General features: G+C 39.5%; 3 protein-coding genes and 1 pseudogene across 5 annotated transcripts; 3 read left to right on the top strand and 1 right to left on the bottom strand.

Annotated features, from left to right (window-relative positions):
• The first annotated feature begins 8874 nt into the window (after positions 1-8874).
• On the top strand, positions 8875-9010 carry LOC139166094 (U2 spliceosomal RNA; annotated as a pseudogene).
• A 37640-nt stretch (positions 9011-46650) lies between these two features.
• Positions 46651-137962, top strand: ROCK1 (Rho associated coiled-coil containing protein kinase 1). Of its 2 annotated transcripts, XM_070747616.1 has the most exons (34): positions 46651-47893; positions 67961-68042; positions 73379-73479; positions 75913-76050; positions 77288-77463; positions 79790-79874; positions 80069-80213; positions 80875-81013; positions 81896-81987; positions 83211-83370; positions 85366-85432; positions 86914-87002; positions 87419-87467; positions 88610-88745; positions 90797-90888; positions 92848-93094; positions 96246-96352; positions 97750-97900; positions 101515-101675; positions 104222-104406; positions 104670-104739; positions 105849-105943; positions 107046-107211; positions 109305-109398; positions 112353-112441; positions 117242-117430; positions 119185-119350; positions 121224-121294; positions 121818-121906; positions 124912-124990; positions 125098-125359; positions 126852-127056; positions 131975-132031; positions 134767-137962. In XM_070747616.1, exons 1-34 carry the CDS (start codon positions 47801-47803, stop codon positions 134768-134770), a joined length of 4131 nt encoding a protein of 1376 aa, XP_070603717.1. In that variant the 5' UTR covers positions 46651-47800; the 3' UTR covers positions 134771-137962. The 2 variants fall into 2 exon arrangements, with proteins under 2 accessions (XP_070603717.1, XP_070603718.1); XM_070747617.1 differs by lacking the exon at positions 131975-132031.
• Positions 137963-143313: 5351 nt separating this feature from the next.
• On the top strand, positions 143314-165630 carry USP14 (ubiquitin specific peptidase 14). Its single transcript, XM_070747602.1, has 16 exons — positions 143314-143552; positions 145965-146110; positions 146397-146429; positions 147197-147301; positions 150308-150411; positions 152579-152637; positions 154507-154637; positions 154944-155024; positions 158460-158551; positions 158930-159044; positions 159485-159550; positions 159967-160059; positions 160638-160766; positions 162884-162944; positions 164459-164566; positions 164939-165630. The coding sequence occupies exons 1-16, from the start codon at positions 143537-143539 to the stop codon at positions 165088-165090; spliced, it is 1491 nt and encodes a 496-aa protein (XP_070603703.1). The 5' UTR covers positions 143314-143536; the 3' UTR covers positions 165091-165630.
• A 3546-nt stretch (positions 165631-169176) lies between these two features.
• On the bottom strand, positions 169177-196551 carry THOC1 (THO complex subunit 1). Of its 2 annotated transcripts, XM_070747600.1 has the most exons (22): positions 196484-196551; positions 195249-195562; positions 193051-193124; positions 192882-192942; positions 188027-188093; positions 187055-187173; positions 186473-186521; positions 186058-186153; positions 185696-185778; positions 185132-185205; positions 184264-184372; positions 183266-183397; positions 181099-181199; positions 180044-180110; positions 179824-179874; positions 179181-179251; positions 176766-176864; positions 176238-176303; positions 173792-173875; positions 173174-173321; positions 171464-171542; positions 169177-169585 (listed from the first exon to the last, which is right to left on the bottom strand). In XM_070747600.1, the coding sequence occupies exons 2-22, from the start codon at positions 195330-195332 to the stop codon at positions 169293-169295; spliced, it is 2007 nt and encodes a 668-aa protein (XP_070603701.1). In that variant the 5' UTR covers positions 195333-195562; positions 196484-196551; the 3' UTR covers positions 169177-169292. The 2 variants fall into 2 exon arrangements, with proteins under 2 accessions (XP_070603701.1, XP_070603700.1); XM_070747599.1 differs by lacking the exon at positions 196484-196551 and having other exon boundaries at positions 179178-179251; positions 195249-195423.
• Between the last annotated feature and the right edge of the window lie 6444 nt (positions 196552-202995).

The raw sequence follows: 202995 nt of genomic DNA, 5'->3' as shown, positions 1-202995 counted from the left end.
AATGTTGTATCCTGGAATGGCTACCTTGTAACGCTGTAAATAGTTTGTTCCTCTTTTCCAGCGCTGTCTGAGCCCAAGCAGGAAGTCGCTCCTGATTGGCTCAGACGCGGCCGGCTCTAGCTTTGGCGGGAACCGCAAAAGTATAAAAGAAGCGGTTTCTCCCGGCAGAGCCAGTCGGTACTCGCTGAATTGTCACTTTACCTTGCTGAGCTGTCACTTGTTCTCTGAGCTGAATAAAAGTACCGATTGCTCAAAACCCTGTCTCTGGGTCTACTTCACTGGCGACGAACGAACGGAAGAAACTTCGCGTGCAACATGGACAAAATCCAGATCGGCCAGGCTCCAGAACTCTTCGATTCCGAGAAAATGACATGGGACGAGTACATGGCCACCTTCGAGATATTCCTCGAGGCGGCGGGAATGCAGGACGCCGGAGCCGATCGCAGACGGGCTATTTTTCTCAACTACTGCGGCGCAGAGATCCGTAGACTCGCCCAAACTCTCACCGAACCAGAACAAGCAAGAGCCACAGCGTGGGACGTCCTTCAACAGAAACTAGCGAGCCATTTCAAACCAACCAGACCAGCCATGGTTTACCGGCATCAATTTCACATGATGGCTCAGAGAGAAACCGAGTCGATCAGCCAATTCACAACGCGGCTTCGAACGGTACTTGCTCAATGCAAGTTTCAAGACCCGGAAGCTCGCCTCACCGACGCCTTGGTTTTCGGCATGAAGAGCAACTCAGTGAGAAATAAACTCCTCACCGAAGAAGAGCTGACTCTACAAACCGTGATTAAATTAGCGCAAACCGCGGAAGCAGCCGACGCAGCGGCAAGAGAATTAAAAGAGCACGGAAGGCGAGAAATCATTGCCAAAATCGACGCCGAGTCTCCCAGCGCCATGGGAACAGACGACCGCAGCCAGCCAACTAGCAACGGGGACAACTGCCTCCTCCTGCAAGACCAGCCAAGACACCCTAGAGCTACTCACCCAGCCCCCTGCGCGGGCTGCCGGGGAAATCACCAGCGCCATCGATGCCCTTTCCGAGACGCTACTTGCCACCGTTGCAACCGGAGAGGCCACATCGCCATCGCATGCAGGGCAACGGCACCAGAAGAAACGTTTGCCACACAACAATACCAGCGACCTCAAAACCACCCCCCCAATCGCGAGAAAGGAGACCGTTCCGCAACTCGGGTCAAAGGAACTACTCCACCGCTAACCGAGACTACAATAGAGGTAACTCTCAATTTTCCGTGAATAACACGGCAACCAAAAAGGGGGCTAAAATTGTTATCTCATTGTTACTAAATAACCAGCCTTGCTCAATGGAGCTGGATACGGGCTCGAGATATACCATCATGCCCTGGGAAAAATTTAAGCTATATATGCCTAATGTGTCTAAGGCTGACCTAATTCAAACCTCGTTGGTGATCAGAGACTTCCAAGGGGGGGTAATCTCGGTCCTGGGAACAGCAAATGTACCTATTGCATTTAAGAATGTTAAATGTACCCTTCCCATGCTTATTGTGACGGGGGCCAAACACTCCCTGCTAGGTCTAGCGTGGATGGAACCGTTGGGGATCGAAATTTCGGGTGTGTGTAATGTAAACTGTGATATTATGCCTAACTTTGTGAAAGAGTTCCCTGAAGTGTTCAGCCCCACCTTGGGATTGTATAAGGGACCCCCTATATCTTTCTCTATTGACCCCAAGGTCCCACCGGTTAGACTGAAACCTCGCAGGGTCCCCCTTCCGCTTCTCCCCAAGCTAGACATACAGCTGGACAAACTCATTAGTCAAGGTATCTTAGTCCCTGTGGAACAGGGGCCATGGGAAACTCCCATAGTGACACCCCTGAAGCCAGATGGCTCCTTAAGAGTTTGCGCTGATTACAAATCAACCCTGAATAAGGCACTCCAACACCACCCCTACCCCATTCCGGTTGTGCAACAACTCTTACACTCCCTGGGGGAGGGGAAAAGGTTCGCAAAGATCGACCTGGCGCAGGCTTACCAGCAACTTCCGGTCGATGAACAAACAGCAAACGCTCAAACGATTGTAACGCACAGGGGGGCTTTCAAATGCACGAGGTTACAGTTTGGGGTAAGCATAGCCCCAGGAATATTCCAGAGCATCATGGAACGCCTATTGTCAGGGGTAAATGGGGCAATTCCATATTTTGATGACATCTTAATTGCAGGGGAAAACCAGGAACAAGTGAACAAAAGAATAAGGGAAGTACTTAAGAGGCTACAGGACAAAGGGTTACGAATCAAGCCTGATAAATGTGTCTGGGGAACTGACAGTATTGAATTCCTTGGGTATAAGATAGATAAAGAAGGTATCCACCCCACATCAGAGAAGCTGAGAGCAATTAGAGAAGCCCCAGAGCCACAAGATAAGGGTGAGTTGCAGGCATTTTTGGGCCTCCTTAATTTTTATTCCGTTTTTTTAAAGCAGAAGGCAACAGTAGCAGAGCCTCTCCATCGTTTACTCCAGAAGGAAGCCCGCTGGACATGGGGGAAAACTGAACGTGAAGCTTTTTGCCAAATAAAAAATTTATTAACTTCTAAAAGCGTAGTAGTCCAATATAGTGCTTCACTACCCATTAGGCTCACGTGCGACGCTTCACCGTACGGCATAGGAGGAGTTTTAGCTCACGTTCTACCCAATAAGACAGAGGCCCCAATAGCATTTTTTTCAAGAACCATGACCAGCACGGAGAGGAATTATAGCCAGTTAGACAAGGAGGCTCTAGCATTAGTGGCAGGGGTAAAGAAGTTTCACAATTACATTTTTGGAAGAAGCTTTGAGCTAGTCACTGACCACAAACCCCTACTAGGCCTGCTAGCCCCCAACAAGCCCACTCCACCTTTTATGTCTCCAAGACTAATCAGATGGGCCCTTTTCCTCTCAGGGTATCAGTATGAGCTCACCCACAAGGGGGGGAAGGAAATCAATCATGCAGACGGCCTCAGCAGATGCCCCATAGCAGACTTAGTAGAAGACCCTGTTCCTGCCACAGATGTGCTAATGATAGAACTCGAGGAAAACCCACTAACCACAGCAAAAGAGGTAGCTGCACACACGCAGCAAGACCAAATCCTTAAACAAGTGGTGAACTGTGTTCTAAAGGGATGGCAAAATGATATTGTTAAACCTGAATTGTGTGATTTTAAAAACAAAAGGCTTGAATTATCATATGTAAAAGGTTGTTTGCTGTGGGGGGATAGAGTGATCATCCCCAAACGCCTAAGGGAAAAGGTACTCAGAATGTTACACGTGGGCCATCCTGGGATTGTCAGGATGAAGAGCCTAGCAAGGGGGCATTTATGGTGGCCAGGGCTAGATGCTGATATTGAAAGTTGGGTTTCAAAGTGTGACCCATGCCAAGAGTCAAGGCCCAGTCCCCCCAAAACAACCCCGGCTGAGTGGGAACAGCCTGCTGGTCCTTGGTCTAGGATCCACATTGATTTTGCTGGCCCAGTGGGGTCTCAGTACTTTCTAATAGTGGTTGATGCCTTCTCCAAATGGTTGGAAATAATAGCAATGAACAACATAACCACAAGTGCCACTATCAAGGTATTGAGCAGACTGTTTGCTTCCCATGGTTGCCCTGATCTCTTAGTGTCTGACAATGGGCCACAGCTAACAGCCAGGCAATTCGAATTATTCCTAGATGGCCTAGGGGTCAGGCATGCCCTCATCTCGCCTTACTCGCCCTGGGCTAACGGGTTGGCAGAACGTTACGTAAGGGTGGCAAAGGAGGCATTGCACAGGTCAGGCCCTGGGGATGTGCAACAGAACTTGGACCAATTCTTATTAACCCAGCACATTACCCCTAACTCGCACACACATGTAAGCCCTGCAGAGTTATTGATGGGAAGAAAGTTGAGGTCACCATTAGACAGGTTAAATCCAAGGTTCTGTGTTAATAATAACCAAATGTGTATGAAACCAGAGAGAGAAATGTATTTGGGACAAAATGTATATGTAAAATGTTTTGATGGAAATGTAAACTGGATGAAGGGAATTATTGTTAAGCAAAACGCACCCAAGACTTATATTGTTAAACTGGAGGATGGTCGTTTGTGGAAACGACACATAGACCACATTCGGAAACGAACTGAAAACCAATTGCAACAACCCGCTGACTTGGACTCTTCCCCCTCAACAGACTTTAGTACATTGCCCGAACTAATAAACACGCAAAGAGACTTATCGGGCCAGGGGGGACCATCCAGCGACGCCGAGCCATCCTCGTCCTCCGAAGCCTTCGTTGGGCCCGCCAGGCCAAGTCCGCCGCACCGGGAGAGCAGCGGCGAGCCATCCTCCACAGTCAGTGGCGAAGGAGAAATTGGACTGCGCAGGTCAGCGCGAGAGCCTCGGAGGCCTCACCGATTGGACGACTTCGTCACGTGGCTTTCTTGATGGATGAGTCCAACTATGAGGGGAGGGGTGTTGTATCCTGGAATGGCTACCTTGTAACGCTGTAAATAGTTTGTTCCTCTTTTCCAGCGCTGTCTGAGCCCAAGCAGGAAGTCGCTCCTGATTGGCTCAGACGCGGCCGGCTCTAGCTTTGGCGGGAACCGCAAAAGTATAAAAGAAGCGGTTTCTCCCGGCAGAGCCAGTCGGTACTCGCTGAATTGTCACTTTACCTTGCTGAGCTGTCACTTGTTCTCTGAGCTGAATAAAAGTACCGATTGCTCAAAACCCTGTCTCTGGGTCTACTTCAACAAAACCAACAATTAAATAGGTGAAGACTTAGACTGAAGACACAAAGTTAAAGCTACAGGCTTGCTTTGACTGCACGGATTAGAATATTTTTGAAGATACCTCTGCAGACTTGGATGAACTCACAGATACTGTAACATCATATGTCAGCTTCTGTGAACACCTACTTGTGAATATACAGCAACAACAAACCTTAGTTCACAGCTAAACTTAAGCTCTGCACTACATCCTCCAACATCTTGAATCTCTAAAGACAAGGGCTCTCTTTGTAGACTTTAGTTCAGCATTCAATACCATCATACCGGACATTCTTCTGACTAAATTAAATCAGCTAGCGGTACCCAAACATTCTTGTAAGTGGATCACAAGCAGCAGGTAAAGCAGCATCTCCAAGTCTTTGGAGAGGGGCGGCATACAAACAAACAAACAAACAAACAAACAAATAAATAAATAAAATAATAAATCCACCATAGTGATCTCATTTGCTATGTTGTATTGAAATAATAATAATAATAATAATAATAATAATAATAATAATAATAATAATAATAATAATAACAACAACAACATTGGTTGCCGATCAGTTTCCGGTCACAATTCAAAGTGTTGGTTATGACCTATAAAGCCCTTCATGGCACCAGACCAGATTACCTCAGGGACCGCCTTCTGCTGCACGAATCCCAGCAACCAGTTAGGTCCCACAGAGTGGATCTTCTCCGGGTCCCGTCAACTAAGCAATGTCGCCTGGCGGGACCCAGGGGAAGAGCCTTCTCTGTGGCGGCCCCGGCCCTCTGGAACCAACTCCCCCCCGAGATTAGAACTGCCTCCACCCTCCTTGCCTTTCGTAAACAACTTAAAACCCACCTCTGCTGCTAGGCATGGGGGAATTGAAATCCTCTTTCCCCCTAGGCCTTTACAATTCTATGCATGGTATGTATGTATGTATGTTTGGTTTTTATATTAATTGATTTTTAATCATCAATACCAAATTACTATTGTACACTGTTTTATTGTCGCTGTTAGCCGCCCCGAGTCTCTGGAGAGGGGCGGCATACAAATCCAATAAATAAATAATAAATAATAATAATAATAATAATAATAATAATAATAATAATAAAAATCTAGCATAGTGATCTCGTTTGCTGTGTTGTATTGAAATAATATAATAATAATAATAATAATAATAATAATAATAATAATAATAATGGTTATGTGATCAAAATTCAGATGCTTGGCAACTGACTCATAGTTATGACAGTTGCAGTGTCCCAGGGTCATGTGATCACTTTTTACTACTTTCTTATAAGCAAAGTCAACAGAGAAGCCAGTTTTTCTTAACAACCATGACACTAACTCAACAACTGTAGTGATTTACTTAACAACCTGATTCACTTAACAACCATGGCAAAAAGAAAAGAAATAATAAAATGCAGTAAAATTCACTTAACAAATGTTTCACTTAGCAATAGAAATGTTGGGCTTAATTGTGCTCGTTAATTTGAGGACTACCTGCAAATACTTTTATAAAATAGGATTCGCTTTATTTATTATTTTATTTATTTATTAGATTTGTATGCCGCCCCTCTCATCCCAATGCTAGGGGAGAATTAATCATGATGTGATGTCAATGGCAGAGTGATCTTATTGGCTGTGTTCTTACAATATGGGAAATTGCATACTAGCAGCTAAGCATGTTTTGCTGAAAATCCAGAACAGAGCATGCTATACCATTATTTTCACAGGCCATGACAAAGTTTCCAGAGTGAAGGCCTCCTGCAACTTAGAGCTGACATCAGGTGGGCATTTTTTTCCTGAGATAAACCTGGGGCTGAGGCAGAATGTTCATTTGACAAATATTGTACCATGTCAAGCAATAATGAAGGAAGTGTGAGCAGATACATCAGCTCCCCTTGTTCCTTTTTCCCAACTCTTAACATACCATCGTTGTTATAAATGTTTAATTGAAAGTGAGATCCACCATAACTAAATGGCTGACACTATTCTAAATATTTTTAATAATGAAATTGGTTTATTATTTTATAAGTGCTTGTTTGTTTTATTCAGATTCCATTTTTGTCATTAATGTTTCTTTGTACATAGTACTACAAATGACTAGACTATTTTTTTAAATTAAATGAATATTAAATAATGGTTTTTCTTTATCCTCTTCCTCTCTTTCTCTCTCTGTGTAACAGAGTCAAGTTAGCAATTTTCTGAAGTTTTGACAGACTGAGCACAAAATGTTTGCCATCACTGCCAAAGAAACTGTAAGTGAAAGCACCATTGTTAAATTAACCACTGATTAGAGTTTTAGGCCAATACAGTCAACACAATAATCCTACAGTAGATTGCACTACTGAACAGAGCAGCAGTGACCTCTGAATTTTTCTATGTGTGGAGCAAAACATGCAATCCAGTTTGTAAATTAAGCATGACTAAGTGTCAGTTTGGTCTACAAAGCCAATTTGGCTCTCTGGTGGTTAAGGCATTGACCTAAAAACCAGGAGATCATGAGTTCTAGTCTGGTTTTGGGCATGAAGTCAGCTGGATGACCTTGGGCCAGTTAATTTCTCTTAGCTCTAATAAAGATGCAATGCCAAAACACATCTGAACAATCTTGCAAAGAAAACTGCAGAAGTTTGTCCAGACAGTATCTGAGAAGCAAACACAATTGAATGGGAAAAAGGTGTTATGCATATTCAGTCGCAGAGGCATAACATTACTGAGTTGAGATTTATCCCTAGATCACCAAAACATTTTTTAAACCATTTCAGATGCTTATATGAATAAAACATTACACATATGATCAGGAAGATATCACCTAGCTTATTTGGACTCTAAACCTTGTAAAAGTCCCCTGCCCCAAATATCTTTTTTTTTTAAAAAATCTGTACAGTTGGGAAAATCTCACCACTTTCCAAAGTGTAAGAAATAAGAGTCCAATAAAATATCTTGTCCTAAAAAAGCCACAACAAGCCAGAACACATTAAATTGTTACATGTTGTTGCTACTCTACTGTGTGGATTATTTGGATATTTGAGGTATAAGGAGTGGTAAACAATAAGTAGGAGTAAAAAGCCATTCAAATCAGGTGTCTGGCATGGCAGTCCTATTTTGTTAAAATCAACCTTGTCTTGCCATGAATAGTGGGGCTTCTCGCTAGCAGATGTGGTTAAGGTTGCAATCTATATCAAGCTTAAGTATTGGCTTCACAGAAATGTTGTGAGAGAATTTGACTTGTGGGGGGCTCCTAATTAGTTTTCTGCAGAAAAGCTTTCAGGAGGAAAAGAAAAAGAAAAAACAAGTACTACCTTTGGATCAATATTTGAGGAGCTGTCCATCTGAAAGCCCCCTGGTGATGGGAAGCAAAGCTTTACCAGAGGAGGGAAACAAAATAAAACAATGGGAATCAGCCAAAGGGACCCAAAATATGGATGTTTCTTTAAAGTTGATGAAAAGGGAGGGAAAGAGGGAAACCGGCGACGATGGACATTTGGTTGGCTGGACCACCCATCTCAAACCTCCCTCCCTTCCACTTTCCAACTTGTTTTTCAGGATGACCAGTTTTTAGCCTTGGGGATTGAGTTATCAAAAGCTAAACCAGCAGTAATCTGTGATCCCTTGTGAGATTCCTTTGAACTGACAACCATACAAATAACTCTTGTTCATAACTGCGCAATATCTTTCCTGGCACTTGCCAGGATAAGGAAGATTCAAAGAGAAACAAATTAAACCATAAAACAATCCAAAAACCTGTCTTTGAAAGTTCAGGTGACAATTTCTACAACTATCGTTGTAGGAGCTGGAAAACTTTTGAAAAAGATGGATGATCATGGTATATGCACACACACACACATATTTATTTATTTATGTCCAGAAACTAATGGATTTTTCCAGAAATGGATTTGTTTGTAATATATATTTTTTCAGATGTTTCTAATTTTGTAGTAATTGGATCATCTTCTAAGATTAATAATAAATATAGTGATATAATTGCTGATAATGAAAAAAATGCTTTATTTTGGGGATATAAATAAATTATTATTATTATTATTATTATTATTATATTTGTATGCCGCCCTTTTCCGAAGACTTGGGGCGGCTCACAGAAAATAAATAATATTAATAAATAATAATATATTCTTGGACTTTTGACTAAGATCAAGGGTAGTATCTTTTCTTATCAGTTCAATATCTAATATCTTGCTGTACACTGCCCAGAGTAACTTTCCATGAGATAGATAGACATATAAATTTGTAATGTACTTGTTACCTAAGGGTATTTTGTAAGATATCCAAACCATTCCTTCAAAGATATGAGTAAAAGGTTACAATTCCCAACCATGATCTCACTATGTTCTGAAGGTGATTCTAAGCCAGCAACTTTCTACTCTAATTATTCTGCTCTAATATTTTTTTAAAAAAACCTTGATATTTATTAAGTATACTTTAACAGTATAAAAATAAGTATACTTTAAGTATATTTAACAGTATAAGACACATATTTACACAACCATCCATAACTATGACCCATTAGGTTCTATTTATCCTTCATAGTGGTTGCTTTGTTCCGCTATGCATTTTAGATGTTAAATGCAAGAAGGTGATGAACATAAAAACCATTCATCCATTCTTCTTTATTTCTAATTTGGAGGCTTAGGCTAGGTCCCAAAAGTTGCTAAACCAAGGACCTTGGAGCACCCTCAATTAAAAAGTTTATTTCCTTATGCATCCAGTGAAGAAAATTATGGTTTCTATCTTTTTAGCCAATATCATTTAAAATTAAGATACAAAATTCTCCCGATAGACCCAGCATCTTGTAAAGCAAGAAAAGTTCTATATTTTCATACATGCTGGCCTAAACAGCGACTTTCAGATTACTGTTAGTAATATAGTGATCATTTCCACAGAGCATGCTCTGTTAGTAAAATTTGAGGACAACAGATAATGGATTGTGAAAAAAAATATCTATGCCCCTCTTCAATTGTGCAAGACTGAGATGCAGATGTTAACAAAAGTGCATACATCTAAATCCTGAAATATTTTTTTTAAAATTACTGATAGTATCTGATGTTATTGAAGAAATAAATTCTGACAAAGATATGCTTCAGAAAAGTGTTACAAGCATGCATCAAGTTCTTTGGTTTCATAATTCAAGACCACTGCCACAAAAGAATGAAACAGGGAGAGAAGATAACGCTTTCAAGGAGATGAAAGTTGAGAGAAGGTTTCTTACAACCAATGTTGACATACTTTCTTTATCTGTCCTCCGTGACTCACTCTCGCAACAGACCCAAGTTGAGCAACTGGCACGCAACAGCTTCTGCTGATAACTCAGCTCATTGGGACGCCTTTCCTGTGAAGCATGTAGTGAAGAGCAGAGAATAGAGAGGCTTATTCAAGACGGCTTTACATACTTATGTAGAAAGCACAATTTTTTATCTACACTTGTTTCTTTATACAAGTTGCAAGTACCATTATGCCTATGTATATAATCTGCCTTGACATTTCTAGAAAATGGCTATTTTATTTATTTATTTTATTTATTTATTTATTCATTTGTCCAATACACAAATACATAGGAAGAAAAATAGACATGTAGTAATATATATAAGGGTAAAGTGAACTTAGAGGAGAGGATATATGAAAGAAAGAAAATATATATGATAAGTGAGAGAAAGGAAAGACAATTGGACAGGGGATGAAAGGCATACCAGTGCACTTATGTACGCCCCTTACTGGCCTCTTAGGAACCTGGAGAGGTCAATCGTGGATAGTCTAAGGGAGAAATGTTGGGGGTTAGGGGTTGACACAATTGAGTAATGAGTTCCATGCTTCGATAACTCGATTGTTGAAATCATATTTTTTACAGTTAAGTTTGGAGCGGTTCGTATTAAGTTTGAATCTGTTGCGTGCTCTTGTGTTGTTGAGGTTGAAGCTGAAGTAGTCATTGACCGGTAGGACGTTGCAGCATATGATCTTGTGGGCAATACTCAAATCGTGTTTTAGGCGCCGTAGTTCTAGGCTTTCTAGGTCCAGAATTGTTTGTCTATTTTCGTAGGATATTCTGTTTCAAGTGGAGGAGTGAAGGGCTCTTCTGGTGAAATATCTTTGGACATTTTCAAGGGTGTTGATGTCTGAGATGTGGTGTGGGTTCCAGACAGATGAGCAGTAGTCTAGGATGGGTCTGGCAAACTTTTTGTAGGCTCTTGTGAGTAGTGTGAGATTGCTATGTTTTCCTATCTTATTCTGAACTGCTTTAGAATGTCTTTTAGATTTCCTATTGGAATTTCTCCCCCCCCCCCCCCCCCCCCGAATTTCTTATCGGAAGGTAGCAATGGGAAATATTGCTGGTGCTGTCCTTTCTTTTATGTACTTACAATTTTATTTCTGATCTTTTTCTTTAACATCCATTTCTTGAGTATCTTTCTATCACTGTGAAACATGTTTGCCTACTCTCCTCAGATTGAAGAAACTCGGTGGAAGGAGCTCTATCGTGATCCTTTCTTTAGGTTTTAATTGAAATTTGGGGTGCCTGCAGAGTACTGAAGAGACCATAATTAAAGCTCTATCTCCTGAATTTGCATGACAAAAATATCTTCTATATACACTCGTTTAGATTAGTTCGAAATCAGGTCCCCTGTTAGAAAAAGCAGAAACAGTGGGGAAAAAAATAACCTTGTGTTATGTTAAGTCTATGTCATGCTTGGGAACGTAATGGTCTTGCAGCCCAGTGGAAACTGCATAGAAACAATAATTTATGCGTTCCAGGTTGAGCAACTGCGGCTCTTTGAAACTGTGCCATCCCAAGAACTGCCTTTATCACTCCCATGTGGAAGAAATATTCACTGGGTCATTGCCTCCACAAAGTCCTCTCAAAACAAGCACCCTGCCCACAGCACAATATATTTACGCAGACGATCATCAATCACAGATGAACGACCAACTTCAAACCTATAACTAGAAAGTAGAAACTAGAAAGTAGGTAAATATTAAGTATTAAGCTGGAATTGTAGAGAGATGGGATTAAAAAAAAACATATTTATTTTCATTTATCCACAAAATTAAAAAGAATACAGAATAACAGGATTTTTATTACTGTATTGTGCATCAAAATAGTGCCAAACCACAGCCTGTTTGAAATTTAGATGGAACTGTATTTGTATTTCAGAACAATTCACAAAATGGTTCCAGTGGGTCTTTGACATAATCACAGAAAATGCATATTCAATCCAGTGTTATAGGAGCAGTCTGGCTTTTCTTTGGGTTCCCATCCTCCCAATTCTATAGAAATATCTAAGGTATGTCAAAACGGAGTGTAGCATTAAACTAATTTCTTGCTTCAGAATTTCTTTTTGAAATGAATCAAGGCCCACCTAGTGTTGTATAAATCAACCAAATATCAGGTGCCTCTGGAAGTTGATTGATTCAAATGATTCATGGTCAACCGTCCAGTTTGTTTATTTGTGTCGGAACCAATGCAACTAAAATGAGGAATACTATACAACATAAAATAAAAGATTAAAATTTGTACAAGTTTGAACTTGCCCAGAAATTAACAGCATCGATTGCATTGTATTGTGCTGCCATGAGGCCTCAGGTGTACAGTGATCAGGACACAAAGGACAGGTATACCTATGTGTTGTTGTCTGCATGTCAATACAAAACCATCCACTATAAAATATAATATACAAGTATACAATCCCCACTGTTCTATTAAAAGGACAAATATGTGCCTGTCTAGTTGAGTTAGTCCTCAACTTACAATCATTTATTCTATGTTCATTCAAAGTTATGATGCTGCTGAACAAATGGTGATTATGACTAGTCTTTAGATTTCCAGCCATTCCAGTACTCCCATAGTCATGTGATCGATTCAAGGGCGCAATTCAAAGTGTTGGTCATTATCTTTAAAGCCCTAAATGGCTTAGGGCCAGACTATCTTCAAGACAACCTCCTACCACATAGCTCCCAGGGACCGATAAGAGTCCAGAGGGTGGTCTTTTCTGGGTCCCATCAGCTAAACAGTGTAAGCTGTTGGGTCCGCGGAGGAGGGCCTTCTCTGTGGCTGCTCCGACTCTCTGGAACCAGCTATCTCCTGAGATCTGGACTACCCCCACCCTACTAGCCTTCCATAAAGCTGTAAAGACCTGTCTTTTTTGGTAGGCCTGAGGCTGTTGATCTGATGGTGTACCACTGAGATCAAGCCATAAATAGCATGTATGGGTTGTTGTTGTTTTTTGACTGTGGGATTTAAAATGTTTTTAAATTGTTTTTAGAGATTTTAATGCTATTTATATGTTTAATTTTTGTTGTGAGATGCCTAGAGTCCCTAGGGAGATGGGCGGCACACAAATCAAATCAAATTTATTTATTAATTGGATTTATATGCGGCCCCTCTCTGAGGACTGACTGACTGACTGACTGACTGACTGACTGACTGACTGACTGAATGAATGAATGAATGAATGAATGAATGAATAATCTGGACAATTGGCAACTGTTGTACATACTCCTGGTCAGTTGGAGGATGATGAAGAAATTGAGGACTCTGATACAGATAGTGTTTATGAATTAGTGGTGGGCCCGGGGTTACAGGTAGTGGAACAGGTGGGAGGCCAGCCACAAGATGTGGCTATGAGTCCAGAATCTAGCAAGGAAGAATCAGACGTTTGCTGGGTCAATCCTAAATTCAGAAGGGTCCAAAAATGTAAGGAACAGGTGTTTGGAAGAAGATATTAAGGGGAGGAATGGGTTAAATACTGTAGTGATGTATTTGGTATGTCAGGAGGTCAGTGGGGAAGAAGAGTGAAGTTTCAATGTTGTAGGGCTAAAATGAAAGGTTTTTCCGTTCAGCTCCCAAGCAAGCAAATGCATTCTGTGTTATTTTACAGTCATTTCTGCTGTTTTTGAATCATGCTGTGAGTACATAAATCTTGTTAAACGGAGAAGGCTGGGAGGAATGTATGAGGAATGCAATTAAGAAAGATAACGGGAGGAAGAGGAATGTGCTGTATTTTGAATACGGAAGGGGAGAGAAATAAAGATGGAGTTTCTTTGTTTATGACATACAGTGATCCCCCGGTTATTGCGTTCCCGACCATTGCGAACAGGCTAATTTGCGATTTTTCAACCCGGAAGTCAAAACACCATCTGCGCATGCGTGCCCTTTTTTCTATGGGCACGCATGCGTAGATGGCGCCGGGAAGATCAGCTGCTGGGCGGCTTCCCTGGGTCTTCCCCCTCTTGCTGGCGGGAGGGCGAAGCCCCCCCAGCACCCGCTCGCCCGCCGCTCGCCCGGCCACCCGCCGTTCGCCGCTCGCCCGCCCTTCGCCCGGCCACCCGCCCTTCGCCCGCCCTTCGCCGCTCGCCCGCCCTTCGCCCTGGAAGTTCGCCAGGAGTCAGCGGAGAAGCGGCGCACCTGTTTTAAAAACGATCGGAGCCGGCCTGGGGGGGCTTTCCAGCAACCCCCAAGCCCCCAACCCAGGCTCGGGGGTTGCTGGAAAGCCCCCCCAGGCCGGCTGCAACGTTTTAAAACACGCGCGCCGCTTCGCAGCTGTCTCCTGAAGCCGAACACTAACTTCCGCGTTCGGCTTTAGGAGACAGCTGCGAAGCGGCGCGGGTGTTTTAAAACGTCGCAGCCGGCCTGGGGGGCTCGGGGACTTCCCAACCCGGGCTCGGGGGTTGCTGGAAAGCCCCCCCAGGCCGGCTCCGATCGTTTTAAAACAGGTGCGCCGCTTCTCCGCTGACTCCTAAAGCGGGGAAGTTCGCCAGGAGTCAGCGGAGAAGCCTTGCTGCTGCGGTGGAAGTAAAAACACCATCTGCACATGCGCAGATGGTGTTTTTACTTCCGCAGCGCTACTTCGCGAAAACCCGCTCATTGCAGGGGGTCCTGGAACGGAACCCTCGCAATGATCGGGGGATCACTGTACTGCATTTAGTAAGAGTTATTTGTAATAGCTAGAGTTCTACCAGAAACCAGAACAGCAACTGGTCCATATGACTAGTTCCAGCATCCCATGATTACACGATTGTCATTTGCAATTTTCCCTGTTGGCTTCCCCTGAAAGTCGGTAGCACAGCTGGCAGAGAAGGTCACAAGTCACTACTGTCAGGGTTCCAAATAGCATTGAAAACTAAATCAGAGCCCAAAGCAAAGTATTCCTCAAAGTTCCATGTTGGCACATCTGGGAGAAACCCGAATCTGAAGCCCCAGGGGTTGCTCCACCCAGTTGAAAGTTCAAGCCTTTGTCCCTGCACCCTCAAGTCCATCACGTTGACCAATCTTCATATGACAACTTGGCAGCAGCTCCCATCTCCTTCCGTCAAGCTGCAGGAATATAAAGAAAAAGGATGACCTTGACAATCTTGAAGGAATTTGTTATAGCTACATGCAAACATCCTTCATGCAATTACCCCTCCCAAATTTCCACAGCAAAGAATATATTTTAAAATAGCATAAAGTGTGGCAGGCCGAAGACCCAAAGTAAAATGGCTTCGGACTGACAACTAGGTTAAGTCTTCCTTAGCAGTGCACCCTTCCTCACACCCTCTGTGCTTATGATGGCCTCTTATGCAGCCCCTCACACCCTTCCTGAACCATACCATGCCTCTTGCACACCCTCTTCCCCTCTTGTATACCCTTATGTCCAGTAATGGGCAGTCAAAACTTTTAGTGCCACGCTGTGGGTGTGGCTTATTTTGTGGATGTGGCTTGATAGTCATGTGACTGGGTAGGAGTGGCTTGCCGGCCATGTGATCAAGTGGGAGTTGCTTGAATGATCATCATCGTTCAAGTAAACTGTTAAGTCCTCGACTTATAACCTCACCAGTGTCGCTCTCTGGGGTGACAATTTGCTTCACGTTTCTCGTGCTCTCCTTCCTGGCTCGCCCCCTGCCTCAGGCTGGGTAGCTAGGCGAATGGATGCCGATCAGCTGTTGAGAAAATCGGGGGAGGGGGGAAATGGGCCCCCTGCAACTCCTGCCGGTGCTGGTCTCCCTGCCGCTTTCTGAGGAGGAGGAAGAGGATGGGAGGGGGGATAGTCAGTTGGAGCTGGGCACACAGCTTCATTTCCGCCGGTGGAACTGCGTTCCACCCCGTCCTGCCTGCTGCGCACCCCTGCTTATGTCCCTCCCTTGAACTGTCCAATACTGTCTCAACCTGGCACCAGCTACTTACCTTCCTGCCAGACTGGGGCTTCAACTTCCTGCTGGCTTCCTCACTGACTTTGGCTATAAGAAGCTGGCAGGAAATTGCCTCTTACCTAATGACCAAGGGGTTCAATTAATCACGGCAATTGGGCCAACTGCATCGTTTAAAAATGGAAATTCTGGTCCCAATTGTTTTTCTAAGTCAAGAACTACTTGTATCCCTAAATGAACAGAATCCACAGAGAAGCAATGAATTAAGTTTTACCAAGTACCTCTCCAAACTATTTTTGCTAGGAATACCAATATTTTCAGTATTTTATTTATTTAAATTTCAACGCCACCTGATTCCTCCGTGAAATTGGGTGGCTTACAAATAAAATAGGCATAATGCATGTAATAAAAACAGAGCTGAATAGAAGATGAAATACCCAATCTTAAGTTAAACAAAACAAAACTAACCAGGGCTGGCTGGGAAATTCTGGGAGTTGAAGTCCACAAGTCTTCAAGTTGCCAGGTTTGGAGAGCCCTGTCCTAAATAAAAGAGCTTTCAAAGAGGATGGGAGAGATAGACTTTGGAAAGCACCTGCCAATCAAAACAGACAATACGACTTAGTTGGTTCAATTATCTTGTTCATTATGTAGCAGTTTTTTCTTATAAATATAGGTGTGGTGCCATTAACACAAAAATAGAGAAAGAAATGGGAACTGGTTAATTAAATATATTTTGTAAATGCTAGGTATGGGAAAATATGCAAATTACATACACTAAAATTAAATTAAAGTCAGGTCAGGTAGACCAAATGAAGGAGGAACATATAGAACTTTTTCAATATAGCTCCAGAATGCACTTAACTCTATTCTGAGTTCAAAATACACCTCCGAAGTACCTCCTTCCTTAGCTGATTTGTTAAAACCTTCCTGCTCTTATATTTTGTTAAAATGGAGGAATGGGGAATATGAAGCCCTCCAAATATTACTGATCTCAATTCATATCTGCTTTGTTGATTTTTGTACCATCAGATTATTGTCATTTTTAGCAATTATATTTTTTAGAGTATCTATCCCCAACCTTGTTCTTTAAATGGTGGATTGATCATGCTGTAATTAATTCTACCCACTTTGCTGCTGATCACAGTTTTGAAGTAATGAATACAAAGCATAATAATTTGATCCTGGTTATCTTTGCTTCAAAGCAATGAGAGTTCTTAATTTGTTTTATCTACATTTGTTTGTTTTCTTCATTATCCTTGGTTTCAGGAGTCTTCTCAAAAACCAAAGTGCAAAAGAGTAAATATTATTTTGATCCTGCTTCTTTCTGCTTCCACTTCTACAGTGTCATAAGAATAACCGAAAAACCATTGGCTGTATAATTCAGAACTTTCTAGGTATAAAAACCTCATAGCATCTTTATTATCATTTTCAAGGTCTTCTTTGCTGTTCTGCCAAATATTAATTTGCAGCATATTTCTTCATTACTGAGCCCTACAAATCATAAACACGGTGATTACTCTTCATCAATATCTAGAGGCCAGAGATTTCTAAAATTATTTCTGAAATAATTTGCTTTAGAGCTAAAATTAAAGATAACAACTTTTCCTGGTACAAATTCATTTCCCCCCAACTGATTTAAATTATATGTTGTTCTCCAATGCACTTGCAAGGAGAGTCCAGGATGGGTAATTCTTCAGTCTGATTGGTAGGGACTGAGTTTAATTTAAATATTAGGCAGGTGCTGCCCCCTTAGCCCTCCAGTCTAAAAAACTCAGTCGCAGTAAAGGGACTTAGAGTTTCTTGCTCTTCCAATAAAAATTGGTTTGAGTAGTTAGGCATTCGATTTATTACTGTTGTTAACTTAATTAATTATTAATTAATTAATTAATTAATTATTAATTAATTTTAATTAAATTTGTTATTGTTGTTTATTATTGTTATTAATTGTTAACTTGCCTTCCTTTTGTGTATTCTTTTCCACAGGTGCAGCTGGGGGTTGACTCCTCAGGCAGCTCTGGTTTCAGACCTCCAGTGGGTCTAAACCAGTTGACTGCAGCTCCTCCATTTCCTTTGGAGAATCCACACAAGGGCCTGTAGTGTGGATTTGGGAGTGAGCACCCGGGAAAACTACCTCCGAGGTAGACTCCGGAGGAGAGGAGATGGTTGACGCCGTGGGGGGGTCCGCCCTCCCCCGTGGCGAATATACCAAAGGGGATGAGATGCCAGAGGTCCCTCGCCGGGCCTCGGATGACGACGCCCCCCCCCCGTAGCCCCCGCTCGGAATCGGGCTGGCGCCTTGTCAATGGAGAGGCGGGAACCTGAGAGGCTTTCCCGCCCATCGCCTGACAGCTCCGGCGGCCATGTTTGTTGGAAGGCCGGCATCAGAGGTTTTCGCGCCCAAGCTTGAGGCGCTACCATGGCAACCGGCCGGCGGCCATGTTTTCTGAGCCGGTTGACAGTGGGGCGGGGCTTAAATGGCCCCATTAAGCGCTCTCACTAACCGAGCTAGAATCGGCCCTAGCGACACGCAGGCGCAGGGGAGCAGGTTGCCTGTCATTCGGCTTTCGAGCGGTTAAAGCGGTTGGCGAGTTTTCTTTGGCCTTGCTTTAATACCGGCTCTGTCAATCTCCCTGTTGGTGTCAGTATGGCAGATCAGACGGCCCAGCTCGTGGAGGAGGCCTCTGCAGGACCTTGCACTCCAAAGGACAAGCCCCAGAAAACTAAGTCCTCTCAGGGGGCCTCTCTGAGGGAGGCAGAGAAGCGCATCCGAGTGCTGGAGAAGCAATTAGAGGCTTCCCAAAAGGTAACAGGCCCGGCTCCTTCTGTCAATCAACCCAGCCCTTCGATGGTCTCCCCCATGTTTCTGCAAGGGGTGGTAGGCACAGCCATGGAGAGAGATTGGTCTCCAGAGAGGGTGAGGCTGCCAACACCCACACCCAGGCCTGAAAGACAAGGTGCTGCAGGACTGTATGCATATCCAGCCCTCCCATCAGCCCAGTCGGGTCAGGCAGCCACTTTTACACCTACATCTGCAGGCCTGCGTAACTCCACTGATGCCTGGCAGAGTATGCCTCAGTCTTTGCAAGACCTCATTGCCACGGCTTATACCCAGGGTGTGGCTGTAGGGGTTCAACAGCATCAGCAGGCTCCAGTGGGACTCCCTCCAATGAGGTCCAGAGACCCCTGGACTGCCCCGGTCACCCTTTCCATGGAAGGATCGATGGATGAGGAGCGGTCATCTAGAGGCGAGTTCAGTGGGGCAGAGGATGAACTATCTGGTGATGAGCAGCCCCCTGAACCACCCAGTTTTCCTGGACTCTTCAAGTCGTCCCTCTTTAGGGTCCTTTTGAATAAAGCCAAGATGACCATTGAGCAGGCAGGTGAGGGAGACCAGGCAGCGGCGACAGAGACGGCCCAACCGGCTGGGGGCCTATTTGTCTTCCCCAAGCAGGAGACGGTCCACATTCCATCTTCCCATCTGTTCAGAGAGACAATCCAGCGCCCGTGGGAGAACCCAGCCGCCGCCCAGGGGCCATCTAACCTTGATCGCAGATTCTATACGTTTGATCAGGTGATGGAGGACCTGCTGGAATTCCCTGTGGTGGATAAACCGGTGACGAGCCTGGTGTCCAATGCCCTTGTTCCCTCAGAGTCTCAAGAGGGTCTGAGAGCAGAGGACAAGAGAGCGGAAAACGTGATATGCAGGACTCACCAGATGGCGGCCTGGGCTCTTCGAGCCGCTTCGGCGGCATCGTTCTTCAACAGAGCCACGATGCTCTGGATCCAAGAACTGCAATCCAGAGTTAATCCAGAAGATAGTAGACTCCGCCAAGACCTCAACAAGCTCCTGGTGTCCACAGAGTTTTCGGCGGACGCTACGGTCAACGCCGCTAAATTTGCTTCCCATGCAATGGCCTCCTCAGTGGCCTCCCGTAGGCTCATTTGGCTCAGGAGCTGGCAGGCGGACGTTAAATCCAAATGGAGCCTGGCATCTGCCCCATTCAAAGGCAAGAAACTGTTTGGGGAAGTCCTGGACGATGTCCTCATTGAGGATAAAGATAAGAAAAAGGTCATGCCTAGGGCAAGCAGGAAGCAGGATAGGAGGTTCAATCCCTATCAACGGAGGCAGCCCTTTCGGTCTGAGCCCTCCTCGACGGACACCCAGGTGTCGAGGCCGTATTTCCAGGGCTCCTTTGGCCAAGGGTCCTTTCGAGCGGACAGATCCTTCCAAGCTGACAGGAATAGATCCTACCAAGGCCGCCGCCCCTTTAGAGGAGGAAGCAGAGGCTTCAGGAAGGCGAAGTGACTCCGAGCTCAGCAGCTGTTTGGGCGGGAGACTGATGTCCTTCCATGCAGCATGGGAGGCTACGTCCTCAGACTCCTGGGCGGTATCCACCGTTGCCCAAGGCCTGAGGATAGAATTCTTCCGGCCTCCACCACACAGGTTTCTCCCGTGTCGAGTTCCATCAGAAGGGGAGAAAAGAAGGCTCCTATACAAAGAAGTCGACCACTTACTGGACATTGGAGCTATAGAGGAGGTTCCCTTGGAACAACAAGGCAGGGGCTTCTACTCGGCGATCTTTCTCATTCCCAAGTCGTCGGGGGGAGTGCGGCTGATTCTGAACCTGAGGCACTTGAACCTCTATGTCAAATACAGGAGGTTCAAGATGCACTCTCTCAGGTCCATACTGGCAGCTATCCGCCATCGGGACCTCATGTCCTCCATAGACCTGAAGGAGGCATATCTACATGTCCCGATATTTCCTCCTCACAGACAATTTCTCAGATTCTGCCTCGCCGGAGCACATTTCCAGTACAGGGCAATGCCCTTTGGCCTATCCTCGGCCCCAAGGGCATTTACGAAGTTGCTGGATGTCCTTGCGGCGCACCTCAGATGTCAGTCAGTACGCCTCATGGCATATTTGGACGACATCGTGATTTTGTCCAGAACGCAGGGTCAAGCTCTCAGGGACTTAGATTTGACCATCCAGACCCTTCAAGACCATGGCTTTTCCATAAACTGGGACAAAAGCCACCTGTCCCCCATGACCCGCCTGGCCCACTTGGGGACAATGATAGATTCCAAGCTGGGCGAAGTGTTTCTGTCCCGGGACAGACAGTCTACCATCAGGAAACTGGTGAGAGAACTACGCCTCCAGCAGTACCCAAGTCTGCTATTCCTATCCAAGATCCTGGGAACACTAGTGTCATGCATTGGCATACTATCGTGGGCAAGGTACCACCTTCGACCATTACAGTGGTTCCTTCTCCCGTTTCAGAAGCAGAAATCAAGCCACTCTCGCAGGAGGGTTTTCCTCAATGCCAGGGTTCGCAGATCTCTCCGGTGGTGGGTGTCGCCGGCCTTGAGCAGCGGTTCCTCCTTTCTGGAGAAGGAATTCCTCATGGTGACGACCGATGCAAGTCTGCGAGGCTGGGGAGCACATCTTTCCTCACAGATGGCCCAAGGTCTGTGGTCGCAGCAGGACCTTTGCAAAGTCAATATAAACTTCTTGGAATTGAAGGCAGTGTCACTGGCCCTCCACAGCTTTGCTCACCTGGTGAAGGATCAGCACGTATTGATTATGACCGACAACGTGGCCACGCGTTCCCACATCAACAAACAAGGGGGAACACGGTCACGGAGGCTGATGGCAGAGGCGGAGTCTCTTTTCAGGTGGGCGGAGACCAATCTGGCATCACTTTCAGCGGAACACATCTCCGGGGTGGAGAACGTATGTGCAGACTGGCTCAGCAGGGAGACCCTAGATTCAGGGGAATGGCAACTGGACCCCGGGATCTTCCAGGAGATCACCAGGAGGTTTGGGGTGCCGGTTATGGATTTGTTTGCAACATGTCTCAACTCCCGGCTTTTTCTACGTTCTGTGCACAAAGACAGGTAGATCCTCAGACGGCTTCTCCTCCTATGGTCCTGACATACTTACAAGCCGGTCTGGACAAGGGCCTCGCCCCGAATACTCTTCGTCGGCATGTGGCTGCTTTATCCAACATCATTACAATGAACAGTCATCACCCCTTGAGCAAACATCCATGGATAAGAGACTTCCTGAGAGGGGCGGCTAATATTAAACCGCCAGTCATACATCGATTCCCGTCATGGGACCTGTCCTTGGTTCTCCACTCACTCACAGGGCCTCCATTTGAGCCTCTACGACAGGTTTCGGTACGGCTGTTGACTCTTAAGACTGCCTTTCAGGTAGCTATTACGTCTGCCAGACGGGTCTCAGAGATTTCGGCTTTGTCTACACGACCGGACTTATGTCGTTTTCATCCGGACAGAGTGGTCCTTCGGCTTGACCCAGCTTTCCTACCTAAGGTGAATACCACTTTTCACCGGGCACAAGACATCGTGCTGCCGGATTTTTGCGCCCATGGGACTCACCCCTTAGAGTTGAGATGGCACAAGCTGGACGTGAGGAGAGCCCTTAAACTCTACATTCGCAGGACTCAATCCTTTCGATCTTCGGAAGCCTTGTTTGTGTCCTTTTCTTCAAGATCTGTGGGGTCTAGAGTTTCCTCCCAGACCATCAGCCGTTGGCTCCGTGATTGTATTTCGGAGGCCTACAGAGCTAGAGGTTCTCCTGTGCCACAGGGGATCACGGGACACTCGACTCGCAGTGCCGCCACCTCGACGGCATGGAGGACACAGGCATCTTTAGAGGACATTTGCCGGGCGGCCACTTGGGCTGCTCCCTCAACCTTTATAAAGCACTATCGAATAGACTCCTATGCTTCAACGGCAGCGGCTTTTGGGAGGAGGGTTCTACAGGAGGTTTGTTCCTTTGCCGAGCCACTGGTCCAGCCTTCTCCCTCCCTTTGAGTTTTTCTTGGGCATATCCCATCCTGGACTCTCCTTGCAAGTGCATTGGAGAAGGACCGTTGAACTTACCTGAACGGTCTTCTCGATGCACTGCAAGGAGAGTCCAGACCCACCCGGCTCTGGACCAGGGGCCATCTTAAGGTTTATGGTTCCTTTCTTAATGTTGTTGGGTTTTTCATATGGTTAAATAAATGTGTTGAACTTTACTGCTCCTTCGTTTTAATTTAGACTGGAGGGCTAAGGGGGCGGCACCTGCCTAATATTTAAATTAAACTCAGTCCCTATCAATCAGACTGAAGAATTACCCATCCTGGACTCTCCTTGCAGTGCATCGAGAAGACCGTTCAGGTAAGTTCAACGGTCCTTTCCAACATCCCTAGTACGAGGGATGCTATTCCATAAAATAGGTACTCCTATGAGAGGTTGTGCATCTAGACTTCTATCCTCCAGTCCTTATAGCAGTAAAAAGTGTATAAATTATACTTGCTCCCTTTTAAAACACCCGAAATAAGCTTCAGGAGACAGCTGCAGATGATCTCTGCCATAGAACAACAAGTGCATCATAATAGGATAACTTGCATTATCCACATTGCTTTTCACTGAGATATGACAAAATATTGTTTTCAAGGGTTCCTAATGGTCATAGAGTAGCATTTTGGCTAATAATAAAGATGGTCCTCCTTTCACAATATCTGTTATGAACAATACATGTGTCATAACAGAAGAATTATCATACATATCCCCTTAAAAGCATAGCGACCGAGAACATTGCTTTCAAGTGTTGCTACTAGCGATATAGCACATCTGAAATTCACAGGACACACTGGCCAGAGAGTGGCTGTTTACATGGCATACTGAACCAGAAACTATATTAGCACATTTTAGATTAGTGTGTTACATAAATCCTGTTTGTATGCTTAACTAAAGGTTTAAAAGGTCATATAATTGCAGAAAATCACATTAATTCCATAAACTATGGAATAGTGCGCTCTGCACATATAACTACTTTGCTTCAAGGCAAGCTAATGTCAATGTCCACGTCCATCTAATTTTTATGTAATTAATTTAAAGATTCAGGAACCAAAATGTCAGTTTCAAGGAAAGACTAAAACTCAGATCAACAATCATTTTATGAGTTCAGTCGTTCACTGTTTTTGAAAAGATTGTCAGCTCAGATACACTATATTTCAAATATTTTTTAAATAAAACTTTAGGTTTTTATCAAATACGTTTGCTACAATGAAACAATGATTAGGTGGAAAGTGTGGTTAAAATGTATAAAATACTTCTGATTAATCATTTAAGAGGGTAACATAACAAGAACTTTGATTAGCAGCTAGAATGCGTAAATGATAAACTATACAGTATTGACCTTTTTGTCAAAAGAAATGCAACAGTAGTGACACCTTGTGGTAACTAAGCACATTACATAAAGAGTACATAGCGCAAAATTATACATCATTAAAAAAATCTCAAAGGTACTTTTTCAAGAAGTAATTGGACTTATTAGAAAGTCCAGTTGCCTCTTGAAAATGCACCTTTAGGACACTCATGTCATTCCGAACTTTTATTTCTTTCCTAATGGGTTTGCACGCGTTCTTTGCTTTTACATTGATTCCTATGGGAAAAATTGCTTCTACTTACAAACTTTTCTACTTAAGAACCTGGTCACGGGTTAACTAAGTTCTTAAGTAGAGGTACCACTGTATATTTAACAACCAAAACAAAATATTGAGAATCTCCATAGACACCAGGAGAAAATATAATTAATCAAAGACGGTAAAAATCGCTTTCATTGCAATCCCTAAATAAAAATGAGTAGTATTCAGGAAATAGTGGCTTTTAGGATAGGGATATAATAAAGAATTTTGTAGCTTTTTAAAAATAAATTTATTGCAAACTTTCTATTTCACCAAACATTGTTCTCTGATGTCATTATGCTGCTAATATTACTCTTACAGACACAGCAGCAATTATGTAGAAACATTCAAAACTATATAGTCTCCTATATTTTGTTTTGGTTGTTAAATATACAGTGGTACTTCTACTTAAGAACTTAATTCGTTCCGTGACCAGGTTCTTAAGTAGAAAAGTTTGTAAGTACAGTAGAAGCAATCTTTCCCATAGGAATCAATGTAAAAGCAAATAATGGGTGCAAACCCATTAGTAAAGAAATAAAAGTTCGGAATTTGGGTGGGAGGAGGAAGAAGAGGAGGAGGACAGTCGCTGCCAAAGAAAGAAGGTGAGATGAGGGGAATCAAAAAAATCCAAAACCTTAAGGCTTAAAAAAAAAAAGAGGGACTCTGAGGTGGTACCCAGAGAAAGGAAAACGCTACCCAGAGCGAAGGGAGCGTTTCTTTTCTCTGGGTGCTGGCAGAAGTTTATTTCCTCTCCAAGCGCTCAGAGAAAGGAAAATGCTTTGTTCGCTCTTTGTTTCACTCTGCCAAAGCCTCCTTAAGCACCACCGAAAGGCACCTCTGGCAGCCCAGAAAAGCCCAAGATGGCCGAGATTAAAGCGGCTTTCGTGCCGCTCTCAAATTTCCTGAGAAATTTTTCCGGGCTCGGTTTCTTAAATAGAAAATAGTTCTTAAGAAGAGGCAAAAAAATTTTGAACACCCGGTTCTTATCTAGAACAGTTCTTAGGTAGAGGCATTCTTAGGTAGAGGTACCATTGTATATATCTAAAGTGTTTTGATTCAGGAATGAAGTATATGTGTGTGTGTGTGTGTTTGTATAACATGTTTTTGCTGATTTTTTTTTTTAATTAAGGGAGACTAGGATAGCACTATTTCGGGCTTGTTCTGGCCACATCAGCTAGCCATACCCTTACTGGGATTTGATCCTGTAGCTTCTGCCTTGTAAGGCAGAGAATTAACCTCTAGGCCAGAGGTCCCCAACCTTTTTTGCACCAGGGACCGGCTTTTAAGCTAGACCAGTTTTCCACGGCCCGGGGGGGGGGGCTTTGGTCAAATGGGGGTGGGGTTATGGAGGGGTGGAGCTTAGTGACGCAGCCCTCCACACTTCTCCACAGGGCGGGGAGAATCAGGAGGCTCCTTTGGCGGCTGGGGGCTGCCTGGCTTTGTGATTTTGGCTGGGGGGGGAGTTAGGAAGGTCCTACTTCTCCCCCCCCAGCCAAAAATTCAAAGCCTATCTGCTGGATACGGGCGGTGAGTGGGACAGAGCGGCGCGGAAGCCTCTTGCAGCAGCTGCCACAGCCACCGGCTTTGGCGCCGCTCGTCCCGCTCATCGCCCGTATCCAGCAGATAGGCTTTGAGTTTTTGGCTGGGGGGGGGGGAGAAGTAGGACCTTCTTAAGTCCCCCCCCAGCCAAAATCACAAAGCCAGGCAGCCCCCAGCCGCCAAAGGAGCCTCCTGATTCTCCCCTTTGAATTCCGCCGGCCAAGAGCACTCGGGCAGCAGCTTCTGCCAGACACGGGGAATGAGCGGCGCCGAAGCCGGTGGCTGTGGCAGCTGCTGCAAGAGGCTTCCGCGCCGCTCTGTCCCACTCATCGCCCGTATCCAGCAGATAGGCTTTGAGTTTTTGGCTGGGGGGGGGGAGAAGTAGGACCTTCCTAAGTGTCCCCCCCCCAGCCAAAAACTCAAAGTCTATCTGCTGGATACGGGCGATGAGTGGGACAGAGCGGCGCGGAAGCCTCTTGCAGCAGCTGCCACAGCCACCGGCTTCGGCGCCACTCGTCCCGCTCATCGCCCGTATCCAGCAGATAGGCTTTGAGTTTTTGGCTGGGGGGGGAGAAGTAGGACCTTCCTAACTCCCCCCCAGCCAAAATCACAAAGCCAGGCAGCCCCCAGCCGCCAAAGGAGCCTCCTGATTCTCCCCGCCCTGCCCGACGCCCCACCCTGTCCTGCGTAATGTCCTCTGCCGGGAGGGCAGCGGCGCCGCGGACCGGCTGGAAAACCCCAACGGCCCGGTCCAGGTCCGCGGACCGGCGGTTGGGGACCTCTGCTCTAGGCCACAGGATCTGATCCCTTCAGCTTTGTGTGTGTATGTGTGTGTATATGTGTGTATATGTGTGTGTGTATATATGTATGTATGTATGTATGTATGTATGTATGTATGTATATATAATCTACTTCATTCCTGAATCAAAAAACTTCTGAAATATTCTGATGCATATCATTTTAAAAAGTATTTTTAAAACGATTCAGGTTTACTGTATGGTATCCATTACATACATTGCATGTTTTCATTAGAGAAACAGTAGATATTATTTATTTATTTATTCATTCATTCATTCATTCATTTATTTAATTGGATTTATCTGCCACCCAACTCCAATATGCTGGCTCTGTTAAAAAGTGCTATTGCTAACATGTTGTATGCTGCCCTGAGTCTAAGGAGAAGGGCAGCATAATAAATAAATAAATAAATAAATAAATAAATAAATAAATAAATAAATAAATAAATAAATAAATAAATAAATAAATAAATAAATAAATAAATAAATAAATAAATAAATAAATAAATAAATAAATAAATAAATTCTTACAAAAGGCAAGGAGGGTTAGGGCAGTACGAATCTCCGGGGGAGCTGATTCCAGAGGGCCGGGCCCCCCACAGAGAAGGCTCTTCCCCTAGGGCCCACCAAGCAACATTGTCTGGTTGACGGGACCTGGAGAAGGCCGACTCTGTGGGACCTAACCAGACGCTGGGATTCATGCGGCAGAAGGCGGTCCCGTAAGTAATTTTGTACATTCCTTGCATACAACTTGATGTTATCTAAGTAAAAGAATTGGCTGATAGTAATTCCACTCTTGAACTTGTATCCATATTCAGCTCCTGTGATTATCTGACCTAACTGGTCACTGGGATTCGTGCAGCAGAAGGCGGTCCCTGAGATAATCTGGTCCGGTGCCATGAAGGGCTTTATAGGTCATGACCAACACTTTGAATTGTGACCGGAAACTGATTGGCAACCAATGCAGACTGCGGAGTGTTGGTGTTATATGGGCATTTTGGGGAAAGCCCATGATTGCTCTTGCAGCTGCATTCTGCACGATATAGAGAGCATTACAGTAGTCGAGTTAGGGACAGCGCATCAACTTAGAATATGCTGCACTTGATGGCCACTTGTACAAACTCACCTTGCATTGACTCCCAACTCAGCCTTCGAAGACGATGGTATATAAAGAAGCTGGATTAACCAATTGTGGCAGGTCTGGCTTCATTTTCTTTCAATGTTAGTAGCAAGGGCAATTCTTTTCTTTCTTTCATTTCAATAATTTATACACTGCTCACTTTCTTTGTGGTTCTTGGCAGCTAAAATATCCATAAAAAATAATGGTTAAAGATAAAAGTCAATATTCCAAGGTAACAACCATAACGTTTACTGAGTGACTGAATAGATAAATCTAGATGATCAGATAGGTCTTATCTGAATAGATAAGAATAGATAAGTAGCTGATTGCATTTTTAAAAAATGTTCCTCCCACTTCCTTTTCCAATTGTTTTAAGCAGATGTGGTTGAAAACCAGCAGGGAGAGCTGTTGTTTGTGCTGTACATGGTCATTGTCTTATATACTGAAGGTAGACAGTCTAAACTTACACAAACCAAAAGCCTCTCTCAGCCTAATCTTTATAGGTACTACATCAAGTCTGAGGGTTGAGCTTGCCTTGAATAGAGCATGCATTTGTAGAATACTTGGAAGAGGGAAAAGATAAAAATAATTCACTTTTTAAAAAAAGTTTGTTCACTTCCTCAAAATAGCTTCTGAAAAACCTCCAAGCTTGTTGCAGTAAATATTTATTCTCTTACCAGAGATATGAACAGAACTTATTTCTTTTCGTGGAGCTTCAACCCAAAATTTGATTTCATCAACAGCATTTTATCAACTACCTGACTCAGGTAGTACAGGATCCGATTCATGAGGGGGGACATATGCACAGGTTCCCCATCTGGGACTTGTCACTGGGGCTCATGGCCTTCACCAGGGTCATGTTCGAACCGGCAGAGAGTACACCAATAGAGAATCTACACTCAAGGTGGCCTTCCTCGTGGCTATCTCCACTGCCCGTGGAAGTTCAGAAGGGACCTCTGCACATCCTATTCATAGAATGGATCCTACGCTTGGACCCCACCTTCACCCTGAAGGTGGACTCCTCCTTTTACAGAAAGCAGTGGGGGCTTCTCCCCTCCTTCTGCGAGAATCTGAGATCAGAGCAGGCACTCCCCGGACACATGCTAGATGTAGGAGGGCCTTATCTATATATATAGGCCGAACAGGTAGCCTTCCGTAAATCAGATGCGCTGTTCATTTTCCTTGGCCCAGCCTCTCTGGGCCGCAAGGCTTCATCCACTACAGTGGGAAGCTGGCTGCAGAACACTATTTTCCTTGTATACCAGCTGGCGGGGCACCTCCCGCCGCAGGGAGTCACAGCTCACTCATAGTGCTGTCACCTCGGCGCCATGGCTGTTCAGCATCCCCATTGAGGAGATCTGCAGGGCAGCTGCGTGGGCGTTGTCCACGCCATTCATCAGACACTATAAGATAGATGCCTTCGCTAAGAAGGACTCAGGATTCGGCCATGGGATACTCCGGTGTGTTTTTTTTCAATGAGGGGTCGCTTCCAGGCCCTAGTATCCCACCCATAGAGAATCCTTAACTTGGGTATGTCCCAATCTATTGGAGGATAGCTCCGCCCACTGGAGCAGGGGCGTTGGTATACACTGATACGCCCTTTCTCATGGGCGGAGCTATCCTCCAAGGCCTATCCTGATCTAGGGCCAGCCGTGGCACACGGTTTTCGGACTATAAGTCTGGAGTTAGCACGCAGAATCGTTACTTCCCTCATCAAAAAGAGGGGTTGGTCTTGGGGGATCTTCCCTTTTAAGTAATTGATTCAGTCCTATCACGTTTCTCTCGGGGCAATGGAGTTATGATCTGAAGTTAAGGGGCTTAGACATCTTGCCTTTGTCATGGTCAGATCATTACCTGCTATGGCTTGACTTTACGGCTCCAGTTGTCTACCACAAGAAGGTGGAACCGATTAGGTGGTTCTGCGGCCAAACGCCTGATGGACCTAGAGGGATTTTAGAGGGCGCTTGGGGAAATTCTGGACTCACTTATACACAATCCAGCACAGTCATTGGTAAGGGCCTGGAATGCGGCCTCAACGGAAGCTTTCCACTGGATTGCACCTTTGCGACCTCTTTGTAGAAGTAGACCCAGGAAAGCTCCTTGGTACACAGAGGAGCTCCTAGGGATGAAACACCAGAAGAGACATCTGAGGACCGTTGGAGGGCCAGTAAATCTAGATCTGACCAAACACTGTTAAGATCCTATATTAGGACTTATTTAGTGGCTATCAAGGCGGCAAGATGTTTGCATCTTTCTGCCCTGATTGCATCTGTGGAATCTCACCCAGCCACCCTGGTTAGGGTGATTTGCTCCCACCTTAACATGGGGGAAATAGAGGAGCCCTTGCAAGATAGAGCTGAGGAATTTAATCAGTTTCTCACAGAAAAAATCACTCAGATCAGGATTGTTGTGTCCAGAGGACAGTTGGGCATTGTAACCGCCCCATAGTCCTTGGGCGGGAAAATGCTAGGATGTGATTGGTTGCCTGCCCGGCATATATATAGCTGCCGGGAACGGCCATGTTGTCTTTTGCTGAATTCTGAAAACGTTACTTCTTGAAATAAAAGAGTTGTTACTCACCCACGAGTGCAGTCCTTCATTCCGCTAAGGACATAACATTTGGCGACGAGGAAACGGACACCAAAGAAAAGGTAACCAGGATTTCCCTCAGCCATCTCTTTACGGCACCACACCGAGCCAGGCATAACCGAGGGGAAACCCCCGATCTTCTCCACCGCCCACGTTGTTGCAGCACTGCCACCGAGCTCGTCAACTGCTCGGTGGCATAAGGAATTCCCCTTGTCATCGCCACCGAGCCTTCCAGCTGCTTGGCGGCCACCGGAGTTGAGCTGCCCACGTTGCCGTTTGCGCTGCCGGCAGGATCGACTGGGGTGACTCGCGGAAGCCTTAGTCTGGTTGTATGAGTTGGCCTTCTCCGGGTTCCATCGACCAAACAATGTCATTTGACGGGCCCCAGGGGAAGAGCCTTCTCTGTGGCGGCCCTGGCCCTCTGGAATCAACTGCCCCCGGAGATTAGAATGGCCCCCACTCTCCTTGTCTTTCGCAAATTACTCAAGACCCACCTGTATCGCCAGGCATGGGGGAACTGAGACATCCTCCCCCAGGCTTTTATATTTTATGTTTGGTATGTATGTGTTGTATGGTTTTAAATTGTTGGGGTTTTAGATATGTTTTATTTTAGTATTAGATTTGTCTCACTGTTATATTGTTTTTGTATTACTGTTGTGAGCCGCCCCGAGTCTTCGGAGAGGGGCGGCATACAAATCTAATTAATAATAATAATAATAATAATAATAATAATAATAATAATAATAATGATGATAGGATGAGTTTGATATGGTGACGCCTGATGAAATGGACAAGGCCATTGCAGCTGTGAGCTCCTCCACCTGTTTATTGGACCTGTGTCCCTCCTGGCTGGTTTTGGCCAGCAAGAAGGTGACACGAGACTGGATCCAGGCGGTGGTCAATGCATGCGCGGAAGCAAAAAAAGCCAAAAATTGGCAAAATCTCACATGCACAAGCGCCCTTGTTCTGGTAGCACCAGGAATGGTGGCCCATAGCTGGATACACCCATATTAGTTCAGCACTCTGTGAGCTGCACTGGCTTCCGATTGGTCTCCAAACGCAATTCAAGGTGTTGGTTATTTCCTATAAAGCTCTACGTAGCTCAGGACCAGATTACTTACGGGACCATCTTCTGCCTCATATGTCACAGTGACCAATTAGGTTGCACAGTCGGCCTTCTCCAAGACCCGTCGGCTAAGCAATGCCGATTGGCAGGATCACAAAGAAAAGCCTTCTCTGTTGCGGCGCTGGTCCTCTGGAACCAACTCTCCCCAAAGATTCGTACCACCCCAACCCCCCTTGCCTTCCAAAAGATGTTGAAAACACACTTATGCCAGCAGACCTGGAGCCATTGAGCGATAGTTCTTCACTCCAGCCAGTAGTATGAATGTGTGATGACTGTATGTTGTTATATTGGGTTTTAATTATTATATGTTTTTATTGTATTATTGAGTTGTTTTAAATTTGTAATTATTTTATTATTGTAAGCCGCCCTGAATCCACTAGGAGAAGGGCAGCCTATAAATTCAGAAAACAAAACAAATAAATAAAAAAAATAAATTTAACTGTATTTCCAATAACTACGTCTGTGTTGGCAGACCTTTTTGGCACAGAGTTATTATCTTTATCTTTATCTTTATCTTTATCACTATCCCTATCATTATCATATAAATCTACTAGCATATGCATCTCTGGCATACAAATCTAATAAATAAATAAATAAATTTCATTATCATTATCATTATCATTATCATTATCATTATCATTATCATTATCAATTAGATTTGTATGCCGCCCCTCTCTGGAGACTCACAACAGCAAACACAGTACAAATCTAATGATTAAAAAACAGTTAAAACCATTAATATAAAACAATCATATATCCGAGACAAACTATACATAAAACGGAACTGCCCGGGGGAATCAATTTCCCCATGCCTGACGGCAGAGGTGGGTTTTAAGGAGTTTACGAAAGGCAAGGAGGGTGGGGGCAATCCTGATCTCCGGGGGGAGTTGATCCCGGAGGGTTGGGGCCGCCACAGAGAAGGCTCTTCCCCTGGGTCCCGCCAGACGACATTGTTTCATCGATGGGACCTGGAGAAGGCCGACTCTGTGGGACCTAATCAGAGTGCTGAAATGGGAGTGTGCGCATGCCGGAAACCGGAAGAATAATCCAGCCAGTGCACCTGTGAAGTCCAGGTGGTCTACGCATGTACCAGAAACCGGAATACCAGGTGGCTGGTGTGCATGCATGCAACGGAAAATGGAAGATAATCTTCCCAGCACACGCATGCCCATTGATTATTTTCCATTTTTAGATAAAAGAATTGTATGTAAATATTTTAAATAACTGAATCTGATTTACAGTGTAATGGTCTTTGTTTAAATATATTCCCCATGAAATGTGTTGTTGCTGCTCATTGCATGAGTATGCAAACTGATGTTTAAAACAATCTCCTTGATCCAGGCTGACCTCTTCTTCTTTCTACTATTTTTAAAGTGGCTCTTTTCAACACAAACTAAAAAAAACAACAGACGTAGAAAAACTTGAGCTTCCAGGTTCTTATTTTTAAAGCTAAAGCTTCTATTTTAAAAACATGAACTCCTGTCTTTATAAGAATGTCATCAATTTAAATATGTTGATTCAGTTTCCAATGTAAACATAAATTCCTTGGGTTGTATTTTAATCAGGTCAGCCAAATGTATAATCAAGCAGTTAAAAAAATTATTTTACATTCTTGGATTGAGAATAATTTTCCTTACTTTGTGAGCTTGTGCTAATGTTGTTTTGGCCAATATTTTGCCTTTCCTGTGGATATATGAAGTAGCTTTTTAAGCATTTTGCCCATCTTTATTGGTTATTGCTAGGCTTCCTACCTCAATTTATGATGCCTAGGATTATTTAGCATTTAATAAATAATAAAAAACCTTGACATGGGCTCAGGACCCAACTTAATAACAGTCCTGGGGCTTTCCTTAATGATCTGGTGGATGGTTTGGGCAAGGTCTTAGTTGCACTTTGAAATATGCTGGTAGTAGAACAGGGGTGGGTTCCTCTTACCTTCCTACTGGTGTGCTGTGCATGCATTGTGACATTTCGCGCATGTCCCCTAGTGCGATTTTTCTTCCGCGCATGTACAGAGGGACGATTTTCCTTCTGCACATGCTCAAAGGGCAGAAAAATCATCGAAAAAGAGGGAGAGAAAGATGGTGGCGTGCACAGACCGGCAAAGAAAGCACCAGAGACGTCATGCCCAAATTGCACAATTGGCGGGCCACTACCAGAGCTGGGCACTGGACTGCACTGGTAGAAACCCATTCCTGTAGCAGAAGCTTGAACCAGCAGTGGTTTGTTTGTTTGTTTGATTTTTTAAATGCTGCCCTTCTCCTTACACTCAGGGCGGCTTACAACATGTTAGCAATAGCACCTTTTAACAGAGCCAGCATATTGCCCCCATAATCTGGGTCCTCATTTTACCCGCCTCAGAAGGATGGAAGGTTTTTATTTTTTTATTATTTATTTATTCTTTGTCCAATATATATGGAAGAGAATAGACATTGGGTGGTATATATAAAGATAATATGTAATATAGAAGAGAAAGTATATGAGAGGAAGAAAATATATATGATATATGACATAAAGGAAAGACAACTGGACAAGGGACATTAGGCACACCAGTGCACCTATGTACGCCCCTTACTGGTCTCTTAGGAACTTGGAGAGGTCAATCGTGGATAGCCTAAGGGAGAAATGTTGGGGGTTAGGGGTTGATACTATTGAGTCCAGTAAAGAGTTCCACGCTTTGACAACTCGATTGTTAAAGTCCTGTTTTTTACAGTCAAGTTTAGAGCGGTTAATATTAAGTTTGAATCTGTTGCGTGCTCTTGTGTTGTTGTGGTTGAAGCTGAAGTAGTCATTGACCGGAAGGATGTTGCAGCATATGATCTTGTGGGAAATACTTAAATCATGTTTTAGGCGCTGTAGTTCTAAACTTTCAAGACCCAGGATAGTTAGTCTATTTTCGTAGGGTATTCTGTTTTGAGTGGAGGAGTGAAGGGCTCTTCTGGTGAAATATCTTTGGACGTTTTCGAGGGTGTTGATGTCCGAGATGTGGTATGGGTTCCAGACAGATGAGCTGTATTCGAGAATTGGGTTGCTCCCTATTTGAACCAGTTCTTACAACTGGTAGCACCAGGGACATGAGGCTCCGCCACCTTCCCAGGATGCTTCTGGTCATGTGCAGAAGCGTTGCGCACAAGCTCACGCCCAAACTGGTGGTGAAATTATTTACAACCTACCATTGCTTTGAACCACTGTGCCATTGCTTTGAATGTGGGTCCCCCCTGTACACTGATCTCATGGTGCTTCTTGATTTCCAAGAAACTCAGGAAACAAAGTGTTAAACGACATGTTTAGACAATTGTTGGAAAAAAGACAAAGAGAAAAATTGACTGAACAAGAGAAAGACCCAATATTTGGGATTCAATTGTGTCTTTAAGAGAAGCTAAGCATCATTATTCCGCTGCTGGGTCTGCTAATAGCCATGTTGTTGTTGCTGTTGCTGTTATTGTTATTGTTATTGAAAAGCGAGAGAAAGGAAGACAATTGGACAGGGGACGAAAGGCACACTGGTGCACTTATGTACGCCCCTTACTGGCCTCTTAGGAACCTGGAGAGGTCAATCGTGGATAGTCTAAGGGAGAAATGTTGGGGGTTAGGGGTTGAGATGATTGAGTCCAGTAATGAGTTCCACGCTTCGATAACTCGATTGTTGAAATCATATTTTTTACAGTCAAGTTTAGAGCGGTTCGTATTAAGTTTGAATCTGTTGCGTGCTCTTGTGTTGTTGCTGTTGAAGCTGAAGTAGTCATTGACCGGTAGGACGTTGCAGCATATGATCTTGTGGGCAATACTCAAGTCGTGTTGTAGGCGCCGCAGTTCTAGGCTATCTAGGCCCAGGATTGTTAGTCTATTTTCGTAGGATATTCTGTTTCGAGTGGAGGAGTGAAGGGCTCTTCTGGTGAAATATCTTTGGACATTTATTGTTATTGTTATTGTTATTATTTATTAGACTTGTATGCCGCCCTTCTCCGAAGACTCGGGGTGGCCTATTCAGGATGATTCATTCTTTTTTTGAAAGGGATGAGCCCCAGGAATATACCAAGGGATCAGGGATGGGCTACTGCCCGGATGGGGAGGAATGCAGTGGGGTAGCGAAAATGGAGTTCCACCCCAGAGCACCCAGTTTGCACTGAAAGATGCAAATTATTCTATTATTCCCAATGATTATTTCTTCTATATTATTCCTTATGTTTTTCTAATCTTTTATTGATGCATATCACTATGATTATATCCTTACAAACCTACATTATGTACTAGACCAGTGTTTTTCAACCAGTGTGCCGCAAGACATGGTCAGGTGTGCTGCGAAGCTCAGAGAGAGAAAGAAAACAAGAGAGAGAGAAACAAAGAGAAAGAGAGAAAGAAAGAGCAAGAGAGAGAGAAAGCAAGCAAGAGAGAAAGAAAACAAGAGAGAGAAAGAAAACAAGAGAGAGAAAGAAAGCAAGAGAGAAAGAAAGCAAGAGAGAGAAAGAAAGAAAGCAAGAGAGAGAGAGAGAAAGAGAGGGAGGGAAGGTGGGAGAAAGACATAGAGGGAGGTAAGGATGGAGAGAGAAAGAGGGATGGAGAGAGAAATAGAGTGAGAGAGAATTTTTTTGTCCAAACTTTTTTTAGCCACCCCCCCCCGCCCCCACTCAATGTGCCCCACAGTTTTGTAACTGTAAAAAATGTGCAACTGCTCAAAAAAGGTTGAAAATCACTGTACTAGACAAAATAAATAGAAATAAATAAACTGGTCAAAATTTATTGTCAGAATGTTAACAGAGAACATGTATAATCTGTAATTCAAAATAATGTGTGATGGGAATGATATAAGAAAAATTAATAAATAGATTTTTAAAAAAAGAAATAAATAAATAAAGATGTTGAAAGAAAATGCAGGGTGTCCTGCATAAGCCACACCCACAATGTGGTAGTAAAAATTTTGGTAGCCCTTCACTGCAAGGGATCTCGCAAAACATATTCTAGTTATCTGACGTGTAAAGTTAGTCAGATCTGCTTGAAGTTCCATGTTGATAAAGCAACTTCACTTGAGATGCTTGGGACAGTGTCTTATTGTTTACCTAGAACCCTGGTTCCCAAAATGGGGCCCACGGCCCACAGGGGGGCAATTTGATTTTAATAGGGGCAATTGGTACCATGTTTAAAACAAGTTAATGGCCTTTTTAGGCTTCCTCCACATGAGTAGTTGTTCATTTTTTGAATAGTAAGACCTATATGTCACCAGGCATGGGGGGGGTGTGTGTGAGGATTTTAGAGATGCTTAAGTGGTTCATGGGCAAAAAAAGGTTGGGAACCACTGATCTAGAATGAGTTTGATATTGTGACTCCTGATTAAGTGGACCGAGCCCTTCAGATGATGAGCTTCACCACCAATTTATTAGATCTATGACTCTACTGGGTTGTTGATGCTGCCCTAGATGTGGCATATGATTGATTCCATGCAGTGGTGTCAGCCTCCTCGAAGAAGTGTTCCTCCAGTCTTAAAAGAGATTGGTCCTGGGGATTTTTCATCTCTAGTTTTTAATGGACTAGTATTTTCCATCTCAAGACTGGTACACAATCTGGAAATCTTGAACACGCCACTGCCGTTGAAAGGGCATAGATATTGTTGTGGTTATCTCTGGTCCAGCTCCTGCCCCAAGGAATGTGCAAGTGGATGTGGGGGAAACATCCACATGCCGCAGGCCTGTTTTGCTCCCGATGGAATCTGCCGACGAAGCCTTCTCTGACCAAGGAAGTGTGAGTGACAGGGAAGAGGGGAGTTTGGCAGACAGCCCAGGAGGAGATCAATTATCTGTATCATCCCTGGATTCTGAACAAGAATTAATGACACATCCACGCATGCGTAGAGTGATGCATAGGAGACAACAACTGAAGGATTATTACAAGAGAAAATGAGGCCACCTGTGGTTGGGTGGGGCTGCTGTAATTAGTGCAGTTTATCTGATTCATTGTTTCGTCAAGATCGTGCTGTTCAACATTGTGTGTGGACTCTCTAGACTTTAGAATTGGACTCAATTTCCCAGTTATTGGGTGAGCGATTGGATTGCATTTAACCTGTGTCTTATGTGTACCAGAAAATCCCTTTGACATTTAAAAAGGGAGCTGTTTCTGTTTTTCTGTTTATAAAAACTTTTGGGTTTTCCTTTTATCGTGTGGTGTGTATCTTCCTGGACTAATTACCCTGTAATTACGGACGGTTGAAACACGCTGGCAGAACAGATATAACAAAGAATTATAGATTCATGTAGATGACCAGATGCACTCATCCTTGAATTAGGAAGTGATTTGAGAAAAGCCTTTTTTTTTTTAATTTAAGGAAAACTGCTATACATTTCTACCTTTTGTTTTGGCGTAAACGCACTATTCCAAAAACCTTTGAAAAATAGAGCAGGAAATATTTCTTATCCTATTTTTGTCTGAAAGAAAAATGTATGTTTTTAATTCTGAAAATCTTTATTTCAAAAAATTTTCAAGTTTATCCTTGGGGCTGTGCATGTAAAATTAAATTTACTCAACAATTCCTTCCAGCCTTCATCAAAGAGTTTTTAATTGTGAGATTTTCATATTGCTAGTTTAGAAGATTGAGGAAATGTACAAGCAAGTGAAAAATGTGTTTGTATGTGCCAACATGGTATACATGTGTTCAGAGATATTCGTGTCTAGGCAAATTATTTTAGATATCACATTCTAAGTTTGCGTATGTGGTTTTTTTTAAAATAGAGTTATTTAGAACGAACTTCCTTCACCAGTCTATTTTCTTCAACTTTCTGTGGTCACTTTATGGGCTGGGTCAGGAAACAATTTTGCAATCATTTATATGGTTAGGAGTCACTTTTTTTGCATATTAAGAAAGATCCTTTCAGCTATCTCCATAGTCTATAGCCATTAAATTGGTTTTTATGATTGTGTATCTGTTAACATAAATGTATTACTTTCCTCACTATACAAGATTAGAAAAGAGACTGTTTTTCAAATTCTTTTTCTTAATGATTTGTTTCTATTTCTATATAAAGTGTATATAAAGAGGCACTTAGTATAGATTGATACTTTAATTAATACTATCTCTTCAGCTAATAAATATTTGGGCAGAGAATGTGGAAAAACATCGAATATTTTTATGGAAAAAAACTGAGAATCAGGAAAAAATATAGATTTTATTATTTTTCCTGCTACTGATTTTATATCTTTCACAACATATGAGTTTTGTTACACTTTTAACTGTATTTTCATATTTTTAAATAACACATTTATATCAAGAAACTGAAAACTGTCTCAGGAACAGGGTAGGCACTACAAACATAGGGTAGAATTTTTTTCACATATTAAAAAATATTTGTGTTGGATATATTGGATATATTCTGCTAAACACATTACAGTATCCCTACTAAATGTATTAGATTTAGGTTTCCAAATTTATAACATTTTAGCAGACATAACTATAAAGTCTTAAACAGAGGAACATACAGCTCTTATATTATTAGACTATAATTACCATCATACATCACTATTAGTCATGCTGATTTGGACTGGTGGAAAAATTCAGTAACATGATATATATTGCTCATATATTATACAACATCATATAATATCATATATTGCTCATCTCAACTCACAGAAGAATGACAAATTTAGGTGTTATGAAAAGGGCACATAGGAAGTTGAGTTGCTTGCTTGTAAAAACCCTTCTATCCTCCTTGTTGTTTGTTTGTAAAGTCAAATCATTAGGATTTATTTATTGAAATATTCTGGAACACAACTCATATAATGCTACTTTCAATCACACATTTATTTATTTCATTGGAGATAGACCAGCATAAAATAACATTAGGGTTCTCTTTTCTTTGAAGTAAATCCTCCAATTTGCAATGGATTCCACTGTACAATAAATACGTTAAGAGATATAGTCAAATGTTTATGGAGCAATCTGTTATTTTTTTAAAAAGTAGCGATGCCATTTTTATTTTTATTTTGCAATTCAACCCACAAAGTTGATTGAACACAAACGTGTTTATCAAATTTCAAAGTATCACATCCACTTTGTTAGATAAGCATAATATAGACATGAATAAGGAGTATTATATAACGGATATCATTCCTGGGCGGGGAAAAGAGGAAAAAGGGGTAAACATTAAAACAAACTATTTAATAATACATTTCTTAGGCATTAAGGCAAAACTCTGTTTTTGCTGTAACAAACTAACTTGGAAACTCAGGCAGTAAAAATTTTATAGTATATCTTGCCTGTTCTTATCACATGAGTAGCATTACATTGGGAATACTCAATTAGAGATCAGAGATCAGCCAAACACGCGGTTACAAATTAAAAAGATTAACTCATTGGATCATAAATGATGATTGAAATTATGATTTAATGCAGCAGCTATGTTTAAGAAAAAATATCTAAAGTATGTTCTAAAATGGGGTTCTCCAATAGTGAGCAAAGAGAAATCCAAAGGGAATAGAAACATAGAAACATAGAAGACTGACGGCAGAAAAAGACCCCATGGTCCATCTAGTCTGCCCTTTTACTATTTCCTGTATTTTATCTTACAATGGATATATGTTTATCCCAGGCATGTTTAAATTCGGTTACTGTGGATTTACCAACCACGTCTGCTGGAAGTTTGTTCCAAGGATCTACTACTCTTTCAGTAAAATAATAGTTATAAATGTTTTATATACTGCTTTGTAACCCTCTCTAAGCACTTTACAGAATCTATGTATAGCCCCTAACAATCTCATTTTACTGAACTTAAAAAAATCACATTCAGGGATAATTTAATTTAATTTATTTGACTTATATGCCGCCCAATTCCATGGGAATAAATGATAATACACTTAGGTTTAGGGTTACGGATCCATGAATTTGGAGATCAAAATGGATATTGCCAATAGGTTCTACTCCTAACTCTAATCCTAACCCTAATTGTATTTTATCCAAATACGATTTTTCAGTGTATTTTACAGGAAATGTAGATAAGGCAGGTTTGAAAGATATGCACTTTCCTAACCATATCGATAGGATCAATTGGTAATGGCCCTTTTGCTCTCTGAATTCACAAAGACCTAACCCTAAATGGATTTATTGCCAAAGACAATTTCATATGTATTTTATTAGGAAATGTCATTTTTCCTCTACGAATTGATGGAGACCTAAACCTAAGAAGATTGTCAATGGAATTTGAGCAAAGGATTTTGAGGTTAGGAGGGCACATACTAATTCAAGGCTGCTTTATGTACATTTGGCAGTAAAATACATGGGAAAATCCTATTTTGGTAAAATGGCCTTATGGTTAGGATTGGGTCTCAATATATTCACAGACCAAAATGGATATTGCCAGTAGATTCAGAGACTGCTGGTATGGTTAGGTAAGTGCATGCTTTTTCAACCTTTGCTATCTATGTTTTCTATTAAAATACTGGGGAAATCCTATTTGGGTAAAATCCACTCATGTTTAGGGTTAGTTGTTCATGAATTCACACAGCAAAATGGTCATTGCTAATGGATTTGGAGCTCATGAGTATTTCGGTATATTTAGGGTCTGCATTATGGTATATTTCCTAATAAAATATGAGGGGCATCCCCATTGACTGTGGATAGGTTTAGAGTTAGGTCTTCATGAATTCTGAGAAAAATGGATATTGCCAATGGATTTGGAGCATATGGGTATGGTTAGGAGGATGGGTAGTTTTTGAGATTGCCTTATCTAGGTTACCTGCGAAAATAGCACTAGCAATAGCACTTAGACTTATGTACCACTTCGCAGTGCTTTACAGCCTTCTCTAAGCGATTTACAGGGTGAACATATTTCCCCCAATAATCTGAGTCCTCATTTTACCCATCATGGAAGGATAGAAGGCTGAGTGTAGCTTGAGCCTGGTGAGATTCGATCTGCCAAACTGCTGACAGCCGGTGATCAGCAGAAGTAGCCTGTAGTCCCGCATGCTAACCACTGCACCATTGTGGTGCATGGGTGCAGTGGTTACCTACATGTGGCTTGACTACTGTAATGCTCTCTACATGGGGCTACCTTTGAAAAGTGTTCGGAAACTTCAGATCGTGCAGAATGCAGCTGCGAGAGCAATCATGGGCTTTCCCAAAAATACCCATGTAACACCAACACTCCGCAGTCTGCATTGGTTGCTGATCAGTTTCCGGTCACAATTCAAAGTGTTGGTCATCACCTATAAAGCCCTTCATGGCACCGGACCAGGGTATCTACGAGACCGCCTTCTGCCGCACAAATCCCAGCGACCGGTTAGGTCCCACAGAATGGGCCTTCTCCGAGTCCCGTCAACAAAACAATGTTGTTTGGCGGGGCCCAGGGGAAAAGCCGTCTCTGTGGCGGCCCCGGCCCTCTGGAACCAACACCCCCCGGAGATTAGAATTGCCCCCACCCTCCTTGCCTTTCGTAAGCTCCTTAAAACCCACCTCTGCCATCAGGCATGGAGGAACTGAGATATTCTTTCCCCCTAGGCCTTTACAATTCATGTATGGTATGTTTGTACGTATGGATGCTTGGTTTTACAATAAGGGTTTTTTAGTTGTTTTAATATTGGATTTACATGCTGGTTTTTTTTGTTACTGTTGTTAGCCGCACCGAGGGGCGGCATACAAATCCAACAAACAAACAAACAAACAAACAAACAAACAAATAAATAAATGGAAAAATCCCATTTGTGAAAAATCCATTTTGGGTTAAGTCTCCATGAATTTGGAGAGAAAAATGGACATCAGCAATGGACTTAAAGCCCTTGGCTATGGTTAGTAATGTGCATACTTTTTGAGCTTGTCTTATGTACATTTCCTGGAAAAATACATGGGAAAATACCATTCGCAGAAAATCCACATGGGATTAAAGTTAGGTCTCCATGAATTCAGAGAGAAGAATGGACACCACCAATGGATTTGGAGCCCATGTGTATGGTTAGTAAGGTGTATAGTTTTTGAGCCTGTCTTGTCTACATTTCTAGTGCAAATCTGAATGGGTTAAATCCACTTAGATTTAGGGTTAGGTCCTCCAAATGCTTTGTTTCTAAGAAATGAGCAGCACTGCTGTATTATTAGCAATTAAAAAGTGGTCACTATTTACTTTATGTTACTTGCTCCTGTTCTGAGAGTGGGCTGATTATAAAGATAGTATTTATTAAATAGCCTTATTCATTATTCTCCATTGTATGGGGGTGGGGAATGAATAGTAAGCGCCAGCTACACAACTGGCAATGAGAAATAAAAAAAACAGAGAGCTAATGAGGGCCATATGTCAACATACAATAGAAAAACTATCTTTGTCCATTTCATACATGCTAAATTTGTATAATCATGACTTGTTGAATAAATTACAACTGCTTGGGGTTTTGCAATGTGCTATATAAAAAAACCCATGATTGCTGGGTTTTTATAATAATGTATACCAAAATTAATTAAAATCATTATGGCAATGTGAAAGGTAAATCTCTGCCCTCCTATGCACCCTCCCAAAGCCTCTCTATACATTTTTATCCACACGTTTTTTCCTAATTCTGGCCATATCTCACATCCTTCCACAACCCATTCTGCCCTCTGCCACTTGGCAGCAGCCACTTATCTGCCTGTGGCCTGCTTGAGCTGCCTGGCATTTGCAAATTCTCGCTGGCTTCCCTCTGACTTGGTTGTGAAAGGTGGCAGGAGGTTGCCTTGCCTTGTGATTATAGGATATGGTTAACAACGGCAACCGAGACTGCAGGGATTTCCATGGATAAACAATATGTCAACTTCAAAACAGATTGGGTCTGCCACAGCCATTTTCTCAATTTCTCATTTTTGCACGGGGGTGAGGGAGGTTTCGAATGTCAGACCAACCATCAACAAATTACTGTCTCGTGGTAACCAAGATCATCCTAATAAGTGCTGGCCAGAGACTGGAAGAGGTTACCAAGGAAACACCTCATTGGACAATGTGATCTATGACAAGATGTCTAATCTTTAATTATACTGAAAGTGTGGGAATAACCAGAGCTGGTTTGTTTTTCAACTGTGTTGAAGTGATGTACTCAATAAAGCAGTTCTTTTGAGAAAGCTAAAAGTTTCAGAGTTGCTGAAATGGCTGGGTTCATTATTTACTTATTTATTTATTTTATTTGTCAAACAAGTATAGTATTATAATACATATTAACATAACATAAATAGAACGTAGTAATAGAAAGGATAATAAGACAGTAGGACTTAGGCGTGTACTTATGCACGCCCCTTACAGACCTCTTAGAAAAGGGGAGAGGTCAATTGTAGATAATGTAAGGTTGAAGGTTTTGGGGTTGGGGGAAGCAACAACAGAGTCAGGTAAAGAGTTCCAGGTGGTGACCACTCTATTACTGAAATCGTATTTTCTGCAGTCAAGTTTTGAGCGATTTACATTCAGTTTGTACCTATTACGTGCTCTTGTGTTGTTGTTGTTAAAGGTGAAGTAGTCACTGACAGGGAGTACATTATGATGTATGATTTTATGAACAACAGTTAAATCAGTTCGGAGACGACATAGTTGTAAATTTTCTAGATTTAGTATTTGAAGTCTGGAGGAGTAGGGTAATTTGTTACGTGAGGAGGAGTGAAGGACTCTTCTTGTGAAGTATTTCTGGACTCCTTTGATTGTATTAATATCTGATATGCAGTGTGGATTCCACACGGGTGAACTATATTCTAAATAATAAAGCAGTTCTTTGAGAAAGCTAAAAGTTTCAGAGTTGCTGAAATGGCTGGGTTCATTATTTGGAAACTTGACACGCCGTTGTGCTTTGGTGATAGCAAGTCCAGTCCCAACTGCCATAAGTTGAGGACTATCTATGCAATATTTCTACTCAGATGTCTCCATGTTTACTAATCTTCTCTTCTGGGGTAGGCCGATGCAGCCTAATTGAGAAAAAGTAACATTTTTTTCAGCTTATTAATAACAGTTATCAAGATGGCAAAAGATCAGATGCCTAGCTTCGTTAGTCATAAATGATATGCAAATGAATATGCTGAAAGTGAAATTATGTGCAACACTGTCTGTTTTTTAAATAAAAGTTAAAAAAAATCTAAAGTGGCATTATATACTGAGTTTTTAAAATCAAATTCTGAAAGCACACAGAAAACCCCAGTAACTGCAAACAAAAAGTCAACATCTGTTAAGATAAGGACAATCCACTCTAAATCCATGATGGCGAACCCATGGCAAGCGGACCCGAAGTGGCACATGGAGCCATGTTGCCTGCCGCATGGAGTGTCGCCCATTCCTCTTCTGGGTTACTAGCATGCATGCGCGCATGACAATCAGTTGGCCTTTGTGCAGGTGGCAGTGCCAGAAACCAGAGGAACTGGTCTTGTTTTCCGGTTTGAGCATGTGCGCTGAGTTGATCATTGTGTGCGCATGTGTGCCAGTAGCCAGAAGAGGAACGAGTGACACTGCATGCGCTGGAAAACCAGAAGTTCATTTTATGGCATATTCCCTGGGCAGCTCCTCTTCTGGGTTGTGGCCCAGGTGAGCATGTGCATGCACGCACAAAGCTCAAACACATGCACATGCTCTCTTTTCAGCACTCAGTGCTAAAAAGGTTCGCTATCATTGCCCTAAAAGGTTAAGAAAAAAGATAGCAAATTCTTAATGCCCCTTGTGGTTAGATGCTGCAAAATTCAATTCAATTCAATTTATTAGATTTGTATGCCGCCCCTCTCCGAAGACTCAGGGCGGCTCACAACAAAATAATAATGTATGATTTAGTGATTCCACAGAAGCAGTTATTCTATGGCATGCCCTTGAAATTCTAAATTAATAAAGTAAAGAGAAGACAACCAAATTTGACTCTTGAACAAAACAACAAAATTTAGATATTGTTCAGGTAACTGGTACATATTATATTAAATATATGCAAATCTATACTTCACGTGAATAATACAAATTAAACAATTTTGGGACAAGATGGTAGCAACCTTTTATGAAAGGTAATAAGAGAGAAATAAAGGCAGAAATCTTTTACTAGTGGAAGTACAGTAGCACTACATTTAGATTTCCATCCGAAAAGGCTAAGACGCTTTCTAGATGTTGTCTTTATGCTGCCATATATTAATAATCCCTATTTTTGCAGCCCAGATAATCTTCTTGATAACTTTTGCAGAGATCACCGCTTGATCCGATGGCAAGATCTCTCTGAATGGACTTACCTAACAAGCAGCGGCATCCTGACTAGCTAAGCCACAAACCATTGATTACAAACTTCCAACAGAAGGCCAAGAAAAAAACCACCTTATGATTTAGTTTGTTGGTCACTGAGTTGTTATTTTCTCATAATATATTCAGTTGACAACCCCTGGTATCCTTTTTCTGGCTCAATTGTCCATCTTGTTAGATTTGAGTTCATTAAACAGGAATTCCTCAGGATACGTCCTAATGAGAAATATCAAGGGTGCTGAAGACGCACTGATCATTCGTCTTTCACTACTAATCTATGCTCCACCAATTTTTCCAAAAAGTGGCATGGAATAACACCATGAGCTCCACAAAGAATCTACTCCAGAGGTGTAGACTCATCCTCTAATCCTTTGCAGAGGGAAACTGTCTCAGACAATTCTGAATTTGCTGCTACGTTGATGCCCGTCTTCCTTGGAATTTGAACGCCCGGCAAATCCAAATTTGACAGATTTATTTGTTCCTTGGCAAGTCCGTGCTCACTCACAGATCATGGCCTAGTACAGGGGTCTCCAACCTTGGCAATTTTAAGACTTGTGGACTTCAACTCCCAGAATTCCACAGCCAGCTTTCCTCCCAGAATTCCTCAGCCAGCGTTGTTCCCAGAATTCCTCAGCCAGCTTTAAAACTTGTGGACTTCAACTCCCAGAATTCCTTGGCTGAGGAATTCCAGCTGAGGAATTCTGGGCGTTGAAGTCCACAAGTCTTAAAAGTTGCCAAGGTTGGAGACCCCCGGCTTAGTATCGCCTCAAGGCTTCACGTGCGCAGGCCGGCGAGGCGTGAGAAAAAGAGGCCGAAGCGAAAGAGGCCGAGTCTCAAAGCATAGACAGGGAGGAGAGGCACTCGCTCTCATGCGCGCGCTCGCAGCCGCGGCCTCAGCCGGCAGTGGTTCTCCCCCGGCGCATGCGCCCTTTCCTCCGGTCTCGCTTTTGACTATTTGAACAGGAAGGCGGACATATTTGCGAGAGGGGCTCCCTCCTTGATTTGCTGCCCTGCTGAGGCGACCGCGATAGCCACCCTGCGGCTTTGTGCGGTTTTTTTTTTTTGGCCTTCGCTCATTCTCATTCCGCCGTTGGAAGGGGCTTGCATTTTTTTTCTTCCCCTCTCTTTTTTTTCTCCCGCCTCCCGCTCACCCACCCCGGCGCCACGACGGACCAAGGTGGGGCAGCAGCGGAGCAGCGGAACTCTTAGCAAGCTTCACCTCCTCCGAGACTTTTGAGAATCCCGGTCGGGGTGCAGAAAAGAAGGGAAGACAAGCGCCGCGATCGCCGAAGAAGCCGCGGAAGAGGAGGAGAGAGGAAAAAAAGGGGGGGGGAGCGAGGGTGAGGAAAGAAAACCCCTCAACCGTTACGCGGTTGGACTCGCGCATCCGGAGGCGTCGGCTGGCTTTTTCCCCCCGACCCGGTGACGGACGGACGGTCGGGGTGGGTGGGAGATAGCGGGGCCTCTGAGGCGGGCTCGCCCGCCGCTACTTCAGCCGTGGGCTTTTGAGTGCGAAATGAAGCCGTGCGCCGCCTCAGGCCCGAGCCTCGGCGGAGGGAGCAGCTGGATGACGCTCCGCTGAGAAAGTTTCCTGTTTTTCATGCTTAGGCCTCGCGCTTCTCCTCCTCCACCCCTCCTTCCCTCCTTCCGAAGCCGCTGCTGCTGCTGCTGCCGGGCGGCTCCGAATAACCCAAAGAGAAGCGGGAGGAACCGCTACACCGAGCGGAGGAGAATGCGGTTCCTTCGACGCGAGGCCTCGGGCTGGAGACGAGAGCGCGCCGGCAGGCCAGGAGGGAGTAGAGCCTAAGAAGAGACTTGCGGGGAACAACAGAGAAAGACGGCTCTATTCACCGCCACCCCTACCCCCAAGACGGAGCAGCGCCTCCCTTCCCGTTTTCGACGTTGGCTTTAATTTTTTTGTTTGTTCCCGCGACGATGTGTAACGGGGGCAGGACAAGGGACGACCCCAGCCCGTCTCCGGCTCTTCTCTGAAGAGGGGTGAACTCGGGGAGACCAAACCGCCCTCCTCCTCCTCCAAGATTTGAATTTCCTGTGGATTTAATAAGGAGACCGCCCTCTTCGACATCATGTCGACGGGAGAAAGCTTCGATTCCCGGTTTGAAAAAATCGGGATGATGATCAAAGACCCCAAATCTGAAGTGAATTCGGACTGCTTGCTGGTGAGTCTGGCACTGACATCCTTTTTGGGGGGGGGGGGGTGGTTATTTAAATGGTAGGGGAAGTCTTCCTCGAGGGTCCCTTCCGCTCTTAAATACAAGTTCCTGGTTGCCTTTTTATTTCTGGGAGTTTTAAGTCTTGCACGTATGCATGATGGTGATTTGAAGAAGGCTACTAGAAATGCACTGCTCAAAAAAATAAAGGGAAACACTTAAACAACAGAATATAACTCCAAGTAAATCAAACTTCTGTGAGACCAAACTGTCCACTTAGGAAGCAACACTGATTGACAATCAATTTCACACGCTGTTGTGCAAATGGAATAGTTGTGCAAATGAAATATTCAATGAGAATATTTCATTCATTCAGATCTAAGATGTGTTATTTGAGTGTTCCCTTTATTTTTTTGAGCAGTATATTTTGACAATAGCAATAGCATTTAGACTTACATACCATTTCATAGTGCTTTTACAGCCCTCTCTAAGCGGTTTACAGAGTCAGTATATCGCCCCCAACAATCCAGGTCCTCATTTTACCCACCTCCGAAGGATGGAAGGCTGAGTCAACCTTGAACCTGTGGTGAGATTTGAACTGCTGAACTACAGCTAGCAGTTAGCTGCAGTAGCATGCAGTGCTGCACTCTCAGACCTTTTGCACTCAGTCTAGAAGGGAGCAGCTCTATTTTCTCAAAATTACAATAATTCATTCTTGTAGGCTTATGTTTGGATTTAGGCCCATTATAGGGAGTCCTCGATTTATGACAGTTAGGACTGGAAGTTTCATCTCTAAATGATGCAGTTGTCAAGTAAGTTGCATCCAATTTTACGACTTTTTTTGCTACAGTTAAGTGAATCACCATGGTTGTTAAGTGAATTCAGCTTCCCTCATTAACATTGCTTGTCCAAAGCTCCCTGAAAAGGTTGCAAATGGTGATGTGACTCCCAAGATGCTGCCAACATATATGGTGGTTGCTAAGTGTCCAAATTTTGATCTTGCAACTGCAGGGAGACTGCAATAATTGTAAGCATAAGGATAAGTCACTTCAAATGATTGTAAATTGAGGAGTTGTGGAACCCTTTTGAGAATTGGAACTCAAAGAAGTGCAAGAAATTGAATTACCTCGAAGAGGTTAAGATAATTGTATAATTCACATGTTTTCCAACCAATAGAATCTATGTACTGTCTGATATTGAAAGGGTTGCCCTAGAGTTTGATGGAGACTTTGTGTGATATTAACACAAAAATGTTAGTGTTACAAAAAATAAGATTTAGCTTGCTTATTTGGACTTATTTACATGACCTCATGTACTGATTTAGGGAGTGATAATGTTGTGCTAATATTAGGGATATGTTCAAACATACTAAACTGAACATTTGGTTAGTTTGTGGCTCAGAAGTGAACCTATGTAGTTTGTTTATGATTCTGTGTTTAGTGATTCAGGCACTTGGTTAAGTAAATAAACTATACTTCATTCAATAAACCATGGAATAGCTTGTTGTGTAAATATAGCTGGGGTGAACCTTGTAGAACATAGGTTTCTAACCAATTGAGATTAGTCCAGGTAGCCAATGGTTTTCTATTCTACCAAAGAGACAGATTAAATTGGCATTGAATTTTAGGTAGAATAGAATACAATTTTATTGGCCAAGTGTGATTGGACACACAAGGAATTTATTTTGATGCATACGCTCTCAGTGTACATAAAATAAAAAGTTATCAAGAATCATAACGTTCAACATTTAATGATGGTCTGGATACAAATAAGCAATCAAATCATATTAGGAACCAGTCAATATAAATGGTAAGGATACAAGCAACAAAGTTACAGTCATATAATCATTTGTGGGAGGAGATGGATGATGGTAGTACAGACTTAGTAAATAGTTTGACAGTTGAGGGGATTATTTGTTTAGCAGAGTGATGGTGTTCCAGGAAAAACTGTTCTTGTGTCTAGTTGTTCTGGTGTGCAGTACTCCATAGCATCGTTTTGAGGATAGGTGTTGAAGCAGTTTGGGTCCATGATGTTAAGTGTCTGTAAATATTTTCACAGGCCTCTTTTTGGTTCACAATGGAAGGTTGGTTGGTAAAAATTGTTTTTTCTGCAGTTCTGATTATCATCTGGAGTCTGTCTGCCTTGTTGGGTTGCAGAATCAAAACAGACAGGTAGCTCCTTGGGAAGTTTGAGCTTTCTTAGTTGGCACAGCAAGAACATTATTTGTTGTACTTTTTTGATGAAAATTTTTGATATTAGGTGTCCATTTAAAATCTTGTGATATGGTCGAACCTAGAAATGTGAAGGTCTCCACTGTTGATACTATGTTGTCTAGTATTGCAAGAAGTGAAAGTATGGATGGATTTCTCCTAAAGTCTACCACCATTTATATGGCTTGGGTGTATTCAGTTCCAGATTGTTCCAGTCACACCACAAGGTTAGTTGTTCAACCTCCTGTCTGTATGTGAATTCATCATTGTCTCGAATGAGTCCAATCACTGTTGTGTCATCTGCAAATTTCAGTAGTTTAACAGATGGATTGTTACAGATGCAGTCATTGGTATATAGAGAGAAGAGAAGTGGAGAGAGCTCACAGCCTTGAGGGTGTGTGTGTGCTAATTGTACCAGTATCTGATGTGATTCTTCTTAGCTTAGTGATTCTTCATTACAGATGTGTTTTGAGTACCACTAGCTGGTTCAGCTTAGTTAGAAGAGTCTGGAATGGTTGGTATTGAATGTTGAACTAAAGTCTACAAAGAGGACCCTTATGTAGGTCTTTGGAGATTCAAGATGTTGTAGGATGTAGTGCAGAGCCATATTAACAGCACCATCTGTTGATCTATTTGCTCAGTATGCAAATTGCAGGGGATCTAACAGTGGATTCTTGATGGCTTTCAAGTGGGGCAGCACTAGCCTTTCAAAGGTTTTCATAACTACTGTACAGATATTAGAACTAGTCTGTACCTGAATTAGGTTTGCATCCTTGCACATAATTTCCTTGTTCATATTCATGAATAAGTCAATATGGATTATTTGTCCTTATTTTTTCCCCTAATGAAAATGTAACTTTAAAATAATTGATTATGGGTCCTCAAGACTATTATGGTAGAGTGGGCAATATCAAGGTATAATAGAACCCTTTCCATTGTACAATACTGTACAAGTAAAGATTCAACCATATTTTACCTTTATTTTGTTTGTTTAGTTTATAAATTTTATAATTGTTAAGGAGGACAAGTATAATTGAAAATGATTATTGAAGAAGCTTTGTGTGAGAGACTAGGTCATTGTTTTAAACGCCTTTCTGTCCAATCACTATACTGTATTCTACTTTCTTAAAAAAGAAGAAGCTGCCTTTCCTTGTTTTTATTGGTATCCTTGCCAAGTGTAAAGCAATTATATTTTCTTTCCTTTATACACAGGAGATATCCATCAGTGCAGTAACTAGCAGGCTACTCTCTCTCTCTCTCCCCCCCCCCTCTCTCTCTCTCTCTCACACACACACACACACACTACAGTGCTCTAGGTACTCCTGTTATGCACCTGATTTTTATTTATTATATATGTGTGTGTAGTATGTAGTAAAAATCAGGTGCATAAGAGGAGTACCTAGAGCACTGTAGTTGATGTATCCCTTTTGCTGCTCTTGAAAGCTGCTTCTCCCTTATGTGTGGAACCAAAATTTCAGCCTTTAAAGATTAAAGAGAAGTGGCTCCTTAGTTTAAAGCACTATTTTGCTCTTTCAAATCCCCTAAATATCCTTTTCAGATGTTTCTCCAGTTTGAAAAACAGTCATTTTGCAAAAAGCCTGGAAATGTCCTTGAAGTGCTAGAAGTTTCTTATTGTTGGGCATGAGAGCACTGTTTGTATCAGTTGTTCATAGTAAATGCTTTGTGTTAGGCTGATGATTGGGGCAGATTCATTTAACTGTTACTGTGTACCCTTTGAATTTGAATGATATTTTTTAGCATAATCATTGATGGTTACACTAAGTCATTAATCAAGAGTAACTACAAAATGTCTTATCAGTAATAGAAATGTGCATGGCCTGAAGTAGGAAGATACCTGATGTGAATTAGAATTTTGCCCAACTAGCTTATAGTTAGTTCTATGTTTATAATTAGTTTAGATTCAAGATAGGTATCTTATATGTCTAATCTAGAGAAAATACTATTTTAATTTGACAATAGGACTGTGTAGCACTTTGGTTTAAACTTTTGAAACTTGATCCAGATTGTATGAAAGCACAAACATGCTTCTTGTTTACAATCTTTAACTAATATGTTCTTTCCCTGGATTTCATGGCTGCTTTCGAGGACGATAATTTGACTCTTGTAAAGGACATAGGTACTTCAGGTTGTTGCAAATAGGGATAACATTATTCAAGAAACTTTCCTGGGATTAAATTAGCCTTGATACAGAATATACTCTGATATTAAGCTAAATTCTAAATTGGTGGAAAAGTGGTAGCAGATCACTTCTTACCTGATGCTGCTTTACCCCTTTTCTCCTGGCTTTCCCCCCAATTCCTGACCTTATTGGCTCTTTCATTTTGTATTTTGGAAACAAAAGTCTATGTACAGGTATAGTCTATAGTATACAGTGATCCCTCGATTTTCGCGATCTCGTGCTTCGCAAAACGCTATATCGCAATTTTTCCCACCCGATGACGTCACTCTCTTCCTTCCTTTCTCATCTTTCTTTCTCTCTCTCTTTCTCTATCTTGCTTCTTCCTCTCTCACACTCTCTTCCTCCCTCTCTCATCTCTTTCTTTCCTTCTCTCTCTTTCTCTATCTCTCCCCCTCTTGCTGGCGGGCGGTGGGCGGGCGGCGGGCGGGCGGGCGAGCGGGGGCATCAGCGAGGAAGACCCAGGGAAGGTTCATTCGGCCGCCCAGCAGCTGATCTGCTGGACGGCCGCAGCAGCAGCGAGCAGACGAAGATCGGGGTTTCCCCACCGCCCACGCAAAGGGGAAACCCCAATCTTCGTCTGCTCGCTGCTGCTGCGCTGCCGAGCAGATCAGCTGCTGGGCGGCCGAAGGAACCTTCCCTGGGTCTTCCCCGCCGCCCACGCAAACTCCACCATCTGCGCATGCGTGGCCATGAAAAAAGGGCGCGCATGCGCAGATGGTGTTTTTACTTCCGCAACCCTACATCGCGAAAAATCGATTATCGCGAGGGGTCTTGGAACGGAACCCTCGCGATAATCGAGGGATCACTGTATATAGTTGGGTTAATGTTTTCATTGTATGTATACTGTGTAGCTTTTGATAACCAATATTTTGTCAGCATCATAGCACTAGCAATAGCACTTAGACTTAAATACTGCTTCATAGTGCTTTACAGTCCTTTCTAAGCAGTTTGCAGAGTCAGCATATTGCCTCCAACGATCTGGGTCCTCATTTTACCGACCTCAGAAGGATGAAAGCTGAGTCAACTTTGAGCCTGATGATATTTGATGTGCCAAACTGCTGGCAGCCAGCGAATAGCAGAAGTAGCCTGTAGTACTGCACTCTAACCATTGCACCACCGTGGCTCATTGTAAATGTCTAAATAATGGAATGAATTTATGGTGGTACTCTAAATAACTATGCAAAGTGAAAATTTCAGCAGAAACCACCTTTATATTTGGTTAAGGAAGCTGTCAATTTATCCCTTAGCATGTATGTTATGTTTCCTGGCAAGGACCAGATGTAACACTGATGCTCAGGTAAAGCCTGACACTTACAGGTCTCACCCCAATCTTCTCTTTCCCTCCCCTCCCCTGGAAAAAAAATACTGTTAATAGCTTTCTCACTTGTACCTAATCTGAAGTTTATATAAGCTCTGCAGATTTTGCATCTTAACTGGTACATAACTTTCTTTTTTTCTTTCTTTTTTTCTTTCTTTTTTCTTTTCTTTCTTTTCTATTTTTTAAAGTAAATACTAAAATTCTGATTGATTGTTTCTTGGGGCCTGTTAATGTTATGATTATAGGGAAATATTAGAAAATATTAGAAAAATCAAATGAGCATTAAAATTCTGACTTTATTAAAATAATAAATTTATTTCACATTAGAGCTGCAAGTTGCTTCATCGAAGGAGTATTAATTAATTAATTAATTGGATTTATAGGTCGCTCCTTTAGGAAGACTCAGGACAGCTAACAACATATAAAAGAACAATAAAAAATGTCCTAAGTACAAATTTAAAATTAAACTAACTAATCTAAAATCTCAAATTCCTTAAAAACCAATCACTCTTATTGAAATAGTTAATTATACATGTCATTCATCACGCAGGGGCTACTGTCTAATGGCCCCAGGCCTGTTGGCACAAATGGGTCTTTAAGCTCTTGCTGAAGAATGGCAGGGGGGGCAGTACAAATATCTGGGGGAGCTGGTTTCAGAGGGTACTCCCCCCACAGAGAAGGCTCTTCCCCTAGGCTCTGCCAGGTGACATTGTCTAGTTCAGTGTTTCCCAACCTTTTTGAGCCGCGGCACATTATTCATATTTTCAAAATCCTGGGGAACATTGAAAGGGGGGCGGGCGGGGGGGGGGGGGCTAAAGAAAAGTTTTGACAAAAAACCTCTCTCTTCCTCCTTTTCGCTCTATTTCTCCCTCTTTCTCTCTTTTCCTTCCTTCCCTTCTTTCTCTCTCTCCATCCCTCTTTCTTTCTTCCTCTCTTTTTTGCTCTCTTTCTCTCTCCCTCCTTCTCTCCCTCCTATTTTAAAACCATCCTCTGCTACCATGTTGGGATGGGTTTAAAATAGGACTCCGGCAGGCAGGAACCAAAGTGGAAACAAAGTTTATTTTGTAAACACAGATAAGTGCATTGTGCCAACAGCACTTTATCAAGCAACTTCTAACGGAACATGGCTGCAAGCACAGAAGAGAGTTAGATTAGAATGTGCCTGCTCACGTAGGCAGGCGGATATGACATGTAGAAAAGGATAAGGATAAGGATTGTGGGAGTGATGTAAGAGGGGGTGTGATCAGAGAAAAGAAAGTAACACATTAACTCTGTAATTAAGTACAGTCTCTGTTGGCTGGCAATTCTCAGCGTGATATTTCTCTCTCCCTTGCTCTCTCTCTCTCTCTCTCTGTCTCTCTTGCTATCTCTTTCTTGCTTTTTTCTCTCTTTCTTGCTCTCTCTCACTGTCTCTTGCTATATGTCTCTTTCTTTCTCTTTGCCTCTCTTGCTATCTCTCTTTCTTTCTCTCTCTTTCTCTCTCTCTGTCTCTTGCTATGTCTTTCTTTCTTTCTCTTTCTCTGCCTCTCTTGCTAAGTCTCTCTTTTTCTCTTGCTATGTCTCTCTTTTTCTCTCTCTCTGCCTCTCTTGCTATGTCTCTCTTTCTCTCTCTCTTCCTCTATCTCTCTTTCTCTGCCTCTCTTGCTGTCTCTCTTTCTCGCTCTGTCTCTCTTTCTCTGCCTCTCTTGCTGTCTCTCTCGATTTGTCTCTCTTTCTCTGCCTCTCTTGCTATGTCTCTCTTTCTCTCTCTCTCTCTCTGCCTCTCTTATATGTCTCTCTTTCTTTCTCTCTCTCTCAGCTGACTGCAAGCGGGAGCCCTGACGGCGGCAGCTGGACGTGCTGCTGGACGCCGTATATGCCAGGCCCGCAGCGCTAGCACGTACGGCGTCCAGCAGCACGTCCAACCGCCACCGTCAGGGCTCCCGCTTGCAGTCAGCTGAGAGAGAGAGAGAGAGCTCCCTCTCACCGCCGCCTGGAGCTCCCTCTCGCCGCCGCCATCTCCCCGCGACTGCCTGTGGCCGCTGCAGCCGCCACCCCCTCCCACCGCCAGTGCCCTCCCGCCGGACCCCAAAGGACACTTGCCACCAACGCCAGAGAAGCTCCAGCTGGGCGGGGCGCTGCCGGTGCCTCCGATCTGGGGCTCCCACTCGCAGCTGTCCCTCGGCTCCTGCCTGATGCCGCGGTTTCTGGCGCTCTCCTGCTGGGCCCCAAAGAAGGAAGGCGAGAAAAAGGCGTGAAGAATGAAGCTCTCCTTCTTCCTGCCTTCCTTCTTTGGGGCCCAGCAGGAGAGCACCGAAAACCGCGGCATCGAGCAGGAGCCGGGGGACAGCTGAGAGCGGGAGCTCCAGGTCGGCACCGGCAGCGCCCCGCCCAGCTGGAGCTTCCCTAGGAGCTTTGCGGCACACCTGGCCGTGTCTCGCGGCACACTAGTGTGCCGCGGCACACCGGTTGGGAAATGCTGGTCTAGTTGACTGGACCTGGAGAGGGCCGACACCGTGGGACCTGACCGGTCGCTGGGACTCATCGGCAGAAGGCAGTCCGTTAAGTAATCTGATCTGATGCCATGTAGGGCTTTCTAGGTCATAACCAACTTTGAATTGCATTCGGAAACCAATTGGCAGCCAATGCAGGTTGCAAAGTGCTGAAGAGACATGGACGTACCTAGAAAGGCCCATGACTGCTCACATTCTGCATGATCTGTAGTTTCCGAATGCTCTTCAAAATAGCACCATATAGTGAGCATTACAGTAGTCTAACCTTGAGGTGATAAGGGCATGAGTAACAGTGAGAAGAGACTCCCTGACCAGATAGGGCTACAAATAATGCACCACAGGAACCTGGGCGAACGCCTCTTTGCCACAGCTGAAAGATGGTGTTCTAAAGTCAGCTGTGGATTGAGGAGGACACCCAAGTTGTGGACCCTCTCTGAGGGGGTCAATAGTTCCCCCCGAGGATGATGGACGGGCAGATGGAATTGTCCTTGGGAGACAGAACTTTTGTTGGGGTTGAGTCTGAGCTTGTTGACACCCATCCAAACTCTAACGGCCTCCAGACACCGGCACATTACTTCCACTGTTTCACTGAGTGAGGAGGTGGAGATTTATAGCTGAGTATCATCAGCATATTGATGGTAACTCACCCCGTGCTCTCATATGATCTCACCCAGCGGTTTCATGTAGATATTAAACAGCAGGGGGGAGAGGACTGACCCCTGAGGAACCCCACAAGGAAGGGACCTAGGAGTCTACCTCTGACCCCCTGCTAATACTGATTGCGACCGACCAAAGAGGTAGGAGGTGAACCACTGTAGGACACTGCCTCCCACTTCTAACCTCTCCAGTCGGTGCAGAAGGGTACCATTGTTGATATAGTGAAAGCCGCTGAGAAGTCAAGAAGTACCAGGATAGAGGATTGACTTCTATCCCGGGCTCGCCAGAGATCATCCATCAGTGCAACCAAAGTAGTTTCCGTGCTGTAGCCAGGCTTGAATCCTGACCTTTGAGGGCTCAGATAATCGGTTTCACCCAGGGGACATTGGAGCTGGAGCAACACCACCCTCTCAACAACCTTCCCTATAAAGCGAAGGTTGGAGACCGGATGATAGTTGTTTAGAACAGCTGGGTCTAGGGAAGGCTTTTTGAAGAGGGGGTGCACAACTGCCTCCTTGCAGAGAGCTGGAAAGGACTCCTCCTTTAAAGAAGCATTGACAATCTATCATGTCGGGAGTATACTCCCCTTCGTGAGTCAGAACCTGAATTACTTGAGTCAGGTCCATGGAGACCATGCACTCCAGAGGATTCTTCGAGTGATGGTATATTTAAGTCCCCAAGATAATATGTCTGGGGAAGTCAACCGCCAGCCCGGCTACCTCCTTGAGTAGCTCAGGCAGGGCTGTTGACATGCAGCTGGGAGGCAGGTCCGTGATCAACCAGCCCACCTGAACTCCTAGGTCCAAACTTTACAAAGAGTGATTCACAACCTGCTATCTGAGGAACAGCGAGCCTGCGTAGGTTGATAGTCTTCTTGGTTATAATAGCCACTCCTGCCCCCATTCCCTGGGGTCACGGCTGATGCCACACCTGAAACCTGGCTGGGCACATTTCAGGGAGAGGAACTCCTCCCTCTGGGCCTAGCCAGGTCTCAGTCCCACATGCTAGGTCAGCCTCCTTATCCAGGAGATTATCCTGGATGAGGGGAGCTTCATGATGGGAATAGAAGTAATTTACAGCATAATAAGCAAAGTAAGGATTTATATTTAAATTAGAAACACCAGGTAGAAATTCGTATTCAGAAAAATCATGGAGAAAATTCTTTTTAAGGGATGTTTAACCCCTAAAGTAAAATAAAATGTAGAATGCAATTAATAAGAAGCAGTACATTTAGATGTTTTGATTACATTATATCATTACTGTATTGCCATTTTGAATTTTAGTAGCAATTTTGTAAGCTGCTCTGGGAATTATATTTACCACTTAAGATATGGCAACAATTTTATAAATATTTTAAGAATTTAATCATATGCATTGTAAGTATAAGCTCTATTCATTCTGTTAAAGCCCTCAATCACATTAAGTTGTGGGTTGGAGAATAATGTGCTGCTCCTCTAGTCCTGGCATGTGTGACTGAGACATGGCTGGGCTCAGAGGAAGGAGTTCCTCTCTCTGAAATGTGCCCAGCTGGGTTTCAGGTGTGGCACCAACCGTGACCCAGGGAAGGAGAGGAGGAGTGGCTATCATAGCCAAGAAGACTGTCAGCCTTTGCAGGCTCTCTGCTTCTGAGATAGTGGGTTGTGAGTTGCTCTTTGTGAAGTTAGACCTAGGGGTTTAGGTGGGCCTGTTGCTCATGTACCTGCCTCCCTCTGCCCCCTTCTGCCCCACACAAAAAGACCCCGAAGGGGGAGACTCTCTGTAGCAACACATTCATCACACATATCCAGCATAGGGGCCGTAGTTTGAGGATTCCTAATTTAGTGCAATATAACAAATGCAAATATTTTTTCTGCAGACCACCATTTTTTTTTGTGGACTACCAGTGGTCCACAGACCACTAGTTGGTGACCGCGGCTCTCGTGTACTATCAGTAATACTGTGTTATTGTACAAATTGCTAATGTTCTATTTCCTATAAATAAAAAGAAAAATAAAACAATTACTGCTACAATTACATTATTATAATTTTACGGGAAATTTTGAAAATTCTATAAGTTTAAATATCAAATGGTAATGGCTTTATTTTTAGTATTTGATTATTTTGGGAAAATATAAATGATTTATTCACAACATCTATCTGTACTTTTATTGCATTTCTCACTAAAAGATTAAGTTCACATATTATGTAAGCCATAATGAAATTTGGTTTGGATTTAGCATGCTCAGCCATTGTTTGTAAAAATGGTAATTGCTTAGTGGTATACCCAACCCAGCCAACTGTTATTTATTGAACAAACTGTGGTTAAATAAACCACAATTATGATTGCATACAGCCTAAACCAGCTAGCATACAATTTTTGTGGCTTTAACGACTTGCTCTGTATGCTGCAAAACACCATTAATTTTTAAATCTTTATAAATGCATTTAAAGACCTAAATTATAGAACAGATGAAAAAGATTAATTGTTAGTGCTTGAGACTTGAAGAATTACATTTTAGAAGCAGTTAGTTTAATTGTAAGTTTCTCCAAAATTTTGTGTTTTTAAATTATACATAATTGTAAAGCAACAATTAACCAAGTTACCATAAAGTTTCAGGCTATTAATTATGAGAAACATAGGTTTCAGCACATTACTGGACTAACACATTCTTAAGGATCTTAACTAGATAAATCAGGCCATTTCATAGCTGGCTAAGTAATTTTGGCTGATAGGAATTATGAGAAAAAAATAGTAGTAAGAGTAGTGCAGGTTTAGTAAATAGTTTGACAATGTTGAAGGAATTATTTATCAGAGTGATGGTGTTTGGGGGAAAAACTGTTCTTGTGTCTAGTTATCTTGATGTGCAGTGCTCTATTGTGATGTTTTGAGAGTAGGAGTTGAAACAGTTTATGTCCAGGATGCGAGAGATCAGAAAATATTTTCCCCGCCCTCTTTTTGACTCTTGCAGTATACAGGTCCTCAATGGAAGGCAGGTTGGCAGCAATTGTTTTTTCTGCAGTTCTGATTATGCTCTGAAGTCTGTGTCAGTCTTGTTGGGTTGCAGAACCAAACCAGACAGTTATAGAGATGCAGATGACAGACTTAATGATTCCTCTGTAGAACTGTATCAGCAGCTCCTTGGGCAGTTTTTGCTTCCTGAGTTGGTGCAGAAAGAACATTCTTTGTTGTGCTTTTTTGATGATGTTTTTGATGTTAGGTGACCATTTTAGGTCTTGAGATATGATAGGACCTAGAAATTTGAAGGTCTCTACTGTTGATACTGTGTTGTCTAGTGTTGTGACAGGTGGTAGGAAGGGAGGGTTTCTCCTAAAGTCTAGCACTATTTCAACAGTTTTTAGTGTATTCAGTTCTAGATTGTTCCGGTTGCACCATGAGGCTAGTTGTTCAACCTCCTGTCTGTATGCGATTTCATTGTTGTCTCGAATGAGTCCAACCACTGTTGTGTCATCTGCAAACTTCAGTAGTTTAACAGATGGATCATTTGAGATGTAGTCATTGGTATATAGAGAGAAGAGAAGTGGTGAGAGTACACAGCCTTGGGGGGGGGAGGGAAATGTGATTTTGCCTAGTTTCACTTGCTACTTCCTGTCTGTTAGGAAGCTTGTGATTCACTTACAAGTGTGTTCAGGTACCTCTAGCTGATTTAGTTTAATTAAAAGAATGTCCAGTATGATGGTGTTGAATGCTGAACGAAAGTCTCTTATATTGAGTCCTTGGGTTAGAAAGTCAGTAGTGTGAATAACAATATTTTATTCTTGTTGTTCATATGCAAAATAATTTAAACTTCTTTAAAAATGTAAATGTTTGAATTAATTTAAAATATTAATTTAAAATTTAAAATTGATCTTATAGTAACAGCTATTCATACTTTAGTCCTGAAATGTTGAAAGTATCTTTATACAATACCTTGTGATTAAAAGACTCATTAACTGAAATTTCTTTTTTCAGTTAATTTTTGACTGAAAGTAGTTTCATATTTTTCTATAATTTTATACTTCACTGTCCTTCGTTCTATTATTATCACTGACATTTTGATATGAAATAATGTTGCTTAGTAACAAGTAAAAACATTGTGTGTCTTTGTAAAATTATAACTAGAACTTTTTCTTTAGAGAAGTGTACCTCAAATGATTGTTAAAATTAAGAACACACAAAAATGGCAATGGAATGGAATACTGTGCCAAATCAATATATGCACATAATAAAGTGGTGTATAGGTTTGGATATTTATATGTAGTATAAATATACTCTCAAAAACATCACTAGTTACAGCAAACCACCTTCCCAAGCTGAAGGAAATCAGCAACTCGCAGATGACCTGAATGTGTTCTACTGCAGGTTTGAAAAGAAACCACAACCACCTATCTGCACAACCTCTATCCCAGACACACCAACAACAGCCAAATCTTCCACAACTAAACCCATCCCATTGGGTATACAAACCCTAGTGATCATAGAAAAGGAAGTGAAAGATCTATTTCACAGACGGAAGCCTGGAAAAGCACTAGGCCCAGACAAGATAACTCCTTTCTTGCTTAAAAGTCCGTGCTGACCAATTGGCCCTCATCTTCACCCAAATCTTCAACAAATCATTAGAGTTGTGCTATTATTATTTATTAGATTTGTATGCCGCCCCTCTCCGCAGCAGCAGCCTTTCGGTCAAAGGAGCAGGAGATTCCCCCCTCTCGCCCACCTGGGTTTCTCTCTCTGGCGCAGTGTATGGGAGGCGGTCTCGCACCGGTTATATGGAAGGCATGTGCTCCTCCTCTTTGCCTCAGAGACTCTCTTTTTATTTTTTTAATCTGGGGAATTCTGGGAGTTGAAGTCTGCACATCTTCAAACAGCCAAGGTTGAGAAACACTGGCCAATACAATACTCAGATTGAGGATTCCTTTTCCCCAAGTGCATTATTTTACATTTGGAAATATTAAACTGCAGTTTCCATTGCTTTGACCATTTATCTAGTAAAGCTAAATCATTTACCATATTACAGACACCTCCCGGAATATCAACCCTATTGCACACTTTAGAGTCGTCAGCAAATAGGCAAACCTTACCTACCAAACCTTCCCCTATGTCACTCACAAACATATTAAAAAGAATAGGACCCAGAACAAACCCTTGTGGCACACTGCTTGTAACCTGTCTCTGCTCAGAATACTCGCCATTAACAACAACTCTCTGATGTTTACACTTCAGCCAGCTGCAAATCCACCGAACTATCCAGGGATTAAGTCTAATCTTCACTAATTTATCTATCAGATCTTTATATGGAACCATATCAAAGGCTTTGCGGAAGTCCAGATAGGCAATATCCACGGCACCACCTTCATCCAACACTTTTGTGACATAGTCAAAGAAATCAATGAGATTAGTCTGACATTATTTGCTTTCAGTAAAGCCATGCTGATTTGGGTCCAATAAGTTATTGTTTTTTAGGTGCTGATTTATCCTCTTTTTGAGTAGAGTCTCCATCATTTTAACTATAACTGATGTCAAGCTAACTGGCCTGTAGTTACCAGCTTCTTCTCTACTGCCCTTCTTGTGGATAAGCACAACACTGGCCATTCTCCAATCCTCAGGAACATCTCCTGTTAACAGGGATTGGTTTTCCCCCTGGGAAGTCTTTATTGAATAACCATAGTGAACCAAGTTAGCTATTCTAAGAGAGTTAATTTATATATCAAATTAAGACATTGAAATCACATACTGTACTCTGAATATTTAATCTAATTTCAGAAAATAATAGGAAAAATTCCAAGGAAGACAGTGGTATAGTTCCATATGCTATTTTTCTATTTCTGTTCTAGGCCATTTCATTCATACTTATTTTTGTGAGAGAAATTAAAGGCAGAATGAGATTAACTCTTCACAAATTTTCAAGGGATTTCATTATCAACTGTTAAAAGGTTATGGTTGCAACTTCTAGTCATATTAGTATCAATAAATTATATACAATGCTCAAAAAAATAAATGGAACACTTAAACAACACAATATAACTTCAAGTAAATTTTCTGTGAAATCAAACTGTCCACTTAGGAAGCAACACTGATTGACAATCAATTTCACATGCTGTTGTGCACATTCAACTTTTTACAGAGCAAAGTATTCAATGAGAATATTTCATTCATTCAGATCTAATTTGTGTTATTTGAGTGTTCCCTTTATTTTTTTGAGCAATATATTTAGTTTGAATGTGGTAAATATAGAAATCAGAAATGTGAAATGTAGTTTGTCAGTTGAAGACATAATATTGGGAAGAATATCAGAAAGTTACAGTGAAAAATGAGATTGGCAAACTACTCAGAAACTGGAAATACTACTGACAATTATAAATTAGAGTGTTATTTGTATGGTGGTATGATGATCTCTTTTACAGAATATCAGCTTTTGGCACCAGAACCTCTGAGGCTTAAACTCTGCTTCTTTTTGAAACCTGTTTGTATGAGAGTGATTATGATCTAATGTTTAATCAAACCAATAATGCTGTTTCAATAGATAGGTAATTGTTATTAGAGCAAACACAAAGCTGAAAATGTACTTTCTGATACATGTTTTTAAAACATTAAATAAGTATACGAAGGGTACATTTATTCTTAAAACAGTTTGGAAGAAAACAACTGGTTATATTTAAATGAAATAATGGATCAGAAGCTATCTCTGCATGTTTTACAAAATCTCGTCTGCCCAAAAAAGGAAAAGATGAAAGGACATTTTTGCTTGGACAAGAGCCAGTCTTCTAAAAGAGTAAAACTGTTTTTGTATGCTTCCAAGTTTTACATGTGTGTGTGTATGTCTCTCTCTCTCTCTCTCTTTCTCTCTCTCTCTCTCTCTGTGTAAGAGAGAGGGCAGGGAAACACAAAACATCAAAAAGTTGAAATAATTATATTCAATTTTACTAAAATTTCACTTTTGTTACTAAGAACGAAACATTTTATAAGTTATTTTTATTGTATTTTTGATGTTTATATTGCATAAAGCTACAACATTTATCTTAGAAAACATTCTTATATTTAATTATTCCTGTATTTTAAATTAACTTTGTGTGTGTCTAGATTTTGAATTGATGGCAGTAAGAGCAATATTGCTTAGTATTTATTTATTTTATTTATTTATTAGATTTGTAATCTGCCCCTCTCCAAAGACTTGGAGCGGCTCACAACAGGAATACAAAATACCATATGCAGTATGCCATATGTGATGATTCCCGAAGCAGTAGAATCTGCCATATAGGGAAATATCCTATACCAGTGATGGTAAACCTTTTTTGCTCAGGTGCCAAAAGGGGGTGCGTACACACGATAGCGCACACATGCATGCACCCCCCACATACATGCATGAACCCCTCACTGGAGGCTATAGAGGCTATGGATGGCGAAAAACGGGCCTACCGTAAGTTTGCGTGGAAATTTTGAATAGGCCCCTTGTGCCGTTGTTCGCCTTCCCGAGGCTTCAGGAGGCTTTCTCCCTACTTTCCGGCAGGCCGAAAATCAGCTAACCAGTGTGAAGCTGACATAGGGTAACACCTCCCATGCCCTCAGATATGCCTTGCATGCCACCTAAGGCACCCGTGCTATTAATAGCCTGATTTATCTGTTGCAATTTTTTATATGAGCCTTCACTTAAGGAGGGGCAGTTCGATTCTCACCAAATCAAGGTTGACAACATTTAATTCTTCTGAGATTGGTAAAATAAGGACCCAGATTGTTGGGGGCAATATGCTGACTGTATAAACTGCTTAGAGAGGGCTGTAAAGTGTGAAGTGATATATAAATCTAAGTCCGTGATGGCGAACCTATGGCATGCATGCCAGAGATGGCATGCAGCACCCTCTTTGTGGGGACATGAGCTGTCGCCCCAGTTCAGCTCTGCGGCACATGCGCATGTGCTTCCTGCTGGCCAGTTGGTCTTTCCTTTCTATCATGCATGCGTGGGGGTGGGGCGTATGCAGGGAGGGCACACGTGCATGCATGCAGGGTGCATGAGAGCCAGAGGTGCACCCATGGGGATGGGGCACATACAGGAAAGTGTGCACGCATACAGGGACCCACACGCACATGGACACACATTGCATTTTGAGGTTGGGCATCCTCATGCGTGTATGCACGCTTTGGACACTTGGTCCAGAAAAGGTTAGCTATCACTGCTTTAAGTGCTATTGCTATCGCTAAAAGTATCAATTGATATAAAATGTAGCAACTATACATGAAATCAACATAATAGGAACAATTACACTTTGATGAAAGATTTTTTTTTAAAGTATGCAGTATCTTGGCTTCATTTGTTTGAGGAATTGCTTTCTTAGAGATTGTTAAAGAGGAATCATCAAAGGTATTCTCACATTCTGAGTTCACTTTTCAAGCATATGGTAGAAGATGAAAATACCGTATTTTTCAGAGTATAAGACACACCGGAGTATAAGATGTACCTTAGTTTTTGGGGAGGAAAATAGGTGGAAAAAAATGTGCTTACTAGCTATTCATTTGGCTAGCATCCTTAGTCTGATCAGCTTCAGCACATTATTTTATTCCCTGGTTAGGGCTTTAAAAAAATTTATTCGGAGAGAATAACAATGGAAAGAGCCAACAAGCCAGTGGGAGCACCTTGTTAGGGCTAGAAAGAAGCTTATTTGGAGCAAGTAGAGTAATGAAAAAAAAGCCTGCAAAGACTTAGGGCTGGAAAACCATTCTTCAGAGATAGTAACAATATAAAAGCCTGGAAGGTAAGAGCTGGGAAGATCATTAGTACTGTACCTCGTTAGGGCTGGAAAAAAAGCTTTGAAAAAGCTACATTTAGACTATAAGACATCCAAATTTTTAAACATTTTAATATAATTTAACTATTTTATATTTTTTAAAGGCTGAGTGCTTGAACACTGTGTCGGGCCGTGATAGCAAACCTATAGCATGCGTGCCAGAGGTGGCACACAGAACCTTCCCTATGGGCATGCGTGCTGCCTCCAGCTGCTCTTCTAGTTTCTGGTGCGCAGATGCACTTTGCAGTGCCAGAGTGCTGGAAAATGTCCAAAAACCATACTGTTTTTGGGCCTTTTTCATGCCATTTTTTGCTTGAAAACCAGATGGAAAATGCCCCCCAAAATGGGCAAAGAACAGGCATACACTTGCTGGAAACCTGAAGGTCAGATGGCTGGTGCATGCATGCACACCGTCCAGCTGGTCTTCAGGTTTCCAGTGCTCCAGTGTGAACACATGCATGTTTATTTTATTTATTTATTGGATTTATATGCTGCCTCTCTCTGAGTTCTGGTTTCGGCACTCAATGCTGAAAAGGTTTGCCATCACTGATCTAGGGAAAAAGGCAGAAATCAATCAATCAAAATAATAAATAATACTCCTCCCTGAAGTAATGACTTTTTTGTTGATGCTCATGTCCAAATTAATATTAGAATATGTTTTATTGTGTATTGACATGATCCTTTTATAAATTTGTCTAAACATTATGTTTGCGGGAGAAGTAATTCTGGAGATGTTCCTATTTTTAGAATTCTGTTAAAAAGTACTCACAGGGGAGGGCTGAACTTGCTAAGCTGTAAAATATACTCCCTTGGTCTTCAAGAAGAATGATAAAAAAAATGAGTCATTTAACTTTTAGTTGGTTATAATTTTTAATCTTAATTTTTTCATTATTAAAATAAATGACTACTATGCATTTAAATATTTGCCTTTCAGTATGCATAGGTTTTAATACTATATTTCCCCGAAAATATGACATGTCCTGAAAATAAGGCCAAGCCTGAAAAGTGAAAGAGAGGGCGTGGCCAGCACAGGAGGCAGCCCTTTCCTTCTCCGGTCAGCTAATGGCAGCTGGGACCCTTAATCAGGACCCACAGGTCAGCTGAGCTGATTGAGAGCTGCCTCTTTGTTCTATCTCTCCTCGGTATCCTTGGTGCTCACCTGCCTCCCATCCATCCATACATCCCCCTTGCCTGCAAACTCCCATCTCACTCGCAAGACAGCAGCCGCTTGGCACCTCCTGCCACATAGTGTCCACCCAGTGGACAAGTCCCCCTGGTCAGCTAGAGTGCCTCACCCTGACCGAGCAGTAAGATACCAGTTGGGTTAGCTGTCTGCTGCCGAGACTTCAGGAAGTGGCCGCTCTGGGAGTGTGCTTCCCATTCTAGAGTTCCAGCTCTATGCATGGCTGCCATTCCCTTCGCCCTTTGCTGCCTCTCTGCCTTGCCTGCCAGAAGGCATGGCAACTGGCACGGGCAGCTCTTCTCTGCTTCCAGCGGTTTCCAGACAGGGTTTACGTTTTGCAGTCCGCCCCGCCCCATCCCCTGCCCCATCTGCCACCCCCTAATTTGTGTCTCACCATTAGGGTGCACCTTACCATAGTCTGGCAGTTTTGTTGCATCTCTCGGCTGGTGGGGCACAATTAGCGGGTGGCAGGTGGGCCAGGGAATGGGCTGTGTGAGAAGTTTTTCTTTACTGTGCAAGATGTTTCCCTACACACACCAGCCCAGAGACCCGACTGAGTTGCCAGATTACAGTAAAATGTGTATCTTGCGGCCCACCCCGCTCCTTCCCCACCCCGATAATAAGGCCACGGCTATATTTCGGGGGTGAAAAGAAAATAAGCCCCTGTCTTGTTTTCTGGAAAACACAGTATGAATTCTTACATCTAAAATATGTAAGAATTTAGACTAAATTATGTTAAAATATTTAGCTTTGAGTTGTGAGGGCAAACCTTTTTTCCCATGGGTACTGAAAGTGCACCTGTGCTATTACGCATGCGTGAGTGCCCACACCCATAATTCAATGCCTGGGAGGGTGAAAACGGACTTCCCCTTCTTCTGGAGGCCAGAAATGACCCATTTCCCAACTTCTGGTGGGCTCATTTTTTGCCCTTCCCAGGCTCTAGAGGCTTCCCTGGAGCCTGGAGAGGGCAAAAATGCCCTTCCTCGTTACCCCGGAGGCCCTCTGCAAGCTGAAAATGTCCTCCCATAGTCTCCATGTGAGCTGAAAATCAACTGGCCGGCATGCACATTGGAGCTGAGCTAGGGCAATGGCTTTGTGTGCCAGCAGATATGGGTCCGCATGTCACCTGTGGGCCCCATGTCATAGGTTCGCCATCACTGGTTTAGAGCATGATTAAACAGGCACATTTATGCTTAAGATGTATTTTTTGTGATACTCATTAGTTGTGTTCTTTAAAAAATATTTGTTTTGTTCTTCAGGATGGATTAGATGCCTTGGTATACGATTTGGATTTTCCTGCTTTGAGGAAAAATAAAAACATAGACACCTTTTTAACCAAATGTAAGTATATATATATTTATTTACAGGATTTCTGATTACCTAATCTGTGTAAAATTTATTCCTTTGATTTCTTTATATGTTAATAGTACAGTGATACCTTGTCTTACAAACTTAATTGGTTCCGGGACGAGGTTCGTAAGGTGAAAAGTTCGTAAGATGAAACATTGTTTCCCATAGGAATAAATGTAAAAGCAAATACAGTGATCCCTCGATTTTCGCAGGTTCAAACTTCGCGAAACGGCTATACCACGGTTTTTCAAAAAATATTAATTAAAAAATACTCTGTGGTTTTTTTTCTATACCACGGTTTTTCCCACCCGATGACGTCATACGTCATCACCAAGAGTCACTTCTCTCTCTCTTTCTCTTTCTTTCCTGTCATTCTCTGCTTCAATCATTTTCTCATTTCTCTTTTTTCTCCCTTTTTCTATCATTTTTTTCTCTCTCTCTACCTTCCACTCTCCCCCCTCTTGCTCTCTCTCTCTTTCTCCCTCTCCCTCTCTGTGAGAACGCCTGCCCCACCTCTCATACAGCCCCCTCGCTGATAGCTGGGACGAAAGTGCTCTCAGCTAAGGGACTGTGAGAGGGGCAAGGCAGGCATTTTCAAAGCGCTCAGAGCGGCTACCGGCCGAATGAGGAGGATGAGAAGCCATAGCCGCCAGCGCTGCTGCAGGAGGACCAGTGTCCGAAGAAAGCCAGTGAGAGGGGTGGATCGGGCGGGCGGGTGGTAGCCACGAGGGGGCCGGAGGCGCTGGGGGAGGCGGGGCAGCCGACATTCAAAGCAATCTTTGCCGGCCTCCGCACTTTCGTCGCTCCCTCCCCTAATTTCAAGCCCGGCTCCTTGCGCAGCCTTGAAAAAGGGTGCATGGGGGTAGTTTTTGGCTGTCCATAGCCAAAAATGGTGTTTTTACTTCCGCACCGCTACTTCGCGGAAAATCGACTTTCGCGGGAGGTCTTGGAACGTAACCCCCGCGAAAATTGAGGGAACACTGTAATGCGTGCAAACCCATTAGGAAAATCCAAATTTTAAGGCTTAAAAAAAAGTGGCAGGCGGACAAAGTGAAGGCTAACGGAGTGGAGACAGACAGCAAGGAGAAGCGAGGAATGGGGGTCCTAACGAAGGCTAATGCCGCCCCAAATCTCTCCCAAAATCGCCCCTTCAAAACCTTCCTACGTTGCCCCAAATTCCTCCAAAAATCACCAGTCCAAAAGCTTCCTATCTTGCCCTAAATTCCTCCAAAAATTGCCACTCCAAAAGCTTCCTAACTTCCATAACACCTCAGCAGTGCCACAGGCTATTAGCATCCATGCCACACTGCATTGAGGCAGTAATTGCTGCAAAAGGGGCCCAAACAAAGTACTGCATGCATATGCATGCTTATACTTTTCAGAAGTCTGATATTGTTCTATGTACAATCCTTCTTTTAATTGATCACATGTGATATTCTAATTTTCTGAGATGGGGGATTTGGGGTTTTCATTAGCTGTACCCCATAATTATCACAATTATGACAAATCACGGCTTAAGTATCTTGCGTTGCATGTTATGAATATCTATCATATATTAAGTTTCCCCTTTTAAGTTACATTACTGAAATAAATGAACGTTTGCACGATAAATTTTTTGAGTTTCACCTGTATTAAAATTGATAGATTCATTCATCCCTGTGATTTGAAAGAGTTTACATATAGAATGGGAAATAGTCTCCCCACATACCTCAATATAGATTGAATATACATTACTTGGCTATCATGGAACATAGGATAACCTCTGGGAGAAGAATGAATAGTTAGATAGGATTACAATATTGGACATAAGTACTTGTAGACTCTTGAAAAGGTAGTGCAGATTTCAGCATTGAACCTTAAATTTTACAAATTTGTGAGAGCAATCGGGCAATTAAAATATTGTTACTGTATTTTTATAGTAATTTGCAGTAGTTAGAGGACAACATTCTGTAATAATCCTTTTTAAGAATCTCATTGAGCTTTCAATATGTTGATACTATTCTTTTGAATTTTACTCTAGAAAGAGTAATTTCAGTCTATATCCCCTGAATTTCACTCTATATCCCCTGAACTGAAATGTTAATTTTTTTTGTATAATCTCATGCCAATGTTAACCCATGTAGATTAAAATAGCATGTTACCAAATTTGGAGTTAGAATAACTGTCAGTTGGGAATTTAAATTATTATAGTTTGTTTCTTCCTACTAGTCACTAAAAATGCAGAGTTGCTAGCTTATATTTTAATGGTAATAAAAATAACATGAAAATTAGTGAAAACTGAACACTAGAAACTCATTTTATGTTTCAACCAAATCTTTTGTAGAGCATTGTAGATAATTATTGGATGAAAATAGCAAAATGTTCTAATAATTTTTTCTTTTACCTCTTTTTAACTTTTAACTTCTTTTAACCATTATTAAAGTTCAGTCTTATTTCTATAGTGAAGTTATATTTGGCATTAGAATGTTGCTATGGGAATGAAAACTAATGAAATTCAAATAAGATATTTGTATCCTAGTTAAGGCTGGGAAATTGTTTATTTAAACAAGTTCTTATTTATACAAGAAATGACTAACAAATGAATGATATTGCCATATGACATTACTATGTGTATTCTATAGGCCACCCAACCAAACAGAGGAAATAGGCAAACCTTTTGCTAGTCAGTTACATAAGGTAGATAGGAAGCACATCACATCACAAACTTTAACTATCCTTACATCAACTGTGAGACAAATTCTGCACCACATGAAAGATTAATCTGACAATCCTGACAATTCTAGCACACAACTTTGTCTCCCAAAATGTAAAGAAGGGAACTAAGGGATCAGCCATATTAGACTTAATTCTCACTAACAGAGATAAAATGATAGAAGGTGTTCAAGCTCCAGGAACCTTGGGATGGGGGAGTGATCATGTAATATTATAATTCACCATTATGTAAGCATAAGCAATAGAACAAAGTCAAACTAGTGTTTAAAAGAGCTAATTTCAATAAACTTAGATCTTGGGAAGGATTCCATGGACGAGAATCCTTAAGAAAAAAAAACAACCCATGAAGCTTGGGGAATTTCAAAAGGTGAAATTATAAAAGCCCAGTTTGAAGAAGAAAAAATACAGCTCTCAAAACCAGCATGACTACATAAAGAACTTTCTGATAAATTGAAAGATGAAAAGGACAAATATAAAAGTTGAAAAGAAGGGCACATAACTAGGGCAGAATATCAGCAAACACCTTGAACCTGCAAAGATGAAGTGAAAAAAGCTAATGTTCACAGTGAACAAAGGCATGCCATAAATGTCAAAAATAACAAAAAACCTTCCCCCCCAACATATTAAAAACAAGAAAAAGGTAAAGAAACAATTCATTAGTGAGAGAAAGTGGTAAGAAGGTGACAAGCAACAGGGAGAAAGCAGAACTACTTCACTCTTTTTTTGCATCTGTCTTGAAACAAAGGGAAAAATACAGTAATCTATCAAAAATAGCACTGTGTAAAAAACAGATTAGGAACACAAGTTAAAATAGGGAAGAAAATGGTAAGTGAGCACCCTAGATGAGTTCAAATCACCAGGACCAGTGGATTACACCCCAAGATTCTGAAGGAAGTGGCAGACATGATCTCAGAACTACTGAACTACAACTTTCAAAGATTCTGGAGCACCAGGGAACTACCAGACTGGAAAAGAGCTGATCTTCAAAAAAGGGAGAAAAATGATCCAGAAATTACAGACTAATCAACTTAAAAAGAAAATAAGATCTGGTCGTATTTTTTAACAAACACATAACAATAATGGTCAACACTCCAGAAGATACAGAAGAACTTAAAATACAGGAGGATCTTGACAAACCTGAACATTGGGTGCTATCTAACAAAATGAAATTCAATGGTGAAAAAAAAGAATGATTCTACATTTAGGCAAGAAAAACAAGCACAGGTACAGTATATGTGGTACCTTGCTCAGTAGTAGTAACTATGAGAATGATCTTGGAGTCCTAGTGGACAACCATTTAAATATGAGCCAACGGTGTGTTGCAGCTGCCAAAAGAGCCAATACAGTTTTAGGCTGCATTAACAGAGGGATAGAATCAAGATCACATAAAGTGTTAATACCACTTGTTAAGGACATACTTGTTAAGGCCACACTTTGAAAACTGCATCCAGTTTTCATGGCCATGATGTAAATGAGATGTTAAAATCTAGTGCAGATAAGAGCAACAAAGATAATTAGGGGACCAGAGGCTAAAACATAAAGAACAGTGCTGGAATTAGGTATATTTAATGAAAAGAAGGACTGGAAGGGTGACATGATAGCACTGTTCCAATATCTCAGGTTGCCACAAAGAAGAGGGAGTAAATCTATTCTCCAAAGCACCTGAGGGCAGGACAAGAAGCAATGGATGGAAACTAATCAAGAAGAGACACAACCTAGAACTGAGAAGAAATTTCCTGACAAAACAATTAATAAGTGGAACAACTAGCCCCCAGAAGTTGTGAATGCTCCAACAATCAAAATTTTTAAGAAGAGATTGAACAACAGACAAAGATTTGTCTGAAATAGCATAGAGCCATGATGGCGAACCTATGGCATATATGCCACAGGTGGCACATGGAGCCATATCTGAGGGCATGAGAGGCATTGCCCTATGTTAGCTCCAGTGTGCATGGCCAGTTGAGTTTTTGCCTTCCAGAGGATGGGTGCTGGAGAAGGCCATTTTGTCCCTCCCCGGGCTTTGGAGACTTTCCTGAGCCTACCAGAAGTTTGTTTTTAAACTTATGGCAGGCCTGTTGGGCCCGTTTTTTGCCATCCACAGGCTTTAGATGCTTCCCTGAAGCTTAGGAGGGTGCAAAACAGCCCAACAAGCCTACCAGGAGTTTGTTTCTGAATTTCCGGTAGGCTCGTTAAGCCGTTTTTTTTGCCTTTCCCAGGCTTCAGGTGGATTTCCTGAATCTGGGGAGGGCAAAAAATGGTCCAACCGGCCTATCAGAAATCAGGAAGCTTCAGTGAGGTCTGCATGCATGCGCGCGCATGTGTGTGTGTGTATACATGCATCCACAGGGGAGGGCATTGCATTGTGGGTGTGGGGTCCGCATGGGCGGTATTGCGCGTGCACCCTTTTGCCATCCAAGGAATAGAGTTTTCTGCCTAAGCAGGGGGTTGAATTTGAGGAATTCCAAGGCCTCTTTCTACTGTTCTGTTATGTTCTATTCTATGAATATAATTGAAATAATAATTTATATGTTATATGTATATTTGTTCCAAAGACAATGAGCATTCTTTTTACAATGAACCTATTGTTACAGTATTTTTAAATATTTTCTTCACAGACAAAGACACAATAAATAAAGTAAGAGATCTCCGTATGAAAGCTGAAGATTATGAAGTAGTAAAAGTGATTGGTAGAGGAGCATTTGGAGAAGTTCAGTTGGTAGGTTATTCTATGTATGGAGATTTTACAACTAAGGCTTCAGTTTTATTTTAAAATAGAAATTTCCAATGAACAGACTATTCTTATATGTGATACATGTTTGTGTCAGTTTCTCTGCTGCCAAAATCTGGGAACTTGAAAATAAAAACTTGCTTTCTTTGGTTGGACTGTGCTGCTGTCTTATTAATACTTTCTTAAGTGTTAAAAAAGTGTGGTTTCTTCTAAGAGAAACTAGAAATACAACAATTCTATCATTAGTACATTAGAACATTGTGAAAATTGTCATTGAATAAACCATGATTAGTTTTATGGCAGTAAATAATATTCTAAACCAGTGATGGCGAACCTATGGCACGGGTGTCACAGGTGGCACATGGAGCCATATCTGCCGGCACATGAGCCGTTGCCCATCTCAGCTGCAGCACGTATGTGCGCACTGGCCAGCTGATTTTCAGCTTGCATATAGGCTCTGGGAGGGCATATTCGGCTTTCGAAGGGCCTCTGGGATCATAGGGGAGGATGTTTCTGCCCTCCCCAGGCTCCAGGAAGCCTCTGGAGCAGTTGGGGAGGGTAAAAAAACAGGCCTCTTGGACCTACCAGAAGTTGGGAAATGGGCTGTTTCTGGCCTCCAAAGGTCCTCCAGGGGGGCAGGGGAGGCAATATTTTGCCCTCCCTGGCATTGAATTATGGGTATGGGCACTCGTGCAGAAACAATAGTATGAATGCACGTGCTTTCGGCACCCGAGGGCAAGAAGGTTTGCCATCAAACTGACATTTTCTTAGTTATTATTGATTAGTTATGATTTGAGCATTAGTTATGATTTGAGCATGGAAATATAATTTGATTATTGGCTTATTCTTGCCTAATTTTTGTGCCTTGTATAAACTTGTAGGCAAGCAAAATAGACATGATTAGTTTAACTGAAAAAAGACCAACAAAATTACCAAATAAACCACAACTACTTTGTCTGCAAAATAATATCTGTCTCCTCCTTAACTATAAATCAACCAAATTATAGTTATAGTAGACTATTGTTTAGCATGCTCTGTGAATTATATACAACAAGCAAGATTTATTCCATCTTTAAATATATACCGTGGAAGAATAATTTTTGGGTATTATATTTGTTTCCATCCTATTTTAATTAAGCTATCGTTACTATGTTCTAATGGTGCTAGTTGTACAGATGCATTTTAGTAAATCATATTGTATTTTTTAATATAAATATATGAGGTTCTTATCTGAGATGAGAGATTACATTTCCAGTCTGCACTGCAAGAAGAAATTCATTGTTTTCAGTGGTTTTATTTTAAAACCTTAATTGCTGTGAGAGGTATACTTTCTTGGAGGAAAGTTTTCCTCTTGGAGAGAGGTTATGTCTTTCTCTCCTTAATGTATAATCTACCTAAATAATGGCTTCATGCTCTTCCATCAGTGTTTTAAAATCACTGACGTTAGCAACTATTTTAAAATCTAATTATAGAGTTGGGAAATAAGGCATTTTGTGAATAGACAATGTATATAAATAGTACACATACCTTTAGTGAAAAAAATAATTGAAAGTTGCCTACCCGTAATTGGTTGCCCTACCTACTTTTAGCGTTCATACCCTCTGCATTACTTACTACCATTGGATTGAAATAGGTTATTCTATTTCTTTCATCCTTAATAGATCTTTAGTATATGCAATAATAAATAATATATCAAATTATATTTGAAGGTACTTATTTTGCTTGGTATGTATCATTTTATAATTTGTGTTATGATTGCGATAAACAAAATTGACAATTACAATATATTATTGAATGAAGGATTTGGATTTTGTTGCAGTAGTGCTAGAAGAATGCAATGTAGTTAATTCTCAAATATATTTATTAATACAACTTATCTCATTTACTCTCTCTAAAATAAATGAGAAATTGTTTAGACCTTAGACATTTTTGATATTCCAGATGTAATCAATAGAGAGAAAACTAGCTCTATAGATAGGGACAGTAAAATAATTCAGTTATGAATGGATTTAAACATAAATACTAAATTTATAAAACCAATGCCAAACTCATAAGTAGCAAATGTTATACTGGTTGGTTGTAAACATTTCACAGCTACCTTTACAAATAGAAACAATTTTGGCCAACAACACTTCAAAATATTTAGTTGTAGAATATCTACCCTTGATATGACAACATTCAATAGTATTGATCTTTTCTAGACCTGTGGAGTGTGGGACAGTTTCACAGAAATAAGTAAATCAATAATGCTAGAGAAGAAGAGCTAGACAACAACAATGCTCCATGAAATGTGAAAGAGCTTTCCCTTTAAGATGATGACTAGGTACATAGCCTTAACCTTTTAACATTGTTAATGGAAATAGAATGTACTCATGCTATTTCATACTCATATTGTTTTTTTCATATTATTTGTTTTTAAAGGTAAGACACAAGTCATCACGAAAGGTCTATGCCATGAAACTTCTTAGCAAATTTGAGATGATAAAAAGATCAGATTCTGCGTTCTTTTGGGAAGAAAGAGATATCATGGCATTTGCAAATAGCCCTTGGGTTGTTCAGGTAACTTTTATTTGAATTCACACTGACCAAGAATTATAACATTTGTCTTGAATAAGTGTCTAACATTTTGTATAGAGCACCTATAATTTAAAGCCATGCTAATTTACTGACCTATTATTTTAAAACTCTCCTTAAATATATTTGTATTTGAATAATTATTCATTCCAATAATTAAAATAACTTCAATGCAAATATTTTGCAGTTGTAGTTTGAAAACAAAAAAATTGTTATGCATAATGCTAATTGATAAGTAATTATAAAAAAATAATCTGCTTTGTGTGTTCATATGAGTCATTTTTCTTACGCTTCTGCTGAATTACGTAGCAGTAGGTTCAATATATGGCCTGGAATAAAGTCATACACACAAACATGCAGCCCTTTTCATCTCTTTGCAGTTAAAATTTTATAACAATAGTTTTTTGTTTTATTCAAGTTAGAAAGTTATACAAGTCTGGATCCAGGTAGTATTTTAATTTAGGTTATCTATTAATATTTTGGTGTATTAAGTTAGTATCTATGACTTTCATTGCTGTGGTTAATGATGGACCTTCCTGGTTAAAATTGCAATCTGTGCAAAGGGAAGAGTTAATAAGTTGCATGTGAGAGATACAGTTATCTGAATGCAGACTGTAATTGGGTATCTTTGCTTCCCTATAGCAAGCTTATTAGGTAATAGTGAAATCCAGTCCTTGCTGCACATGTGCGCACACACAAATATACATAGTTCTTGACTTATAACCATCTATTTAGTATCCATTTGAAGTTATAACGGCACTGAAAAAAGAAACATTACAGTTTTTCACACTATAGTTATTGCAGTAGCCCCATGATCATGTGACCATAATTTGGACCCTTGGCAACTGGCATGCATTTATGATGATGGCAGTGTCCCAGTGTTACATGATTACACTATTCAAACTTCTGACAAGTCAATAGTGATACTAGAGTCATTCCACAATGATATTAGTAACTTAACAACTGCAGTGATTTGCTTAACTGTGACAAGAAATGTTGTAAAATGGGGGAAAATTTACTTAACAAATATCTTGCTTAGCAATGGAAAGTTTGGGCTTGGTTGTGGTTGTAAGTCAAGGACTACCTATCTATATTAGTTTTTTATAAGCTGATATATTACAAATATAAATTCTACATTTACCTGTAACTTCCTTTTTCAAAAATAAAAAAGTAGTTGATAGGAATGCAGCACACAGTGATTCTAGTCTATTATCTTTCATAGTTGTTTTATGCATTCCAAGATGATCGTTATCTTTATATGGTGATGGAATATATGCCTGGTGGGGATCTGGTAAATTTAATGAGCAACTACGATGTCCCTGAAAAATGGGCAAGATTTTATACAGCAGAAGTCGTTCTTTCATTAGATGCTATTCACTCCATGGGTTTTATTCACAGGTAAGTATCTTTTATGTAGCCTATATTCTCAACATTTAAACTGTATTAAATCTAATGTTTTGAAATTTTAATTTATAATACTACTGGACTACAGTGATCCCTCGATTAGCACGGTCTCGATTAGCGCGAAACGCTGCAACGCGGTTTTTCAAAAAATATTAATTAAAAAATAAGTCCGCGCTAGTTCTCTCTCTCTTTCTCTCCCTGTTGCCGGCGTGGTATATGAGAGAGAAAGAGAGAGGCAGAGGTCGGGCGCATTACCGGGAGGTGGAGGCGGCGTGGGGACGCTGGGTGCCGGGGACACTGAGGAGGGGGTGGACGTGGTCTCAGCTGCAGAGCCGAACAAGGGCGGAGGCAACGGCGGAGTCCGGCGCTGGGGCCATGCGGGGCCGCTCATCCAGGGGGGCGTGGATTGGCAAGTCGCCCTCCTTTCTCTTTCTTTCTCTCTCTTATACCACACCGGTAACAGGGAGAGAAAGAGAGAGAGAGCGGAGGGCGCCTTGCCGGTCCACGCCCCCCTAGATGAGCGGCTCCGCATGACCCCAGCGCCGCCCAGGCAAAGGGGAAACCCCAAGATCGCTTGCCGCTTGCCGTATTGCAGCGAAGGAGGCGAAGCAAGGCTCCAAGCTGCAATACGGCAAGCGGCAAGCGATCTTGGGGTTTCCCCTTTGCCTGGGCGGCGGGAAGACCAAGGGAAGGTTCCTTCAGCCGCCCAACACCTGATCCGCTCCGCAGTGCGGCAGCAGCGAGGAGCCGAAGATGGGGTTTCCCCTTTGCCTGGGCAACGGGGAAACCCCATCTTCGGCTCCTCGCTGCTTCCGCGCTGCGGAGCAGATCAGCTGTTGGGCGGCTGAAGGAACCTTCCCTTGGTCTTCCCCGCCGCCCACACGCAAACTCCACCATTGCGCATGTGCGGCCATGAAAAAAATGGCACGCATGCGCAGATGGTGTTTTTTACTTCCGCACCACTATAACGCGGAAATCGATTAGCGCGGGAGGTCTTGGAACGTAACCCCCGCGCTAATCGAGAGATCACTGTATTTACAATGTCAGACTTGAACAGATTTGATGTACTGTAATCAGCACAAAGTTTAATTGTTTCATCCTTTCTGCAGTACATTTGAAAAATGAACGAGTCTTACTGTATGTAATTTATAAACCTTGTTTTGAGGTTTATGGTGAAATAGTTGTCTGATTAACTTCATATCATCCCATGCTGGGTTTGAACCTAGTTGCAAGAGAAGACAAGTACACATAAAAGGTCTTTGCTGTTTTACATTGTCCTCTGCATCTCTCATGGACAAGGAGAAATTTCAGAGTGTTTCCCAATGTTGGCAGTTTTCAGATGTAGGAACTTCCACTCAAAATTCTCAATTAGGGCTATGGTGACTTTGGAATTACTCATGTTTTATACATCTGAAAGTAGTGTTTTAGAGGAACAGAGCTTTATATTTCAAAATAAAGACTGAACTGGGATTGAAAGTAGATGGCAAACAATACAGTTGACAAAATACTAACGTATAATTGTATTGGCCAGGAAACAGGATTCAATTATGGACAAACACAAATCATGCAAAATAACTAAAACATGCACAAGTAGTCCTTGACTTACCACAATGAGGTGTTTAGAATCACAATAGAACCCAAACATGTAATTTACAAACAGGGTTTGAGATTCTTTTGTATCCATTTTTTTGCTCTTCATGGTCACATGACTGCATTTTTGACAGTAGGCAACCATCCTACATTTACAGCCACTTGCAGTGCCATCTGTTGCATGATTTGGGTTAGCGGAAAATGTAACGTAAAGTTACTTATTTAATCAAATGAGTTCATATCCATTGTGTTGTCTTTCAAAATCAAAATGTTAGTACCTCACTATGGAATACTTTTCATTTGTTTACACAAAGCAATTTAATGTTCAACAGTTACAAGAAGGGAAATGTACTCTGGAAATCTATTCTAATATATGCCAGCTCTTTCCCCCCTTTAATTATATTGCTTCTATTGTGGTAGTGAACTTTTACAAGGAGCTAGAAATAGATGGTGTGAAAGATTTTGGTATTAACCTTGTTGAATTTCTGGCATAAATAATACTGCACTAAATGGAAAAATAAACTGAGTTGATGTAAGTATAAAATATACATCACAATTAAAGGAGAATTTGTTTCAGAAAGGAAAAGAGATGTAAAGGTATTTATAATTCAGAATTGATTCATTTTCCTAGCCATTGTTTATTTGTGTTCTTCATTTGGAATGAAGCTTAGTGATGTTCTTGTTTAATCAATAAAAGTTGGTCTGATAATATTTCTTTTACTGTTTTCAGAGATGTAAAACCTGATAATATGTTGCTGGACAAATCTGGTCATTTAAAATTAGCAGATTTTGGTACCTGTATGAAAATGAACAAGGTTAGTAGATTAAAAGCTAATAATTGGCTTTTAGCTTGTGAAAAATCATGGTGCTCTAAAAAACAGATATCAATGTTTGTTTAAATTAAGAATTTTAACTGGAGTTCATACATAATTTTAAATTTTATTATCAAAATAGATTTGACAAATCATCTTGCTTCATATACTTTTAAACAACCTTTGCTTTTTTATAGGAAGGTATGGTACGATGTGATACAGCTGTTGGAACTCCAGATTATATATCCCCAGAAGTATTAAAATCACAGGGTGGTGATGGTTATTATGGACGTGAATGTGACTGGTGGTCAGTTGGTGTTTTTTTGTATGAAATGCTTGTGGGTGAGTATCAGAAAAATATTGTGTAAATTAATTACATTACAAAATAAACTACCTTGTTTTTGTTGTCATTAATAATAATTGTAATTACTGTGTATGACAGTAGAGACTAGTCATAATAAGATCATTACAATCAAATCTCATTGAGTTCTGTGATGCTATTGTTTCCCCCCCCCCAAAATCTGTGAATTTTTGAATTTCATTTTCTATTTATTCATTGTTGAAATTATGTCATCTGCAGTCCCTTGTGAGTAGTTAGAAGACGTTTTTATTAGAACAGATTTCAGAGCCAATAGCATCTTTAAAGGGGGGAAAACTTACTTGAATCATTTATTTTATCTACATGTAATCCTCATCTTCCACATTTTTTCCCCTACACCTATTACCTCAGTTTCTTTTTTAGCTTTTAGAATGATAACACATAAATGACTTCTAGAGAAGTGGGCATAAGGTAATCTTGGGAAGTACATGAATGCAGTATATCTTTTCCTTTTTGTGATTTCGATATGGTAATGCTATTTTGAGCTCTTAAAATAAACATAAAACCCACTTTTTCAGGCTGAATAGTATTGAAATGTTGCCAGGTTGTACAATCGAGCTATCTTATTTAATTAGTTTTAACAATCACTTCTGTGACTTATATTTTTTTTCTTTCTTGTTTTAGGGGATACACCTTTTTATGCAGATTCTTTGGTTGGAACATATAGTAAAATTATGAACCATAAGAATTCTCTTAGCTTCCCTGATGATAATGATATTTCTAAAGATGCAAAAAATCTTATTTGTGGTTTTCTAACAGATAGGTAATATATTTAGAATCATTGTGGAAAAATATTTTTAAATACTTGAAATTATTTTTAAGAAACTTAAAATTTAAATTATTAAATGAATTATTTTAAGGAGAAGTATACATTATCTTATACAATATAGACTATGTTCCTGTAACGTATAAAATTGTTTTAACCACAAGTTTTGAAGACATTAAAGTCATTATTTCTTATTTTGTTTTCTTTATTGCTCGATATTTCTTTGGATAAAGTTTTGAGTATAATAGAATAGTTTAATAACAAACTATGAATTGTTTTTCATGTATAACTAAATCATAATCACAACATTATATTAGTAACAAATGAAGTTCAAACATGGTATATTGTTTTAAAACAAGTCATAATTAAATTATTACATTTTTATTTTTTTCTCTGAAATTCCTGTCTTGAGTATTTGTACTTTAGACCTGTAACATTGTTATTTACTTTTCCTGCCGTCCCCCAAACTTTATCCCTTGTCCTGATTCTTAAAATACAGCAGAAATTTTTGTAATAATTTGAAAGATTTGGAAAGAAATATTTTATACCTATTACATGTTCAGCCAAATACAGATACAAGTAATGATGTAATGATTACTGATTACCTGGTAAATTGTTTCTACTAAAGTCAGATAAAAAGTTTGTGGAGGATTTGTATAATTCTATAGAAGCATATGCAATTCCTGTAGTATCAAATATTTCTGACAGCAAACATGCTTTTTACTAATGAGAATGGGAAAAAAATTTCCATTTCATATTTATAGCAAAGAAACCATTTTGCTTTTAAATGGTCTTTGAGTTATCATTTCATTTGTTTACAAATTATTTTGATGTGTATGCAGCATGTGTATTATAATTGTAAAATTATTTCATATACAGGGAAGTTAGATTAGGCAGACATGGTGTGGAAGAAATCAAGAGACATCCATTTTTCAAAAATGATCAGTGGTCTTGGGAAAACCTTAGAGACAGTAAGTAATTTACTGTATAAAATTTTCTTTTCTTCTAATATAATTTTCATATGTTATATTTTCTTTCTAAATATTGAAGTAATATAATTTTCTACATTACAAAAAAAAACAGTTGCTGATCTGCTTATTCAAAAGACCAAAATTCACACAACATTCACAAGGTTCACACTGTTTCGTTCTCCAATCATTAGAGTAGTCCACAGTCACTGGGTTGACCTCCGTCCGTCAACCAATCAGGACTGAGCCCATGTTATAAAAGCTTAAGTTCTGTCAATCTTCCTGCTTTTTTCCTCAGTCCTTTATGTACATCCAATGTGATCTTACATATCTTTTGTCTTCCTCCCTCCTCAGTTTCTAAATATGTTTTCCAAATATTTGTTTGTTTGTTTATCATATTTCTGAACTTCCATCTCCCTCAAACAGGCTTATGGGGTACCGTGATATGAGGTATGGTGGGCTGTGATTGAGGAAACATAATCTTAGGTGAGCTGGGTAACTAAAATTTGTTGCGCAGTTCTTTAAACAATGGCCCCCAAACTTTTGGGCACCAGAGACTGGTTCCGTGGAGAAAAGTATTTCCCCAGATTGGACAAGTGTGATTTTACATGCTGTCTGCATGCTGCTGATGGGGTTTCACTTGTTTGTGTGGCTTGGTTACTGGCATGCCACAGACTGGTGCCCATCCACAGCCTTGAGGTTGGGGATCCCTGCTTTAAAATATAAAAAAACAAATCATAACAAATCTTGTAAAACATTTAAAGTATATTAAAAATATATATTTTATTTATTAAGCATAAAATACATCTGAATCACTGGATTTCACTATTTCTAACCCATTGGTTAATATTAAATCAACTTATCAATTTCATAAAATTGTTTTGATTTTTATTTAATAATAATTGCAAAATAATTTTTAACCATTCTCAGATTTTCCTTTGATTTTTTATTATCCCAAAGGTTATGCAGTACATTGCAGTATTATAATTATAATGGAAACATTTAGTATTTTGCGATAATGGGACAAAATAAGTAATTGTGCCTATTTAAACAATAATATATATATATTTATGCACATACCCCTCAAAATATAATGAGGATTTCAACATTGTATGATCTTTTAAAACAACTTCATTTTTTCATATTGTCATTATATTTATACATCTTAACATATACATTTTTATACAATTATTAATCTTTGTTCTTTTGGGGTTTTTTTGGGGTAGCTGTAGCACCTGTTGTGCCTGATTTAAGTAGTGATATTGACACTAGTAACTTTGATGATCTGGAGGAAGACAAAGGTGAAGAAGAAACATTTCCTATACCAAAAGCTTTTGTTGGCAACCAGCTACCTTTTGTAGGATTTACTTATTATAGTAATCATCAGTAAGTATATGTAGATTTAATATATTGGCTTGGTAAAGGTCATGAGGATATTTATAAGTTATATAGCAAATATAACTTAATTATTATTGCAGTCATTAAAAACTGCCTTGTGTTAGCATATTGATACTGGAAACATTATTGCAGCTGTATTTAGTTTAGAGGTTATTATCCATTCCATACAGATTATTTTGGCTTCTGGGTAACATGTCTGCATTTTGCTTTGTGCATGTAATTTCAATTAAATAAACCAGAATTTTCATATAATACTTGCTCTTATATTGCAGTCTAAAAAACACCTACAAGGGTGTTAAGGACCCTTGAGTTATCAAGGACATGCACAGAGGAAAATGTGGGATTCCAGCAGATATCCAGGAGATATGAGTAATTATTCAGTCATACAAAACAGATACATTAAAGTGTATAAAATAGTGTTTACTTTAGAAATAGCACAGTCAAGTTAAACAGTCAATATCTCTCAATATAATAATAATATTACAAGTTTCTCTTTATCTTACATATCAGACATATATTACAGCTTACAAATACAACAAACTATTATCGAGCTTACTACATCAGTCTCAGTGAATCAGCAAAAAGAACAGAGAACAGAGAGAGAGAATAATGCTTTCTGGCTCCCTCTTATGGCAATTTGCAACACTACCTCTTAAAGCTACAGTACTTCAATACATATAAACATTCATTGTTAGCTTGTTTATACAGTAGTCCCTCACCTATCGCTGGTGTTACGTTCCAGACCTGGCCGCGATAGGTGAAATCCGCGATAGGGAATTTATCGACTGATAGTACTTATTTAAGTATTTATATTGTAATTGTTTGGTAAGTTTTCATTGTTTTAAGTGTTTATAAACCCTTCCCACACAGTATTTATTTTAGATACAGTATTTAAATACAGTATTTACAATTTTATATATATATATTTTTTTTGAAAAACCTGCCCATCGAGTTCGGCGGGCTGTTTAAATCTGTCGGTTGACTTCCTCAGAAACCCGCGATGAAGTGAAGCCGCAGTATGTGAAGCGCGGTATAGCGAGGGACTACTGTATATTGCAAACCCAACTGTTTTGTACATAGTACTAACGTGTTTGATAAATTTAACAAAATCTAATAAGGAAAAAAAATTTAAAAAGGTGTCTGCTTATTTGGAAAATCAAGTTGCATGTGTTTAGTAATGCTGGGATGATCTCTGATTCAATTCACTAGAATACTTTGGAGTACAGATAGAGCGCTGTCTGCACTCTAAACGTTGGCAACTTTAAGATTTGTGAATGTCAACTCCGGAGTTGAAGTCCACAAGTCTTAACGTTGCCAAGGTTGGAGACCCCTAAAGCACCTGTATTTCCCCCCTGAAATTATGCAACAACTATAGAGGGCATCCATATTTAAGAATTTAAGAAAACATGAAGACAACACATTTCCCAGGTTCATAAATAAGTATATAAAAACCTGAATATATTACTATAAAATCAAAAGTATGATTTTTAGAAACAGCTTAATCATATTTATCTGTAATTGTAACTTCTTCAATATATTACTTTAAGCCAGAATATTGTGATTGGTATAAAATGCATCAATTTTAAAGTGCACAGTACAGAGAAATTATAAATAAATAAATGGGAAAATAACAGTGAAAGAGAGCTTTCATATTTTGAATGTTACATGGTGAACATAGTGTAGTTCTAGTATAAATAATGGCAGAAAAACAACACATATATACTCATACACAGAGCTACAAGAAGGCTTTAGGATTTGTATAATAATATAGGACAAAGAGATATTTTTCATTGATTGCTGACAGTCTTTGCATAATTAATTGTCTATTATAGAATCTTGTGAGCTTCATAGTAAATAGAATTCTATAGTTTTTTTAAACTTTGGAAATACAAAGGCAATTTTTTAATTAAGGTTGTTCTGTTTTTTTAGAATAAATATATTTCTTTTCGTGTCTTTCTAAAAAGTCTAAAATTGTGTTTGTAGGTATTTATCCACCTGCACAGCTAATTCGAATGACAACAGAACAAGCACCAACGTAGATAAAAACTTGGTACATCTATTTTTTAAAAAAAATATATTTTGTCATTGGTCAAATTTATTCTAAAATTTGTTTATGTTCTGAGAAATGTCCTATTTAAATTAGATGTAATTATATAATATGACTTAATAAAATGAAATTTATTTAAATGTTAAAATTGGGTACTTAAATTGTCTGGAGGGAGTTGTTTTACATAAATATTATAATTTGGCCAAACTAAAATTCATTTTCTTTAATAAGTACCATAAATTGAAATATGTTGAATAAAGTTTACACTATTACTTTATTCTCTTGAATAAAGACTTAAAGTAATATTTTCCGTATTTGATATATAGTAGTTAGGTGCAGCATTTTAAAAACCCCTTTGCAGCTCCAAAATATAATTGGATATTTTAAAAATAAGAAAAATACATGCTTTGGGTATTTTAGGTATTTTAAATAAATAATAGAAAAAATTGAAATATTATGTTTTACATATCTAGATTCTTTATGCTGGGGCAAAAGATAATTCAATTCTCAATCTATTTCTTTACATAGTTTAAATAAGTATAAATATTTATTTTTATAATCAACTCAAAACATCCAATGGAATTTATACTTCTGTCATTGTCTTAATGAGGAATTATCGGAAATTTAAATTAATTAATTTGCTTTTGATGTTACATTTTTTTCATTTTTGGCATGATCTCTAAATGATTCTTGGTTCTCATTTAAATGTCTTAGCTAGAGAAAAATACCCATTTTGGCCTTATGTTAGTCCTATCAGATTGCTGAAGAAATTAGCTAAGAGTTTCACTATATTACTTTGGGAATGTACTTAAAATATAAAAAGATTTAAAATGCTAATTTACTAAATCCTTAAACAAATATTCTCTAAAATAACTGTGCATCCAAGAAATATTTATTTTCTGCTTCTCATTTATACTTGACTCTACATCGTTTGAACATTTAGTATTTTTTCTATTTAAATTTTTAAGAATAAAACCTTAAAGTGACCCCCATTATCAGCATTGTTGGATAACCTTGGCTTTAGCTTTTTAAAATATTTTATGGATACATAAAATGTTAGGCGGACTTTTTATGTGTATAAAGGCACTATTAAAGCTAACATTGATCAGTCACAAGCCCTTTATTCAGAGGCATTGTCCTTTTTCTGTCCAATCCCAGTGCTTGGTAAGATCATAAATTATCTGGTTGGAGAAGAAAGAATGAAACTTCATATTCCTCTTTTTGCTTTTTCAAAAGTATTGGTAGAGAAAATAATTATTTTGACATATTCTAAAGGTTTGAGCCCCCTCCCCCTTTTCATTAGGATCAGTACTAACTAACCTGTACTCTGTGCTTTGGAAAATTAATTAGATGTGTTTGTCCTTTACCAAGACTTTTTAACATACAAGTATCAGAAAACCATTCCAAAAATATTGTGCATTACATATTTACCGTAACTAGTTTTATAAAACATTTATAATTCATTTTATATTTTGTACTTATAGCTAGAATCTTTACAAAAAAATGTTTATCAACTTGAAGAACAGCTACATAATGAAATGCAGCTAAAAGATGAAATGGAACAAAAATTCAGGTAATATGTTTCATTTTTTTTCAGAATGTCAACATAATTTTTATGAAATATCACTTGTATGATACAGTAATAGCATTCAGCATATTCATATATGTCAGCAAACATGCAAAAGCTGTGAAGAATTTGCCAAACTGCAGATTGTATTTTTATCATTTTTTGTTCTTATAGGAATTGTTGACTTTAGGTCTATTTAAGAACAATAACTTTGAAAACAATATTATAAAACTTGTTTATGATAGTAAAGACACTTACCTACAGATACTAAAAAGGATATTGAAAGGAAGTTTGTGGGATTTTGATGGCATTAGCATTTTTAATATTAAATTTTTAAAAGTTTGATATGTATTTGATGTTTTGACTATGAAATAGCCAAAACCGAGGCAGTAAATAAAATTCAGCTCTTATATTCTTTATAGAACATCAAATATTAAACTAGACAAGATAATGAAGGAACTAGATGAGGAGGTGAGTAAATTATTAGTAGTTTTTTCTTATTGATTTTGTTAGACATTTACACAATTTTACATTATAGTTAGAATAGTTGAAAAGAGGTTGCCAATACAGTGGTCCTCAACTAGTCTGGCAGGGCCTGGTTTCGGAAGAAAAATTATCTTCCATGGACCGGGCAGAGTAGTGGTTTCCCGAACAACCTAGATCTCATGCACAGGCAGATAAAGCTTTGCTTGCTTGCCTGCCACTTGTGTGGCCTGGTTTCATGGCCTGGGAGCTGGGGATCCCTAATAAGTAGCATAGGGATCCCCAGCACATTCTCATTCCACCGGATGAGAAGAGGCATTCAGGTAAGATCACAATATCAATTCTCACAGTCCCTAGAACAGTGATGGCGGACCTATGGCACAGGTGCTACAGGTGGCACATGGAGCCAAATCTACTGGCATGCAAGCTGTTGCCCTAGATCAGCTCCAACGTGCATGTTTGTGCCAGCCAGCTGATATTTGGCTCGCACAGAGGCTCTGGGAGTTCATTTTTTGCTTTCAGAAAGTCTCTAGGAGGTAGGGGAGGGCATTTTTACCCTCCTCCGGCTCCAGGGAAACCTTTGGAGCCTGGGGAGGATGAAACACGATCTTACTGGGCCCACCAGAAGTTGGGAAACAGGCCGTTTCCGACCTCCAGAGGGCCTCCGGGAATCAGAGGAAGCTTTTTTTCGCTCTCCCCAGGCATTGAATTATGGGCATGGGCACTCGTGCATGCACGATAGTGCATACCCATGCTCTTTCAGCACCTGAGGAAAAAAAAGGTTTGCCATCACTGCTCTAGAATATGAGAGCCAACATTTGTGAATTCTGATGGATTTTAAGGTGCAAATTGGGTACTTTAAGCCTTTTTCAGGCTTAATATTGTAGCATTTAAATTTCTAATTGCCCTTTAGAACTCTTTTTTGATATATTTTCAAAGTGTACATAATTATTATATAAAAACTAATATACAATTGGCTATTAGTTTATTATAATTTAAAGTAGCAAATATATTTCATTGCATTTTATTTATTGTAAGAATCTTTTGATTAAAATAATTGCAGTTCTATATTGTAAACATTCAGATGAATGCTTAGCTGTAGAGTTTTATTGCTAAAATACAATTTACAGGGAAATCAGAGAAAAAATTTGGAATCAACAGTTACTCAAGTAGAGAAGGAAAAGATGCTCTTGCAACATAGAATTAGTGAATATCAAAGAAAAGCTGAACAGGAGAATGAAAAACGTCGAAATGCAGAAAATGAAGGTATTTTTATTTTGTTTATTACAGTAAGAAACCTTTTCATATAATCATAGAAACTTTGGAGGTATTCTAGTCCAATATTCTGTCTTAACTTTCACCGTCATAAATTTCCATATTGTATAGTCGTGGTTGAAATACATCCATATTCCTTTGGTTAGGCATGATCAGATTTTGTCTTGCCAGTACTAGTAGTCCTTGATTTACAACCACAATTGAGCCCAAAATTTCTGTTGCTAAGCAAGACATCATCTATAAACCCTACATAGCTTAGGACCAGACTATTTTTGGGACCGCCTTCTGCCACACACCTCCCAGCGACCATTAAGAACCCACAGGGTTGGCCTTCTCCGGGTCCTGTCAACCAAACAAGGTCGGCTTGCTGGTCCCCGGGGGAGAGCCTTCTCTGCGGTGGTCCCAACCTTATGGAACCAACTGCCTCTGGAGATTTGTGTTCTCCCCACCTCTCCAGCCTTCCGCAAAGCTGTAAAGACATGGCTCTTCTGGCAGGTCTGGAATTGTTGAATGTAGAATGTGGGGTTGTGTGTGTGTGTTTTAATTGGGCTTATTAATTGAATGTTTTTATTGTTTTAGAATCTTTTTAAATTGTTTTAGAATTATTTTTATATGTTGGAAGCCGCCCAGAGTCTGTCGGGAGTTGGGTGGCATATAAATATGTTAAACAAACAAATAGATCCAACATTTTGAAATGCCTTTCCAAAATAACACCTGTCCAATTTAACCATCCAATTTTCTGTGCATTGGAATTTTGTTATGTTGGTTATGACCTATAAAGCCCTTCATGGCACCGGACCAGAATATCTCCGGAACCGCCTTCTGCCGCACGAATCCCAGCGACCAGTTAGGTCCCACAGAGTTGGCCTTCTCCGGGTCCCGTCAACTAAACAATGTCGTTTGGCGGGACCTTCTCTGTGGCGGCCCCGACCATTTGGAACCAGCTCCCCCCAGATATCAGAGTTGCCCCCGCCTTCCTAGCCTTTCGTAAGATCCTTAAAACCCACCTCTGTCATCAGGCGTGGGGGAATTGACATTTTCCCTCCCCCTAGGCTTATAAAATTTATGCATGGTATGCTAGTATGTATGATTGGTTTCTAAATTGGAGTTTTTTAAATTAACTTAAATATTAGATTTGTTTACATTGTATTATTATTGCTGTGAGCTGCCCTGAGTCTGCGAAGAGGGGCGGCATAGAAATCTGATTAATAAATAATAATAAAATAAATAAATTTTTAACTTTTTCCCTTTTAGTTCCTTTCTTTCGGGTCTGTAGTTTTTCTCTATGTGGTTATTTGTCTCTTCTGGATCCCCCCCCCTTTTTTTTCTTTTTAGGATTAGGTTTTAGGTAAAAAAAGAATCATCTCACCCAGTTCCTTTCACTTCCCTTTCTTTGTTTTCTTGACTGCCCCAGCTTCATAGCAGCATTTTTGGCTGCCTCATCATGAAGGAGAGGGAAGAAAGCCCTGAATCAAATGGAACAGAATGCAACTCTCCACAGCCTGCAGGGTGCCCCTCTTTTCTTCACCCCTCCTCCAGGGTGGCTTTAGCTCCTTTCAGATCCCTTTAACGGGGAGAACTTGGCATGGGAGGCAGAGATTCATTCTGCATGTCCGATTTCACTGGGACGTCAGCTGGAAGTCAAGGCTTAGTGTTTTAAGTATAGTTTTAGGTACAGTATTGGTCTTTTATCCCTCCATGATTAATTTAAAGTCTGCCAAATGACATGAGTAACATGTCTTTGAAACACATTTTTCTCAATCTTCATGAGGGTAAAATGTATCTTTTACAAAAGCCTTTTAGTAGATAATATATCCTGGCCCAGGAATCCATGGTTTTATTTATAACATGATTCCTTGGACTAACATTTCACATACAGAATCCTCTGTTCTTTTCTCAGGCCATAATCATCAATAGAAGGTATGAATGAAAATGTTGCTGTTGTTTGTAAATAAAATAGAGAGTGTTTGGATTTTGAACATTTCTGCAATTTACCTAAAAATATTAAAATGTATGTTTAGAACATTTTTCTTTGCTTTTAGTGTCAACATTAAAAGATCAGCTGGAAGACTTAAAAAAAATTAGTCAACACTCACATATTACCAATGAAAAAATTATGCAATTGCAAAAGCAAGTAGGTAATTTTTCATATATTAATTCCCCCAGTTTGCATACTGCTGTCCTTCACGAAAGCCCTAAAGATTTAGAAATAGCATGGAATTATTTGACTAAATTTTAAAAAATTAAAAAACTAAAAGGGCGGACTTGATAAACAACTAGGTCATATTCTGCCATTAGCTTAATGCATTTCTATTTTCATGAGACCCTGGATGTTCGGATTTTATGAAGTTACTAGTTTGCCATCATTGTTTTAATGATTTTAATGATTAATTATTTCCAGACAGTTGTTTTTCTGTTTTGTTCTTCTATTATTAAACTGTAATTTTAACTTGTCCTATGTGTTACATTGAGTTATCTGATTGTACTGTTGCTGAAATTCATTTTTTTTCTTATTAATCTACACTCACTATCCCATAGTGATGAAAGTGATAAAATCTGTAAATTTATTAAAAAGAAAAAAATCCCTGAAATATCTCAATGGCATAAGTATTCAGATCCTTTGCAACAACACTTAAAATTTAGCTTAGGTGCCTCCCATTTCTCTTTATTTTTGTTGAAGTGTTTCTACACCTTGATTGGAGTCATCTTAATTGTAAATTAAATTGATTGGACATAATTTGAAAAGACACACATCTCTCTATAGAAGGCTTTACAGCTGGCAATGCATATTGTAGCAGAGCAAAAGTCATGAGGTCAAAGGAATGGCCTGAAGAATTCAATGACAGGATTATTGCAAGGCACAGATTTGGGGAAGCCTACAATAAAATTTCTGCTGCATTGAAGGTTCTTAAGAGTACAGTGGTTTCCATAATTCTCAAATGGAAGACGTTTGGTACAACCAGCACTCTTCCAAGAGCTGGTTGCCCAGTCAAACTAAGCAATCAGGGAGAAGAGCCTTAGTAAGAGAAGTAACCAAGAAACCAATGGACTGAGCTCCAAGAGATCTTATGAGATGATGGGATAGAGTTCCAGAAGGACAACTTTCACTGCAGCCCTCCACTGATCTGGGCTTTATGGCAGAGTGACTAGATGGAATCTTCTCTTCAGTGCAAAACACATGAAAGCCCAGTTGGGGTTTGCAAAAAAGCTCCTGAAGGACTCTCATATTGTGAGGAACAAGATTCTTTGATATGATGAAACCAAGATTGAACTGTTCGGCCTCAGTTCTAAACATTATGTCTGGAGGGAACCAGGCACCACTCCTCACTGCCCAATGTCATCCCAACAGTGAAGGATAGTGATGGTAATATCATACAATGGGAGTGTTTTTCAGCAGCAGGACTGGGAGATTGGTCAGGGTTGAGGGAAAGCTGAAGAGAGCAAAGTACAGGGATATCCTTAGTGAAAGCCTGTTCCACCATGCTCAGGAACTCAACGGGGCCGAAGGTTCACTTTCCAACATGACAATGATCAATCAAGACAACACAGGAGTGGCTTAGAGACAACACTCTGAATGTCCTAGAGTGGCTCAGCCAGAACCCTGACTTGTGCCATGTTGAACATCTCTGGAGAAACCTGAAAATGGCTGTCCGTTGATGCTCACCATCCAATTTGACTGATTTTAAAAGGATTTGCAAGGAAGAATGGCAGAACATCTCCTAATCCAGGTGTGCCAATCTTGTCACATCATACTCAAAAAGACTCAAGGTTGTAACTGCTGCCAAAGATGCTTCAACAAAGTACTGAGTAAAACGGGTCTGAATACCTATGCCAATGTTTCAGGTTTTTTTATTTTTTATCAATTTATAAATATTTCACTTTGTCATTACAAGGTAGTGAGTGTAACTTAATGAGAAAAAAATGATTTTCAACAACTATAGAATCAGGCTGTAGCATAACAAATGTAACAAAAGTGAAAGGGGTCTGAATACATTCTGAACGCACTGTATGAAACTAAATCTATTTTTAGGGTAGTTATGAGCCATATTCATTTTAAACTAACCTCTACTTTTTTTCTCCATTACTCACTCAGCTTGAAGAGGCCAATGATTTGCTGAGAACAGAGTCAGATATTGCAGCAAGACTAAGGAAAAGTCATGCAGAAATGAGCAAGTCAATAAGTCAATTTGAATCATTAAATAGAGAGTTGCAGGAAAGATGCAGAATTCTGGAAAACACAAAATTACAGGTGGAAAAGGATTATTTCCAATTACAAGGAGCACTGGAAGTAGAACGAAGAGATAGGAGTCATGGATCAGAAATTATTGGCGAGCTACAAGGTAATAATTTTACCATAATATAATTATAAAATGTAAAGGTTTTTTTTCCTGATAACTTGGAATATAAATAACAAATTTGGACTAAGTTAGATTTATGAATGGTGAAATGCAAATAAATATAAATGCTCCTATATGTCGAAATACTGCATACTTTATGTAAAACTAAGAATTTGTAGTAGCTGTTCCATTTCCAAAGCATGTTATTTTTTTCTTTTCTTTGCAGAATTTCGGTGCATAATAGACAAATAATACGATCTGATTCTTTGTTTTCATATCTGGCAAATAAGACACTAATTAATTAATTAATTTAATTAATTAATTAATTAATATGCCATTTCAACATCAAGGGACCCTGAGCAGTTTACAATGCCATAAATAACCATATAAAACAATTAAGGTTAAAGTTAAAACATAAAACATTGAAGATTGAAAGTTAAAACAAAATAGAAATGGCATCACTGTACAAAAGAATTTAGCATGCCAATCATATGCATCCTATGTTACTGACATATTAGACATTAATTGTTGCAATAGGTTACAATATAGCAGCATACAGTAGAGAATCTAGTCTGGCCTTTGGATATACACTGCTAAAAAAAATAAAGGGAACACTTAAACAACACAATATAATTCCAAGTAGATCAAACTGTCCACTTAGGAAGCAACACTGATTGACAATCAATTTCACATGCCTGTTGTGCACATTCAACATTGTACAGAACAAAGTATTCAATGAGAATATTTCATTCATTCAGATCTAGAATGTGTTATTTGAGTGTTCTCTTTATTTTTTTGAGCAGTAGAGTGGTACCTCTACTTAAGAACTTAATTCGTTCCGTGACCAGATTCTTAAGTAGAAAAGTTTGTAAGTAGAAGCAATTTTCCCCATAGAAATCAATGTAAAAGCAAATAATGTGTGCAAACCCATTAGGAAAGAAATAAAAGCTCACAATTTGGGTTGGAGGAGGAGGCGGAAGAAGAGAAGAACAGTTGCTGCTGAAGGAAGAAGGTGAGATGAGGGGAATAAGAAAAAATCCAAAACTTTAAGGCTTAAAAAAAAGAGGGGCTCTAGGGTGGCAAGGAGGAACACGCACCTCCCATACATCTGGCGCGAGATTGCCTCCCATACACTGTGCCAGAGAGAGAAACCTAGGGGGAATGGCAGGAAACTGGCCGGGCTTTCGTGACGCTCTCAAATTTCCTGGGAAATTTTTCTGGGTTCGGGTTCTTAAGTAGAAAATGGTTCTTAAAAAGAGGCAAAAAAATCTTGAACACCCGGTTCTTATCTAGAAAAGTTCTTAAGTAGAAGCGTTCTTAGGTAGAGGTACCACTGTATATATATAATCCATTCATATGTGCTTGTGGAAGCAACCTGAAAGAAAAGAGACATGCTATTAGAACCATGTGGCTATGACACTTGCAACTTGATTTCAAACTATACTGTGGCCACTTAGAAGTACCGAAATCAACTGTAGGACATACAAAAAATTGGAGGAGAAAAAAATATTTTTTGTTTAAGGAATGAAAGTCTACTTCCCCAAAGAATTCTGTGATTACATTTTAAATTCCAGGGGGGGGGGGGGGAGGAATCAAGCAAATGGTACTATTATTTTTTATAACTCCCTATAATAATATGAAAAGCTATACTTGATTTTAACATAATATATTGTTCTTACTCATTTATAAATAATTGTTTTTTCAATGACAGTATTGTGTCCCCCAGAGGACTTCTTGGGCATGTTAATTTTTTTTAATGCTTTTGCAAAGCAAAACTATATCCCCTAAATTGTATTTAGTTACAAAGATCTCTGTGAAACCTTATGTAAGGTAGAGAACATCCTTGAAACTAGCTTAAACTATGTGTGTTGGGGTCCCAGAAAACATCCCCAATGAAATAAATCCCCAAGGCTGGAAGTTCCTCACACATCCTGTTTATTAGAGATGTCATGTTGTCACATCTGGGAAAACCAGAATCCGAAAGCTTCCAGGGTTTCTCCACCTAGTTGAAAGTTCACATCCCTGCCCCACCCCACAAGTTAATCACATGAGCCAACTAAATCTTCACATTCACTTGGATACAATTTCCTGTCAGTCTCGAGCAGGTGCAGGCAAATGACCTTGAATAAAGAATATGTTATGACTGAGTTTCTAGTGTGTCAACAAAAACCTTCTCTCAATTTCCTAACCTGAAATCTCTGGCATCCCCCCCCCCTCAAAAAAGTTTCCAAAACTGACAATGTGTAGTAAAGCCAGGTGTTTGATTGTGATTCTAAGGAGTCTTTCCACATCAGACAGATTATGAATGAGTCCACTGTTTCAATTTCAGATGTGTTTCTGGCTCGAAAAAACAAAAGCAAAAACATAGACTTATCTTTCTTTGATGCATTTCTGGCTTATATAGTTCAGGTTTTAAACATGCAGAATTGATTTATCTAAAGCTTTTATATTTTTGTAGATACCACAATACAAAAAGAATGTTCACAAAAACATGGTATTTCTTCAAATAATGATCATACGTGAGAATAAAATACTTTTATTCTGCCTCAACTACTCTTGGTTCTTTTTATCTTGTACATATACCGGTAGTTAAGAAAATCATTTTTGGACAGAACCTAAATCATAGAATTCTATGATTTTATTTTTCACAGATATAAATATTGTTTACTGAGGGTGAACAATAGATGGTGGGTTAAAATAGTTTTCTGAAGAATGTATGGGTCACTTAATGTCTTTCTAAAAAAAACTTTTTACTTGTGCTCTACAAATGTGTTGGGAAATTTGTAAGCTATTTGCATCAATACCGGTAAATATAAATTCTTCAAATCAATAAAGACTAGCATTTTTATGCAACTGTGAATATTCCATATATGCCATTTTAATTAAATGTGGTCACTTACCCTTTCTTGCGTATACTTAATCTTCAATATTTATTTACATATACTGTATGTGTGCCCATATGAAAATACATGTTTACACATTTTCAATTTAATTAATACTTTAATGAAAGTTGAGAGCATAGATCTAACTTTTTAAATATAGTCTATTTTCTTAATGAACCATATTTGACATCATGTGAAGAGTTAATGTAGATAAACAATTCTTGTTTACCGGAGTTACAGATACAGTTAAATATATTTAATTAATTCTATAGCTCGGATTACATCTTTACAAGAAGAAATCAAAGGTGTGAAAAACAACCTTGAGCGAGTAGAAGAAGAAAGAAAAAAGGCCCAAGACATGCTTAATCATTCTGAAAAGGTAAGATAACTAAGTAATGAGGCACAAATGGGATATAATCATTGTGTATTTAGAATAAAAAATATATCTGCATATATTTAGAACTACACGTAAATGTACATTTGAAAATGATAGGAATTCAGTAAGGCAACGGAAGAAAGGTGAACCAGAAATCAAATTTGAGATCTGCTGCTAAATTATAATTATTGCTAAATGGTTAGTCATGTAACACTTTGGATTTGTGGGAAAGATGCTTAGAGTATATCGGGAATGGACATAGGACCCACTTGCCCCTTATTGAAGCAAATGTGTTTGCAATTGTATAGTCTGAGGAAAGAAAGTAGCTGCTATAAAGGGTAACTACTCCTCCGAACCTCCGTTTTGGCTGGCAAAGTGCTGGGCAAGGCTGGTGCAGGCCAGCGTGGAGTATTGGAGGGGCAGGCCCACTCCTCCAAACCTCTGTTTTGGCTGGCTAAGTGCGGAGCAGAGTGAATAAGCAGGATGAATATTCCAGAGCCTCTGCTGTTGTTTGTAAGAATGCTACGGTGCTGCAACATTCGTAGTTTCAGCACTAGTTCATAAACACTAGGGGGCGCTTATCATATAATTTCAAACATTTATTTGAAAGGAAACCCTTATAACCCAGGGATTACCTGTATTCTTTTAAGCAACTCATTTCAACTACATTCGATTTAAAGTTATTTTTTCTTGACATATCTAAGCTTCACTTACATTTAAAGTGGGCAGAAGCAAGCTCTTACAGCCATTTCCCTTCTTTAGGAAGGTGATCCTGATCTATATTTCAACTCTTTTATTCATAATTGAACCTACATCCTTACTTCTATGCATCTGTTGATCTGACTGCACTATTTTTATTCAGGTCTATTTCATCTTTCTTCTCTTAGTCTCACAGACATGCAAGGGTTTTTTTGCATTTTTTTTCATATTGTTTACCATTTATGCATCTTATATTTCAATCCATATGTTTCCATATGACATAATCATCACTCAATGACCCTACACATATTGACCTCTTGTATCCACCATGGCTTGTATTATTTAGTATCTAGAAAAATCTATCTATTGCATCTGTGCTAAATATAATATTATCTATTAACAGTAAGGATAACTAGTTCCTTTGACATATTTTGGTTTATATATTATGAGCAAAACCAACACCTAATTTTACTCCAAATACTTTTCACTTTATGCATGCTAGGGCTTAGAAACGACCATTCAGGTAGCATATTATTGTCCATATCCCACGGTCATTTCACTGATATATACTCAGAATCCAGTTGATGTGCATCAAACAAAAAGGTATGTAGGAAGAAGAAAGGTACTGGAAAGTATGATAAAATATGAATATATGTCATATTTAATATATCTGACATAATTTTATACTAAATATCTTGCAGGAGAAGAATAACTTAGAAATAGATCTAAACTACAAACTTAAAATGGTACAACAACGCTTAGAGCAAGAAATAAATGAACATAACATAAACAAAGCTCGGTTAACTGACAAGCATCAGTCAATAGAAGAGGCCAAATCTGTTGCTATGTGTGGTAAGTTCTTAAAGAATAAGCAAGGTTAATATATACTTAGTGTTTATATATTTCTGGCTTTAAATAATTGGTTTCATATTTCTTTCTAATCTGTCCAGTTTCATTGAAAACCATCTAGTTTGCCACCACCTTTTTTTAGGATTCTCCCCCCCTTACAACAAAGTTGAGTTATAATGAACTTGTCTTGTTAACTTGTCTTGTCATATTTCCTATTTGCCTACCTGGGAAAGCTCATCCCTGCTGAGATGCGGGGGTACTTATTTTCTATTATTTAATTATGAAAAAAACTAGGTACCAGTCTCTGTTTCTCATATTGTTAATAACAAGAGAACAACTGGACATCCTTCATGTACCCTGTTTTCCCCAAAATAAGACATCCTCTGATAATAAGCCAATCGGGCTTTTGAGTGCATGTCAGTAAAGCCAAGCACTTATTTCAGGGTCCAAAAGAATATAAGGCAGGGTCTTATTTTCGGGGAAACACAGTATTATTTCACCATATGTAATCTACCGTATTTTTCAGAGTATAAGATGCACCTTAGTTTTGGGGGAGGAAAATAGGGGGGGAAATCTGCCTACCAGGTATTTATCTGTCTAGCATCCTTAGTCTGCTCAGCTTCAGCACATTATTTTATCCCCTAGTTAGGGCTAAAAAATACCCCTTATTTGGAGAGAGTTAACAATGAAAAAGTTTGCAAGCTGGTAAGAACTGGGAACATCGTTAGCACCTTGTTAGGGCCGGAAAGAAACATTCAGAGCAAGTAGAGCAATTAAAAAACCTGCAAAGACTTGGGCCTGGAAAACATTGTTTGCAGAGAGTAACAATGAAAAAGACTGCAAGGCAAGTGCTGGGAAGATTGTTAGCACCAAGTTAGGGCTGACAAAAGAGCTTTGAAAAAAGCTACATTCAGAGTATAAGACCCACTAAAATTTTTAGTCTCTTTTAGGGAGGAAAAGGGTGTATCATATTCTGAAAGATACGGTATATGAATTACTGTAGGTTTAACATTATACCACAGGTGAATAATTCTAGGAGATGGTTTTTTTTACCATAGATGTTAATATAGCAGCCCCAAATTCTTTATATTTCTCTCCCCTCTCAATATGATATCTGAAAGATCTCATGAATACATTCTTTTTTGCTTTCCTAATGTACTTTAGAGGTAATTCTCACTTAATAATCACCTGTTTGGCAACTGTTCAGTTATGATTAGGCTAAAAATGATATAACTGGTCTTCAAAGTTATGGCCATATTCCTGCAATCTACGTAATCATAATTTGGGTGCTTGATAACTAGTGTACAGTGGAACCCCGACATACGAAATTAATTGGTTCCGGAAGGAACCTCGTATGTCGAAGAGCTCGTAGGTCGAACCATTGTTTCCCATAGGAAACAATGGAAAAGTGATTAATGCGTGCAAGCCCGAGGGCTGAGGGGAAAAGACGTCGGCTGAGGGGTGCCCGGTCACTCCGGGTGAGCGGCGAATCGGCGCATCTGTTTAAAAAGATCGTAGCCGGCATGGAAAATCCCCCCCTGCCAGCTACGAGCTTTTCAGGCAGGCGCGCCGATTCTCCGCTCACTCCGGGTGAGCGGCGAATCGGCGGGTCTGTTTAAAAAGCTCGTAGCCGGCATGGAAAATCCCCCCCTGCCAGCTACGAGCTTTTCAGGCAGGCGCGCCGATTCTCCGCTTTTAGCAGTGAGCGGAGAATCGGCGCTTCTGTTTAAAAAGATCGCAACCGGCACGGGGGGATGTTCCATGCCGGTTGCGATCTTTGTAAACAGAAGCGCCGATTCTCCGCTTTTAGCAGTGAGCGGAGAATCGGCGTGTCTGTTTAAAAAGATCGCAACCGGCACGGGGGGATGTTCCATGCCGGTTGCGATCTTTGTAAACAGAAGCGCCGATTCTCCGCTTTTAGCAGTGAGCGGAGAATCGGCGTGTCTGTTTAAAAAGATCGCAACCGGCACGGGGGGATGTTCCATGCCGGTTGCGATCTTTGTAAACAGAAGCGCCGATTCTCCGCTTTTAGCAGTGAGCGGAGAATCGGCGTGTCTGTTTAAAAAGATCGCAACCGGCACGGGGGGATGTTCCATGCCGGTTGCGATCTTTTTAAACAGAAGCGCCGATTCTCCGCTTTTAGCAGTGAGCGGAGAATCGGCCCGCCTGCCTGAAAAGCTCGTAGCTGGCAGGGGGGGATTTTCCATGCCGGCTACGAGCTTTTTAAACAGACCCGCCGATTCGCCGCTCACCCGGAGTGAGCGGAGAATCGGCGCGCCTGCCTGAAAAGCTCGTAGCTGGCAGGGGGGGATTTTCCATGCCGGCTACGAGCTTTTTAAACAGACCCGCCGATTCGCCGCTCACCCGGAGTGAGCGGAGAATCGGCGCGCCTGCCTGAAAAGCTCGTAGCTGGCAGGGGGGGATTTTCCATGCCGGCTACGAGCTTTTTAAACAGACCCGCTGATTCGCCGCTCACCCGGAGTGAGCGGAGAATCGGCGCGCCTGCCTGAAAAGCTCGTAGCTGGCAGGGGGGGATTTTCCATGCCGGCTACGAGCTTTTCAGGCAGGCGCACCGATTCTCCGCTCACCCGGAGTGAGCGGAGAATCGGTGCGCCTGCCTGAAAAGCTCGTAGCTGGCAGGGGGGGATGTTCCATGCCAGCTACGAGCTTTTCAGACAGGCGCGCCGATTCTCCGCTCACTGCTAAAAGCGGAGAATCGGCACGCCTGTCTGAAAAGATCGCCGCCGGTCCGGTGGGGTTTTGCAGCAACCTCCGAGCCCAGGTTGCTCGGAGGTTGCTGCAAAATCCCACCAGACTGGCGGGGATCTTTTCAGACAGGCGCGCTTTCTCGAAAGGGCGGAGAAAGCCCTCTCTCGCAGCCTCCTGGCTGGGAGCACTTTCGCTGCGAGAGAGGGCTTTCTCCGTCCCTTTCGGGAAAGCCCTCTCTCGCAGCGAAAGTGCTCCCAGCCAGGGAGAGCGTTCAGATCCCCCCACCCCCAGCAGAAAGCGTTCAGATCCTTCCACCCCCAGCAGAAGCCAAGGACTCACCAAGCGCTGGATACGAACGGAGAAGAGCCAGGCTGGTTTGCTTTGCAGAGCCGAATAAAGCGTCACGCCCCCCTGACGCTTTTGGCGGCAAAAGAGCCCAGCATCGGTTCGGAAGCCGCCCAAAGCGTCAGAGGGGCGTGACGCTTTATTCGGCTCTGCATCAGCTCGGAAGCAAAGCAAGCCAGGCCGGTTCTTCTCGGCTCGTATCCCGAATGGAAGCTCGTGAGTCGAACAAAAATTTCTCTACTCTCGCAGCTTGTATCTCGAGTAGCTCGTAAGTAGAGCTGCTCGTATATCGGGGTTCCACTGTATATTTATAACAGTTGCAGTGTTCCATGGTCCACAATTGCCATTTGTGATCTTCACAGCCAGCTTCCAGCAAGCAGATTGGGAAGCTGGCAGAATATCACAAACTGAAGTGACAGTACATTTAATGACCCACAGTTATTTACTTAACAATCGAGCCAGAAATGAACTGATGTTATGACTTGGGCTTAGCAACACATTGGTACTAAGTGCAGTATGTGAGGACTACCTATATTTAGCGTTTTTTCCCCTTTTTTCCATAGAAATTGAAAAAAAGGTAAAGGAAGAACGAGCAGCAAGAGAGAAGGCAGAAAATAGAATCGTTCAGATTGAAAAACAATGTTCCATGTTAGACTTTGATCTGAAGCAATCACAACAGAAAATTGAACACCTTACTGAACAGAAAGAGAGATTGGAAGACGAGGTAAGACATTAATTTCTATACTAATGTGAAAATTCATTTTAGGCATACATGAAAAATTACCTTATTTCTATGAATCCCAAAATCTCTGTAGCTTGAAATCCACCACAAAATTAAATTCACAAATTATTTATTTATAAACTAAAGTCTTTCCTGAATCTTAATTAAGCAGTTTAAAATCTAGTTGGAAAGCCATTGATAAGTATATGAGACTTCTTATGAAACTACTTGAACGTTTGTTTTGATACATTGTGAAAAAAATAGAAACATTAAAACCTTTTTTTTAATGATAAGTTCTATATTAACTTTATCATATTGTAAATAACTATCCCATCCAAATCTCAAATATTGTTCTATCTCAGATAACCTCTTTTTCAGCATTGATGCAGTGGCTAGAATGCAGTATTGCAGGCTAACTCTACTCAACCACCAGGAGTTTGATCCTGACTGGCTCAAAATTGACTCAGTCTTTCATCCTTCCAAAGTCTAAAAAATAAGAATCCCAGATTGCTGATCCTTGAGCTGGTTGAACTCCTGGTAGTCAGCTGAATTAACATGCAATATGCATTCTAACCATTGCGCCATCATGGCTCTTAGAGCAGTGATTTTCAACCTTTTTTGAGCCGCGGCACATTTTTTACATTTTAAAATCCTGGGGCACACCACCAACCAAAATGACACAAAATGACACCCTAAGACACTTTCCTCTCTTTTCCCATCCCTGTTTCCTCCCCACGCTTTTGTGTGTGTGGGTGTGTGGGTGTGTGTCCAAAAACAGGTGAAGGCTGGGTTTTTTTCCTTTCTTATTCTTTGGGTGCTTTTTATCATATGCTTTAAATCAAGAGTCACTTCTCTCTCTCTTTTGTTTCTCTCTCTTTCCTCTCATTCTCTGTCTTAATCATTTTCTCATTTCTCTTTTTTCCCTCCCCTTTTTGCTCATTTATCTCTCTCTCTCTCTCTCTTGCTTTCTCTCTCTCTTGCTTTCTCTCTCTCACTCACTCTTTCTCTCTCTCTCTCTCTCTCTCTCACTCTCTCTCACTCTCTCTCTCACTCAGCAAAAAGTTGCAAGACTGGAACCTGAGCTTCCCTTTTCGCGGCACACCTGACCATGTCTTGCGGCACACTACTGTGCCACGGCACACTGGTTGAAAAACACTGTCTTAGAGAATAGAGTTCATTATCATTTGGAGGAGTTGTAAAAGCTCATCTAAAATGCATTTGTAATAAAAAGGATAATCCATCTAGTTTGGATACTTTTCCTGGTTTAATAAGATGAGTTGTTTTCACACTTCCTCCTTTATCTGAATCAGAGGAAGTTTGGCTTCAGGCACTAGCTTCTGGACACCAAACTCAGCTGTGGTGTTGTCTTTCCTGAAGACACACACAACTAAACTACCATTAATTATTACCAGTAGTCTCAAAACATTAAAACTTTGGAACTCATTCAGGCAATCCCTTGTTGCTGTATATTCTTGCTGTACATATTGATATAGAATAGAACTAAAAAGGATAGTTTGCAGATGTTGAGCATTTCAGGCCAGAATTCCAGATGTCTGAAGGCAAAATGTCTTTGAAATTGTTTTTTAAGCATATTTTGATTGAGATAATTTAATACAAGAAAAAAATGGTATACGTATTGTTTTTGATCTCGGATATATATACAGTATGCATGCAGAAATCCAAAGCTTAAAATAATGCTTTGGAATAGACATGGATTGTGCCTGCCAGCAACTTTTAAAAAATACTACAATTTTTTCCTACCATCTTCACATGGCAGACATGGAAGAAAATAGATGCTTAAGTTAAGGGAGTTCCAGAAGGATACAATAAGGTGCTTCAAAGCAGTTGTGAGTTTGATGTTAGCATATCCTTAATTCTATTTTCCTGGAATTGTACATTTACAGTGTTAAATCCAGGAACCCAGTGTTAACCGCAACACCTGCTTCAAAGTCATTTTCACTTTAGATTCAAATGCTGTACATCCTTTTATATGTGGATTTAAACAGTAGAATTTTCTTAATTGAATAGAATAGAATAGAATTTTTTATTGGCCAAGTGGTGATTGGACACACAAGGAATTTGTCTTGGTGCATATGCTCTCAGCGTACATAAAATAAAATATACATTTGTCAAGAATCATATGGTACCATATGTCATTGGGGTCAAATAAGCAATGAAGAAGCAATATTAATAAAAATCTTAGGATATAAGCAACAAGTTACAGTCATACAGTCAACATGGGAGGAAATGGGTGAAAGGAATGATGAGAAAAACTAGTAGAATAGAAGTGCAGATTTAATAGAAAGTCTGACAGTGTTGAGGGAATTATTTGTTTAGTAGAGTGATGGCGTTCGGAAAAAAACTGTTCTTGTGTCTAGTTGTCTTGGTGTGCAGTGCTCTGTAGCAACATTTTGAGGGTAGGAGTTGAAACAATTTGTGTCCAGGATACAGTAATACAGTAATTACAACATTTTCATTCTTGGCCTGAAATTGGATAATGCCAAAGTAAGTAGTATGTAGAAATAAATACATTTTAATTGTGTTTTTAGGTTAGGAATCTGACACATCAATTGGAACATGAGATAAATAAAAGAGTGATGACGCAGAATGAACTGAAGATGCATGCTATAGAAGCAGATAGTTTAAAGAGTTCTGAGAAACAGCTAAAACAGGAGATCAATGCATTGTTGGAAGCAAAACGATTAGCAGAATTTGATCTGGCTCAGCTGGCTAAGTAAGTTACATTTTTTATTATCAAAAAGAATTGTATTGTAAAAACCTGCTTTTAGTAATGTGGTTGGTGCTATGTTTTGTTGACATTTGACTTCACTGTAGTTTTGCAAATATCTCATGAAAACTATCCATGAAAATGAATGGCATACATATTTTAAACTTTTAGATTTCTTAAGTTGCCTGTGATCTATTCAAATAATACTTTTATTACTAATGACTAAGAGTTCAGAACAGAAATTCCTTTAATTTTTTTCTCTCTCAAAGGCAATACAGAGGAAATGAAGGCCAAATGCGTGAACTACAAGATCAGTTAGAAGCTGAACAATATTTTTCTGTAAGTGTTCTTTATATTGCACAAGCATTTCATTATGTTATGTACAACTTGCATCAATCTTTATAATTACCTACTTTTAAAAAATATCCAATTTGGGAAGGACAGGAATAAGGCCTAATTAGAAAAGACATTCTATAGAACTTAGTCTTATTTTTTCCTTGGCACCACTGATTAAAATTTCATCTAAAGGTGAAGAAAATATTCAATCTGGCCTTTCCAAATGGAGAGAAATTATTTTATATCTCTTAGGTATGGAAAATTGTAATAGAGTTTTGTCCCACTACAGATGATTCTTGACTTATGATCACAATTGGGAAGGGAATTTACATTGTAAGTTGTTGTGGTTATAAGTCATGTCCAACCTATTACATGACAACTTTTATGTGATCATTAAGTGAATCCAACTTCACAAATAGGCAAAAAGTATCATAAAGACAGGATGCTTAATGGATGTAAATGTGAGCTAGTTGCCTAAACACATGATGCACGGTTGGGGCAACAGTTGTAAGTGCAAATATAGGTCTAAGTTGCTTTTTCATACCCTTGAACTGTCCTTAAGCTAATTGTTGCAATTTGAGGACTACCTATACTTGTCTGCTGTACAGGTAGTCCTTGATTTGCAATCAAAATTAAGTCCCAAATTTTTGTCGCTAAGCAAGACAGTTGTTAAGTGAATTTGCCCCTCTTTATGACCTTTATTGCCACTGTTTTTAAGTGAATCTCTGCAGTTGTTAAGATAGTAACACGGTTAAATAAATCTGGCTTCCCCATTGATTTTGCTTGTCAGGGGTTTCAGTGCTGTTGTAACTTTGAATGGTGTGAGTTGAGGACCTGTACTAGGCAGCCTGAGGGGAATTACTTTGAGTAAAAATTACACTGTTATTTCTTTGTTGCTGGCTTTATTGTACACATTTTTAACTTCTTTCATTTCTTTCAAAAACATTGCAAGTTCTTTGAGAGTGGTTGTAAAAACTTGATATAAATAATACACAAATATAGATTGAATAATACGTAGCGCTTACCATCATCCCAAATTTGATCAATAAATGGAAATCGTTGGATTGTGGCAATGTCTAAATGATGATGGTACCTTTTTTAAAAAATTCCAGACACTTTATAAAACGCAAGTTAAAGAACTCAAAGAAGAAATTGAAGAAAAAAATAAAGAAACTCAGAAAAAAATACAAGAGCTGCTAAATGAAAAGTAAGTCATTTTTTTATGGGCAGAGTCCTTCCAAAATTGAGATACTGTATTCCAAACAACATTGATATTGTTGTTGTATACACACTGTATAAAGGGAACACTCAAATAACACATCCTAGATCTGAATGAATGAAATATTATCATTGAATACTTTGTTCTGTACAAAATTGAATGTGCTGACAACATGAAATTGATTATCAATCAGTGTTGAAATTGATTATCAATTAGTGTTGTTTCCTAAGTGGACAGTTTGATTTCACAGAAGTTTGATTTACTTGCAGTTATATTTTATTGTTTAAGTGTTCCCTTTATTTTTTGAGCTATGTATGTATGTATGTATGTATGTATGTATGTATGTATGTATGTATGTATTTTTTTTTTACATTTTTGAACTACCCATCTCCCAGAAAAGGGATTTGTTCCCCCCTCATTTGGAAACAAAAGGGTTTTAAATATCATAATTTTGTGGATTTCTGCCTATATTTTAAGAAAACAAAGGGTTCTTATAACAAGCAATGATGTCAGGTTAGCACATTTTCAAAACATCTTATTAAACATAAGTACCTTTTGTAATTGCCTGTATTTTAATATGTGCCTAAAAAGCAGCTTTGTTGGCTATGAAATGTATGTACAGTATTCAGTGAAACAAAAGTATAAATTTTGTTTGTCTGTCTGTCTGTCTGTCTGTCTGTCTGTCTGTCTGTCTGTCTATCTATCTCTCTATCTATTATATAAACATAACATAATGATCTCCTCTGGAATCTGATATGGATTTGCAATGTATTCCTGTAATTACCTTTAAATCAAAGTTGAATTGAAACACAGTAGTTTGTATAATATACAAGTAACTGACTCTGAGTTAAACAATGTTGGGCTCATACCTTTATCAATCTGAGTCAAACAATATCTATTATGGCTAAGCATAATTGTCATAATGAATTGTTCACAAATTAGGTCCAAAACAAACCTAATATCCTGATAGAATCATTAGAAACTTTATAACTAAATAAGAAATTGTATCCTGAGAAATTGCATTATTTCTAAAAGAGCAGTGTAATACTTTTCACAGTATTTTTTTAAAAATAATAATTTTGTGTTGCAGAGAAACTATTGTTACACAGTTAGATCTGGCTGAAACAAAAGCTGAATCTGAACAATTAGCCCGAGCTCTCCTTGAAGAACAATATTTTGAACTAACACAAGAGAGTAAGAAAGCAGCATCACGAAATAGACTAGAAATTACTGAAAAGGACAATATTGTCAGTCGGGTAAGTTATATTTATATTTTTGTATCATGAAGTCAATTTATTATATTGTGAGAAAGAAATCTATTGTATCTTTAGTAATGTGACTACATACTCAGAGGTTACGATGATGCGTGGTTGTTTTTCTTACAAATCTTCAGTAGCATGATGGATGGCCTTTAATAGGTTCCTGAACAAGATCAGGGTAGATGATCCATATGTCATCAGCTCTTTTCCACTCTTTTGGCACTTATCTTGTACCTTTAACAGTTCTCAAGATTACAGTCAGTGGTACTGAGATAAAATCTGCCAGTTTTTGACAGTTTAAGTCTGGTTGATTCCAAAGATTCAAGTTTATCTAAGCAGCCACTTGTTCTTTCACCCATTACTTTCCTACTTTAACTTAGATTTCTGTTCTGCTTCCCCAGTGAAGTTTTCAGCAAAGTCTTCTATGTTTAACTTTGATTACTATTTTCATCAGGTGCAAATAGGAATTACCGTATTTTTTGGAGTATAAAACGCACTGGGGTATAAAACACACCTTAGTTTTGTGGGAGGAAAATTTGGGGGGGGGGGGGGGCGCGATCTGCTTCACAGCCAACAGCAAACAATACATATAATATACACTTGCCCAATTCTACCTTAAATTTTCCCTCTCTCCTCAATATTACCCCTTCTTTTTTTAATTATTTCATTTTATGCCAATATTTTTTCCCATTTTCATTTGTTTACTGTAAAGCCCAGTAAAATCATCGTGAATTGCAATATAATAATCAATTTGTTCATTTACAATGTCTTTTTTCTTATTGTCATTAAAGCATTCATTTTTTTCTTAGTTCACCTTTTCTTATGTTCTTGTTCTTTGTTTTCATCACTGGAGATATTAAGCTCCTTAAAAGTCATTGTTGTCCTTTAGTTCTTTTTCCTTTCCAATTCTCAGTCCAAAAAGTCTCTTTTTAAATCCCATAAAGCATCTTTTGTGTATTTATTTTCCTCATGAAGATCTTTAAAAACACCACCAATTCTTCATAATTATTTATTTTCATGTCATCAATATCAAGAATTTTTTAGTATTACAAAATCCAGTGGTTAACAGATGTCTGCTTCCACAGCCTTTTTAGTATCTCAATTTATACTTTTACAGTCCCAATCTCTTATTCTTTTCCACAATGAAGTATCTTAAAAGTTCAGTCTAATTCAAACAGATCAAAGTTGTCTTTCAGATAATATACACTGTTTGCTGTGAATTTTGGTGCATGTATACCTGACCCATAGAAATAGTACAATAGTACTTGGCCTCTTTAGATCAAGCCTTCTTCATTTTGTTAAGTTGTTAAGTTGTCTAGAACAATAAAAAGTAGTGTTTAAAAATAAGTCTAATAAATTGAACATTCTATAGACATTTATAGTTATTGACTTACCTCCTTGCCCCCAGTTTTAGCAACTGATTTGCACAAGAAAATAAAATTCTGTTTCTGCCATTCCCTCCCAGCAATTTCCCTCCTTGCAGCTTTAGTTCCACTTTCATTTTAGCCTTCCTGCAGCCTCAATCAGCTGCTGGTCGGGAGGCTGATAATTAGTTGCTTGTGCTAATCTGGCTCTGTGCTGTTTGCTACAAGGAGATAAATTGCTGGAGGACAGAGTCCAAAGGCTGGGAGTGGCTGGGTGGGGCTACATTTAGTGTATAAGATGCACCCAGGTTTTCACCCTCTTTTGGGGGGTAAAAGGGTGTGTCTTATACTCCAAGAAATAGAGTAAATAATTCAGTCTTCCCCTTATCACATATTACCATTTTCTCCAATTGGTAAACCAACTATTTCTTTTAATCTTCCTGGACTCATATCACATCAGTTTGACTGTGCTAATACAGAATGTTGTCTTAAACATAGTATTTGTAGTAATATATTTTTGCTGATATCCACATGGGTAAAAGATATGTTTAAGCTAGATCAAATTTAAAAATAAGTTATGGAAAGATGAATTGCCATTAGTTATATAGTTGTGTTCATTTATTCTTAAGTTCCATAATAGAAGCAGTATACTTCTATAAAATTTCTATTTCTTTTCCTCAAAAATTACTTAAATGCAGCTGATGTTATTGTTTTATTTTCCTTTAGCTTGAAGAAACAAACAATACATTAACTAAGGATGTGGCCTTTCTAACAAGGGAGAATTCTGACCTAAATGGAAATATTAAAAAACTTGAAGAAGGTATTTCATATTTTAAGTGACATTGTTTGGAAAAAACCCTTTCAATGCTATCTTATATAGTAAGAGACTTTCAACATTGCAGTAGCAGAATATGGTTTGTTTATTCTATAGATATTCAGAGATTTTAAGTGTGAATAACTTGAAAACAATGAATTGTTGGAGTATATATATGAGTGATTATCAGAATGTATAAGAAAATGAGTCTTGTTCAATTCAGTTTAATTCAAACCTTTATTGTCAATACACAACATGTGTACAATGCGATTGGATGAGCCTCCCTTAGTGCAGCCTCCCCAACACAAAATATAACTCAATAACTCGCAAGTGAAAAGAAAGAAAACCCAATAGATCATACTAACTGTTCTGCCGGCGTGTCCAACCACCCGTAATTACAGGGTAATTAGTCCAAAAAGACACACACCACACGATAGAAGGAAAACCAAAAGTCTTTATCAACAGAAAAGCAGAAGAAACTCCCTTTTTAAATGTCAAAGGGATTTTCTGGTACACACAAGACACAGGTTAAATGCAATCCAATTTTTCACCCAGTAACTGGGAAATTGAGTCCAATTCCAAAGTCCAGAAAGGCCACACACAGTCTTGAACAGAGAAACAGCAAAACCACGATCTTGACGAAACTATGAATCAGATAAACTTCCACAAGGCTAAACCAGCATGCTGCTCTTTTTATCTGTAGCACTAATTACAGCAGCTCCACCCAACCACAGGTGGCCTCACTTATCTCCTGTAATAATCCTTCAGTTGTTCTCTTCTATGCATCACTCTACGCGTGCATGGGCCCGTCATAAGTTCTTGTTCAGAATCCAGGGATGATAAGGATGATTGATCTCCTCCTGGGCTGTCTGCCAAACTCCTCTCTTCCCTGCTACTCACGCTTCCTTCGTCAGAGGAGCCTTCGTTGGGAGATTCTATCGGGAGCAAAACAGGCCTGTGGCATGTGGATGTTTCCCCCACCTCCACATTCCTTGGGGCAGGAGCTGGGCCAGAGCCAACCACAACACTAACAGACACACAACCCCATATACATATATGTGCATAACATTACATATTGCACCAGTGTAGACGTGTTGCATGTTGTGTTGGCCCTGCAAGTCTATCATACTAAATAGTTATAATGTTAAGTTGCATTCAGAAGTCTGACAGCCCATGGATAGAAGCTATTTTTCAGCCTGTTTGTTTGACTGACTATGCTTCTGAATCTCCTGCCTGATGGTAGGAGAATAAAGAAATGCTGATCAGGGTGTGAATCATCCCTAAGGATAGTTTAATTTTTTTTAGGTAAAAATAACTTTTTAAGGAAGAATTCATCAGAATTTTAAATTTTCTTTCAGAAAGTGTCGTGATTCAGGCAATACTTCTTAATGGAATGGATTATGTAATATAATATTGGGGGAAAAGTGAAAGTAGATGCTTCATTAATTTACTGAATAGCTTACATTAAACTTTAGAATTATGCAAAATCATCTGGTGTCTTCAGAGAGGGGCGGCATACAAATATTATTATTATTATTATTATTATTAAAATGGGTATCATCTTTATATGCATACAGATATTCAAATCAACATAGGAATATTCTTGAAACAGTTTCACTAGCCATTTTTAAGGTTTTGCATCTTCACACTATGATAGTGAGTTTAAAGGGGTAATACAAATGGTTGAGCGCCCTTTTAGAAACAAACCCTCATAATTTTTATTTTATGTTTCTTGTCTCATTATTTCCATTTTTACTTTGTCTTGTATTAATTTCTAATGGTTTTAATTCCTTTTAGTTATTTTAATAGAAAATGAAATAAATCTTCTTATAAACAGATTAGAATTCAAACAGAAAACAGAATTTAAGGGTCAATAATATAGAATTATTGTCTAGTATTGTAAGAGGTGAAAGTATAGCAAGGTTTCTCCTAAAATCCACCACAATTTCTATTGTTTTGAGTATGTTTACAGGTAGTCCTTGATTCATGACTGTAATTGAGACTGTAAAATCAGTCATAAGTTGTTACAGATGTAAGATGAGGCATCCATGTAATCAGAAGTAATTTTCCACCTTTTTTGTAATAGTTGTTAAGCAAACAACATAGTCATTAAGCGAGCCCATTCATTTACAAGCACCTTTATGAGTAGCAGTCACATGAATGCAGAAGCTTCATTGGGCTGCATAATACCCATTCCATGGCTATCATAAATTTGGTCAACTGCGTATAAGCTGAAGACTACCTGTAATGACTTAGACCAGAGGTCTTCAAGTTTGGCAACTTTAGGGCTTGTGGGTTTCAACTCCCATCTGGCTGGCGAATTCTGGGAGTTGAAATCCACAAGTCTTATAGTTGCCAAATTTGGGGACTCCAAATTTAGACAGTCATCCTATATTTATTTAATAATGGGAACAACACATTTTTTCTCAGTGTTAAGTATGTACTGCAGGAATTGTTTTATTTTTCCATTATTTGTCTCATTGCATGCACATTCAATAATTTTTAAAACCCAAGAATGGCAATAGCTTAAGTTAAGCTTGGACATAGTGTTAGTTGCTATACAGACCTTAATTAGCAAAGAAAGTGATTCTAGGTTTTTTTGGATCAGTTGCAAGTAATAACTACATAGTCTAGACATCCAAACTGTAGTTCATTTGCTTTAAATACTACTTTTATGTTTCATGTATCATACAAAACTAAATATATTACCATCACATTTGCTAGGTTCACAGAACATAGTAAGTCAAAATTATATTATGAATTAGCTTAAGTCAATCAGGCCTGCCTGTCTATATAAAAGCTAAGTGCTTCCCATCCTATATAATTCTGGATTGAATATTAAGAGGAAGGATTCTGTTCTGTTTCTATTAAAATAAGATTTAACAAAAGAGAGAAGGTACATGTGATACTGATGCAATAAAATCACACAGTTTCTTAATTCTTATTTTTTTTTCAACAAGAGTATACATTGAAAAAAGAAGAGGAATTCAACATAATTAAAGCACAGTATGAAAAAAACTTGACCAATGAAAGGACACTTAAAACACTGGTGAGTTTATTTGGAAAGTTGATGGAGATGTCTATTTTAAAGGACAGCTATTTAGCTATTTATTTATTTATTATTAAATCTATATGCAGCCATCTCGCTGTCCAAAGTGACTGGGCAACTTACAATAAATATAAAAATAAACTGCAAATATGAAAACTATTAAAAATTCCAAGAGTTAAGCACAAACTAATGAAAAAATTTAAGGACTCATGCAAAGTGGGAGTGGAGCATTCTCTTATCACTATACCAACTACTCTAGTGCACCTCTATCGGGGACTTAAGTAACCAGCCAAATTTTAAGGCCCTTCCAGAAGCCCAAAAGAGTGAGAGTGAATCTCAATTCCAGTTGCAGAATGCAGAACCATAATACAACAGGCTTTTCGTCTGGACTCTGCCAGCTTTGGCTGATAGAATCCACAACAATAGGGCCCTTCTGTCAGAATGAGTGGGCGGGTTGATCCCATTGGAGCCAGACTCTCCTCAAATATCCTAGATCAATGCCATCAACACCTTGAATTGGACCTGGGACGAGATTAACAACCAGTGCATCTCATGTGACACTGATATTACATTTGCAACTGTAGAGACCTCCAAAACAATTCATGCTGCCAAATTCTGAATCAATTACAGCTTCCGAAGAAAGGTAACCCCGTGCAGAGTGCATTGAGTAATCAAAACAAGACATAAGTGACTAAGTGCATGTCGGCTAAAATATAGAGCTTTGGTTCTTCATAAAGAATTTTGTTTTTCTAAATTTTAATTCAAACAATATCAGAAAAAATCTAAAGACACTGCTCAAAAAAAATAAAGGGAACATTTAAAGCTACTTCTGTTCAGTTTTCTCAAAAGACACCTTACAAAATAATACTATAGAGCAGTGATTTTCAACCTTTTTTGAGCCGCGGCACATTTTTCACATTTACGAAACCCTGGGGCACATTGAGCGGGAGGCGGGGCGGCTAAAAAAAGTTTGGACAAAAAAATTCTCTCTCTCTTCCTCCACTTCGCTCTATTTCTTTCTCCTTCCCTATTTCTCTCCCTTCCTTCCTCTTTCTTTCTCTCTCCATCCCTCTTTCTTTCTCTCTCCATCCCTCTTTCTTTTTCTTCCTTCCTTCCTCTTTTTTGCTTTCTCTCTCCCTCCCTACGTCCCTCTGTCTTTCTCTCTCTCTCCTTCCCTCCCTCTCTTTCTCCCTCTCTTACTTTCTTTCTCTCTCTTGCTTTCTTTCTCTCTTGTTCTCTTTCTCTATCACTCGCTCTTTCTTTCTCTTGCTTTCTTTCTCTCTCTCTCTTGCTTTCTTTCTCTCTCTCTTGCTTTCTTTCTCTCTAAGCTTCGCGGCACACCTGACCATGTCTCGCGGCACACTGGTTGAAAAACACTGCTATAGAGGGATACAGCATTGCTTCCAGGTGTACGGATTCAGCTCCAGTGATCTTAGAAGCCGATGTCTTAGAAGAACTTGAACGATTAAAGATAAATAAGGCAATGGGTCCAGATGGCATCCTCCCCAAAGTTCTTAAAGAACCCAGATCTGTCATTGCTACCCCCCTGACTGATTTGTTTAACCAATCCCTGTTAACAGGAGATGTTCCTGAGGATTGGAGAATGGCCAGTGTTGTGCCTATCCACAAGAAGGGCAGTAGAGGAGAAGCTGGTAACTACAGGCCAGTTAGCTTGACATCAGTTATAGTTAAAATGATGGAGACTCTACTCAAAAAGAGGATAAATCAGTACCTAAAAAACAATAACTTATTGGACCCAAATCAGCATGGCTTTACTGAAGGCAAATCATGTCAGACTAATCTCATTGATTTCTTTGACTATGTCACAAAGGTGTTGGATCAAGGTGGTGCCGTGGATATTGCCTATCTGGACTTCAGCAAAGCCTTTGATACGGTTCCACATAAAGAGCTGATAGATAAATTAGTGAAGATTGGACTTAATCCCTGGATAGTTCAGTGGATTTGCAGCTGGCTGAAGCATAGACATCAGAGAGTTATTGTTAATGGCGAGTATTCTGAGCAGAGACAGGTTACAAGTGGTGTGCCACAAGGGTCTGTTCTGGGTCCTATTCTTTTTAATATGTTTGTGAGTGACATAGGGGAAGGTTTAGTAGGGAAGGTTTGCCTATTTGCCAATGACTCTAAAGCAGAGGTCCCCAACCGCCGGTCTGCGGACCGGGACCGGGCCGTTGGGGTTTTCCAGCCGGTCCGCGGCGGCGCTGCCCTCCCGGCAGAGGACATTATGCAGGACAGGGTGGGGCGTCGGGCAGGGCGGGGAGAATCAGGAGGCTCCTTTGGCGGCTGGGGGCTGCCTGGCTTTGTGATTTTGGCTGGGGGGGAGTTAGGAAGGTCCTACTTCTCCCCCCCCAGCCAAAAACTCAAAGCCTATCTGCTGGATACGGGCGATGAGCGGGACGAGCGGCGCCGAAGCCGGTGGCTGTGGCAGCTGCTGCAAGAGGCTTCCGCGCCGCTCTGTCCCACTCATCGCCCGTATCCAGCAGATAGGCTTTGAATTTTTGGCTGGGGGGGGAGAAGTAGGACCTTCCTAACTCCCCCCCCCAGGCAAAATCACAAAGCCAGGCAGCCCCCAGCCGCCAAAGGAGCCTCCTGATTCTCCCCGCCCTGTGGAGAAGTGTGGAGGGCTGCGTCACTAAGCTCCACCCCTCCATAACCCCCCCCCCATTTGACCAAAGCCCCCCCCCCCCGGGCCGTGGAAAACTGGTCTAGCTTAAAGCCGGTCCCTGGTGCAAAAAAGGTTGGGGACCTCTGCTCTAAAGTGTGCAATAGGGTTGATATTCCTGGAAGGGTCTGTAATATGGTAAATGATTTAGCTTTACTAGATAAATGGTCAAAGCAATGGAAACTGCAGTTTAATGTTTCCAAATGTAAAATAATGCACTTGGGGAAAAGGAATCCTGAATCTGAGTATTGCATTGGCAGTTCTGTGTTAGCAAAAACTTCAGAAGAGAAGGATTTAGGGGTAGTGATTTCAAAATGGGTGAGCACTGTGGTCGGGCAGTAGGAAAAGCAAGTAGGATGCTTGGCTGCATAGCTAGAGGTATAACAAGCAGGAAGAGGGAGATTGTGATCCCCTTAGATAGAGCGCTGGTGAGACCACATTTGGAATACTGTGCTCAGTTCTGGAGACCTCACCTACAAAAAGATATTGACAAAATTGAACGGGTCCAAAGACGGGCTACAAGAATGGTGGAAGGTCTTAAGCATAAAACGTATCAGGAAAGACTTAATGAATACAATCTGTATAGTCTGGAGGACAGAAGGAAAAGGGGGGACATGATCAAAACATTTAAATATGTTAGAGGGTTAAATAAGGTTCAGGAGGGAAGTGTTTTAATAGGAAAGTGAACACAAGAACAAGGGGACACAATCTGAAGTTAGTTGGGGGAAAGATCAAAAGCAACGTGAGAAAATATTATTTCACTGAAAGAGTAGTAGATCCTTGGAACAAACTTCCAGCAGACGTGGTTGGTAAATCCACAGTAACTGAATTTAAACATGCCTGGGATAAACATATATCCATTGTAAGATAAAACACAGGAAATAGTATAAGGGCAGACTAGATGGACCATGAGGTCTTTTTCTGCCGTCAGTCTTCTATGTTTCTATGTTTCTAACACAATATAACTCCAAGTAAATCAAACTGCTGTGAAATCAAACTATCCACTTAGGAAGCAACACTGATTGACAATCAATTTCACATGCTGTTGTGCACATTGAACTTTGTATAGAACAAAGTATTCAATGAGAATATTTCATTCATTCAGATCTAGGATGTGTTATTTGAGTGTTCCCATTATTATTTTGAGCAGTATATATTGATCAGCCTTAGGGAGCCTGTACCACATTTTTAAAATTGTGATTTCAGAAAATAAGCTTTGACTTGTAATGTACACTATATGCCTTCTCATAAGCATTTACCATTATTCTCATTAGTAATTAAGATATCTATATAGAAATTGTGATTCACAAATTAGTAATTAGATCAGTAATGAGTTGTCTTTCATACAGATACATTGTTTTTTGGGTAGTAAATACATATGGTTTCTTTACATCAAAGTAAAACTGAGAAATGCTGTTGATTCAATGGTATTCTAGATAGTTCATTGGTCTGATGCAATAAAAGGCAGATTACTATATGAATATTCAGATGATAAACATTTAGAGATACTAATGTTTCCACAAGAGCCAATTTGTTGTAGTGCTTAACACATAAGGCTAAAAATTGGAAGATCATTAATTATAGTCATGTTTTAGGTAAAAAGCCAGCTAAGTGATTTTGGTCCAGTTATTTTCATTTCTAGGAAGAAAGCAATGGCAAACTACTTCCAAAAATGTTGCCAAGAAAACTTAAAGAGACTTGCCTAATATTCTCCAAGGCTGAATATTGATTCAAAAGACACATGTACAAAAAAGTGCTTCCTTAGATAGCTCATGATTATTCATGACTTAGAATAGAACACACTTAGGCTTATAAGTGTGTTCCAGATGGATATGAGATTTGTATTTCTTTAGTAACTAATTTTATGTTGTGAAATGTTAACATTTGAAGTTGTTTTACAAAGTAAATGGTGAAATGGCTTCCAAAAGAAGATGTTAAGTAAAGCTATTAATTGTGTCTTTAATAGACCAAGCTCAGGATGTTATTTATAAAACATTCAGGTGGAAAAATAATATTTATTGATATTTATTGTCTAGATAGAAATCTTTTGTGCTTACTTTCCAAGTTTAATTTGTTTTAATGTGTCTACTTTTATTTTCTCCTGTTTAATATGCAATAAGGCTGTCAACAAATTGGCTGAAATTATGAATCGAAAAGATTTTAAACTAGAGAGGAAGAAAGTAAATATGCAAGATTTCAAGAAAAAAGAGAAGGAAAACCGAAAGTTGCAGTTGGAACTTAACCAGGAAAAGGAGAAATTTAATCAGATGGTAATAAAACATGAATGGGAGTTCAATGAAATGCAAGCGGTAAGACTTTTAAACATAATTACCAAATAGATTCACTGATGATGTTTTCTTTGAAGCACAAATTATATATAAGATTTACAAGATGTATAAAATTCAGTTTGTTCAAACATTGTGGTTATTGTGGTTTGTGGTTTGTATTATTCACTGAAAGGGACAACATGTGAAAATATAGGTTCTGAGTTGATGAATCTATTAAGTATTGCAGAATGCCTCAGAAAAAGGAAACAACCTCAATGCCGAATACTGTATTTTTCGGAATATAAGACACACCTTTCTCCCCCTAAAAGAGGATGGAAATGTTGGTGCATCTTATACATCAAATGCAGCTATTTTTGGCCTCCTGATTTCCCATTTTTGCGAATAATGTGGCTCACAGAGGGTTTGGGAGGCCTGCAGAGTGTTTCCTGGGGGCTGTGGGAAGGCAAAAATGGCATTTTTTGCCTTCCCCTAGCCCCCACAAGCACATTGCAGGCCTCCCAAACCCTCTGAACGCCCTGTTTTTTGCAAAAAGTGGTGAAAACCTGGCCCATTTTTGCAAAAAATGGTGCACACAGAGGATTTGGGGCCCCTGCAGAATGCTCCTGGGAGCCAGGGAGAACCAATTTTTTTTCTTACTTCTTCGAAATCTTGCTGCGTCTTATACACTAGTCTAGTGCATCTTATGATCCAAAAAATACTGTTTGTTTTGTTTGTTTTGTTTGTTTGTTTGTTTTGTTTGTTTTGTTTGTTTGTTTATTCATTTATTCATTTATTCATTCAACTTCTATGTCGCCCAATCCCAAAGGACCCAGGGCAGCTTACAACAATATAAAAAAAAGTACAGTTAACAATAAAAAGAAATCAAGTACAAATTAAAACAATACCCCAGTTAAAACCCACAACTCAGTAATCCAATCAATGCATACATATCATTCAATACAATTTGGCCATGAAAGAGGTACAATTCATGGCCCACAGGCCTGCCGACAAAGCCAGGTCTTTGTAGCCTTTCGGAGGGCCAGCAGGGTGGAAGCAGTACGGACATTGGGAGGGAGTTGGTTCCATAGAACTGGGGCGGCCATAGAGAATGCCATCCCCCACGGCCCCGCCAACCTGCAGTGCATAGTCGACGAGACCTGGAGAAGGGCAACCCTGTGCGATCTTACTGGTCTCTAGGAGAAATAGGGCAGGAGACGGTCCCGTAAATAGTCTGGCCTTAAGCCATGTAGGACTTTATATATAATAATCAACATCTTGAATTGTGACCAGAAACCAATCAGTAGCAAGCTTCCACAATAGTTTCTTGAGGAGACAATGTACACTTTAAAATTAACAAAGATTTAAGGTTACCTTGAACGAAGTTACCTTCATTCAAGGTAACTTTCACTAGGCAGATGAGACATACATCTAATCAATAGATGATAGAGCTCACATTGTGAGAAGTCTTCCACTTCCTCAGGATCCACAAGCTCAAATTAGCCCCTGTTAATTTCAAATGATATTTTTTTGTCAACTCTGCTGACTCAGCCAATATCTGAATATGAGCAGTGTCCCTTTGCAAACTTGTTTCAGTGGCCTAGAAATTCATTTTCCCACTTAATATTTCCCACCAGGGACCAGAATAACCTTAAACAATGTGCTCTAAAACTCTCCATGAATTTCCATTCATATAAATGAAAATTTGTTTATTAATACTGTTGACTTTACTATTAATCACCAGTTGAATTCATATAAGAATTGGAAGAATAGTTTATCCCAATTTCTTTTGAATGCAGCAACTGGTCGAAGAGTGCACATACAGGAATGAACTTCAGATGCAGCTGGACAGTAAAGAGAGTGATATAGAACAACTGCGTAGTAAAATTTTAGACTTGCAGCAAGGCATGGATTCTACTAGTGTTGCCAGTCTTCAGGCTGATGAAACAGATGGAAGTGTTACAGGTAAGAGAATAACTCTTTGTAATTTTCCCATCATGTTATACCAAAAATATTATCCTGTTTAGATAAGATGTCGATGTTTAAGTATTAGTTTTTCCTTTTCGCTATATTTTATACATTTGAATGGTAAATAAAAATAGATTTTATCATTACAGGGATATACAGTGTTCCCTCGATTTTCGCGGGGGTTGCGTTCCAAGACCGCCCGCGAAAGTTGAATTTCCGCGAAGTAGTGGTGCGGAAGTAAAAACACCATTTTTGGCTATGGACAGCCAAAAACTACCCCCACGCACCCTTTTTCAAGGCAGCGCAAGGAGTCGGGCTTGAAGGTGGGGGCGGGGAGCGACGAAAGTGCGGAGGCTAGCAAAGATTGTTTTGAATGTCGGCTGCCCCCGCCCCCCCAGCGCCTCTGGCCCCCTCGCCGCTACCCCCCCGCCTGCCCGATCCACCCCTCTCACCGGCTTTCTTGGGACACGGGTCTTCCTGCAGCAGCGCTGGCGGCTACGGCTTCTCATCCTCCTCATTCGGCCGGTAGCCGCTCTGAGCGCTTTGAGAATGCCCGCCCCGCCCCTCTCACAGTCCTTTAGCTGAGAGCGCTTTTGTCCAAGTTATCAGCGAGGGGGCTGCAGGAGAGGTGGGGCAGGCGTTCTCACAGAGAGGGAGAGGGAGAAAGAGAGAGAGAGAGCAAGAGGGGGGAGAGTGGAAGGTAGAGAGAGAGAGAGAAATGATAGAAAAAAGGGGAGAAAAAAAGAGAAATGGGAAAATGATTGAAGCAGAGAATGACAGGAAAGAAAGAGAAAGAGAGAGAGAAGTGACTCTTGGTGATGACGTATGATGTCATCGGGTGGGAAAAACTGTGGTATAGAAAAAAAACCGTGGAGTATTTTTTAATTAATATTTTTTGAAAAACCTTGGTATAGCCGTTTCGCGAAGTTTGAACCCGCAAAAATCGAGGGATCACTGTACAATTTTTTACATGACTATTTGGACAAACACATACACCTAATAATTATTCTTGGTATGCTGCTTACCACCTTCATATCACAGAGCCCTTAGTTCAAAAATAGTAACTTGAATTTGGATGTATTGTATGGTTTGATATTTTTAATGTGAGAATTGAAAATTTGATACAGCTAATGACTTAATTTTTAATTAAGCTTCACCTCACAAACTTGTTCTTTCATTTTATCATTCTTTGTTATTTAAAATTGAATAAATTGCTTTTTTCTTATTCTTTATATCTAGCTGATTCTTCCCACATTCCTTATTTATTTCTCTTCTGTTCTTAACTTCTGTGAGTAATGGGACAAATGGGGACTTGCTTGCTCCTTTGCACTTTCATTGTGGCTTTCAGTTACTATATACTATGTGTATATTGATATATACCCACTAAAACCCTCATTGTGTATTGGACTTTTATATCCTTTCTTTATATATAATAACTCATGTCTATCCTCTTCAATATGTATTGTGCATTGGACAAAATAAATAAATAAATAAATAAAATAAATATTTATGCAAAATATTTAATTGCTCCCACTCTATTATGAAATTAGGAATATAGTTTTTGTAAAACACCTTTATGCTGAAACAGTTGTCCATTGAGATCCTGTCAGCTAAGTTAAAACATATTCATTGAATGTGTTGGATGTAAGTTTTATAACATCTTTGCAGGTTTTGCAATAGTGCCATGGTAAATGAATTTGTGACTAGGCATGAAAAAAGCTTCAATCCTTGTTCTTGTTTAGCTAAGCTTACTTGTTGCTATTTTATTAGTCTGTTTGATCATTGCTAATGGCTGCATGAAAGCAAATATTTTCTTTATAATTCTCTGCAAATAAAACATTAACCAATATATATATTGGTTTTTATACAGAATCAAGAATAGAGGGCTGGCTTTCAATACCAAACAAAGGGAATATTAAACGTTATGGGTGGAAGAAGCAGGTACGCATTGACTTGCCTTTCATAAGCTAAATCAAATACTGATTTTGACTTGAATTAGAGTTCAGATAAAAATAATGTGTGTTTACAATGAGAATTAATTAATTCAAATTCAGATATGAAACGTTAGAGTTGCAGTAAAGAAAAACGAGAAATTATTATATGAAATTTTGTCTGCTGTTAAAATAATGTTACCTACGGTTTATATTTAAATATTTTTATAATTTATATTGATCATACCATGCAGAACTTGAAATTATTTAGCACAGATATGAAAATATTTTGATACTAATGTATTAAAAGTGTTACCAAAAGTATAACGTGACTAAATCATTTTATATAATATTTGTATTTGCTTTTCATTGTAGTATACAGGTGGTTAGTTTAAGTTTCGATGAATGCTCTTATTACCAGACCTCACACCTTCTGTTTGCCTAGAAAATTTTACTTTTGACTATGACTTTTATCACAAGCAAGCAGAACACAGGCACTGATATTGTCTTTTCTTTTCCTTTTTTCTCCCCAGTATGTTGTGGTCAGCAGCAGGAAGATTCTATTCTATAATGATGAACAGGATAAAGAACAATCTAATCCATGTATGGTATTGGATATAGAGTATGTTTACCTAATATCAATTTGAAATACAAGTGAAATAATTTTGAAATCTGAAAAGACTGTAGGTGATTGTTGAAGTGTAATTCATTTTGATTACCCTTCCTAATAATTTTCCAAATATTTCCTCTAAATACTATCCCTTAAACTTTTTTTTGATTCTGAATAGTATTTGTTTCCATATAGTAACAATCTTGTAATTTATATTTTTTTGGTTTATTTTTGGTTGTGCAAACAACTTAAATCAACTTGAATCAACTCTTAAGGACCATATGGATAGATTTTTTTATCATGGTTTATATTGCTTCAGGGGAAATATGTTGTGAACATTGTGATAAATATTTAATGTTCTCAAACTTATAATTGTGAGGTGCAGAAATATAGAACTTATTCAATATAGAATTTATGATTTAAATTTAACAATGGTTGTCACAGAAATTATATTAACATTGTAGACATGTCACTAAATGCATTCTCTCCTATATCCACTCTACTCTGTTACCAAAATCAGATTGATCATTATGATTGGAATTCTTTTGTTTTAAGATAATTAAAATAACTCAAAATTGTGTTCATTTTTTAATAGTCTAGATTTTGTAAAAATCTTCAAAATTAAAAAACTTCAGCTGCTGTAGTACAATATGGTGAGCCCCACAATTATAATATGTATGTTCACAAAATAAATTGTTTGAGAGTATAGATTACATAAAGATATTTACATTTATCACTATAAAAGCTTCATTTGCATTCTTTTTCTGGTATTCTATTAGTTATGTATTTTTTTCATTTATGAATACTATGTATTGATCGGGCAGTGTGTTGCATGGGCATCACCTAGTGTTGTAAGGAATATCACCTATGAAGATGGACTATTAACATGAAATACAGTGATCCCCCGCTCGTTGCGAGGGTTCCGTTCCAGGAGCCCCCGCAACGAGCGGGTTTTCGCGAAGTAGCGATGCGGAAGTAAAAACACCGTCTGCGCATGTGCAGATGGTGTTTTTACTCCCACAGCGCTAGCGAGGAGCCGAAGATTGGGGGCGGCGCGGCTGTTTGCCGCCAGCATGGAGGGCTTCCTAGCAGCCCCCCAAACCCGGGTTGGGGGTCCAGGGGGCGCTGTCTCTCGGCGCTTTCGAGCCGAGTCCGGGAGCGAACTCGCTCACGGACTCGGCTCGAAAGCGCCGAGAGAGAGCGTGGACAGGCCCGTTCCTTGGCGCTGTCTCTCGCCGCCTTCGAGCCGAGTCCGGGAGCGAACTCGCTCACGGACTCGGCTCGAAAGCGCCGAGAGAGAGCGTGGACAGGCCCGTTCCTTGGCGCTGTCTCTCGCCGCCTTCGAGCCGAGTCCGGGAGCGAACTCGCTCACGGACTCGGCTCGAAAGCGCCGAGAGAGAGCGTGGACAGGCCCGTTCCTTGGCGCTGTCTCTCGCCGCCTTCGAGCCGAGTCCGGGAGCGAACTCGCTCACGGACTCGGCTCGAAAGCGCCGAGAGAGAGCGTGGACAGGCCCGTTCCTTGGCGCTGTCTCTCGCCGCCTTCGAGCCGAGTCCGGGAGCGAACTCGCTCACGGACTCGGCTCGAAAGCGCCGAGAGAGAGCGTGGACAGGCCCGTTCCTTGGCGCTGTCTCTCGCCGCCTTCGAGCCGAGTCCGGGAGCGAACTCGCTCACGGACTCGGCTCGAAAGCGCCGAGAGAGAGCGTGGACATCGCCCGTATCTAGAAGAAGTTGCCACCCGAGCGCTCTTGCCCGGCGGGAGGCGAAGCATATGGGTGGGGGGGCTGTCAGGACACCCTCCCACCCCAGCACTTTGCATCCCGCCGGCAAAGAGCAATAAGGCAGCAGCTTCTGCCGGACACGGGCAATGGGCGGGACAGAGAAGCGGGAAGAATCAGGAGGTTCCTTTGGCGGCTGGAGGCTGCCTGGCACCCGCTGCAGCCAAAACAACAAAGCCAGGCAGCCCCCAGCTGCCAAAGGAGCCTCCTGATTCTCCCCGCTTCTCTGTCCCGCCCATTGCCCATGTCCGGCAGAAGCTGCCTCCCGTGCCGATGTTCCCCGCCAAGCCCAGTTCGGCTTCCCTGGCTGCTTGGCCGGAGGGGGGGGGGGCTCGGCCAAAAGGGGCTGGAGACGCAGCGATTTGCCTCCCGCCCCTCGCCCCTGTGCCACCGGCACGTCATCTTCCCTCCCAGACAAAAAGGCCGGCCTTTGGGGATGAAGGGGTGTGTTCAGCTCTGCGTCTCCAGCTCCTTTCGGCCGAGCCCCCCCCCCCGGCCAAGCAGCCAGGGAATCCGAGCCAGGCTTGGCAGGGAACATCGGCACGGGAGGCAGGAGACGATCGGGCGACCGGAGCAGCAGCCAGGGAAGCCGAGCCGCGTATGGCGGTGACGGCGGCCGTCTCCTGCCTGCCGCGCCGATGTTCCCCGCCACGCCCGGCTCGGCTTTCCTGGCTGCTTGGCCGGGAGCTGGATGCTGGTGGTGGCGGAGGAAGGCGAATGCGGCTTGGAAGCTGGGAGGGGGGCAGAATATGGGAGGAGAGAGGCTTGCAATAGAGGGTGGAGGAAGCGGCCATGGGAGGGCGAGCTGCCTCAGGGAGGAGGATCGGGCGGGACCAGGTGGGGGCTGGAATTTCTCCGCCAGGGCGAAGGGCGGGCGAGCGGGTGCTGGGGAGGGCTTCTCGCCCTCCCGACAGCAAGAGGGGGGAGCGAACGGCGTGGGCAGGCGAAGGGCGGGCGAGCGGCAGCGAGGAGTTTGCGTGGGCGGTGGGGAAACTCCTCGCTGACGCCAGCAAGAGGGGGAAGACCCAGGGAAGCCGCTGCCATCTACGCATGCGTGCCCGGCACGCATGCGTAGATGGTATTTTTGACTTCCGGGTTGAAAAATAGCGAAGTACCCTGTTCGCAATGGTTGGGGACGCAATAAACGGGGGATCACTGTAGTCAATTTTATATTGTTAAACTGGTTGATAAATTTGCCTTGTACTGAGAATGATTATTAACACTATGTAATTTCATTTCAGTAAATTGTTCCATGTTAGACCAGTTACACAGGGTGATGTTTATAGAGCAGAAACTGAAGAAATACCCAAAATATTTCAGGTAAAGCATTTGTATTCATTACCTATATAGTTTATTCTTTTAGTTAATGTATAGACCCAGGAACTAACACAAATATTTACATTTTTTTTGTTTTTTGCTTTACTCAGATCTTATATGCCAATGAGGGAGAGTGTAGAAAAGACTTGGAAGTAGAATCAGTACAGCCAGCAGAGAAGACAAATTTTCTGCATCATAAAGGGCATGAATTTGTCCCAACTTTATATCATTTTCCAGCCAATTGTGAGGCTTGTGCCAAGCCTCTATGGCATGTATTTAAGCCACCTCCTGCAATTGAATGTCGGCGATGCCATGTTAAATGCCACAAAGATCACTTGGATAAAAAAGAAGAATTAATAGCACCATGTAAAGGTATGGCATGATATAATTGTTTTTAACTATTGTTCAATGTGTTTCTAACAGTTTCAATACAGGGTATACATATATGAAGTTCTTGCTGAAATTTTTGATCTAAATCATGATTAATTTGCTTAATTTGGCTGGAATCCAGTATATGTGAGTGTGTGTTTATATAAATCTAATTGAATTCAGATGGATTTATGTATTTTAGCAAGCATTTGTTACAGTGTGCTGTTTGTTTGGATTCAACCCAGTTTTTACTTTGAACCATTTAGATTCCTAAAATCACCTCATATTTCATCTCAGGAACAAATATGTGATATGTGGAATATGCATTAAAATTAATTGTTGCCTTTAAGGCTACTATCGTACAAATATTTACAAGTCCATGAATATAGTTCAGGGTAATTTGAAACAGACAACCAAACAATTCTTAGAATGAAATAATCCATCTAGAGTCATCTTGTAGGGAGAGAGCACCATAATAAAACAAAAAAAACAAAAAACCCATGTATATATGAGTTGGGCCTTTTCTGTTTACCTTCAACACTTCAGGGTACTATTCTGATTTCTAATTAAGTAGTTCATTCGCATGGCAGAGTAAGCTAAATAGTCTGTGTTTCAAATAAAACAGAATACAAATGTAAAACTACAGCTACACAATTGAAAAAAACTTGTTTTGGTCTATCGAAATAGCATTTTTTGAAAATAGATTCTGTTCCAGTTTTTTGCAAGGATAGTCTGTTCATTGATGTCTCAATCACAATCAAATCCATTATAATTAGAGAGTCAAGACCTCCTAAAAAGCATTTTAGAAAGTGGATAGTAATACATATCCATATTCACTTTAATGAGAGGAACTTTTATGTTTTTTTTATCCCATTAGATAACTATCTGCCCAATTGGAATATATTCCTTAGGAATTAAATTGATCTGTTTCCAAAGGGACAGAGGAGTTGTATGGTTCTAATGATCTTCCGGGGAAAAAATTCACATGAACTTTAACCAAATATAACTTTAGCATTTTGAGAAAATGTTGTGCCCATCTGGAATAGTGAAATGATTATATTGCTATTGCTGATCTTTGCATTTGGTTGACTTGCAAAAAACTACACCCAAATATTTAAAGATTATAACTTGCTCTATTGTCTGGTCATTTAACTATCAGGTTGAGCTCTAAAATGCTGTGCAAAAATTGAGATCTTGATTTTATTATAATTGATCTCAAGTGCTTCCTTATAACAATACCTAGTAGGTAAGCTTCTCAGATGGTTTTTATGACTCAGCACTAAACTTAATGAAAATTAGTAAGCTTTTTAATAAAATAAGTTATTTTGTCTTTTATTTTCTATGTATTTTAAATGCTGTTTTTATGCATCACTACAGGCTCTCATTGGAAGGAAAAGCAGATATTGATGATAATTAATATAATTTGCAAGCAAAAGAGGCTATATATTATTTTTTTCTCAAAACAGTTTGGCTCTGTTCATTTTCTTCCCACTAGTAAGTTACGACATAACTTCAGCAAGAGACATGTTGCTGTTGGCATCCTGTCAGGAAGATCAGAAGAAATGGGTTTCTCATTTAATAAAGAAGCTCCCCAAAACACCACCATCTAGTTTTGTTCGTGCTTCACCAAGGACTCTTTCCACAAGATCTACAGCGAATCAGTCATTCAGGAAAGTTAAAAATACTTCTGCAAAAGCTAGGTGAGATATGGATAGACTTTTTTCCTAACAGAAAACCAATTATAAATATCAGTCAGAATGATCAGTGTTTTAGAACATTTTCACACATTGCATACGGTCAGTAACAGGAAATATTATAAAACTAAATACATGAAATATTACTTCTCTAGATATTTTCCTAAAGATAAATTAACAACCTATACTGGGTATCCAGAGTCTTTTATGTTTTCATGTGAAACCAGACGTTGTGACTTGTAAATTAAAGCTTATAGCTTGGTGTGCAATTCTATGTTATTTAACAATCCATATTAAAATAAATAATGGCTGTACAAGCAATGTGCAGTATACAAACCCTTTCTTAGTATACGTAGTATGCTTTCAATCATATATTTAATGCACAACCACAATTGAGTCCTAACTTTCTGTTGCCAAGCAAGACATTTGTTTGTTTGTTTGTTTGTTTAATTAATTAATTAATTAATTAATTGGATTTGTATGCCCCCCCTCTCCGAGGACTTGGGGCGGCTCATAGCATAAGTGAATTTTGCCCCATTTTACAGCCTTTCTTGTCACAGTTGTTAAGTGAATCACTGCAGTTGTTAAGTTAGTAACAGTCATTAAGTGAATCTGACTTCCCGTTGATTTGCTTGTCAGAAGATCGCAAAGGAGATCACGGGACTTGGGAATACTGCAGCTGTCATAAATATGAACCAGTTGCCAAGCAACCAAATTTTGCTTGGCAACTGGTTAACTATTGTAAGTGTGAAAAATGGTCATAAGTCACTTTTTTACAGTGCTGTTGCAACTTTGAATGGTCACTGAGTGAAGTGTTGTTAATTGCGGATTACCTGTTTAAGGTTTAGAATAGAATAGAATAGAATTCTTTATTGGCCAAGTGTGATTGCACATACAAGGAATTAAAATTATTATTTTTATTTATAAATAGTGTTGGGCGAACTGAACTTGCAAAGTTCGGGTGAGTTCGCTGAACCCAAACTTCGTTGGGTTGACCCAACACTATTTATAAATAATGGTTACTCTCATTCATTCATTCATTCATTCATTCTTCACTCATCATTCACTCATCCATCTCGGGTAGCCAAGTCTCTTATACAGAATAACCTGGAAGTACCTGATTAACATACTCATCCTATCATGTGCAGCAATAATTGGAAATATACAGCTTCACAAGTAGCCTGCCAAGTGTCATTAAGGACTTTATAGGTGACAATCAGCTTGAATTGCATCGAGAAACCCTTACACTTGGGAACCACTGGTATTATGTGGTTGTCTCATGGTGTACTTGTAACTGCTTGAATGATTACATTCTGAAGTATTCGTAGCTTGTGAGTAGTCTTTGAGGACAACTGCATGTAGGGCATATTGCAGTAATTCGGACAAGAGATGACAAGGCATAAGTAATCATGAGCAGGACTTCTTGATCCAGGAATAATCACAGTTTCTGCACAAGATGCATGAAGATCCTCAGGAGTATCAGTGACACCTGCTCTGCTTGAGGATACAATGCCTTCTAGAACTAATCCCCAGTTCTAGGGGACATTAAAACTCATAGAAACTCAGCCGCTTGATGCATAAACTAAACCCTGTTGTCTCACAGCCTGAAAGAAGACCATACGTTGACAGAAAACCTTGATTGTATTATTTAATTGGCCAGGAGTAGGGACATATAGCAGATTATCACCAGCACTTTGATGAGACTTAACCTTATTCTGATGGATGGCTTCACCAAATAGATGTCAAATAGGTGTGGGAGTGAATAGAACTCCAAGGGCATATGGAAAGCAGGGGCTTAAGCCTGGATTTCTCCTTACTGCAAACCAACAAAATTGGCCTTGGAAGGAGAACTACGACAGTATCATGACTCTCTTTCCAAACTCACTCAACCTATCCAAGTAGTAAATGGTGTTGAAGTTTGCTGATCAATAAATATCATGATACACCATCCCCATCACAAATCCATCACAAATCATCAGTAAGTGTCATCAGTATCATATTGGTGTGCTACTGAGGTCCAAAACGCAACTGAGAAGTCTCCAGATAATCTTTTTGTACAGGACTTCTGAAGCAGACCACCTTCTCAAAAACCACCTTTAGAAAGGTGGTTGGAGACAAAACAAGTTTTCTTTAGCCATTGGAGCCAGCAATGGCTTCTACAGAAGGGGTGGTTCAAATGCTGATTGGATTATTTTAGCATCCAAATATTTTATAACCATATCTATCCAACTACGTTTCCAAGGAGGCCTTGGTTAGTCAGGAGGGCCATGGATTTAATGCAGAGATTTATAGCCCCAAGAACTCTTTCTACCTTCTTAAGAATAATGGTATCACTCTCTTCCCATATAACCATGATAGACTGTGCCACAGTCAACTAACTCCCTAGAATCTGCCTAGTTGGAGATTAGTTCAGAGTAAATTTTATCAACCATATACTTTGAATAAATCTCAGAAGCTCCTATTGAAGTTTCCCTGCCCCCTCTCTTCTCAGGCAGTCCTGGCACCTTGAACAGAACCAAAAGCCAGCTAACTGCAGATAGGATAAGAGTGTAAAAATAATTTTGTGTTACTGTTCTTAATAGTACAAGGTAATCCTTAAGAAAGGTTTTTACCTGCTTTTGATTAGATTTGTTTTTCATCTTCCTGAAGAGTGGGACTCTAGGCATCTTTTTTTATCAATTCAGACTTCCTGTGAAATCTAAGGGGCTCTCCAGAACCCCCAAACAGGGAGAGTAATCATCTTATTCCACTGTCATCCTCTAATTCTAGTCACTGACTAAAGCCTTGGTCAAACTATGCACCCCTCTAAAATGCAGGTGGCTAGGGCAATACAATCTCATAGGTTATTCCTTTTCTGATGGGGAGCAGTTGTAAAGAGTTCCAAGGCAATCTGACCACGAAGAGACTGATGTTACCTTCAGTTTGTTTCATCACGCTGTTGAGCCTGCTTAAAGTCCATGGTTACAATGGTGGCCATGAATTCCCAAACTACCTCTGAGTTCACACCAAGAGAAGGCAGATCTATATCCTCCAGCCTAGGGACCTGCTCTGTCAATTTGGCAGCTTAAATATCAAAGCTGCTGTGCTACTAATTATTCTTGCCATAATCTTTTCAGTCTCTTTAAGGTATCATCTCCGCTTTTACAATAAAAAAGGATGCCGTCTTTTAAAAGTCATTTTGATCCCACTCTTTGATTCCATCTCTTCCATCATTTTATTTGCACACTCTGCATTTTTTATTCCATCATGATTCTTATAATACTGATTCTGAAATCACAGAAGTCATGCAGTTATTTTTAATTCTTTGTAAAGGTTGCATTATGGATCAAGTTTCTCAACTTTCTTACAGCAAAAATGCTTTTTATTTCTTTAGTATTATTTAATTCTAAGATATTAATGCATACAGTATTCAATTAAACTTTCTTCAACTATAATTTCTGTAACAGCCTTGACATTTAATACTGTAGATTTCGCTGTTCATTATTATTTGTCAGGGAGCAGGACGATTCATAGATGCTTACACAAATATTTTTAAAGTGTACTCTTTAGATATAAAATAACTGAAATAACTAATACTAAGCCAAATATTTACTACGTTACTAAAAGCATTATTGCTATTTTTAATTCTGATTCTTTTAAATAGAATTTGCAGCATCGTTAGCATTTTCCACCTGTTACTAGGCAGAATTCTTACTGGTTTAACTATCTAATCATAGACATTTTTCATCATATAGAGTGCTATATCACTTGAGATAAGTTAGATGTTAGATGCTAAGCATAAATAAAGTTTTGACTGGCAAAAATATGTAGAATGGGTGAAAATCCATATGAAATCTGCATGTGTCTCAAACATTCTAAGAGAGTTGGGATAGGCATAGAGATAGAAAAGAGCAGAGCAGAACTGAATTTTATTTGACCAAGTATGACTAAACAAGAAATTTGTCTCATTACATAAGCTCTCAATGTACATGCAAAACTAGTACTTTAACTGCAACAACACACGAGCACATAATAGATTCAAACTAAATTTAAACCACTCCAAACTAGACTGCAGAAAATATGACTTCAGCAATAGAGTAATCAACACCTGGAATTCACTACCTGACTCTGTTGTTTCTTCCCCCAAGTCCAAAATCTTCAACCTTACATTGTCTACAGTTGACTTGTCCCCTTTTCTAAGGTCTATAAGGGGCATGCATAAGCAAGACATTGTGCCTACCGTTCCTGTCCTACTGTCCTATTGTCTTTTTTTATCATTACTTTTAATGTTATGTTTATATAAACTACTGTCCAATACTTGATTGACATAAATAAATAAATAATAATAATAATAAAAACAGAGCAATCGTCATCATCAAAATGATACCTATAAAAGAAGGTAGTGAGAAAAGATGAGAACGATGGTCTTAGGATCCAATTTGGGTTGGTCATCAGGACCAGAAGCTTAGTCTTCTGAGCTTTCGAACTAATGCTGGAGCCCATCCACAGGTAACTTTTCTCTACATCTATAAAATCATCTATACTTTTCTAAAAAAAAAAAAAAATACTAACCAGATCTAACAAGATTCTTTGGGAATAGTTCGTGTATATTCTTATCTCTTTCATCTGTGAATCTCATTATTCCTAGACATTTAAAATCTTGATCTTTTAAAATACAGTATCTTGTTTCTGCATTATTTACAAAACCTAAAACTTCAGTTTAAAAGAGAGATATTTTTTCTTCACTTTGCCAAAACTATTCATTTGTTGTGGTTTCTCTTCTTACTTTTATGTCCTACTCCTCATTACATTCATATTTTGGATTGATCTCCCATTTTACTCTGTTTCAACATTCAGATCACTTCTCCTTTTTTCACAAAGCATACAGTTAGCATTCAGGGCATATGGCAATTATCATGAAATGTTAATTTCTAAATTTCAATAGGTCAAAGGAATATGGATCTGTGGGGGACATTACTCATTCAGAGAATTCAAGTTACTGGTGAGTAGCTTTTGCTTTTAAACCCACTGGTACTTGTGTCATGTAACAAAAGTAAGAAAGCTAAATTATTTTCATCAAATAACAGAAAGGAACTTCGTCAAAGTAAAACAAAAATAAAAAAACCTCACACTAATATTTCTTAGACTTGGCGTTCTTTTGAAAGAAATCTATTACCTTTGCTTTCCTTGGTCCTTTTATATCATTTGTTCAAAATCTTTGTTATGCTGTATTGTTCTTTTTTATTCTGTTTGTAACAGAACAGTATGTGTATCTTAATCTTAATTCCACTATGTAGAACATGGCATGGTGATGGAATCCTATCTTGTGAAAAGTACATTTCTCTTAGTACTTTTTACTGCTTCTCTTCTTATGGCCTAACATATCTTTATTATCCAGAACTTTATCTAACATTACAGAAAGTTCATTGTAATTCTGATCAACATACTAAGGGCATTGCTTTATTTTTCCTCAAGAAAGTTAAAGCATTTTACCTGAAGGTTCAGATATTTTTCCACTTAGACATTGCTTTTTAAAAACTGTTGTTAAATATTTCAGTTAGTACAAACTAGGATGCAAGCTCACTGCGGCAGGACTTCCAGTTTTATCCAAAGCTTTGTACAATTTTCTTGCACTTAAAATCTAATAAATTTGTGTCTGAAAACTGAACTATACATCCAACCATAAATATTTTAAATATTACATTACGGATGAATTTTCAATTTTCTTAAGGAAATAATTTTAGATCTTTCTTGTTCCTTTTTCTTCCCAATTCTGCCAAGAATAATGTTAACCTTCCTTTGTTATTCCGAATTGTTTATCAATCTTAATATTATAAGAGAAATGCAAACTCATGTATAAAATAATCTTATTTAAACATTGAAAAGTAAATAGCTTACATGGTATACCGGGAGTCAAGATTATACATGATACTTTTGTTAGGTTCTGGTAATTTTAATATTGAAAATTGAAAGAAGGGACACCTGCCCACAATAATGAAAATACTGTATTTTTTGGAGTATAAGATGGACCAGAGTATAAGACGCACCTTAGTTTTGGGAAAGGAAAATAGGAGAAAAAATCTGCCTACCAGGTATTCATCTAAGTCTGGTCAGCTTCAGCACATTATTTTATTCCCAGGTTAGAGCTTTAAAAAACCTTATTCAGAGCAAGTAGCAATGAAAACAAGTCTGCAAAGACTTAGGGCTGGAAAAAAACCTTCTTCAGAGAGAGTAGTAATGGTAAAGCCAGTAAGTCAGTAATATTGTTAGCACTGCATTAGGGCTGGAAAAAACCTTCTTCAGAGAGAATTGCGATGAAAAAACCCCTGCACAAACTTAGGGCTGGAAAAAAACCTTCTTTGGAGAGAGTAGCAATGAAAAAGACTGCAACCCAGGAAGATCGTTAGCGCCTCATTAGGGCTGGGTGGGTGGGGGGAAGCTTCGAAAAAGCACCCAAAGTTTCAGTCTCTTGGGGGGAAAGGTGTGTATTATATTCTGAAAAATATGGTACTTTAACATGACTTTGAGAAACAGACACATCTTTGGCTCAAATAACCCAGTGGGACAATTATTAATGTTTAAACTTTTGTACTGAAAAGTGCCACCTGGTTCGAAGAACATAACCATAATAAAATATTTTAGAAATTGAATTTAAAAGGATATTTTGTTATTTATACAAATAAACAAAAATAATAAAAATCGGGTAGAAGTGTTTGTTCCTCCTTTGAAAAGTTCCTGGGAACAGAAGTTTAAAAGCATATTATTTATATGCTTTTATATATTTATATCCCATATTTATTATTTTTTATAAATAACTCAGGCAGTGACTTATTCCTCCTCCCCTGCCCAAAAAATCCTATGAGGTGGTTCGGAGCGAGAATAACAGAATAACAGAGTTGGAAGGAACCTTGGATGTCTTCAACCCCCTGCTTCAATAGGAAACCCCATACCATTTCAGACAAATGATTGTCCAATCTCTTATTTAAAATATCCAGTGTTAAAGCACCCACAAACTTCTTGAAGTGAGTTGTTCCATTGATTAATTGTTCTATCAGATATTTCTCTTTAGAGTTGGTTCCAGGAATTAGTTGTTTAGTTTGATTAGTACCCATGCATTGGGAGGTTGACTTTGGTGCAGTCACCCACTTAGCTTTCATGCCTAAGGCCAGGGGTGGACTACTGTCCGGACCGGGAGGGGGTGGGGAACGCAGTAGGATACTGAAAATGAAGCTCCACCCCAGAGCACCCAATTTGCACTGAAAGATGTTAAAAGAAAATGCAGGGCGTCCTGCATAAGCCACGCCTACAGTGTGGTAGTAAAAATTTTGGTAGCCCTTCACTGCCTAAGGCCGACTTAGAACTCACAGGTCTCCTGATTTGTAGCCTAATGACTTAAGAAGTTGATCAAGCTGGCTTGATCTTAAATATTTGGTAATTTAATTTAGTTACTACACTATGTCACTTATCAGTAATTTTATCAGGTGAGAATCATTAATTAATAACTTTAAAAACAATAAGAACTGAGGGGATCACAAAATCATGGAAATTCTAACTCTCATAACTATTAAGGAAATGCATTAACTATGAAGAGGTTCTGGTTTTCCCAACATGAATATTTTACAAGTATTGCTCTTATGCTTTAATTTAAAAGGTAAACATTTTTTTCTTAAATCTGTAATGTAATATAAAATGATATAAACATCTGTAATTCTGTTTTTTTTGTCTTGTTTATTCCAGTTAACAATATATGCAGGCTTCATGGATCTGACATGATGCAGTCTGAGAATGGTGGATTTTTTTTCACCATATAGAAGTGTTCAGACCGGTTGTTCTTTCCGATACAACTTTCACAAGCTTCAGGGCTAAGACTGCTGTTACTCACTCCTCCTTGCTTTGGCATAAAAAGCTCGCTGAGGGTATCTTATTGCGGGTTTGCCTTAAGGTAGATTAGATTAATTATTACTATGTAATTGCAAGTAAAAGCAAATAAAGCTTAGAATTAGTGCTGCCTTTAGAAATTCCTGAAAAAAAAAATGTTTGTCAATCTTAATGGAATGTGGTAAGCTTTTCTCATATCAATGAGAATGAGAGAACTATTTACCCTATAAGAGGGGTATTTATATTGGGATAAGCACGCAGACTTGAATATAGAAAGAAGGTATCTCAAACTGAGAGAAGATGAAATTTTCATGGAAAACTCGAAGTTGTGCTAAAGCAGCAAAATTTGCTTGAAAACAAAGCCTTATGTAATCACTTGAACTTCAGTGCCTTTTCTGTATTGTTATTAATGCTAATCATTCGTGATAGCTCAAAGTATTACACAGTTTGCTTTACAAAATATTAACTTCACATATTGGTAATGGAGGAGAAAATGAGTAATTAAGGTAATCTATGCATTATTGCCAAGCCATACAGAATTGTTTTTCAAGTGGCGTTAGAAGTAACTGTTAAAACAACCAAGTTTGGAAGTGTATTTTGGTTCCTAATTGTTCCATAATTTTTATAACATGTTTCATTTAACAATTTGAAGTGTGAATCACAGTAAGCATACACATATGTCTATGTATGCTCCGTTTAACATGTAAATTATTGTTAGAATATTTTTATGGTTGTTGCCCTTTTAGTGCCTTACTCTGATCATTCTTTTACTGCCATGTCAAATGAGTTTAGAAATTTCAAATACCTATGATGTGTGTCAGTAGTTTTATTGATTGAAGTATAGTAGGATCTAGTTCCATTTTCAGTTGTACAATCTTGAATAAAACTGTTGGTTATCACAAGATAATTTAATCATAATACAATAGTAATAAAAAATTTACCGTGAAAACAATTTAAATCTCTGTAATATGTTAAAATTCCAGGTAATACAGGAATTGAATACTTTTTAAATTCTTGTCTTGTAGCAGGAATATTATTATGGTATTAACCGTATGATTTATTTTATTTTTAACCAGATACCTCTTTAGTAATTTATAATGGCTTTGCAGTTATGTATTAAATAAGAAGCACTGGAAAAAGGATTCGTCTCTATGGCGATTTGCATGTTTCAAGTGGTGTTGAAAGCCTTAGTAATAGATATGTAATAAGCATATCTGTTAATACAGCAGTAATGACTCGTGCTCATTTAATACAAAATAAAACTAATTTATGAAATAATTATTTTGAAAATGACTGTGGTATTTTTCTCCAGAATACAGTTCCTAGGAAGTTTTGTTATACTTTACAGATGACCAACTGTTAACATATTTAAATCTGATGCAACTTGATAATTTTTTAAAAAAAATAAATTTTTATAATGTCATACTACATTTTAATACAGGGTAAAGTAGTAGAAATCACATAGGATATTAAAGAACTTGTTTTGATAATAAAATTGTTAAATTTACTACGATAGCACATAATGATTTCCATCAGAAGCCTCATACCAGGTACACAGCTCTTACAATATTGTATTTCCATGAATTTTAATTTATGCAGAAACCATAATTTTAATAAAATATGTTACATTGATTTCTGCACTCTGGGAATCGGTGACATTGTTGTTACTATATACAAATAATATGGACTCTAACAAAACTTAGGTGAGAAATAGATTTGAGAGAAGATTGACAATGAATGCTGAAAAGTTAAAGGAGGTTAGGAAGTTAAAGTGTAGTTAAAGAAGGCCAGAGGAATTTGATTTTGTCAAAGCAGTCTGAGAAAAGAGGACAGGGTGTTTGAGATAGGAAGGCAAAAGACTGTGGGATGACTGACATGTAGTGTGAGAAGCCAGCAAGTGGAAAGAAGGAAGAGGGGAGGATTCATATGCTTGAGATAGTATAAAGCCAAAGAGATGGGATTAAAAGGTATAGAACTATAAAGTTTTGTTAACTGATCAGAGCTTGAGAAAGGGTCCATAGATTGGTTAGACAGACTGCTAGGTCTACAGTGAAGAAGAAAGTTACTTTGAGAGGAAACTGAGAAGATAACCAAGGGTATGGTTACTGAATTTGATTGTTTCCTGGTTTTTAAAACCAGTGGAGTGAAAAGGTATGGAATTTGAAATATTTTGAGCTTGAAATACTTTACAAAACTCAAAATTGAAAACAGCTGCCCAAGCTGTTGTAGAAGAGTTCTGATCTCTAAATGGTACCATTTTGAGTTGGAAACATTTTGTCAGAATAATGGCTGAATGCTTCTAATAAGGTTCAGAACAACCCATTTCGGTCTTGAATTATTTTATATTCTTATAATTAAAACTTTAAAATTAAGGATTTTTTAAAAAGAAAAAGGACTGCATTCATGAAGACAAAATAGAATTTGTTTGATTTAAAAAAAAAAATAGGTATAAATATTACCTATAAATGTGCAATTTTCAATGTTTTTACCACTATTAACAATTTCAGTAAATGGGATGAGTGATGCTAACAGGAAGAAAATAAATAATGTAAACCATACCCAAATAGTAGCTTAATAACACCAGAACTGACATAGAATTATATATTATAGGGAGAGGTATATTTATGCAGAACAATACTAGTCCATCTATGAAATATTACCATGCATTCTGGAGAATTATGCCTAAACCCAAAATTTAGGATACTCGATTTGTTTAATCTCCAGGGGCTATTTTATAATGTTGAAGAATTCATTCCTATGATGTATAATTGTAAACATCTAATCATGCCTGGTTGTGAATTTGGTGTCAGGCCCCTCCCTGCAATGTCAGTAAAATGTGTTTTAATGCAACAATTTCAACTATATAATGTATCAGATTCTGTATTTATAGTAGATAAATTTTCATTCTGATGGTTTGTTCTTTGATATTCCTCAACCCGTATGTATATATTTGCCACTTTATAAATCCACTTCATGAATCATTTGGAATAGCTGTTGCCTGTAAAACATTATGCTGCAATAAAATAAACCAATGAATCTTTGAATTGCCAAAAAAGTTGTTTTAGTGCTCCAATAGCTTTTTCAGAAGTGTGCTTTCAATAATAGTATGTTTTATTGTAAAACACAATAAAACTTAATTGAAAGTTTTAACTTGTGTTTTTAAATTTTGCAATGGATGGGGGAGGGGAGGGGGAGAAAAGGGGATCCAAGATGGTCAGCTGGGAGACAGTTGGAACAAAGGTGTTTAAGAACATTCTTTTTTAAAAATGAAAACTTTGCATTCAACAACCTTTAAAAGGATTTGCTTCTGCAATAATCACCAGCAATGTAACACATTTATGTATTTATTTTTTATTGGAGTTTGTTGCATAACAATCAAAACCAGAAACACACACAGATAACTGATTCATCTGGATTCATTAACTTCTGTGTTTTTCCCAAAATAAGACAGGGCTTTATATTTTTTTAGATCTCTGAAACATGGCCTTGATTTTATTATTGGGGGTGGGGGTATTATTTTTTAGGGTGCAGTATGCAGCAAGCGTGGGACTGGATATCCCATCACCTCTGCCTCTCCTCCCTGTTCTTGGTGCCGGCTGAGTTGCTAACCTGCGGCAACTGCTTCATGGAGAAAGACTCTGCAAAGCTTTTGTGCCATTGCATGCACGAACTGCAGGACTGCACCTGGGACAGCACAGCTGGGGTCCTGTTGCCATTCGTGCATGCAACAGCATAAGCCTTGCCAAGTTCTCCACAAGGCAGTGGCAGTGGTGTGACGAATCTCAAAGAGACTCATTTCTGGCAGGTGGGACGTGTTGGACCGCAAGACCCACGTCCTAACTGACACTTGTAGCTCTGTCATATTCCTCGCCTTTGTGTCCACAGAAGCCCATTGTAAAAGAAAACTACCTGTGAGTTCAAACTTCTCAAACTCATGAGAAGTTTTCTTTTACAATGAGTTTCTCTGGACACAATGCTGAAGAATGCAATGGAACTAAACATGTCAGGATGCACATCTCATGGTGAGGCACAATTTGGGGGTGGCAGGGTGGGTGGGACGGGCCATGAGAAATGCATATCTCCGGGACCGCCTTCTGCCGCACGAATCCCAGCGACCGGTTAGGTCCCACAGAGTTGGCCTCCTCCGGGCCCCGTCGACGAAACAATGTCGTCTGGCGGGACCCAGGGGAAGAGCCTTCTCTGTGGCGGCCTTGACCCTCTGGAATCAACTCCCCCCGGAGATTGGGACTGCCGCCACTCTTCTTGCCTTTCACAAACTCCTCAAAACTCATCTTTGTCGTCAGGCATGGGGTAATTGATTCCCCTGGGCTGCTTCCGCTTTACGCATGGTCTGTATGAGATATATGATTGTTTTTTATATTAAGGGTTTTAAATTGTTTTAGTATTGGATTTGTATTGTTTTTGTTGTGAGCCGCTCCGAATCCTCGGAGAGGGGCGGCATACAAATCTAATAAATAAATAAATAAAATAAATCCTACATGGGACTTGTAGTTCCGTCACGTTCCTTGATGTTGGGTCCGCTGATCCTCCCCACCTCCAGCTCTCGAGTGAAGCAGGAGGTGGAAGAATCTCTTGCGGGCTGCCTGAGAAAACCGAGGTGACAGCCAAACCTCTAGCTGGGCTCAGCTGCAGAAACAGGCTGGCATGTACTCCTTGTCTCTTTCAAAGCCCCCCCCCCGCTCTCTCACTGCACTCCCGGGGGACGGGGGAGAGCATTTTTAACATCCCCCAGCTCAAGGGAAGCCTTGGAGCCTGGGGAGGGCGAAACACGAGCCTACTGAGCCTACCAGAAGTTGGGAAACAGGTCATTTCTGGCCTCCAGAGGCCTCCGGGAGCAGGGAAAGCTATTTTCGCCCTCCCCAAGCATTGAATTATGGGTGTGGGCACTCACACATACGCAATAGTGCACGCACATGCTCTTTTGGCACCCGAGAAAAAAAAGGTTCGCCATCACTGGTCTAGTGGTTAAGCACCAGACTAGAAACCAGGAATATGTTGGCATGAAAAACTGGCTAGTGCTCTTGACCCATCTCACACACACAGTCCAATCTATCCTCACAGGCTCATTAGGAAATGTTACCAGAGTGGTATATTTTAATGCATTTAATTTTGCAAGCTTTTTACTTCAATAAAGTTCTCACTGCAGAACTTTGCAGATCTTTTCACTGCGCAACTTTGCAGTGATTTGCAAAGGAATTTGCAAATCACTGGTACTATGCTGTTTCATAATTACCGTTTTCTAAATTAGTCTAATATAATTGCCAAAGCCTATTGAGGGTGCCAGATATCCAAAATGCTATTTTACATTACAGGCCAAATCTTGCAATCTCACACAAACAAAAGCTACATAAATTACTGTCATCAAATATCAGGTTTATAAAAGGGTAACTCAGCATGTTGCTATTCTGTTGGTAGTTCATGCTGTGTTATGGTCACTAGAAGATATAATTTAAAACTTCCTTAATTGTAGTTTATAGTGATTGTGAATTGATTAGATACACAGAAGAAGAAAAAATCACAGAATCGATTGACGCTTTGTTTTCATGTGTTCGGCAACGCCAAGGAAGAACAATGTAATTTTATTTATTTCATTTATTTGTCAAACATGTACAGTATAGGATAGCAGTTTGTATAAACAAATAGTAACTAAAAGAGGACAATAGGATAGTAGGACAGGGATGGTAGAATAGAATTCTTTATTGGCCAAGTGTGATTGGACACACAAGGAATTTGTCTTTGTTGCATATGCTCTCAGTGTATATTAAAAAAAATACACATTTGTCAAGAATCATGAGGTACAACACTTAATGATTGTCATAGGGGTCAAATAAGCAATCAGGAAACAATATTAATAGAAATCTTAAGGATACAAGCAACAAGATACAGTCATAAGTGGGAGGAGATGGGTGATAGAAATGATGAGAAAAATTAGTAATAGTAGTGCAGAGTAAATAGTTTTACAGTATTGAGGGGATTAATTTTTTTTAGCAGTGATGGTATTTGGGAAAAAACTGTTGTGTCTAGTTGTCTTCTTGGCGTGCAGTACTCTCGCGATGTAGAGTAGGAGTTGAAACAGTTTATGCCCAGGATGCGAGGGGCCAGTAAGTTTAAGTTTAAGTTTAAGTTTAATCAGATTTGTATGCCGCCCCTCTCCGCAGACTCGGGGTGGCTCACAGCAACAGCAATACAAGACAAATCCAATATTAAATTAATTTTAAGAACACCACAAGTTAAAAACCAATCATACACACTAGCATACCATACACAAATTTTATAAGCCTAGGGGGAAGGAACATGTCAATTCCCCCATGCCTGACGACAGAGGTGGGTTTTAAGGAGCTTACGAAAGGCTAGGAGGGTGGGGGCAACTCTGATATCTGGGGGGAGTTGATTCCAGAGGGTCGGGGCCGCCACAGAGAAGGCTCTTCCCCTGGGTCCCGCCAAACGACATTGTTTAGTTGACGGGACCCGGAGAAGGCCAACTCTGTGGGACCTAACTGGTCGCTGGGATTCGTGCGGCAGAAGGCGGTCCCGGAGATATTCTGGTCCGGTGCCATGAAGGGCTTTATAGGTCATAACCAACACTTTGAATTGTGACCGGAAACTGATCGGCAACCAATGCAGACTGCGGAGTGTTGGTGTGACATGGGCAAATTTAGGAAAGCCCATGATAGCTCTCGCAGCTGCATTCTGCACGATCCGAAGTTTCCGAACACTCTTCAAAGGTAGCCCCATGTAGAGAGCGTTACAGTAGTCGAGCCTTGAGGTGATGAGGGCATGAGTGACTGTGAGCAGTGACTCCCGGTCCAAATAGGGCCGCAACTGGTGCACCAGACGAACCTGGGCAAACGCCCCCCTCGCCACAGCTGAAAGATGTTTCTCTAATGTGAGCTGTGGATCGAGGAGGACGCCCAAGTTGCGGACCCTCTCTGAGGGGGTTAGTGACTCCCCCCCCAGGGTGATGGATGGACAGATGGAATTGTCCTTGGGAGGCAAAACCCACAGCCACTCCGTCTTATCCGGGTTGAGTCTGAGTCTGTTGACACCCATCCAGACCCCAACAGCCTCCAAGCACCGGCACATCACTTCCACTGCTTCGCCGACTGGACAAGGGGTGGAGATGTAAAGCTAGGTATCATCTGCATACTGATGATACCTCACCCCATGCCCTTGGATGATCTCACCCAGCGGTTTCATGTAGATATTAAATAGTAGGGGGGAGAGGACCGACCCCTGAGGCACCCCACAAGGGAGTAACCTAGAGGTCGACCTCTGACCCCCCACTAACACCGACTGCGACCGGCCAGAGAGGTAGGAAGAGAACCACTGAAGGACAGTGCCTCCCACTCCCAACCCCTCCAGCCGGTGCAGAAGGATACCATGGTCGATGGTATCGAAAGCCGCTGAGAGGTCAAGAAGCACCAGGACAGAGGATAAACCCCTGTCCCGGGCCCGCCAGAGATCATCCATCAGCGCGACCAAAGCAGTTTCCGTGCTGTAGCCGGGCCTGAATCCTGACTGCTGAGGACCTAGATAATCGGCTTCTTCCAAGGACCGCTGGAGCTGGAGCGCCACCACCTTCTTAAATATTTTCACAGCCTTCTTTTTGACTCGTGCAGTATACAGGTCCTCAATGGAAGGTAGGTGGGCAGCAACTGTTTTATTATGCAGTTCACGTTCCTGTCCTACTATCTATCTATGTATCTATGTATGTATTCACCCATCCACCCACCCACCTATTTAATTTGACTTCTATGCCCCCCAATCCCGAAGGACTCAGGGCTGCTTACAACAATATAAAATTGCATATAGAGTTACTAAACTACTAAATTAATTTAGAATCCGTACCAATTTAAATTAGTAGATTAGATTAGAATCAGAACAAGTTTATATAGATTAATAAGGTTGCAGTTTGGTTTTTTTTTTAAATTTGCTGGTTCCCGAAAGCAGTTTCACCTCAATTCTCATCACACACAAACACACACATAACACTCCAACCAGATCGTGAATACCCCGATAACCACACTATCTTTACAGCGAGATAAACGCTTTAATTTCTCCGCCCATAGTTTATAGGCTCCATTCCAGGGTCGCCAACCTTGGCGGTTTTAAGACTTGTGGACTTCAACTCCCAGAATTCCACAGCCAGCTTTTCTGGCTGAGGAATTCTGGGAGTTGAAGTCCACAAGTCTTAAAACCGCCAAGGTTGGAAACCTCTGCACTGTTCTCTTGTTTTGGTAGCACTGGTACTTTAGTAGCACTGGTACAAAAAAAACCCACAACCCACCAAAAAGCCTGTCAGAGCGGGGTTGTGGGTGGGGCGAGGAAGAGGAGAAATGGGCGGGGCAGCCCAACAGCCTCAAGGCTCTGGTTTCCTTCCTCACTAGGACTTTCAGCAGCAGAGCCGAGGAAAAGGAGGAGGCGGTGCCTTTTCCGGAGCTGCGTGCGCAGCCACCCGCGCTTGCAGCGTCATCCTGAGGGGCCGGTTTGAATAAGACCCCGAGGGAGGGAGGGAGGCAGGGAGGAGGGGAAGGTGCCGCGCTGCTGTAGCTCCGTCTGAGGTCTCGAGCTCGCTCATTCCCCCCTTCACTTGCTTAGCCCGCCAGCCATGCCGCTTTTCACAGGTGAGTCCGGCCAGCCCGCCTCTCGCGAACGCGGGACCTCACCCTTCGCCTTGCCGCCTCCCGAGGGCCTAGTTCGGCTTTTCCCCCAACTCAGGCCTCCGGAGCTCGAGGGTCTCCATGCGCTCTCTTGCCCTTCGCTGAGGCAGGAACTGGCGGCGGCGGGGAGGGAACGAGCCCGACCGACCGGAGCTCTTCGGGCTCCAGAGCAGGGCTTCCCCGAAGGAAGCCTGGGCTAAGCGGCGTGCTTTCGGGCCGCCCTGTGAAGGAAGGGATTATTGCCTCGATGTGCAAAGTGGTGGGAAAACACCGACGGGAAGGAAAGGGCCAGGGGAAAACACGGCTGCCCGAGGCGTGGTTGGTTGTGGGTGTATATAAGGGTTCACGCTCTGCAATCTCAACCTGGCACAGGCCGGGGCTTTTCCTGAGTAAATTTGAAGAGTTGTAGGACTCGGTCATGTTACAGCCCGGGGTTTCTTTGGAGAAAACCTGCAAAACTTGAACAGAGTAATTTACTTCCCCCCACTCCCCGCTTACAATTAGTGCATTTGAAGATTAGTATATTTATATGTGTGTGTGTACATATATATACATGCATATATATACATATTTATATGTATATCTCTGTGTGTGTATAAGTTCAAATCCCAGTGAGAGGGTATGGCTAGCTGATGAGGCCAGAACAAGGCCAAAATAGATCTATCCATCTCTCTCTTAATTTTCAAATTCAGCAAAAACATGTGACATATATACACACACATTTTTGCTCATAATGAAAAGGAAGAGAGACTAGTATAGATATATTTCAAGCTTATTTTGGTCTCATCAGCTACCCGTACCCCTAGGCGAATTTGAACATGGGGAGTCTGCTGTAAGGCACTAGGTTTAACCTCTAGACCACAAGTTCGCCTCCTCTCAGCTTGTACCAGGCGAGAGTTATATGTTTTTTTGTCGAATCACTCTGGTATATCCAAAAATCTTTGTTTTTTTGTTTTTTTTTTATTTCTATGCCACCCTTCTCTCTATACCTGAGAGGAGGAGAGCCTGTGGTCTAGTGGCTAAAGCTAGTCTCCCTTTCTTTTCATTATCAGCAAAAATATTTTAGTTTCATACATATGTACGTATGTACATATATACATGCAAACAAAATAGGGAATTTGATCTCATGTAAGTTATATAGCAGTGAAAAAACTTAAGTGATTCTGTCATTCAACTGTCTCAGGGACTTGAGCTTTTGTGGTTCTTATATTTGTGCTTTTGTCTTGTAAAAGGTAAAGATGAGTTTCTATAATAACAATAGTGATGATGCTGTCATTGGGACCTAACACATTCGTTATTCCCAAACTACAGGTAGTTCTCAACTTAGAACCATTTGTTCAATGACCGTTTGAAGTTACAGCGGCATTGAAAAAAGTGTCATGGGCATTATTCACACTTAGGATGTTGCAGCTTCCCAGTGGTCATGTGATCAAAATTCAGATGCTTGACAGCTGATTCATATTTGTGAAGATTGCAGTGTTCCAGGTTCATGTGATTGCCTTTGGAGACCTTTTAACAAAAATCAGTGGTGAAGCCAAGATTTACTTAATAGACATTACTCACTTAACAACTCTAGTTGTTTAAGAATTATGGCAAGAAAGGTCATAAAATGCGGTAAACTCACTTAACAGCTGTCTTGTTTAGTAACAAATTCTGGGCTCAATTGTAGTTGTAAGTTGAGGACTACCTATACTTGTAGATTCCAATCCTCTAACTTTTGTTTTACCAAGTGGTATGTTACCAGGCATAACAAACAACATAGTCTCCCAGACAAGGAAGAATGTAAAGTGAGGGAAGGCTTGTTTAGAGAATTAATACTGTATTAATACAATATTACTGTGTATACCTTGCAATGAATTCTACTACCCATACTATAGGAAAGACAAGTAAACAGTCATATTTTAAAGCTAATTTTCAAAATATCAAATAGGTCCTGGAACAGAATAGTGCATTCACATAGAGTTTTGATTTCCCACAGAACTGTGTGGATGAGAAGCATAAAAGAAAGAAAAGGGGAATTGTATTAATGCTATGTTATTTAAATTCCTATAATGTAGGAATAGCATGCTTCCTTATAAATTGGTGTTCATAGTTTTAACAATAAGTTGTATGAATGTAAACTTGGTATTTCAGTAAAGACTCGTCTCAATATTACAAGTTGCAGAATATTCATGTCTGTTAATGCAGCCAGTCAGGAGCATAGCCAAAACTGAAGTATATTTTTTTTAGGAAAGGCATTCTTAATATAAGTTTGTATGACTTTATTGTTTGTAATTTATATGTCTAATCATTGCTGCCAAATCAGGAGATATGTATAATGTGTCTAATTTTTAGTATTAATTTGCTGGTGTTGTACCTCAAATCCTTGTTTTTCAGTTAATGTAAAATGGGGCAAAGAAAAATTCGATGGAGTGGAGCTGAATACAGATGAGCCTCCCATGGTATTCAAAGCACAGCTTTTTGCTTTGACTGGAGTTCAGCCTGACAGGCAGAAAGTGATGGTGAAAGGTGGAACTTTAAAGGTACAGTGGGATAATGTTTTATGATATATTTGCTGCTGTATGTTTTACACATTTAATGTACTGAGGCAATAATGAACATATCATCATAAATTAATATTCTGATAGAATTTATGAATTAAATATATCAAATTATTTTTGAACATTTTCTGAGGAATTTTTGGCCCTTGCTATCTGATCTAACTATCTTTGATGATTTCCTCTTTAGCTGTTGATGTATTTGTTGAATCTGTTGAGTCATCTTACATTATTGGGAAAAGTTTACATTTATTTTCTTTCTTTCAAATAGGATGATGATTGGGGTAATATTAAAATAAAAAGTGTAAGTATTACATGGTCACATTACGATTCCTAAAGACTTATACAGTATTAATATTATTTCCTGATTCCTTATTTGAATCCCAAGACAGTCATTAAGTGCTGTATCACATGATTCTTGACAAATTTATATTTTCTTTTGTGTACTGAGAGCCTATGCACCAAATTCCTTGTGTGTCCAATCACACTTGGCCAATAAAGAATTCTATTCTATTAGATATTTCTAATGGTTTAGATGTTTTCTATGCAAAACAGCTTCACGGAGCAGGGTTTACCTTTTTCTGTGGCTTCAATTGGGAATGATTCAACATATGATGTGATTGTGATTGGGCAACAGTAGAAGAAGGATTCAGATGGCAGATAGTGTCTTGCTTTTTAAATTCTAAGTATACAGTTATAAAGAGTTAAATGCTGCTTTTAATACTGTGATATATTTACATATATGCATTTAACATCTTTTTGGAGACAATCAAAATTAAAAATGAGAACCCAGATGTTATTGATGATATTTGATTTTTGCAGTAGGGGAACTACTAGAAAAACCAGGAGTAACTTTTCAGCAAGTTAGGTTCCTTAAGGAACAGAAAATATATATTAATACTTTGCACTATTTTTAAAAAGGTAATAAAGATAACAAAGATAATCATAATTTAAATTTGTATGAGCCACGGCTGCTTTTGAGCTTTATTTTAAAACTAACTTCTAATGTATCTGATTATATTTAATTTTTCAAGAGTATCTGCTGATAAACTTGTTGCACCTTTTTAATAGGGGATGACCTTATTAATGATGGGCTCTGCTGATGCACTTCCTGAGGAACCAGTAGCCCGGCCAGTCTTTGTTGAAGATATGACAGAAGAACAATTAGCCTCAGCAGTAAGCATATATTATCATTATGTTCACAGTTTTGAATCTGAGAAATGCATGATCCCAAATTTAATGAGATATATGATATATCACATTTTTTTTTTTTGCTGAATTTGAAAATTAAGGGAGACTAGGATAGATCTATTTCGGCCTTATTTTGGCCTCATCAGCTAGCCATACCCTCTGGGACTTGAACCTGCAACCTTTGCCTTGTAAGGCAGAGAATTATCCTCTAGGCTACAGTATCCAATCCCTTCAGCTCTGCACCAGGGAAGGGTTACATATTTTTGTGTTGAATCACCCTGGTGTATATATATATATATTCTCATTAAGAGAAGTAATATACATACCGTGTTTCCCCGAAAGTAAGACAGTGTCTTACTTTCTTTTTATCCCCAAAAGCCCCACTATGTCTTACTTTCGGGGTATGTCTTATATTGGGAAAAAATTGAAAGGGTCGCGTTCACGAAGGCGGCATCTCCCCAGAGTCCAGAAGGGCAGCCGCGGGACAGGAGCCTCGTGAGCCCTTTTCCAAGTTCAACCTCAGGGCTCCAGGGCAGCCTCCTCAAGGGCGATAGCCGCCCTCGTTCTCCTCCTCTTCCTCCTCCTCCATCACCGCCGCCACGCTGCGCTGCTCACTCAGAGCGAAGGGAGGAGGAGCTGAAGAGAGTGCCAATGGGAAGGAAGTGCCCCGACCTCGTCTCAGGCGACAAGGGGTGGAAAGGGGGGGGTCCTTTCAAGGGCTCCGAGAGCCTGTCCCCTGCTTCTCCCCCAGGAGGGAATGTTATTTCCCTCAAAAGCCCCGTGGAAGCGAAGGCGACAAGCGGTTTCGAAGCTCCCTCACTTATCTCGCACCCCCCCAACACCACCACCACAGTCCCTTCTCTTCCCCTCTTCGAGATGCGGGCAAAGGATGGGTGGGGACTTTCCTACCTCTGGCCGGGCGGCTTCCCTTGCAGGGCCGTTTCTGAGGAGCCCGCCGGGTTCATAATGGTGGCAACCCGTGGTCGCTAAGGCAGGGCCCTCGCCCACCTCGACTGCCGCGGAGAGGCTGCGCCGTGACCCCTCGATGCCGCCTCTTTCCTCCCTGCGGCTAACTCGGCTCCACCGGCAAGTTTCACTGGGTCTCGAGGAGGCGAAAGCGAAGGCAGGAGCAGGTCGCTCGCTGCAGCAAGCCCCGCCGTCTCCGGCCGACAGCTCCCTCTAACGAGCCGAAGCTTAGCAGTCTGGCTTCGTCCCTCCGTCAGCCAAACTGCCCGGCGGGCTGGGCCTCAGCAGGCCGCCTCCCTCACAGCTCCCCTCCCCGGTCCTGGAAGAAGGCAGCGAAAGCGCGCCCTTCTTCCCGCTTAAAAAAGGAAGGCAGCTAGATGAGAGGGAGGCGGCAATACCCCCGTGTTTCCCCCGAAAGTAAGACATATGTCTTACTTTCGGGGTACGGCTTATATTAGCCGACCCCCCTGAAACCCCCGATACGTCTTACAATCGGGGGTGTCTTACCATCGGGGAAACAGGGTAATATCGGTGACTTTGGGTCAGTCACTTTCTCTCAGTTATAAGAAGAAGCAGTGGCAAATCACTTCTCCGAAACCTTGCCTAGAAAACTACAGGAAATCTACGAGAATAAGACATGATTGGAGGGGATCTATATTTATAAACATACGTAATTTTCAAACCAGAAACTGGTGCCTTAAATTGGAAAACATTGTTTTCTTCAAACAGTACCTGTCTTTGCTTTTTTTGAGTGAATTGAATTGCTTTGAAAGGTGATGGTTGCTCTGCGTTTAAATCATTGCCATTTGGTGAATGTAAGTAAGTCCTTGTATTAGTAATTCCGATTTGTACTGTATGTCTTATCTTATGCAAAAACTAGCTTTTCAAAAGAAGTATGATTTTGCTCAGATAAAAGTTATAAGAAATAATTCTTACAGCACTTTTTTGTGGGGAAAGAGTATTCTTCTATATATATATATATATCGCTCCTACTCAGTAAGCAGATAGCAACTGCAGCTAGACATCCTTTCCCAATCTCCAATTGATGTGCCAGGTATACATTTTCTTGGATAGGAAGGCCCTATAGACATTCATATCCTGATTACTTCACAGTTTATTACTGCAGCACTCTCCAGCAATGGGGGTAGTCATGATCATGCCTCTGAATATCCATTTACCCCTGGTAACTCCCCTGCTTTGTGAGCATCTGTTGCCAGTTTCAAATGAGATTCAAGGTCCTAGATGTTATAAAGTCCTACATAGTATTGACCTGGTTACTCGTGGGATGAGTTATCTTCCATAATACCTGCCTTGTTGATTCTATCCAATGAAGTTGGCATACTCTGGGTTTCTTTGATTACAGTAAATGCTGCTAGTTAGGATTTCAAAGTTTCCCTCTCTGCTCCATTGCGGTTGGCTCTCACTCATAGCATTTACCAGGTCCAAGGGGTTTTTTTGCTCAGGTATTTGGCCTTATGAGTTCTATATGTATTTTTCATAGTTTTGCTAACTTTTTGCTCTATTTTTATTGATTTTATTGTTATGTGGTTTCATTATTTTTCTGTCTTTTTGTGAATTGCCCAGTCACTGGGAAGTGTACACATACAAATTGCCCAGTAATTTTAATACTCTGTTTTAAAATACAGTATAACAATTTAAAATTACTAAACGAAAGAATATCTAGCTAATCAAACATTAAAAATTCTGAAAGAATAAGGTACTATTTCCCTTTTTCAAAAAGGGATTAATATAGGTGGATAGTGAACAGGCAGTTTAATTCTGGAAAACATGATCTTTCAGATATTTCTGGATAATCTTCAAAGTATGTTTGAGTCAGCTGTCATACAAATTAAATAAAATTATAGTGCAAATGAGATGCAACTAAGGACAGATATCATTTTGGCCAAATGCAGCATTTTTGGACCTGGTACAAAATACCTTCTTCAGTTAAGAGATTTCATGCTCAGAAATATTTCTAAAAATACAATATTTAATATAAAATAAACATTAATATTTCTGTGACAGATGGAATTACCGTGTGGCTTAACAAATCTTGGGAATACTTGTTATATGAATGCTACGGTTCAGTGTATTCGCTCTGTGCCAGAATTGAAAGAAGCTCTTAAGAGGTAGGTATTATAACTACAAATAAAATACTGTTAATTTTATTCATTTAAAAAAATGAAATAGTATGAATTGTAGCTAGTATTATTTTTAATAGGAAAGGGAAGCTAGAAGAAGTTTAAGTATTTTTAATTTTAGATTTCAAGTGGAAAAAACCCTGAAATATATAATTCAATTGTTGTGGTAGAACTATAATAGGAATGCAGTATGTGTTGAACTCTATTCAGCAAGTGGAATTGAGAGTTCTGCATTTAGGAAAATGCTTCCAGTACCTATACTATTTATTTCATTAAGTTTTAACATCTTACTTTGATTGAGTTGATCAGTTTCAAGAAGTATTGATACCAGCTCATATTTTTAAATGTACCAGCAATGTACTAGTACACTGGAAATGAAGATACTAAAGCATTGGCAAAATTAATCTGGTATATCCTTAAAATTGTTTTTTCATGCTTAATGTTTCTGTTTATTAAGTTTATATGATGTCCATCACATTCTACAAAGCGTCTCTGGGCACAACTATGGTTAACATAGTATCTTTGAAATATAGGAATATCAAGAACTGTATATGTAAAAGAGAGGTTTAGAGGTGTTTTCACTTTAAAGCATTTTAGATGGGTGAAGTGTTTGGTTAGGCAACCTTTTATGGAATAAATTACCATAGTTTGTATTCAAAAATGCTTCTAAAGAAGCAGAGTGTGTTTTTGCTCACACAATTGGTCCTCTCAGTCCCTACCTTTTCTTTCCTTATATTGTTTCCCATACATATTTAGGTTGTTTCAGAGGATTCCTTGACCTTTAGGGGCAGCTTTTGAGGAGTGACACTGTGCTGCAATGAAAAAGGTGGGAGGGAAGGCAGCCCTCTTTTTTGAATAGCTACTGACTCTTGGTTTCATGTATATTTACAAATTATCCTGAAATATTTTTATTAATTTATTTGTATCCCATCTTTTTTATTTTTACAAATAAATCAAGGTGGCGCTCATATCCAGCACACCTTTGTCTTTGTAGTTTGTCCCCAACCTCTATGAGGTGGGTTGGGCTGAGAGAGAGTGATGGACCCAAGGTCATCCAGCCAGCTTTACTGGCTAAGGAGGAACTAGGACTCACCCTCTCCTGCTTTCTAGCCTGGTGCCTTAACCACTAGATCAGACTGGCTTTAAACAGCTTTCTTTTTTAAACAGAAAGAGTTGAATTTGTCAACCAACAGTAAAAATGGTTTCAAGTTAAATTTCAAGAAACTATCAATAGAATTAAGAGTTGTATTAGAGATTCTGGAGAAGGCAGTAAATAAGATATACTATTCAAAAAATGGAGAAGGAATTTTCCCCTTCTTTCAAAAGCACACAAGGTTTATTAGGTGCAAATTAATCTCTATTCCCATATTCCTCTGTTTAGAGGAAATCTTCACTTGTGACATAATTTAGTCCAATATTTTGAGACAGTTAAGTTAGTTTTGTCCCATTTTACGACCTTTCTTGCTACAGTTGTTAAATGAATCACTACAGTTAGGTTAGTAATATGATCGTAAAGTGAATCTGGCTTCCCTATTGACTACTTGTTAGGAGGTCCTAAAGATGATCACATGATTCTGAGACACTGCAGCTGTGATAAATATGAGCCAGTTCCCAAGTGTCCAAATATTGAGCCATGGGGGTGGTGCAATGATTATAAGTGCTGTTGTAACGTTCAATGGTGTGCTAAACAAAAAGTTGTAAGTTTACCTGTATTTTTGATAATAAATGAATGATTGAACTATTAAAATAATGCTAAGTGGTTGAATAATGCATTCATTTTATGAAGGTGTGATCTATAGTTGGTGCAAAAAATTAGGCATGCCTGGGTCAATTGTATCTTTTAGTGAAATCTTAAAACAATTAAAGCTAGTATAATATCTACACGTATCAAAATTAATATATCTTCCTCTAGATTAGAATACACACTAGTTATACGCAGCTAAAGTGTGCATATGATGGTAACCATCCTAACTAAGGCTTCCAAACTGAAAAGATTACAAATCATCTTGGTTTTGTAGTCACAACTTTAACAACATAACTTTGGTTATGGTCAAAATCTCACAGAGGAATCTGAATTTCCAGATAAAAGCCATTTTAACTTTATATTGTGTTGAATCTAAGACCAAACTAACTATAACGTTTTAAATATTTCTAGGTATGCTGGTGCCTTAAGAGCTTCAGGGGAAATGGCTTCTGCTCAGTATATTACTGCAGGTTTGTATTTCAAGAGCAAAGCAGAGTTTTCTGATATTTAGCTACCTCAGATAAAATGGTCAGCATGTTGCTCAGAAGATACTCCGATTATTTTTCCTTGCACAATCTAAAGTATTTTATAGATTTTGAGTTTTAGTTACCACCTTTTGAATTGTAGCCAAATATTTATCACTGTTAAAAAAATTTCCTTTTGAAATTTGCAGCTTTTTAAAATCCAGAAATACTTGGAACACTGGAAAATCAGTGCTGCTTGTTTACTTTATTGCCCTTGACCAGGATCTTATGATTTATGCCATTTTATTTAAGAAAAAACAAATCAGGAACAGTCAACTATTGAATATGCTATTATCAGATTTTTGGACGGTATGTTCATTGGCTATTCTGTAGAATTGCTTGTTTCTCCTTATTTGGCACTGCTCTAGCTAGATCTCTTGAATGGATGCGGAATATTTGATTAGTTAGTTTGTTAGGTTAATCTTGCCCAATCTGTTCATTTGTTCAGTATTATTTATTTATTTATTCATTCATTCATTCATTCATTCATTCATTCATTCAATTTTTATGCCACCCTTCTCCTTAGACTCAGGGTGGCTTACAACATGTTAGCAATCACACTTTTTAACAGAGTGTTAACAAAAATGCAGGGAAACATTTATCTGTCAAGTTGTTGAAATCTTGCTACATTATTGTGCAACATTCAGCACAGCCTTAAAGATTCAGAAGTCAGTTGCATGTAAAGAATTTATGAATTGGATGATAGGCTGAATGTAATTGCTAATGGGAATATAATCTGTTTTATATATATATCATGTTGTGGCCTTATGCTAGATTGAATAAAAACTATCAGATATGTGCTTATAATTAACTTTTTATATTATTTTTACAGTACATATTGTTCTTAATTTACGACCAGTCACTGAGCAACTAGTTGAAGTTTCAGTAAACCTTGAAAACAAACTTATGTCCTGAATTCAAAATTCTGACATCTCTGCTCCGACCGCCCCTGGAAATCAAGTGACCATATTTTGGTTACTTGGCAATCTAGCAATACGATTGCCGTGTTCACTTGACCACTGCAAAAAAGATTGTCAAATTAGGCAAATGTCCTGCTATATAACCATCACAACTGATGACTACAATCGCAGGCTCAATGATGGTCATAAAGTGAGGACTATCTGTACATGTTTATTAATCTTAATTCCATTTTGTTCCACTGGAGTCTCACTTTAGAAGTAGATTGACATGAATCACTTTTGTAATGTACAGTTGAAGCTATACCTATTATATGCTGTCGTGGTTTAGTCTTAAATGACTTACATAATGTTAAAGATAAGCAGCAAATGTTCAAATTTGCAATAATACTAAATAAGAAGGATTTATACTTATTCTTGGAGTTCTGCTCATTGCAACATCCCTGCTAACATAAGTTCATGATTTCTGATGTTTCCTGCTGGCTTTCCATGAGGAAAGTCATTGGGAAAGCCAGCAGAAATTTGGAAGTTTCAATCACTGGAAGTCTGTTGTTAGTGGCTCTCACATGAGAACAATTAAGACTACTGCAATTAACATTGTTAAGCAACATAGTCATGTGACATACTTTTATGACTGCATTGCTTAACAACAGCAGTTTCTGTCCCAGTAGCCACACTATATTAAACTTCTCCACACAACAATATAGATTGTTTCACTTTGCATGATATAATCAATTGTATCAGTATTTTTTAAATAGACTGATAGTGCATTTATATATTTAAATAGCCTTTTGCTACAAAATATAATTATATAGAGTTTTCATTTGAGGAATATGCTGTATTTACTATACTTTCTTGCATTTCTATGAAATTCATTATTTTTTATTTTAATTTTAAGCTTTAAGAGATTTATATGATTCTATGGACAAAACTTCCTCCAGTATCCCTCCCATTATTCTTCTCCAATTTTTACATATGGCCTTTCCTCAGTTTGCAGAGAAAGGAGATCAAGGCCAATATCTTCAACAGGTAGATACTTTTTAATTTCCTTTTTGTAGGCTGCATATTTTATGTAAAAAGGTATCTCTTCTTTTACCATTTCCATAAAGGTAATTAATAGCTCTATTTTATGGTTCGTTAGCAGCTTCTAGTCCTAGCTAAAATGAAAAAAAAATTAGAATAAACAAAGTAAGAAAGAGTGTCTCATTTGTTGTGTGTATGCATCTGTGTGAAAACATGTGTTTGTCTTTTTATATGATGTGCATATGATACATGCTCAACATATATTTTCGTTATATTCCCCTAATCTAAGTTCATCTTTATCTTGTACCTTAGGATGCCAATGAATGCTGGGTACAGATAATGCGAGTATTGCAGCAAAAGTTAGAAGGTATAGAAGGTGATGCAGTAATGGAAGTAAGTTTTTACTGGAAATAACTGAGACTAAATCTGAGCTGCAGTTGAGTTTTTATAGTCAATAATGTTAGCAATATGTAACAGCAATAAAAGTATGATTTGATTGCAAGGAAGTTGTTGAAAGTGCTTAAATCAGGAGTTAATCTTTTTATCCCATGGACCTTTATGGGAATCTAGAACCTGTGGATGTCTTCTCTGAAAAAATATATTTAAATTAGTAAAAGAAAATTGCATCCAGTTTTAATACCCCTTGACTTAACAACCACAGCAACTTATTAGGGTCAATGGTTAGTGTACAGTGAATTGAAATAGATATAGATAATATCAGATTATTTAGAGTATGGAAAAACAAGATTGTAAAAAATTCCAAAGGGATCTCTTTAAATTGGGTTAATACCGTATATACTCGAGTATAAGCCGACCCGAGTATAAGCCGAGGCACCAATTTTTGCCACAAAAACTGGGAAAACGTATTGACCCGAGTATAAGCCGAGGTTAGAAAATGCAGTGGCTACTGGTAACTTATAAAAATGGAAAACAATAAAATTACATTAATTGAGACATGTTTTAGAATATTTATTTTAAAGAAAACCAGTAAACTAGCTCTGTAAATTTAAAAGAGGGTAAACAAATTAACAATATTAACAATAAATTAAAAAGTAAAAAAAGTAGCTCGATCAGCAACAAAGCTAAAACCTAAGAGTTAAAATCCTTCAAAACTGGATTCCTTCTCATCATTAATTGGATTTACATTATTGTTCTGTTTTTATATATGCTGTGAGCCACCCTGAGTCCTTGGAGAGGGATGGCATACAAATCCAATTAAATAAATAAACAAACAAACAAATAAATAAGTGTATCCAAAGAAGAGCTTCAGCATTAGCTGCTGTGAGGTTATCAGCATAGAAAACCAAATAGATAGATAGATAGATAGATAGATAGATAGATAGATAGATAGATAGATAGATAGATATTGATATAAAGATAGATAGACAGATAGAAAAATAGATAGATAGAAATAGATATAGATAGATAGATAGATAGATAGATAGATAGATAGCTAGAAAGAAAGAAAGAAAAATAGATAGATAGAAAGATAGAAAAATAGATAGATAGAAATAGATACAGATAGATAGATAGATAGACAGACAGATAGATATAGATAGAAAGATAGATAGACAGACAGACAGACAGATAGATAGAAAAATAGATAGATAGATAGATAGATAGAAAAATAGATAGATAGAAAGATAGATAGATAGAAATAGATACAGATAGATAGATAGACAGACAGACAGATAGATATAGATAGAAAGATAGATAGACAGACAGACAGATAGATAGAAAAATAGATAGATAGATAGATAGATAGATAGAAAGAAAGATAGACAGAAAAAGAATTCCTGTCTAGCTCTGCCTCATAACACATTATTAGATCCTATCCATGCAAGGACAGCAACTACCACAAAATACCATTTTTTAAACAGTTTAAATCCTTTCAAAGGAGGGGGAGGAGAATCTGACTGCAGGGGGCCTTTTTAATCCAACTAAGGATTAAGGAACAAGAGCAAGGAATAGTTACTCTAAACCTGTTGACAAATACACACAGGGAGTAAAAAAAAAAAGCCTCTGGGTTTCAGCAAGAGGTAGCTGGCTTTTTTCACGGTGGGGGGGAGAGGGGGCATGCACACACACACACACACACACACACACACACACAACCTCACCGGCTTCCTATTGCTTTTTTCCCCTCGGTTGGAGCAAATGGCTGCCTCCTTGCTTGAGCCAGGGAGAGGAACTACGGCATGCCAGAGGGGACAAAAGCTGGTGCCTCCTCGCTCTGGCTCAAGCAATGGTGCCCTTGTGTGGTGACTTTGTCAATGACCCGAGTATAAGCCGAGGCTGTGTTTTTCAGCCCATTTTTTTGGCTGAAAAACTCGGCTTATACTCGAGTATATACGGTAGTTAGCCAAATGATGAATCTGATTCAGTATAAATAAAAAAATCCATACTTGGCCAAAATAACAATACAATAATTTTACTAAATAATAAATAAATACTTTATTGTCATTGTATGTATAGACACAGTATACCCATACAACAAAATTCACATGACACCTAAAGACCAGTCCCAGCACATATAACAATCCAAAAAACCCATGCGCCACCCATCACAAATTCCTCATCCTGAACTACCCAAACATCTACCCAACAGACCAAGTAATACTGTCCAATACCTCATTGAAGGTGACCCTTTAGTTCATTGTTAAGTGCAAGTGTAGCTCTGGGATATAAATTATTCAGAAAACGTATGGTCCGAGTTTTAATTGCTCTGTATCTTCTGCCAGAAGGCAACAGTTCAAACAGTTCAAAATGGTTGTTAGAGGGGTGAGAAGAATGATATGCACCTTCCTAGAACAGCAAGATGTGAAGATATCATCCAGGGTGAATAGCTGGAGCCCAACGATATTCTGGGCAGTTTTAATAATTCTCTGTATAGATCTTTTATCTGCTACAGAGCTGCTCCCATATCATGCAAGAATGCCATAGGCCAGGACACTCTCAATGGTGCTGCCATAGTAGGGCAGTAGTAGATGCTGAGATAGAGTTATCTTCCTGAACAGTCTCAGGAAGTACAGCCTCTTTTGTGCCTTCTACACTAAAAGATTTGAATAATTGGGACTTTTTTGCTTAGAAAAAAGATGACCAAGTAAGAAGGTAAGCAAGATATATGAAAACATGCTTATCATGAAAAGAATAGGTAGGAGAAAGTTTTTCTTCTCTGTGAGTCATCCTTGTGGCAAAAAGATTAAGAAAAGGCAAAAAATGCTTATTAATAAAGCACATAATTAATCTGCAGAATTAACACGATACAGACATGATTGCTTAAAGCGAAATGGAAAAGCTCACAGAGGACAGGTCTGTCAGGCGGAATTAGTTTTGAAGATTCAGTTTTAGATCCAGGTTAGCACATGTATGCTTACCAATCCAGCTGCCTGAAAACAACAGGGGAAGAGATATATGGCCATCTCCAGTTTGTTAGAATTTAAACCTTCTAGTTGGCCATTGTGAGAAACAAAACACCAAATTAGTTGGGCTGTGGGCTGATCTAACAAGCTGATCTTTCATTATATTCTAAGGAGTTGCTGATAGGTGCTGCCCAGGTGCTCTCAACTAACTTTGCAAATCTAGACTACTAATTTGAACTAAAGCTGCTTGGAATATCCAAATGATTTTTCTAATCAGTTTTGGATTTAGAATACTTGACAAACAAGATCTTTGTTTCCCAGATTTGGTTCAAAGTAACCCATTTGTATTTTTTCCCTTTGGCCATCTTTAAGTCTCCATCTTGTTTTAAAAGTACAACAGACAGCTTTGTAAGAGTAAATCATAAGCAGTTTGTATTGTTGCTTACATATTTTTTTGCTTTTACAGACTGACTCTTCAGTTTCAGAAACGGCAGCAACGGCACCTCCTAAAAAGAAAAGCTTAATTGACCAGTTTTTCAGTATTGAGTTTGAAACTATGTATCCTAAACATTCTGGAATAACAAAGCAAGCTCATAATAATGCCATTAGTATATGTAAGATTTGTTTTATACATTATACTTACTGAAGAGATAATCCTCACTATGAGTGTATTCTGTAATTGGTAGTTAAGTGCTTCTATAAATTGTATTTAAAGTTGTTTTTAAAGAAAGGTTTATGCCAGCTTATTAAAAAAGTTAAATAGTTATCTAAAGAATTGGCTAGTGTCATTAAATAATAGGTACTGATATAAGAACTGTTGTTTTGTTGCAGCAATTTAAGCTTTCTGAAAACAAGATAACTTTTTGCAAATCATTAAGTTCAATGCTTGGTGGTAGTTCAGTCCTTTTCATATTTGCTCCTTAATATTTTGTGAAGCATGAAATGCACAGAAGCAGAAGAGGAGGAAGTCACAAAAGGAAGAGAGAATCAACTCCAGCTTAGTTGTTTTATCAATCAGGAAGTTAAATATCTTTTTACGGGTCTTAAATTGGTGAGTTACTGTGGCATCTTTATTCAAGCAGTTTTTGCAGCATTGTATTTAAGGAGGTTTAGATTTTTGGACTTTTGTGATACTTCATTTTCTAAGACATTATGCAACAGTGGACATTTATTTAACATATTTCTTTCATTATTTGAAAACATGAAGGGTTAAAATAAGAATTAAAAATTGAAATGTGGAATAGTATTCTAAGTATACTTTCCAATTTCCAGTTGCATGTTTCATATATTTTAGAGAAGTAATTAATATTCAGTCTGTTCCAAGACAAAAATATGTTTTAGAATGTGTTTCCTTGGGCACAATTTTTTTTATTGTTATTACATTTATTATTTAAAATGCTGCGGAGAATTTTAAAAAGGACATGAAATGTCATACTTGATTTTCCACATCTTCTAATTTTTGTTATTTTTTTCAATATATTTTTCTTATAGCGTCTTCAAGAAGAAATAACTAAATCATCACCAACGTTGCAAAGGAATGCCCTTTATTTAAAAACGGTGAGCATATCATTGTAATATTCCTTTATAGTAATGGAACTCTACTAATGAAATTGTCATATATAACTTCCCTATTCTAAACTTCCTTGTCATAAAGAGTTGGCTACCTAGCATCACTTCATGATTGTGGCACAAATTGATAAATATGTACATATGTGGCAAGTAATGTTTTGTAAATAGAATATATCTCCACAATATTTATATTCAGAGGATAGAATGAGAGTAGTATAACACAAACACATAAACAATACAAAGTATAAACTTACATTGTTTATACCATTTAATTTGAAAACTTGTGTCTCCCTGATATTTATTTTGTCTTTACAGTAAACATTTTTTCCATGCATTTATGGCTCCTGCTTTAAATTGCTGTAGTTTTTCATGTCCACTTATTCTAGTGAATGTTTTTCTTTTAGTCCAAGATAAGTCGCTTGCCTGCATACCTTACTATTCAAATGGTTCGGTTTTTTTACAAAGAGAAAGAATCTGTGAATGCCAAAGTTCTCAAAGTAAGTACATTTGATATTAAGCTTTGCACCTGATCTATGTGGTATAATGTTCTATTTTATACATTTAACAATCAAGGTTTGATATTCAGATGCAGTGTAATTTAAATTAAAATATGCTGATTTACTTCTTTATACTATGAATGGAAATGAAAGTAGAATCAGTCCAGATTGCATTGTATCAGCTTCATGGTGCTTTTACTAAAGCATTCTAAAGATTTACATAGAATAAAGTGCAAAGGACACTGGGATTTTCTATTTATGGCTATGAAAAAATAAACACAGAGCTCATGTTTTATAGTTTAGGAGTCTAAATAAGTGGGAGATGAAAAAATCCTGAGAGATAGTGCTCATGGTACAATTATGAACTAGATAAACTCATGACCAGATAAGAAATAGAGCCGTTTTCTATACTCCTGAGGCATTTAAAATATTAAATACTGAACCTTGTTGTACATAATTTGTTTAATATCTTAGATTATTGCCAGTTTTATTTTAAACTAAATGGAATAAAGATCTAAAAAAACTGATTTGCTTCATGATGATTTATATGATCATCAAACTCTTTTAAATTACTATAGGATGTTAAATTTCCACTTATGTTGGATGTATATGAACTATGTACGCCAGGCCTTCAAGAAAAGATGGTCCCATATCGATCAAAATTCAAGGATCTGGAAGACAAAAAAGTAAACCAGCAACCAAATAATGTAAGTAACCCATTAAGTTTGATTAATCTTTAAATTTCATTTTAATATATGCATTTTCGTTACAGGTAAAGCTTAAATCAGATCCAGTATTTTGAAACCTAAACTTATAACCAAATATTATTAAGACAGCTAATAATCATGTTTTTAATAATATTTGTAGTAAAAAGACTGGCAAGGAATGTGAAGAATTATTGTTGAGGATTTTTTTTAAAGTCCATGGTCTAATAAATTATTGCAGCTGCATTCTCATTTGTAAATTTTCTAAAGTTTATTGGATATAATTATTATTTTTAAGTTAACGTTAATTGTTAAGCAAAGAACAAGATCTTGGATGTTATTTTTTAATCTGGAAGTTTTGGAAGTCCATTTGGATTGCAGCCTTTTTTGACAGGGCAAAGCAGCCCCTTTGTATTTTGGCCTTTTGTGAAGAAATTCTATGGGAATGTTGAAAGCTATTTTGTCAGACCAAACTGTACAACCAGCATCACCCTCAGAGTTGAGGTGGGAATCCCTTCAACAGATTATAGTTGGGAGGCTGATGATCTGTTATTGACTAAAGGATCCAGTTCCTCCACTCTGCCCCTATTATATCTTGTATTGGCAGAGGACATTTTCCTATTTGGAGGAATGCCTTACAGTCCAAGCTAGTACAGTAATACCTCATGATACGAACTTAATTGGTGCATGGAGGAGGTTCGTAAGACGAAAGGTTCGTAAGACGAAACATTGTTTCCCATAGGAAACAATGTAAAGTCAATTAATCCGTGCAACCAAAAAAAACCCCGCAAAAAAACGGCTTTCGGCGACTGCTGGGAAGCCGCGCAGCTGTTTTAAAAGGTGACAGCCGGCCTGTGGGGCTTCCCAGCACCCCCTGGGTTCGGGGGGGGTGCTGGGAAGCCCCCCAGCCCGGCTGCAACCTTTTAAAACATCCGCGCCGCTTCCCAGCTGTCTCCTGAAGCCGAACGCTAAAGCCGAACTTCCGCGTTCGTCTTCGGGAGACAGCTGGGAAGCGGCGCGGCTGTTTTAAAAGGTGACAGCCGGGCTGGGGGGCTTCCCAGCAACCTCCCGAACCGAACCCGGGGTTCAGAAAATTTTTGCCTCTTCTTACGAACTTTTTTCGAGTTACGAACCGGCGTTCGGGAGGCTTCTGGGAAGCCCCGCCGCCCGGCTGTCACCTTTTAAAACAGCCGCGCGGCTTCCCAGCAGTCTCCGAACGCCGGTTCGTAACTCGAAAAAAGTTCGTAAGAAGAGGCAAAATTTTTCTGAACCCCGGGTTCGTATCACGAGTTGTTCGTAAGACGAGGGGTTCGTATCTTGAGGTACCACTGTATGTTACTAATCCTCAGCTGCAGTTCTCTGGGCTCTGAAAATGCCAATCATGTCCTTTTTTTAAAAAAAAGGTAGATGATAGGTAGAATCAACTAGGGAACAATAAAACACCACTTAACAGCAAAACTTGGATTTCAAGGGGACCTTGAGTATTGGCTATATATTTACCATCTCTCATTTTTCATAGGATGGATAATTTCTTTCAGGCATAGTGTGATTTAATGCTCCTACTGGACAGACATTCTAAAATTTTCTTATCTGAATGACATTGCTTTTATGGGGCAAAACTTAAACCTTTGTCCATGTACCTCTGTATTGTAATTTCTATAGGAACTTGAATAATGCTCCTATTTTGCTTTTTCTGCAGCATTGTCCAGAGTAAACACATATTTCACATAAAGCTCCTACTTTCTGATATATTAATGGTTGTGTTATAAACCATCAAATATTACATCCCTAATTTTTATGTTTCCATGTTTTTATTGTATCATTATTGTAAGAATAAAGTACATGAAAAATCTGTGCCACACAGAAATAAAATTTGATTTCCCTTTCTTGTGACTCCATTACTCTTGATGTTTCACATTTTCTGATGCATATATGGTCGCATTTAAAGAAATAGGAAAGCCACCACCACTACCTTAGCCTTAAACCTCCAGCTTACCATTTTACAAATAATTTCTGAATAATAACATATTAAAATTGCCTTAGAATTTTGCTTATTTTTAATGCCATATTTTATAATTACAAAATTAATTCAAACCAATATCTTCTGTTTTATTTTCAAGTCTAGTAAAGGTGATGGCTCACAAAAGGAGATTAAGTATGAACCATTTTCCTTTTCCGAGGGTAAGTAGTGTTCTGTCCCAGCGACGAGCCCCCCAAGAAATAAACCCACACAGATTGATTTTACAAGATTTAAACATTGAATACTAGCATTTTATGAGTAGTGAGTATTGGATTTAAAGTTCTGCAAAAATCAGGAAAGAAGTATTTTCGGTGCCAACTGTTAATTAGAGTTCTCACAATAGGCCAGAGTCCAAACAGAAACCAAAACAAAAATATTTTCTTTGATCACACAGATCTTATCCACGGACTCACTCTAAGTGGGCAGGAAGCCCGGAGATAATTAGTCCCACTTGCCAGTTTGTAATTCATCCTTGAAACAATAATATCCAAAGAGAGGAGTCCGAGTGGATGTCTGGAATATAACGAAAGTTGACTTCTGCAGTGAAGCGCCACATGGCTAAGCCTTAAAGAGGCTAAGGGCTTGGTTAATTGTTCTACAGATCTATTCACGCAGAGACCTCCTCTTGTTTAGCCACTCCTGCCTTCTGGCTGCTCTGCGTGTCCTAGTGACTCTTCTCATGAGACACTCATGGGCACCTTTGGAGGTGCAAAAGGCCCTGGTTGGCTGTCAGCCTCTGACACCACATCATCTCCAACCTACTCACTATCAGACTCAGGTCCAGGTACACGGGCCTAGAGGACCGTACCACAATTGTCTCTCCATCCTCAGGATCCGTGACCAGCTGCGCGGGACGTGGACAGGCCACAAGTAGAAAGACATTTAAGATCAGCAGATATTTTTACTCTGCTTTATCTTAAAAATTGAAAGCAAATACAGTATATCATTTGGGAATACCAATTGGTGAATATCTGATTGAAATCAGTATGAAGATAAATGCCATAGTAGTTTAAGTAGTACTTTGTTACAATAATAAAGGACAGTTAAATCTAAAGCACAAGCTAATGGCTATAGAACACAGAAGTTAGCAAATTAGGCATAATTTTCACGATGAGTGAATCAGAAGACCAGTAGCTGAAGAAGAAAAAATGAGTGGTCTACAACGTACAGTGAAAAGGATTGTAATAGCCACTATGCAGGGCAGACAAGCAGAAAACTAACAGTGCTTTCAGGAACACAAAATAGTGGACAGTCAGAAGATGCTATGAAAACTGCTTAATTTCACAACACATGGACAGATCTGATCAATTTTAACTGAGAGGCAATGAGCATCTTTGATCAAGCTAAATAAAAACAAAACACAACAAAAACCCGCTAGGGAATTCCTGGAAACTTGAGACTCATACAAAGCAGTTATAAGTAAACACTCAGAAGTAAACCACATTTAGATATCGTTTTAAAAAGACCATATAAAGCCAAGAAGCAAACAAAAAGACTACAATACATCCTCTCCAATGCTCAGGATAAGCAGGGACAATTTTCCTAATTGTATTTTGTGGAATTAATCTGCTTCCTATGTTCTGATTTTGAAAGTGGGACCTTCAAAATAAATGGCTAACAATATGTAAAGTGTTTATTATTATATCACATTGTACCATCTTCTTTGCCTTCTCAGATATTGGTTCCAATAATTGTGGTTATTACGAGCTACAGGCAGTGCTAACTCATCAAGGAAGATCTAGTTCTTCTGGACACTATGTATCTTGGGTTAAAAGAAAACAAGGTACTGTATCAATTTTAGAGAATAGCCAATTTTAGACAATAGCCAAGTGATAGGATAAGTTACTTGGCTGCCTTCTTTTTTAAAAGATAAATTGGGAAATGAATTATGTACTGTTGTTTTATCTTGCCTTTTTTATATATAAATCAAGGTGGCAACATATCTAAGACTGTTAGATTTCTCCACAACCTTGAGTAGATTAGGTTGCGAGAGAATGACATGCCCAAGACAACCTTTCATGCCTAAGCCACTTTGCGGCTTTCATGCCCACGAGAACTCAGTCTCTTGCTTTCTAGGCCCAGCACCTTCATTACTATACCATGCTGGCTCTCACATTAATGTCATTTAAAGTGTTATTGTTTCTCTCTCCCACAGATGAATGGATTAAATTTGATGATGACAAAGTCAGCATTGTTACGCCAGAAGATATTTTGAGGTTATCGGGTGGTGGAGACTGGCATATAGCTTATGTTCTACTTTATGGGCCACGCAGAATTGAAGTAATGGAAGAAGAAGCAGAACAGTAGACTTCCTATATACATCTGTAAGGTGTGAAATAAATGTCTTAAGTCCAGACTCACAGAAACAGCAAAATTGGATCACTAAAATACTGTCATTTTGTGCAAAAAGTCAGCAAAACATGTTTAAAACTAAGACCAATAGCAAGCAGCCACTTACTAAGGGTAGGTTGATACATTTGAAAATAATTTTAATACCGTATTGCAAAAGTTGATATTTAAAACAATGTTAACAATTAATGAAATTAAGTGAGCCTCCTGCTCGTCTAATTTTTTAGGAAGATATTTATTGCACACCTATTCATATCTTTGTTAACTCCTGCATGGTTTCTACCAGTTCAGTAGCTGTCCATCCTTTTTATTGTGTCAGAAAGATAAAACTCAGTTGTTGCCTCAACATGTAACTCAGTGCTGCTGCTCATAGCCTGTGGAAATATGGCTACAATCACGTATTTGTCCAGCCTGATGTGCCAACTCAGTCTGCTCTGTTGCTGGCATTTTTGACTCCAAATAAAAAGTGATCAGTAATGATGGTGCTTCTTACATAAATATGGTTGGCATTTGTGTTCTGTCTAAAACTTGTGTCTGTCTCTTTCCATTCTGGTACCATACTTTCAAATGCATGGTGATCTGGCAATTGATCAAATAATTGGGAATTACAGGGATTAGCATCTGAATATTGGACCTTAAAATTTTGCCATATAAGCGGGGTACTGAAGTTGACCAATAATGGTAAGTGATCATCTAGAGCAGTGGTTCTTACTAAGACCGCGACCCTTTAATACAGTTCCTCGTGTTGTGATGACCCCCAACCATAAGTCTAGCGCCAATTTTCCCAACAGAGCTTTGAGCTGATTGGCAGGAAGGTCAGAGAGACGCCCCCACTGTAAATGCCTGATTGGTCGGATTGTAAAAATATGTTCCAAGATGCCATAATAGAAGCTTTAGTTCCTAATACTAGGAGAAATTTGACTTTTCCCAGGGTCTCAGGCGACCCCCATGACATGGTCATTTGACCCCTCCAAAGGGGTCCTGACCCTCAGGTTGAGAACCACTGATCTAGAGAAAGATACAGGAATATTAAAATGTAAAAAAAAACAACCCTACCCAATATTTTAAAAAGTGTTACACTGAAAATGTCTATTGAACATGAACGAATAGAACTTAAAATATTTCAGTTGCATTAAGAATATCTTTGCTTAATGCTCTGAACTGGAGCTAATTTATATTAAATAACCCAAGTAAGTGCAAAATTTAATAAGTTTGAAAATCTTGTTAAAAATATCCCTTTCTGTACGGCAAATTAAATACCGCTAGTTATATTTTTCTTAAATAATTTATTGGATTTGTATGCCGCCCCACTCCGTAGACTTAAAGCAGATGTAGTCTATTGAGCTGTTGTAGGTAAAAGGTTTGAAAGCATATACCCCTTAATTAAGTCCATAGTTCCAATCTTGCTCAGTTTCTATAGGAATTTTTTCACCAATCTGATTCTTTCCATTTCATTCCACTGTTTTGCTCAGCGGAAATACAGTAAAAAAAAAAAAAGCATTGCAACTGAGCTGAAACCTCTATAAATAAACCTTGTTTATAATTAATGTTCTTGCACACCTGTATTAAACACACCTTTTGGAAATTACAACTGAATACAAATAAATTAGAAAGTTGTGAAGTTTGGTATATCAGCTAAACTCTTGTCATCCAGATATAAAGAGAATCTGCAATTTCCAGCTGTATCTTTAAATAATTGCCTCTTTGTAGAACGTCTATAAGCACTTACTGAATGATGTGTATAAATTGAGCCAATGAAAGAAAATCACTGAAATTAGTCCTTACTAAAGGTGGCTACAAACAAAAAGGGCTGTGCCAGAAACTGAAGATATTGTTTTATATATTAAATCTAAAATACAACAGGAACTGTAACTGTTTCCTTACTAAGGCAAGTTTCAACTCCTCCCAGCCATATGGCCTGGGCTTCTTTTACTGGCAAATGAAGCAAGTTTATTTTTATTTATTTATTCAATTTTTATGCCGCCCTTCTCCTTAGACTCAGGGCAGCTTACAACATGTTAGCAATAGCACTTTTTAACATAGCCGGCATATTGCCCTTACAATTCGGGTCATTTTACCCACCTCAAAAGGATGGAAGGTTGAGTCAACCTTGAGCCGGTGATGAGATTTGAACAGCTGACCTACAGATCTACAGTCAGCTTCAGTGGCCTGCAGTACAGCACTCTACCTGCTGCGCCACCCTGGCAAATGTTTTAAGGGGTTCAGATTTCTATTTGAATTCTTCTATTTGAAGAAATCTATTAGCCACCCTGAATCTAAGGAGAAGGGCAGCATAGAAATCTAATTAATAAATACTCTAGAAGCCTTGGAAGAACAGATGGTGATGAAGGTGATGGCATAAGTGGTATAACAATGTAAATACCATTTTAGGCCAAAGGGCTTAGGAGAATGAGATGTTTTCATGACATTTTAACCCCTTTATATAAACCGCATTATATAATTTGATAGTAGACGGGAATCTCTTACCTTAAAAAATTAATGAATGAAACAAAATTCCAATGCCTAAACTGTCTTGGTTAAGAAGAGAGTTGATTAATAAAGTTATTCAACTTCACTCTTTTAACCTCAAAAGCCTTGAAAAGAAGAGAACAATTCATGAGACTGGAAATACAAAAGAAGTGGAGAACAAAGACAAGAATCATTATGGGAAAAGGCAGCCAAAAATGCCATGATTATCCTATCCTCCACAAAAAATACAGTGGTACTTCTACTTAAGAACTTAATTCGTTCCGTGACCAGGTTCTTAAGTAGAAAAGTTTGTAAGTAGAAGCAATATTTCCCATAGGAATCAACGTAAAAGCAAATAATGCGTGCAAACCCATTAGGAAAGAAATAAAAGCTTGGAATTTGGGTGGGAGGAGGAGGAGAAAGAAGGTAATCAAAGCCCTGAAAAAATGCATTCTTTATACTGAATGCATTGGCATTATTTACTTCAGCAACTAACCAGAGTAGTAAGCAGAAGTTATTCTATATGTTAAAAAAACCTGAAATATATACTGAATTAAGTTTATAAAAGAAGTCACAGAATCTGTGAATTAAGTAGGATGTAATTGGTCCTTCAGCATTGAGATGCTTACATTAGGGTGAAAATTTGAGTGCTTATTGTTACAGCTCATTTCACCTAAACACAAGGCCAAGCTAGAATACCTAGAAATATTTTCCTCCAACAAAATGCTTTTTAAGCAGATTTACGTGAATACTTGACATAATGATAGGTTCACCACTCCTGAATTTCAAGAAACAGTGCAATCTGCCTAATGGGAAGAATATCTCTGTCCTCAATACAGTAATCCCTCATTTTTCGTGGGGGATGTGTTCCAAGACCACCTGTGAAAAACGAATTTCCGTGAAGTAAAGATTTTTTAATGTATTTAACGAGTATTTGGACTTTAAAAACCCACCGTTTGCATTAAACAATCATTCTATAATGTTTCTCAGCTGGAACGACATGTGATATCTTACCAGTTTCTTTAATAGAATACAGTAGTACTGTAGAAGAATTTTATGAATTTTTAATGGATTTAAATTGTTCAATGGATTTAATGGATTTAAGCCCCCTTTGAAAACCCGTAAAGTAGCGAATCCGCAAAAGATGAACCGCAAAGTAGCGAGGGATTACAGTATACCACTTTTTTTCAAGCTACCGAACATTAGGATCAGAATCCCAATGTTAATCCATTTCAAATCAGCATTATGCCTGTCATTTTTTTAAAAAAGCCTGACCCAGAATGATCAAAACAGTTCTGCTATCATAATTTGAAGGCACTCCATTATAACAGACTATATGAAAATCGTAGCCTAACTGTAATGTAGTCCTTGTTGATTTTCTATATACAAAATCTGCTAGCCAACAAACAGCAATTGCCTTTGCCAGCTTTTCAGTAAAGAAATTGAATGCCTGCTTGCATGTAAGTTGAGATTGACCCCTTAAAACACCTTCATTTATATTAAAGAAATCTTTTATAGCATACACATGAATATATATATTCTACTTTACCACATCTTAAGGATTTCAGAGGAATGTTTGTTTAGTACTAATTCTTTTCAGAATTTTAGATTTATTGTTCATCATACTGCCCTATCAAATATTACAATCAGGAACAATAGCCATTGTTTTAAATAAAAAGCCATTTTTCAAATTAGCTGTTTTCACTTTCATTGCTTAAGCTTTCAGAAAGGTCATTCAGCCCAGCTTTGTTCAATGCATTCATCAAATTTTCCAAAGAAGCGTGGATTCCTTCTTGATCTTGCCAGGTAACAAGCAACTGCTTAGCTCTCATCTTCAGATCTTCACTATCTAATTCAATCTGCCTTATATCAGAGTCTTTCATTTCCAAGTATGGAGCCAGGTCTTTCCAATATTCACCAACTCTGTTAGCAAATAATTCTATCAGTTCTCCAGTTACAGGCTTATCCCGCCGAACATCTGGACCTAAAACAAAAATGAGCAAGATTTAGACAATTCTGTTCAATAACTGGACAGAAAACTAAGTTATTCCTTGAAACTGACCATTTTTCACTGAAAGTTCAAGGTAAAAGCAAAAGTTTATCTGAGCATGATGTAAATGGCAAAGTTTTATTTACTGTATTTTGCACTATAAGATGCTCTGGACGATAAGATGCACCAAACTTTTGGGCAGGTAAACAAGAATAAACAAATCTTTCTCTGCCTCCCAGCAATTTGTCTCCTTACAGCAAACAGGAAACAGTCTGATCAGCTTAGCATAGCCTGACTTAGCACAGGCAGCTAGTTGGCGGTTGGATTGGCCTCCCGGAATACTGGTGATCAGCTGTTCCAGGCTGCAAGAATTGCCACTGCCCATCACCCCATTTTGTGCCTCCATGCGTCCCTTTTCCTGCCTCCGCGCATTCCATTTTCGGCCTATTTCAAGCAGCGGGGATTGCCACCACCTATCATGGCCACCTTAAACAGGACAAAAATGGGGCATGCAGAGGCCAAAAAATGGGGGGCATGGAGGCGAATATAGGCAGCAATGGCGACAGCAATCCCCACAGCCAGGAACAGTTGATTGGTGGTATTCTGGGAGGCTGATCCAACCGCCAATCAGCTGCTTGTGCTAAATAAGGCTGTGCTGAAGCTGACCAGGTTGCTTGCTGTTTGCTGCAAGGAGGCAAATTACTGGGAAGCAGAGGCCAAAGGGTGGGTCTTTGGTGGGTGCGGGGCTTTGGCAATATTTGTTCTATGAATATGGCTATTCAAATTTGTAATAAAATATAGAATGACAAAATTTAAAAGTCCAATAGAACAAATTTGAATGAGGAAACATTAATGAAACATTAATTACATTTTAACAGTCACTAAAAACTGAACATAAATTGAATATAAAATAGCCACATGTGAAACAAGCAAGGAATGACTCATGCAAATAAATTTTGGCAGTAGGGATACATGGCTTAAAAACAACATATGATAAAAATAGTATGTACCCAGTTTCTCAGATTGGGAAGGAGAAAGAAATTGTAATTTTGAAAGTGTTCCTATGTTATTTGCTGAATGTCATGATGAGCCATAACATTTTATTACTGATTTCTTAAATGGAAATTGATTTTTAAAGATGATGCAACTGCTCTTAAAGGAATGCCATTTTAAAAAAGTAATTAAAAGAAGTTACAGGTAGTCCTCGGCATATTGATAATTTGTTTAACCATCATTTGAATTACAGCCATGCTGAAAAAATTATTTAAGACCAGCCCTCATACTTCCAACCATCATTCTATCTCCATAGTCACATTACAGTATTAAAATTCAGGTGTTGGCAACTGAATTTTATATTCAGAGATATATTTATGATGGTTGCAGCATCTTAAGAGTCATGGGATAGCCATTTGTGACTTATCAGGGGGCTTTCAACAAGTAAAACCAATGGGATCAACCATTTTTGCTTAATCCATGATTCACTTAACAACAGCAGCAGAAAGGTTGTAAAATCAAACACAACTCAATTGCTAAGTGATGGAGATTCCAATTCCATCTGTGGTCATAAATTGAGGACTACCTCTATATTAAATCTGAAAAGCATTTCAAAGAAGAAAGAAATATGAATATTTGAAAATGTGCCATGTATTTGCTGGATGAAATGTCAATCTGAGGCCATCCTCTAAAGAAGCTATGAAGTTGCAGCACTGCACATATCTTTCCTGCTTCTAAGATACATAAATGTGGTACTCTTTATTTTGAATTGCAATTTAGAGCATAAACAGGAACTTGGTGAAAATGTTCTGTTCACACACTGCCCCACTCTCATGGATATCAGAAGAAACGGGGAGAAGCCCAAGAATCCAGCCTTACTTTCATTGTTTTCTTTTAATAAAGCATCATTATCTTCCTCATCATCATCTTCGCCTGTTTTAATTTCTTCCGAAGGAGGCTATAATGAGAGAATTGAATATCATTGTATGTGTCTGGTCAAAAAATTGTTGCATGGTGGTCTCTTGACCACAGGAAAGGAAGTTTTGAAAACATTTGGAAATTATATACCATGCATTTATGATTTTTGTTTTCACAGAAACTAAGGCATTATAAATAAAGAATAATTGAATAAAAACTAAAAAAATACCCCTTTTCAAGCTCAACTGCATTCTGAAACTCAGATACAATCTTTATCATGCAAAATTGCTAGGATGATAAAATATCTCACTGCAATAAAAACATTTAAAAATATTCCTAAATACTTACAGGTAATACAAATAAACTTGCTATGCTTATTCAAAACTTCACTGTCAAGACTTCCCATATCTCTGTCCCCCTCCCCTTTGCACTGGTCAAGTGAATGTCCCAATGACCTTTTCATGAAAGAACAAGAAATGGGGATAGGGCAAACTTTCAGCAAAGTTCAATACATAATTTTAAAAGATTATCACCATTATCTAATGAAAAAGATAAATAAAACTACTTATTTTGTACTCTTTGCAGAGCTTTCTATTCACAAACAAAACTTGACAATTGTAAGGGAAATGAATGAAATTGTAGGCAAAAAAAAAACCTATTACAAAACATGGTCCCAATATTCTTGTTCTTTCTTTTAAGTGTCACATGAATAGTTGATGAAAAGAGGCATCCAGCACTAAATTTTGGTCATTAATACCATTTGGAATAGGATAGATTGGGAGGGATGAAGTAGAGGAGAAAAAGTAAAGGGTAAAGGAACTTCCTACAGCAGTGGTCCCCAACCTTTCAAACACCAGATTGTGGTTTTGTGCAAGACAATTTTTCCACAGACTGTCTGGGGAGGGAGTGGTTTTGTGCGCAACTTAGATCCTGTGCATGCACAGCTGAAGTTTTACTCGCCTGCTGCTTATGCAGCCTAATTCCTAACAAGCCATGGACTAGTACCAGTCTATGGCCCAGGTGTTAGAAACCCCTATCCTAAAATATTTCATTTTCCAGAGTACAGAGTCAAATCAAAATACACAAGCCTTCTGGTAGTCTTTTTCCTAATATAAATTTTCCTCTTGTGTTCTTCTAGATAAATTTTCCTCTTGTGTTCTTCTAGAAATATAAATATATATTTCACACATCAGGTGAATAGCAAAGTTGAGCAATGTTAAATTGAAACAGATAGCAGAATTTAAATAAAATATGCTTTGTTGACTTTCTTAATCATGGTTGCTACATTATTCTGAATTTATTAATTCTACTATGAACATTTATATGATTAATTAATAGAATGAGAGTAGAATATATCCAAATTTGGAAGTTAAATCACTGTATTCAGTGGAATTTACTTCTGAGTAGATAGATTTACAGAACCAATTCATGTTAGGAAATTAAATACTTCAGTAACAAAAAGAGATATTACGTCAGCTCAACACATTCTATTTAGAAGGTTTTTTAGAACTGTTTTGCTTCTACTTTAATAGCATACACAAAAAATAAAAATAGAAGGTTTTTACGTGACATCATTTTTATATATTTATATTTTAACTATTTAAATTACAACAACAGATATTATGCCCAGAATCTTCAAAATAATTCTATGTATTAGAGAATATTACTTACGGGTAATTCTTTAGCTAATTTGATGACCATGTTTTCAAGGTATTCTGGTAAACTTTTAAACTGTTGATTGGTTGGCTGAAAAAAGTGAGGACTTCTTCTTGCTAATAGTCTTAATGCTCTCCAGCCATAGTTAGAATTATTCACAACCCTATGTCACAAAATCAGAATTAGATTGCTATTTGACAATTAGAAATAAAGTATTTTATTACATCAAAATACAGGTAGTCCTTGACTTAACAACTACAATTAAGCCCAAAATATATATTGCTAAGTGAGACATTTGTTAAATAAGCTTTGCCGATTTGTGAAGCATAGCAGCTGTTGAGTTAGTAACACAGTTACTAGGTGAATATGGCATCCCTATTGACTTTATCAGGATAATCACATGACCCCAGTATATTGAAAGCATCCTAAATAAGAGTCAGTTGCCAAGTATCTGAATTTTGATCACATGACCATGGGGATGCTGCAATGATCGTATGAAAAATGGTTATAGGTCCGTTTTTTCAGTGCCATTGTAACTTCAAATGGTCACTAAATGAACTGTTTTTAAGTCAAGGACTACCTGTTTTAAATATATGCCTGAATTATGAAAAAATCCTGATTTGTGGAACATACTTAAATTCTTTATCAACCATGTTTTCAGGATCTGCCTGTTCTATAGCTTCTTCAAAAAACTCTTCCAATGTTGGCATATATTCTCTAGAAAAGAAAAGAAAAGTAAGTTCTTTATTTGGAAGAAAGAAGTGTTCATTAAAACTATTAACCCTTCTCTAAAATAACAATAAAAATGTTAGTTGTTCTGCTTCAATTTCTTTAATGTGTAGAGTGAGAAATCTTTTGCATGAGCAATTCAATAAAGCAATTCAATATTGAGATTATTCCTCTTACACTATGCAGCCTATCATAAGGCACATGCATTCATTTGGGGGGGGGAAATCCCATTTCATTCAGATTAAATTATCAAATGATAGCAGAATTAATTACATTACAGTAAAATTAGTGCAAATTGGGGAACCAATCCAATTTCCAGGTATCCCATTACTAGATAGAAGCTATGTGTTTTCTTTGCCAGGAGATTAGAGGGGAAATGTTTTTTTGCCTCTTCCTAGACAGAGAAAGGCAATGAATGCAAGAAAATAATGAACCATCACTTCCTGCCTTATCCTAGACTTCCTGGCAAGAATCTAATCCTTGCTGGGCTTGGGCCTTCCTCTACCTTTTCCTAAAAGAGAAAGTTACAGGACAGATGAAGTGTAATGATAAATGCAGTATATCAAATGCTGACATTAACCAAAACAATTCAAATTACCCAGAAGGAACTCGAAAAGGTTGTGCAAATGCCTTGCATAAGAATCTGTGGTCTATCCTACCTTTCACCTAGTGAGTCATGACAAATTGATATAAAGATTGCAAAAAAACCCCAAACCCTACTGCTAGGTTGAATTATCACTTATCTATTTTCAAATACTGTATATTTGGAGTATAAGATACACATTTTTCCTCCCTAAAAGAGACTGGAGTTTTGGGTGTGTCTTATACGCTGAATGTAGCTTTTTTGAAGCTTTCCCCCCCCAGCCCTAAGTGCTAATTATCTTCCAAGCTTCCTACTCCCCCCGAAGGTTTTCCCAGCCCTAAGTCTTTGCAGGCTTATTTTCATTCCTAACTCCCTCTGAAAAAGGCTTTTCAGCCCTAACCAGGGGATAAAATAATGTGCTGAAGCTGAACAGACTAAGGACGCTAGCCAGATGAATACCTGGTCAGTAGATTTTTTTCTCCTATTTTCCTCCCTCAAAAGTAAGGTGCATCTTATACTCTCCAAAATATGGTAGAAATCAGGCTACAAACCAGGAAATCATGACTTCCTTAACTGATATCACAGGGTTGTTTTGGGGAAAACAGGAGCAGGAAGGAATACTGATTATGCTTAACATCTTGAGTTATTTATAAAGCCAAGATATAAAGAAAGATATAAAGCCAAGATGTAAAGAAATATGCTATGTCCAAGTTGATGTTAACCTAGGATCCCCAAGCCTGCCGGAATAGCCAGGTCTTTATGGCTTTATGGTAAGCCAGCAGGGTGGGAGTAGTGCGGACATCGGGTGGGAGTTGATTCCAAAGAGCCAGGGCAGCAACAGAGAAGGCTCTCCCCCGAGGTCCCACCAGTCTACATTGCTTGGATGATGGGACCTGGAAGAGGCCAACTCTGTGTGCTCTAATTGGTCTCTGGGAGGTATATGGCAGGAGATGGTCCCAAAAATAATCTGGCCCTAAGCCATATAGGGCTTTATAGGTAATAACCAACACCTTGAATTGTGCCCGGAGACTGATGGGTAGCCAGTGCAGCTCACAGAGTATAGGTGTTATTTGGGTGTACCAAGGTGCACTCATGACAACTCGCACGGCTTCATTGTGGACAATTTGAAGTCTCTGAACACTTTTCAAGAGTAGCCCCATGTAGAGCGCATTGCAATAATCAAGACGGGAGGTGATGAGGGCCTGAGCAACTGTGCGCAGAGCCTCCTGGTCCAAATAGGGCCACAGCTGGTACACCAGGCGAACCTCACCAAAGGCCCCCCTGGCCACAGCCGAGAAATGATGGTCAAGGTTCAGGGTTAAATAACCCAACCACCATGAAAAACGGAGATGGGAACTAATTTATCCATTTGTTTTTTAAAAGTCAAATCAATAACATATGATCAGGTCTTGACAGAATCCAAAAGATTAAGAAAGAATACCCTTCACATAGTATTCAGTATTTTATCCACGGGAAAGGAAGGTAAAATTACAATTATCCCATCCTGTTAGTTATCCAACTGCCACACCCAATAAATAAGGGGAGAAAAAGGCGAAATAAATAAAACGAACGTAAGTGATGTTTGGGGAATTCCTGTTTCCTTTCAGTTGTGGCACAAGGGTATATCTACTTTTTTAGCACGATCCATAATATACAAATCAGTTTCAAGGAACTGTAACACTGATTAGCAAAATTATCTGCTAATCCCAGAGATCTGTAGTATTAATGTCCTAGAATATTAGTTTTACAAGAACTACAACTACTCACCGACTCTCAGATTTACATGCTTCCATGTTATCAGGGCATAAATTCCAGAGGCGAGTTAATTCTTCGCTATAAACCAAAACACACAGCATATTACAATTCCTTATATTTTGTGATTCATATGCCAATTATATCTGAAGATAACTACTCTTCAACAAAAGGTATAGGCCTATGTATGTACAGATACGAGAGATTTTATACTTACTAACATTAGCCTCAACAACATATACTGCCATTCAAAACACTCCATATATCAACTAGCTTAGCACAGACAAGTTTTTAACTCTGTGCTCTCATGTTTTTAAAACAAGATATGATTTAACAAGCAATTCTAATATTGGTAAAATAAAAGGAAATATGTGTGAGATTTATTTTTATTTTATTTGTACACTTCTATCCCGATTATCATTAAAAGTAGTCCAAAACAGATACAATTTATTTTAAGCAGCATGTCCAGGCTTGCAATGTCACCTTGCATCTTTTAATTTACAATACAAAAGTAGAAAAAAATTAATAAAGAGCTGAACATACTTTCCCATTAGAATTTTTTTGTTAGGTCCTTTCCCTAAGAAATCTTCAGGAGCTGGTCTCTTTCGCACAAAAGGTCTCACTGGCTTGGAATCACTCTGTCTATAAAACAAAATCATCTTGGAGTTAAGAACTACTGTAAGTGTAGGGTTTATATAGGCTAGTGATGATGAACCTATGGCATGGGTGCTACAGGTGGAACGCAGAGCCATATATGCTGACACGCAAGCTGTTTATTTATTTATTTATTAGATTTGCCTTAGCTCAGCTCCAATGTGCATGTGTGTGTTGGCCAGCTGATTTTTGGCTTGCACAGAGGCTCTGGAAGGGCATTTTTGGCTTCCAGAGAGCCTTGGGGGATGGGGATTGGCTCCAGGGAAGCCTTTGGAGCCTGGGGAAGCCGAAACACGAGCCTACAGGACCCACCAGAAGTTGGGAAACGGGCCATTTCTGGCCTCGAGCGGAGGTGGGGAGGGAAGCTGTTTTCGTCCTCCCCAGATATTGAATTATGGGTGCAGGCACTCACACATGCGCGATAGCACGCATGCACGCTCTTTTGGCACCTGAGGGAAAAAAGGTTCAATATCACTGATATAGGCGGTCATTGTGATATGACTGTAATGGAGTATGCAGTTCATTAAACGGAATAGGGGTACTTCATGGCTGTAGGAGGCCCTTGGAAGTCTAGTGTAGGCCCACCCCTTGAGACCCTGCAGGTTTTAGGTCTGAATCCCACCCCACTAGGCCTCCTCTTCACTAGGCTGTGTGGCAGCCTCGCAGAAGCAGCTATCATTGTGGCATGCGCCCCATGAATGTGCCAAAAAGGCTGCCACTTCTACATTTCTATACAGATTGTGTTAAGTAACTGTGGGCACCTTGAAAATGACAGCTGCTTCTGCAAGGCTGCTGCACAGCCCAAGGATACATAGTGTGTCCCATCCTTTCCCAACATGAGGTATGGAGATCTTCAAGTTAATTGTGTAATGGATGATGGGCGTGTGGTGAGTAGGCCGAAGGCCTCTGGGGTCAAGAAGCAGACTGAGGGGGAAGAGGTCCATAGAGCCATTGCAGATAGATTAGATTAGATTAGATTTATTGGATTTATATGCCGCCCCTCTCCGCAGACTGGGGCGGCTCACAATAGTAAAAAACAGTACATAGTGACAAATCCAATGCCCACCAATCCAATTACAATTTTAAGTTAAGAAATTCATAAAACAATCCCAATATATATAAAAAACAAGCACACAATCAATCAAACGGCAAAACAACATGGGCAAGGGGGAGATGTTTTAGTTCCCCCATGCCTGATGGCAGAGGTGGGTTTTAAGGAGTTTACGAAAGGCAAGGAGGGTGGGGGCAATCCTAATCTCAGGGGGGAGCTGGTTCCAGAGGGTCAGAGCCACCACAGAGAAGGCTCTTCCCCTGGCTCCCGCCAGACGACATTGTTTAGTCGACGGGACCAGAAGAAGGCCGACTCTGTGAGACCTAACTGGTCGCTGGGATTCGTGCAGCAGAAGGCGGTCCCGAAGATATTCTGGTCCGGTGCCATGATAATCTTTGACTTTGACAATTGGGGCCGGGATTTCTTTTGCTAGCATGTTAAATGATTTTAGGACCTTCCTTGCCACAGCTGTTAAGCAAATCCAGCTTCTCCCATGATTTGCTTGTTGGAAGCTTGGGAAAACAGGCACAGAATATGTATAGGAACAGGGAGCTCTGAATAGGAGGGCACAGATACAAGAGCAAGAAAGCTGGGGAAAGAAGGTGTGGGGTGCAAGCAAGAGCAGGGAGGCCTGGGAAGGATGGCGCTGGTAGCCATGTACATGTATATGAGCAGAGGAAGGCTATAGATAGAGGGTGTGAAATGTCTGTAAGAATAGGGAGACCTGGGAAAGAACACACTGGAGAGCACGTGAGCTAGTGAAGGGAGGCAGAAGAACACTGGTGGGTGTGTATTAGAGAGCAAAGGGGGAAAGGAAAGGATGATGCATGAGAGCGAAGTACAGAAGGAGAGTGCAGGGTGTGTGCGAACAAAGGAGGAAAGGAGGGCGTGGTATGTACAAGCAAATGAAGAAAGTTTGGGATGGGTGTAGGAGATTTACCCAAGTGACTTGTAACGTCCCCTGCCAGCATTTCCATTGACTGGGCTTGAGGGAAACTATCAGGGACTGCAGGCAAATGGAGTCAAGTGAGCATGGACTACTTAGAATTGATTGTTAAGTATGAACAGATTGCTAAGGATCCAGATGGCGATCAAATGACTGCAGGAGTGCTAAAACAGCCATGATGTGGGGCACCAGTGATAAATGCATTATTTCAACACTATCATAGCTTATAATAATATCAAAATATACCAAATAACACTCAAAACACTATCTGCAATGTTGATTAAAAAGAAATGTTTATACACACAACCTTTCTTTCACAAAGCTTGGACAGCCCTCGTTTTTCCATGAATTCCAATTTTCTTCTGTGTTTAATATATGCTGTAAAAACAATATCGGCAAGAAAAAGAGATTTTTAGAGGCAAAAAAGGAGAGTTAGCAAAAAACAATGTAGATTTTCTATCTTGCTGAACAGTAGAAGTGCTCCACTAAATGTAGAATAAATATTAAAATAATTAAAGATATAAAGATATTTTGAAAATTCAGAATTAAAAAAATAATTTAATGGGAGAACTAAATTTAAGGGTCTCAAAAGCATGAATTTGTTTTTAATTGGTTACTGGGATTAAGAGACCTGGTGCCAAAGTTTTAATTTAGAGGAACTACAACAATTGATGGTGCTTATCTAAAGTCTGACAGGCAGTTTGGTGTAGCAGCTGAGGCTTCAGGTTAGAAACTGGAAGCCATGAGTTTTAATCCTACTTTAGGCACAAAGCCAGCTGGATGATGCTGGACTTTCAGCCCTAGGAAATGGGCTGTGACAAATCATTTCTGAAAACCAATACCAAAAAAGCTGCATGGACTTGTCTAGGGAGTCTCTGAAAACTGAACAGAATTGAACAGAAAAAAGAAAAACCTAAATTTAATTGAAAAAGTCTGAACAAAGCACTTACCTCTACCATTTTGGAGAACCTCTTCCCATCAGGTGGGTTTTCTGATAGAAGCTGTAATTTGAAAAGCCACAAAAATCAAAAGTTGCAGCAGAGCAGCTAAAAATGTGATGCTCAGAATAAAGCTGGAATATGGAATGTATTGAAAATAAAATGTATGAAATGTTTATTTCTAAAAAAACGATTGTAAAATTAGATGAACAAAATGATTAATTAATCTGACCTGGTAAACTTGTTTTGTAGTAGCTTCAATCCACAGGGACTGTTCATCAGTCAGAATAAAGTTTGAACTAGGAAATAAGACACATACAAATCAAAACACGCACAGTGCATTTGATCCAGATTTTTCTTAAGTAGCGGTAGCAGCAATAGCAGCAATTGAGCACAGTTGTATACAAATACTCTCGTGAAGAAATTAGCAAGAAATTTCAATATTTTTTTTACTGCATCACAGCTAGACAACACTCTAAGTAGTTTTAAGAGGTGTGAGTGAGGGAGTAATCAATGGAATTTTCTGCCTTCCTGCTATTGATAAAGGGCTGAAATCTTATCTGTAGGAGGCATTTTGCTAAGTCTGAGAATTAGTTGTTTTTAAAAAAACGATAGTACACCAATAGCTTCTGTTTCTCTCTGAAAAACAAAAAAATATGATGCCCAATGCAACCAAAACTCAGAAAATACTAACCTCACTGGTTTTAATGGAACATGTTTAAATATTTAATTTTAGGGAGGATACCAGGGATGGGCAATTTACTGGTACTTTCCCAAGTATGAGAAACTGGGATTGTAGCCGAGAGCAAAACTGCAGGGAAGATTATATTTTCTTTTTACAACTAGTTATCTCTCATTTGCATTCAGTTTCACTTTTAATTTGCTACATTAGTTTATATCTTATTTATGTCCACACCAAGTACATCAATGACCTGAATATGCAAGATCACACACAGGGAATAGAACAATAAGTAGCCCAGATGTCAAATGTATACAGGTTTCTATAAAAAGCAGTGCAAATATGTACTTCAAGAACATAGTAATTATTGCAATTAAGTATTGCCAAGTTTAAAAAATTAAAATACAGTAATTACAGATCAATAAGCAGTATAATCAAAACCCATTTTCTGTATTATATTTCAACTTTTTTCTATTTAGATCTCTGAATAGATCATGGATATTTTCCAATGTACAGTATTTAGCAGCAGATTCATACAATTAGACAATGATAGCAGTGAGTTGGACCGCAAATATTAAAGAAGTAAACAAGTTTAATTACTAGCTTACCTTTTAAACTTTACCTGTCCCTTTAAATACTGAAATAATATTAAATACTGCAATAGGATATGGCGGCGAAAATTGCTGTCACTCAACTGTAGATCCATTAACTATTAAAGAGAGACAAATAAACATATTCTTCAGTTTTCGGTTTTTAATAATACAAAAGTGAAATGAAATTAACGGGACAAGTACAATTAAAATGGATGAAACACAAGAGGTTTGCTGCAGTGTACTGGTTTTTGTAATCAATACTAGGTGCATACATAAAATATTAAATTTAAGTATGAAACTTAGATTTTATCCTGATTTTAAAAAATAATCAAATATGAAAAGTCTCTAACTGATTCTTAAAGGCAACAGTTGTACTTGTGTTAAGAAGCTCACTTTATTAATCTTATTTGTAAAAAAAAGTTACAATGTTATTTCTGGGAAATTAAATAATCTTAGCTAAATCCACATTGCTGAATAACTGGATAGAGTGAGCATAATTCCAGGGGCACACCTGGCCATCACATTAATCAATAATCGTAATCCCAATAATATACTAATCTAGCAGCTAATGGGTAGAGTGCTTTTTGAATAAAACTCTTTTTTTAATGCTTTAACATTCCTTCCAGGATGGCTTCTGCTTTGCAATATTAAATCCAATTAAAATACAGGAATTCCTTTCTTAACAACCACTTCTTCAGCAACAGTTCACACTTACAATGGTTCAAACCATTTTTCATGTGACTGCGATCCACATAATCAGCGACCTGCTCACAACTGCAACGTCCCGGTGTCTTATGATTGCCACTGTTTCAGCTCTCCACCTTTCCTGCCAGCTTCCCACAAGCAAAGTCAATGGAAAACCTGCACGTTGCAAGCGAGGACCATGCAATGTTGTACTTTAAATGTTGTGGGATTTGCTTAATGATGGCAACTGTTAAGTACTGGACTGTTGTTTCTAAGAAGCACAATCACATGACATTGTGCTTGACGATCACATTGTTAAGCAACAAAAATTCCTGCCCCATAACTGTTAAATGAAGACTACATGCACTTTCCTTCAGCATTTTTATTTCTTCATTGCTAGTTTAGAAGCTGGGATGGTGCAGCGGTTGGAGTGCAGCACTGCAGGTAACTGCTAGCTGTAGTTCAGCAGTTCAAATAGCTATTGCTATTGCTAAATAATAAGTTCTACACCAAATGTCTTGGAGATTCTCATTCATTCATTCATTCATTCATTCATTCATTCATTCATTCATTCATAAATAAATAAATAAATAAATAAATAAATAAATAAATCTAAGTCATAGTTGTCCCAAAGATGCTTTTTCAAGAGGCAACTAGACTTTCTGGTTTTTTTTTGAAGACCTTTTGTTCCTCATCTAAGAAGCTTCTTCAGATTTGAGTGGGAAATGGAAGAAAAATGGAAGAAATCCTACCATTTCCCACCATCGACTAAACAATGTCATTTGGCGGGACCCAAGGGAAGAGCCTTCTCTGTGGCGGCCCCGGCCCTCTGGAACCAACTCCCCCCAGAGATTAGAATTGCCCCCACCCTCCTCGCCTTTCGTAAGCTCCTTAAAACCCACCTCTGCCATCAGGCAAAGGGGAACTGAGATATTCTTTCCCCCTAGGCCTCTACAATTTATGCATGGTATGTTTGTATGTATGTTTGGTTTTATAAATACCGGGTTTTTTAGTTGTTTTAATACTGGATTGTCACATGCTATTTTTATCACTGTTGTTAGCCGCCCTGAGTCCACGGAGAGGGGCGGCATACAAATCCAATAAATAAATAAATAAAATAAATAAATCCAGTCAGAGATGAAGATATTTCTTAGATGAGAAGCGAAATATTTTCAAAGAAAAATTAGAAAGTCCAGTTGCCTCTTGAAAAAAGCAGCTTTGGGTTCTACAACACCAGTAATTTATCTTTTGCCCATCTACTCTGTGCAAGCAGAAAAGCCCAGAGTCCCAAATGTCTGCTCTTTCCCTTCAGCATTTCCTGAGAAACCCAGAGACTACTAGCCAAGAGAAATAACAAAACCCTGATAGATGCAGGGAGTTCAGTGACAACTAGATAATAATCCAACAATATTTTCTTGCCAACTGAAGTGCAACTGTAAGGATTAAGACAAAATTCTTCTTGCAGTAAAGTCTACTTTTAGGGACAGGAAAAATATACCTTTTCACTTGTAAGAAATTTTGCAAAATAAACATGCTCTCCTCCAGTTTTCAGCTCTTCTAATTTTTTTCTTGATGCCTGAGTGTCATCCAACTTGTAGCTCTCAAAGACAGTTAATACTTCTTCTGAGTACTTTTAAAATAGATAGAATAGAATAGAATTTTATTGGCCAAGTGTGATTGGACACACAAGGAATTTGTCTTGGTGTATATGCTCACATAAAATGCAACAATCAAAGTACACCCCCAGAACAGAAGATTTGATGAGATGCAAACAATGCTGATCTACTCTCTTTTATTTCCATTACCCACTGTCCAAGAATGTATTTTATATACAAGTACATTAACCAATTCCAGGAAAGGCTAGAGGCCATTACAGATAAAATCCCCTCAAATAAATTGTCATTTGCACTGTATTATCTACAACTCTTAATCAATCTTCCTTCAATGCATTCTAAAATGTTTATTCATAGGCACTGTATTAAGGCATAAAAGCTGTTGGGTGACTTTGGGCCAATTCCTTTCTTATAGCCCAGTGATTCTCAACCTGAGGGTCGGGACCCCTTTGGGGGTCAAACAACCATTTCATAGGGGTCACCTAAGATCATGGGAAAAGACAAATTTCCCATGGTGTTAGGAACTAAAGCTTCTATTCTGGCGCCTTGGAACATATTTTTACAATGTGACCAATCACATTGTAAAGTGGGTGTGTCTTTCTGACCTTCCTGCCAATCAGCTTAAAGCTTAAAGCTCTGTTGGGAGAATTGGCACTAGACTTATGGTTGGAGGTCACCACAATATGAGGAACTGTATTAAGGGGCTGAGAATCGCTGTTTATAGCCCAACTGATTCAACAACCAACTCAAATGGTTGTTGTGAGGAAAATAGGGGGTGGGAGTTTATTCAACCTTCTGGGTTATAAAAAGGTGACTTAAAATAACAATTATTTTGCTTGGAATTTCAGAAGTAATGTGTAATGAAATATAGTAAGAACAATACCTTAAGAAATATTTTCCATGAGACCTTTTCATAGCACTGCACAGGATTTCTGAAGTAATCTTGAAGTGACCAAAATTTTCTGTACAGATTATAATCTATTGGAACGGAACTGATGAAAAAATTTTTACAATATATTCATTCATAAATATCTCTATTATTGAAAATAAATTTGGTACATTTATTATTTAAAAACATATATACATACATTTGTTGTCCCATGGATATTACATAAATACAGAAATGAGAACATGTTCAATAAGTATCTTTGGATCTCAATAAACATGGTCATGACTAATAATTTCCCCTATTTAATAAGATTTTATTAGGCTTTCATAAAAATGATAATCTACAGCAAATGTAAAAGTTATAGGGAATGTTTTTAACTAATATAATTGCAATTCTGCTGCACGAATCCCAGCAACCAATTAGGTCCCACAGAGTGGGCCTTCTTCGGGTCCCGTCAACTAAACAATGTCGTTTGGCGGGACCAAGGGGAAGAGCCTTCTCTGTGGCGGCCCCGGCCCTCTGGAACCAACTCCCCCCAGAGATTAGAATAGCCCCCACCTTTCTTGCCTTTCGTAAGCTTCTTAAAACCCACCTCTGTCGTCAGGCATGGGGGAATTAAGATAATCCTTCCCCCTAGGCTTCTACAATTTATGTATGGTATGTTTGTATGTATGATTGGTTTTAAAATAAGGGTTTTTAGTTGTTTTAGTATTGGATTGTCGCATGTTGTTTTTACCACTGTTGTTAGCCGCCTCGAGTCTACGGAGAGGGGCGGCATACAAATCCAATAAATAAATAAATAAATGGATTTCATACATTTTCTTTTATTTACAATTGGGAATTTAAATTTATTTCTCCTTACCAACTTGTAGGAGCTTCATCATCTCCCATTTCACCTTCTTCCACTTCCATTCCTTCCTCTCTCTCCTCTGCATGCTAAAGTTACAGAATTAATTTCACATTAATTTCCACCCCATCTACATGAGTAGAAAACTGTTCCACACATTCAAAACAAAGCACTAACATTTTTGTGCAATTACTAATAGAGGAAGAAGCAAATTATATCATTTAAAATTGGAAATATAAATAATCAGTAATCTGCTGAAAGACTTCAGTGGTCGCTCAACAGACCATGAGTATTTTAAAATGAACCACTGAATTTGGTTTCACAAATTGGGAAGTTCTTTTTTTACAAACCAAAACTTGTTACTTAAGCAACTGACATAATTGATTATTTTGGTGCAATATAAATTAAATATGAGATATTTAATAGAGTTCAAATTAAAAATCTCATAATAGACTGTGATGATACTTTATGTCTAAAATCACTCCATGCTCCTTCTTTTGAGAGAATTAGTTTGCTTATTATATCTACATTTTCCAAGTTTTCATTTTGTGTGGATAACAGAGAATAATAAAAAATAACCTTCTGTCCAAGGGTGCTGTCTTGTTCACTTTTATTAAAAACTGTGATATTTTCCAAATTAAATTGACTTTGCAAGTTAAGCCCTACAGGGGAAAAAAAATCTGATCAGACAAAATAATCTGAAATGATATTTTCAAATATCATATCTTGCTGAGCAGTTTATAAATAATCATACAATGTTTCAATTTTTAAAAATGCAAGTAATGGCATTTAAGACAATTTGGAAAGAAATGTCCTGAATATGGCAAATTACAGACATAAAATGATATTGTAAAATTAGGATCAAATTGGGTTTAAAATACGTGTAATGGATTAATCTGTTTATTGTATTGTTCATGCTGTCACTTAAAAAAGAAACTTACCTGACTTTTCTGAAAGAGGAAACAACCTGGCCAAGAAGAGCTGAATTCTTCCACAAAATACTGTATTTTGTGATTTTGATAGTCTTCTTAAAAGATCTTAATGAAATCAAAGAAAAATGTATTTAAGTTTCCTACCTTTTAAAAATGTTACCGGGATAGATTCTCGTGTCAAACAGAAGCAGTAAATATTTTCCACTAATACAATCATGCATTCTCTGTAATCTCCTGTTTATTTTCCACATGGAAAGAACTGAACAGTAACCTTTGAGAAATTTTCTAAAGATGATGGTGTTACTAAGTTGCATAGGTACACAGTTCTATATCCTTTTCAGATATATTATAGTTCAAATAAAAATGCAGATATGTCAAGCAAAAAGTGCTAAATAAGTGAGATGCTAGGATAAAGGCTACTCACCATTGCACATTCTCAGTAAATAATTCTTTCCCGCAGAGTAAAATGTGTTCTAAAAATAACATATAATTCAAAATGATATATTAATTCATGAACCAAAAATTCTTGTTATATTTTTAACCACAATCATCATAATCTATTTACAACTAAGTCTATTTACAACTAAGAACCTCTCTAAGTTATTTGCTAGTAAAATATGCAATACTAATGAAAGTCACTTTAAACAACCATTCTGGGTTAAACATCCAAAAAAGGTTGGATTTAGGAATGGTATTAAAGCTGTGCAGCCAGTGCAATCACAAGTAATCTCTGGCCAGTGGACTTAATAAATCTTATGAATGTTCCCAATTTTTTTTCAGAATCCCACCCAGTGCTCAAAAATGCTTGGCTCTTAAGTATTTGCACTTCTTTCCTGCAATTGACAAATGACACGATTAATCATTTAATACAGAGTGATCAATTTGTACTATTCCAAACAGCATACCTGTTTGTTTCACATAATTCTTGCATGCTAACCAAATTATTTACCTATTAACCTATTACAAAAATGAACTTTGAAAACTTAACAAATTCCATCATACTTACCGATTTCCATGTGGTAACGTTTTTTTCCACGAAGGTGAAAATTCTGTCGCACTGATCCAAAGGAAGGCAATCCAAAACATCTCCCAAAAGCACAAAAGGGGTTGATGCAGTACAAATACCTTCATGGGAGAGAATCTGCTTATATGTCTGCCCAATTGATTTCTCTTTATTAAAAGTAACAATGGGCATTTTTTTCAAGGATCTTGCTAGTTACCAATAATAATACAGAATTTGATTTTCATTGTTTATTATAAATTGCCTTTAAAAATATTGTAGAAGTAGTCTTGATTTACAATTATTTATTCACCACTCATTCAAAATTATAGTGCAGATCAGTAGTTTTAGCCATACACTTTAACTTGCTACTTTAAGGAAAGTTATAAAGACATCGTTTATAATTTGCAGATTTAGAGATTTAAAAAGTATTTTCTAAAATGTTAAACTAGCCTAAAGTCCATGGCTAATGCTACTGAACTGCAGTTGCAATCTGAGCTGTGTTCATTAGACTGTTATTTTATTTAATGGAAGCAATTAACCTGTAATCCTAGATTCAACAAATTCATTCAAACTCAGGTGTAAATTTACACACTGGATTGTTAAAAGCCAATGTAGGAAGATATAGATTTTAAATATTCAACCATGCTAAGCAGTGGCTACTTTAACTTGAACATTTATGGGACTAAAATATATTTACTTCCTAATAATTTAAGCAGTACTAAATGGTACAGGAAGCTGAACAGACTGTTCAGCTGTGATGCTAAAGATTTTGCCATTAATACCTACCTTTTCTGTGTAACATTTAATTAATGGATAGTTGAGATCATATAAATACATCCCTCACATTGAATTTAATTTAGTGGCACTATCAAGAATAATAGAAGTAATATAAATAATAGGAAGCAATTTTTAATTGGTACACATTCTAGTCATGACTTTTTATTTCAGAGCACCTACAAGGAAAAGTAGACTCACCTTCTACGACCCCATTAATAACAAGTGAAATGATAGCCAGGACATTTTCACAAGGAGCTTTATTTATCTAAAAAAATAAACAAATAGCCATCACGAGTGGAATCATGTCACCTAGAACAAAATACAGTGCATTATCTTTATGGACTGCATTGGAAAGTTGCTATTTCCCTTGTGGTCTTTGCAAATTCTTGGGGGAAAAGTGTTTTATTTTTAGGAGTAAAGATGGTGAGAAATATTAGAGTTATATTAATGGGATTAATGAACACTTACCAAAAAGTTAAATTACTTATCTTGCTCATCACATACTGATAGTTATTGTTTAGCAGAAACTGGAACCAGAAACTCAATTGTGAAAGAAAAACTGTTTATAATTCAGGTTTCCTTTGCTTTACATGATAGAAGCTTATGACTCCAAATCATGTAACCTCAAACAGTGGAGAAAGTTTCCAGAACTCAACTCAAGAGGAAGCTGAGTAAAGGGGCAAATCTTATAGTCCTTTCCTCCTACTCCACTCCCCTTTTGAAATACCCCAGATATGAGATAATTAAAAGATGAGAGATAAAGTTTATATTTAATATTTACATTTATTGGAGAGGGAGGATTATAAGAGATTAAACAGACACATAATAGAAAATGCACATTGAAAAGAATATACTAGCTGTTTACCTAGCACGCTGGCATTTAGGAGGCCAAAAAAAAAGAAAAAAGGAAAGTGTGAAACTGATTAAGATTTTGTCAATTACAAGTAGCAGCTGCCAGCCAGCTAATTAAGGTCACAGAGTTGAGTTTGTTAACTTCCTCTTAGAGAAGTGCTGTGAAAGAGATTTCTTGTTTAAGCATTCTCTCCATTCTATGACGGAGAAAGAAAATAATAGTTCAGGCAAAAGACAACACAGAGACTGTAATGCAGCGGTCCCCAAACTACAGTCCGCTGAGGTCTTTTTACCAGCCCGCGGTAGCGCACGAGATTTTACCATCGATATAATAAGCTCCCGAATCTCCTGTCCACTCACCGCGGTCGGCTGCTGAGCGAGGAGAAGGTGGAGAGGAAAAGGGGTGGGGAGGAAAGCGGGCCTGCAATTGGCCCCTTCCTTTACCGCCTTTAGGGAGAGAAACTGTTGCTGCCCTATGGCAGAGCAGCAACAGTTCCTCTCCCTAAAGGTGAGAAAGAAAGGAGCCAATTGCAGGCCCGCTTTCCTCCCCGCCCCTTGCTTCTCCACCTCCTCCTCCTCCTCCCCACCTCCTCCTCCGTGGTGAGTGCACGTGAGATTCAGGAAAAGGCGACTGGCGATTAAAAAACTGTCCACTGAAAGTCACAGCTAAGTGCGCCATGGCTAAGTGTGTGTGTGGGGGGGAGGCGGCTGCTTGCAAACCCCTGACCTCCACCTCCTCCCCCCCGCGGCACAAAGCGAGCACACCTCGCCGTTGACACAGGCGGCGGGGACCGCCCTGTCCCCCTTCAGCCTCTTTGACAGCCCTTCCCGGCAGAGGCGCTGCGTTTGCCTCCCCAACAGCTCCCGCTGCCGGCGCGTGGTTCTGCTCACCCGAACCCTGGTGTTGACGCAATTCCAGTCTTCTGCCGCCCTGGCCAGCGCGGCCACCTCGCCGCTGACATAGGTGGCAGGGACCGCCCTGTCCCCCTTCAAGGCCTCTTTGACAGCTCTTAGCATCAGCGGCCGCCACCGGGCCATTTTTGTTTTTGTTGCGGCAGCTGCCCTGCGCTGGCCAGTAAAGCCGGCTGCCTGGGAAAGCAGCGTAGGAAAGCGGCGCATTTGAAAAGTGCAGAGCAGCCTCGGCAACAATAACAACGGCCCCGTGGCGGCTGCTGATGCTGAGAGCCCGAAGCCCGCTCTCCAGCGTCAAAGGCAGACTTTTGGTGAGCAGAGATGCGCATTGGCGGCGGGAGCTATTGAGGAGGCAGACGCGCCGCCTATGCCGGGAAGGGCTGTCAAAGAGGCCCTGAAGGGGTACAGGGCGGTCCCCGCCGCCTGCGTCAGCGCCAAGGTGGCCGCGCCGGCTGGGGCAGGAGAAGGCTGGCTTTGCGCGGAAAGCGGCACTCGCTGGTGGGGCCTGGTCCGTAGCTGCACCAATGGCAGCTGCCGTGGGGGCAGAGCCAAGGGGAGGGCTTGAAGGCGGTGCCCGCCGTAGAAGCGGAGAGACAGAGAAGTGGACCAAAAGAAAGAAAAGGGAAAGAGAGGGAGGGAAAGAGAAGTGGAGAGGAAGGAAGGAGGGAGGGAAGGAAGGAAGAGAGAGAAAGAGGGGGAGAAAGAGAGGAAGAGAGAGAGATAGAGAGGGAGAAAGAGAGAGAGAGAGAAAGAGGGAGAGATAGAGAGGAAGAGACAGAAAGAGAGAGAGATACAAAGAGACAGATAGAGAGTGAGTGAAAGAAAGAGAGAAAAGAGAGAGAAAGAGAGGGACAGAAAGATAGAGAAAGGGAGAGAAAGAAAGGTAGAGAGAGAGAAAGAGGGAGAGATACAAAGAAGAAGAGAGAAAGAGAGTGAGTGAGAGAAAGAGAGAGAGAAAGAAAAGAGAGAAAGAGAGAGAAAGAAAGAGAGAGAGAGAAAGCAAAAGGAGGCGGGGAATTCCATCTGCCCCGCCAGGATTCCCTTCTGGGAGGTTTTGTTCGGATGAGCTCTGTGGAGCTTATCTCTCCCCCTCCCCCCTCCCTCTCCCTCCCTCCTCCTCTCCCTTCCTCCCTGCTCCTCCTCTTCCCATATTCCGCCTCCCTGCCAGCCTCCGGGCCGCATTCGCCTTCCTCCACCGCCACTGGCATCCAGCTCCTCCTCTTCTCGCTTCTTTACAAGATGACAGTCGGGCGGCGGCACGGAGGCTGGGGGCAGAGGTGTGTGTGGAAGAGGTCCGCAGGAGAACTGGGGGAAGCCGCGGGCACCGCCCCGTGGAAAGGACCCACCTGGGAAGCTCCCGAAGGTGGTCTTTGCGCCCCCCCCCGGAGAGGAAGCAGCAGGCTTGGGCTGGGGTCTTTCCCCTGGGGGCAAAGGTGGTGGTCGCGGGGTAGCTTTGCTGCAGGCGGATGTGTAGGCACCGCAACTCCCCCCAGTTCTCCCGCCAAGTCTGACTTTGGGGGTGGGTGTAAATATACACCCTCCCCCCAAAATAAGCGTTAGTGAAAGAGTACGCGCAGTCAGCACAGGAGGCAGCCCTTCCCTTCCTTGGTCACCTCAAGACTAATGGGCCGCTTAACCTAGGCCCACTGATGAACTGATCGAGGGAGGGCCGGGAATTCTCTCTCTCCAGGTATCTGGAGATATTTCCGTGCACTCTCGCTAACCCCAGCTCTACCCACAGCACTAGGCAACCTTGCGTGTAATTTTGCAAACTTTTAGCAGCACACAAAGAAAGCAGCAGAAATCTCCTTTTGTTCCAAGAGTCTGCTGGTGCGATGAGTCTGACAAAGACTTATGGGCTCTCCCCCCCCCCCCCCCCGATGAGTGCTGTGGCTAGATTATAGATTAGGGTTAGGAAGAGCCCCGCACTGCCCCAGTCTGCTACTGCTTCACATTTGACAAGGTGGCGGGCACTAGGAGGACACTGTCCCGAAGCCTAACTGCTGCTAGGTTTGGAGCGGAGAGTGCCCGGCAGGCCCAGGGGCAGTGGCCAGGCAGGCTGGGAGAAGCTGCATAGCTCACTCAAGTTTCGGGGATTTGGGCAGCATTTATGTGGGTGAGATGCTTGCAGGATCCCTGGCTTCTAAGGCAGGCAATGCCCAGAGAGAAGGTGCTGCAAGGGAGCCCATTTCTCACACTGGCCGTGCATGGGTCAGGCCTTGGGGCGCCACCCTGAGAAGGCACCAAGCTGCAGGCAAGTTAGGGTCAGTCTCCATACCCACCTGCCCTCCACCGTTTTCATTGCCATGTGTGTGACAGAGAAACGGCAGAGAGGAGACTCTTTCAAACAGTGTGGCCTGCAATTCTTGTTACTCCCCTCAGTCGTTTCTATCTCTCTCACACACTGACATATGACCGATTGAAAGGGACAGGGTGAGCTTTGCTTCGATTGTAAGCATGTGCTTCCCACAATCGCCTGTCCTTTTCTCAAGCAGCAGCAGCAGCTGTGTTTTTTGGGGGGGGGGTGCTTCTGATGGGCTGCATGGCTTTCTGCCTCATTGTAGCAAGAATCTAAGCAACACCCGCTGAGCACAAACCATGGTTACCGCTTGTTTCATAGCTACAAGGTGAGCTACAGAACACAGGAGTCCTCAGTTGCAAGGTTGCCTAGAGATGTGGGCAGGGCAGGGAATAGCAAGAGTACATTAGAAATATCTCCAGACGCTCAGACAGATAGAACCTCCGGCCCTCGCTGGATTGGCTGATCCGCGGGCCAAGATTAAGGGGTCCGGCAACCATGAGGTGGTTGCACTTGCCGTCTTCTGCACCTAAAAAAAAAAAAGACCCCCTAAAATAAGACCAAGCGCTTATTTCTGAGGGTCAAAAGAAAATAAGACAGGGTCTTATTTTCAGGGAAACAGAGGAAGTTTAATAGAATTTAAGGCTTACTGTAGCTAATATAAATGCATTTATATTAGCTACAGTATTTATATTAGCTACACAAAACTTATTGATTTAGGAACAAAATGCAAAATATTTCTCCTCTGTACACCACTCAACTTCCTCATGGTCATGCTGTTTCAGAGTTGATTCAAAAGCTGCAGAGGTAGAGCTCTTGAACTAGACATAATTTGAAGTGTTCTGGACATTCAAACTTGTTTTGAGACCAGACCACACCCATACTTCTAGAAGTTTACTTCCAGAAACTGAAAAATTATATACAGTTTAGAATGACATCACTCAAGATATTAACTTTCACATGCAGAGTTAATAAAAAAAAACTACTCACAATTTGTTCTTCCAGAGCAACTCGGAAAGCTTGATCCAGTGTTAATTTTTTTTCATTTTCACTAAAAATATATAAACATATTAGATTGCTTTACTAAAACTTTCAATTTTAATAAAATATTATATACCGGTATGTTTTTGTTATGGTAACAAATAAAAGTGAAATTTACCTTCCAGGTACCTGGCTGAATACATTCAATAAAGGCTTAATGGTTTTGTGTTTGAGTGCATCTCGAGTAGAATTCTAAGATAAAAATGAGAAATAACTTATTTGATATCAGATATTAAAGCAATTTATATATATTAGAAAATCTACATCAAATCTACATCCAAGATGACATAAATATTGCTCTTAATAGAACTTAACATATCTCAAACTACGGAAAGTGTATCCATATTTCTAAACCCACATTAGATACTATTTTCTGTTGGGTTCTGTGGGTAATCCTCAAACTGTTCAGGACATAGACTGAATTATAGCCAACAAAAATTATGACAGACTGCACTCCTGTTGTGCATGGACAATCCAAGAGTCTTCATTTATTATTTTACAGTATCAAAATACCCGTTTTAGAACCTGTGTGATGCTGTAAAATAATATTTTATGGCCTTTGTGTTGCAACTGAATACTGCATAAGGTGAGAAAGCCAAGACCAAAGTGTCCTTACCTTAGTCTTATCTTCCCCAACTTTCAAGAACAACTCTATCAATTACTTTTTGTCACACTGGGCTGATGTTGAACCTACATTTCTATCCTAAGCACCATTCACAATACTGGAAGGGCATCTTGTGAAAGGAGACAACGTTTAGTTAGGCTGAACAGGAATGAATACATTCCTTCTCAAACTGGCAATGAATTCCTGGAGATCCTTACTCACTATTTTAATTTTCTGAAGTAACACAATCACACTGATAGGTATCAATGTACAGCTCAAACTCTGCAAAATGTGTAAACTGATCAAAATGTAAATATGCTACACAGACTGTTATAATTTAGATATAAATTATAAAGATATAAGGAGGGGTCATTGGTGCTCTCCGAACTTGTTTTTTTGCAGACCTTTCATTGCCCTAACTAGGTAACATTGCAGCACCAAACACCTAAAAGAGTTCAAAGGAAGGGAGGGAGGGAAGAGAGAGAGGGAGGGAGAAAGGAGAGATAGAGTGGGAGGGAGGGAAAGAGGGAGGAGAGAGAGAGGCAGGGAGAGGGGGAGGGAGGAAGGAAAGAGGGAGGGAGGAGAGAGATCGATGGAGTGAGAGGACAGAAAGAGAGGGAGGGAGGAGAAATGGAAAAATAGAGGGAAGGAGGGAAGAAGGATCTAGAGGGAAGAGAGAGAGGGAGGGGGGAAGAAAGGAAAGAGGGAAGGAGGAGAGATAGGGGGAGGGAGGGAAGAAAGAAGGAAAGAGGGAGAGAAAGGGAGGGAGGAGGGAGAGAGATGTGGCAGGAGGGAGAGGAGAGAAAGAGGGTGGGAGGGAGGGAGGATAGAGAGAAAGAGGGAAAGAGAGAGGGAGGAGAGAGGGGGAAGGAGAGAAGAAGGAAAGAGGGAGGGAGAGATATAGAGGGAGTGAGGGAAGGAGAGAGAGGGGGGAAGAAGGAGATATGGAGGGAGTGAGAGGAGAGAGAGAGAGAGAGAAAGGGAAGGGGGAAGGAGAGAGGGAGGAGAGGATGAGGGAGGAAGGAAGGAAGGAAAGAGGAAAGAAGGAAAGAGGGAGGAAGGAGAGGGGGAGGGAGAGATATGAGGGAGAGAAAGGAGGGAGGAGAGATATGGAGGGAGGGAGAGGAAAGAGGAGAGGGAGGAAAGAAAAAACGAGGGAGGGGTATAGAGGGAGTGAAAGAAAGAGAGAAAGGAGGGAGGAAAGATATGGAGGGAGTGAGAGGAGAGAGAAAGAGGGAGGGAGGGAGAAAGGAGAGGGAGGAAAGAAAAAGGGAGGGAGGGATATAGAGGGAATGAGAGGAGAGAGAGAGAAGGGGAGGGGGAAGGAGAGAGGGGGAGAGGATGAGGGAGGAAGGAAGGAAGAAGGAAAGAGGGAGGAAGGAGAGGGGGAGGGAGAGATATGAGGGAGTGAGAGGAGAAAGAGGGAGGGAGAGAAGAGAGGGGGGAAAGAAAAAGGGAGGGAGAGATATAGAGGGAGTGAGAAGGAGAGAGAAAGGAAGGGAGGAAGGAGAGAGGGGGAGGGCGGAAGGAAGGAGAGAGGGAGAGAGAAAGGGAAGGAAGGAGAAAGTATCTCCATTCTGAACGCGGAACGAGGGTGAGGAAGCCACCGACGCGAGTCTGCAGTCGACTGAGAATCGCGCAAAGGACGCCGGAGGCGGGACTCAGCCCATCGCGCTCCCCCTGCAACCCAGTCAGGAGGGTCTCTCACTTACCAGGAAACGCAACCGCGCCTCCGGTAAGCTGAAGAGCGTCGGCGGCGACATCCTCGGTCCTGACAGCCTCCACCGGTGACGCATCCTGTTGACGTGATCCTAAGGCGCTCGCAGAGGATTCTATTAGGCACACGAGCGCCTCTTGTGCTCGACGAACACTGAAGTTCTCTCCAGCGGAAGCGGACGGTGTTTTAACGGTAGCGTGCCGGCCGGGGGAATTCTGGGACTTGAAGTCCAGGCCATCTTCAAGTGGCCAAAGTTAAGCATCGTTGCTTTAACAGATTGTCGTTTCTCTACAGCGGGTCGCCCTGTTTCTGGACGGAGGGAGTTAAAGTTCAATATATATTGATTAGTTTTATCTAAATCGACGCTGTTAGTTAATAACAAAGGTTAGGTAAAGGTTTATTGTGTTTTGTGCAAACGTGCGGCCAATGTTACGTATAAGACAAAAAGCAGTTGCGCAAGGACGATACAATTAGCATACACCAGGTTTGATTAACTGGTTTGATTTATAGCTACCTAAATCACAATAGCAATTCTGGATGGCTTGTAATATGTAAAATAAATATTATTAATAATAAATATTAATAAATAAACCAAACTAGTATAAACAAATAATAATCATAGCATGGGCTCCAGCGCACTCCACCTCTCATACTTGGGAACGCATACATGTCTTAAGAGACTTCTGAAAAAATGGCAGCTTGGGACCAATCTAATCTTGGGGAGAGTTAGGCAAAAAAAAGGTTTGTTTGTTTATGTATTTATTTATTTTTAATTGGATTTATATGTCACCCCTCTATTTCCTGAGTCGTGCAAGATGACATTCTTTAACTGATGCTTCTGCTGGATCTAAAAGGATTGACAGAAACAATTGGAGAGAGCAATGCCATAAATGATCTAATCCTAGGCCTTGAAATTATTTCTTTTTAAAAACTTTTTATTGTTTTTGTCTTTAAACATCATATCATTTTAATACAGATCTACACCCATTTTCATGCATTATTTTTATGTATCTCTATATAAATATATACCGTATTTCATGCGTTTACATTGCCTCATATCATTGTCTTCATCTCACATTGTCTCACAGTCTTTCCTTTAAAAAAAAAATCCTATTTGTCCCATTTAGTCCATACTTGGTAATAGTGAATTATTTCTAAGAAAGACCCAGTGCTTGAATTGTACCCTCATATGCCGTGGCCCTGTTACTCAAAGCCCTCTAATGGCCTTACCTGACTCTCTTCATAGGCCTATTGTGGAAGGGAGGCCTAGGCCTCTTCAGAAAACCGTTGAGCTAGGCTCAGTACAGTATATAGAACATGACTGTTGACCCGGGTCAGTGTACATAACATGATTATTCCAAAAAGCTGAAATTGCACAGACAGATAGATAGATAGATAGATAGATAGATAGATAGATAGATAGATAGATAGATAGATAGATAGATAGATAGATAGATAGAATAATGAAATAATATAAAAAAATTAGAAAATGTCATTAATGTTCTATTTATTTCAGTTTAGTTATTTAATTCTTCTATGCTGTAACTGAAAATAGGCATGTGCACTCACACACTGAAAATATCCTGTTGGATATTTTCAAATGGCAAGACTGGGGGTGCGTGTGGTACAACAGGAAGAAGAAATATGTACACATCATCATAAAAATAATAGCCAAAAGTATAGGAATGCAGTGAACTGGTTCTTATTAGTGCTTTATTTGACCCAATAACATCTGATCTAATCATAGCTATCATATATGCAAGTGATTTAAATGGATGCTTGCTTGGTGTGATTGAAATTAAAAACAGCTTGGCATTGAAGTCTTGATTAAGCATCAGCTTAAATGCTTTTATATTGAGCATTCCTAGCTGTTCACTGATGCCTGTTATTGTGATTACTTGTATCAGAATTTGGATTATTTCAACATGGGATCTAGTTCTAAACCAATGTTTTTAACCAGTAATATTTCTGAGAAAGAATTTCTAAGATATTGCTGTTTCTTATAGAAATGGCATGAGAAAAATATTTACTTACATTGTGCATTAAGTACACAGGCCTTTTTTCTTGCAAGTTCTTGATAAGGCTTTTATCATGCAAGTACGCAGGCTTTTATCATGTAAGTTCTTTCAGCCATCTATCTCTTCCTAATCATATTAAGAGCACATTCAGGGCCATTTTCTTTCTCCTTGTATTAAAAAGGGTACTTATAAGTATTTCATTCCTCATTTTGCCTCTTCATATAGCTTAAAGCTTTGAATGCTTCCAAACAATGATATTAATTGTGCAACCCTTCAGCTTTGTTCAAGCAATATTACACTCTAACTAGAAGTGTCAGATGCATTCTACTGTTGATAACCCATACAGGTTCCCCCACTTTTTGGAAGGGGTAGGAGAGGGAAGGCAAGGCCAGGAGAGTGGAAGGGAAAGGGGGAAGAGGGAGTGGAGGAAAAGAAGGAGGTAGGGAAGTAGGGAGGAAGGGAAGAAGGAAGGAGGGAGGGAAGGAAGGAAGGAAGGGGATAGGACCACCTTTTGACTGGAAGTACTAGGAATTGTCAAAGTCAGAACTCTGGTTGTCAAAATTATTCTGAACATTAAATTTTATTTTCTAATTTATGGAAAGTAACTCTGAACAAGGTGCCACAGTTCTACAGAAGCAGTTCTCTCTTCACAGTAATTTGAGGATTGAATACTGCATTACAATCTTATGGAAAGGCAAAACAAATGCACTTAAATTTATATGCAAAATCATTTTAATTAGTGGTCTCATTGCCTGGTGAAATCAACTTGATTTTTGATGGCAAGAAGTGTTGGAATACAGTACTTGTCTTCAAAGATATTAGCCTTTTTATTTATTTTCACACTTCCTGATATACGACAGTTCTATTTAATTTGCTTATGTGTAACAGAGTTACTGTAAAGCATTATTGTGCCAGTAGGTGTCAGAGCTAATACAGAAAATAAAGGTGTGTTGTTTGTCTATTTTGTTTTCTAGCTTTCACTAAGTCACTGGCATTTCAACTGCAACTTACTTTCCTGCTAGATAAGTCAGAGTTTGTGTTGGTATAACAATTAAATGTAACCAATGCATCCAGAGAATTGGGGGAGGTTAAAATGCCAGCAGCTGTATTATTATTAATGCTTTAATTTTTTTTAGCAATGATAAGCAAACTGTATTTTCCTATATTAATCTGAATGGAAATCAAATTGACTAGGCATGTTTCCTCCCACATTTTATAACTTATTTTTCATTATTAATATTCCATTTTAAAATTTGCTCATAAAGACCAGGCTAATTCTTAGAGTTTTCTTTCGCTGCTCATTTCTTGATTAATTTTCTGCTTATTTATGTGTGATCAACAAGCAAGAGGATCCCTTGGGTAATAAGTGTTTTAAATTTGAAGGCACCACTAAAAATATTTATACGGAAAAACGTTATGAAAACTAGTGTGTGAAAAACCCAAACACTGAGTAGATCACACACAATGTTACCAGTGGTGGGTTGCTACGGGCTCTAGTTGTAAACTAGAGAAACGTTCTGGTCAAGCTAAGCTGCTTCAAAAAACTCAAGGCTTGGATTTTCAAAATAACAGGTCTTTAATTTCTTTTCCACACTGGAAAATCGTCAAGGTTACAATATATAACATTCTGATCTCACAGGCTGGGTTTTACAAAGCTAGAAATTCTCTCTAATGAGCAGATGAAAGGCTGCTGGGTTCTCCTTATCTCTGGGTCATGTTAAAGCTAATTTCACACAGTTTTATCATGAAATATCAAAAGCTTACTTCTCGGGAACGAAGACAGACGTCCATTTTCAATATGCAGTTTGCAGGAAGGCGTCCTTCTCTTCCGGCGTATTCAGATGGGATGTCTCAATTGATTTACACATTCTAAATAGCAGATTCAAAACTTTTTTCCCATTGTCTCCCCTTTTCTTTTCTCTAATCTCCTAAATCTTGCATCCAACCATGGACTGTCATCTACCCCCCCCCCCTTCTCTGAAGAACTGTTACCTATGCTAACATCTAACTGATTTTCAGGTCCGCTCTCATCTCCACTGCTCTCCCCCACTTCTCTTAAACCAGGGTACATTACAGCTTCTGTCTCTTCGTCCTCCTCTGAATCTGACACTTCCTGAGGCTGATAGAGAACACTCACAACAAGAAGGAGCAAGGAAAACAGCTGCAGAGCTGCAATTCAATCTGCTGCCCCATATCAGCTGAGCTTTGGAAGGAGAGATAAAGGTCAGTATAATCGAAGGCCGGGTGGGCAGTCCCACTTTCTCAGATACAGAGAACTGGTTTGCTCTCGGCTTAGAGTCAGAGCTAACGGTTTGGGTGAACTGGTCCGAACCGGTAGCAACCCGCCACTGAATGTTACTTTGCCAAATTTGCTTAAGAAAAAAACCTTTAAAAGTTTGTATGCTTAGCTTGGCTAAATGAGAACAGTATGACAGCGCCAGCAAGTAAGAAACTTTGTAAATCATGTTGGTTCCAATGGTAAAACACTATTTTCAAACCAGAAGTATTTCATTTCATTTTTATTGAACATTAAAGTCAGCAATATGAAAGAGAACATGAATATGACAATCACTTTATAGGGGAGATGGGTGGCATAAAAATTAATGAGTAATAAATAATAATGAAGAGACCTTTGTCCCCTGCTACAATATTTTTAGACAGTTACATATAGTCTGTACGCTAGCTATAAGCTTTTTATAAAATGATCATTAGTTCTGTATTTACTGATTGGAAAACTGGCTGCAAAATGTTATGCCATCCATCAAGCTTAATGTTTATTGTGACCTATTTCAAATTTTTATTTCATGCTTAGATTATCAGTGTCAATATCTTAAAGAGTAAATCTATTGATCGAATAGTAAATATTTACTCTTAATTAAAACCAGTCCTATTTCTTAAAGTCAAACCATTGATTACCTAATGTATTTTAATTGCTGAAAATTAGAAAATTTTACTTCATTTCTTTCTATCAGGACTCTGCATCCAAGAATCTGTTTTTAACTCTTTCTCCCATACACTGGTCAGATTGCCTGACTACTGGTTATAAACCAGCATACGGAATTGTGTATATTTCCAAACATATGTTTTGAGCAGTTGAAGCATAAGCCATGTTTTAGAAACAAAGAAACCTACCATTGATTGCTTGAGTTGCACAATATAGTGATGTGGAAAAGCTTCTCATATTGGTATTAGAAAAAAATGCATCAGCAGGAATGGAGATAAAATTGCATTTGTGATGATATCTCACAATAATGAAATAGAGTGTTGGACCCTCCTGGTTTCTTTCAGCAGCTTTCAATATCATAAATTGTGGTATCCTCCTTGACTTGCCTCAGAGGACTAGGAATTATGGAGAGCAAGTTTTGCTGTGGTTGTCCTAAAGAGGTGGTTCCAGTACGGTAGATGGTGATGATGGGAAAAAATTGAGTTTGGGATTCTTGTACAGTGGTACCTCATCTTACGAATGCCTCTTCTAACGAACTTTTTGTGTTTTCTAACGAACCTGGTGTTTAAGATTTTTTTGCCTCTTCTTCCGAACTATTTTCACCTTATGAACCCAAGCCGCTACTGCTGGGATGAAGGGGTTTCTTTTTTCCCCCTTTTTTGAAGAAAGAAAAGGGAGGGGCGGCTTGGAGGGGGAAAGAGTTTGCATTTAAAAAAGTAGGAGAACAGCGTGCTTGCACAGGCACTGAAAGGGTGTCTTTTGAAGAAAGAAAAGGGAGGGGCGCCCCCCTTGCCTTTCTTCCTTCCCACTCACCCTTTAGCCTAGCCTTGCTTCTTCCACCCGCCCCCTTTAGCTGCTCCTCCCTGCCCTCTGTTCGCCTCCCTTCTAAAGTTTGGGATTTTCCTGAAGGATTTGCATGCATTATTTGCTTTTACATTGATTCCTATGGGAAACATTATTTCGTCTTACGAACTTTTCACCTTACAAACCTAGTCCTGGAATCAATTAAGTTCGTATCATGAGGTACCACTGTATTTATTTATTATTTATATGCCATCCATCTCATTGTACACATTATTAGATGGATGATAAGGCTGCGTTAAGCAGCAGCAAGAAGTTTTCCATTACAGTATTTGTATTTGTATTTATTAGATTTGTATGCCGCCCCTCTCCGAAGACTCGGGGCGGCTACAGTGCTAATAGGAGCATGGTTGAAAGACATGAAAGATCAGGTTGGCAATAGGCCATGTTGGTGTTGTGAGTGCTCCTTGTCCACCTCTGGTAATATCAGATTCTGAGGAGGATGAGGAGCTAGGCCCTTCTGGGTACCTTGGGCCAGTGGGGTTGCCAGATGATGCAGAGAGTGAGAGTGAAGAAGAAAGTGACTGGATAAACCTAAGGAACCACCAGAGGGGGCTGATGTAACAATGGGGGAGTGGTCTCAGTTGGAGGATGAAGCAGACATTAGAGGGGATAACCCACTCTTAGATGCTAGATATCGTAGGTTTCTGAGAAGACAATAGGACTTGTATAGTAAAAGGAAATAAGCTTGCAGCTTTAGGTTTTTGATGCAATTCCCAGCCAGAATATAAGCAAAGGATCTTGGGAAATTTGGGGTGGGGTTTCAAGTCATTTCATGGAGTTAGGGTGTTTGAAAAACGCCCCCAAAACCTGGTTCCTGCCTTCTTAAAAACTCTTTGCCAGACGCTGCTTGAATATTAGAACTTTGGTGAGCTGATTTATCTCTTCTAGAATGAATTTCTCTTTCCTATCGCTAATGAAATGTCATTAGGCCGAAGTTGGTGCTTTTCCCAGAACTTTATCTGCTTTTCACCTCAAAGTAAAAAATTCAGACTGCTTTTGCTTTATGATGTATTTTAATTTAATTTAGTTTAGTTTAGTTTAATTTAATTAATTTTAATTTTAATTTTAATTTTAATTAATATTTAATTTAATTTAATTTAATCTAATCGATTTCTATGCCGCCCTATCCCGTAGGACTCAGGGCGGCTTACAACAATAAAAACAATACAATGATACAGTGATAAAAAAGAAGTCAAACAACAACAATAAATAAAACCCCCAAACCCTAAGAAACCCAATTATAACCCACCCACCCCACAAAAAATCTCACAAACATCCATACCAACAAACATAATTTGGGCATGTCTGGTGTTAAAATTCACGGCCCCCAGGCCTGTCGATAAGGCCAGGTTTTAACAGCTTTTCGAAAAGCCAGCAAACTGGGAACAGTGGGAACATTGTGGGGGGAGCTGGTTCCATAGACCTGGGGCGGCAACAGAAAAGGCCCTCCCCCGCAGTTTTCATTTTCATAATAAAGAGTGAGATTTTAACATGAAATAGTGAATTTTGAGTCGGTGGTTTTACCCCGATAGCCCGGGAATAGAACAATTGGTAGAAAGTATTTAATTTTAAAGGCCAAGATTTAATACCTTAAGAATTCAGAGGGGTCTGGCTTTTTAATAAATATGGTTGCCGAAGACTGATTGCCCAGAACTGCTGCATAAGACAGAATGAACTATTAAAATGTGTTGCAGGACAATACTACAAGATGACTTGAAGATAAATTCAAGACTCAATGTACTCTACTTGCAGTTCACCCATCAGCAAAACAACTTCTTCTCAAAAATGGAGATCAGAAATGGGGCATAACATAACTGGAGAACCAACACAAGTATTATAAGCAACATTCCTATATTATATTATTATTGCCACACTTGCAAATTTCAGTTTATACAGTGATTACACAAATGGAACAT

This window comes from Erythrolamprus reginae, chromosome 3 (genome assembly GCF_031021105.1).
Source record: "Erythrolamprus reginae isolate rEryReg1 chromosome 3, rEryReg1.hap1, whole genome shotgun sequence".
Lineage (NCBI taxonomy): Eukaryota > Metazoa > Chordata > Lepidosauria > Squamata > Dipsadidae > Erythrolamprus > Erythrolamprus reginae.
Note: the sequence above shows the minus strand (reverse complement) of the source record. Positions and strands in the feature narration are given on the sequence as shown.

Excerpts from the sequence above, each read along its gene's own strand:
- ROCK1 (XM_070747616.1), top strand. The coding sequence starts at position 47,801 with ATGTCGACGGGAGAAAGCTTCGATTCCCGGTTTGAAAAAATCGGGATG. Across the intron at positions 80,214-80,874 it reads TTTGTATGAAATGCTTGTGG|GGGATACACCTTTTTATGCA; the intron begins GTGAGTATCAGA and ends TTCTTGTTTTAG. Across the intron at positions 121,295-121,817 it reads GTTATGGGTGGAAGAAGCAG|TATGTTGTGGTCAGCAGCAG; the intron begins GTACGCATTGAC and ends TTTTCTCCCCAG.
- USP14 (XM_070747602.1), top strand. Across the intron at positions 154,638-154,943 it reads AAGGCCAATATCTTCAACAG|GATGCCAATGAATGCTGGGT; the intron begins GTAGATACTTTT and ends CTTGTACCTTAG. Across the intron at positions 160,767-162,883 it reads TAAACCAGCAACCAAATAAT|TCTAGTAAAGGTGATGGCTC; the intron begins GTAAGTAACCCA and ends TTTATTTTCAAG.
- THOC1 (XM_070747599.1), bottom strand. The coding sequence starts at position 195,332 with ATGCGTCACCGGTGGAGGCTGTCAGGACCGAGGATGTCGCCGCCGACG. Across the intron at positions 187,174-188,026 it reads TATTAATGGGGTCGTAGAAG|GTATTTGTACTGCATCAACC; the intron begins GTGAGTCTACTT and ends TCTCCCATGAAG. Across the intron at positions 181,200-183,265 it reads AATTTCTTACAAGTGAAAAG|TTAATGGATCTACAGTTGAG; the intron begins GTATATTTTTCC and ends TCTCTTTAATAG.